The 287,779-nt window shown below is 36.7% G+C and overlaps 22 protein-coding genes, 3 long non-coding RNA genes and 1 other non-coding gene across 42 annotated transcripts; 14 read left to right on the top strand and 12 right to left on the bottom strand.

Annotated features, from left to right (window-relative positions):
- The first annotated feature begins 1,430 nt into the window (after positions 1-1,430).
- Positions 1,431-5,809, top strand: LOC147762031 (uncharacterized). 2 transcript variants are annotated; one of them, XR_015333788.1, is made up of 3 exons: positions 2,887-3,075; positions 3,435-3,568; positions 5,392-5,809. It is a non-coding gene; the product is annotated as an uncharacterized LOC147762031 (long non-coding RNA). The 2 variants fall into 2 exon arrangements; XR_015333787.1 differs by lacking the exon at positions 5,392-5,809 and having other exon boundaries at positions 1,431-3,075; positions 3,435-3,694.
- Positions 5,810-8,888: 3,079 nt separating this feature from the next.
- On the bottom strand, positions 8,889-11,422 carry LOC147762030 (uncharacterized). Its single transcript, XR_015333786.1, has 2 exons — positions 10,211-11,422; positions 8,889-9,792 (listed from the first exon to the last, which is right to left on the bottom strand). It is a non-coding gene; the product is annotated as an uncharacterized LOC147762030 (long non-coding RNA).
- Positions 11,423-15,432: 4,010 nt separating this feature from the next.
- Positions 15,433-22,498, bottom strand: LOC106181747 (nuclear receptor coactivator 5-like). Of its 3 annotated transcripts, none has more exons than XM_087010564.1 (10): positions 22,347-22,498; positions 21,724-21,910; positions 21,189-21,296; positions 20,850-20,898; positions 20,302-20,406; positions 19,891-20,010; positions 19,446-19,577; positions 18,839-19,038; positions 17,012-17,266; positions 15,433-16,603 (listed from the first exon to the last, which is right to left on the bottom strand). In XM_087010564.1, exons 2-10 carry the CDS (start codon positions 21,896-21,898, stop codon positions 16,002-16,004), a joined length of 1,746 nt encoding a protein of 581 aa, XP_086866690.1. In that variant the 5' UTR covers positions 21,899-21,910; positions 22,347-22,498; the 3' UTR covers positions 15,433-16,001. The 3 variants fall into 3 exon arrangements, with proteins under 3 accessions (XP_086866690.1, XP_086866691.1, XP_086866688.1); XM_087010565.1 differs by having other exon boundaries at positions 21,724-21,913; positions 22,347-22,482; XM_087010562.1 differs by lacking the exon at positions 22,347-22,498 and having other exon boundaries at positions 17,024-17,266.
- Positions 22,499-22,554: 56 nt separating this feature from the next.
- LOC106181745 (serine hydrolase-like protein) lies at positions 22,555-34,077 on the top strand. 2 transcript variants are annotated; one of them, XM_087010567.1, is made up of 12 exons: positions 22,555-22,745; positions 25,832-25,979; positions 26,415-26,528; positions 26,890-26,951; positions 27,662-27,736; positions 28,034-28,137; positions 28,260-28,336; positions 28,587-28,627; positions 28,843-28,919; positions 29,243-29,318; positions 29,521-29,663; positions 33,163-34,077. In XM_087010567.1, exons 1-11 carry the CDS (start codon positions 22,659-22,661, stop codon positions 29,644-29,646), a joined length of 987 nt encoding a protein of 328 aa, XP_086866693.1. In that variant the 5' UTR covers positions 22,555-22,658; the 3' UTR covers positions 29,647-29,663; positions 33,163-34,077. The 2 variants fall into 2 exon arrangements, with proteins under 2 accessions (XP_086866693.1, XP_086866692.1); XM_087010566.1 differs by lacking the exon at positions 29,521-29,663.
- Positions 34,078-34,552: 475 nt separating this feature from the next.
- Positions 34,553-37,929, bottom strand: LOC106181713 (uncharacterized). Its single transcript, XM_087010583.1, has 5 exons — positions 37,901-37,929; positions 37,422-37,503; positions 36,870-37,031; positions 35,918-36,008; positions 34,553-35,204 (listed from the first exon to the last, which is right to left on the bottom strand). The coding sequence occupies exons 1-5, from the start codon at positions 37,927-37,929 to the stop codon at positions 35,140-35,142; spliced, it is 429 nt and encodes a 142-aa protein (XP_086866709.1). The 3' UTR covers positions 34,553-35,139.
- LOC106179944 (aromatic-L-amino-acid decarboxylase) lies at positions 37,930-39,135 on the bottom strand. The gene is made up of 3 exons (XM_087012110.1): positions 38,885-39,135; positions 38,366-38,479; positions 37,930-38,097 (listed from the first exon to the last, which is right to left on the bottom strand). Exons 1-3 carry the CDS (start codon positions 39,083-39,085, stop codon positions 37,978-37,980), a joined length of 435 nt encoding a protein of 144 aa, XP_086868236.1. The 5' UTR covers positions 39,086-39,135; the 3' UTR covers positions 37,930-37,977.
- Positions 39,136-39,723: 588 nt separating this feature from the next.
- On the bottom strand, positions 39,724-48,655 carry LOC147762029 (uncharacterized). 5 transcript variants are annotated; one of them, XR_015334093.1, is made up of 8 exons: positions 46,065-48,655; positions 45,334-45,903; positions 44,860-45,085; positions 43,656-44,780; positions 42,755-42,935; positions 42,434-42,542; positions 42,034-42,118; positions 39,724-41,556 (listed from the first exon to the last, which is right to left on the bottom strand). It is a non-coding gene; the product is annotated as an uncharacterized LOC147762029 (long non-coding RNA). The 5 variants fall into 5 exon arrangements; XR_015334094.1 differs by having other exon boundaries at positions 43,656-44,728; XR_015334092.1 differs by having other exon boundaries at positions 43,656-45,085.
- Positions 48,656-50,572: 1,917 nt separating this feature from the next.
- On the bottom strand, positions 50,573-62,126 carry LOC106181757 (nuclear pore complex protein Nup93). Its single transcript, XM_087011874.1, has 23 exons — positions 61,957-62,126; positions 61,352-61,547; positions 60,831-61,011; positions 60,354-60,482; positions 59,840-59,914; positions 59,485-59,577; positions 59,026-59,165; positions 58,505-58,637; positions 57,879-57,976; positions 57,588-57,647; positions 57,292-57,369; positions 56,765-56,958; positions 56,276-56,467; positions 55,698-55,824; positions 55,379-55,451; positions 54,965-55,009; positions 54,654-54,770; positions 54,200-54,318; positions 53,681-53,798; positions 53,057-53,140; positions 52,668-52,738; positions 52,414-52,480; positions 50,573-52,063 (listed from the first exon to the last, which is right to left on the bottom strand). The coding sequence occupies exons 2-23, from the start codon at positions 61,528-61,530 to the stop codon at positions 51,944-51,946; spliced, it is 2,493 nt and encodes an 830-aa protein (XP_086868000.1). The 5' UTR covers positions 61,531-61,547; positions 61,957-62,126; the 3' UTR covers positions 50,573-51,943.
- LOC106157930 (T-cell activation inhibitor, mitochondrial) lies at positions 62,093-68,903 on the top strand. The gene is made up of 9 exons (XM_013533731.2): positions 62,093-62,262; positions 62,985-63,144; positions 63,614-63,746; positions 63,980-64,232; positions 64,575-64,795; positions 65,024-65,115; positions 66,064-66,317; positions 67,058-67,189; positions 67,829-68,903. Exons 1-9 carry the CDS (start codon positions 62,189-62,191, stop codon positions 68,070-68,072), a joined length of 1,563 nt encoding a protein of 520 aa, XP_013389185.2. The 5' UTR covers positions 62,093-62,188; the 3' UTR covers positions 68,073-68,903.
- Positions 68,904-69,239: 336 nt separating this feature from the next.
- On the bottom strand, positions 69,240-91,966 carry LOC106157931 (partitioning defective 6 homolog beta). Its single transcript, XM_013533732.3, has 3 exons — positions 91,773-91,966; positions 83,812-84,037; positions 69,240-73,237 (listed from the first exon to the last, which is right to left on the bottom strand). The coding sequence occupies exons 1-3, from the start codon at positions 91,833-91,835 to the stop codon at positions 72,546-72,548; spliced, it is 981 nt and encodes a 326-aa protein (XP_013389186.1). The 5' UTR covers positions 91,836-91,966; the 3' UTR covers positions 69,240-72,545.
- A 1,450-nt stretch (positions 91,967-93,416) lies between these two features.
- On the top strand, positions 93,417-96,367 carry LOC106181742 (uncharacterized). The gene is made up of 5 exons (XM_087010582.1): positions 93,417-93,422; positions 94,364-94,470; positions 95,428-95,515; positions 96,006-96,094; positions 96,310-96,367. The coding sequence occupies exons 1-5, from the start codon at positions 93,417-93,419 to the stop codon at positions 96,365-96,367; spliced, it is 348 nt and encodes a 115-aa protein (XP_086866708.1).
- Positions 93,655-93,846, top strand: LOC112041341 (U2 spliceosomal RNA). The gene has a single exon (XR_002886206.2). It is a non-coding gene; the product is annotated as a U2 spliceosomal RNA (small nuclear RNA).
- A 610-nt stretch (positions 96,368-96,977) lies between the features above and the next one.
- On the top strand, positions 96,978-102,907 carry LOC106157929 (uncharacterized). 2 transcript variants are annotated; one of them, XM_087011869.1, is made up of 6 exons: positions 96,978-97,298; positions 97,482-98,399; positions 98,803-99,248; positions 99,564-99,810; positions 100,257-101,866; positions 102,254-102,907. In XM_087011869.1, the coding sequence occupies exons 1-6, from the start codon at positions 97,079-97,081 to the stop codon at positions 102,347-102,349; spliced, it is 3,537 nt and encodes a 1,178-aa protein (XP_086867995.1). In that variant the 5' UTR covers positions 96,978-97,078; the 3' UTR covers positions 102,350-102,907. The 2 variants fall into 2 exon arrangements, with proteins under 2 accessions (XP_086867995.1, XP_086867996.1); XM_087011870.1 differs by having other exon boundaries at positions 102,249-102,907.
- A 1,115-nt stretch (positions 102,908-104,022) lies between these two features.
- On the bottom strand, positions 104,023-130,408 carry LOC106180417 (TBC1 domain family member 31). Of its 3 annotated transcripts, XM_087011872.1 has the most exons (25): positions 130,299-130,408; positions 129,878-129,991; positions 129,384-129,539; positions 129,084-129,199; positions 128,246-128,424; positions 127,258-127,406; positions 126,730-126,889; positions 126,219-126,395; positions 125,859-125,882; positions 125,081-125,269; positions 124,554-124,633; positions 124,035-124,181; positions 123,602-123,735; positions 123,104-123,237; positions 122,344-122,523; positions 121,876-122,055; positions 121,148-121,353; positions 120,514-120,649; positions 120,051-120,143; positions 119,663-119,803; positions 106,617-106,733; positions 106,203-106,280; positions 105,526-105,679; positions 104,994-105,086; positions 104,023-104,553 (listed from the first exon to the last, which is right to left on the bottom strand). In XM_087011872.1, the coding sequence occupies exons 2-25, from the start codon at positions 129,958-129,960 to the stop codon at positions 104,426-104,428; spliced, it is 3,234 nt and encodes a 1,077-aa protein (XP_086867998.1). In that variant the 5' UTR covers positions 129,961-129,991; positions 130,299-130,408; the 3' UTR covers positions 104,023-104,425. The 3 variants fall into 3 exon arrangements, with proteins under 3 accessions (XP_086867998.1, XP_086867997.1, XP_086867999.1); XM_087011871.1 differs by lacking the exon at positions 125,859-125,882 and having other exon boundaries at positions 104,025-104,553; positions 126,195-126,395; XM_087011873.1 differs by lacking the exons at positions 104,023-104,553; positions 104,994-105,086; positions 105,526-105,679; positions 125,859-125,882 and adding an exon at positions 105,689-105,730 and having other exon boundaries at positions 126,195-126,395.
- Positions 107,633-114,363, top strand: LOC106180418 (tripartite motif-containing protein 2). Its single transcript, XM_013564399.2, has 3 exons — positions 107,633-109,276; positions 110,022-110,209; positions 111,416-114,363. The coding sequence occupies exons 2-3, from the start codon at positions 110,026-110,028 to the stop codon at positions 113,263-113,265; spliced, it is 2,034 nt and encodes a 677-aa protein (XP_013419853.2). The 5' UTR covers positions 107,633-109,276; positions 110,022-110,025; the 3' UTR covers positions 113,266-114,363.
- Positions 130,409-130,562: 154 nt separating the features above from the next.
- On the top strand, positions 130,563-134,173 carry LOC106180419 (derlin-1). The gene is made up of 8 exons (XM_013564400.3): positions 130,563-130,884; positions 131,119-131,230; positions 131,466-131,530; positions 131,763-131,789; positions 132,002-132,097; positions 132,343-132,395; positions 132,845-132,955; positions 133,207-134,173. Exons 1-8 carry the CDS (start codon positions 130,726-130,728, stop codon positions 133,337-133,339), a joined length of 756 nt encoding a protein of 251 aa, XP_013419854.1. The 5' UTR covers positions 130,563-130,725; the 3' UTR covers positions 133,340-134,173.
- Positions 134,174-137,410: 3,237 nt separating this feature from the next.
- On the top strand, positions 137,411-146,892 carry LOC147762028 (uncharacterized). The gene is made up of 11 exons (XM_087011822.1): positions 137,411-139,797; positions 139,952-140,003; positions 140,084-140,135; positions 140,215-140,266; positions 140,345-140,658; positions 140,868-141,582; positions 141,685-142,111; positions 142,190-143,235; positions 144,087-144,201; positions 144,517-144,601; positions 145,063-146,892. Exons 7-8 carry the CDS (start codon positions 142,070-142,072, stop codon positions 142,646-142,648), a joined length of 501 nt encoding a protein of 166 aa, XP_086867948.1. The 5' UTR covers positions 137,411-139,797; positions 139,952-140,003; positions 140,084-140,135; positions 140,215-140,266; positions 140,345-140,658; positions 140,868-141,582; positions 141,685-142,069; the 3' UTR covers positions 142,649-143,235; positions 144,087-144,201; positions 144,517-144,601; positions 145,063-146,892.
- A 4,060-nt stretch (positions 146,893-150,952) lies between these two features.
- Positions 150,953-157,205, bottom strand: LOC106180415 (NADH dehydrogenase [ubiquinone] flavoprotein 2, mitochondrial). The gene is made up of 9 exons (XM_013564396.3): positions 157,068-157,205; positions 156,796-156,855; positions 156,576-156,638; positions 156,269-156,356; positions 155,886-155,985; positions 155,109-155,212; positions 152,153-152,262; positions 151,740-151,816; positions 150,953-151,479 (listed from the first exon to the last, which is right to left on the bottom strand). The coding sequence occupies exons 1-9, from the start codon at positions 157,104-157,106 to the stop codon at positions 151,377-151,379; spliced, it is 744 nt and encodes a 247-aa protein (XP_013419850.1). The 5' UTR covers positions 157,107-157,205; the 3' UTR covers positions 150,953-151,376.
- A 108-nt stretch (positions 157,206-157,313) lies between these two features.
- LOC106181726 (uncharacterized) lies at positions 157,314-165,692 on the top strand. Of its 2 annotated transcripts, XM_087011547.1 has the most exons (12): positions 157,314-157,491; positions 157,851-158,085; positions 158,410-158,534; positions 159,330-159,495; positions 159,966-160,064; positions 160,940-161,298; positions 161,510-161,603; positions 161,851-162,157; positions 162,444-162,575; positions 162,774-162,909; positions 163,548-163,581; positions 164,317-165,692. In XM_087011547.1, the coding sequence occupies exons 2-11, from the start codon at positions 157,890-157,892 to the stop codon at positions 163,575-163,577; spliced, it is 1,644 nt and encodes a 547-aa protein (XP_086867673.1). In that variant the 5' UTR covers positions 157,314-157,491; positions 157,851-157,889; the 3' UTR covers positions 163,578-163,581; positions 164,317-165,692. The 2 variants fall into 2 exon arrangements, with proteins under 2 accessions (XP_086867673.1, XP_086867672.1); XM_087011546.1 differs by lacking the exon at positions 163,548-163,581.
- A 586-nt stretch (positions 165,693-166,278) lies between these two features.
- Positions 166,279-178,833, top strand: LOC106172077 (ankyrin and armadillo repeat-containing protein). Of its 3 annotated transcripts, none has more exons than XM_087011433.1 (8): positions 166,279-166,367; positions 168,863-169,109; positions 169,577-170,945; positions 173,107-173,351; positions 173,592-173,748; positions 175,534-175,681; positions 176,018-176,137; positions 176,571-178,833. In XM_087011433.1, the coding sequence occupies exons 2-8, from the start codon at positions 168,903-168,905 to the stop codon at positions 176,830-176,832; spliced, it is 2,508 nt and encodes an 835-aa protein (XP_086867559.1). In that variant the 5' UTR covers positions 166,279-166,367; positions 168,863-168,902; the 3' UTR covers positions 176,833-178,833. The 3 variants fall into 3 exon arrangements, with proteins under 3 accessions (XP_086867559.1, XP_086867560.1, XP_086867558.1); XM_087011434.1 differs by lacking the exon at positions 166,279-166,367 and adding an exon at positions 166,405-166,577; XM_087011432.1 differs by lacking the exon at positions 166,279-166,367 and adding an exon at positions 166,759-166,800.
- Positions 178,824-182,781, bottom strand: LOC106180412 (uncharacterized). The gene is made up of 4 exons (XM_087011435.1): positions 182,279-182,781; positions 181,585-181,683; positions 180,502-180,689; positions 178,824-179,819 (listed from the first exon to the last, which is right to left on the bottom strand). The coding sequence occupies exons 1-4, from the start codon at positions 182,631-182,633 to the stop codon at positions 179,574-179,576; spliced, it is 888 nt and encodes a 295-aa protein (XP_086867561.1). The 5' UTR covers positions 182,634-182,781; the 3' UTR covers positions 178,824-179,573.
- A 2,472-nt stretch (positions 182,782-185,253) lies between these two features.
- LOC106181729 (uncharacterized) lies at positions 185,254-197,566 on the top strand. 2 transcript variants are annotated; one of them, XM_087012303.1, is made up of 5 exons: positions 185,254-185,949; positions 191,006-191,225; positions 194,231-194,502; positions 195,994-196,355; positions 196,642-197,566. In XM_087012303.1, exons 1-4 carry the CDS (start codon positions 185,887-185,889, stop codon positions 196,333-196,335), a joined length of 897 nt encoding a protein of 298 aa, XP_086868429.1. In that variant the 5' UTR covers positions 185,254-185,886; the 3' UTR covers positions 196,336-196,355; positions 196,642-197,566. The 2 variants fall into 2 exon arrangements, with proteins under 2 accessions (XP_086868429.1, XP_086868430.1); XM_087012304.1 differs by having other exon boundaries at positions 185,257-185,949; positions 190,887-191,225; positions 196,642-197,564.
- A 9,109-nt stretch (positions 197,567-206,675) lies between these two features.
- Positions 206,676-211,075, top strand: LOC147762027 (uncharacterized). The gene is made up of 4 exons (XM_087011679.1): positions 206,676-207,212; positions 208,768-209,039; positions 209,574-209,938; positions 210,208-211,075. The coding sequence occupies exons 1-3, from the start codon at positions 207,026-207,028 to the stop codon at positions 209,916-209,918; spliced, it is 804 nt and encodes a 267-aa protein (XP_086867805.1). The 5' UTR covers positions 206,676-207,025; the 3' UTR covers positions 209,919-209,938; positions 210,208-211,075.
- An 18,621-nt stretch (positions 211,076-229,696) lies between these two features.
- LOC147762026 (uncharacterized) lies at positions 229,697-236,904 on the top strand. The gene is made up of 4 exons (XM_087011999.1): positions 229,697-229,905; positions 231,840-232,111; positions 235,469-235,830; positions 236,101-236,904. Exons 1-3 carry the CDS (start codon positions 229,725-229,727, stop codon positions 235,808-235,810), a joined length of 795 nt encoding a protein of 264 aa, XP_086868125.1. The 5' UTR covers positions 229,697-229,724; the 3' UTR covers positions 235,811-235,830; positions 236,101-236,904.
- A 3,827-nt stretch (positions 236,905-240,731) lies between these two features.
- On the bottom strand, positions 240,732-285,454 carry LOC106181710 (uncharacterized). Of its 2 annotated transcripts, XM_087012277.1 has the most exons (5): positions 285,053-285,454; positions 281,309-281,528; positions 276,330-276,595; positions 274,052-274,407; positions 272,651-273,636 (listed from the first exon to the last, which is right to left on the bottom strand). In XM_087012277.1, exons 2-4 carry the CDS (start codon positions 281,487-281,489, stop codon positions 274,081-274,083), a joined length of 774 nt encoding a protein of 257 aa, XP_086868403.1. In that variant the 5' UTR covers positions 281,490-281,528; positions 285,053-285,454; the 3' UTR covers positions 272,651-273,636; positions 274,052-274,080. The 2 variants fall into 2 exon arrangements, with proteins under 2 accessions (XP_086868402.1, XP_086868403.1); XM_087012276.1 differs by lacking the exons at positions 272,651-273,636; positions 274,052-274,407; positions 276,330-276,595; positions 281,309-281,528 and adding exons at positions 240,732-241,089; positions 241,993-242,264; positions 243,862-244,085 and having other exon boundaries at positions 285,053-285,427.
- LOC106181727 (uncharacterized) lies at positions 253,493-264,398 on the bottom strand. The gene is made up of 4 exons (XM_013566191.3): positions 264,140-264,398; positions 256,567-256,838; positions 254,755-255,119; positions 253,493-254,312 (listed from the first exon to the last, which is right to left on the bottom strand). Exons 1-4 carry the CDS (start codon positions 264,324-264,326, stop codon positions 254,306-254,308), a joined length of 831 nt encoding a protein of 276 aa, XP_013421645.2. The 5' UTR covers positions 264,327-264,398; the 3' UTR covers positions 253,493-254,305.
- Positions 285,455-287,779: the final 2,325 nt, after the last annotated feature.

Below are 287,779 nucleotides of genomic sequence, written 5' to 3'. Positions count from 1 at the left end.
TGGAGAGAATGTGCATGGCTGTTACGCGTACGTACGATCACATGCAGAGAGAGAGAGAGAGAGAGAGAGAGAGAGAGAGAGAGAGAGAATGTGACAGAGTGTACATGTATGTTTATCAGGAATTAGGGAGATAACGACCGCGCGTGAAGCAGAAAATGGCGTTTTTGAGTTATTAAAACTTTAAGGCTTCGGACAGTGTATGCGGCTTACGATGAAAAAGGCCATTGCACTTTCGTTTGATCTCACTATGGAAATATGGTACTTCCATGGTCTCACTCTTCCGTTTACGTCAAGTTTGCGTCTGTTGGATGAAATCTGCGTAACATATCATAAAAGAAAGAAATGAAGATATTATTTTTTCTAAATGTCAAGAAGATACTGAACTGCTTTTCAATTGGTCTTTCTCTTTAGTGAGGTCTATATCCCTCAACAAGGCTATCGATTTCTTACATTGGGGATATCAGTAGACCAGTTTAACAGTAAAGATAATCGCGTATAATTCCGCAAAATCTCAATATTCTCTAAGTACATGTGTGTGCGTTTACGTTTCTAATATCCGTGAACCTCATATGAAAAACATTATATCGTGCTTAACTTTTCATTTGTTATATATAAGCAACATAAAGGCAAATGGAAATTTTGGAATTCTACCAAAAGGCACATCTCATTAAAAAGGTTTTGCGATTATCGGGGATTTTCACGTGGCAAATGCCCCGCGCTGACGTCATAACGGCGTCAATCTTTACTTCAATTCTAATAACAAACTGTTTACAAGGTTGTCAAGTATATCTGATGACCATTTGACACGTGGTATACAATACTTATGACTTAGTAATAGTGGGTTTTAATGGATAGAACAACTCGTTCACTATCACTAATGTTCTCACAACTGATTTCTATTGTCTATTGCCCCGTTTTAGATGAATCAAAAAAACATTATGGTGCCTCATCCTAGTAGACAGCTTTGTTTAATAAAAAAAAACTTAATCGCTAGAATGCAAAAAGGATTCTCTCCGACACGAAATACTGCATTTCGAGATTTCGATTACTCTTTTGATAAATTTCTCTCAAAGAACAATGCCAACTCCGCCATATTAACTTTTTCAAAAACATTGATGAATTTATCCCTTCTCATTTTAAAGGTAATTTTTGAAATTAATTTTTTTCTTTTCCTTGTTAATAACTTTTGTGTGTGATCACGGAATTAAGTTGTTTCTTGATTAACTCAGTGAATGCATATCAATCCGATTTTACCTAATTTTAAAACTTGAAAATCGTCCCGTGTATTTTACCAGTACATTAGGCAAACATTACATCAATAGTTTTATTTTTCTTATTTTTTATTTTTCGTTTTTGGATAATATCTTTTTCAGTTAATTGAAAATGCATATATCACCAAGATTTGAAACAAGATTTGAAACAATATCACATCCTAAACCAACCATGTACGTGGAAGTGGGGACTCAAGAAGACGTCAAAAAATCAGAAAGTCTGGCATCAAATATCCTTTGAAATAAAAACTTTTGTCGCTCTTATAAATATACTTTTCAAAGCCAATTCTCCAACCGAAGCTTTTTCCAGATCATGACACTACATCGTCATATACCAGTGGGCGTTTCACAAGAACTCTGGAATAAGCGCGACGCACACGGTGGATTACGACCTCAGCCAACGAACTCCCAAGGCCGGCAGCTGTGCTTTTTTCATCAGTGCACGACCTTCAGAAGCTTGAAACAAAGTCCTATCTCGATATGTTTCTTAAGTAGACCTCGGGTGAATAAAACCAATCGTCCAAGAGCAGACACACCAGCACAAACCCCACGGAAAGGATAGCTCAGGATAGCTGTAGACCAAAGTGTGCGCCGGCCTTGAAAAAGTATTGAGGAACCCAGAAACAAGCTCGCAATTGCCATTTGCTTCATCAAAGAGCAGCCAATATCCTTGAGTGAACTATCGCTGCGGATTCCCCGTAGAGAACTGATTTGCCTTACTTGTGCTACATGTTCCGCCGTGGCTTTATTAAAGTAAATCATTATTTCCAGCGTCGCCCCAGCAAAGATCAAAGGATAAGTCATTTGTTAATAAAGTACGATAAAAACGAAATTTGTCGCGACAATTTGCAATGACCTTTATCTTGACTGGGCTACGATTTGAACGGCCTACGCCTGAAACAATAGATCTAGAATGCTCTACCTTTATGCTTCCAGTCTTCCGTCCAAGGTTTCATTAAAAAAATATACGTGGGATTTTGTGCTAATATTCTAGGTGCCATAAGCAATTCATTAATTGTCAAGAATCATTTTTCTGTTGAAAATCAATTTATGATTACCAGGCGTTTATACACTTTACGCCACCCATGCTTCAGGCAAGCCAGCGATGACTTCCATACTTTGGGATTTCACTTCGCGTTAAAATGCCATTTCCATGCGGCTATTGTAATTTCAGAGCCAAAACGTATTTCAAAAACGATTTTGGCAACCAGAATCTGACAGTTAAAATATTCATTCTGTAAAATTTGATTATGGAAAATTACCTATGGATGTTACATACAAGACAATTCAATTAACCATCTGTGTTTCAAGACGTAGAAACAAAGAAAGAATTCATTAACCATAAGGTTTCGCTGTACCGTGAGATTGAATGAAACCTTGTCTTTTCTATCACAATTCCTCCTCAGTTTGTTCATTCGACCTATGAAAGTTGATTTACATGCCCTGTCGCGCAATAACAAGTATGTTGACTTTGTTTTTATTTTTTTATTATTTTTGGTGTGTGTGTGTGTGTGTGTGTGTGTGTGTGTGTGACATTATGATTTTATCAACCCCTAATCCTCTTTTCCAAATGGAAACTTATTGTGCCTTCTCATAACCAGACGATAATTCGAACCGAAGCGTCCACACGGAAAGTAGGTGACCTCTACATCATTATGTAAATCAGGTGAGCGTTTTCGTGAGAGGTGCTCAGATAGGACCAAGGTCAGTAGAAGATAGAGAGGAAGGATGTCCCATAAGCCATATTACTGCTACTGTCACATGTAGGCCGAAAAGATGGCACTGAAACCGGCAGAAGTATCTCGTAAGTTCCGTACAGATGATAGAAAATGTATTGTAGCATTTCTTAGTTTTGCATTGACGACATTTTCCCTAAATAGTGCACTCTAGGCATAATGACCATGGAGACATCTAACTGACGTGAAGGATACTTTCTCTTAGTTTTCCCTCAGTGCCTTTTGGGCACCCTTTTGTTTCTGATAACCCTCAGCTTTCCATGAGGGTTAAATATAAATATGTAATTTGTATAATTTTAAAGCTTAATTGCAATTCGTTAATCATAACGCAAAGGATACTGAGACGCATTGCTGTAATGAACATGTATTGCTTTATCGGATCTTTAGACATCGTTTCATGGATGTGAATTTATTCCTTTAATTCCAGTGACTCTAAGTACCCTTTACGAAGATACCAGAAGCGTCCTACTCAGAGACACGTTTCGTGTTCGACACATACAGCCCCACACCCATGCTAAGATTGCTTACTATGCCGACGTTAATTTGCAGGGATGACATTTAGTGCGGAATGTTGTTTGCCTTTGCTTGTAACATTCTGCACCAAAACGTAAATCAAATTAAAAGTCGAATGAAATGAGCTTTTTATTTGTGAAACATCTTATAGAAATTAAATTCATACTAGGCGTCCGCCCTGCATGATGCTGGTTCGCTTCTTTTGGCAATTGTATGTTACTATGTCGTTGTACAGTGCTCTATCTGATAATGGTGTAATGAGGGTAATTTATGTGTGCTTTTTGTGTCGGGGTAGATACCCGTCCTGTTATGAGGAGATGTAAATCTAAAAAAACACTGAAAATAAAACGTATAACGCCTTAAAAATCCCAACTTCATGTAACGGCAAAATGTGCCCACGTTGCTGCAGAATTGTCCACATGTACTACGGTATATAAGGATCTTTTAACAATTATAAATATGGCACTGTGGCTGGGAATTAACTTCCCTCTGGTTCTCGGTGTTTTCAGTACTGGGCGGGGATCAAATGTCTGTTTTTGAGACAAAGTTAAACCATGGGGCGGGGTAAAGATTGCCATCCGAAATAAAAATAAATTTAATATTGCACTAGTAGAATGGAGATCTTTCCTGCGTATATGATAAGAAAACTGTTCCTATAGTTTTCTATAAAGAATTCCAAGGATTGGGATCATTTATACGCCGTTTAGAACCTGAGTTACAAAACAAGTGTAGAAAAACAAAAACGGCAAATGGACTTCATTTAGATATTGTTTGTCCATTAAAATGTTTCTGTAGGACTGCACAATTTTCGGGAGGTAATGAGTATTCTGAAAGGATTCATTGGAATTTTAGATCGTCAACTTTTGTCAATTTTTCTCAAAAAATAGTGCACACTTAATAATTCCTAAATAAAATGTATAGATTTTTTTAATTAGATTATAAGATTTATTATTTTATCTGTTATACTTAAGTCCATTCTAACAGTTTGGTCAGTTATTTTTATAATTTTACGGAACTATCATCTGAAAATGCTATTTCAAAGGATTTTGTGTAAATGGCAAAATCAATATTCTACCGTAGTGTATGTAAACCTTAATACTAAAATGTGCAGAGGAGCGTTTTTATTAAAGTTGTTCTGTATTCCCTTTAAATTTTAATTATTTCGGGAGCAAGGGGAAATTTAGAAAGACAGGCTTGGTTAGACATCAGTCCTGCATGCCCATGTTGTGTTACTTGTGCTTGGTGTCATCAATGAATACCGAGAACCAGAGTTAATTTAAAGTGAATGTGAAGTCACTTCAAGTACACTGATTTTTGCGAAACCCTTTCCGTTTTGTTCGTATTTTACTCTGAATTTGGATAATCTTGTAAACCGTCCATGTCTTTATGTCGCTCCCAATTTGCTTTTCAAATGTAAATTTTCATCCACAGTTACGCCATCCATGATCTCTATTTTAGAATTTGGTGAAAAAAAAACATCGATTGGGAAAACAACCAGGTAACTTACAAACATGAAGAAATTTTGGCAGATTATTTACATTTTTAAAATTGTTACAAGCTCAGAATTTGGACGGAAATGCTTTTGAAATTTGGTGGAATTCGATGAAGACAAGGCACTAATGCCAACTTTGACAAAAAGCTGCCCGGTCCAATTTGTTACAAAATCCATTTTGTCTATTATCAGTTCTTGCCAGTCTTTCAGTTTTACGATACTTTTTTTCATAAATCAAAGGATTCGGACTTTTAGAAACAATGTTCAAAGTGCATAAAATCTGCGACTTGTTTTATTACATATATATACCGTCTTTTTTGTTTGCTAAATTTTAATTTGTAATAACTTAGAGCCCAAAATGTTTTCGTTATTTTTGCAGAAGGTAAGGCGCTTGGAAGCGCCAGGAATCGAACTAGAGTCCTGCTGCCTCCGAGCCGAGCGTGCTTTCCACTCCCCTAAGTATTCCCAACCAACCACTCCTGGTAGACTTTCTTCTTATAGTAACTAGAGGGAATTTTTAAGAGCCCTTCCGGAAAAATATTTAATATGTTCCAAGTACTTGAATCGAACACCCACCCCATCCTTCGAGTTCCGCCAAGCCGATTTGCATATAAATGTAAATTTTATTTGGAGCAAAATAAACTGATGTATTCTCATGTTTTCAAACATCCACTTGTTAAACATTTTTTTAAATATATTAATAGCAAGTTTTGAATATTCAGAAATGTAAAACAAAAATAATGATATCTGCATTAAAACTTGCTTAAGTTTGATATGATAAATAAACTATCTAATGAGCTACTTGGCTAATATTTGATCTTGTTATAATATTAAACAAGTTAATTCAGATAAAAATGACAATCAGAATTTTTTAATTTCATTTTTGACAAATAATAAAGGCAGGTACATATGATGGTTTTTTGATGTAAGCATTAACACATCAATTCAAACAAAGAGGATAAAGTGTCAGGAAGTCATAAAACACAGGCTACTGTTACCAGGTGGGAGCTGAATAAATATATAAAAAAATAAGTAAAATTCCATGAAATAAACTTGGTTATCTTTTACAGGGGCGACCCAGAGATATTTTCTGACAGTCTTCCAAATTGTCTTTGTTGATCCATCCTCCATTTTTGACCGTCTTCCGACAAAATAATCAGACACCCATCAATGCAAACTTGAAAAATTCTGACTGTCTTCCAGAAGACCCAGAAGACGGCCTCAATCCCCTTCCAATGACGAGGTTGGAGCTGGGATCTGACATCCAGTCATGGCACATCTCTCTGATGAAGTATTCCTGGTGAACAGCTGTCTCAATACATGACTGTCCACACTGAGGATGCCTTCCCGCCCTTGATTACTCTCTGAAATGAAAAATAAATTAATATTTCATTAAAGTGCTATAAAATTTGTCCAGACAATAAGTTAAATAAAATCTAATGTTCATGGAATCAGCAAGTTCAACTGGTAAGCCATCGTGAATTCCAATCAAACAATATGCCATACATACGCAAATTTATGAACAAAGACACACATGTACTCTGGGCATCATCACGACACGTTCAAAAACAATTTTTGAGAAGGAATGAATTATGTCTTTACTCAAAAGTTACTAGCAAAAAGCCATCTAAAGAAAAAGAAAAAGAATAAACCTAAATAAATTGACATAATTGCCAAAGTGAGTAGATATAAGGCAATATCAATCCTGTATATGGTATTTTTAAATTCACCCTTTCACTTTATCCAGAAAACCATGGAATCTACCTCTATATAGCCCTGTACTGTTGATGCCAAACAGCCTCCAATATTAAACACTTCACCCAAGACACTAACCTTGAATCAAATTTACCAAAAATTGATTGCCCAGCAAGGACACAAAAGTTATTTCTTTCGTAATCAATATACGGTCATGGCTCAATCATTTCAACTGGGAAAACTGATCAATTTTTCATATACATTATTATGGAATTACAATTACAATTTTCTGTATCATTTTGGTGTTTTTACTGTATAGAGTAGAACTATAAGGTAGTCTGCCTTTCAGTTTTCTTGCTAACACTCAACAGGAGTGTTCTAATTTAAAGAATCTGTTACTTTAAAAAATACAGTATCTGCAAAATTCACAATTTTTCCAGCTGAAATGACAGAATCATAACCGTAATTACCAGAACATTTCCCTCGGAAGTCTGAGAGCAATGAGCTTAGACCAAACTGCAATAAAAGACGGATCAATGCAGGAGAAACCCAATGACCCCCCCCCCCCCCCCCCCACACACACACACACACACACACACACACTTCCACCAGTCTAAACTGGAGACCAGAATAATGACATTATTGGTCTGAATAATGACTTTTCTCTCAACATCCCAGATCACTCCTCTACCACTTAACACTGTATAACCCAGGGACACCTTGACACTCCAACTACGGAAATTACACTAGAACTACTGCCTAGAACACAGCTTGTAAAGTGAAGTGGAGGAAATTACAATAATATAATTTCTACAATTTGACAGCCCTTTCATTTATCATGGATTAGGATCATTATGGCAGGTTCAGTGGAGAGAGCGGTGTAAGTGGATCTCGATAGGTTAGAGCAATCGACTGCCAATCCACTCGCATTGAAAGCTTTCAGAACAGCCGACTTACAGATATAAGGATCAAATATGGCTGACCCACTTAAATGCTTGTGGTGTAATTCCCGCGGGGAATCTATTAAGAGCTTGTCCACGAGAGAACCAGCCCAGGGTGGCAAGGTGGGGGTCAGCGGATTTCAACCAAATTTGTTGTATGGAGGCATATTAGGAAGTTATTCATGAGTTAGGAAGGAATCCCAAAAATATCTTTCTTCAGAGAATTACAGACTATTATAAGTCATGGCTTATGTGGCCTCTTTGAGACTCCATTTTTACCTTGGAAAAATAATGATAAATTTTGTGTAAATTAAACAGAAATGGAGAAAACTAAAAAACATTATACCTTACAAACATTGAAAACAATCATTTGGCTTGCCACAGATATATGTAGAATTCAGATAAGACCCTGCTTGGGCGAGCCACACCCATTTATAACACCCCTCCCCCCAAAGTCCAATTTTGACACTACCATCTTTAATTGCATATATCTCCATCTTCACAGGGTTTACAGCTATAAAACTGCATGAATATTTTAGGCAGATATGGATCACTCCAAATCAAGTTTCAAAAGTTACTGCTGTATTAAAACAGGTACTGAAAAATACCCCCAAAGTTGGCCATTTTTAAGGCAAAAAATCGTGGTGGATTCATTCAAGTCTATGTAGACAATGGGTTTGATTAATTTATTAAAACATTTTGCTCTACAATGTTGTTACTAAATTAATAGGGCTGGTGAGCATGGAAAGTGGATGTGTACTAATGAATATCAGGTCAGTGGGTCATAGGTCAAGGTCACTGGGCTTCATTTTTGTAAATTGTCATATATAGACTTTTTCATTTGTATGGACAAAAAGTTTTAACGAGGAAATAATTCCTTAAAAGAGGAAATAAATCTTAGATTCTATTACTTTGGATAAGCACTTGCAATTAACTTGAGAGTTTACATGATAATATATATATATATAAAAAATATATATATATATATATATATATATATATATATATATATATATATATATATATATATATATCATCAATTTGGTGAATACAAATTAAAATCTTAGTTTAGTAAAGATTTCTTTTTGGTGCAATATTTATCATTTAGAGATCAGGATATGCCAAATAGTATTTATGAGATCAAAGCCAGAACAAATCTTTTTTTAATTTTTAAAAGTTTTTTTTTAATCATCCACACCACTTTTTGGTGACTATTTATGAGCAAACAGTAACTAAAAAATATTCAAATTAGTTTATTTTTGTCTCAGATGAATAATTACAAATAATAAAAAAATCACAAAATTATAATACAGCAATACATGCAAAGCAGTGCAACATTAGTTGTGATCATTACAACCTATATCATAATGTAGCAAAACAAGATAATTTTCTATTCAAAAAGCAAAACTAACACAACTGCAAAATATATCCTGGTGTTATGAAACATCTTAACAGTTTTATATCAAACATTACAGCTCATAACATCAAAGTTTATAATACATTCAAAAATAACTGCCGATTTTTTCTTCCTGAATAGTCTGTAACCCTCCTTACTGACATTTCATTCTCATCTTCATGTTCACAAATGCTAGGTTCTGCTGGCCTGTTTCTTGTGCCCTTCTAAACTCCTTCAGTAAAAACTCCTTTACTTTATTTGAATATAGTTTCAAAGGTTTATATGACTTTAAAGCTCATCCATTGTGTAACTCAGTGAGATATTCAAGAGGGTGGAGTTCTCTCGGTATAGTCCCAGTTGGCACATTTGCCTCAGATAAACCCAAATTAACTTTAACATCAGTATCACTCATATTAAAACTGCTCAAGGAAGAGAGACACCTTTTCTCATGTTGTGGGAATCAAGAAAGCCAAATTGTTGTAACTGGACACTCCAGTCCACGCAGGTTTGGAAGATGTCTGTCTAGCTGGATGTAGAAAATGGCAGCAAAAGAGCACCCCTCCACTCTATCTGCAGAAACTAAGGCCTCATGGATCTCCTCAGCATTTGTTATATTGTAGCTTTCATTTACATACATGCCTTTCTACAACATCCGTCATTTCCACACTAGTTTCAGTTTCTGCAAGGCTTTGGACTCTTTTGCTGACCATAAGATCACTGTGTGTCAAATAACACCTCTCAAATGTGCCTGAAATATAAATATAGCTTACTATAGACACATGAAAACACTTATCTCAAAGTTAATTGATACGTTGATGAAAAATAAATTATTATCCAATGTGTCAATGTTTTATAAGACATGGTTTCGAAAATAAATTATGATGAGACTAGCAATTTTGCCAAGGCCAGCCCTAGCTTCAATCTAATTCCATTTGTTACCCTTAAATTTATTTTACCCAAATACCCTTAAACCAACCTAAATACCTACACAAATATAGCTTAAAAGATTAGGCTGAAATTTCATTATTTGAAAGGGGCAGTTTTCTTTTAAAAAAGAAAAAAATGGACCGTTTACCATTAAAAAATTGCACCTAGATCATTTTTTCTGAGTGACCTTTTTTCTGGCTTTTAGCCTGTATAAAAATACAAACAAACCCGTTTCTTACCTGAACCAAGTGGCACCAGTATATTCAAATGGCTTTTTGTCTACACTGACATCTGCAAGTTAATCCCATGACATATTTCGTTATAGGCTCGTTTTTCCCTGTGTGGATGGTTTCCAGCACAAACCAAGCCCATATCCCTATGCTGGTCACATGGTGTAACCCATTCATTCTCCCAAAGTTACTTGAAAATGTCCAATTGCGGTCATCGGAGACAAAAGAGTCCACACCTGACAAGAATCAGTTTGCTTTCGTAACTCACGCTGTTTTGCTTCACGTAAACGCGACAAAGATGACTCTTAATATCTCTGTTGCAGTTTTTCAATACACTACATGTTTTTTCACATCTGTAGACAGAGTATAAACCACATGATATACGACTTCGGTGAGGACGATTTGCTAAGAAACAGCAGGGGTAATGGAAACAGTCTGCGCTTTCCGCCATGTTGGATAATCACGCTGTGTTGTTCTGTCGTTAGTACATTAGTTTCACATGATTTTAAAATGTGTTAGATGCTTGTTTTAACCAGAAAAAAAATTAGAATAGGTAAAATGAAGATATAAAGCTCAACTAACAGTGTTTTAAACCATTTGTTGACTTGAAAGAGATAGCTGAGGTTGAGTGCACCGATAAATGTGTCCAGATAAATTTACGAAAAATGAAGAAATTAGGTCATGTTCTATCTCTTACAACGGACAAGTTGTAGAACAGCAGTAAGTTTTGATTTCATGTATAAATAGATTAATGAGTTATCTGTTAGTCCTGAACACGCTTTACCCCAAAGACCTGTGAAGATGAAGATATTGTCAAAAATAGAAGGGGGGTGTTCAAAGCATGTGGTTCTTAGCCCTGAGAAAAACGTTTAGTTTGTTACCATGGAAACAAAGAGGGTGAAAAAAGTGTATATCATTTTAATCCCCTATCTTTAGGTTATAACATATCACCAAACTAAATCATTAAGTGACACCTGTATAAACTGTAAGGCCAATCAATATAACCCTGTTTTTCAGATGAATTTTTGGTTGATTAACCCCCCAAATTGTGACTGCCCATATCTCTGTAGGTAGGGATTTTTTTCAGGAAATATTGCAGCCTCAGATATTGTTCATATAAAAGTTCAAACACACCAAATATGGTGTAAATCCGTTCACCCCCGCCTTGCCGCATTTTCTACATTTGGTCTGGTTTTCTCGTGGACACACACTTAAGTGTCTAATTAAGGTAGTTTTTTAGTGGGTCGCCATATTTGATCCCTGGATCTGTTAGTGCACTGTTCTGAATGCACTAATTGCAATTTCTTTCATAAGTGAGAAACATTATATATCTTTGAAAATAAACATAAAGAGACCAGGGATGTCACTGCCATTTAGTGGGAAAAGTTGAAAAATATGTCCCTGGGTCCCGCTGGCAGCCTAGGGCAGTGATATTTTTGACTCTCCAAAAGTTGCAAATACACCAATAGTAGGAAAAATCTCATCCCTGGGACTGCATTTGTCTCACCTCATAAATATTGTCCTCAAAATCTTAGTTCACACTTCAAGAACTTCTTCCTTCCATGACATCCTATACTGGAGGTCCTGTAACCTATCAATAAGTCGATTAAATATTTAAAACATGAAAAAAAAAAAGGGGGGGGGAGAATATTATAGTAATTAAAACATTGCCACTCCTATGAAAAGCTCTTTGATGTAAACATGCTTGCGCATTGTACAGTAAAAAAAATCTTCAGGCAAATTATATCATACAGCAACTAATTTCTTTAATTTATTACCCTTAACAATTCATGTATTAACTGTAAATCTCAAGTCAGCTTTGCATATTATGAGGCAATAAATCAGAACATTTATCAATCACCTGTTCAGCACATCTCCATCTTTTAATAACCAGACTGGAATCTCATTTCTTTTTCTTATTCAAGACATCTCAGTTTCAGACAACGTTGACTTAGCTGTTCAGTTCCATACTAGGTAAAAAAGAAATAATTAAAAAAAATTATAAGCATTATTTGTGGCAAAATGCACATATTTTTGCTGAAATAAAGCAATCAAATGATCTTAAATCAAGAACTTTTTGATTTGTAAACTGCTACTGCTATCTACTGTATTTCAGTAAAATTTTATTAAAAAAGTAAATGCATTAAATATAATTTAACTTTACAAAGTATGTATTTACTTCAAATTCATCAAGTTTTCAAAAAGTAATTACATCAAGTATCCCTGGTCTTTGTATGATTTTTTTACTTCAAAAGGCTGTACAGAAAAGCTTTATCTACATCACTCAATCCTGACCTTTCATTTTTAAAATGCATATTCAGTCAATCTTTTTTTGTTATAAAATATATTTCATAAGCGACATTAATCAATGAATTTTTCTTTGGTTTAGATATCACGGTAATTTAAACAATTTCCCGAAATTTCAACGCCATTTTAAGTACCAATCTTAAATATTTAAAGTTTTTTTTTTCCAACCCATTTCATATTAACGTAATGCACATAGAGAATTCATGATAAAAGTTTCAGTTCGCTGACTCGGTTCAGGCAGGAAACTGTTTTATATCAGCAAGAGTTAATCAAATCACTCAAATAAAAATGAACTCATACGCGACTTACGTTTTACAAACACCTTAAAAATATTGAAAAATAAAATTTAAACAAACAAACAAAAAAATATATATTTAGCCTGCCATCATTTAAATGACACCTTTTATTGTTCACGTAAAGCTGCGATATTATTTTCCGAGACTGTCACCTACCCTTCAAGAGACGGATAACTGCGGCACCTTCCAACGCCTTCCTCCTAACACAGTGAATCATATTACTCAGCAAATGTTAATAATATGAACAAAAAAGAAAGGAATTACGAAGAGGTATTTGGAAAATCACATGTTGAGAGTTTCAGAAAGTAAACGCGTGGGGTTAGTAGCTTATATTTTAAGTTTAATAGAAATAAAAGTGCTTGTCTAAACAGTGGTTAAAATAACATCGTCAACACAATCATGGTATTATAAAATTTGTGGTTTAAAAAATATTATATAACACAGAATCATGGTATTATAAAAACTGCGATTCAAATAACATTATCCAATGCAAAAACATGGTATTATAAAAACAGCGATTTTAATAACATTATATAACGAAAAAACTTTTTTTTAAAACTGCGATTCAAATAACATTTTCCAATGCAGAAACGTGGTATTATAAAAACTGCGATTCAAATAACATTATTCGATGCAGAAACATAGCAGTTTAAATAACATTTTATAATGCAGATTTCCAGTGAAAACACGACTAGACATTCATCATATCACTTTAGTGACTGCATATTACGACGGATTTCCATGGATTGGAATTGGCGGATTTACATCAATATCTAATCAGCCTACAACTAACTGAGCAAATTATCATGTTAATCTTCCCAAATGGAGAAATGGTAGATGAGCAAGTCGAAGATGTAAAAATACATTAAAGAAAGCATCCATTTGGCTAATAAAATTTTGATATTTAACCAAGTACTTTTGGTTCTTTAAGGTAAGAAGTTTTTAGAATGTGGTTATTACATTTGACAGTTTCTAATTTTTAAATTAGTAGTGCTCCGTTCTATATTAGTTCACTATCTTTTTAAATTAAAGAATACTTTCGTCATACTTGTGCTCAGTCATTGAAAGGAATTGTATTTCTTTAATATATGTATTTAAAAAAATTATTTAATATTAGCCAATTCAATTATGCAAAAAAAAAAAAAAAATGATAAAAAAAATGGTCATCTTTTATGGAAAAATTATTTGCTTGTCAAGAGAGCCTGTTTCTCACTGTCTTAGCAGTGTTCAACTTGGTAAACATCATTACCATTTTACTCGATGAAAATCACTTCATTCAGAGTTCATTTCTTCTGAGATTAAATCCATCATCCCTGCCTGGTTATGAGCTGTTAAGTGACAACGTAACATGCGACCACATTGAGTAAATGTGTTAATGTCATAAATGTGTTATTTTTATAGACAGAATTGTCTGTGTATCCATGAGATAAAAAGAATGATTTGCAGGGCATGCCTTGCAAAATTTATTAAAAGAGTTCAACCATCTGGCACTGTGGTGATCTTTGGGTGCTGTGGCATCACATGTAATACACCGCAAGATGTGTTTTGGTTTAATCTTCTCAATTTCACGATCATTTAAATAAAACCCTTAAGGAAATAGAAATGCGTAATCATCATTCATGTACCGATGCATTTACATCAAGTTAATCAACTTTGAGACTACAGGAATAATACATTTGCATAGTGCAATCTACTTCTTAATCGGATAATCTCGAAAATAAAACGACCGCATAAACACAGCTTAATGATTTCACCACACGAGAGTTCAGTGCTTTCACATATTTGATAATCGGCTACCAATGAACACAAATGTTCATTTTTCATTATGCATAAAAAGATGCACCATGCTTTAGAATACTAGGGAATAGCATGGGTGCACCTGCAAATGCAGAGTTTTCTTGGATAACGCGGACAGCAAAAATAAGATTTATCCACATGAATAGAATAGGTCACATTTAACGGATGAAATAATTTAACAGATTGGTCACTGGACGTTTGTTGGCAATTCTTCAAAGGCAAAAATCACAAAATATGCACCACGTGCAAAAAAAATTAACTGAAACCATGTTTCACTGAAAATGGTGAGCATTATGTTGATTCACAACACAGTCGCTCACCCTTCAACTCGCGTTTAACCTTAAAGTGCCCTGAGTGCGCAAGCAAAACTCATTTTAGACCAACAAAATTCTTACTACGAAGAAGAATTAATATTATGTTGCAAAATCATGGTATGAAGATCCACTCCATTCAGATATCAGGTAGGAGACCACCATTTAGTGAAAAAGTGAAAAATATGGTGTGGGGTCCAAATTTAACCCTATGCTCCCCATCTGAAATAAAAACTCAGCATTGATCTCAAAAATGGCATTTTTTGGCTCTCAAAAAGTCAGGAATCTGCCAACAGTCGGAAAAATCTCACTCCTGAGATGATGAGAAAGGTTTTCTGTGAAATACTCTCCGGCTCAATGTTGCGTGAATGTTTTGAAATTCTTGTGACGAATTTTTTTTTTTAAGAATTTAGTTATATTCTTATTCTTCTTATATTAGAGTTTATGATAATCTTCAAGCACAATTTATTCTCAAATGAACAGACACAGAATTGCATTTTTTATAACACTGAGCATTAAATTCATATTTCATTTTTTATTACAGTAAAACATACATTCTACAATGAAGGAGTTTATAAAAACATCTCGAAAGACACCTAAGTAACACATTTAAAATGTAACATGATTGTAATAACAAAATGGGATTTCTAGAACCTATTCTGCTAAACAATGCAAATTTAAGTAAACATTTCACAGGGATAACATCAACGTTATCAAGACTGATCCCCCGCACAGTGTCAACAATCATCCATGTCAACTATCATCATTTAAAAAGTTCTTTAAAATACAAAACAACATAGTGATAACATGTCTGACCTCGCATGGTTCTTTACAGGGCAGTCTCTTACTAGTATGTACAATACTTTCTCGGCAGTGAGAATTTATACACAGCTTTATTGCCTCGGCATTATTGTTGTTCCTGCACTACGCTAAACATACTTATCTACAGTTCTTTCTATGAAAATATGAATCTGCCCAAGAAACCATGACACATCTTGCTTTGTTAAGGTTTTAATACAGTCCCAAATATCAAACATATTCCATTAGTTTGCAGATTGTACAAGGGATACAGCAGATTGGTTGTGTCAATCACATGAGGGGGCGGGGTCGACCTCCCTGACCTCCCATCCCCATTCGCTGTTGCTGCTGCATCTGAGCAGCAGGGCGGTCTCCTAGCAACCCAGCTGGTCCGCCTCCTCCGCCGCCATATCCCTGCTGTCCCTGTGCGCCATAACCTTGCTGAGCCTGTGCGCCGTATCCTTGCTGTGCAGCACCATACCCAGAGGCACCGCCATACCCCTGCTGCTGACCTCCGTAACCCCCCATGGCCCTCGCCTGACCTCCACCGCCATACCCGGCCTGCGACATGGTACTCTGCCCGCTGGTGCTGCCCCCTGTTGAGATGGAGGTGATATTCTTCAGTAGGTTGGGTCCACTCTGGATCAGACTGTCCAGGGCCTTCTGGATACTGGGGTTGTCAAGGTTCAGTCCCACGCCTCCAGCCTGAGCCGACTGCTGCTGCGGGACCTGCGGCTCCTGGGCAGCCATCCCGACCCCCTGGGATGACGGGACGCCGCTGTTGGGGTTCAGAATGCTGAGGATCTTGGCCTGGAGCTGAGCCTGTTGTTGGAGCAGAGATTTCTCATCGCGCAGTGCTCCTGTCTCTCCTGCTCCCCCTCCCGCACTTACACCTAAACACAAATATAATAAGTCATGTTTTTTTTTTTTTCTTTGAAAATTTATACTTATTGTGTGGATAAAGCAAATAATACATACACTGAATAAGAATTATAAAACAAAAACAATTGGTTTTAATGAGGGCAGAAGATAATCCTCTTTTTATCTTGCTAAAGAACATTAATGTATCCATGGCACAAATTAAATTTTAAATTTTCTGTAAAGGTTTTAACTGGTGATCTTTTAGTTGTGTATATGTTAACAAGCTCAGAACTTAAGACATGTATTTGTCAGATTTGATTTGTAAACAATCCCCAATGTTTCGGCATGTATGGGTCATAATAACAACCGATTTCATTTAAAAATCCAATATCAATAAGTATGTATATATATTTTAATATATATATGTATAAATATATTACCATTGCTCGCACCTCGTTTAGGCAGCATTTGGTCGCGCCTCTCCTTCACATATTTCAGGACCTTCTCCAATTCTTCCAGTGTTAACTGGCGGCCATCTGCCATGAGATTAAGCAGATAGGCAATACTTGGGTCTGGGGGTGTAAAATCCACCTTGGGGGGAGGCACTGGTGCCTTGGCCCGCAATTCTTTCAGATACTGCTCGTAGTTGCGCGCGACAAGACTCATGGCGTCATCAAGCGGCATATTTCTGTGCTCTGTAATTTTTTTTTGTTTGAAAAAGAAAAAGCAGAAACAAACTGTTGATGATGATTACGATTATGCGAGGAAAAAGGCCGCACGGCACAGAAAGAGAAGAAGTGCAACTGTTTAAGCTAAAAACCTGAAATAACAAAAAATATGGTAATGGTCATCATGACATACATGTTTAACTTATTCAGACGTTTATTTATTATCAATAATAACAAATCAATAACGGAACTTTTCAATAAAACATTTCATATTAAACGAATACCACAAATCAGCAAAGATAAGCATCGCGTGGCCAGATAATTAATGTTTCGTTTCCTCAAACTTTTCGTCCACCGTCTTCCATGCACAAAAAGTGTGATGTTTCCTGTAACTTTTAGTATCAAACATTGATAAAAACATCAAAAACGACCCTTGTCAATTCGGATCATAGTTTACATCAGATTTATTTCACACGTCACTTGCATCAACATTCTTGACATCAGTTTCCACAGGTCACGCGAACAATTCATCTGAACAACACCGCACTTCATTTATGATCAATTTATTTTTTGATTTTTTAATTGTAAATTTTAAAATGTAGAATGTCTGTTACAGGGATAACCATTTTATTACCGCTGCGACACAATTAAAACAATGTGAACATATTCTGGTTCTACTGCTCTTGTATCACTTTACGTAAAGCACCCGTCTTGTTTATTTATTCATTCATTCAAATATGAAGATCAATACATCCTCGCGGGTGTTTGTGAGCTTCCCACGATCACTGGTAAAAAAAGTCCACGATAGAATGTCTCAATTTTAAAAGTTAATATTTAGACTAATTTTAATTCACAGCCCTATTTCGACATTATATTAAAATATGAAAACTCTGTCTTTCAATGCCTGATGATGATGTTCATAACACGGTTGCGCTTTGACGACAGACATTTCTTTTTAATGACATCAGAACAATGCTCTTAAAAAATGCACGGTCAGTGTTTTGGTTTTTATATCCAAGCGGGTATTTAGGATTAATTCATTCTGCGCTATCATGTGGATTGTCTTTGTGTGAAAATTGTCGCGTTTTCCAAAAGAAAAAGTGTGTGGGTTGCACGTTTATATCAGAAAATTCGGTTTTATACTTGAATGTGGACCAATGTAAGAATGTTGATGAGTTCGCAAAATACGGCAAAATAACTGATACGGTTAGTTTTGAAGAAACACAAACACGTCTTTCGATTAAAACAAGCGGTTTAGGTTAAATATCTGCAGTCAATCGATGCACTGTAACATTTGAGCATAACTAGGTACCTGTTAATTTTAAAAGTATTAATTTCACAAGGTCAAATATTTTCATAACTGTAGCAAAATTGTAAAAATACTGCTCAAAAACATCGATCGGCACGAAAATCCTCTTATTTTCAAACAAACTGTGATTTTTTCAGGGAATGCACGCTTTGTTCTGCATTCCAATTCACAGTCACGAAAAAATCCATACTTTTCTCCTCTCTTTGAAATCCCCTGCTCGCGATCACAGAAAAACAAATTTCCCTGAAAAACTAAGACATTTCTCTCCAGTACCAAAACTCCTCTCCTACCTTGGGGAGTACCGTGCAGGATGTTCAGTGTCAGAGACCGATGGACTTCATTCTGACTGTTAATGATGATGGCGTACAGGATGCCCCTGCGCACCAAATCATCGATCATGATCTGAGGAGTGGTGCCTTCTGGGATCTCGCGCATGTCTGTCAGCACGCTGAACGTCTTCAAGCGGCGGGTTATCATATCTCCGTAAGCTCTGAAACCAGAAAAACTGAGGTCTGTGAATGCGTGTTATGGAAAGTGTCAACTAAAAACTTGTCTTGTGCCAGTTGTGGTGCATTTAAATCCATTATTACATTAAATAAACAAGATGGGTCAGGACTCAAACCATGTGTATTGCCATTGCCTATGATGGTGGTATTATAATGAGGAAAATACTGTGCAAACTTTGAAATGATACAAATTTCTTTTCCATAATAAGAATCTTGAAATATGATTACCTGTGCAGTATGCAAGATGAATATATAAAGTCTCAGGTATCTAACAAACATGCTGTTAAAGAAAAAAAAATCTTACACAAAATACAGTAGTTTTCTAAATAAGTATTCCAACGCCTTCCAAAAAAGAGATAATCACAAATATCATACAATCTAAATACTATACCTCTGTTGTGGAGATTTCATGAGAATACAACAGTCAAATGGGGGTCTCTCAGCCTCAGGTGCCCCCACTGGGGGAGGGGGGTAATAAGGGTCTCGGTAGGGGTCCCGCCCATCATCAAAGGGGGGTGGTCGCCTGGAAACAAGGAAAATATATCTTATGATGATACACACTCCCATAGACACACATCCACAAGGAGCTTGTGCACAAATACATCACACTGGAAGTGCACAGTAAGAATATTTATGTCTATTGAAGGAAAGATTAACCCAATTGAAGTTTACATCATTACTTTATTTCAAATGAAATAAGTTAACATATTTATAGACACTCAGTGTAGTACAGGTTATTTTCCTGGTATTCCCACTGATAAAACACAACAAATAGAGCCAAGTGACTAAAGTTTTAGTTATAACACACAGAAATTATCTATGTTATAACATCATACCTGTATGGGTCATCTCTGGCATATCTGTCCAGGTAGGGGTCATCCAGGGGAGGGGGGCGTCTGGGCGGAGGGCCGTAAGGGTCATCTAGGTAGGGGTCGCGAGCATAGGGATCATCTCGTCTGGAGAAAAACTTCAATATATGTACATAATGATATCCTTACCAAAGTTATGCACATACTTTATACAAGATTAAAACCATAATTACCAAGACAGAGACAAAAAAAATCATTAGTCTTTTTGCAATAGTTACAACTATCTTTTTGTGTTAAAAATTACATTCCTTCTGATTTGGCAAAGTTACATTTTTCTTTTTTTTTTTTTTGCTAACTGACAAAAACTGGTATGATGTAAGAATGAATAAGGCATCTGGGATAATAATGACAATAATAAAACTAATCCCTAGGCCTGACCTGTATGGGTCTCTTAGTGGGTCCCTGAGACGGTCTTCATAGGGGTCTCTCAGGGGTGACCTGTCTCTGGGAGCCAACCCTCTTCCTGCTGAAATGTCTCTTTCCCTGCAAAACAGTTACAGTACTTGTTAAAAATCTCAAATACCATAATTCCAGGAATATTTATACCACAAGTGGAAAATATTGTCCTGGGAAAGATCTTACTTTAAGAAATATTGATTTCTGCATCAGGAATGAAAAACAAAAATAATAAATAAAATGAAAAATACTAAAATCTCCATGTCATTTTTGTAAAATAGGTGCTTTATGTATACTTATTTCAATTTTCTGAAACCTTCATTAGCTAATAGCAATAAGAACGGGATTCTTCCATTATTATTGCTCTGAGAAGAAAAACTTCTCACAAATCAGTGGAAGTTGTCAAACTGGGGTAAAGGTCAACCTGGGAGCAAGGTTGCACTTATGTCAAGGTCAAACTTGGGTCAAGGGCTTTGTATATATCCCAGGGGTGAGTGCTGTGGTCAGACTGTGGTCAAGTTTGTCCTTACCTCCGTGGTCCACCCCTCTGACTTCTGCCTTCTGAGGCAATCTTCACATCTGAGGAATGGAAAATAATTAGAGGGTTATATATTATATAACAATGATAATTACACTATATAAACTATTTTAAAAAAACACCAGTGAGAGTCGAAGGACAAAAGGAAGAGTCTACAACATACCATTTTGGAAATGAATTACACCATTTACACTACATGTGGATTCAACCTCATCTGGACTTTTGAGGAGAAACTGCTCCTCTCTCTCAGCAGGATACAACTGTTTTGTTAAAGAGCTTCAGGTGGGTTGCCTTAATTTATTCATGGTATTGTTGTGTGCAGTACATTTACCTATTCTAAATCCTTTGTACAGACCCCCATTTTCTAGTCTAACAGCTTCCCTGGCTTCTTCCTCTTTGCCATACTGAACAAAACCATAACCCTTGTGTAAAGATGTGCCTAGAATGATAGAATAATAAATATATAACACAGAACAGCTTTATTAGCTGGGCCAATCACTTTCGATTTCAATGACATTTCTGAGACACTGGCTTATAGCAGGTTTCGGAACTTAGCTACTTTTTCTTGCCATTAACTAAGATCCCATCTCGTGCAAAAATCACTCCCGTCAAACAGAGCATACAGATTGTAACCAGCCTCAGTTGTGAATAAGTGTATAATATATATTTAAGAAAATAATCACCAATGCATCATGAATATTTTTCTTCTTAAAAACCCAGTATAACTATCTGTAAGATATGCAAAAAAACAAAAAAAACAAAAAAAAAAGATCAGCTAAAACAGTAATACTTAAGAGACACCTTTGAAGAAACATTACAATAAAAATAAATTATTACACAAAATATCAGTATTTATACAAACTCACCCAATACTTTTCCATATTTTTTAAACATGGTTTCCAGTTCCCCCTCTGTCATTTTATCTGTGGGCAAGTTCCCTATAAAAACCCGACTGTACAGAAGTTTTGGGTCATCAGAATTTGTGATTGTCCTCTCATCTCTCACAGGTGGTCCACGGGCACGCTCTCTCTCTCTACTCATTGTGTGTCGGTGCTGCTAAAACAAAATATAATGAATGAATGATTACAGGAACTCATTTCCACCTAGTTAAGCCGTTTAGACTGCATTTTGAAACCACATATAGAGGACACTATAGTTTGCTTATAGCCTGTTGACTCTTTTAAAGCAGCAGTACTTAGAGACAAAACACTCGCAGCCACCCTCCCACATGTCGAGATTACCCTGTGCGACGTTAATAGTTTGAGATTTTGATTCAGAAAAGTCGACGAAATCTGACTGTCTTCCATCGTCATGTCATGATATTCAAGCTACCTCACCCGGAGGCCGGTGCTACAAGAACTCCACTCATCGCATTGATCTGCGTTCCATTCATTTTTTAATTTAATGTCACTATCCTTTTTAACTTTTCTGTGGTATTTTATTTCATATAGACAGTTTTAAATCTCGCAATAAGTGCCTTTTATTTTACCTCTTTTCCCTTTTATCTTCAAGCGTGGGTCATTTTAAGTTCTCGCCACTTCTCGTGTGAATACAAGACAAGCCATTTGATAATATTTCAATTATCTGAAAAAATGATGACATTTAGGTTTGCAGCTGTTATTGCTTTTGAGGTAGATTTGTTGTACATCTTATATAAATTTTGTATTCTTATGCAGTGTTATTACAATAAAACATAGCTTATCTTGGTACCAGAGCCGAGTTCAAAGTTCACATATTCACGTTGGTTTCAGTAATAAAAGTACAAGTGCACTCAAGTCGCCTACAGTAGAGTTTGTCGCGGATGTCTCGACTCCTGCGGTCAATATACAGGTACAACTTCAGACACACTATGGCTACAAGTTCCACGAGTGGTGCTAGAAAACTACAGGTAAAAATTTGAAGGCTTTAATGATTAATCTTTTAAATTATATGCAAATGTAAACATTTCCAAACGCCAGTCATTTGCCGATTTAATTTTCAGTCTGATATATTTCTTGCGTTTCAGTCATCCCCTTCATGTTAACTGAAAAGTGAAATCAAGAAGATACTTAGTGTCCACGTGATATGGTTTTATGGGTCTCATCGTTTGTCAGTGTGCCATCCATTTTAAATTAAGATCTGGAAATTTATTTACTCAGTATTCATGTTTGGGGGTGGGGGTGCGGGGGTACATGTAGGGTTGATATGGGTTAATTTTATCAGGTACATAGTTCTTGTCAGGGACCATCATCCCTGATGTGGCTACTGGTATATGATGACAGTGGCTGGTGTTGGGTGGTATATGATGACAGTGGCTGGTGTTGGGTGGTATATGATGACAGTGGCTGGTGTTGGGTGGTATATGATGACAGTGGCTGGTGTTGGGTGGTATATGATGACAGTCGCTGGTGTTTGGTGGTATGTGATGACAGTGGCTGGTGTTTGGTGGTATATGATGACAGTGGCTGGTGTTTGGAAACTCAGTCTGAGGGTCTGGCGACTACCCGGGGTACTAGAAGTACCTCTGTTAAGGTGACTGATAGTAAAAGGACCAAAGTCATAGAAACAAAGCCCTGGGCTTATAAGTTTTTATAAAAAATTAAAACAAACTTCCCAAAAGGACAATTAAAGACGGGGATTAAGTACAGTGTCCAACGGATGACGCTCTGGCGCCAATTTGAGGGGAAAAATGCCGTTTTCGGTATTGGGATTTTCTCTATAACCAAGACAGCTATTCAAGTGATTCAAAAGGCCTCATAAAGCTGGGTGAAAGCACTACAGCGCGGTACCAGGGAATTGTCTTAAACTATTTACTTTTGATTTGATCATCTTTTACGTTAAATCAGCCCATATTTCAATGGGTTATTCACTTCAAAAGGCGATAACTTTCAAACAAATAATTTCCTCTTAAACCCCTGATATCATGCTGTAGTCCACATTCCTAACAACAATAGGTGCAACTTTTGTAACGATCGGTTGCTCAGATAGTGAGATATACTTGGCAGCGATTCACTTATCTCGTCAATATAGAAAGCTGTTAAAACAGCCAAAAACGTTCACAGGTTGGTTAACAGGGCTTATTAGTCAAATGCTTAGCTGGCAAATTTACCTGTTATCGGTTATACGATCAGATGGAACCATTGTTTATTGTCATCTAAAAATATTTTGTTTGGGTGCTTTGAAGGGGCAGAAAATTGTGCTTTTGTTACATTTTCCGACCACTCGTTAGGCATGTAAGCGTGCCGCCATTTTGATTGACAGCTCTGGAGAGGGGCCCTAGCCTAGTGATGCCCCGTAGGGTGTCAAGGATATGTAGAAGGAAGCGCTAACAAAGGCGATTACGTTTAACCGCAATTAAGAGGTGTGAAGTTACATTTGAACGTTTCAATGGCTCTTTCTCGGCAATCGAGTAATTTTACCTGAGAGATTCCTTCTTTGTTATCGGCAAAGTGATCACATAAAACTGTGTCGAGAGCAAGTGTCCGTCACTTGTGTTAATACGAGTTTTTTGACGGGTAACGCTGCAGGATTATTTTGCACGATGTTGCAGTGATTACTTCATAGTGGTATTTCTCAAAATGCCAGCTAAGATAAAGGGGAGACGCTCAGCTGCACAAGAATCAGCGATAAAAGTGGCTGAGAGAAGGCTTTTGAATAAATATTTTATTTTTACACACATGACACTTAGACCCTATTTGCTTTTTACCTGCTAGTCTTGACTATTCTCGGGGTCTTTTTGTGATTTTCATTTTTGGATACATTTTGAACTCTTTCTTCCCGCTTGATCAGTGATTTTGAAATTGTTTTTCTCCAAACATCGCAAAATGCAAAGCCGCTAACATGCGTTTTTATTTTTATTGTTTTAATCATGCTGTCAACCCTTGCTTGGATTTCTCTCGTTTGTCCATTCACATCACAATTTTTCGCGTGTTTCTCAAGCTCCATGATATCATATCTTGGAGAATAAAATTTTATTTTGGCAACATTAGATTTACCTTTTGCAAACGGCGACCAACAATCATTTTCGGTTTCGTAACGTGTCGCAGATACGCTCGCCGATATATATTGCAAAAATTAGCTAGGCTAAAAGTATCCTTTTTAGCGTTTTTTTTTTTATTTATCGATTTTTCTTTCATTTGTCAATTAATTTAGACGATTCGATTAACTCTTTTGTCCATTTATTAGGTATTCAGAAATCAGTCATCCGTATGAACAAATAGGACCGGTTTTCCCCAGCCGCCATGCATAGGCCCTACTCTCTTTCAAAATTTTCTTTCTTTCCTCAGGAAATGGACTTTTAACACGAACTTTTCTCTTCCCCATAGTGTACTAGCTAGACTTCTTCGCTGCTAAGCTGATGTGAGACTTATGACCTATTACGGCACACGCAATCAGCTTATAACTCATTAGATGTGCTCCGACCCCCTCATGGCAACGGCCCTTAGTAACAGAGGCGTGGCTTAGTTGTCAGCCTGACTGGGGCGCGTGCCGGTTGAAAAACTCATCAAAAGACACATTTTGCAATGCAAATTCATAAAAATTATTACATCCAACGTTAGATACTTTTTTGATTAATATAAACACACAAAAAACTCAAAAACATGAATTTAAGCGTATTTAACCCTATCACCGGCCTTAAATCATATAAGTTCTAAGGTTATCAGGATGCGATGGGTCAAAATCTAGGACAGGACTTAACTGTATAAATCAATAGGAGATTGATTAACGGGGGGAGGGGTAGTCGTTGTCCATAGTTTTCATAGTATTACTAGTGATCACTTTATCATTCATAACATTTTTTATGTTACTTCCTGTTTGTTTTGATAAGTCATTAATAAGTGACATCTGTGGTTTTTCGGGTCTTCTGTCCTGAATAATTAGGGTTGGACCTTTACCCAAGCATGGCTCTGCAGACACTGTAATTTAAATATTTAAACTTGCCATGATGCTAACTGATGCTGATAACCAGTGTCAAGTTTTTCACTTTATTTTCAGCTGACAGATGAGGTTAGGTTTCCAGTCCCCTGGGGTCATATAGCAGCCAAGGTTTGGGGTCACCCCGGGGGGCGGCCTGTTTTGGGACTTCACGGCTGGCAGGACAATGCCAACTCATTTGATGCCTTAGCTCCCTTACTTCCAACAGGTTTGATACTTGTACTGTATATATAATAACTGTGGGGTGTGTTGAGGGGGGGGGGAGGATTAAGGGGGGGGGCAAGATAATACTAACTCATTTGATGCCTTAGCCCCCCCCCTTACTGCCACCAGCAGGTGTGTTAGACCCCATTCCCATAGGTCGATCTAAATCTTAATCTCTGGATCCATCTAAATCTCTGGGAATGCACCCTTATATGTTCTGTAAAATATTAACTGAGGGGGGTGGGGGCTGGAGTAGATACAGCAGCTATACTTTTGGCACATCTGATACCTTGCCAGTAGCCCTCTTATCTCTAGCTAGTTTGTTATATGCTGTAAAATTAAAATGAGAGGTTGATTGCTAAAACTTCTCTTAGCTTCACCATTTTCTGGTTGACATTTTCTTATGTCTTTTGCTCATAACTTTATTTTTCTCTTACAGACTTTTACTTTATAGTCCTGGACTTCCCAGGTCATGGCCGTTCCTCTCACAGACCTCCTGGTCTCCCGAACCAGTTTGTGGAGTATCTCTTTGATATCAAGAGAGTCGTTGATGGTAAGGTTATAAATACAGCTCTTTGGGATTCAGATCAAGAGTTTTCCCAGCTAACCATCCAGCCATCATTTAGGCGGCGCCAGCATTACCATCACATATTTTCAAAGATAGTTTGACGGCTTATGGATTTTTTGGAATTATGACGGCCTCAGGCAAACACGGACTCCCTGAAATTTTTGAGGAAATTACAGGTGGTAATTTTGGACCACCTGTAACCCCAATCCTGGGAAAAGCCCTGATTCAGGTTATATGTATTCAAAAGGCAAATAAAGAAAAATGAAATACTGAAAGGTAAACATTTATGTTAAACTGCTATATTTTGAAATGCAATCCAGTTTGTTTTCATATTTCTCCTACACAGTGCTGAAGTGGAAGAGGTTCTCCATAATAGGCCACAGTATGGGAGGAGGGATAGGAGTAATAGTGAGTAGGATTGAACTGCCATAAGACTGAAAGTGTCGTTGTGTTAGGTTTGACAGTCATTGTGTTTGGTGTGACACTTGTTGTATTAGTGTCAATGTGTTAGGTGTGACAGTGTTATTGTGTTAGGTGTGACAGAGCATAGTGTTAAATGTGTTAGGTGTGGTCATGTCAACGTGCATATGTGGCAGTATCACTGTGTTATTGGCAGTCATTGTGTTAGCTGTGACAGTGTTATTGTGTTAGGTGTGACAGTGTTATTGTGTTAGGTGTGACAGTGCTATTGTGTTAGGTGTGACAGAGCATAGTGTTAAATGTGTTAGGTGTGACAGTGTTATTGTGTTAGGTGTGACAGCATAGTGTTAGGTGTGGTCATGTCAATGTGCAAGATGTGGCAGTATCATTGTGTTATTGGCATTCATTGTGTTAGGTGTGACAGTTTTGAAAATATGTCAAATATGTCAGTTATACGGTAATTTAAATGTGACAGTTCATGCCATTAGTTATGTGTTCATTATAGAAGGTATTGGCTAATAAAAGCCAGATTCAATTTTTGTGTGTGTATGTGTGTGTCTGAGAGAGAGAGAGAGAGAGAAGGGGACAGAAACACTGTATAGAGGGTGGAGGTAGAGAGACAGAGAGAGAGAGAGAGAAACAGAACAGAGAGAGAGGAGGAGGAAGATTATGAAGTTGAAATATTTCTTCTGCTCCAGTTTGCAGGTCTGTTCCCAGAGCTTGTGGAGAGGGTCGTGTCTCTGGATTTGATGGCACCTGTGTCAAGAGATCCTGTGAGTAGATAGCAGTTTTAGTGCACTCCATTAGAAGAGTGAAATAAGATAAAATTTTCCCCAAAACCAATGATTGTGTCAATTATTTTTATTGAATTTTCGGAAGGTGTGGTTATAGAATTTTTCACACGAAAAACCTATTTCTCGTGAAATAAAATTATATGCAATTTTGCTTTCCTTCAAAATCATACACATTGTCTCTATTATTACTTTTGGCACTCTGTGACACTACTATCATTTCCATACCTCCAGTAGAATTCTAGGCCTTTCTCTGTTTTATATGACCTTCACCTTCAGGAAATGGCACCGTCACTGTTGAGGACGTCTATAGAGCAGACACTGGGTATTGAAACTGTAAATAAAGAAGAGAAGACATACACTCCTGAGGCAGCTTTGAAAAGGTGTGTATCTTGTCTTGTCATTTATCCCCTTGATTAATTTCTTTTCTTGAGTGTTTAAGTGACATTTTATTTATTAGCAGATTATGTTATCATTATTATTATTATTATTATTATTATTGTAGACTTCTTGATGCTAATGCCTCTCTGACAGAAGAAGCTGGGAAAATACTTCTAGAGAGAGGAACTAAAGTTTTGGAAGGTACATTATACCCCATATATAATAAGTTAATCCAAACAATATTACTTTACACCTCAATCTGCAGTAATGTATAGACATGATACATGCATGTTGACCTGCAACATTTGCATATATATTCTGATTTTACATCAAGTAGTCTATATTTTTCATGTATCCATAACTTTTTAAAATATGGTTAAATGTCAGTGTCAAGTATTTCATCTATTTGCTCATGAAAGGTGAATTTATAGTTGTATTTATTTAATTTTAGATGGAAGAGTAATGTTTACAAGAGATCATAAAGTAAAAACTGTGAGTATGGTGTAACTGACTATACAAGATTTTATTTTGTAAACACAGTAACACATCTTGTTTCCTATTCTGTTCAATTTTCTGCACAATATGTGTCATGTGATATATTGTTATAAACTGCAAAAAATAAAAGGTTTTCATAAGTTAGTGCAGATAATTTTAACACAAATTATATGTGAGGATTATAACTCTGATATTTTGTAATCTATTTTCAGAGGACGCCATTATCATTTTCCAACGATCATCTCTTAGCGTTCATCAAACAAATGAAGTGTGAATATCTTGCCTTGAGGTATGTGATGTTAGTTTAATGTAACCACCCTGAAATTCAGAGATAAGTTCAGGAAGAAGCAGGTGTTACTAGATGTCGTCCTCAATTTTGAAGAGGCTCTTTCTTTCAGGGTGTGATTTACATTCAAGTATAGGAAGCAGAATTTTCTTCTAAAGTTTTGTGCATGTCTGAACATTTTTCATGGTTATACTTTGTGGATTTGTTAAAAAGATTTTCTTTGTTATAAATTTTTATGTAATCCTCTTTTGGAAACTCATTACTCTTGTACTGAAATATGTTGTCTCTTAAAAAGTCTGTAAGTTTGTAACATTTTTTTGCCCCAGGTTTCTTCATAGTCCTGACTTTGAAAAGGCACGAAGGCAACAATTTTCTGAAGCATTCAGCCAGAGTTGTTCCAAGGTAAGTGAAGATCACTTCAGGTTGACCTTTCTGGCATCTTCTGTTCTCTGTGTGAGCACTTTACCATGAACTTTTGATTTTTGCACTTTCAGCATTTAAATATTATAAGTAATGTAAAAGAAAGAAAAAAAACAACTTCTGTGTATTTACGTAAGTCTGTATGAAGTGATGTTCTTTACAGTGAGTCTCCCTCTCATTTTAGTTTGAATATGTCGAGTTGCCAGGAAATCACTACGCTCATCTTGTATCAGCAGAAGTTGTGGCGCCATCTATATGCCAGTTTTTCTCAGAATATCTGTCGTCTGCTGAGAATCGTTTTGCCTGTTAGGGAACTGTCCTTTAAAGGTGACTGATTAATAAATTTCTCATTTATAATGTGATATTAGAGATATCCTGTTCCTTGAAGAAAGAAAATTTTGATTGGTTTTGGGTCAAAGTTTCATTTTGTTTCATTTTTGAAATACATGGTAACAAATTTCTTATAATCAAATTTATCAGTTATTGTCAGTCACATTTGAAAGACAGAGTGTGGCAGGAGTGCATGTCCTAGTAACGCAAGTCCGCCCGGACAATAAGTCCTGGGAATGCAAGTCCTAGGGCATGCATTGCTAGGAATGGAAGTTTTAGGACATACATTACTAGGATTCAATGTCCGTAGGACAAAGGCTACCAAGTAATGCAAGTCCTACGTGTAGTAATGCACGTCCTAATGGGACTTGCGTTCCTAACATTTTAGTAACACGCCCTATATGGTTTACACCGAGAAATAACATGAATAAATAGATATAGAAATACACTAGTTTTAAAGATATAATAAACCGTTTCTTTATTTCATTAATATGACATTTTATTTTAATATTTTACGATGTTTTCATTTTCCGATAGGCAGGTTTATATGCATAATAAAAAACAAAACAAAACCAAAAAAATAAACATGGCTTCCATATTTTTGTTCAATTGTATATCATGTACATGTTTTACTCAACGTAAATCTTTAAGTTGAACGCGTTCACGCATCCTTTGAGTGTAGTGCCTTCCTCAGTGCATACAATGTAAGCCCCTGTTTTATCTGATATTTTTTTTACTATATAAGGCCCCAGCCATGGCATTTCATCTTTCCCTCCTTTTCGGTCTTGTCGTCTTAGATTTCTCTTCAGGGCTTTGGTGCCTCCAGGTATTTCCTAAGAATATAATAATAAACTTTTTTATTTAAAGTGGAAATTAAACTCTGAGTAAATTAATCGCAATGAATATTGTGTTTAATTCTTACATGGTTTGAAAACAAATTATTAACTACAGTGAGAGGCGGTAATAAATCTATATTTACATGCTATTTAATGATTTTATTGGGGCTGTACCTTTTGTGTTTTACGACGCGCATCATAATTTTTCTTTTGTCTGTCCTGTGCTTTTTTCCCAACAGACGATCTCATTCTTGTAACTCTTATTCGTCCTCATATTCTTCCTCAGTTGGCTCAACGTGTTGTTGATCATCTTGTCTGTTGATATCAGAGGGAAGATTAGGCTCTCTGTAAGCCAAACAATAAGTAATGAGAACAAAATATCACCAAAACATTCATGATAACATTATAAAATTAGAACACAATTATGAACATACAGGACATGAGAGCAACGTATCATGTTTAGGAACCCAGTGATGACTTAAATTGTGCCGTTATGGTAGTTAATCATAAAGATTCTTTTCATTTGCTGAAGAATTTTTAGTCTTTTTACCTTCTCAGTTCATCAAATGAATGATATATCGCCATTTAAGACCTACACTTTATCTATATTATAAGATAATGTAACGGTGTTGCATTAGCTGAAATTTAAAAAAAAAATCGATCTCATTGGAGTTAAGAAAATTAAGATAGTATTTGAAAAACACGATTTACCCATAGAATGCTGATATATATTTGGGATTTTGACTCCGTCGTTAAGAGTCTTGTTTAAGTGCATGGTATCTTACCTTCCAAACATCAGATCGAAGGGCGAGTATCCAGTGGTGTGGTGTTTCGCAGTGTTATAACCAAATGTAACTTGATGTAACTGCTGGTCCCAATCATTTCTTCCTGTCACTTTCATCAGCATGGACTCCAGCTCCTTTATTTCTTCCTGGTTTGTTATAACTTTTCTCCATGATGTTTCAGTTATCATTGAAGAGGTGCCTTCACCCCCTGATTCATCATTGGTTTCAACATTTTGTTTGGGTTTTTTCTGCACTTTATAGAAAAGTTCTCCTCTCTTGAGCTGAAAAAAATTAATTCATAAGTAAAGATTACAGATTTCCGCATACCAAGCATTGAAAAGAGCAATAAACATTTTGCTAAAGCAAATAATATGCGTACTGAAAGCATATATCCTCTAATTATATTTGCTAGAACATGCTTCCTAATGTCTGTAGGCCGCCGATGTGCATTAGAAGTGACAATGGTTGGACATGCTGTACTGGTAATAGAAGTCCACGGACATGCTGTCCTGGTAGTAAAAGTCCGTGGGCATGCTGTCCTGGTAATAAAAGTATCTTTGAGGTATACAAATTAATACTTATAAAGCTTTAAGGTTAATATGAATTTTAAGAAAATGATTTACCTTGTAGTTGTCTTTACTGGCTCTTCTAATTACCCTTTTTTCTTTGAATGAAGCTTCTGGAGGATATTTATTTTCCCTGAGATATGTCAAAATTGTTTGAATATCTGGTTTTTTGCGTCTCTTCGCAGCTACTTCCATGGTTACAATGGGTGGGACTGTGAAATGCCACGTCTCTTTATATACCCTCCAAAAGACGCGTGTGACCAAACTGACTTGTCAGGAAACTGATTTGAAAAAAATAAATAAATAAATGACCTTGACCTTAACACAAGGTAAATAAAGCAAAAAATAAAATAAAATAAAATAAATAAAAAAATATTTTAACAAAGTTCTAGGCCTAAATATCAGACGAGAGGGTGGGGGGAGGGGTGTCATATGGTCATCAGTAGGATTCGAACCCTTTGGATGTGGTAGTTGCCTCCATATTGATTACGTTTCGGCCTTGCATGCTGACCTCTACACTGACGAGCTGAAGTTGCAAACCATCCAAGTTTTGTTTTATATATGGTTCACCAGAATAATTTCCATTTACATTTTTTATTGTATCATTTAATTGTATTACAGCATAAGGATAGGACTTTCAAATGGCCAGACTTGCATTACTGTCATAGGAATAAAAGTCTGCCAGTAATACAAGTCTTACCTACAATAATAATAATAATTATTATAATCTTTATTTGAAAATCGCAACCCGAAGGTTGAAGTTATACAATTATGTAATTTATTTATTTAAATGAAATGAATATTCAAGTCAAGGAAGCCTGGTCATTTTTGCACTGTTGCACTTTGCAGACGGTTTCACCTCCCTGGGGAGGATACTCGCCTGCCATATTAGGCGCTCAGAGCTAATATATCATTTCTACACTGCCTGACCAGGCCCCTGCTTCAACCCCTTAGTGCTGAGTGCCAAGCGGGGAGACAGCAGGTACTGTTTATAAAGGACTGGTATGTCCCCGGCCTGGTTTTGAACCCACGTCCACCCACTCCGGAGGCGTACACTCTAACCACAAGGCCATCCGGTTGGTCAATAAATAGGAGCCAGGAACCGAAGTCCCAGTAGGACTATGTCCTATGGACAATCATTACCAGGAATCTGGAGGACTTGGATTACTGTCACAAGGGGCCCTGTATTCAAATAAAGTGATTTCTATTGTTTATCATGAGAGTGCGTTTTTGTTTCAGTTTTAGGTTTTGGCTAGTAATTAGAGAATATTTTTTGTCATATTTTTCCACATATGCATTTCTCTTTCAGTTCCAGTATTTGGAGTTGCCAGGAGAACACCACCTCCACTTGACGTCTGCTCAGGATGTGGCGCCACCTATATGTCAGTTCTTCAACAGTCCTCTATCATCTGCTGCTCCACACATCAGTTCAAAACTCTAGTCGCGTATTACAAATTGGAATCTTGTGCGTGTATGGGTTACTTCAGAGGTTCAAGAAGACAAATTTTAATGAAACAGAATAAATTTAAAATATCTCTGACTCATAAGCATTCAAAGTAAATCAGAATTCCATTTTGATAAATCAAGAAGTCTATGCCTTCTGATCCTCTGACATTTCGCCATCAGTATTTTTAAACTTGAAGAGGTTATAACCCCAAGGCTGGTCCTTTGTACAATAAGATAATGGCACTTGAACAGGGGCGGATCCGGAGTTATTTTCTGACAGTCTTCCAAATTATCTTTGTTGATTCATCCTCCATTTTTGACCGTCTTCCGACAGAAAAAAATTAGATACCTGTCAATGTAAAATTAAAAATCTGACCGTCTTCTGGAAGACCCAGAAGACGCCCTAATTCCGCCCCTGCTTGTACACTTACACACAATTTGGTGTGTCCATCTCATTGCTTAAAGACCCTGGATATACAAAAGCTTTTGTATGTGTATACATAGGACAACTTGTGTACTGAAATATGCTAGGGTGATACTTGGCTTTCTGTTAAATAAGGACATCTTTACTGAACTGTGATCACGTATTTTGTCTCTACTTAATACTATTTCTTTATCATGATGATGCTGTACATATTTTTAAGGTGCTCGTCTTACATTATCATCATTTACGAATGTCATTTTTAATGAACGTCATTTAGTCAGAAAATTCTTTTACTTGAATTTTTTTGTTTTAAATTTAATCACATTACAATGAAAATATAGAATATTTATCTCACATTTTGTTATCATTGGTTTATACTTGACCCTCTTTCTCCCCAACATGGTCACATACGGTAAACATTCACAAATTTCAAACACCTGACTTTTTCTAAAATCTTATTTCTCCTAGATGTATCATTTTTAGTTACAATATATCATTTCTGAGGTATCATTATAGTTACAATTTATTCCTTTGACAGAACTCAAATTACTGTAAAAGTTTCAGTTTTTATTGCTACAGCCAGTGACAGTTATAAAATACTGCCCAGCCCGGGAGCCACCGGCTAATACTGTACATACTTGGGCGATGAACTCCGATCCTTTTAATATATATACAGTGTATATGCCACTCCAAAAGTACTAAAACAATTTTATACTGGGTCTGACATGAATATTTCCAGCTCTACTCTTTTCCATTTTTTACATGGATGAGATACATAAGCAATCCCAAGAGCGATTTGATGGCGATTCTGACTCTTTTAAAAGAGATATGATAAATAATGCTCTTTAATCCAGAAAAGAAATACATATAAATACATTAGCGGTGTGTTATAACTCTTAAGGAGTGTATTTCACATAGTTTTAGTGAACTAATACCATTACAGAAACCAATAACTGATGCTCTGATCAGTTTGATCATGCAAAGAACTTGAACTAGCAGAACTTGAGATATAAAGCTGATGAACAGGGAGATTAACATTTTCTTATGCAAGTTATTTGAATGTTCCGCCTTTTTATACATTTATTAGAAACGGGAAAGAATGTCACAATTCTGGATCTTTGTGTTAAACAAACCATGTACACTATTTGAGCTTATCAGACAAAGCCAGTCTTACTGTGTTTCCACATCACTCTCTTCTTGTGTTGCTTTTGCCTTGCATCTTAACATATATTATTGAGGCAGTGACAGATCATAAGTAATCCTAAATCACTATTCAACTGTGTCAAATCTTCCACATATCTCAAAGCTACACCAAATCCCAAACTTTTTTGACAACTCCCACATTATGCTGTTTCAATCTCATATATAAAGTCACTGCAGCATTTACTGGAGGTTAAAAGTACATTCCAAGTATGTTTAAAAGTTGATAGTTTCCCACAGTAAGCTGCTAGGTTGGCCTCTCGTAGTGCTTCCGCAACCGTCTGAAAAGTCAATTGTGTTAGTTTTAATATGTCTGCATGTTAAAGTTCCTTACGATAGAAAACTCATCACTCCACATTAAAATAAATTTTAAAAATACAAAACTGATTTCGCAATATTGTAAACTTGTAATACTTGAAATCTTTCCTAGTTGCTTGTAATGAAAAGAGACAAATTAACGCAAATGGTAGAAAAAAACATTTTCCTTTTCAACTTTGAATAATCGTTCAAATGTTGGTCCGAATTTATTTGTACATAATTAAAGAAACATGAAAACACCCAATTTTTCAGATCACTGGAAAAATGATTTTATTATCAGTATGTCTCTGCCCTTTCCATTACTGTTGATTTTTGCGGTTGTGCTTTAAGCTAAGAATGAAAAGGTCTTGCAGTAAATGCTTGATGTCGTACACAAGTGGTGTTATAAATGGCAGTTGACTCTGAATGTGGACAAAACTCAGATGGTTCGTTCCAGGACACTTTGTCTGCCTAGGACTGATAATGTATTTGCATGTGGAAACTTTCAAGTAAACATTTTATTTACTTCTACCTTTTCCAATACTGTTTATTTGATAGGCTAAAAAATCAAGAAGTGTAGTACTTCTAGCTAAACAGACAGGCCAAAAGTGTGTGGAATTTGGTCAGAGGGATCTACAGATGCATGGTGATAATAATTTCCAGGTTCGAAGGTGCATGAAACAAAGCTGTTACTTACAGGGTGAGCGTGACAGACCCTGGCGAACATCTTCACAAGATGCTCCATACTCCATAGCTAACACTGCTTCATTGATTAATTCACCAGCAACCTGAAACAATTTGCTACTACATGTACTAAGTCACAATAATACTCTATTAAAAACTAACTACAAAAGGTTACTTTTACTTTGATAGTGTAAGTGCATCTAAATTTTCAAAGATATATAAGAATTGATCATAATAACAGAAAATCAAATCTTGTAAGTAGGAGGCAGATTTAAATGGTCTTTTTTATGTTTTTCTGTGTTTCCAATGCTGTTATAAAGTTTCTTTTTCAATTTTTAGTTATTCTGATACTGACCAATAAAAATATTAAAATTAAATCTGATTTTTACCAATTCAACATAGGTTATATAAAAGAAATTAGTCATCATATTTGTTTGACAATAAATAAATAAGTAGTTAAGAGGGTTATCTAACAAATAAGTATATCAGTATTACCACAAACAACTAAAGCCCAGATTACATTTGCCATACAATGTCTGTTCAGTGCTAGCGTACTGCCAGTAAATCCCTTTTTATGTGGTGTCTATGCAGAGGCATATGCAGGCCTACCCAACTACCAGACTCAGCACCTAAGGATCCTGAATTAGCAGGTATATCGGACCACCCTACCCATTTTCAAGGTGTGTGTCAGATTGCATTTCGGAGTATCATACCCCAAACCAAATTTGTAGCATGACTGCGGGACAAACTTAAACTGTACTCTTACTTTAGAGTACTCTATTTTATTGTCTCTATGGGGATATATGGGGACTTTACGATATTCGGTTTGAATGTTTTAACCACTTTTGATAGGGCTTTTTTGCATTGTATTAGATTAATGTGGCAGTCTAAGGTTCATCTAGGTGGCTTTCAAATTTATGCACCCGGTTTTAAAATCATATAGTGATTTTAGGACAATCGTTTACTATCCAATCAAGGTGACAGCTGACCATGCCAGGGCTCATCCTGTCGGTGTTATGGCTGATACTCCGAAATGCGATCTGGAGTGAGCCATGTGGTACAGGTGGGATGCAGCCCACATTTAGACAAGTCCCTCCAAGAGTTGGGTCTTTCTCAACACAGGTGGTCTGAAAGAAAAATGGGGAATGTTTTGTTTTATACTATGTTTAAAGCCTTAAAAAGAGAGAAGCTTATATGCAAGCTTATGTGCTTATATGAAATATATTTTGAAAAATATATATCTGGACTTAAATGTCTGTCAACAGAAAAGGATGCTGAGCTATGACTATGAAGGTGAAGTGCTCTGTTCACAAAGTATTTCCACATGGCAAAGTCAGATTGTCTTTTAAATGTTTGCTTTTCTAGACTTAGCAATGAAATAATTCTGATGTGTTACTGTATACTGTTACTGTGAATGGCACATCTGGACATCTACTATTGAGCCTAGTCTATGATAACAAAAGTTACACAAGCAAACTCTCAATACAGAAAAAAACAGGCCATGCACTGTATTTTACCTTCAGGCCCAAATGAGCTGCCTTGATAGCAGCTACATCTAGCCTCCTGGTCCAGAACCAATCACGACCAGATCTTGTGCTTCTAGAACAGTACATAATAATAATTCAAAATATTTACATAGAGATTTGTAGTTTAAAATAAATGCTTTTATTTGTGATGTATGCTATTAGTGTTTAGTATCACAAATGTCTTAGTAACATAATGTGCCAAAAGCTCTTCAATATTTTGATTGATTTAGCCACCAATGCCTTATAATCTTCTAGTGCAAAACAAAAAACCATGATCAACAAATGATTGGCAGATTTTACTGGTATTGGATGTAAGTACACCAATCAAAAAATTGTTGTATCCTTAAATTTTCTTTTATGAACAAGATCAATATAATATATATTGATATCATCACCCCACCTCCCACACACATACCCACACAACAACTACATCAAACTAAAAAAAAAATGAATAAATAACGTTACATTACAATATAATGGAATCTTTACAAACCTCCATTGGAGTAGTGTCTACTCTGGATTACATATGAAGTACATGACCAGGACTTCACAGTCTTGGTCGCCTAAAATAACAACAAACGAATAGAAACTGCTCTGGCAAATCCAGCATCTTCCCCAACCAGTCCATCATAATCATCTCCAGCTCCGTGCATGCCGGATTGGCTGCCTGGGAAAAGAAAAGAAGCCCGCGTTTTCCTGTAATTGATAAGAAAATAACAAAAAGGTCTTTGCTTCACCCTGAGTTTCAGAGGGTTGGAAACTCGCCTCATTGTGCATGCTTTCAGCATGCATGGAAGAGTCTCATTTCTAATGGTATCGAACAATAAATAAAATACAAGTCAGTTTCCAGCCCCCCTCCCCCCCCCCCCCCACCCACACCCCCACTTTTGTGAAATCTTGTGTCCTCCGGTGTACAGTAGAAAAACTCAGCTTACCCAGGTAAATCCAAGACCACCCATAGCATCGGAGAGAATGTCGGCACAGATGGCAGCGTAGGACCTGGCTGAAGGGAAATAGCCATGGAACTGCGAGTGATTCCAGTGCGCTGTCTTGAGTATTGTTTGATAAAGATTATAGACACAAAATATATAAACCGTGCCAAAAAATATAATATAGAGATTATTAACCATTAACTTCTTAGCAGAAATGTTACAAACAATATTCTATTTTATATACAACACTTTTTGTATGACTATGAATTTGAATTAGATTTAAGTGATTATCCTGCCTTTTTCTCAAGGGAGGAAACCGACTAAAACGAAAGAATTCAGATTCAATTAAAAAACAATCCTCTTTAAACTGCAACCCTTGTACGCTAAACTAATGCTCATCTCTTAAAGACAGTAAAGCCAATATACTAAAAATCAACTGTATATTTTGCCATGAGTATTTTATATTTAGCCGCGTGGCGCATGCGCAAACGATAATTTACCTGTGTGCCTATAAGCACTTACCCCAGGCATAATTACCCGCTCTATGTCACCAATAACGTCCTCCCATGACTCAGCAGTTTCTGGGGCAGTTTCCGGAAGGAGCTGGCGCATATAACCGGGCTGTACTGCAGGATATACTGGACGATTCTGCACGTTCTCTAAATAATCAGCCACCATGTCTTCTATTTCTTTCCCACGAACACGGAACTCTGCAGCATCCATTTGGCTGTCAATTGTCTATGATAAAATAACAAAGAATAGCTTGCGTTTTGGTAACTATATCAGCAACAACTAAACTTTTTCAACTCTGTTTAGAAGGAAAGATCATGAAAGATGGAACATTGCGACATATGCGTTTTTCAGTCCAGGATACAACTACAAGGGTTTAAGAAAGAGGAGATAAAATATGAAGCAAGAGTAGTTAATTTTGGTAACAGGTACGGCTTACGCGAGTAAAGGAGAACTTTGAGAAACATATTTTTCAATTTTTACCCCAAAATCGCAATCATGTGTGTTTATGTTTTCCTTTTACTACTCCAAAACCCTGCCAGCAATTTTTCTAAAAAAATTAGTTCATACTGCATTGTTGATAAAGCAAAATACTGCCTTTGTTTCAAGAAAATCTGTATTGAGGGGCTAATAACTCCATAACAAAAAATATTTAGACCAAAATGACGTAACGGAACTTAATTCTAGGTGCTCTATTCCAACTCATGAGTCTTGGTATTGTGAGTTATTCCCAAATTGAAACGTTGCGCAACACCGCAAAATTGTTTCTAAAACCAAAAATTTATTTATTTACTTAACATCGTCTGGTTTTATGGAAGAAATCGGCATCAAAGTAATTACAAAAGAGTAAATCAAGTTTAGAATATAATTTTTATTCAACTATCAAGTTCAATGATGAACAGTTACATCCAATTCCAATAGGATTTGCAAGTAATCATTAATGAATTACTATACGTAAACGCAATGGATTAAAAAACGGTAGTTTTACTGAAAGTTTACATTTTCCATTCCCGTCTTTATCATCTCACAACGAAACGCAAATAGCCCATCAATGTACAAGATAAACAAATTTACCAAAGTAATTCATACAGAAAGAGGCACTAAAGCCAAATTTTGATGGTCAGAGGTTGGTACCAGATCCTCTCGGGCCGTGGGGAAAAACCCGTCTAAACCCTTCTTGGGGAATGCCGGGAAAGTGCCCATGCCCGGATAACAGTTTTTACAGCGCCTTACAAGCTCATGAATATCGTCCCGTTTTAGACAGCACGGCACGACTGAATTAACTTTCGTGACTACAAACTATTCTCTATATATACTATACAAGATAAATATATTTACCAAAGTAATTCATACAGAAAGATGCACTGAAGCCAACCCGAAACATTTACTAGAGACTTAACACGAAACTAGTTTAAACTTTATCCAGGGGGGCAAAGCCATAAATAAAGTCGCTCAGTCCTGAAATTTCTAACGATAACATAAACAGACAATAAACAGATTCAAGTAATATAACTATAACTCGGGTATCTCAATGATTTAAACTAAACTAAGACATAACTCTGGATAAAATACCTAAAACTATAAAATTTCTAAATTTTCATTTTGCCCTGAAATCCCCACTACCTATATGATACAAGCTGAGAATAAAGCAAGCTTGCTTCGAATTATTTCGCATCTCACATCACTGTTTGACCGTCCATCTAAGTTTCAATTTGAATTTGGTTGATCCGGAGAAAAGGTGCATATATGATGAAGTGGATTTATTTGTCAAGTATAACACTTGAGAAAATCTGAATGTTAGTAATGTGATCTCTATCTTGAGAGATGATGGCATCTCTCAAGTAGAGCAGACTGTGCAAAAAAAATGAAATATTTTCACATGTAAAATATTTCATTGCAGATTTTGCACAGGCTATCAATGTAAAATCTCTTCATGTAAAAGCGTTTACATGAAGTCATATTTTACAAAGATGTGAGGGTTTATTAGTAAGGTTAGTGTGCAGGTTAAGACCTTCTCAAATGCCTTACTGACAAACAACTCCACATCATCAAAAGCACAAATTTCAGAAAAGACTACTGCACTAAGATTGAAACAAAACACAGACGACGTCGACCATAAGTGGTGGAAATGCGAATGTTTTTGTGAGCAAAAAACTATCTGCATTTAGAATGTATACAGCAACTGGATATGCAATTAAAATCATTAACATGATTATTATTATATCTGAAGAGGTAGACTTAACACATTTTTATACATAACCAAGCCTTATCCTATTCAATTGGAATGCATGGAATTTAGAATGATCATTCAGACCTTCAGCCATTGTAATAAAACATCACTTACACAAGTGAAAAACAAAACTTAGTACAATTACACTCGACAAAAGTTAGTGACCCATGAAACCCAAATATTTTTATAATCCAAAAGCCTTGAGTCCATTATTAGATTGCATTCCTATTATACTCAGCATATTGCTCTCCATTTCCATTGCACATTCTCTATATTTGTTAGCAGAACAAGTTGTATCCTTCAAAACCAAGACTGCTAGGACGTCCAATCATCAATGAAAAGTGGTTACAGGGCTCCTTGCTAGCGCTGTGAAGTGTTTCACATCTTGGATATTTGGTCTATGGTTGAAGATGTTTGTCTTCGGGCATCATTTCTGGAAATCTCTTTTCGTAGCCTACAAATGAATGTAATGTGTTGAATGTAATTTTTTAAAAAGTAATGATTTATTTCACCTTGAAATGTTACATGTTAAAATTGTTGGCTGTCCATGCTACTTTTCTGCCTTTTCTTAAGGAAAGAAAATAGTAATATATGATTGAATTATTTAATAACTAATTTAGACACTTGGCTATCAGTACATACAAGTTAAGGGATGCTATGTTTAGGAATGTGATGTTCGTTTTTGCCAAATCTCTATATACAGACACTGCTCTAAGATTATTCTTCGAGTTAAGAAGGATACATATTTAATCGTAGGCTTTAATAAGAAACAATTCACGTAACGGACCACGAAAAAACATCGATTGGGAGAGTGCCAAGATTCTATCAAAAGAAAGTGACTGGAGAACAAGAGGTATAAAGGAAGACGTACAGACCGGGGAAACGCCTAACGATCTGCACAATATAAAAAGAAATGAATATTGATACTCACTTGTACTACAACCTCAGCACTGGGGTGCAATTGGTATTCTGGACCAGCAACAACGCCCCTGCGGCAAGCCAAGACTGATAAAGATCTGAAATAAAAGTAGGCCGATGGCATATCAAAATAGTTTGTATGAGTGATAAGATTTTTCCAAATTTGCGACAAATTAAAAGAGCTTTTGACCTCTAAATATTGTGCACTATGAATTTCTTAGAGTTAATTGTAAATACAGAACAAGCAACAATTAGTGAGTAGACGACAGTTTCCAAACAATTTCTTTAATTTAAATCAATTTCATCACTTTTCACAAAATTCTCATTTAGTTAATATACATAGATAAAACATTCGTAATATTCAAATAGTTAATCTAGTTCATTGTTTACCCTTATCCTGTCCAATAACTTACCTTGAAGGCTGTAACTCTTGAAATACCATATGATTCAGCTTGGTCCATTTTAACCTTCTTAAAATGGACCGTCATCAGGGCAGGAGCTCGCAAATGCTATCTGCCTCAACTACAAAATAAAAATGAATAAGGTATAAGTTCCCTCTTTACTTTTCTCACCCCCACCCATATCACCCAATCCCAGGAATGTGGTCAAAGTTAAGATACATTGACTTGTGAATATAAGCTGTTAAATTAATGTGGCCAAGGGCTTTATTTTTCCAAGGTATCAAAAAACCACTTGTGTTTTTTGTTTTCCCAAGAAAAATGAGTTACATGTACCTTTTAAGGCTTTCCAGTGAAACACCACATGTTTCTGATGTTCTCCCATACAGCCACCTTATAAACAGACCATGGCAGGACTGAATCATGGACCAAGGACTGATAGAAATAAACAAATGTGCCGCTCTTCTTGCACTTCTTTTGAAAACTGGGAACTATCAGGAGTTGCAATCACTGAGTTCTGTAAACAGAAACGAAAATGGAATAAGTTTTCAAAATTAAAAGCAGTCTGCGTCCAGCAAAATTGTTTAAACCAGTACATTTCTAGAATGTGTCAATTTAGTAACGTGGTTGATAGATTTTTCTACAAGTTTTCAAAAGAGCTTTAGGTTTGATTTAATTTATTTAATTAACTGTTAAATCACAATTTTAAATGACAAGGTCTTGTTAATACAAATATTAATGCAATACAGTCCATTCCTATTCAAATTTGTATTTGGACCAGTAAATCCAGATTCAGACTTCTAGATTTAAAGGGATAATAACTCTTCGTATGATATCTTTATTTCACAATAAAAGCATTGTGAACAGCTCATAGAAATATAATATATTGTTTTACCACAAAAACAGCAATTATAGCTATTATTCTGATATCTAAGCTTGTCTTTAGTTCACGTGACTTCCATTGATGACTGTACTCTGTTATAATCTCTTAAGATATTTTAACAAAAAAACAAACTTTAAAAAAACGGACTAACTTTGAATGAAAAATGGATTCATTCACCCTTGGTAAGTATGGGAACATTGTTGTTTACTCCAGGAAAATTCATTTTTTGGTCAAAACTAAGAGTTAGGAAAGTAAGGCGGTCCAAACAGCCAGTAAGGTGAAAAGTTTATGGCACGGACTACAACTAAAAGTAAATCATTTTAGTATATTGCTCTCCCCAATAACACGGGTTACCTTTTAGGATTTTCCATCTCATTGAAACACCACATGACAGGACTCGCTGGACGTTTCCCCATTGCAGTCACCTCGTAGACGGACCATGGCAGGACTCGCTGGACGATTCCCCATTGCAGTCACCTCGTAGACGGACAATGGCAGGACTCGCTGGACGCTTCCCAATTGCAGTCACCTCGTAGACGGACAATGGTAGGACTCGCTGGACGCTTCCCCATTGCAGTCACCTCGTAGACGGACCATGGCAGGACTCGCTGGACGATTCCCCATTGCAGTCGCCTCGTAGACGGACAATGGCAGGACTCGCTGGACGATTCCCCATTGCAGTCACCTCGTAGACGGACCATGGCAGGACTCGCTGGACGATTCCCAATTGCAGTCACCTCGTAGACGGACCATGGCAGGACTCGCTGGACGATTCCCCATTGCAGTCACCTCGTAGACGGACAATGGCAGGACTCGCTGGACGATTCCCCATTGCAGTCACCTCGTAGACGGACCATGGCAGGACTCGCTGGACGATTCCCCATTGCAGTCACCTCGTAGACGGACAATGGCAGGACTCGCTGGACGATTCCCCATTGCAGTCACCTCGTAGACGGACAATGGCAGGACTCGCTGGACGATTCCCCATTGCAGTCACCTCGTAGACGGACCATGGCAGGACTCGCTGGACGATTCCCCATTGCAGTCACCTCGTACACGGACCATGGCAGGACTCGCTGAACGCTTCCCCTGTGCAGCCACCTCGTAGACAGACCATGGCAGGACTCGCTGGACGCTTCCCCCGTGCAGCCACCTCGTAGACAGACCATGGCAGAACTCGCTGGACGCTTCCCCAGTGCAGCCACTTCGCAGACAGACTATGGCAGGACTCGCTGGACGCTTCCCCAGTGCAGCCACTTCGCAGACAGACCATGGCAGGACTCGCTGGCACCAAGGATTGGTCGTAGTAGCTGAAGTATAGATGTGGGCCCTCTTCTTGCAGTTGTGTTCTGTAAACAGAAATAAAAACGAGATTAGATTTCTTTCATTTCTTAAACTCCACTTCCAAAAAGAAAAAGATAACATACCTTAAGGAGTGAAGTCGAAGTCCGAACGGTGCCGCTCATCATCTTCTATGTCCTGTAAACAGAAATAAAAAACGAGATTAGATTTCTTTCATTTCTTAAACTCCACTTCCAAAAAGAAAAAGATTCCATACCTTATTAAGGAGTGCAGTCGCAGTCCCACAGGTGGCGCTCATCTTCTATTTCCTGTAAATTGCAGTCACCTCGTAGACGGTCCATGGCAGGACTCGCTGGACGCTTCCCCAGTGCAGCCACCTCGTAGACGGACCATGGCAGGACTCGCTGGACGCTTCCCCAGTGCAGCCACCTTGCAGACAGACCATGGCAGGACTCGCTGGCACCAATGAATGGTCGAAGTAGCTGAAGTGTAGATGTTGGCCCTCTTCTTGCAGTTGTGTTGTGTAAACAGAAATAAAAACGAGATTAGATTTCTTTCATTATTTAAACTCCACTTCCAAAAAGAAAAAAGATTACATACCTTAATGAGTGTAGTCGAAGTCCAACCGGTGGCGCTCATCATCTTCTATGTCCTGTGAAGAGAAATAAAATCGAGATTAGATTTCTTTTGTTTCTTAAACTCCACTACCAAAAAGAAAAAGATTACATACCTTAAGGAGTGCAGTCGAAGTCCCACCGGTGGCGCTCATCATCTTCTATGTTCTGTAAACAGAAATAAAAACGAGATTAGATTTCTTTCATTTCTTAAACTTTACTTTAAAAAAGAAAAAGATTACTTACCTTAAGGAGTGCAGTCGAAGTCCAACCGGTGGCGCTCATCTTCTATGTCCTGTAAACAGAAATAAAAACGAGATTAGATTTCTTTTATTTCCTAAAATCCACTTCCAAAAAGAAAAAGATTACTTACCTTAAGGAGTGCAGTCGAAGTCCCACCGGTGGCGCTCATCATCTTCTATGTCCTGTAAAGAGAAATAAAAACGAGATTAGATTTCTCTCATTACTTAAACTCCACTACCAAAAAGAAAAAGATTACATACCTTAAGGAGTGCAGTCGAAGTCCCACCGGTGGCGCTCATCATCTTCTATGTTCTGTAAACAGAAATAAAAACGAGATTAGATTTCTTTCATTTCTTAAACTCCACTTCCAAAAAGAAAAAAGATTACATACCTTAAGGAGTGTAGTCGAAGTCCCACAGGTGGCGCTCATCGTCTTCTATGCTCTGTAAACATAAAAAAATAGGTTTTTTTTTTTTTTTTCATTTCTCAAACTCAAAAAAGATTATATACCTTCAAGAATCGCCATAATCGAGTTCTGTTTACAGAACGAAAAATGGATTAATGTCTTTTCCTACTAATGTCAGTACTCTGCAGTCAGGCTTACCTTTAAGGGGTTTCCATCTCATTGAAGCACCATATGGCAGCCACCTCGTAGACAGACCATGTCAGTGCTCGCTGGACGCTGCCCCCTGCCCCGCTGCCTTGGAACTCTGTGAACAGAGAGAAAAAAAAGTTAATGAGTTTTCTAACCTTATCTAGCAGTTTGCAGTCTGCTTCCTGGACCTGTAATAAAAAAGAAACCTGGAAAGCATGCAATAATGCAATGACACTACGACTAGCCCACGACAGCAAAAAGGTGCAGTATCCTGCGAAGATCCCTGAGCGACGATTCCTCGTGGGGAGAAGCGAAGGTTGTAGCTGGCCAGCTTAGAGAAACGCCGAATCCACCGTCTAGACGTCTGCGTGTGCGAATATGGCGAAGAGCGATGCGTTGACGTAGGATGAGCAAAGATTCGGAGAAATGCGAGTCGACTCACGTGTCCTTTGTGCTTGATACAGGACGCAGCACACGACGTCCTTCCTGTTGCTCTAGATCTGTCCGCAGTTGAGTGAATGCACTTTCAAAATTCCGCGCTTTTATACCTTTAGTCACGTGGTGGCGTTCCTGTTGTCACCACTAGTCAACTTGTTCATAGGGGATGGCCTTTGGTAGTGATACGCCAATTTGATTATAATATCTTAAAGACATATAAATTTTATTTTCTATTTTCTATTTTGATTTTCTTGTTTATCATTTCATTTTATGGTAAGAGTATTGAGTACTAAGCAGTGACCTCGAAATGTAACAGACACAGTAGATGACAATTTCTGAGCAACATATCCTCTCCCCAAAATTATGATAGGCACGATGTCGGTTATACTGGAAGCTGTGAACTTCTCGCAGGCCACTATATTGTGCGCGTGTATTCGAGCACTGATCCAAAATGTGGATGACGTAATAGGGCGTAGAATGACTGCATTTTCGAGGCACCCTGAGGGAGTATGGTTGTTCTGATTGTAGCGAATTATAGTGAGTCATTTGAAAGTATGCTGGACTGGACATGTACATCCACCTCAGTTCTCTGAAACACATTTTGTAATCAAGAAATGAAATGAAAATAATTTATGATTTTACGAATAGAAAGAATAGCAGCAGTGGGTCATATGAAAAATCTTGATTAACTTATACAAGGCAGAAGAAACGAATGATTTTATTTTTGTATATAAAACATCTATTGATTTAGGCAATAATTAAGAACGGGTGCCTTCCTTTTTGGCTTCATGTGACCAGTACTCTTATGGCACTGGCTTGAGTAGAGAAAAACAGAAAAAGATAATAAATAACTTATAAGAATAATAAAATAAAAAATTTAAAAAATGAAATTTTTCTCATTTGTACGTAAACTTTACTTTATCCATTTTAAACCATAGCTGGATTTTACACTTTTTAATATGCGTTTTAACATTGTTATAAGTGTCAGTGCTCACTGGCATCCTTTCTCATCTCTCTGGAGAGCATACAACCAAAGTTGCCGAAAACTAGGGTTAACATGCTTATAGGTCAACTGCTCATTATCAGTGTTTCATGGCCGGGCACACAACAGTTCCATTTGTGTGTTTTCTCAGTGAGGTGGTCTCTGACTCGACTCTACCTAAAAATCAAACTCGGGACTTGTCTCTCCTGCCCCGAGAACACACACTGATTCTCTATGTGTAGGTCCATTTAAGAATTTAAAACAAGAGAAAGAATTGTTTATCCAAGTGGAATTTACTTAAATCAGTCTAGCCACTTAAATCGCTGCCAAAAATAATTACTAGATTTATCTGTTCTGACATAAAAAAACATAAAATTTAAACCATCGTTATTGTAGTTCGCAGCTCCATCGTACATTATCCAATCGATCTAGGTTATTTCTACTAAAGCACAAAATCAGGAAGTGAGTATGATGTCTAACGTCTCAGAAAATGTCTGTGTTTTTGTTCATTTTAAATGGCGCAATAAATAGATTGCGGCTACGTCCGCAGTGTCACCTGACTTTTAAAAATTGGAAAAAAATCGTGACGTCTTTAGCCACAGGCCATAATATTTAGTTGTTTGATGTTTTTGTAATATTTTAGCCATATACATCTTCAATTACATCCATGATAAGCTAGACGATAAGCAGGACACACTCAATTGCTTTAGACGAAACACGGCAAAACTGCGTTCTCATAGAAAGTAATTTGTAAAACCTTAGTTACCAGGCATTTAAAAAATATACTTGAGGTTAAGAACAATATGTGTCAGTAAAATATATGTGCATCTCGTAATACCCCTAACGCGAGGTTTTAATTTTCGTTAGTATTGATAACGTGCGATTGTTATTTTTAAAACCTCTTTCCCTGAATACAAAAACTCCATACTAGCAAGGCATGAATCGTAAGATGTTTTCACTATTACACAAAAGCTTGGTTTATCACTTTCTGACACAATAGGTTTTAAAAAAGGAATTTCGCACCCCCCCCCCCCCCCCCTCCTTCACGCTACTCGACGCTCCCGGTATAAGCACGTTTCACAATAAAACGTCACTGCCAATGTTTAGGTAGTTCTGCACCCACAATTTACTCACGTGCCTTACACCATTCCCTAAAATCCTTCCCCGATTTTGATTTTAGATAGTTATTCAGAAACAGACAAAACTAAGCTTAAGTATTATGTTACAAAAGTCAGCCTATCCTATATGCCTTGATACAAAATCTTTGAAACCGAACAACATGACCGTAGTCAAGTGTCATATGGCTTACATTACAGTTTTGTGATGTTACTTGATGACTTTCTAAAATTGATATATTAAATTATTTTTATATATTATGTCCACGCATTAAAATGTTTATTATTATTATTATTATTATTATTATTATTATTATTATTATTTTATTTTTTTTTTTTTGGGGGGGGGGGGGGTTTAAAAAAAAAACAACACCCCTCTACAAAATCCAGGATCCGCCCCTGCTTGGCTTAACCCATCTAGTAGTACATGTATGACGGTTATTTTGGAGAATATTAGATTTTGCCGCGTTTTCAAAACTTGATGTGGCGGCTTTACCCAATTTGGCGGGAGAAGCAGGCATAGAGACAGGTAAGATGAACAGACGTTTATACGCTGATATGTTGATAATTTTACTAATGCACTTGACAGAACGATAAAGTATATTCTCAAGCTATATTTTTTATAACAAAGTAGTGTTCAAGTATCGGTTTCACTGAATCTTTTATCAAGTTACTGTCGTGTTCTAAAATGGCGGCACACAAAACCGAAATGTAAACACGTTCTTTTAAATTGTGCCAAATGCAGATGAAGGTGATTTTTTTGGTCTGTTCAGTTTTTTTTATAGTGTGACATTTGTTTTTGAATATGTTAAAATTTCAGGAAGGAACCTAACCTGTAACTTATCGATTTTCTACATGTACGACAGGCAGTATATTTTGCTTATTCCAATATAAGGTATCGGTATTATACACAGCTGAAGAGATAAATATATACTGCCAAATATATATGCTTGTAAATTATCGAATGAAACTATTTTCACACTTGTAACTTTTATAGTAGTGAAAGATACAAAATTGAAAACCAATCACAAGCATCTTTTCAAATATATGATTAACAAATTTTAACTTTTCACATTTTTACTCTTTTGTCAGGAGACAAATGTTTGAAATCAATATGAGTGAAAAATTTTTTCTCAAAAATAAGTTTTATATCTTACATTACATATTACAACCTTCATTGGTTGAACATTTTCAATAGATAAACACTTTGCATAATACAATGCCAGTATTACATTGTAAGTGTGTTTTCAAATTGCACATTTGTGTTATAAGGAAGTTTATTTTTGTTAAAAATCTCCCCTGCACAAACCTGCAAAAACATGGGTTATAAGTTTGTAAAGGAAAATTGTTTCATGAAAAAAGAACATTATATTTGTAAAATTCTTTTGTTTTAATTTATAAATATTGTGTATTTTATGAAACAAAATGTACCAGTACAATAATTAGTGTATGGTAGTTGTGAACACTCTAGTTTGTAGACTTGTATGTGTTTCCTAAACTCTTCAGGGCTTCATCTAAATGGGATCTTAATTGATTTAAAGAAACGCATGTTTGCCACAGTTCAGCTTCTGATGATGAGCCTTATTTTTATCTATACTGATACACTTTAAGAGTAAAAAGTGTTATTTTAGATAATTCAATTGTTACCAGCTTCCCTAATAAATTACCAAGATTGTGATTTATTATTTATATTGATTTTAGTGTGTATTGTTGTATTGTTTGTTTGATTGTGTGTGTGTGTAAAAAATATATGCAGTTACAAAAGTTTTCCTGTTAATTACTTTTTAAACCTTTTTAATATTTAATCTAATATTTTTCTAGGCTTGAAGAACATGAATGGGACCAGGGTAAATTCTTTTTCCAATTCCTTGGCCTGCTGTTTTTATGACAGAATCTATTATTTCCAAATACTGTGTGGCAGTGAGCACCATCACAACCTCTAACATTCTTTTAAGGACTGAAAAATATTTTGTGCTGTGCTAGCTGTTGCTTATAATAATATTTATTGATCATCAGTATTACTACATTTGTCATATATTTTACCAGTATATTTGAACCATGCACCATAGGTAACGTATGCGAAGTTTAGCTTTTGCATACATGACCTGCATTGTAGACAGAAACTTCTGCTTATAAAAATTAATTCAAAGCATGGATTGGTACAGGACTAACTGGGCATCAGTGAAAACAACTGCTGACCCAAGGTAAATTTATAAAATAATGTTATTATTAATATTGGTCTTGTTTTAAAAAGGAGTGGTGTGTTCATTGGTTAACTGTATGTACTGATTAAGTAGTGTAAAATAATCGCCATATTGATGTGTTGCTAAAATAAAAAATAAATTTTTTGCCACAAATATACAATGTATATGTGTATTACATGTATGAAAATAAAATAAAGAAAATTGAATTAATGTTTCTTTTGTTTTTTCGTTTTTTTTTTCATAAAAAAAGGACTCTTATCGGTTGGACTTGTATAATAAATAAATGCTTATTTACAAAGAAAAATATGAAATGTTTAGTTTCCTCCATTCTTCCTGTGCAAGCTTCATTTCACTATATAGACAATGAGCGGTGGAAAAACCAAAACGAGGTCAGAATACCAACAGAATGTACTGAGTCAAAACGAGGCTGGTATACGGTTGTTGCAAGGAACATTTTTTGCATACACGGGTGTGAATCGATTTGTGCCATTCCTGGATGAAGGTAAAGTTCCTTACATGCTTACATTTACAGAAAGCTGAATAAATTTGCCACAACTTACTGGTAACTTAAAATTAGAACCTGTTCTCTAAGAATGCAAGCATTTGAGTCAAAGTTGAACTTCCGCTGTAGCTTTAGTAAAATATTTGGTTTCAAACTTGCTTTTCTACACAAAACAGGGTTTAAATCAACTCGAGGAGCATTTGACATGATTTGCAATTTACTTTTTAAAATGACAGTATACATAACAAAACTTTTATACCCTTAATACACCATATAAATCTCAAAAAATTTCACCCAATTCAAATTCTTCAACTTCCGGTTTGGTTAAAAGCCACCTAGCGGCAGACCGGTGGCTCCCAGGCTGGTCGTGTTACATTGTCAATCTGCCAAGCTATCTCTTTTGTGAGGCAATACCTGTTACTTTTACTTAGCAGAAGTATGCCTCCAAGTCTTTGTTCTGCAATTTTTACAGATAAGCACAGCACAACTCCCCTGAACATGGAGATGTAAAATTGGAAAAAAAAAAAAAAAAAAAAAAAAAAACTATGATCCTTTGAAATGGAACTAACTGTTGCAGATTTAGTTCAGTTCAGAAAATTGTAAAATTGAAAAATCCTTTGAAATGGAAGTGAGTGTCTGTCACATGTTCAGTTCATGAGTACTTCCATCTGGACCAGCCTGGCGTTGGTATCTCCAGGCATTCTGTACGGCAACATCCCAGCAAATGTGATCAAAGCCTTCGCCTGGCTGCGCAGATAACTGGTGAACTGAAATAAGTAAATACATAAATAATAACAAAGACAATACTGACATTTTGAATGTGAAAGTGGTTCGCTGGAATGACATTCTGTGAAAACAAAGAAACAGTCTGTTTTTACTGGCTACCACCATGTGTATGCAAAAAGGAATATCGTGAATAAAAAAATTATGTAATAATAAGATCAGTTTTTAAACAGAACTCTTCAGGTATAACTTTAGATGATTGCTGCCTGCTAATTGCTGATCATGATGACTGAACAACCCGAGAAACTACTTATGATAATTAACTTGCTAATTAAAGCCACTATAAATGCAGCCTAATGCATCAACTTCTGCAAGAGAAGACAGACACTCTTACCGATTCTTTTCCACCATCATCTGTAGTTCCTGGTCTTCCCACCAGAGGACTCTGTCTACCTGCACTTCTGAAAACAGAAAGGTGAAGTTGTAAGATGGTAAGATCAAGTCCCTTGATGAAAAGCAATCTCATCAAAGTTAGTGCCGTATGAAAAGGGTATTACGGGTAGTATATGTGCACTGTACAGGCATCGCATTTCAAATGTAATCTAGGCTAAAGTTGTACTGCAATAAAGACAATACTGATTCACTTACTTGGCATTTTTATATTGGGTATATAGAATGTTCATGGTCGCAAGCAATATATCTGGTAAGCTTCGCCGAATCTAAAAAAATAAAAAATAATCATAATTATAAGACATAAATACACAAAATAAATGCAATAATAAAAACCCTATAAAAGCTTCACCAAACCAGATAAAAATAGTCACATGTACGTGTGCTTTTGGAGTGATGGATTTATACAATTTCAAACAAACAAATTTAAAGATTTAAGAGATCTTTACTGCCCTTAGGTAAATTCCATAATGACATTAAAATTAACCAAACTTTTTCACAATTAGTGGTAATTAATTAGTCACATTGTAAAGCAAAGGGCACTTCAAACATAAAACAAAAGATTCAATCTTCAAAGAAAACTTTACCTCATCTGCGTAGTGTCTGAAGCCAGATACTTTCTGCTCCACAGTATCCAGAGACAGTGGGATCAGCTTCAAGTGCCGAATTATCTGTAATACATGGACAATATAAGCTTTTATCTTATAATGTAGAATATTTAAGGGCAAACTTACAGATGAGGGGAGCAATAAATTCCATGTTAGCTCTCTCTCTAGATTTGTTATGGAGTTTTTTCCCTTTGTTTGTCTTCTAACATAATACAGAAGAGACAACTAAAGGTGCCAGGGTTTCAAGAGTAAAATTCATGGAACTCTGGGACAGGAACACTGTGAACATTGTGGAAGGAGGCACAGCATGCAGCATTAAGACATCTTTTACATGTAACACCTTTAACTAGGCTCAGTCTATGATGGGTTTGACTTAATTTTAAAATTTTTTAACAGATATTAACAAATATAACCCAACTGAACCACAAGTCCACAACAAGAATATACAAATACAGCAAAATTAGATAAACAAGAATAAGCATAATCATACTACCACTTTGGGATTGAAATATTTTAGTGCATACATTGAAGTGTAGGAACAAATATTTGGGGAGAGAGAGAGAGAGAGAGAGAGATTTATGTCTTAACCCATCTCTATCTTACATCCAGTGCCTGGTCCAGACTGCCACTATGGTAGAGATCAAAGAAAGCCAACAGATCCAGCAGGAGGTAGAATGTCCCAGTGGTGGCCCTGCTACCTTCATGGCCCTGGCTTTTATATCTGAAATTATATCAATTAATTTATCTGCCTTTCCATCACATTACAACTTGTATCTTATCTCATATCTTAGCAGTAAACAAACACATATACGTACCAAAATTTTAGATTTAAAGAGATAAGATACATTTTATAAGGTGAAAATAAAACTGTAAAGGGAGTTTGGAAAATATTTTTGTTTTTCACTACAAATGTACGACAAGTATATGATTGTGTTAGCTGTGACATTGTGTCATTGTGTTAGATGTGTCAATTGTGATACATGTGCCATATTGTGCTAGATGTGCCAATTGTGGTAGGAGTGACATATTGTGCTAGATGTGACATACTGTGTTGGATGTGACATATTGTGCTAGATGTGCCAATTGTGTTAGATGTGACATATTGTGCTAGATGTGACCAACCTCTCAGCAATGGACAGAGCCATCTGTTTCAGCCTATCTTTACTGGAGTGAGGACTTGGAGGCTGTGAGAGCACCTGGGTGAGAAGCTTGTTCATCAACTCTAGAACTTTCTCTGGATTCTGTAAATAAACAAATATTTCCAAATGTGCACAGCGTTAATAAATCAATTAAGAAAGCAGTTTAAAAGATAAAAAATAAAGTAATAAAAGCATGGAATATAAGCAGACATGACTGGTTGTGAGAAAAAAAAAGTAGGAAGAAATGGTTTGCTGGTAACTGGGGAAAAAAACAAAGTAAGAATAATAATCAAATTTAAATTTTGTAAAAAAAAAAAAAAAAAAAAAAAAGAACATGTCTACAGAATGTACAAGATATGAAATCAGAAGACATTATAAAATTAACATTATTCAATGTGTCAGAAATGTACATTCTCACGACATAAACAACATCTTACTTTTGCTAAGTCATACAGTTTCACGGCATCTTCAAACAGTCCCTTAGTCTCGGAGTCTTCTGCAACTTTGGCAATGATCTTGTGAGTATCACTGTGAAATTTATCAATGGCTCCAGGCTGAAATAAATGTTTTTAAAAAGTGTACTTGTTTTCTATTTCATTTCAACATCATGTTAGAAGAAAAAGAAACATGCTAAGCTATCATATAATCCCATTTAATGTATGAACAAATGTAATGTGTTTTTCTTATTGACATAAAAAATACATTAATAGAAGAGCAATGTCACAATTTACGTCATTCACAATCTCACCTTTCTTGTTCCATCTCTTTCCAATCTACCTAGCAAAGTCTCAAACTGAAAAAAATAAATAAATAAAGTAATAAAATGCTTGTATGCTGAGACTGTCTTTATTTTTAGTTATTTTAAATCAGCAAATTATTTGCACCTAAAGCAGAACATTAGAATCTTACTAAATGAAGCAAAAGGCCTCTGGCTGCAGAAACTTAGAAATGTGATCATTACCAGTGTATGATAAGTACAAGTAATTCAGCAAGAGAAAAAGCATGCCAACACAGCCTCAACTACTTGTAGTTATCTGCCCTAAAATTACAACCTAATTCAATTCCATGTACACACAAATACAGCCTATCACAATACTATGTCCTAGGAGAGTAAAAAGAATATTAGGTGTATTTTTTTAGTGTAATAAAACAAAATGGCTACCTCTCTCGTCTCCAGTACAAGCTCACTGATACATGACATGAACAGGTTGTCTCCCTGTGGAGAACGCAAGTTTCTGAAAGAAAAAAATGATCATTGAAAATTATCCAAACACAAAGGTTCTGATATACTTGGGCTTTCATATGCCACTAATGAACAGTTTTTGACTCCAAAAAGTAAATATAATCCTTTCAATAAAAAAATTATAATAAATTTGCTGCCCATGAATCACCTTATTAACTGTTGTTTTTTTGTTAGTTTTTTTTTACATTTTAGCCTAAAATCAGGATCTGTTCCCTCAAAATAAACTAAAAAAGTTTACCTGAGGAAGTAGAAATACTGCAGGGCCTCCCTGGGGTCTGTTCCCTCAAACTTTCTTGTATACATCATCACTAGGCGGGCAAAGTTCAGCCTCTTCATTGGACTGGGGTCTCCAGTTTCTTTGGACACTAGGATAGAAGTGGGAGTTGTTAGCATTTCTTCAGTTAAAAAAATATTTTGAAGTTATTTCAGAAAAAATAATTTGTATCATATTGTTTTATCTTCTTACGATATTCCAACTGGCCATTAAACAAAGAAATAGCTACGGAGCCCTACGTTCTCTTTGTCAAATATAACTTAATTGGTCGACATTTCTAACAGTTTACGAAGAGAAAAAAATAAGAGAAGTTATTCTTTTGTACAGGTAAATGTCCCTTCCAAACTTAACCAGCCAGCATTCCGGTACTAAAAAAAAATTAAAAATTTTTTTTTTTTAAATAATAATAAATAGAATAAAAATTTAAACAAAATAATACTAATAATAAATAAATTAAATAAAAAAACAGAAATAAACTAGTTGTTCTGTGAAAAAACTCCCTGTAGACTTCACAGAAAAGAAAACAGCCAATCAGCACTCACACAGCTGTGACTGTATACTCTGGGACAGCGCTAACATGTTCATCTCGTACAACACCAACGCCACGTGGACTGCGTGACATCGTAATCTCTCGATTCTGGACAAGAATTCGATGGCTGCTTCAAATTGTGCAGTGAGGAGGAGCACCTCGAAGTACAAGAACGGCTGCTGATAGGCGCTGAAGTGACTCTCACCTGTATGGAGGGAGAAAAAGAAAATTCCCAAATTGTCCTTCCTGTAGCACATTTATTTCAGACCCGAATAGAGTTGTAATTCATTTGTAATTTTTGTGAAGAATTTTCCATTTGTTCCATTATCATTTAAGGAATATAAGATGAAATGGTTTGAAATATTTGTTATATTTTCTGCCAATATATTGCTCAACAAAATAAATGACAGAGTAAGGCTTGATATAAAGTACCTGATGTAATGTTTGTTTCATGTACATAATCAAAACAAAACAAAAACAAAATTCCAATTCTCTATCATACCATACTCCTCAGATAAGGTGGTTTGAAACTGAGGGAGGGTGAGTGTATCTTGTGTACTTCCCCCCTCCTCAGATTCTGCATCATCCCCAAATCGGATCTGACTCAGTTTAATCCACAAGTAATCTTCTGTTTTCTCTGCCACCTCGGAGTGAACATCAGAGAAGTCGCAGCATCCAATGATACAAAATACAGCCCTGGAAATAGATGGAGGATGACTACAACATTTATAAGGACGGGGGGGGGGATATTGTAAGGACAATGTTATGCAGACAAGATTTGGGTTGTAAGGAAAAAAAAAACAAGGAATGGCTCCGTGTCCGAATTTTTGAGGGTCCTGGAGTCATTTAAGTCAGAAACTACTAATATGTAAGTCAGAAAACTACTAAAGAAAAAAAATTTATGTTGAATTCAAATTAAAAGCAGTTATGCCTGATCATGTCTAACACCACATGTCAAACCAACTATCAGAATGCATAAACTACCAGCCACAAGCATTAGATGTTATCAGAATTCTCGACCATACTTACCTTTTATAAGGGTCAGTACTTGTCCGCACTGAGCGTCTGTACTGGAGACGTAACTTTGTTTCACTGTTAGGACTTAACCTTAAGTATTGGATAAATAAGATGAATGTAAATAAGTTTCAACATAAAATCAGATCATCTTCTACCAATCATCAACAAATTTTAAAATTATCATATATCTTAGATGTAATTTGTATATTGGCAGCTTCGTATTGCTGAGTACAATGAAAGTACAGTGAAATTTATTTTAAATTTATCTCATTTTTTTCAAGTAAAAAGTGGATCTTGGATAAACAAACCTTCTATCTTCATTTTTCATATATTCTTGGAGAAACACAATAAATTCTCCTATATTTTGTCTGAAAAAGACCCCAAAAAAGCAAACATTTCAGCATCAGCTTGTTTAATTTGCATGAAATTCAGGTATCATGATTAACAATCAAACAAGCCATTTGTTTAACTGATAAGAAATAAAATACAATCAAAAAAGAAAATGATTTAAAAGTCAGTTACTGTTCTAAATACTGGTAGACTAACAAACAAAGTGAAGGCCAACAAAGGTCAACACTTAGCAAAGAAGGTCAACTCACTGAGCCTGTTGTGCCACATGGAGAGCTGCATTGAGGTCACCACAGCGAATACAGTAATACATCATAGCCCACACTGGGTGTCCATCTACTATACCATCCTGGAATTATAACACACAATATAATAATTACAACACAATATAACAATTGTAACAAACAATATAACACACAATATAACAATTATACCACCCAATATAACAATTATAACACACAATATAACAATTATCAGTAATGTCACCACAGCAGAAATAGTAACACACACAATACGGATACTGACAATATAATAAAACACAGAATATGACAATTAGCAAATGAAACACTACACCCATCTTAAAATAATAAGGGCACCATCTAGGACTGAAGATGCAAAATGTAACAAATGACAAATGCATCAAATCTTCAATTTTGGGGTCATTTTAAACTAGAGCTATAAGTAAGAAATGTCTATTTTGGGGTCATTTTAAACTTATACAAAAAGAAAAAGAAGTCATTTCTATGTCTATACAAAACACTGCTTTAGAAGAAGAAGGCCATTTTAGCTTCTGTGTAACAAAAACATCAAAACAGCTGCAAAAAGGGTGACTCGCTAAACAATCCACAGTTTCACCCAGCAAAACATCAAAGCATACCTCTAGTCCTGGAGTGGAGTGTGGCAGACGGACGTTAAGAAAACTCCTGACCAGGTGGTAAGTCCCTGGCACTCCTCCTAGCTGGGCCTGCTGCAGGTTCCCATACACAGTGGCTGTGATGTACTTGTGGTAGCTGGAAGATGGAGGAACAGTGAGAGGAGGGAGACACGGAGGGAATCAGATTTGTGGGTTGCATGTGGTATGTAACAATAACAGATATTCATACACATATATTTTAAACACCTTTTTCACTCTAAAAAAAGTTTTAAGGTGCATAAGTTAATTAATTCTCTGCAAATTGAGTACCTGGTATATATGATAATAATATAATCTTTCATTCACTCATTTCAACTCTATATCTCAAAGTCTTTCAGTCATGCATTTCCTTTTTGCAGCACTGTAAACAGAAAAAATGTTACTTTTAATACTGTTTAAATTGGTCTGGTGGCATGATTAAGATATAAAACGGTCTTTAGTTAACACCAGTCTGACTGGACTTAATAAGGAGGGTCACACCATACCTTTGTTCCAGGTATTTCTTGGCTTGGTTAACAAATGCCGTCTGCATCCTCTGGGTGCTGCGGGACGAGATAATGCTACTACTGGTTGCCATGGGAACATCAGTCATCAATTTCACCATCCTCCAGATTTCTGATATATTCTAGATTCAAAGAGTTACAGACATTTCACAGCTGAAAACATCATGTTCTACCTATGACTAATGAATGAATGCTCTCAGACAAAAAAATTCTTTTGTTCCTAAAATCAAATTGAAACTGCAGACATTGTTTTCCAAATAACAAAAAGATATCTTCAAACAGTAGGATGAATAATCTTAACTTTCAAAAAAATAGAACAATTGCTACATTCTGAAAGACATCAATAGTTAAAAAAGAGGACTTCCACTCGAAAACATCATAAACACTGACATGCTATAATATTACAATTCAAGTAAGTTACTAAAAGCTAAAGCTACTCACATCGTCATCTAGTTTGTTTCCCACCTCAGCAAACATGTCCACCAGGCTGGGTCTGATGCCTCCCTGAACTATCTGCTCATTGTACTGGTAGACCTGCAAGGAAATTGTATTATTTTGATTGAAAATAAATAAATAAATAAATAAATAAATAAATAAATAAATAAATAAATAAATAAATAAATACAGTAAGTAAGTAAGAAAGAAAGAAAGACAGAAAAAAGAAAGAAATCTCATATTTTTAAAGTTTAGGCTATATTACCAAAATCTACCACATTCATCTTATTTTATGACTGATAATTATCAAAGACAACAACTATTATATTTTGTATAATATGTAAAAAAATGAGCATCTTACTTGTCTGGCATATGCCATCTCCACATTATCCATGGCACTTCTTCCCTGCATGTTGATACTGTCACCAAGTATAGACTACAATAAAACATATAACATATACCTTAACATACTGTATAGCTATATTATCCATAATAACTAAGACATGGCAACAATTATATTTTCAAAATAAAATGCTAACCATATTCATTATGATCAATCAAACAAGTACAAGTTTAGTGCATGGATTTTCATTAATCAATGTCAAAATTGCAATTTCTGTTAGAACAAATGTTAAGTTAATATCAGGAATCTTAGGATGTTTGAAGATTATGTACATGTATATCTTAAAACTGAATGGATAGGTAAGCGGTATAGCAGTTTGTGATTTGCCTCAAGGAGCTTGTGACCACTATTTTTACAGTTGCACCATGAAATCTCAGTTTGAGTCTGTAATTCAGTGATTGCGTTCATAAACCTGGACCTCAAGATCATGAATGACTACTTTGTTTATAATCCCTGATAGACTACCTCCTACCTCCTGTTCCTGTGGAAAGTCTAGGGTATCGTGTCCTGTTCCTATCAGAGCATTGAGGATTTTCTGTTTCTCTCTCTCCCACTCATTAACAAGACTATCCCAGTGTCTCTTCTCTGCTTCCTCTAATGTCTGCAGGATAAAAGACAATAGTTAATATTATATGTGGAGTAAATTCATGTGGTGTCTGTTTACATTTATTATAGAGGAAGGTGAAACAAAACCAAGCTATGCCAACGTCTCCTCTCTGCCACCTTCAATGTCTGCATGATAAAAAGTCAATAAACCCCTCTTACATGGCAAGCTAGTATCATATGTGGAGTAGTTAATAAATGATTTCTTCATGGTATGATGAGCCCAACATTTAGCCAAACAAAAATTCTTACATTCTTTTTTTAAAATATAGTCGTGCTATAAGAAAACCTGGATTTTGCTGAGGTGAATGCTTTTAGAACCCAAACTAGTCAGATGTCAACTTACATTTTTTCTGGTCTGTTCTATGACTGTTAACAGGGCATTTTCGCGTTCATTCCTCAGAAAACCATGGATGTCAGTGTCTCGGACTGGTTCTAGAGGCTCAAAAGTCCTTGCCGCACTTAAACCTTCCAGTTTCTGTGAAATTCTTGGAATGTCAAAACCTTTTGATCCCAGTAATATTGATCTGAAAGACAAGAAGTTGGTTCTTTACAACATACAGATATCATAGCAAATATGACAGCTACTGAAATCCATTGCTACTGTACTGGTATCTTACATAACTGAGGGCTCCTTGAAAACATGTTTATTTACATTAGTTCAAGATGATGCTGAGCCTGGAAATCTCGGCTTTGAAAAAAAATGAGAAATGAGGGAAATGAAAAAAATGATGGAAGAATAAGCACAGGTAATTGGTAAAAAGCATTTATCAAAAAATTACATTTGTTATCAGAAAAAAATATCAAAAATTATTAAACATCAGAGGCCCAGTGATATTCTGTGTGTTAGGTTAGAAAGTATCCTACGCCTTGACATCTGAGGCATCCTGGCTGGTCTGAGCCGTCCTGGTCAGCAAGCGATGACCAGCATCCATTATCTGACGGATACTTCTCTCCACTTTGGGCAGCTCTGCCCCACAATCCATCTCCGCCGTCAGCTGCTCCGCCTGCTGCAGCAAGTCGCCAAATCCTGCACTCCCGTCCATGGTGATGGCGACTGAAACTGAATAAGTTAGCAAATCATTATTTTCATGATTTTCACTGTTAGAAAACAAATTACAACAAATAACGTTTCTCATTCACTGTCACAGTATAATTTCAATCTCAACACAAATACATGTACGACCCAAAGTCATTATTTGCAGGATTCGAAAAGGAATTCAAACCTAATAGCATGATATAATTTTTTAGGGAAAGGCTTCAATAAAATTAAAGAGAAAAGTACTCAGGTAATAATATGAAAAGTAATCAAAAAGTAATTTTAAATTAAATCTGATAGTGCTGCAGTACAGGCACAACAATATTAACAACATTACACTGAAATCGAGAAGCACACAACTCATTTTTGAATTACAAAATAAACATATTTTTCCCATATTAAGTAAGTATCAACATACAAGTATCTGATTTACCTTAAGAATATGTTAAATGTTATTTACAACATATAATTTAGGTTTTGGTTTCTCAGTGATGAAAAAAGCGCCAAACCGGAAGCATGTTTTCGGCTAAGAACTGCGCCTGCTCAGAAATTCTCGATGAAAAGGAGAACCGAAAAGTGTGTTGTGTTTAAACGCGAGAGAGAAGACAGCGTTTCTCTGCTGCTAAAAACGAGATGTAAGCGTCTCTTTCCTGTCCTATGTAGCTATGTTGATGGTGCTCCGCCATGCCACTTGGTCAAGAATCGGTCTTGTCAAGAGAGGAGCAGATGCTTTCTGCAGGTAATCAGAAAAACCATCCAAACTTCAACCAAAAACATCGATCGGAAGACTTGTCTTGGCTGGGAATTTACCCAGACCCCTCACGTGCCTATTTTACTATTTTTAGATATAACGATAATTAGTATTCCTATAACTCTTTCTGCTTCTTCAGTTTCATTCAATGGCGTTAATTTCAATAATTTCAATTGCACCTTTTAAAATCAATTTTTTAATGAACACTTAGAGTAAACATAAAAGTTGATGAACGTATGTGCAAGTTATATATTACATAATTACAGCCCCTCCCCCCCCCAGAAAAAAAGAAAGAAAAAAAAGAACGTTCTAAAGAAAGGTTGAAGTCTCATATGTGTATGTATACTTCTGCTTACTGTTCAGAAATGCAAACAAATAAATAAAATTAAATAAAAAAGAAATTATTTCAATAATATGGGAAACCGAAGATTCATTTGAGGTTCAAAACATAAACTTGAGAGATTGATGTATTAAAAGGTATAGTTTTCATTCCAGCATCTCGCTGTTTGTGAACATATATTAGTTGATTATAACAATTCAAAGATTCTCATGCTGTTCACTTGCTTTTAAACATCCCATTATTCTAGATGCATTTATATCATTTGAGAATGTTTTGAAATAAAACATTTGCTTCTTTTCATTCATGTTATGTCATCTATTTGGCATGGCACATGATAACATTCAGATGGTGCTTGTTTCTTTCATGTTAGGAGCTCTCCGACCCCATCATTTGGAGTTAATATTTCTGTTGCTGCAGGAATCAGATGTGGTCATCGCAGTTTCTTGACAGCTGGTGAAGCAGCTATAGCACTGAGGCCATTTTATTTTGTGGTGCACCCGGACCTGTTTGGGCAACATCCCAGAGAAAGGGTGAGAACTTGAGTTAAAGTGAACAAGCTCAGTTATGATCTGGTTTGTGTGTGAGAAAAGGAAGAGTTGTTTATCTGAATGTTTCTGTATAATTATACCAAAATAATTCTTCTTAAACGAAAAAATTTTTTTCATATGAGTATATTTTGTTTGGTTTAGGGTAATATTATTTATATTTAGAGCTTATTTCTAAGTTTGAAGTTATTGGCCCCATTCAGAATAGGGGACTAACTAGCCCAAGGGTCAAATATGGCTGACTCACTACAAAGCTTGCCGTCTAATCTGGACAGTAATAGACACTGAATACATATCCTGTGGGGAAGTATTCAAGTGGGTCGGCCATATTTGACCCTCGGACTAGCTAGTCCTCTATTCTGAATGGGGGTCTTGAAAAATGCCCTTATTGTTGTAACTACTGTTTTCCAGTAAAATGACAAATTTTAATTTTCTTACCCACTGTTTTCTCCAGGCAGTCAATGAAGAGTCTCTGAAGCAGCTCAGGGAATTGTTGGACAACATTCAGATTGGACAGACGTTCCAGCCTAGGAGAATAACTTTCTATGTCAGAGAAGGGAAGAAAGGAAGCAATTCTGCCAATGCAGGTGCTGTTGTTTTTTCTTGTAAAAAATTTTTTTTAATTCAGTTATTTTTTGAAAGTGTTTTAAATTGTTTTATCCTTTTAACAAATTTAAATTTAAACTGGTTTGAATAATATTATTTAACAAACTTAATATTCATGTAGGGATTGCCATATTTGGTCAGCAGATCAGTAGATATGAGGATCATCTGCAGTGAATGCATTCTATTTGTTGATTATTTGTCATTTGTCTCTCAGGTTTCAGGATGGTGACCACGCCATTACTGAGCAATGATATGTATAAGACAGTGGAGAGCGTACTGCAGACATGTCAGCTGCCATTGGACTTTTTACACCAGATCAAGGACAGAAGGTCAAAGGTCAGACAAGACAAGCCAACCCAGAGTCAGTACACAGCCAGAGATTACAGCAATGAGTTCTTACGGATGTATGGGCCAGATAACCCCAACAGTGCGTACTTCAGAAAAATGAAGATGAACCTTTCTCTCAGGTGTGCCATGGGTGGATATCAATAAAAGCAAATTTCAAAAATGAAAAAAAAAAAAAAGAAAATCCTAGAAATATATTTAAAGAATCATGATTATAAGGTAATGTACATGAAAAAAAAAGTTTTAATTTTTGAAATTTGACATGCAAGTCTATAGCAGGGGTTACAGCTCCATTTTTGTTCTGATCTTTCAAAGATTTTTGAAAGTTTTTAAAGTTGTCAGACCAGTCACAATTTAAAAAAAGTTTCAGCCCACACTTTAGTGGCAAATACACAATATACACAATGTTTGTGTGGACTTTGATATATATAGTTAACATTTCTATTTTTGATTTCCCTGTGTAGAAGTTGGCTAAGGGCCAATGTATTAAAAGCACAGAGCAACCAGCAGTTACATGATGCAATGAAGAAGTATAACGCAGAGATATGTGCTGCCCTCTGTGAAGAGTTTGGATTGGCTGATGTCCAGTGGAATTGTATTTGGAGCGATCGTTATCTGAAGGGTTGCATCGTCAGCTTTAGAAGAATGTGTGAAAGAAATGTTCATATTCGTAATAATTTAAAAGGTATATATTTTTACCATGACAGCAGTTATATTTTGTTTATATTATTTTCGTTTTTAGTAGTAATACTTTGCAGTATATAAACATTTCATGAATATAGAACAGTGACATTCCAATTGCATCTCTCTCTCTCTCTCTCTCTCTCTCTCTCTCTCTCTCTCTCTCTCACACACACACACACACACACACACACACAGATCAATTAATACCAGTTATTTCCTACTCCTCCAGGTCATGTGCTGGTGTTTGCGGAGGCCACAGGGATGTGCGTGGAAGGTCATGTGATCCTAGACGCCAGAGACGTCCCCAATGATTGGATACACGTAGGTTGACCTCAAGTTCACATTGGGTGTCATAAGTCAATTTTTATGTTGGAGTAGATAAAGTACTGGGTAGTATAGTTCAGGAAGAATGTGGCTTCAAGAAGATAATATCGAACATTGATAGGTGGTGAGGAGAGATATTGATACATGTGTTTATGTGATCATGGTTGAAAAGTTCCTGTCATTAATGTTATTGAACTTCCTCAGTTTTATTTCTTGAGATGTTCAGAGAAGATATTGAAGATCTTAAGTTATTGTTGAAAAGATTTTGACATGGTAGTGGCAAATACTTTCACGATGTGTTGGTTAATCCATGGGTTATGTAGTTAATGTGGGTGTTAGTGCTAAAAGATCTGGTGGTAGTGGTAGTCCATTTATAAGGCTGCATACAGTAGGGGTCATTTAAAAGTTATAATAATGGAATGCTCCTGTAGAATTCTGTATCCCAGCATATTTGTTGGAGTGGACTACAAATAATAAAGGGAGAAAAGAAAAAAGGATCTAATTTATAGTGTATTAATGTGTTGTGATAATATATCAGAGCTGTTAGAGAGATTTATTATTTATAACATGAAGATAATTTTCAATTTTGGTATCCGTTTTTGAAATCCTGTTCAGTGAATGTGAAAGAAAAGATTTGGTAAAAAGCACTTGTTTATTACTTGTTTATTAATTAATTAATTTATTTATTAATTTTGTTCTAAGACCCCATTTCCAGAGATTAGATCGATCTACTTTAGATCGACCTAACTCCCTGGGGGTTCACGCTAAATAGCTGTCAGCCAAGCGGACACGAAAGTTAATTACCCCCTTACAGCTTGTAGTAGGCGGGACGGACATTTAAGCCGGATTATCTGACAGTTATCTAGTGAGACTCCCCGCGGGGATAGATCGATCTAAAAGCTCTGGGAATACAGCCTAAGATTGATCTCCATTTCTACTTTTTAGCTTCTCTCCTCGCTCAACGAGTACAAAGAAGGATTTGAAAAAAATGTCCGGATAGCAGAAGAGAAGCTGAGCAAGCTGTTACATGGACTGAGAGTTCTACCTCGTCATAAAGGTGCTGCACGTATAGTATTAGTCCACGAATATTACAATAGGGTCATGATGTTGGAGGAGATGCTGAGACAGTATAAAACAGAGATCGGAGTCAAGGAACTTCTTCCTGAAGAAATGACTGATTTAGATATGGTGCTTGAAGGGTAAGGTTAAAACTGAGAATTCAAAAATAAAAGGTTTTACGCATTTGATGATGAGGACAGTTTAACTTAAAGGGATAATAACTCTTCGTTTCGGCCAAAAAATGAATTTTCCTGGAGTAAACAACAATTTTCGTATACTTACCAATGGTTAATGAATCCATTTTTACATTCAAAGTTAGTCCCTGGTTTTTTTCTAAAAAGTTTGGTTTTTTGTTAAAATCTCTTAAGAGATTTTAACAGACTATGGCCATCAATGGAGGTCACGTGGTCTAAAGACAAGCTCAGATATCAGAATAATAGCTATAACTGCCGTTTTTGTGGTAAAACAGAATATATTATATTTCTATGAGTTATTCACAATGTTTTTATTGTGAAATATAGATCTCATACGAAGAGTTATTATCCCTTTAAAGGACTTTTATTATAATGTATCATTATTATATAATATAATATATGTCATTTGAATATAAATTATGTTTGAGGAAACTACTTTATTAATGACACAAAAGATTCTTCATTTATCTGAACTGTTTTTATGTTTGACACCTGCAGAAATGTACCAAAGTAGTTTCCTGTAGTATTTACAGATTATCAGCTTTTCTCTCCTCTCAATCTGTTAAATGACAGTGTTTCAGATAGTATTAAATACATTTAATTGATAGGTTGTCTCAGACATTCTATTATTATTAATATATACAGGCTCACCTGACCAATCATGCATTCTATATTTGTATCTCCAGGTTGTCAGGCTCTCTGTCCGTGTCCACTACGGGGTCATTCGTGGTGCCAATGGGGGTCAGTCCGGAACGTCTGCTGACCTTCTTGAAAGACAAGACTGGAGTAGCCAGACAGACCAAGGCAACTCACCAGAGGTAGTCAGTGATGGCAAAGAGTTTTTGATGAATGTGAAGCTGCATTCACGACCTGCAAACTAACTAGTCCGTGGATCAAAAATGGCGCACACTTGAAAGCAAGCCATATATCCCCTAACAATAACATAATTGATTCCCTGCCCCTCCAGCACACCGTCCCAGCAGGGGAAGAGCAATTAATTCTGGTACATGCTTCCAAGTGGGTTGCGCCATATTTGATCCATGGACTAGTTACTCCAGTGATCAACTGGTTTATTGCTCCCTCAGTGGGTGAAATGTCCTATTTGCAGGTTGGCTATCTGTATATGGGAATGGATAACATAGTTTAGATGGCTTACTTATTGCTCATTCTTTTTAGAGCAGAAAATCAATTTAATGTGACTTTTAAAGACCCATTTTGGTCTTTGTAGTCTTCTTCAGAAGTGAATTGCTGCATAAAAGGGAATTTTTTGGTATACATGAATAAGGTACAGTGATGCCTATGATCACACATGTATAGGCAGCCATTTTCTTATTTCTTTTATAAACAGGATGTTAATTCATTAATTATCATGACATAATTCATGATTTTATTCTTTGTGATGCTGATTCTACTCTTTTGTGTAACTTTATTGCTAATTTTAATATATTTCTTGACAGGCTCAGGGAAAAGGAAGAATCTTTAATCGCGGAGTGTCAGAGAGAATTTCAGTTGGCCAGTTTAGTGAAGGACATCAGTGTGTCTTCTGAGCAGATGGTGGTGTGTTGTGAAGCCTTGTTACGAGAGCCGAGGGAAATTAACCGACCGTTGCCTGGTGGTCACATACAGGTGTCGCAGTATTACGACGTGAACTATGAAGGAGAGCTATGTATTCCTTGGAACTGGGCTACCCTTGGCAAATGATGGACTTTTTGGGACTTACATGCTATTGTTGATTATTATGTTATTACCAAATATTCAAAAATTGTTTTAGAGATATCAGTTGCAGGATTTTGACGCCTTAAGTGGTTGTGGGATTTTTTCATCACGCAGGGTTCTGAATTAGAAAATATTAATACCATATAAAGTAGGTTAAATTTATAGTCCACTTCATTTTCTTTGGCAACCAAAAATATAAAAAGTGATATTCAGTTCTTGCAAATTGATAATTATTTTGCTGGTCGTGTGCTTTTGAACAATTTGACAGGTTATCAATTAAAGAATATTGACATGGGTAAAGTCGTACAAACTGAAAATCAAAGCTTGCAATTTCTCAGTGCTTTTAGACCATAGGAAACAAAAAGAAGAAAATGAAAACTAAAAATTCTGAAATCAGGCACAATCCTGAAACCTTTTCATCCATGTATGGAAGACCATGACAATCCCTTTTACTTCTGCAATTTTGAACCAAAGTTGGTTGCAAAATGGCAAACTTTTTTTTTACTGAGCTCGAGTAAATACCCGTTTGTGGCCCATGTCATTTTATTACAGATGTCGGTATGCAGTTGATGTTATGATGACATATGCCCCATCTGACTGTTTTTATTATGCAATTCTTCTAAATAGAAATAAGATGTGTCCATTGGTATTATAATATGTGTGATGTACCAGTTACTTAGTTTAACTAGAGCCATGGGGTTCTAGGAGTGTCCGGCCAGTTGTTAAAATGCCTGTTAGCATGTGCATAAAGATTTTATGATGAAATTGCTCACTTTTAAGACTTTTTTTTTTGAAAAATAAAGTGATTTACTTGAATGTGCTGTTTTGTTTTAGTCACAACAAGGATGCACATTGCCAGTTAAAAGATTTGCTGATTTTTTCCACCACAACCGGCGCTCACCATGGTCAATTGACTTTGTAACTGTTAGAAATTATTAATAATTTGGTCAATTTTAAGGATTGTATTTCTTTTGATAAAGTGCTTCTTGACAAAGCACGCATGTTTCATTGGCCCTCAACAAGACATGATTTTGGTGGTTTCACAATTGGAGATCTGGGGGTATATCCAATAATTTTTTAAAAATTTTACTGCTCAAACATGGCCACAACTTCCAACATCTAAGAGAAATAACCAAAATTCCAACACTAATATGGTTGTTAAGATTTCACGGGCACTTTATTGTCCATTAAATGCCACAGATGTTACAGAATTGTGATGGCCTGCTCCTGTACGTGAATATCACATACAAAATTTAATGAATGACTTCTTACCACATTACACCAATCACCAACTGGTAGACTGGCATTTCTATGTATTTATCCATAAAAATTCTTTTCACATATTTTTTCTTTTGCTGATCAGACAAGTACAAAATGAGGCCCATCTTGCTTAGTGTCACCATCTATAGTCCGTTTCATTATCAATCAAGATTGACAAGTCTGTGCAATGATTGGTTTAACTATGTAAGCCGTTTAGAAAAAGATGTATCTACACTTGAAAATTTACAATATATACAATAACAACTGGTTTCAGTGAATGTTTCTTAGGCAAAAACTAGTAGTATTTTTCTACTATCATAAGCCAAATCCGGCATTCAAGTAATATGAATTCTTTATGAATACATAATAAAAATTATATGATATAGACTGTGCATGCAATGAAGTACTTCTGGGGAAAAAAAGTACGATAAGAACCATTTTGGAAGTCCAGGGAATGATGGTGAAGAAGGAAGAGATGTAAAATTAGCCAAGTTGTGAAATAAAATATAGACTCCCATTCTCCTATGCACATAAAAAGTACAATTCTCAGCAAAAACTGAGGTCAAAGTTTAATTTCCTTGACAAATCTATTATCCTTCAATTTCAGAGAAAAAAATTCATAGTGAACCAATAAACATACTTGACTAAATACTATGAGCAGGAATTGGGGTTCATACATCTCTGTCAAGTGTAATTATAATTAGTAGTAATGACAAATGAATTACATACAATTTTTTTCTGAATATTTCTCTATTGCAAGATTTGTAAGCTCAGTTATTCTTTACACAAAAAGCTCCTGGCATGAAGACTTCTAATTCTGTTTATTCCCTCATTGTCTTATCCAGGTTAAACATTTGTGAAATCATGATTAGTTTTGTAAGTGTACTATCTGGGGTCTAGATCTAGGTGATACAACCTTGAGCTATCAAGCCAGCAGTTTCAGATATAACAACCATATTGCATTTGTGAAATGAGAATCTTACTAACTGCATTCAGAACAGTGGACTAACTAGTCCAAGAGTCAAATATGGCCAACCAACTTGAATAATTCCCTATGCGGAATCTATTCACTGTCTATAAGCAGATAAGATGGCAAGCTTTTTGGTGGGTCGCCATATTTGACCCTCAGATCAATTAGTCCAACGTTCTGAATGCGTCCTAAGAACATAAATATATTGCTTAATGCATTAATCTTACCAAACAAACATTATGCACACTACAGTGTTTTACATGAATCAATGGGTAGTAATGTGCTTCTCTGGGCCCACTGGTTTTTTCACAGTGAAAATAGACGTCCACACAATTCCCAGCTTTAACAGTTAATCAATTACTTCATAATCTGAACCATATGTTCCCATATTCTTGTAACTGTTGAAATATATACTTCATATATAAAATTTCAAATGATATGTAAATTTAAATCACTTGTTTTTATATGTATAATTATGATAAACAGTAAATATTTTCTGGAAAATTATAATTATATTGTTCAGAAAGTTACCTTGAGAAATGAAATCAACATAGACACAACCTGACCAAGGTGAAAAAATTGTTTTTAACCATAAATATTTCTCTATCTAAATAGTTAACCTAGACATGAAATGAATGGTACCAATCTCAGACAAGATCTTTAAACACACAAGATGATTAACAGAACAAATGTAAGAACGATAAAAGTAAATGAAAATATTGATAAAAATGCTGTATTCTACTTTGAGTTGTGGTTTTCCATTTTTTCTGTCAGCATACCATATATATAATACAATGTACATATCTTTATGTATACATAACTCTATCAATAGTGTCAACAAAATATTCCATTTCAATTGTGGTCTTGGCCAAAATTTAATTGGTAAAGTCATTTAAACAGTGAATGTATAGAAACAATCTGTATTTTTGATCTTAGAAAGAATTTACTAAAGTTTATCCAAAGTGGGAGTTTCTCTTGGCTTCAATACTTGTTATCTGAAATAAAATCTGTTTTGAAACAATTTGAATATTTTTGCTACCATTTAATCTCGGACAAAGTCCCATTTAATCGTTGCTGTTCATTTTTTCATGGAAGATCAGATTTTTTTCAGCAGTTTGTCACATTCACTCCCACTGTGAAGTCTTGTATTCTCAAACCAGTCACTTATCAATACACAAGTACTGAACTGGTTCTTGCAAGTGACCAAATACCTTGTACCTATATAAAAAATTTGGGGTCTTTGCAATGAAAAATTGAAGAAATGAAATAACCTTCTTTTCACTTCTTCAGTCTAAAATTTTGATAAAATTTCATATTTGCAGGATAAGCCTTGTTTACATTTTATACACTTTAAGGATCTTCCAAATATTATGCATACAAGTTAGAGCAGAAGTTCAATTCAACGGGAGTTTCTTGTTCTACACCTACTTCTCTAAATGCTTTCCACATCCTAAATCTTTCAAAATAACGTGAATCCATCTAATTGCTAACCTGCTTTCCTACAATGTAACCTTGACCAATTGTGAATCTTACATGTAAAGATATAAATATATCTACCTCAAACATGGCTCTTCCTATCTTTTTAAATCTTTTTTTCAACCTTATGTCATTGTAACCTTAAATTACATACTACTCTACTTGTCAAATATACACATCAGTCTTCAGTACAAAAACCCTTTCATTAGTCAACAGTGAATATTTTTCTTTTTGCTGTGACTTGAAGCACTGAAGTTGTTTTGGTAATTTCTAAGCACAAACTGTAATTTTTTTTAGCTGCAAATGCACACTTTTTCAGTGTGACCAAATACGTTCTCTTAGCATGCACTGAAAGGCATTAAGAACTTCACAAGATACAATCCAAGTCCTTAGTCAAATATCTTTGCATTTATCTTCAATATTTCACATTTTCACTGTTTTTCTTCTAAGCAAATTCTGCCTCTACTTCTCTGGCTTTTTCTTCATATTTATACGATTTCCATATACTTCTAACTTGGGGAATACTTCAGCTGCTGATGAAGTTCTCTCCTGGCTAGAGTGACTTGCAAAGCATGGGCTACAGCGTCATTATCTTTAAAATTGTCTATATCTTCATTTTTATAAAAATATATTGGTCAATCATCTTTACACGTGTTCTTTTCCCCATATCTGAATATCTGACATACCATGAAAGGGGTCAACAACTGTTTCAGAAAGTAAATATGTGTGACTCAACAAAACAGTGGTGGGCACTATAATGTCACCACTGCACTGTCCTGGTCTTTTTCACTTGTTGTTGGGCTCGTATCATTTATCAGTTGCGTATGGTCCTTCACATCATCATCTTCCTCCTCAACAATACGAATTTCATCACTTTCCTGAGAAGCCACGGAAACGGTGGACCCCATAGACATCTGAGAGGCGTGCGACATTTGCGAATCGCGTCCAACACCTCCTCGTTTCGGTACAGGATTGTTCCTCTGATTGACAGGTTTGACAGTGATGATGAGGTTGGAGCTATTAGCCACCATCATATCAGTCACTTGGTCCAACGTTTTGCCCCCAACCTCAATACCGTTTACCTCCAGAACCTCGTCGTTCACAGCTAACAACCCCGTGCTCTCGGCCAGACCACCTGGCACCAACCGAGAAATAAAAATTCCTGGTACCTTTTCCAGTCCATGAGGGGTCACCCGTACACTGGTGCCATCCCGAATGTAAAAACCTAGAGGCTTGTCTGAACCGTTTTTGCATAGTTTCACTCGTCTGTGAGTCTCAGGTACAATGTCTACGTCAATAATGGCCGACACCCTTCGGAAATCCTCTGGCAAGCTAATAGCGATGTGAGGCCTTGGCTTGACTTCTTCTTTGATAAGCTTACTGATGATTGGATTGCGACGCTTCCCAAACGTTCCATAGCCATTGAATTCCGCCCAGCTTTCTCCTGAAATATTGAATTAACAATATATAATGCCATCATGGTTTTAAAAAGTTAAATTTCTTCACACAGAAATTTAACAAAACAATATTCATTTACAAGTTCTCTTTATCAACTAAAGAATAGACCAAGAACTATATAACATAAAAATGTTACAACTCATGTGAGAAGACAATAAAAAATATATTTCTGATGTTACAGAATTACTTCTTACTCAATTTTGCTTAATTCAATAATTAATATAGTACTCAAATTTATTTTTACATTCACAGAATCAGAATCCAATGGGAAACCCAAGTCATCAGATTCCATTGTAACCTAAGCAGTTCACAATACACATACCATTCCTCTTAGAGCGCATTCTCAACGAATTAAGCCAGGCTTTACAAAGCTGGTGACCTAAAAATGGCGGACGTACATGAAAGAAAAACCGCCTAATCTTTTAATAGTCTCTCCGCCTCCCCACACGTCGTCCCTGCGGGGTACAGTAATTAAATCTCGGCTCCGTTCGCCATGCGGAAGCTACCTGAGAAATATTAAGTGCGCATGCTCATCAGTTAAACTCGTGGTGAAGAAAGCATGGCGGCTGAAGGCGATCGAAGGAAAAAAGCTCTTCTGTTCTATTATGTTTGAAAACAGAGACGAAAAAGGAATAATTTGGCCCGTAGAGCAGCAATGAATCGACTATCTACGGAGATAATATCACCAGAGATATTCACGGAAAATATTAATGTTCGGAGCCGAGATTTAATTACTGTACCCCGCAGGGACGACGTGTGGGGAGGCGTGTGAGAGGCGGAGAGACTATTAAAAGATTAGGCGGTTTTTCTTTCATGTACGTCCGCCATTTTTAGGTCACCGGCTTTGTAAAGCCTGGCTTAATTCGTTGAGAATGCGCTCTTACTCCAGTTTAATAGCAAACTGTTTACCTAACTAAGCACCCAGAAGAGAATATTTAGACAAATGTGCAGCTTTCTCCCTTACAACCTAAATCACAAACCCACAATTTAACAACTCTATAAACCATTAATATCTAGGCTTACAAAGATAACATTTTATCCTATTTATAGATTTATAATGCCATCTAAACAGAAAAGTTCAGGGAAAGGCAATGTATATAACAGTTAGGCAGAATCTGATTAAGAGTTCATGCCTAACTGTTAGATGCTATTTGACATGGTGGCACAGCAGGAAGGCTCTCCTAGGGTCAAAGATGTGAAATGGATAACATAATTTTGGTGACATATCTCTGCAGAAAAAAGGGAAATATTGTGTCTCAGGAGGAGTTTGTTAAGATAATGTCTGTGCTTTATTTGTACTCTACTGTCCTGAAAATTGAGGGGTGAAACCAATGTTAGTGAGAACTGTCACGAATCTGAGTCCAAAATTACTCAAACTTGAGGTGTAATGAAGAAAAACAAATGTATTTAGAAAACAAACAAATCAATAAATAAAAATAAATGAAATAAATAATTCAATATTGGTTGAAATTTGTCCTTTCTCTTTGAAAGCCCAATATTCCTACAGAAACATTCTATAAAGACTGTCTGGAAAGTACCAAAGGCAATGAGCTGGTCTTTTTAACACTGCTTACTAAAAAGAAGATCAAATGGAGAAAATGGCCTTTCTTTCTCCTCTGTAGTTAGGTACACAAGGTGGCAGAGGCCATGACATTCCTTCCTAGATGCTGCTGCATACATAATGGAGACATAATCAGTAGATGAGATATGAATAATGAACATAAATGTCACCCTGCCTAGACTAGTCACTCTGTGTCGCTCCTTTAGAGGGGAATATTGTCCCTCCTTGTGTAATGTATTTAGTACTTCTTTTGAGTATTGAGCTCATTTTTAGCAGAATTCATGCAACACTGATAAATCAAATTTGCACATAGCAATATTTGGTTCATGATAAAGAGTCAATTTCAAAGTTCTTTAAAGCGATTCAAATTCTAAGTACATTTTTGTTTCTAAATGTGATAAAACTTGACAGAAATGAAATATTGGTTGGTGCTTGAAATATGTTGTTGGTATTTGAAATATGTTCATGAGTTATAACCATGTAGAGATGCCCCCTGATTACACTCACCGAGGGAGAATATTTGTGCACATATTATATAAAATTACGACACTGAGTCAACTGGTACATGACGGGACAATAACCCAAATAATTCTCTCACAAGAACAGCATTAAGAATGAACTAAATACAGGACAGAGAGAGAGAGAGTGAGAGAGAGAGAGATTGAAAGGGGGGAGGGGGAGAGAGGGGGAAAGAGGGAGATAACAAATCACATCCTGACCTAGACAAGCAGTACAAGCCTGTTTTCGTAAGTAGACACAACATTGTCCTAATCACATGATATTGTTTTCTATTAGTCTTTGTGGAAAGACAATTGTTATCATATTTTTTTTCCTTGTTTTTCACAGTCAATAATCACTTCCATTTCATCTGAACTTTAATACACACTAACTGCCCTCTACCAAATTACTGGTGGCCAAAAGGGTACAAGCCTCCAGCTGACGACAAGAGTTACAACACACACAACGTCCATAGATCTGTCGACTTTCAAAGTGCACACTAAGAACAGAGTAGCATTTTTGCCAGCAGGAAGAAGGCGACATGCCAACTGGGCTAAAAAAAGAAGAAAAAAATGGCAATGGGAAGTGCAACTACCAGGCACCATTATTTTGTCATCATTAATTTTCCTGTAGCAATTTCTTTTGTTCTGATAAAACATTTGGCCAATATGCATATTTTCTGTGTACAAAAATGCTTTGAAATTTTTTTAAGAATTTGAATTTCTTACAGGTCTTATGTAATATCTTCAGGGCATTCTAAAGATGAGAAATGTTGAATGTATTACCTCTTGCAACAATCTTTCTTACAAGGAACATTCTGTTATTAGTACAGTTTGTGATTTTGTTGTTACCAACATCTCTTCCTACTCTTTTCAGAAAAAAAGGGACCATTTCATCTGTTTCTAGAAAATTGTATTGTGTGTGTAAATATGATTTTTGTAAATAGAAGATATCACACAGAATATTATGATTTTATTTTAACAAAATATATCAGTTCATCTGTTCTGAGAGAGCATCAGGTTTACACAAGGGATACACATCCGTCTAAGGTGAACCACCAAAATGAAGAAGAGACCACCAAGAAGATAGTTTCCTTCCTGTAATCCTTCAACCCCAACCCAAGCTGACTGGAAAAGTTGGTAATGTCTGATAGGACCAGACAGCTAGACTGATAATGATCTCCCACAGGTCTGGAGAAATGGAGAGCCAACAGCAAGTGCACTAAAACTTTGTGAAGGGTTATTCTGTACTCAGATCTAATATATACCGTTTATTAGATATTCGTTCTGTATGAGACTCTACCTGGTTTGAGGGAAAGCTTTTTTAAAGAGAAAACATACATTACCTGGTTCATTCTTTCAACAGTTTGGGGTGTGTATTTTGCAAATGAGAGAATAATTTACACAATGCAAATTGAAACAGGAAAACCCTACATATTTCATAAATAAAATGTTGATCTATTGCCCATGAAAAGAACAATTAATAACTTGGCATGCTGACGAAAATGCTCTGTGATCTCCCAACACTGACAGTATAGGAACAGCTCAAATGATACCAATAACAACTGAACATGAACCGTCTCTCCTCTATAGCTCTCAAAGTAAAAGGTTTTCCATTAAGTCCAATTAAAACAACACCCAGCTGATAACATGCAGGCTTTCCTGTCCAGTCTGACCCTATAGTCCATGTAACACCCTCTCAGGCCAGCTGAGCTGCTAAAACACTGGATTTTAATATCAAGATACTGGAAGAAACAGGACTGCTTTACACTGCATTGTTAACCTACAAATTAACCAATACACGGGGTCGAAAATGCTAGATTTTTTTCCTCTCATTATCTGGTAGTGCATGAAATAACTGCAGAAATGAGTTTCATCTTTGAAGACTGAGATGATAGTACGTGTTCTCATGTCAAACAAGGAAAAGGTTGAAAATTTTACAATTAATCATAAGTGGAGTAGATTCTTATTTTGTATATATTCTAAACACCCTGTCCTGCTCTCATAAACACTATATATCTGCTACCATATTCTTTCTGTCAACACAGGCAAACACACCATTTTATCCAATTATGAACAATGGACCCAAGGACCAACAAAATACTTCAGCTCTCAACAACTTTCCCAGCACATGTGTGTCATGCCAGGGCACTTTGTGGCTAAGGTGGAACTTGGGTGACCAGGGAAACAAACTTTTATATAAATATTCTGGGCAGCAGGAGGGCACCTTGTTTATCAAAAGACAAAAAGAATTTTGAAAAAAAAAGTCTTAATTCCACGTTGGTGACTTTCATGAACACACTGCCAAAAAGTACTAGAATGTAGTAAACTTTTACTGCAAAATATATATAATACTAGTAACATCATTTATTGACAGAAATTGGAAGAGGTTGCTTTAAACTTTCATCTTGAAAAAAAAGTTCAGAGAAAAGTTTTCTAGTCGAATGCTTTCTGTAGAGGAGTGGGTTGAGGGAAGGTCAGACATCCAGAACCAAAATTAATGACTGAAATATGTCTAAAATGTGAGCTACGTGATAATTTGTCATTTAACTAACTAATGGTAGCCATGGCAACAGCTACCGCCTCCTGTCAATTAAAATGTGTAACAAGCGTAAAATTTCCCCACACAATGGAGGCAATAAGGCCAGAACTGCTGTGACTCAGGTTTAACTAGATATAATTAGCTGAAATCTTTTCTCAAATTCCTTGTTTTCCATTCAATGCAAATGTCTCCTTCCAGTGCGAGACAAACTATAATTAGCCTGCATTTCAGCCTTCCCAACAGCAAGGAATTTACTGGGGAAGGTTTGTTGTAGTAGTGCTTGTCACCAGTTTCGTAATTTCTGTTTTTGTGGTTTTAATCTCCCCCTGACAAAGTTTGAGTAACTGTAGCCTATAATATAATATAAATGATGAGTAAAATACAAATTTTATTTCTTCACTTCCACCTTCTGACTACCTGTAGCTATTACCATAAATGAATCATCAGGTCTGAGTAAAGACCCCCCCCCCCCCCCCCCCCACACACACACACACACACACACACACACTATTCCTCCATCTTTATTTCAAAGTTAGAAATAATCTGGTCTCCCTTACAAAACCAACACCCAAAGTTTTCTCTTTCTGGTAAGAAGTCACCAGTTCAACGTCCTTAGGCTATCTGTGTGTAATTGCATTTCTGCAGCAAGCTGAGAAGATCGCATACCACTGGTAGTCTACTGCTTGTGTAGACAACATACACTACTTGGCTTGTAATAAATCTAACTTATCTCTTTATTTTCATAATCATGTAATATTTCCATGCAACACATTACTCTACAGCACAAGTGGAACTCGCTGTGATAATGTCAGACACGAAACAATAACTCATATTTGTTATCATGGGATGTTTTTTTTTTCTTTTTTCTTACGCTGCATATTGTTCCTATTTTACATAAAAGGTACCTGGTCTTTTTCTGTATCATATCTTTTATCTTGTCAAAAAAAAAAAAAAAAAAAAAAAAAAATCTGACATGAAAGGGGAGTACTAGTAAAATTTTAATGAAGAGATCTATTTAGCAGGTACAATATGTCAAAGAAAATGACATTAGAGATTAGGTTTTTGTAGATCAGGAGCAACTATTACTGTGATACATTAGATACAAAACCAGCCACTCTGCAGTTAGACACCTGATCCTAAACGTGTTGAACTAACTCCTCCAAACAGTTCAATACCTGTCTAAATTGGTGTAGAAAACCCAACTTCATGAGCTGATGAAGGTGTAACCCTAAAGGGTGAGGGGCTCCTTGCTATCATAGAGACGAAATGATTTAAGTAAAACAGAGGTGAACTGAGCATTAATGAAGTGGAAATTCTTACCACTCCAATCCCGTGATTTAACCCCAGTACTATGGTCCAAGGCAAACACACCAGGACATTGGATAAACACAGACAGAAGAGCCTGTGGAGAGGTCTACATAACGCTGAATATATACCCTGTACCAACCACAGACCATATTCACTCAGTCTTTAACATTGGTGCCACAGCCATAATCTATCTAGCTAAGTAGTGCATGTTTGACATGCAGTATTGCAATCAAGTTGACCATCTTTTCTATAGATGCAGTGTACTTAATTAAGTTCTGAGAAAAGGTACAATCAGCACTACATTGTGATAATGGAATAATTTTTACATAGATTTATCAATGACAAAAGGAGTGGAAGTGATACCTACTACAAGCCCGGAGCTAGAAATTTCAAAGGAGGGGGTGGGGGGGGGGTCTTCTCAAAATTGGACCTACTACCATAAAACCTTCGTGTATCAGCCCCATGTATCTGCATCAAATTTTAACTTTTCCCAGGCAAAGAACACTTCATTTGACCCCCCCCTCCAACATCCCCACCTGGGAGAGGGGGAGCGGGGAGGGGGGGGCTGTACCAGAACCACAAAAGTCCCTGTGACAGTTGTCATCACAGTTGACAGGTATCAGAAGCATTCTTACATCTGTTGTTTACCACCAGGTGGAGCACCTAACCCTTGTCAACAACTGGCATCGAATTTTTTGTTACATCTGTTGCCAATTTTATTTAGTTCTTTTAACAATTGGAAAAAGACAAATTTTGTGGCTTCAATGCATTTCTGGAAAATATAATTTTAATGTTCTTTTCCTCTTCTGAGGAGGTTCACTGAGAAACTTTAAAGGGTTTGCTTCATGCCGTCAGAATGGCCTGAACGGAACATATTCTTCAGAAAACATGCCCAACTAACGATATCTTTATCCAAATACACAAATTAAAAGCTCATTTTGTAAATTTTTGGCTTTAAAAAACGTCCTATTTGCTCGGCCTGGGAGTTAATGAGCTACGTGGTCACGTGGTCTAATGACGACAATCGAGCCACTGGAGAACAGAGTGTGCTTAGCTGTCAAACTGAGCTGCATTGTCTACCTGTAAGATGACTTCTCTGGCTTCTGATAAAAGTTCATACTCATTCAAATCTCTTACCGGAGGGGTCTAAATCCTCGTGAAGCTGTGTAAAACCATTTCCCGTCTAGTCATTTCTTTAACAAGCATTTCATAATGGTTATCCCAAGTTGTATAAAACACTGCATTTGAATGAGTTAAGGGAAATGTTGATTATTGCATATGAGGTCCATGTTATTTGTGAAATTCAATTTATTTTATTAAACCGCTGACACTCCGTCTTGCATACTTTTATTAAACTGAGGTAAACAATGCCCGTTACCTTTACAAGTCCTATCTTAATCATCCATCTACCTGGAACTTCCTTTACCTCTTAATTAGAGGGTTAAATGGCATTCAATTTGTCTTGCTTGTATCGAACGCACTCTCTATCTAAGCTTTACTCCAGTTATCTCAGGTAAAAATCTACCTGTGCGTTAGTTACAAAGCGCAGCTCCCGTAGACCTGGGGGTACTAGATAAAATCTGAACACCAGGTTTATCGAGGAGCTGGAGAAAGAAAGGAAGAATTTTTCCTGCACAACTTCATAGGAATGTTAACACGGACTTGATCCAGCTTAGACCTCCAAACTAACAGGGTGACATGGGCAATTTTCACAAACAAATCATAAAACTATATTTCAGTTAACCGCCTTTAAAATAAATATACCGTTCTGGGTAAATTAAAATAGTTATTAAATCGCAAGAATATTTTTGACTTAAATAATGATTTTATTATTAATGGAAATTAAGCTACTATATGAGGTACATTTGCTGTGATTACGCTGTCCTTCATGTTTTGCGTAAGTCTACTTTTTGCTGTATGTGCTTGTAATCTTTTTAAATATGTGCGTACAATTTTTGCAGGTCTGGTTACCCCCCTGTTATGTGATGAGAGTATTAATTTGGCAATTAGTTCCTTAGCTTATTTGAATAGAATTGCAGTGTAAAATTTTCAACAAGATGTTGGCGAAATAGCCCATTACTCTTTGTAGGTATTTCCCCCGTCAAAGTTTGTCTAAAATTATCTTTCAATCTTTACTCTTTCAAAGACAGTATAAAGTTACCTGACATATTTTCGTGTAAACTTAATGACAAGCCAAGTGTCTCCAGTTCATTCCGTACTCAATTTTACCCAAGCAAATTTTTTTCTTGAGTAGATCTTTATAGCACGTTGTTATAAGCTTACAAATTTGCAAAAAAAAAATTGCGTATTGACGCAGAATTTGCGTTTCAAGTTATAAAATAATCAATCTTTTAAATTCTTTAATATTTCAGATGAAATAATCTTCAGAAACAAATCCTCAAAGCATAAACGAATTAGGATAACGAACCATTTTATTATAGCAGTTCCCATTTTTTCTTTAATATGTTTTTCCTCAACACGTTTTCTTCCACGGAAGCTTCAAGATACCCTGAGAGCAATTTCTTTTATTAATGTTCGCGACCGTGTTTGAACTTAATTGTTTAAGTATTGATATTTAACGTCATTTACAAATACCAATAAAATAACCCCATGAAATAAATGAGATATATTGAAAAATATGAAAGCCCACCAAGACGAGTTTCATACCTGTTATTACCTGGCTTGGGAATTGCAGCGGTGCATAATTAACAGGTTTGTTGTAAACGAGCTTTTGGTCAACTACAATGCATTTAAAATGCATCAGCAATCAGTAAGTTTGCCAACTGTTGACAGTTAATCTGAAAGACTACCAGCTCTTGATATGATCTAAACCACCTGAGGTGACCATGATCTAGAGCATCGCAACTATTGTCACCGAAGTTAGTAAGTAAGTCATGGAAGACCGTCACAGACAAAGAAAGATTGTCAACGAGAGCTGAAATTTTGGTGAATCCCACGGCAACACACCGAGGCATAACGAAAATTCCTCAACTCCGTTCAACACAACTTTCCTTAACTTCTCCGTCTGTATGCACCTGCAGCTCAGTTGAGTCTCATAGACCTTTATCGTGATTGTCGTCACAGTACCACGTGACCCAGATCTGTTGCTTCATTTTTGCATATTGAGGTGAGGTTTACTAAAACGCTTTTTTTCTACTAATAAATTGTTTTTATAATTTTTAAATGGCGGGGATCGATTAAAACATACCTCTAGTGTATAGATTGAGTGCTGTATCTTCAAAATTCGAGAAATGGATTTTTACATGAACATTGTCCTTTAACATCATGAGAACCCTCCCTTAATTCTTGGCATGTTTAACACTTCATAACCTTTCAAAAAGACTCCTATACTATATAATTTAGCCTAAGCTCAGGCTTGATATAATCATCTCTCACAGCTGAGCTCTTCACAACACAGGTCATCCCAGCCTGTCACTCCGTACCATGTCATTACATATCAAAGGGAGGGTTTCAATTTTGCCGACTTATCTTCTGAGGTAGCCATTGTCCCCCCATGAGCTGGGAGATGAATACCAGTATTCAGGTTGTGGGGTTCTTATCACACCTTTTCATCTCCCTTTGCAGAAAGAAGAGAGAGAAAGACATACATTATTGCCTCACTGGGTCTTTATAGCTCTCTTCAGTCAATTTTGAAGTTAGACTGGGTCAAAACTATAATGGACCAACAAATCATTCAGACAACCAAGCATATTACTTAGTACTGAATTTCCAAGGGGCATTTCAATTTTTTGCGTGTTTTAAGAGCAAAAAATTAAAAGAAACCCCACTGTACTCCATCTAGACCTTGAAGTAATGATAATCTGGTCATGAGCGACAGTCAAGGACCTTTTAACTTCAAAACTGCTTTTTGAAAGATACTAGTAAGTTTCCTTGTAGATCTGTTGATTGTTGAGTTGACATCGCTGACCTATCCAGTGTCCCACTTGATCAACCAACCATCACCTGCATCTGGTACCAGTGCTTGATGCTCACAGATACCAGCCTACTGCTAGTAAGGGTATAAGGCCCCATACAGAACAGTGGATCAACTAGTCCACGGCTCAAATATAGCAACACACTAAAAAGCTAATAGACACTGAATAGATTCCCTGCGTGGATTACATAACAAGCATTCAAGTAGGTCGGCCATATTTGATCCACATATTATATAGTCTGAATGCGACCCAAGTAGGCAAGGGTTTTCCTTCCGAGTCATCCAGTCATCATTTGGACTCCTCAAAAGACGGCCTTTACTTCCAAATATGTTGTAACGACTGACAAAATTTTTGGGTTGTTTGGTTGGGTTTGCTCGAGTTGGACTCCCTGTAAATCGATGACCAAATTACAGATTCATATTTTGGATTCCTGTACCCTAAATCCTGGAAAAACCCCTGCAGGTAGGCCTAGGCCAATGCTTAAAGAAGAGGTAGTACTAGTAGTTGGTGAGAGGGTCTGTCAATTTTACACTAACCAGAGCAGAAATGCACTCGCACTGGCTAATCATTTACCTGTGATAAATAAAGTGAAGAGTTATACACAACTGACATGCATTAATATCATTAATGCCCCACCCAAAGAACAATACTAGTAATACAATCATCCTTAAAAGGATCCAGAACATTTGTGGTTTCCTGGGATTCTAGGCAACTTACCTTTTTTCTGAATGTGGAGTTTTAAAATAGGTTTAGCTGTGGACACTGCTTTTACAAAATTTTCATCATTATTTATTGGTAAAAGTTCCTGGTCTTTTGGGTCTGTGTAGCAGACGAGAAATGGAATGTCTTGTAGGAAATGGAGCTCCCCGAGCAGCTTCTGGAACGCCTCAAATTGTGTGGAAGACTCTCGGTTTATGGAAAATCTCCTGAACTCTGCTTCGAACTGGAAAGATGAAAATAAGCATATTTAGACAAACATAATTTATTTGATCACAATTGCATAAAGGAAAGACAAACGGGTTCTCTCTTTTCGATAAGTTGCTGAAATGGATGAGCAGAATTGCCATTCACATTATCAAATGCCATTTTTCCTTTTACAACCATAAAACCATGTAAATTTCACTCCGTTTCATGTCTAGATATTATTCTTGAGCAAATCACATTTTCTAACATCAAAAGACTCACTATGTCACCTGGAAAAAAGTCACAAATGACCAAAATTTTATATATTATATCAAAGAAAGAAAGCACAGTCTTTTCAGTCTGCAGTCATCAGCAATAATTGAATTACTTGTTCTACTAGTACTTGGGCTTCGTTCACATGAAAAACCTATTTTTTAAAAATCTATTTTCTATTCGCCGTATCTTGTGATCACGGTCTGTGCCCTGAATACCCCGCGGTGTAATTACTGGCAGTGCGAGCCAGTTACTTCCAAAGCTGTAATTAATTCTCGCTCGGAGTGATCACAAGATACCGCGAATAGAAAATAGATTTTTCATGTGAACGGAGTCTTGCTCTCTCTCTCCCAGCCGATGTTAATCAAATTTTCCTGGGTCTAGGGATATCACAGCATATTACCACAAATCAGTGATATTGATGAAGTGTAAAATACTTCATTACATGCAACTAATTGAAAATGGAAATCATTACACACGTGACCACAAAGTCATATGGGACACAACACTACTAATTTATCTGACTGGTTTCTAGTATTTTGTGTTATGGAGGAGAGAGGTTATGATATCAACATCTTAAATGCCAACATGCACAGTATCTTTATCACATTCAATAATCAATTTTAGAATCAGTTTTAAACTGTAGTCCAAATTCATCCATACTGCAGCCAATATATGTTATCACTGGCACCAACATTAACTGATTTCTACTGATGGGATTTTTTTATGGAAGGGGGGGGGGGGAGGGAGGGGTAATGAGATAATAATGAACCAGGAAACTGGCTACACAAGTGTCCTTGAAGTCACATTATCAACATATCATGCTAGTGTCTACTTCCTGTCAGTGTGCATCCATCAGATATATCTGATAATCTCATCATAGTCTTAGGATGATCCTCAGATTATAGGATAATCATAGTGATAAGATGCTGAAGGACTCATTTCTAATAAAACTATTGTTCAATACACAGAAAGAATACAGAGAAGCTGGTGATTGGAAACAAGAAATAGTGCGTTAATCTGCTCATCTGATTACATTCAGCAAGAGTCCCCTGGGAGTTGGACTGACCTACATAATACGATAGTTTCATTGGGAATAAGCTCTCCAGGACTGACAGTCAGTATCATATATATACAAAGCTGTATCAATACTAATCATACATTTGTGTGTGTACACCCGGGGCTGCATGAGTGCTTGAGCAAATGTTTGCGTCTCTGCACGAATCTCTGTCTCCTTGCACGCATGTGTGTGCATGCATGCGTGAGGATACCGGCTTTCACGTGTGTGTGTGTGTGTGTGTGTGTGTGTGTGTGTGTGTGTGTAAGAGACAGAGAGAGAACTGAGTCATAACAACAAATTTTATCTCAATTGGTTTTACCACATTTATAAAATATATTCATACCTGTTCATATAGATAATACATACTGTATATTATATCAACTACATGACTAACAATGCTCAATAAACTTGTGTGTAAATCTACAAGGCATAACAGCCCTATGAGAACCATGTCTGTTATGTTCCTAAGTGAGCAATGTAAATAACAGCTCCGTAGGAATGTAGGTATACCAGGGCGTTGGTGCTCATTCCTCGTATTCTCTACATAGCAGGCAAGCTGACACTGGATATAAGCTAAATACATTGGTATCTAGCCAGGTCTCTGCTACACTTAAAAGAGATTGGCACAGTAGACATTTTTTTTTTTTACAAAAGCAAATATCTTTCATGTACTGTGTCTTTTTTCTTCCATACTATTTTGCATAATGAAATGGGGGAGGACTTTTTAAGTGCTATTAATAATATGATATAGAAGGCTGACCATTTGATCTCCTCTGGAAACTGGCCTTGCATGTCCAAAAGGGGCCATCTCAGACCTCCCAAAATCACATCCTCAGCAGAACAATCAAGGCCTTATGCTATGTCACCCTGATATGAGGCAAATTTCCACTGAATATATTCCAACTCTTGTCTGTGACCCAGATGATTAAGTTAAATTAACCACAGGTGATAAGTACACCAGGTCAGGCCGATTTGTAAATGCGACTTCAAACCCCACCAGTTACATCATCAGCGTAGTAGTAATATCTCTGTATTGTGTCATATAGAGAATTGCCTTCCACTGCACAGTGTAGAGAGAAGTATGGTGTCATCTCCTCATTCATCATTGTCATATCTACAGGTGAACTCTGCATTCCACAGGTGAGAGAAGCCATCTTCCACATCATACCTCCTCACGCCACCATTGGAGACCATTCCCAGAGACGATTGTACCAACTATGGAGTTGGGATTGAACTAACTGGAGGAGATTCTCGCTTAATTGCAATTAACCTGGGCTAGATGTCTGTCACACCTCTAAGGCTGATAGGGGGTAATAAACTATCGTTTAGCAGCTTTACAGTAGGCGTCCCAGACGTCTAAGCGGCTTGGGCTGAAAGCAATGTAGCGAGGGACCCCATGGAAATGGATCAATCCTGTTAGATCAATCTAGGGATGGGAACCCAGTCTTATTAATTTTAGAGACTACTTTGGCTAATAAATAAAAATGTAACTAGCTACAAAAGTGTGATTCCTTCCAGATACAAATCTGACTGCTTCAAACCAGTTTTGACTCTATAAAACTCTACAAGGACAAGAGTACTAGTGCACAGTTGAATGACAGTAAATGAGATGAATTCACATTTATTCTTCCTCTAACACACAGTCCTTGGGTAACGTTCAGGCCAATTTTAACAGACAACGTTTCAATTTTAACAACGAATGATAGATACTTTAATTCAACCCCCCACCCCCTAAAACCTCCTACTAGTATGTAATTCTTTTAGCTTCACTCAGAAATTATGACGGATAATACTACTGTTAGGACGGATTGCAATCAAGTACTTACACCAAGAAGTTAAAACACAAGTTCCATTTCTGTTGAAACTGTCCTGAACGCAGCCTTCCTCAGTGACAAAGGGCTCGGGATATCACCCGATTTCTTAACCACAAAAATGTCATTAAACCTCTTAGCATTAGAAACATAAGTTGGGGGATAACGTTACAGAATAAATGTACACTATGCAGTTTCTTTATTGTACTAGAACACATGAACTGACAGAGAGGTGAGGCACTTGTGTATCATGAAGCTCCTTTTCTGTCACACTTTAATATCTTTTCTCTTTAAACAACACTTGGACACCATTTCCACAGATTTTAGATCGATCTATCCCTTTTGGGGGTCTCACTTGATTACTGTCAGCTAAGCCGGCTTAAGCGGCTGTCCCGCCTACTGAAAGCTGTAAAGGGGTAATTAACTATGGTGCGCGCTCGGCTTACTGCAATTTAGCGTGAACCCCCAGGGAGTTAGGTCGATCTAAATCTTTATCTCTGGATCGATCTAAATATCTGGGAATACACCCTTGGTATTTTCAATCCTAAACACATTCTGATATAAAATGCTCTTCAATAAAGACATAACTCTTAAGCCTAACCTTCCCAACTTTCAATTCCAATGCATACTTTCCTAAAAGATTTGCTTTTATAGATTTATCTATCTGTGAACTTATTTTCAGCAAATTAGAAGATAACGGAATCTGAGATTTTTAAGCAGATAAACAGATTTTTTTGGCCAAATCCAACAGTCCATCCTTCTTTGCTTTGATCATCCACTGATTAATAAATCAGTTTCCTGCATTATCACATTAAAACAAGCTCTATTGATTAGATTAACACCCCCTCTTAAAGCAGGATTAACACCAGTTGAAAACCCCAAATCCTTCAGACAAGATACCTCATTTTATCAATCAAGAAAATCTACCACTTGAATTTATGGCTCAACCTCTTGGCTCTTTGTAAAATGGAAAACATTGCTTCTAATTCATATAAATCCAAGACAGTTCACCCCCTGCACTAGTCCTTCTGTCAGAGAAATATTTTAATTCACAAATGCATAAAGACAGATGAATAGAATGATAAGAATGTACATAATGTTCCACTATGTGTTTTTCCCATGTTGGAATGTCTGCTGACCAGTGATTATACCTTGGAGTATGCATACATATCTGATACATGTGCAGGGATATATTTCTTTAACCAGCATGGTCAATTGGGAAACCTGTGGTACTTTGTGGGATTTAGAAACATTTTACATTATATTCAGGGAGAAAACTCTATAAATACTACTTTTTGTTCATATTTCCAACTTCAACAAAAAAATTAATGATATAAAATATTCTTTTATATACACTAAGGCTATGTTTTAGCTAAGCTGTCCAAATATATTGTTGTACATATTTCTCCAAATGTCAATAATAGTTTCATGGACTTATATTTGGGGGGGGGGGGGGGGGAGGGGGGGGGGGTATTTCAAGCAAGTGAAGAACAATTTATCTGATTATTAATACATTTCTCTCAATTTGAAATAAAATATTGTGTTAGCCAAAATTCTTTATTTTCCTATATTTCCCCTTAAAGCTTATGAATCCTTGTCTGAGAATCTGCTTCTACCTCTTAACAACGTTCATTCTACATACTATCAAAGTCACTTGAGAAGCTCCCTTTTTATGTGGTAACTATGTTGGTCACTGGAAGATGGACATTTCTAAGCGAGCAACCAATGCTTGAGTATTCACACACAAAAACCATGATAAAAAGAAAAACAATTTTCCCATAATGAGCTACAAGGGCTGGTTTATCAATAAATCACAGTTAAACCAAGTGTACATGACAGCTACATGCTATCCTAGTAGACAGCAGATATAACCCATGGAGATGGATTTGCCGCGGTAGTCATCAAAATAACACCTCAGAAAGGTTAAAAAGCTTTTTGTCTTGTAAATATGCCTTGGGCTGTGTGAACCTTTGTTTGGTTCTTTAGTGCATCATAAAAAAAAAAAAAAAAAAAAAAAAAAAAAAAAAAAAAAAACTTTATTAAAACAAAACAAGCATTAGTGGAATTTCTCATTAACAGTAATTTGAACAATATTACAAGACTACAGAATTTTTTGACATTGAGACTCCTATACAACACAGCTGAGGCTATTATACAGCCATTAACATCTAATTTAAAAAAAAAAGGCCAAACGATACAGAATCTGTGTAATTTGTCAATCACCTGTGGTACTAATGCACCAAAATGCTAATGCCACTAATGAACTTAATGACAAAATAATCACTTACTCTTCTTATCAATAGATCTCTATCTTATCAGTTAAAATGATCCAATACGACAATTTCACTTAGTGTGAGGATGGTAAATTTGCCACTTCCTTTTTTTATCAGCTAGTTATTTAGAAAACCATTAATAAAAGTGATATTTATTAGGATTTATGCCTTTAGAATATTTAACTGACAGTTACTTTTAGATACAGGACTCATTATTGCTAATTATCTCAAAATTCTGTCATTAAAAACAAGCACAATTTATCAATGTTTACTTATTAAGCCTCCACAGCTGTTGGGTTCAGATGCAGCAATGAAACTGTCTAGGATACTCAAATTATGTCTCCTGATAATTTAAGGTGCGTTCCCAGCCATGCTGAGTCTCCCTATCTCACTTTGACCAAAAGCAACAGCCCTTCCCCTTATAACTCCTTATAACTATCTCATTATACTTAGCTTGTCTCAGCCTCTCTGTTACTCCACCCTCCAGCTCTGTTATATATCGAGCAGTCCTGCTCCATTTTACTGAATTAATCATGATGAGATGGACATATGGGACGGGCTGCACCAAGATCTAGGCAGACCCAACTTAACCAGAAACACGACTTTATTTCCAAACTGGAAGGCCATTTGTGTCATTACATTCTCCACAAGGAAAACCTGTTAGCTACAGATGCAATACTGCTCTTGGTAGAAGAGAGAGGTTTTTATTTTGTCTTAAACTGCCTGAAAACAAAATCTCTGATTCCCATAGTGGCTCATCATGAAGGTCATGCATGGTCTTTGGGAAATGAGATATCTTTAGATATTGTGTGTATTTACTACAACTGTCCACTGGCTGTAACTATAACAAGATGTAGAAACTATTTAGAGAAAACCCACACAGTTTTCTGCCAGATCGCCATCTGCACTCTATCCAGATGTACATGTATGTTTTTACCTCCAGTTGCTCTCCACATGGTTCAAAGCTCACACACACATGAGGGCAACACAGAAGCCAACCTGTTATAACACTACCCCACACCCTGAGAATCTGGTGGTGAAAACAGTCCAGAGAACCTGACTGGTAACACAGAAGTCAACCTGTTATAACACTACCCCACACCCTGAAAATCTGGTGGTGAAAACAGTCCAGAGAACCTGACTGGTAACACAGAAGCCAACCTTTTATAACACTACCCCACACCCTGAGAATCTGGTGTTGAAAACGGACAGGGGCACCTTACTCGTAACAACCAGATGAGTGCAGCATTGATACATCATCCCTGTTTTTATTTTATTTTATTTTTCTTTTTATTTTATTATTATTATTATTTTTTTACTGTTGTTGCACCATTGTTCCATACGATAATCAAATACTAGTAACCAAATATTTGGCTAATTAAAAAAAAAATTGCAAGAGCAAACCCACTGAGTTAAAAGCAAAGTGTTAACTTGATTACAAATGGAAAGAAATTTTGTTCAAGACAATGCAGAACTAGAACAAAAAATGCCAGTACATTACAACTATCAATAAGAATGGAGTGTAATCATGAAATACTCAAGGCTACCTATCGATCCTAACTTATCACGAGAAACACTGCAATTCAATGATAAATTAGGTTATCTCCCACCTGACAGAAATTATTAAACTGGTCTCTTCACTTGTTTTCAATGATTCAGCCTGGTATGTTCTGGCCATATTACACCACACTAAGGTGTCCACATATCTGGTATTACCGTACACCAACAACCACAGGAAAAATTGATGTGGTTGCTTCCACGCACCTGCCCAGACTTCATAGATTTTCCATTTACCGCATGACTGATTAGCACCCACTTGGGATTCTAATTAATTTGCTATCAACTCAAACTCAGCGTGGGTGTAAAAAGAAACAAGTAGCTGTCTGTTAGTTTAGAGGTGATTTACTTTGTAAACTTGTGGTTCTCTCTGTGAGTGTAATTTACAGACTGTTAGATATGCACTTGGCTTAAATAGGAATATATTTCTGATCTGTGAATAATATCGACTGTATAATATAAAGTTATGACCAGGTCTTTGTAGCAACTACTGCCTGTCACCCCACGGTGACTGATTTTTGCCTTTTGGTCCTCTTGTTCGGTGACACTTGTCCAAAACAACAGTTTTCTAATAGCTTACTCATCAAACGGTGCCATAATTGAGTAGTTTCTTATGTTAAACTAGACCTTGAAAGACTAAATACTGGGAAGTTTTCATAAAAACGCCTTCCTGGAGACGGCCAAATTCACAGATGGTACCCGTGGTCCGAAACGCAGAGCACGAGCGGCATGTTGAGAACTGGGTCACATAACTCGACACAGATACCAATTGTAGATTTCAAATCGAACCACTTCGCTTACCTTGCTTTTCACTTCTATAATATTAGGATCCACGTGATTAAATGCCTTTGCGTTCTTCGACATGATTGTTGCTTCAGCCTTATGTAAAGGCTTAATTAATTCCTAACACATGAATTCTTCTCCCTCAAGTTCCGAGGGTGCCTCTCCCTAGAACAAGTGCACAACCGACGATGACATCAATCAACTAGCCTCGCTTTCGATAACAATAATTAAGTGAGTCACAACTTAGATTCCTGTAGATTTAATAGATTTACTCAGCATCGGAAAGGTGTGGGGAATTTATTAACATTACTCAATCACAGAAAAATCCTCCGTGTGCAATAAATGAGAGGAGAAGAACTTCACAAATTGGTGTTTACAATGTGTCCGCATGTATCGGTGACGTCATCAATAATGGGAACTTGTTGACTGTCGAGCGGTCGATTTGATCTCTGAGATCATTGAAGGCGCTGAAATAGATGTAAATAATGTATTCCTACTGACATTGTTTTAAAGACATTAACTTAAATCCTCATGGAGTATGAAAAATGGGAGAAGATCATGATACATGCTGTTACTGACCAAACGTGAGGTCTGAATCGGTGAAGGAAATGTCCTCGGTGTGTTTGCCAGGTGCAACGACCTGATCGAGTAGCATTTGCACATGATATTCAATGTTTGGAGTAGACTGATTTGGACAGAATTAGATGCCGTGGGATAACTGACACCTTTGATTGTCAATGCAAATTACTCAGCAGTCAGAGATAACGTGAACTTTGACTGTTTCACACTTTGGAATACTAAGACTTGCTGTAAAATGTGGCATAATAGTAGATTACAGAAACCATGGATTTTACCAGGAATACTTGATTATGATGTGTCGTCTGCTGTATCTAACAAAGAACCACGTTTTCTACAAATTGTGAAGGTACATACATAGTATTTGTACCACATAGTACCCTCTACACTCATGCCCTCGCTATATTATCCCCTAGCTGTAGTCATGATCAAGTGTTTCCATTGTTCTGTTACATTGATGGAGAAAACCTCTTCTATTAGTATATGTGTTTCTTTCAATTATTACATGAACTATCATTTGTTTAATTGAAATATATTCCCAAACAAATAGACTATACATATTGATTGACTTATATATATAAAATAGTAACTTCCCAGTATTGTTATGTATATCATACATATATATTTGAGGGAAATTAGTATATATGTGAGTCCTTTGAATTTTATCATTCAATTCAAAATCAGATTTGTCAGTATTTTTTTGTTTTTAAATAAACCCCTTCTTGGATTTAAGCCAGGCGATGGTAGCTTATTGTTTAGGTGTGATATCTACATAGCCATGATAGTTGCACACTATCAATACTGGTATGTTTACTAGCAATTTGAGGTGATAGACTGAAACACATCTAGCATTTGACATGATAAGACTGTGGTGGTGTTACTTTATGCATGGAATAAGGTATAAATATGATTATTTCCAATGCAAATAACAACAGCATTCATGAAGCACATAAAACACCTGACATTTTGCCTAACTCTTAGAGAAGTCACATGCTCAAACATTGCACATGGATTAGGAATTATACCTGGCCTCTGATTGGCTAATTTGTTAAGACGTGAATTGATGCGTATGTTCCATATAAGGATATGCTTGTTAGTATGAAAAAATATGGCTATTTTGACCGTTTTAAGTTTTGACAGATTGATCACAATTAATTTTAGATTACAAATTTTTTTCATGTTTTAATATTCAAGTAATCAGTTGAGATATTTACTGCTAGGTTGAATTAATAAGCTATAGTATAATTGAAATGCCCCATGTATTGCTACCACTCTAAAAGCCGTCTAAGAGTCAGATATTAGACTGTGGATAACAATGGTCTATATCGCTTCTCGGCCTTTTGGCTAAGATCAAAGTGTAGTATCTGTTCTTATCAGCTTAATATCTGATACGTCTCCTACAGGGGACTTCGATATTAAACTGATTTTTGGAACTGGGCGGGGCGTCAGGAGCTTGCTCCACCCCTGCCACGGGTTGGCCTGGTATTGCAGTACCTCCAGGATCGGCCCACTCCCCTCGGGGAGTAAAAGTGAAATGAAAGTAGTCTTCCCTCTCTTTTCCCTTCTCTCTCTCTCTTCCCCCCTCTCATTATCTCTTCACATTCCTGCTATAGAAGTTATCTCTCATACTTGATGGGTTTAACTTCTTAAGTTGTAACAGCCCGCATATTCATACATGATAAGTTACTTTATTAAACTACCTATAAATAATTGGTGTTTACTGCTAGGTAGCATTTTCTGGGGGAGTGCTGGCATTTTTTCCTCTTAGGTAAATCAATACTTTTCATCACCTTTTTCCAGATGGTTTGAGTCAAATTAACCATTTTTGTTTAGCCAACTCAAGTCAATTTTAGTATTTGGCTAAATTGGCGAGTGATAGCTCTACCCCAGATTTTTCATTTCAATATTTTTGCTAGAAAGACAGATTGGTTATTTTATGTTTGGATTAAGTAGCTTGCAACTGCTTTATCTGGGTCAGGAGTGCTGTATTTTAGGCCAAATATTAAAATGAATTTATTTTTGTATAATTTTAGAAAGAAGAGGGACCATGTCCAGACGGTAGCATTGTTGTGTTGGTCACAGATGGAAAGTGGGACATCAAGGCAGTCTTAACACAGGAAGCTCTGAAGGAGTTCCAAGAGTAGGGGGCCTTTATAGGGCTCACTCTCAATCAGTCTATGTGGATTGATCCAACTCCATGAGGACACTCAATGTATATAATCAGATTATCAGATTAACACCCCTCCTCTTGTTTCCAACGTTCTTGTATAATCACTTGCTTTTTTGTGTTCTGCTCAACGCCAGGAAGAGGGATGTTAATCTCTTAAACTGATTGTATTCAGCGAGAGTCCTGCAATGTTGGATCATGGACCGACAGTTTTAATGAGAAAGAGCCTATAGTTGTTGGACTACCATCATTAGAATTTTTTTCACATAAAAAATTAATTGTATTATTTTCATCTCTCTATGGGTGTATTCCCAGAGATTTAGATCGATCCAGAGATTAAGATTTAGATCGACCTAACTCCCTGGGGGTTCACACTAAATTGCAGTCAGCCGAGCGCGCACCATAGTTAATTACCCCCTTTCAGCTTTCAGTAGGCGGGACAGACGCTTAAGCCGGCTAAGCTGACAGTAATCTAGTGAGACTCCCCACAGGGATAGATCGATCTAAAATCTATGGAAATGGGGTCTATGTTTTGGTTCGAAAGACATAAGGACTCACGAACTCACCTTATTTTGAATATATGGAAAGAAAATGGTAAATGTTTGTGCAACAAAAATTTAATTTGGGGAAAAAAATTGTCAGAGTGAGGAAGGATGCTGTATGATACAAAGAGAAAACTTATAGAGAATTACATGGACTTATTTGAATAAATTTAGTTCGTGTCTTGTTTTTAGCTTTATTTGTACAGAATCACTGTCACAAAAAAGGCAGCCAACTCATTAAGCACAAACTTTGATTAATATAAATAAATGAAAAAATAAATAGATAAATAATGAGGTAGATGAGTATATTTAAAGAAAAGGTTAACAAAATGACGAGGAAATGATTTCATTGTGATAATGGATAATATTCCTGTTATTCTTGTTACAGGGAAGAAAGATATTCTGAAGAATATTTTCATTGTTCCAAGATAATAGCAAGGAAGTATCACTTCAGTGTGGTTTACTCTGACATTAAGGTAATATGCAAGGGTCATCTTTCACTTATTAAAAACTTATTTTTAGTAAACTTTCATGTATTATGAAGGGTTGATGCAGCTGTCTTTGGCACAGAATTACAACTGATCATTTGATGGTACAATTTCTGTTATTTTCCACTAAGCCTCGGTGTTAACTTTTACTGTTCACTTGAAACCACATCGGATCCAAGGGTGTCTTAGGGTATATTTGTCAGGTTTTTGGTTGTTTTAATGAAATTTTTCAGTTTATACACCCAACCAAAAAGTTTGGAAACATAAAATTGTTTTTCAGTAATTGAAACCTGTGAAATGAAATGGGATACATAAAATAGTAACAAATGTTTGGTGCCTTATCCATCAATATTGGGTTACTAGTAAATGTTTAACTTAGATCATAAGGTTATTTTATAATTATTAAAATAGTGTTTACCAACTTTTGTGTAACACTGTGTATATGTGTAAGTATTTAGATTTTTCCTTTGAATTCCAGGAAAATTCAGAGTTTTTCCTGGTAGTGACAGAGCTTAAATTTTGGACCTGTCTGCCTGGACATTTCCGTAAAAATCCTGGAATATTGTGGTGAGCCTTTGTTCGATGTTATCATATTTTCAATTGTCTGTCAACTTTTGTATCAGTGGTTTGTTTGTGTCACAGCTATCTATGTAGATATACCTGGGTAGCATGCCAGAAATCGAAGAGAGGAAGAAGAAAGAACGTAAAATAAATAATGCTATGTTTTTAATAATTAGATAATTTGATTTTTAGAAATGATGTTTGTATGGGTTTCTTTTCAGTAATACTCATCCAGAGGTCAGACAAAAATTGGAAGAAGGTTGGATGCAGTGGAAGTAAGTGGTTTATTGAGTGATATTGAGTGGTTATGTGCACATGTATTGAAACTAGCAAAATATTACATTTACATCAAATGATTAATATTTACTTACCTGAAGTAATTGAATAAAGATTTTTGGCAAATTTATTGGTTTAGCCCCTTTTGATATGTCTAAATCTGATAGGTCTGTGGATGAAAGGAAACATGCCCAGATAAAGTTTTTATGGAGTGTGTAGAAGTTTTTATGGGGTGTACAATGCAGGGACTCATTCTGCACCCCCCCCATCCCCCACCCCCACCCCCACCCTCACCCACCCAAAATGAAATTATCTTCGACACTGTTGCAAATTTTCTTCTCGTAAACTTTGTTATCACTTAATAGGTACTATCTCTTTTCCTCTTCTTTCTTTCTGTACTTAACTTGTGCTCCTGATATATATGAAGTTTTACATTTACTCTGTTGTATATATGTATATACCTATCCATTTGTTTTATTTATTTACTTATTTAATTTAATTTTGTGGAGAGCATATAATGCTTCCAGCGCCTTGCCTCCACTTCATTCTTTTGAATAAACGTTGTTTAAAAAAAAAACCCACCCCCACCCACAGGTCACTTCTAAGTCTCTATGGGTCACTATTAAAATACGTCTCCACTGACTTTTTAGGGCAAACAGATCAGAAAAAACTCGACAGTGTTGGAACGAGGAAAATGCAGCACTGTCTGAGCTCATGGGACAGTTTACACAGCCAGGTTCACAGAGACTGCTAACACAATGTGGGTTTTCACAACTTACACAATGTGGATGGTCACAACTAACACAATCTTGGACAATGCCGTCACAACTAACACAATGTAGAGAAGCAAAGCAGTCCAACCTGTCCAGAGATGCACCTATTCCACATATTGAAGAACCAGAGTCTGATGCTACCATTACTGATCCTAAAAATGGTAAACATATTCTCATATTATGGGATGTGATGTGTGCAAAGGATTACCTTTGATCCACACACCCAGTTATACCTCATGTCTGCTGGGTGATGAAGATTTAATTTATAACATGTTAAGTCTTTTGCTATACAGTAAATTGAGAATAGCATTTTTGTTTTCTTTTTCATATCCTTCTCCATCAAGGCCAGGGCAGAAAGCCAGACGACCATATACACCACACAGTGACTTCTGGGCACCTTGGAGTGACCCTTGACCCTAGCATGACATTGGGAGCTGGAGATGGACATCTGAGTCAAGAGCTTCCTGTACAACTGACCAGTGACTTCAACATCCACTATTATCTAGCCACTGAGCCAGTTTTCCAGCACCTTGACACAGTGAAGAAAAATTTATCATCAAACCTAATGGCTGTCCCACTAGACTCTGAGATTAACCTACTAGGTTCTGAAGAGGTAGCAAATATTCCACTGGACATTGTGGATGCCCCAGTAAATACAGGGGATGTCCCACAAGACGCAGGCATTGTGGAATTTGGTTCAGATTATGTTCCAATGATTCAAAAAGAAAGTCGATTACAATCCAAGTTTGTGACCTCTGACCTTGGAGTGACCCTTGACCCTGGAGTGACCTCCGGAGCTGGAGATGGTCATCATAGTCAAGAACTTCCTGTACAACTGACCAGTGACTTCAACATCCACTATTTCCTGGCTGCAGAGCCAGTTTTCCAAAACCTTGAAACAGTGGACAAAAATTTATCATCAAACCTAGTGACTGTCCCACAGGACTCTGAGATTGGACTCCTGCTAGGTTCTGAACATGTCCCAGATATCCCATTAGACTTTGGGGATGTCCCAGTAAATACAGGGGATGTCCCACAAGGCTCAAGCAATGTGCAATCTGGTTCAGACAAAGTTGACATGGTTCAAGAAGAAAGTCGATTACAATCGGAGAATGTCCTGCCTCTGAACCCTGCTGAGCATGAAACATCTTCACTTGTGGCTGTGTCAACTCCAGATCTTCCTATACAACTGAACAGTGTATTCAGCATGGAAGAGTTTATCATCAGTGAGGCAGGACAGGCATGTCTAGACAGGTTGAAAGGTGAGTGTGCAACACATGGGACAGGTTCTGAATTGTATATATATTCTGAATTATTTTAGTTCAGTGCAACATTTCCTAGTGATAAAGTAATATTTTTTTATGATACAGATATGTTTCATTGTCAGTGTAACCAGTAATGAGATTTTTCTGACTATCTGCCTAGTTTTGACTTTTTGGAAGCCAAGAACGTCAAATTTGTGATGAATGCGCAGGGCCCCCATGCCATATTTTCAGATTTCTTCAATAAATTGCAGTGTCATCTCCCTCCAACATTTTCAGTCAGCACACTGAATATCGTATAAAGTATTACTTTGTGACAAAAGAGCGTGTACTACCAATGACACCAATATTAGTGTCAGCTGCTTAACTTGATTGTTGAACATGTTTATCTTCTCATTTCCAGAATGGCAGCCTGGTTTTCATCTTCGTACATCTCCTTCTCACCACACTACGCCTGCTAGCTCCCCACTGAGAGGTGTCCAGAGTGTGGAGATAGAGGGCGCTGTGAGTGAACCACCTGATGTGACAGAGGACAGAGAAAGACCTGAGGTGCAGTCTGATCAGGGTGGTGCTCAGGATGTGGGCGATGGGGTTTGCAGGAAGAGAAAAGCAGGTTGTCAAGATGAGAGTCCTGATGAAGATGATACTGGAGGGAACAGGTTGAAGAAAAAGGGAAGAATGACCTCTGGGATTGAATTAGAAGAAAAGTTGTCAACAGATGGTGCTGGTGTTGCCATTGTGTCCAATCAGCATGAAGCTCTTAAGAAAAAATGTTTAGATGATGGTGAAAGAGAAATGCATATTATTCAGACATCTCACGTAGCAGACAGACAAGAACAATCACCAGAAGTAAGCATGTTTTATGGAATATGGCATTGACATGTCATGCTGTTTATAGTAATAAAATATTTCTTTATCTATGCCTGAAAAAAGGGGAAAAAACCCTAGACTGTTTTTCTTGTTTCAAACTATGAATTCTAAACTATGAATTTTTTTATCGCAAACTATAAACTATGTTAGGGAAATCCGTTATAAAGAAATCCACATGGTATAACTTCTCATTCTTTTATCTAAGCCATCTAAACCTTAGTTAAGTATAATGAACATTGGCATTGATTTAAATGAATTCTGTTCATTTCTCATTATCTTTACACTATGATACAGGCTATGCTGGGTGCTGATGTGGGAGAATACATGGACAAAGTGGTCTTTTCTTTTGAGGGACATCCTTCACAAGACCCAAGTCCTCAAGATATAGGTCAAGGTCAGGGTGAGATAGGTCAAGGTGAAGCAGGTCAAGGTCAGGGTGAAGAAGGTCAAGGTCAAGAGATGAGGGATCAGGTTATGAATGAGAAGGAACTTCATGATGAGACTGTAGTTTATCAGTCAACACTGTTATATGGAGACACAGGTATCTCTGGGGTTTATTGAGACATTCCAAACTGTGGACCAGTATTTAGTCTCTATTATAATTTTTTGTTATTTTGATATGAGTGAAGACAAAATTTAGATTAAGGGTTCAAAGATGGTAGACTTATCAGTGCAGCACTGAAAAAATGCACAATTTTTAACTCAAACATTTTTTCTGGTTGTTTTCTTTTTAATACGTCCAAAAATTGTTTGTTGCATAACAGTACCAAATCACCATTTTTCACGTCACATTTGTCTTGTATTCTAAGACCATAGTTTCAGTGCAGATGGCTCAGTTTATGTTATTTAGGGTGAACTCTGCTGTCATTTTTCTGTAAAATGTACAATTTCTGATAATGCGACTTATATTTCTAAGGCAATTATGAGCTCAACAGAATATTGTGAGTCAAGTAATTTCTTCACAAATTGTATTCACCTTAATTTTAGACGAAACAAGACCACGTTTTCTGCCATCCCCTTTGAGAGTCTCAGACGATGAAGAAGCCAAGAGATTGAACGACATGCTACATTCTGCCGAATACAGCGGAGAACGTCTGTTTTCATCTGATGATAGCGAGGCAGAGGCTCAGTCGCACTCACATGATGAAAATTCCCAGCACCTGGTTGGACAGAAATACATTGTTATTTCTAGTGGATCAGAAGAGGAAAACCATGGCAGTCCTTTGTTGAGAAATGATCCTGAGGAAAGAGATGAGGAGGAAAAAAGATTAGAAAAATTAAGAACCCCCAGAACATTGCCTGTTGGACCACATGTTGAAACTTCAGGTGTTTTGGTTGTTGAGGGTAACATCAGTAATAGAGCTGAGGCATTAATGGCTCAATGCCATACAGAGACATCCCAGGTTCCAGTAAAACCGTCTCAGACTGAGAGCCAATCCCAGACTAAATCCAGCCGTGACCCATCCCAAGTCTATCCCAGTGCCATCCCAACACAGACTGAGGCACAAGGTGCCCCCTCTCAGAGACAAAAGAAAGGTGTGGCTGGCATGTTAAAGTATCGAGACCCTAGTGCACTGTACAATACCAAAACAAAACATGAAAATAAAGGTAAAAAGAAGGGGAGAAAGCTGTTTACTATGGACCCAGGACCTCTTATGGGAGATGATGATAAACATGTAGAAATGTCTTCCAGTAAAGAAATTCAAGCTGGCACAATTGGTAAAAGCTTGTTGGGAAGGGCACAGTTGTTGAGTCAGAATAATCAGCCAACAGGTAACAGGGATGTATCAGAAAATGCACCTGCCTCAAGTGGCAGAGGCAGACATGGTAGTGGAGAGCCATTTGTGAACAGTACAGGCAATTCCAGTTGTGCAATTCTGGGTCAGACATCCTGTAATGGAGTTTCTGTTTTGGAAGGCAAAGAAAACAACAGTGAATATATTATTGATGACACCAACAATTCTGTTGTTTTTGTTGAAGATGCACACACTACCAGATCCCAAACACTGAAAAGTACAGGCATTTCCAGTTGCACTGATGTGGATAGTGTACATAGTAATAGTATGAACAGAGTCGTGGATAGCACTGTTTCTGATACACAGTTTGACGATTTCAATACAAACTTTGTGAGGAGACACTTGAGCTGTAAAGCCAGCACCCCAGTAAAATCTCTGCCAGACCAACAACAGCAAGATGATGTTGTGCACACTTCTGAACATAGTGAAGATAATGATATCATACTCATTGGGGAATATAGTCCAGAGTTTGTTGGAGCTTTGCAAAAGGAATACCATCATTTGCCCAAAAGTACTTTCGACAGTGTGCAATTAAATGAGCTGAAATCAAAGTCTGACTCAGAGCAAGATCCACTGGTGCAAAGTACAAGTGATACGAATGACAATGTCACCTCTGCAGTTGTAACAGTTGGAGAATATATCAAAAGAAAGAGAGATGAGCTGCATAGTAAACAAAGATCGGAGCAGCAAAAGATGGACAGCATGCAGGAAGGAGATGAGAGCTCTCTGGAATTTGGACAAAGACTAGTGTCGTCTGCTGAAATGACAGAAACCAGGTCAAATGAAAGTCAGACACAGAAGGTATGGGCTAGTTTGAAATAACTAATTTTTTAAAGCTGAAAATCAAGTCTGTTTTATTCTTAGTCAACTTCCAGGGCTTTTAAAAATTCTGTTAATTTTACTGAGGTAATTATATCGAGTTCTGAGATAAAAAATTTCAGCGTAAGCCACTTTTTATCCTTTGGATATTTTTATATTTACAAACACTGTTTAGCCTTGTAAAATAAAGGTTAAAAATAAAGTTAGAAATTTGATAGAAAACTAAAATTTTCTAAGACTCCAACTGCTGTTCCAGTGACTTAGATAAAGAATAATTTTATCTTGATAAGTTCATATTTAACACATTGTAGTGGCTGTTTTAATATTAGATTTCATCATGTTTTTATTTCACTTTTATGGCAAGGTCAGTCAGCACTCCAAGACAAGCTACTGAATCTGAAGTTTTCAGACAATACCATGACCTTCATTAGGAAAGTATTCCTCAGGAAAAGGCCATCGAGCTAAACATATCAGCCAATTACTCGTGGAGGAATAACCAACTTGTTGATGCCCAGATATGTTTTTTTTTTTTAGAGGTTGTTGAAGGATATATTATCTTCATGTTCTCATTCTAGTTTCCAAACACTGGTTCTTCTGAGTTAACGGTCTTCACACAACAGACATTAAAATAGGTGCATGGTTCAGTGTACATTAAACACACCCTGATATTGAGTCAATGTCTTGAGTTTTGACATCTTATATAGTTACTTTGTATGCTGTTTATTTTAATGCAGATTCCTTAAGGACAAGCTGTTCATAACCTGTTGTAGATCTAGAATACTGTTGTTGTTATTGTTGAAAGTTCCATATGATGAAAAGTTGCTATAGCAAGTGCCATAATGTGTTGTTCTAGTTTTCTCTATTGGCACTTTGTTCAAGTTTTGTGTTTGTCATAGATAGTTATCTAGATGTTATCTATTATTATTTACAAGATTTTACACACTGAAATAAATGAGGACTATTTGGACATTTTTTTGCGCTCACCTTTTTACTGGCATAAAAATGTTTAAAGTTTACTGTAATCATATAAAAATTAACAATGTTTTTTTATCAAAAAAAATATTTATTTAGCAACTGTTACAGTATGATGAGATCTTACACAAAATGCCGTTTATAATACTTGGATTATTTTTTGCAAAAAATATCAATCTGTCAAAGAGATATGCTTGCACATGTACTCAGTTTAGTTGGTGACATGAAAACTTGTTTGAAGTAAATGCATTGTATTTCAAAGTCCTCAAAATGAGGAAAAAGCATATGTAGTTTGTTGTATTGAGTGTGTCTTATTTTTTGCAAAAATACTGTTGTAACACAGTTACACTTTTAAAAAGCAACTGAAAAAGAGACGCAATAAAGTTCAACTAAAGAGAGAGGCAGTCTAGGATTAGCTGGTTGGAGCTAGTGGTGTAAAAACTCCAAAATTTTATGTTTAAAAAATACTGGACAAAACTACATTTGAGTATGTAATTTTAAAGCAAAAGTGAGTTCATAAGTATAATTATACATCTGTCACTTAATTGCAATTAACTTAAGTAGCTTAGATGTCTGTCACACTGAAGCTGATAGGGGGTAATTATCGTTTAGCAGCATAAACAGGGGTAATCCTAGAGAGGGGTGAGAAACGTCCATTGTTCTCGTCAGTGAGGCTAACCAAATTCAGGGTATGTACGCACAGACAGAAAACCATGTATTCTGGGAACGTTACTAATGAAGCCACTGGTAGTATTAGTAGATATCAGTCTGTAGTCTTGAACAAGCACCGCGTTGACGAGTGAACAGTTGTCAAAAACAAAAGACCCAGGTGTGGTAGATCGACTACTGTTCATGCGTGCTAATTGCTCTTCAAGATCACAAACCTGTATCCGGTACTGACGGTTAGGCTCGTCATAATCATATAAGTAGCGCGTTTCCACCCCCTGGCTTAAACAGGCGTGCCAGCCATCTAAGTGCAAGCTGAAAGCAATATAGCGAGAAACCAATTGGAGATGGAACAATCCTGTTAGATTGATCTTGGGATGGGAACACAGTCTAAGCCTTCACTCCGAATATACACACAGAGAATCGCAATCAAACTTATGAAAGTCTTGTGTAATTTTACAATTTCTTAAAAAATTTAATGTGATTGATGCAGTATATCTACATAAAAATATATATATCTTGCTTCCAAGTTCAAGTTGTGATCAGATATACCAGAAGAAGAGAAAAATGTCTGTGACAGTCCCGACATGTGGTTGAAAGTTTTTGTGACCCCTCACTTTTTCTGCCATCAAGTTTTATCTCTTTCCGACATAAATTGTGTTCCTCTGCGAAAAAAATGTGCCAACTGCTTCACTAGTGTATAAATCTAGTTTTTTTTCTTTTTCTCCAAGACAAGTTGATACCCTTTACCGAACCAAAGAAAGCATTTTTTGACAACATATCCCCTTTCTGCTGCCAGCGTCACTGCCCTATTTTGTGTGGACCACATTCCATAAGCAGTGCAACTTAATTTCTGCAGTCTATTTTTTCATATTCCTTATCATTCCCTTCCAAGCTTTTGAATCAAAACTCTGCAGGCGGTTTCTTAGTCCTGCTATCCGAAGCCAGTTTTTCTCTCAACCTCCTCACTTCCTGCATAAGCATGGCCTCTCCTTCATCTAAACTTGTGCGGCCTGTTCTGTCAAATGACACTGGAAAATAAGGAAATCACATGTAAGGAAAAGTAATAATTTCAAGCAATGGAAATTAAGTCTGTACAGCAATATTATTGACACAATCAAAATCTGTGTCTACAAGATCCACTCTCACCTTAATTGTTTGTATGTATAAAAATATTTCTCCTATTTTTGTGCTTCTGAACTTCAAGCTGCACAAATGTACACACATTTTTTTAACCCCCAAAGCTAACAAGATCTTCAGTATGATGATTTTTTCAGAAAATGAATTCAAATAAATTTGAAGTAAATATTTATTTATTTCCGTTAAAATTATAGATCTAATAGTATCAGTAATGCATATACAGATGAGGCTGGTAAGTTTGTTTGGGGATACAAGTCCTACTAGAACATTATTTCTTCAGGGCTACACTCTTTCTTTCAGACAAGACTGATCTCTGTTATCTGTTACTTACATGTAGTGGTACCATCAGTTCCTGTGGAAACCTCATTCAGACAAGACTGGTCTCTGTTATCTGTCGCTCTCTGCCTAAGGTCTCGGAGACGCTCTGAAGTGATAAAGAGGTTTAACTTCAACACCAATACATGACAAATTAGAAGGATACTATATTTCTTTCACCCAAAAGATAGCAATGTAGTAATTTACAATATTCTGTGTTTTCAATCTCACTATATGTCAAATATTATGTTAACTGATCGATACTATGAAAAGGACATTAAAACTTGATAAAACAGAATTATTCTATATACAGCATCAGTCAAGCACATGAAAAACTTCTTTCTTAGTAGATTCAACTTATATACAAATCCTCTCCCATACCAAAAGGCTGATCCATCAAAAAGTAATAAAAAAAACGAGAAATAACCAAAGCCTAATACAAAAACCCTTTCCCCTACCAAAGGACTGGTCCAGCATTTTGAAAAAATAATAAAAAGATGAGAAATAACCAAAGCGTTTTAGACTGATATACAAATCTTATCCCATACCAAAGGACTGGTCCAGCGTGTTCCCCAGCTGTTCCAAGTGGTCCTCAGCCAGACCAGATTCCTCCCTGAGGAGACGTGTCCTCCTCTCTGCCGCTACATCTGCCTGGCGCCTCTGGGCCTGGAGCTCCTCCAGGGTCTCTATGGCCTCTTCTTCCTAGTTAGAGCATATATAAGTTTATCAATATATATCTGTGGCCTCTTCTTCCTAGTTAGAGCATATATAAGTTTATCAATATATATCTATGGCTTCTACTTCCTGGTAATGTAAGCAAATGATAAAATTTAGAATCAGGATTTTTATAAACTGTTGGAGGCTTAAGTTCTTTTATAGTGTGCATATTCCAAAGTTTTAATGACCTAATAGCATTTTCCCCTATAAACAAAGTCTGATATTTCAAATCTGAGATCTTGCAAAAGAAAAAAAAAATGAGTGGGTGGAGCTTTAAAAAGAAAAGAACAAATACAATAACAAGTGACTGGTGTGCATTTATTGGAATGACGGAAGATGTGCCACGTGACTTCTCCAGAACCAGTTATGCCTCCTGTAAGTACAGAGCACAGGAAAAACCAAGTACAGTTCACTACAGAAAAGTACATGTCACTAATCGAGCATTTCTGTCAATATAAGGGTGGATTAAACAGTACAAAATGGCCCTGGCTCACAAACTCATACAAACCCTTCTAGTTTTCAGTTCATTCATCAGTTTGTGGACTTCTTTCTCCAGGTCACGGTTTTCATTTTGTAGTTTTGCCAGCTAGTGAGAAAATAATAATAATTGTATTTTGAACAAACACGATTTAAGTGATATGTTTGAAACTTGTGAGTAATGATCTAATTATCTACATATTCTTCAGATTTCTGGTTTTATTCTCTAACTCCTTTATTCATGTCTTATCTTATGCAAGAAAATCAGATTATCCACTCTCACACACATAATGAAAGAGAGGGTGGGGGAGAAAGAGAATGCACACACATGCTCTACTACCTGTACATTCTGCATCTCCCTGTCCAGGTTATCCACATACCTCCCTCTCTCTCTCTCTCACACACACACACACACACACGTGTATGCACACACATGCTCTACTACCTGCACATTCTGCATCTCCCTGTCCAGGTTATCCAGTTCCTGTCTGTATTCCATCTGTTTTCTTGTCTCAGCATCTGTAGTCACATGCTCGGCATGGGCCAGATTCTGCTGCAGCCTCTACAGAGAGACAAAATAATATTATATATATCATGAATATATAAGGCATTATGATACCAAATGTCTTGCATGCTACATCACATCTAAAGCATTTGCCTCATGCCCCTGATCTTTTACCCAGACCAAGTGATATATAATTAGTACACAGGCACTGTCAGTATTTAAATTTAACAGGGCACATCCAGCAGTAACATCCTCAGAGGATATGTAGTGTGCTATGCACAAGTTATGATACTGAAATTAATATTTATCATTTATTTTGAAGTAAATGATTTCTACAAATTACCTAGGCTTGCTGTCAATTAAGAGACAAAAAAGAGAGAGAATTATGTGAGCTGGATTCCAGAAAAAGTCAAATGTTTAGCAAAATTCCTCAACATCCACCCCTGAAATTTGCTGTGCATGAAATTTAAGAACAATATATCCATCCTTTAAAAAGACAGAAATTTGACGATTTGATAAACAGACGTATGTACACAAAAATCACAAAAAAAATAATAATATATAGAACTTCCCTGGTATCATAACCTAGACCCATCCATCTCAAACGACACATCAGTACTGTGGAGAATTTTTAACAGCAATAAAGTTGATCAATTACAAAGTTAACATAGTGACAAAAAAGTATTGATCTTTACATTGGATGTAATGTCAACAGAAGACAATAAAGACCTTGGTCGTGTTTTCAATACACTGCTCACTGTGTGCACACACACACATACGCAAGCAAACACACCCACAAACACGCAAGCATGCACATACGCAGGCACACACAGACACATAATTCATATTCGTAATCCATAATATAGATTTTCTGTCTATTACATATATATGATATTTGGTGTATCAGTAAACAAAATATATAAAATATCTGCATTTAATATGGCAAAATAGATGCCAATTAGCACAAACATTACAAGTATCTTTTTACTACAGATAACAGCTTTTATTGTTTTGAATAATATTTCTTCTTATATTACACCTATAAATGGAAACACCTGGTTTATAACAAGTCAAGATGCTGATAGGAATATTCTGTTCACTGACAAGTCGAAGTGCATTTTATAATAGAGGCTGTTAAAGTGCTTTATAGCAGAAATATTTTCAAAAATGTAGAGAAAGGTTATATACTCTTTTTCTTGTTATTATTATCATTAATTTTATGTTTCCAAAAAAGATGAAAATCAATCCTCTTCTCCTGAGTTTCTTGATATTAAAAATAGCATTTGAAACCCAGGAACTTTCTACACTCCCACAAATAAAAAGGAAATCCACCAAATGTTATTACTGGAGAAATACAAGGAAGTCTTGTATACACTTCCACAGGATGTAAAACATTACATTTGTTCCCAGAAATCGTACAGTGTATTATACAATAGGCCTGCAAACCTAAGTTACTAAATAAACAATTTGAAAGTGCTCTAGCCTGCACAATTTTCACTTTTCCTACCAATGAATAAAAGTTAGATAACCTATTTTGTTTTCATAACATCCAAGGTAAAAGAATTCACCAGGTGTCTTAATACCCATAAACAAGTGCTCTTCAATACTAAGTCCCATATCTTAACATTTCATCCCAGTGCAAATGAGGAGTAATTGTGTACAATATTGATCCGCCATAAAAGGCCACAATTATTAATTCATTCATTGGTTGCAGCCAGGAGTTTATGAAATACATCCTCCTAACATGAACAATAACTGGTTTAACAATAGAAACAATGATAATAATTGATTGATAGCTGTCTAGATACAACAAGTACAAATATTGGCTTTATGTACAGCAAAAGGGCCTCCAAACATGAATGTGTCCGATTGCCATTTCAGTCAATTGTTCATCCATGCATTTCTGTATTTGTCTACAATAAGTGGTTAGATATGCCAGGGCCCTGGCCACTGAACATGTATATCACAATACCCACATTCAGTTACAGTCATATACAGAGGCGGATCCACAGATATTTTCTGACAGTCTTCCAAATTATCTTTTTTGATCCATCCTTTATTTTTGACCGTCTTCCAACAGAAAAAAATTAGATACCCGTCAATGTAAACTTGAATATCTGACTGTCTTCCAGAAGGCCCGGCAGACGGCCTAATTCCACCCCTGATATACCAATCAATCCTTGGCCACTGAACATGTATACCACAATACACCACATTCAGTATCAGTCATTTACCAATCAATCAGCTTTCCATTATACTGCCAACTGGGCCCCTTGTGTCACCAAGCGAGCCCTGAAAGCAGATCTCTAAGGTACCTTCGCATCACCCTATTTACACCATTCCTGCCTTAACGAACATGTGCGTTGAACGTGACAGGTGCAGGTAACAAGCCTAACAAGATCTGAGGATGACAAGATGAAAATTCCGTGTTCAGATGTCCTGTGACAAATGCCACCTTGTCTGAAGAAACCAAAAATGTGACATGTTTCTAAGGAAAGAGTGACAGGAATTAGAGCTCAATCTAGAATCAAAACAAGTGTCATGGCAGGACGAGACTGAGAAAGGACTTAACAACAACTTGTGCAGTGCTCATAGACAAGGTATCTAACAATAAATAATTATGACAGGTTTAACATTCATAAATTGACTAGTTCAGAGACAAATGACTCCCTGATATATTTGTTGCCAATCATGCAGACATTTCCTTCTCAAGGTTTCAAAAGCAGAAAAGTGTCATTGTATTCCTTGTGTTCTAGTACCATGGACATGGAGACCCAGCTCTTATATCTATACTGACAGTCAATGAAAACACAGCAAAAAACTTTCTTGAACTTTTTTACCGAGAATCGATTCCAACCATATAAATAAGTAAAAAATTTAATCTTTTCTGACCTTTATTTCACCTTGTGTGTCTGAATAATGGGTCATATTTCACACGTAAACTGTTATTTCTTAATGTGCCAAAGGAACTAAAAATATAATTTGATAAATAAATGATGCGTTTTCATTGCCTGTCAGTATATTATATATATTTCTCCCACAAACATGACTCATGTAATTGTTCCCTATATTTCAGTACCTTGGACATAGAAAGAAACCAGCTCCTGTATTTATTATATATATTTCTCCCACAAACACGGCTAATGTAGTTGTCCTATGTCTTTCAGTACCATGGACGCAGAGAACCAGCTCCTGTATATCTATTATATAATATTTCTCCCACAAATATGGCTAATGCAGTTGTCCTATGTCTTTCAGTACCATGGACGTAGAGAACCAGCTCCTGTATTTATTATATATATTTCCCCATAAACACACCTAATATAGTTGTTCCATATATTCCAGTACCATGGACGTGGAGAACCAGCTCCTAAGCTGTCAGGTGTGTTTTGAGCAGTATGACCACGAGGAACACCAGCCCAAACTCCTGCCCTGCCACCACACCTTCTGTATGAAGTGTATTGATGGACTGAAGACTTCCAAAGGGAAGGCTAAGTGCCCAACATGTCGACAAGAGGTCGGCTTGCCTCCAGGTAAATAAATAGGGTGTCTACTCCTCTGTGGCTGGGTTTGTGTAAAGTCCAATCTGGGGTAGTGTTACTTTTTTTTTTTTACTTAAGCCCCCTTTACACTGGACGGCGTCCTTTCTGCGTCCAGCAGTACGGCCCCATTTGAGAGTTAAAAAATTATAATGCTTTACGTGCCGACAACTGGCCGATCATTGAGCATTCATTCTGATACAAAATTAATGCTCGTGCCTCCTTATTAAGACCACAGCGATGCCAAATTTCATGGTCGCAGAAAGGACGCCGTCCAGTGTAAAGGAGGCATTAGCTACCAATCACTACTCTTCTATCAAGTTTTTTCTCCAAATGATTAAATTTTGACTAAAACAAGTCAAATCAACCCTCTTTTGTTAAGCCAATTTAAGTTAATGTTAACATTTGGCTAAATTGGCAAGTGTTAGAGCTACTCCAGCCAATGATGTATTTACTTTTTACATGCAGGTGTTTGTTTGGACAGAATAAAGTCCCTCAAATCAGGAAATCCCCATGACTGTCACACCTGTGTAATTAACACTATATTTATAACTGGTGTCCTATGTGTTTCTTCTAAAACTTAAATCCCACTTAATTACAAAAATAAAATGTGCTTTAAAAATCCATATAGCTTCCACAAAATAATAATCAAATAATGGGATAATCAAAGAACAAAAGACAAAAATAATAATAATAATTGCAATACATATGTAAACAAAAATTCCTTCTATTTGACATAGGATGTATTCTAAATACTTTTATTATCCAAGTCTCATATCTCCCTCCAGAGATCCCCAGGACCAATTAACAAACTTTAAAGTGTTGCAAGTGAGCTTGCAGGTTTGTTTCCATATCAATCACAGTCTGACTGCTTTTACCAATTACTTAAGACTGGCTATCAATCAACATTGATTAGCTATCCTTATATCACAAGGTGGAACACATGTATCAAAGTAATTTTCTAAATAATGAAAATGAGATGGCATCATATGTAAGTTTCCAGTGAATTATCAACTTCTGAAATAGCTATGTAGTCGGCTGGACCTCTCTCCTACTTACAGTGCACAATGGGAATCAAAGCAGGAAAAACGGACTAGTCTACTTGCTCAATTTCCTTGTCACTGAAGAATTATTGTGTTCTGTGATCAAGTTGAGATGGACCATTGATATATAGTAATTCATCACATTTATTACACACAGGTGGAGCCACCCATCTCCAGACTAACTTCTATATCATGGAAATGGAGGAACTACTGATGGGAATGACCAAACGACAAAAAGATCAAGATGGCTGCCAAACCCATGCCAACCAACCGCTGTCCTTCTTCTGCTCCAAGTGCGAGACTGCCATCTGTCGAGACTGCACCATTCTCAGTCATCGTGAGAGTGAGGGTCACGTTATCACTGAGGTGGCAGTGATGAAGGGGAACTTCACTAAAAAACTACAGGAAAGGTTAACTAAATTACGCCAACTCATGCAGTCAGAAGAAGACATCCTGTCAGCATTACAAGTGCAGCTCAGCTCCCTCAACGGCCTGCAGAAGATGACAGAGGCCGACATCGACACCTCCCTGGACAAGTGCTGCCTAGCTATTGAAGAACGCCGGCAAAAGATGAAGGAAAATTTGAGAACCCAACACGGCCATATTGCAGCAAAGCTCAAGGACATGATCATCGAGACAGAGATGCACTACAATCAGCTTACCTCCACTTCAGAGCAAATCAGCCATACTATCAAGAAAGGCAAGCTTCAAGACCTGATTGACACCGCCAAGCAGGAAGATGCAAACAACATAGAGGGTGAAGACGCCACTAACTGCAGCTCCAAGGAAGTCACTATAGAATACCCACAATTCTCTGTTAAGGATTTCGATGCCTTGCAGGAGATTCGAGGTGGGCTGAACCGAATGGGAAGTCTCCGCAACTCAAAATGGATGCCTGCTAAGGTGGACATGGAGCCAGAAAGTGCCACGGCTAGCTTGGAATCCTGTGTCAAGGTCGCGATAGCCAATTACGAAGACAAGCCTCTCTCGTGCCTTAAAGTGGCACTGGACATCCTGGACCCATTTGGAGACAAGGTATGTGGTGTCAGCACAGAGGAAAGGGGGAATGGCAATTACAGCTTTACCTTCAGGCCACAGATCTCTGGCCCTCACAAATGTCGCCTGGTTTTCCATGACCAAACCTTAAAAGAGGTCCCCATCCTGGTCCAGAGCAATAATCCTGTAATGAAGTTCGGCGAGGAGGGAGATGGTCCAGGTCAGTTATTCCGTCCTCGTCATGTCCATGCTGTGGGTGAGAACTACTTTGTCCTGGATCTCAACAAAGTGCAGATATTTGACAAAGACGGGAAGTACGTCCGCCATTTTCACCTCGCTGCCATGGAGGAGAAAAAAGAAGGTCAGCTGACAGGGAGCAGTGACGTGTGTGTCAATGCCGCAAAAGAAGAAATCATCTGCCCTGAGGCCTACATCCAGTCCTCTCAGCTGTACGCTGATCGTATCTTAATTTTTGATTTCGACGGCCGCCTCAAGCAGGTCATGCCTATATGCAATGGTGAGAAGAGCGGAGGGGTTTGTGTTGGTACCAACAGTCATGGCGACATCATCGTCTCAGACTACTGCCACGAGAAGCTCCTGATCTTCAACAAGAAAGGTGACATCACCTCTACGTTCCGCGGCATCAAGCGGCCTGGAACCATTGCCATTGGCCAAGACGACGATATCATGGTGTGCGACCAGGAGAGGAATTGCGTCTTGGTTCTCAACCGCCACGCTTCCTTTAAGCATCAGATAGGGTTCGAGGGAAAGGGCAAAGGTCAGTTCAAGAGTCCATCTGGGGTATGCACTGACCGACATGGGAACATCATTGTTGGAGACGGCCGTAACAACAGACTGCAAGTTTTTAAGTATGACGGCACGTTTGTGTCTTGCATTGAGAGCACTGGCGACAAGCTGCATCAGCCACTGGGGATATCTACAACTGATGATGGACATGTTCTTGTGGCAGACAAACTTAACCATTGCATTAAAAAATACAAGTACATGTAATGAAGCTTGTTTATCCAGTGTCACAATGCCAGAAAACATTACTGAAACCAAAGTGATATAATTTTTGATGGCTATCAGAAATGTTTTATATTGGAACAAAAACAAGTGATTTTGTACAAAAAAATTTGGATTGAATAATATTTTTCAATCTGGGTGTACTATGTGGATCTACCAAAACTCAATTTGGCCAAATAGTAGCACTTTCCAGAGTTTTCCAAAGCTCAACATGGTATTTTTTTAAAGGCAGTAAAACACAAAAAGGTAAAGGAAATATTGAACAATGAAACTGTAAAAAGATGGTATGGAAACTCTGAACTATTACAAGGTCAATTTTTGTGTGGTATCGCTTATTGGTGCTATGTATTTGCATTCTGTCAAAACTATTTTTCTATCAGAGATAATCAGAATTTATAGACTTTGTATCAGCTACCTTCTCTGTACTAACTACTATTTGACAATCCTGTACATTTGTTAATTTGTAATAAGGAGAGAACACACCTTTTATATTACGTTTCAGATCTCATCAGGCAAGAAGAAAACAAATGAATCATTTTTAGACATTCAGAAATTTTGATAGACCTGAATACAAAGTTTTGAAAGAAAAGCCATATTACTTCAGCATCCTTATAATATAAAATTACCAAGATTTTTTTTAAATAGTGTGATAGAATTTACAAAATAACCTGACAATAATAGGGGCCTCTGGTCTTTCTATTTACAGAAAATGTATAAAACTTTGTGTGTATATATATTTGCTTATTGCTCAAATTTCAACCTGCTGTTCTTTATTCTTTCAAAATTCATCATATGTAGTCATCCAAATACAAGCTTTATAATTTTAAAAATCTGACTTTTTTATTATAAAGATAAATATGGGAAGTCTTTTTTCAATTAGATTTTATATTAGCTGATTCTTTAATACATCTATTTAATTATTCAATTTCATTTTTTCACTAGAGAGAATAGATCCAATGGTTCTTTTTTCCTTTCTACTTTTTCTTTGAGTAATATCCCACTCATGCAACTGTACAAATTTTGTAGTTAGAGTATATATGGCTATGAATATATTTGTGGAAATAAAAAAGGAATGTGAACCTACTATTTTGGTTAAAATCAACATGACCAAATATGCACACACTAAGTCAACTACAAGAACTAAGGAAGCACTGTGTACTTTACTATAAATACTTGTTTTATTTCCTGCTTCTGTTCACCAAAATAAAGTGCACCAAAAAAAAAAAAAAAAAAAAAAAAAATCAATCGGATAAAATGGCAGTGCTTTCAAGAAGATGAAAGATTTCTTTACAAATTTCCATAAACAGTTTGTGTTTTTTCTCACATTTCTATTGAATTAACATGAAGTAGACCATAGTATGAATCAATATGGGCTCTGTTACACCACAAAATAAAAAAGTGTATTCTGTTTCTTATGGTTTGCTTCTTTAAAGAAAATCAATTCAAAACCCACAAAATATAACGACACACGCTAAAGTAAGATTGAAAAAAAAGGCTTAAAGACCTGATCAATCAGAAATGCTAAGTTGCCTTTTTCTACCCAAATGATTTTTCGATGAAAAAAAACAAGCCTTTTATATTTGCTACTATAATTACACTGCCCCAGCAGTCAGCTGTCTACTTCACCACATTATCAAGCAAACACACAAAACCCAGGAGAAATATGGACAATAAAATAAACCTTTACATCAAAGGCACAAGCTATTGACTTCATTGGTTAATTATTGAAGGCAAATCTATTGTTATTTTTACCCAATAGTATTTATTATGCATGGTATCTAGGGGTGGATAAGGGGGTCTGGGTACACGGATCCATAAACTACCTGTCCCAATAAGTGCTGTAATGTCCCTATAATTTTGAAGAAAAATTATTATATACTGCCCAGCTTCACAGTTTGGCCATAAGAGTTGGAAAAATTATGGGAAACTCTGAAAACCCATTTCAGTTCAAGTAAGGTAGATTTTTGTGCTAAACTAAAACTCAAGAATCTTGAAATAATACAAAATATTTGGAATTGGTGAAGAGTGTGAAACTTGTGAGCAATTACCGTAGATCAACTAGTTTACTTTTCTGAACTTTGGAAGAAACATGGGATTAATAACGGAATATAAACTACTTCATTTGAAAATATTGTCCTCAGAACTGAAGAGTTCACAGTTCTGAAATGAGGTCAGGTGTGCTATGTTGTTAACTACTCCAGATTTACACCAGAAAACAAAGAGGAATCAAATAAAACCAATATTTTTTGTAAAAACTAGCAACCCTGGATGTTCCTTGTGAAAAGTTTTATGGGAGCTTAAAGAACAACAATCAGATAATTAGTTTGGAAAATACTCATAAATTAACTTACAGTTATCATGATCTCTGGCGCACAAACCAATACTTACTTATCAGATTTACTGTTGATTCCCGAGATTACAACATTGTCACTAGCGACTGCTCTGTCATCACATAATGTTGACTTTATAAAAAGACTTGCTGCCTTCATATATCATGCAGAGAAATTAAGAGATGTTCTTTTAGATAAGTAATTAGTGTCATTTATGATATATATCCCTGTGTAGTCAGCTCAGTATTATAAATAGAACTCAATTTATGTACTCTTGGCCTGCAGGCCTGAAATACAGTGAAATAAACAGATTACTGTTGATTTACTATTGATTTACTAACTGATCTAGTCTGATGCCTAAGAATAATTATCTATTTTTTTAGCATGACTAACATAGTATTACATAACTGTTTAGGCACTAAATCATTATGAAAATCTAATAAGCCATTTCATGAATTTCTATCAAATGATACAATTTTATTCAGTTTCAAAGGTCTTAAAAATGAAAAGGCCTCGGTTGCTAAGAATGCATGTCAACATTATTGTCAGATTAAAACAAGGCAGCAAAGCTGTCAAATGTACAGACAAAAAGCAAGAAATAACAAAACAGGCTACTGTCAATTCTGATGCAAAAGTACATTATGCTTAACTGCAAATTCAACATCAAATTTTAATTATGCTCAACAGGTAATACCAATGTAAGTGAAATGTGTAACAAGCGTAAGGCTTCAGGCCCATGGGAGTTTAAGTTCACACTTTGAAAATGCCAGAATGAGAAAAATGAAAATTTCACATAAAACTGCGTAAATTCAATAATAAATGATAACCCATTTGAGCTGGCTTCCTTATTTGAACTGCATGCCAATCCTACAAATCATACTTGTAAGTTGAAAATAATAAGTAACACAGTTTTCTTTTCATAATGTTTGTAGTAGCAGTGCAAAAAGATTTTTGTCAATTTTGATGTAACATTACATAATAAATTACAGAATAATTATCACCAATTTTTGATTATTGACTATAAATAGCATGGACATGTAGAAAATTTGATTACCATTTGGCTTCATGTCCATGGGAGCAGCACCCAAAATTGTGTTTTCTTCTATTTTAATGCAATATTACATAATGCTTAACAGCATAATGACCATCAGTTTTTAATAATAAAAGATCCGAATCATGGATTTTCAGAAATGTGACTAGCATGGGTCTTCAAGCCGGTGGAGATTCTTAAGTCACACCTTGAAAATGCCAATATGTGAAAAATTAAATTTTCACAAAAAACTGATTAACTGCCAAAAAAATTTACCAAATAGACTGCATTGCCCACTGAAGCTTTATTTAAGTCCCATGTTTCTTCCTGTAAGTTTGAGAACAGTAAGTGACATGGTTTTCCTTAAATGGTCATCATGGGAGCAGTGTCCAAAATAGGGGTGTCTTCAAATTTTGATGCAATATTACATAATGTTTAACAGGATAATTACCATCAATTTTTAATAATAAAATATTAGTATCATGGATATTCAGAAAATGTTCCTAGCAAAGGTCTTCAGGTCCAAGGAACTTCAAAGTCACACCTTGAAAATGCTAAAATGTAGACAAGACAGCACTGTCCTGAAATGTTTTTTTTTTTTCCATTTTTAACAATTTTTTAACATATAACAAAATTAACAATTTACTGCCATTTATATATGATCAACTAAGAAAATTGATGAGATGGGAAAAATATCAATAGAACAGTGTTTAATGTCCAATTTCCTCCATTCTGAGTTTCTGAACATAGTGAATGAATGAATCTGACAAACTGCAATGATATGAGTTTATTTCCATTTTTGAAACTCTATTATACAATACATGATAACAAGTTTACCATCATTTTTACATAATCAACTAACAATGTTGTAAAGATGCAGGAAATGTCAAACAAACACTTTTACTAATCTTATTAGTTAAATAATGAGACTGTTAACATGCCTAAGAATTGAATCTGAGGAAATGTGAAAAAACAGCATAACTTATAAAATAATGGCCCGATTATGCTGATTTTCGAACTTGACCTGCGTTTTAGTAAGATTGATAACTCCTGTGAGTTTCATGACAACAGGCCTATCGGTTTTCCTTGAAATGTGTTAACAGTGTTGCATATATGCTAAAAAGTGAAAAAACAGGATAAATTCTACAATAATGGCCCGATCATGCTGATTTTCGAACTTGACCTGCATTTTATGAATATTAGTCAGCTCTGTAAATATAAAGCCAAAAAGTAAAACTGTCTTCCACTTATGGTGTTAACGCTGAAAGTGCACGGCGACGGCGACGGCGACATGATCGGCGACGGCGACGACAGACGCAGGTGATGGCAATATGTACAGACACATCTGTGTCTGTACATAAAAAGGTTGAAATACTCGCTGTAAATGCAATATGATTCTAAATCAGTAACTGCTAATATTTGGCGTAAAAACAAATTTCCTGTATTCTTTGCTTTTCTCCTACACATCTGTTGTTTCAAAGTATTGACATGTATCTGTATTTACTTTACACACACTGTTAACATGCACTTAACAGATTTGAACAAAAACTTATTGTATTTCTTAAGACAATGTCCCATTAATTTTGTAATGTTTGAAATAAATGGTAACAAATTTCTAAAGAAAATAAATGGTAATAAATTTCTTAATAAAACTGAGATGGTTTCTCAACAGATTTTTAATTTTTGTGAGTGAACAAGAATAATGAAATGAGTAAGATAGCAATCAAATAACAGCAACCTTGCAAAAGTTGGGAACAGTTAGTTTTTTTTTTTTTTTTTTTTTTTTTTTTTTTTTTTTTTTTTTTTTTTTTTTGCAAAAAGTAACTACACATGTAAATACTTAACAAATGTGTACCTTCACATCAAGTCCATCAATATCCAGAAACAACTATTTTAGTTCTGCTCATTGTTCTATAAAAGCTTTTAGAGAGCATGTTTTCCTATTTTAGATGGCATTGATTTTATCCCCCCAAAACACAAACCTACGTGTCCTAGAGCATTTCAGTTTGTTGTTTCAAGATTGATTTTCTGCTTTACATTTATACATCCATAGTATCAGATCCTGATCTCTCCCCCTCTCTTTTTTTTATTGACTCTCTGTTCAGACATCAAAATCCTAGCACAGTTAACTCGTTTTTGAATAATAACCAAATCATACAGTCCTACAGTCTTCAATATATTTGCCTTTTTATTGTCTGTACATATAATATATAAGGAGGAGAAGCAGTAACAGTGACTTCCATCCGACGCCAGAATGCCGAGCTGTTGGAACCGTACAAGAGGGGCCAGCTCTAAAACCTTGAAAACTGCCAGCGCATTGGCTGGTGGTACTAACTAGTTTTATCCCCCAAAACTGATCCTCTATAACACATACTCTTCAATCAGCCTGTCCTGATGAATGCAAACGGTCGATGAACTATGAAAACAAAACCAGCTACCTGCTTGGCTATCACAGATGTGATATTTAATGTCACATGTATATACTGGCACTATGGGAAACGTGAAACAATGATGCAGTCTGTACCAATGCTTTTCAACTTACAGGCCACCAGAGTCCAATTTCTGCCAGCATTGGCAGTGGGGCAAGTGGTTAACATCACAGGCTGTTGATGATACATTGGAAATAGCATGACACAGTGTGAGACAGAGTGACAGAGTGAGATGTGACTACATATTGCACTAGTTGAGACTGAGATGACACTGCTGAGCACAATGCTGCAGAAAACTTGAAAAAACAGTTGCCACCCTGAGCATTCATGTCACTGTTACAGTAATCAACATCAATGACCAAAATCAATCACAGGGACACATAGTGGTTGTACAACTGGTTCTAAATTCTTTAATTACAACATTTTCATAATGTTCTAGTTACTCAATAAAAGTCAATGTGATAAGTGTAATATTTCAACCTGTAGCACATTTACATACTGCTACAAAAGATAGAAATGACCAGGACAAACCCTTTAAACATCTACATACATGACACTGCTGCTGACATCTATTTATCTGTACGAAAACTTACCCTCCTTATTTCCTGCTCCCTCTCTCGCTCTGCCAGGTTAACACGGTGCTGCCCCCTATCTTCAATTTCCTGGCGTTTCCTAAAGGCGTCGTACTCAGAACGTAGTTTCTGGGTGGTCTCTGCATGCTCTCTGTATAATTCCTGTACGGGTGAAAACAATAATATATGAAATTGCTGCATACTTATCTGTGAACACATAATCCTATGGGCAAATAACTGGCTTAGTAAAGACTAGCATCTCAGACAACAGAGAACTTCAATTTTAACTGCATGCTCATTTCAGTATCATAACAAATTACATGTGACAACTTATCATTAGCATTTCTTTTTATCAAACCGTTTTCTGTTCCCATGTTTTTGTATGTGTTCAACAATGCCACAGTTGTACCTGTTCAAACATTTTCTTCTGTAGCTGTAACTCCAGATTTTTTATCTCTGCTTCCTGCACTGCATGCTGAGTTTCCATCTCCCTCATAGCAGCCTAGGGTAAGGACATATATAGAGGAGATGTGAGGGACCAGTCAATACAATGTGGACTTGTATGGATATAATTATTATTAGAAATTATGGATTTACTTATTTACTAAAATATTCACTTGTGTACAAAGGTCAAAGAACTGAATGGAAAATCCTTTTAAAATATGATGATGTTACATTTTAAAGATATTTACTTCACTTCATTTCTTCCTCTTTCTTTACTTCATTAACTTTACTTCCATCTTTATGTATCTTATCATACAATATCTTTCACTTACTTTTGGTCAAAGGAAAAAAGGAAACATCTCCATACTTTGACTAAAACGGAATACATCAGACTACTTCAGTTTGCCAAACCACAATTTTTCTGATACCTTTCTCTGTATTTCATCATCCAGTCTCTTGATTTCTGATGTCCTCTGTTTCTGCTGATAATTCATGTATTTTCTTCTTGTGGCATCAAGCAGCTTCATTTCCTTCATCTTTACTTCACGATTCATGGCCTGAAGCCTTCAAATAAATTATAAAACTTTTCTTAAAGCACTATGCCTTTCATAATTATGTTTGCTGTTTTTTTTTTTAAGTTCTACTAATTCTTAAGTTACCGTTAAAACATATCTCTCAATGTAAGAAAAAGCTTTTTACTATAACGTGAAGTCTAATTTAACTTTTCTATGTCAGCAAACTTCCACAGAAATATAAAATCTAAAAAATAGCTCCTTCTTCAAACTTATACATCATGGAAAAATTTACCCCTCTTCCCCATCCCAAAGTATTATAGCAAGTAGGAATTCTCATTTACTTGGTTATGGTGATTAGACCTACATATTTACCTTACTTAATTTGTAAGGTAAGGTCAGATAAAAATTTATACATCTGTTAGGTACCCTAATTATGAGAAAATCAAAATTTTACCACCTATATTTTCTACCTAATGACCCTAAGATTAAGCTGATCTTGTTTACAGTGAGACACCATTCATTTGTCTGTCCTAATAATAATTCTTACCTTGACCTCTGTTCATAAAGCTTCTCCTCCTCCTCTGAGATCATCTTCCTCCTCTTCTCCTCCGCCTCCAGAAGCAGCTCCTGCTGTCTGTACCATGCAGCCTCCTCCTGCTGACGACGCTCAGTCTCTTTCTGGAGCTCAAGAGACACCTGCCGCTGTCGCAGGTACTCCAGTTCTTCCTCACGAATTCTTTCTCTTTCTTGAACCTAGATTGAATTTAACTCTTATTCATAAGATCACGATTTTAAACATTTATCTAAAACCAAAGTTTAAAATATCAATTAAAGCTGCACTTTATCCTCAGGTAATTTTTAGCTAATCATTTATCTTTTCTGAATAGATTGGGATTCAAAATAAAATTAAGCTTAAAATTAAACAAACAACATCTATTGTGGGTAAAATATAGGAACTCCATCAAAGAAACCTATCAGAGTGAATTTTTTACATAGTGCGAGGCACCCTTAGAAATAAAACTGAGGATAGAGAGTAGTTTGTTGTAAAAAGAATAGTTAAAATAAGCACACTCTGGATAAATTCATGAATGCACTGCAAACTTTGCAGTCATGTTCACACCGACAATCTAAAAGTAAGCAGCTGTCACATTATAATGTGAGACGTGAGAGACCCATCTCCCCCTGACTTACTCAATATGATACATCTTTGCAGAACCAATCACAACACCTGGCACAAACGTACAGAACCAATCACATCACTTGACACAAATGTACCTGATAGTCCACAATAAACTTGGGATATTTATTGAACACTGGGTACTGTCCCCTGGTCAGTGGCTGGAACGTGTCCAGCATCCTCTCAGGGTGGACGTCAGGTGGGGTGGTCTCCTGAATCCTATACGCTTCTTTAATCACGTCCCCTATGTCCACGGCATTACGGTGGTGGAAGAAGTACTGAGGAGGGGGGGAAAGGTGGTTTGTTAACATTATTTTGTTTATCAAAAAAAAAATTACAGAGTGTATAGAAATATTGAGATATTAAGAGTGAAAAGGATGACACTTATCAATCATTGGTCAACTGCACCATAAAAAGGTTGGTGTAGTAATACTTTGAATTTTAAGTTCTTATATCTGACTATTACTCTTATTAACTACAATTAATGCGACAATTATTCAAAACATTAAATTCAGTGACTAAAATTTATTTATTTTACCATACACATACACTGTCACACAAAATACCTTAAAATCATCAAACTCTATACACTGTAACAAAGGTCCTCTGCATGCCGTGCAGTATGCCACCACGCACATGAGGAGAAATGCGGGGTGGTTACTGAGCACGTTGTCGAACAGTCGTAACCACTCGTCCTTGGTAAGTACTTCAGAGAAAAGCGTCTCCAGCACGGGCCACGCATAGATCTGACAAAATAATGGGACTGATTGATAATACCAATTACAATTCAGATAATTAAGACACATAATCTCTTTTCAAATTGAAGATAAAGCTGACTACATAAAGACTTGATCTCCTTTAAAACTGTCTAGATAGAAAAATAGATATTAAACTTACTTTGAAAGTAAACAGAAGCACAAGAAATAAAGAAAGAATTTTTCATTTTCACGATAACAGCAAGATAAACAGTCAAAATTGAATTGAAGAGAAAAATGTTTACTTCAATGCAAAAACTAAACTTGTTTCAATTAAGACTCACATGAATATAGATCAATTAAGGTTTTATTAGGTGTCAGGGCAACCCCGCCAAATGACTCATCTCTTTTAGAGCTTGATCTCAGTAGCAATGAATTCAATCTGATTAAGAGATTAACATGCCTCCTCCTGGCGTTAAGAAGAATACAGAAAAGCCGGTAGTTGTACAAGTAAAATGGAAACAAGTGGAGGCATGTTAATCTTTACACCTGATTGAATTCAGCAAAGGTATCCACAGAGTTGGATCAGTCTTCGTAAAACGATAGTTTCTTTGGGAATGAGCTCACTGACCTGTGAGGTGACGCCGTACTTGACAAAATGCTGGAGTAGCTCCTTGTCATGAAAGGCGAGGACATTCTCCACCATCCCCAGAACATTGATAGGAGGGTTGGGGAAGAACTCAAACCAGTGCTGACACCAGTTTACTGAAATAGACCAGTGATGCTTTTGTTTTCTGATTTATGTAACAAAACTTGGATAACAAGAGTCAAGTCTCCAGTTTCTACCAGCTGCTTATCAAACTGCCACTGCTACTAAATTAAGTCACAGGAAAAAAGTTGGTATCTAATATCATCCATCTTTTCATCCCGACTTCTTCCTGGTTAATACATTTCTAAGATCCGATTTTAAACAAAACCAAAACAAAATGAGACATTAAAAGACTACAATACAATAAAATGTCTATACCTTTTATGCTTAATTCATTTCTCTTATCAACTTATAACTTAACACCAACAACTTTTGACATTAAGACTGTAATGAGAGAGCACAGTATGTATAATGCCTTACCTAGGACAGTTGCTATGATCTCAAACAGCACCAGCTGGTTATTCTGGAACAGCTTCACAAAGGGGAAGGTCAGGAGAGGCAGGTAGTCCATCTCACCAAAGATGGCCGACCAGTGAGAGAGCGCCGACAGGGTTCTGAAAGTGTGTCAGAAACATGAGGTAATGCACCTGTAGAATTCCAATTAATAGATACTGTGCTTTTTAAATGTTCATTTCAAATATCATGTACAGAAAGAAATACTGATTATTTTGCAATTCTTTAACACAACACATACAAAATTGAAGATGACTTAGAAGATAAAAATGACCATTATTAACTGTTTCCAATACAATATCTTTCATTATGAAAGTATTTAATTTTTAGTTTCATAATTGTTTACATGAAAACAATGCAAAAATATACGGTCCAAACCAAAATGTTTGTAAAATCTGACCTCTGCAGCACTCTCAACAGTTTTCTGCTCTTAATAGGAAACTTCTCATGTATGTTTTCATACGCTGGGTGCGTGCCCTTGTCTACTAGGGAGGCATACGCCGCGTGGTTCTCTGGTAGCCGCAAGATGGAACGCCAGATAAACATCCTGGACATAAAATAATGTATGTATTTAGCTTATAATTCTTTTTACATAAACCAAAAGTACCTTAACTATTCTTTTGAAACTCATTTTTTTCTGTTTAAAATTTAAAGAACTGTCTATCTCACAAAAAAAAAACTGAGAATTCTAAACATATCAAATGCAGGAATGAACACATAAGATTATTAACACATAAACAGGTGACACTTGGGGCAGCTTTAATAGTCCAGAAAATTTTCAAAACCAAGCCCCACATTTTTATTTCATAATAATTTCAATATTACACATCAAATTCTATGTCCACATGGCCATATATTGTTACCTATATTTAGCTGGATACTCTCCATAGCCCCTCAATATAGCCATCAGTTTACTTACCTATATTTAGCTGGATACTCTCCATAGCCCCTCAATATAGCCATCAGTTTATCCATGTTCAGGCCCTCAGGTAGTCCAACCTGTTACGATATCAAATTGAGAAAATACACCCATTTACATGTAACAACAATTAGTGGACGTATAAGAGCTCGGATTTCCAGAGTAACATAGTGATCGCAGAGGCATAATACTACATGAATACAAGGTAAATGTTTGGGCTGGGATAAAAAAAAATAGAAAATGTTTACAAATTAAAATGAAAAAAGTCCCATTCTTACACTGCATTTCACATTTATGAATAAGTAATACAAATTCCAATTAGGTTTCACATTTTATTCTGCATGCAGAAAAAGGAGAAGCAAATTTTCCAAAGGTAAAGGAATTCTCATCCACATCTTAACCCCAAGGTTAAAACTCAAGCACACAAAGACTGCCACACAACACCCCACCCTACCCTACCCTACCCTACCCCAGCCATCCCACCTCACCTCACCTCACCTCACCTCACCTCACCCCACCCTACCTACCTGTTCATGACTAGTTTTCTTTGGTTTCACATCCACAGCCGACACCTCACTGCCCTGAGCCAAACGTGCTTTACGTTTTAACCTGGAAGCTCGTTTCCCCTGGGTAACGTCTGCCTGCGACGATGACGTGACGTCTCCAGTCTCCTGCTTCCTCTGAGATGATACCACTGACACCAACGGGGGAGGAGGCTGGAAATAAGTCAATTAACAGTGTTACAAAAATAATCTCACACATCAAGACTATTCAGCACTGTCCTGTCTTTGTTTTTTCACAAGATACTTTCTTGTATGTGTTGCAGCTGTATCAAAGTCAGTTATAAACTCATTCCAAAAATTATTTGGATTTACCATTGAGTGAAAAAATGAAACATTCAGCAGGATATTTGGAAAGTCTTGTGGATGAACATAGTGTCAACGTATACAGATAAACAAGGACGTCTTTAGATAAAAAGCATCCTTAAACTTCATAAGACAAAGAGCATCCATATCACAGGGGCTGATCCAGATATATTTTCTGACAGTCTTCCAAATTATCTTGTTGATCCATCCTCAATTTCTGACTGTCTTCCAACAGAGAAAATTAGATACCCGACGGTATAACCTTGAAAAACTGACAGTCTTCCAGAAGACCCAGAAGACGTCTCAATCCTCCCCTGTATCACTTGCCTTATTTAACTCTGCAGTCAGTGCCTGTACACTGTATATATTATCATATCACTTACCTTATTTAACTCTGCAGTCAGTGCCTGTACACTGTATATATTATCATATCACTTGCCTTATTTAACTCTGCAGTCAGAGCCTGTACACTGTATATATTATCATATCACTTGCCTTATTTAACTCTGCAGTCAGAGCCTGTACACTGTATATATTATCATATCACTTGCCTTATTTAACTCTGCAGTCAGTGCCTGTACACTGTATATATTATCATATCACTTGCCTTATTTAACTCTGCAGTCAGTGCCTGTACACTGTATATATTATCATATCACTTGCCTTATTTAACTCTGCAGTCAGTGCCTGTACACTGTATATATTATCATATCACTTGCCTTATTTAACTCTGCAGTCAGTGCCTGTACACTGTATATATTATCATATCACTTGCCTTATTTAACTCTGCAGTCAGTGCCTGTACACTGTATATATTAAGATTCCCGTCCTCCATCACTCCCACCACGTGGTGCCCAGTAGGAGACATAGCCATGGTGTTGATTCTGTCCCCTACACTGCCCAGGTCAAACAGCAGTTTACACGTGTGGATGTGGATAAACCTCATAATGCCGTCTTGACTGAGGACACCCAGGACCTAGGGGAGAGGAGAGAGAAAAAATTAATGTGGGGTAGGGAGAAAATGATGCATTTCAAAATAATTGTTTCAGAATAAATGTGAAAATAATGAAAATGGTCCTATATTTGAATTGTAAGAATGATAAATTTAAAATGGTTTCATATTTGAATTGTGAATATGATAAATTGTATTACTTTTGAATTGCCTGAATAATTTAAATGGTTTCATTCTGAAATTAGAAAAATTTTGGAAAAACACCATATAATAATTCTCCGAGCAAAATTGAGTGCAATTCTTTCAAACTTCTTCATAGCTCTTTCATAGTAAATAATATAAAATAAACCAAGCATACCTGACTGGAACCAGCATCAAACTTATCAGGCAAGAACTCCATCTCCTTCACTGAGGTGACCTTGGCTGGAAGCTGTATTATCCTCAGTAGACGCCTGGTGTCCAGTGTCCACACATGGAGAAACCTGGACTTTCCTCCCGCCACCAGCAGTCTGCCATCCCTGGAGGATGAGGAGACTATTTATATACAACTCTGTGGTTTACTGTGTAATAAAGACACCCCCCCCCCCCCATAACCCCCAGTAGTCTGCCGTTCCTGGGAGATTAGTAAGGCAATTTATACATAACAAATGTGTGGTTTACTATGTAACAAAGGCTTTCCCCTGAGAGCCATCTAGTCATGATTTGGATAGCCAATGGCCTCAAAAAATGGCCTGTATTTTCAAAGACAGTTGGATGGTTTAAGGAGCGAACCTAGGAGTACTTAAGTGACTTTCTTATGCCACTAAGAATTTAAAAGCAAATATTGAAAAAATAAAACATTGCCAAAAGGAAAGTGTTTTATTTATGAATAACTGCTGGTACTTACTTAGTGGCAGCAAAGGCCTTATAGTGTGGTGTATTCCCAGGGGGAATAGGCAACTGGTACTTGCAGTTCAGGGTGTCGGCCTCCCAGGCAAAGATGGAGTCATCCTTGAAGCATGTCATGATGGTGTTACTCAGTGGAAGGAAAAACACCTGCAAACAAATATAAGAATTAAATAAAGGGGAAAATTTCTCAAAGAAATACTGCATGCATATCTTCCAGTCTTTGATAACAAAATAACATAAGTTTTGACACTGATTTCTGTATCAATTGACCTAACTCTCTCTATTACCAATCATTTGTGGGCATAGTGTCTTGTAATAAATATGGATAACCATGCTGGCAAAGCCAAGAAGTAGGTAATCTATATGTTATCATATCTCCACTATTTCATCATAGACCCCATTCCCATAGACATTTAGATTGATCTATCTGCCTGGGGAGTCTCACTAGATTGGTGTCAGCATAACCAGCTTTAATGTCTGTACCGCCTACTAAAAGCTGTTAGGGGATAATTAACTGTTGTGCGCTCGGCTGACTGCAATTTAGCGGGAACCCCCAGGGAGTTAGGTCGTTCCAGATGGATCAGTCTAAATCTCTGGGAATGCAGTCATAGAGAAGAGAGATGTCGTGTTCAATGCCATGGTTATAATTAACAACTAGTATCTGAGCAATAATGTTCATTAGCTTGGTAGTTGGATCATAAATGAAAATTATCAAACACAAGCCGAAAATCTTTCATATCATTAGCTTATGACCAACCTGGACATAGGCCTTCATCAGACTGATGTGAGTAGATGTTGTTTCTCACTGGCTGCTAGGTGGTATAGCGGCCAGGACCCTCTTATAAATGTCACAACTTCAGCCAGCACCAGACACCCATGAATAGAGATGGGGTTGGGGGAGGGGGGGGGGGCGATCTATCTGACAAGATAGTGTGTGATAATTTTCATTTATGAACTAGTATCTGTTTGATCACGACAACACACACCTTAACAATCCCAACATTCTCCTTGATGTTCAACTTCCTCTTCCTCTGGAAAGTGTCCAGATCCCAGAGCTGCGCGGTGTCGTTGGAGGAAGTCAGCGCGTAGCGTCCAGAGGCGTGGATAGATATAGTGTGTATGGGAGACTCATGACCCTTCATCCAGGCTACAAGCTCTTTGGTATCTGATTACAACAAAGGAGAACAATATCATAGTCAGCAACATTTGCCACTGGTAGCAGCCAAATAAATCTGGTGTGTAGTAGGAGACTCATGCAGGGAACAAGCTCTTTGCTATCTGATTACAACAAGAGGGAAGAAAATGTATAAATTTGCAACAATTGCCAATGGTCTACACTTACTGACCAGTAAATAGAGCATCAGAGTCACAAACTGTGAAAAAGACACAATGTCATGTTTTCTGAAGCACTAAAATAAACCTGAACAGATTTGTGAAAAATTTGGTGCTTGTTTTAAAGCATTTTCCATTAGTTTTAAGATTTTATCCTGGGACTGGTAAACTTTGATTCACACCAGTAGTTTTCTGAGGCCCACCAATCACGGTGAAGACAGATCTTAAACAACTTTAGGCACAGTTTATCAATAGGTAATGTTAATATATGTGACAGTGACACAACATAATGATATATCATTTTAATACCACAAGAAAAACATTTTCATTAAAAAAATAAAATTTTCACACTAAGCATTAACCCTGCCATACAGTGAATAAACTTCAATCAATAGAAACTTAAGACTTTGAGTGTATTTTCACAGGTAACAATTATCAAACTGTCCAAATAAGATTAATTTGTTGCTAAGAATGTAAAGAAAATGCTTATACCTATATCATAACACTTCAGGGAATAGTCGGACATCCCCACTAGGAACTCTGTTCTTCTTTTTAAGGTGAAAGCCAACGAGGAACATGGAGTCCCTGTACGCTGGACCAGAGAATACCTGGAGGAGTAACATATTTTTATTTTAATACTCTGAAAACATTCTACTACTAACTGTTACAATATAAAATAATCTTACACTGATACCAGGTTTTGATTGCTTTTAGGATCATCGTAATTTTTAAATATTAAAATTTTAAGTCTTAAAAGCACTGGGGAAAGTTACAGGGACTTGCCTAACATACCTGTTTCTGCTGAGATCAAAGACAAACATGTTTCCCTGGTAATCTCCTGCCACGAAGCGATCTCCTGTTGTGTCAAAGGCCACGTGTAGGAAGCGTATGTTCCTGGACTGAAGAGCTAGCGGACTGGACACGCTGTGAGTGATGTGTACCATGACACTGGTGGAGAAACAGGAAAGAGAGAGGGGAAATAAGTTTTTGAAGCTTCTGATCCTTGAAAATTTATATCAAACACAATGGCATATCGTAGCCCCAAACCCTGCCCATACAAATCATATATATTGTATTTTTCTAGGTCTTCAGAAAAAGGCATATTATAACAGAATTCAGCATTTTGAACCAACTTTTTTCATGCATAATGTTATCTTTCAAGTTTATATAAATCTTATGATTTATTCATTCATTTATTTAGATACATATATTAGGATCCAAAGTAAGACATTTTTTTTAAATTTATCCATGTATCTAATTACTGATCTATGTATCTTTCCTCTCACCCATCATCAGTGGAAGGAACAGGCTTTCTCTGCCATATCTTCCCGGACTCTTTCCTACACAGGTCCAATGTTTGCAGAGCCATGTTGAGGACCAAGAACCACCTGATTCACATGCTGAAAAAGGAAGTTTTCACAAGCAGTTGATCTATAAATTCTGGTGTTGGTGGGTAGGTTATTTTACTGTTGCCCTGTACGCAAATAATGCATGTTCACGCACAGAGAGAGAGAGAGAGAGAGAGAGAGAGAGAGAGAGAGAGAGAGAGAGAGAGAGAGAGAGAGAGAGAGAGATTAAATAATAAATAAAACAAATATACAATGTTTATTGAAATGCTTTTTATCACTTAAGTCTGATTAGTCCACGTTAACTAGTTCAATAGCATTACAACGTCAGGAACAGGTCCTCAAGAAAACTACTTCTCACCTAAGTTTCTGAACCGACTTGTTTACAAATATTCCAAAATGGCGCTTTCCAGGGAAACCCGAAAAGCTAAACTCCCAACCGGAAAGGTTTTCTGCAACACAACAACAATCATAATCATTAATACAAGTATGATTTTAAGTAGCAGCAGTATAGTAACTGATTAGTTTTTCAATTTTTAAAATACAACTTCATAATGATTTTTGGTTATCAATTCATTCAACAAATGATTGTTTAATCCTTGTTTTATGAAAATCTAATATCTAGGTCGTATGAAAAAGAGGCTTCAGACACGTCAGGCTAATCGAAAGTCATCATTCAGTGTTACATCGTTTATTTTGCGAATTCATCAGACAAGGTAGCGGTATTATATCAGCAAAATAAGTGCAAGAAGTAGCGGAGACATTGGTGAACTGAACAGCCAGAAATAATGGCGTCAAATGACTTGGGAGACTGGTATAGGGGTATCCCCCAAATGACTCGGTACTGGTTTACTGGCTCAGTTGTTCTTCCTTTGCTGGGAAGATTCGGTGTTTTCTCTCCTATGACGATGATCTTGGATTACTATGCCGTATTTCATCATTTTCACGTAAGTAGCAATTCCAAATACCTGTTTTCCATCGTTTATATAATTTCCAGGTAAAGTATTCCATTCAGTTTCAAAGCAATTGTTTATTATTTGTCATTATTTATTATTTGTTACTTGACTTTGCTAAATTACTGCTTTTTTTAAAGCCCAGTTACAAATGGTCAGAATGATACTGTAATATATGCATGATGTTTTTTCCCCTTATTATATCATATTTTCAATAATATATTTCAGATTTGGAGGCCAGTGACGGCACTGTTTTACTTCCCTCTCTCACCTGCCACAGGATTCCAATATCTCATTCTACTCTACTTCTTATATTCCTATTCCACAAGACTTGAAACAGGTGATAAGTTTGTGTACGTTTATGAGTGTGTGTGTAAAAGTAGACATTTGATGCATTGCAACTATCAGAGTTGTGAGAAAATCATAAAAGTCGGTCACAAACTTTTAAAAATAAGCTAATAAAAAATTCTTGAAGATTTGCAATATACAATCATTTGCTTGTTAAGAAATGTCTTAAAATGTGATAAATGCCTTGTTTATGACTGAATTCACCAGTGATTTGTTGATCTTTACAGGTTTATTTGATGGAAAACCTGCAGATTATTTATTCCTGTTAGTTTTCAACTGGCTGTGCTTGGTGGTATCCTTTGAGTAAACTAGACTATTGTTTTGACCTTTACCCCCCCCCTCCCCCCCCCTCCCCCCCCCCTCCCCCCCCCCCTCCACACACACACACACACACACACACGAAACTGTGAATATTGACATTTGTTCACTGTCAGCACTCTATGATTTTTCATACTATACCATTCAATTTTAAATTATTTGATTTAGAATCTTAATGTTTTACATTCCTTGACTTTGCTCTACAGCTGATTGGTTTCATTATTGGATTACCAGTAAGTATTTATTTATTTATTTATTTATTTATTTATTTATTTATTTATTTATTACAGTAATACTAATGTATGGTAGAAGTTTTTTCAAAACTGTTCATTTTAAAAAGCCAGTCGTTCATTTCAGTAAAGAATTACTATCAAAATGTCAAATAAATACCAAAAAATACTCAATTCTTTCTTGTTTTAAATCATTTTGAAAAAATATTTTTCAGTTACTAATGGACCCCATGGTGATGAGTGTGCTCTACATCTGGTGTCAACTGAATAGAGATCAGATCGTCTCCTTCTGGTTTGGGACACAATTCAAGGTATGACGGGTGCTTTTTTCTAGCTCTTTCATGTCTTGTCGTCCGGCCATATGAGGTAAAAATATTACTCTTATTTTATGTTAATAAGCCGAGTCCCTTTTGAAAAAAAAATGGCAACAAATGAACAGTAGCCAATTAGAAAGGAAATATTTCTATATAAAACACCACTGGTTTTATAGTAGACATACAAATTTTGTTTTACTTTTATCTAAATAAAGTAAATTGATATGTATTTTTCATTTTAGGCTATGTACTTGCCATGGGTGCTACTAGCATTTAACATGATAATTCGTGGCGGGTAAGTGGCACTGAGTGATCTGAAGATGTGTTATTTCTCTACTTGCTGGTGACCATTCTGGGTGGATCCAGAGATATTTTTTTGACAGTCTTTCAAGTTATCTTTGTTGATCCATTCTCCATTTTTGACCATCATCCAACAGACAAAGTTAGATCGCTATCAATATAAACTTGAAACATCCGACCGTCTTCCAGGAGACCCAGAAGACAGCCTCAATCCCCCTACTATTGTTCAAATCAAAAGACATTTATTTCCTTAACACTTATAAAATCAACTGCAATGATAAATGCAGTGAAAATCTTTTTCTCTGCATTGACTGACTCTCCAAATGTTTTGATATTTACAAGTTTAATTGGAAAAAAAGCTTAGATTTTATAACCATCCAGTTTCAATGTTTTTATTGTCGAGTTTGATATTTTTGAGTTCATAACTTAGTTTTCTCTTTCCAGAGGTGTTCAGGACATCATAGGCATCATAGTGGGCCACCTGTACTTCTTCCTGATGTTCAAATATCCACAAGACTTTGGTGGCAGAAGATTTTTAAGCACACCAGAAATATTGTAAGTGTTACACATGAAAGCATTTGCCGTACTGTAAGCCCAGTTCAATATTAATGTACAAATCCACCATCCATGTCTTACAGTCATCGCTTATTATAACTTCTTATTTGTTTATTTTTTTATTTATATATTTATTTATTTATTTTTGTAGAAGCATGCATCATCATACAGATACATTTTTGTGTACTGTCTTAAGCATTCCTTCTTAAAACCCTTTATAAATCTTCATTAAGTCTATGTTTGTTTTTCAGCTATAAATGGTTTCCTAACCGCAGAGGGGGTGTGGCAGGATTTGGAATGGCCCCAGAAAGTCGGCGGAGAGATGATGGCGGAGCAGGAGGGGGTCGCCCCTGGGGGAGAGGTCAGCAATTAGGGGGAAACTGAGGCCAGACGTGAAATATACACCTTTCTTTTTGATATATTGAAGAGACAGACTGAAAAATTATCTCCTTTCTATTGTGAAGTGAAGTTTGCTGACAAAAAACAAAGAACAAAGATTAGAATATAAGGAACTGGCAACAGCATCAACAGAAACATTAAATCTCAAACATAAAGGATGTCAGGAAGCAGATTTCTTTCCTAACATTTTGTTTCAATATCTTTCCAAAAGGCAGCAGAACTGTGCATTTGTGCTGCATATGATATTTTACCCATAATGGATAATAATTTGCTGCAATTACTGCAGCTGCTGTCATTATTATTGGATGACCACAACCTGCTTGGATAAATATCTGAACATAAATCAAAATCACCATTTCATTGTGTGATAAAATAGAAGATGTGGTAACATCAGCAGGAAAAAAAACCTGCTTTCATTACTACCATGCCTAACCCCAAGAACGAAGTACAGTATCACATAAAATAAAGTAAAATTTCAGTAACATTTTTTAATAATGAAGTATTGAAAAGACTGCAAGTAAATTTTAAGATATACAAGTGAGCAGTTGACCACCGACACAAATTATATATATATATATGCACTGAAGTGTTTTGTGTCAGTGCTAGACTTCCTTAGGGAAATAATTTAATTTCCTTAAGTTTTGTGGAGTATGATTTGCCACACATTGCTAACGCTGAATGATAAATTTTGTGTGGCATTGGCGTTATTGTGGTATTGTCAAAACTTTGTCTTTGCATCCCATTTTATAAAATGTTGCAACAGATATAGATGTCATTGATCGAATTTTTTAAAACTCAATTAAATTAGTCTAATTCAAATTCTGCCCTGCATATTTTTTGTTGATTTATGAAGCACTGACAGGCCTAAGCGCAATTACAGTGTTCTGAAAGTTTTCTAGTTATTTTCATCTGCATGTTGGAAACCTAAAACACTGGATAAAGATGACAAAACTACGTCCATTTTGCATGTACAGACACAGATGTGTCTGTACATATAGCCGTCACCTGCGCCTGTCATCACTGTCGCCGTCGCTGTGCACTCGGCGATAACACGATAAGTGGAATATTTTACCGTTTTATGACACAGATGGGTTTGTCAAGGTTCTAGGAGACAAGGAGACAGATAGGTTATTGGGATGTCATATAATTGCTTCTGTAAGTAGATTGCTGATGTTTTTAAGCCAAGATTACATTTGCCACTTGCACTGTATAATCATATGCAAGGTTTTTGTGATAGAATCCAAATTTTTTTTGCTTGACAAAATTGTAGTGGCTATCGGGGCTGTGGATCTGTAAGAGTTGCACAGCCACCATATGCCTCTGCACAGACACCACATGAAAAGGGATTTACTGGCAGTACGCTAGCACTGAACAGACATTGTATGGCAAATGTAATCTGGGCTTTAGTTGTTTGTGGTAATACTGATATACTTATTTGTTAGATAAACCTCTTAACTACTTATTTATTTATTTATTTATTTATTGTCAAACAAATCTGATAAGTAATTTCTTTTATATAACCTATGTTGAATTGGTAAAAATCAGATCGAATTTTGATGTTTGTTGGTCAGCATCAGAACGTCTAAAAATTGAAAAAGAAACTTATAACAACATTGTAAACATAGGAAATCCATTTAATTTAAAAGACCATTAAAATCTGCCTCCTACTTATAAGATTTGATTTTCTGTATGATCAATTCTTATATATCTTTGAAAATTTAGATGCACTTACACTATCAAAGTAAAAGTAACCTTTTGTAGTAAGTTTTTAATAGACTGTCATTGGGACTTAATAGAAGCAAATTATTTCAGGTTGCTGGTGAATTAATCAATGAAGCAGTGTTAGCTATGGAGTATGGAGCGTCTTGTGAAGATGTTACTAGGGTCTGTCACACTCACCCTGTAAGTAACAGCTTTGTTTCGTGCATCTTGGAACCTGGAAATTATTATCAGCATGCATCTGGCAATCGCTCTGATCAAATACCACACACTTTAGGTCTGTGTGTTAAGCTTGAAGTACTACACCTCTTTAGCCTATCAAATCAACAGTAGGGGAAAAGGCAGAATCAAAATTCAACATATCTTGTTTTAGTCTCAACCATACAAAGGGAAATACAAAAGTAAAAGCAATAGGTGTACTTGAAGACTACCACATGTTAATACACGATCAGTCCTAGGTAGACAAGGTGTCCTGAAATGAACCATCTGAGTTTTGTCCTTATTTAGAGTCAACTGCCATTTATAACACCACTTGTGTACGACATCAAGCATTTACTGCAAGACCTTTTCATTCTTAGCTTAAAGCACAACTGCAAAAATCAACAGTAATGGAAAGGGCTGAGACATACTTATAATAAAATCATTTTTCCAGTGATCTGAAAAATTGGGTGTTTTCATGTTTCTTTAATTATGTACAAATAAATTCAGACAAACATTGGAATAACCATTCAAAGCTGAAGTTTTTGTACTATACAATTATATTATTAATATGTATTTTTCATTACAAGTAACAAGATAAGATTTCAAGTAGTACAAGTTTGCAATATTGCATCAGTAGTTTAATGCCTTAAATTTATTTCTATATGAAGTGATGTGGTGTCAATCTAATGGAACCTTGATATGCAGACAATTTAAAACCATTATAATTAATTTTTCAGACGGTTGCTGAAGCATTACGAGAGGCCAACCTAGCAGCTTACTGTGGGAAACCTATCAACTTTTAAACATACTTGGAATGTACTTTTAACCTCCAGTGAATGCTGCAGTGACTTTATATAAGAGATTGAAACAGCATAATGTGGGAGTTGTCAAAAAAAGTTTGGGATTCGGTGTAGCTTTGAGATGTGTGGAAGATTTGACACAGTTGAATAGTGATGTGGGATTACTTATAATCTGTCACTGCCTCAATAATATATGTTAAGATGCAAGGCAAAAGCAACACAAGAAGAGAGTACTGTGGAAACACATTAAGACTGGCTTTGTCTGATAAGCTCAAATAGTGTACATGTTTAACACAAAGATCCAGAATTGTGACATTCTTTCCCGTTTCTAATAAATGTTTAAAAAGGTGGAACATTCAAATAACTTGCATAAGAAAATGTTAATCTCCCTGTTCATCAGCTTTATATCTCAAGTTCTGCTAGTTCAAGTTCTTTGCATGATCAAACTGATCAGAGCGTCAGTTATTGGTTTCTGTAATGGTATTAGTTCACTAAAAGAATGTGAAATACACTCCTTAAGAGTTATAACACACTGCTAATGTATTTATATGTATTTCTTTTCTGGATTAAAGAGCTTTATTTATCATATCTCTTGTAAAAGAGTCAGAATCGCCATCAAATCGCTATTGGGATTGCTTATGTATCTCATCCATGTAAAAAATGGAAAAGAGCAGAGCTGGAAATATTCATGTGAGACCAAGTATAAAATTGTTTTAGTACTTTTGGAGTGGCATATATATATATATATATATATATATATATATATATATATATATATATATATATATATATTAAAAGGGTCGGAGTTCATCGCCCAAGTATGTACTACTAGATGGGTTAAGCCAAGCAGGGGCGGATCCTGGATTTTGTAGAGGGGTGTTGGTTTTTTTTTTAACCTCCCCCCCCCCCCCCAAAAAAAAATAATAATAATAATAATAAACATTTTAATGCGTGGACATAATATTTAAAGATAATTTAATATATCAATTTTAGAAAGTCATCAAGTAACATCACAAAACTGTAATGTAAGCCACATGACACTTGACTACGGTCATGTTGTTCGGTTTCAAAGATTTTGTATCAAGGCATAGGATAGGCTGACTTTTGTAACATAATACTTAAGCGTAGTTTTGTCTGTTTCTGAATAACTATCTAAAATCAAAATCGGGGAAGGATTTTAGGGAATGGTGTAAGGCACGTGAGTAAATTGTGGGTGCAGAACTACCTAAACATTGGCAGTGACGTTTTATTGTGAAACGTGCTTATACCGGGAGCGTCGAGTAGCGTGAAGGAGGGGGGGGGGGGGGGGGGGGGGGGTTTGCGAAATTCCTTTTTTAAAACCTATTGTGTCAGAAAGTGATAAACCAAGCTTTTGTGTAATAGTGAAAACATCTTACGATTCATGCCTTGCTAGTATGGAGTTTTTGTATTCAGGGAAAGAGGTTTTAAAAATAACAGCCCTTTAGGGAATATTCGCACGTTATTAATACTAACAAAAATTAAAACCTCCCGTAAGGGGTATTACGAGATGCACATATATTTTACTGACACATATTGTTCTTAACCTCAAGTATATTTTTTAAAATGCCTGGTAACTAAGGTTTTACAAATTACTTTCTATGAGAACGCAGTTTTGCCGTGTTTCGTCTAAAGCAATTGAGTGTGTCCTGCTTATCGATTAGCTTATCATGAATGTAATTGAAGATGTATATGGCTAAAATATTACAAAAACATCAAACAACTGGCTAAAGACGTCACGAATTTTTTTCAATTTTTAGAAGTCAGGTGACACTGTGGACGTAGCCGCAATCTATTTATTGCGCCATTTAAAATGAAGATAAACACAGACATTTTCTGAGACGTTAGACATCATACTCACTTCCTGATTTTGTGCTTTAGTAGAAATAACCTTGATCGATTGGATAATGTAAGATGGAGCTGCGAACTACAATAACGATGGTTTAAATTTTATGTTTTTTTATGTCAGAACAGATAAATCTAGTAATTATTTTTTGGCAGCGATTTAAGTAAATTCCACTTGGATAAACAATTCTTTCTCCCGTTTTAAATTCTTAAATGGACCTACACATTGAGAATCAGCGAGTGTTCTCGTGGAAGGCGAGACAAGTCCCGAGTTCGATTCTTATGTAGAGTCGAGTCAGAGACCACCTCACTGAGAAAACACACAAATTGAACTGTTGTATGCCCGGCCATGAAACACTGATAATGAGCAGTTGACCTATAAGCATGTTAACCCTAGTTTTCGGCAACTTTGGTTGTATGCTCTCCAGAGCGATGAGAAAGGATGCCAGTGAGCACTGAGACTAATAACATGTTAAAACGCATTTCTAGTGTAAAATCCAGCTATGGTTAAAAATAGATAAAGTAAAGTTTACGTACAAACGAGAAAAATTTCATTTTTTAAATTTTTATCTTATTATTCTTATTTATTATCTTTTTCTGTTTTTCTCTACTCAAGCCAGTGCCATAAGAGTACTGGTCACCTGAAGCCAAAAAGGAAGGCACCCGTTCTTAATTATTGCCTAAATCAATAGATGTTTTATATACAAAAATAAAATCATTCGTTTCTTCTGCCTTGTATAAGCTAATCAAGATTTTTCATATGACCCACTGCTGCTATTCTTTCTATTCGTAAAATCATAATAAATTATTTTCATTTCATTTCTTGATTACAAAATGTGTTTCAGAGAACTGAGGTGGATGTACATGTCCAGTCCAGCGTACTTTCAAATGACTCACTACAATTCGCTACAATCAGAACAACCATACTCCCTCAGGATGCCTCGAAAATGCAGTAATTCTACGCCCTATTACGTCATCCACATTTTGGATCAGTGCTCGAATACACGCGCACAATATAGTGGCCTGCTATGCGGGAAGTTCACAGCTTCCAGTATAACCGACATCGTGTCTTTCTTAATTTTGGGGAGAGGATATGTTGCTCAGAATTGTCATCTACTGTGTCTGTTACATTTCGAGGTCACTGCTTAGTACTCAATACTCTTACCATAAAATGAAATGATAAACAAAAAAATCTAAATAGAAAATAAAATTTATATGTCTTTAAGATAGTATAATCAAATTGGCGTATCGCTATCAAAGGCTATCCCCTATGAACAAGTTGACTAGTGGTAACAAACAGGAACGCCACCACGTGACTAAAGGTATAAAAGCGCGGAATTTTGAAAGTGCGTTCACTCAACTGCGGACAGATCTACAGCAACAGGAAGGACGTCGTGTGCTGCGTCCTGAATCAAGCACAAAGGACACGTGAGTCGACTCGCATTTCTCCGAATCTTTCCTCATCCTACGTCAACGCATCGCTCTTCGCCATATTGCACACGCAGACGTCTAAACGGTGGATTCGGCGTTTCTCTAAGCTGGCCAGCTACAACCTTCGCTTCTCCCCACGAGGAATCGTCGCTCAGGGATCTTCGCAGGATACTTCACCTTTTTGCTGTCGTGGGCTAGTCGTAGTGTCATTGCATTATTGCATGCTTTCCAGGTTTCTTTTTTATTACAGGTCCAGGAAGCAGACTGCAAACTGCTAGATAAGGTTAGAAAACTCATTAACTTTTTTTTCTTTCTGTTCACAGACTTCCAAGGCAGCGGGGCAGGGGGCAGCGTCCAGCGAGCACTGACATGGTCTGTCTACGAGGTGGCTGCCATAAGGTGCTTCAATGAGATGGAAACCCCTTAAAGGTAAGCCTAACTGCAGAGTACTGACATTAGTAGGAAAAGACATTAGTCCGTTTTTCGTTCTGTAAACAGAACTCGATTATGGCGATTCTTGAAGGTATATAATCTTTTTTGAGTTTGAGAAATGTAAAAAAATCTATTTTCTTTATATTTACAGAGCATAGAAGACGATGAGCGCCACCTGTGGGACTTCGACTACACTCCTTAAGGTATGTAATCTTTTTTTTTTTTTGGATGTGGAGTTTAAGAAATGAAAGAAATCTAATCTCGTTTTTATTACTGCTTACAGGACATAGAAGATGATGAGCGCCACCGGAGGGACTTCGACTACACTCCTTAAGGTATGTAATCTTTTTTCTTTTTGGAAGTGGAGGTAAAGAAATGAAAGAAATCTAATCTCGTTTTTATTTTTCTTTACAGGACATAGAAGATGATGAGCGGCACCTGTGGGACTTCGACTACACTCCATAAGGTATGTAATCTTTTTCTTTTTGGAAGTGGAGTTTAAGAAATGAAAGAAATCTAATTTCGTTTTTATTACTGCTTACAGGACATAGAAGATGATGAGCGCCACCTGTGGGACTTCGACTGCACTCCTTAAGGTATGTAATCTTTTTCTTTTTGGAAGTGGAGTTAAAGAAATGAAAGAAATCTAATCTCGTTTTTTATTTCTGCTTACAGGACATAGAAGATGATGAGCGCCAGCTGTGGGACTTCGACTGCACTCCTTAAGGTATGTAATCTTTTTCTTTTTGGAAGTGGAGTTAAAGAAATGAAAGAAATCTAATCTCGTTTTTTATTTCTGTTAACAGGACATAGAAGATGATGAGCGCCACCTGTGGGACTTCGACTGCACTCCTTAAGGTATGTGATCTTTTTCTTTTTGGAAGTGGAGTTAAAGAAATGAAAGAAATCTAATCTCGTTTTTTATTTCTGTTAACAGGACATAGAAGATGATGAGCGCCACCGGTGGGACTTCGACTTCACTCCTTAAGGTATGTAATCTTTTTCTTTTTGGAAGTGGAGTTTAAGAAATGGAAGAAATCTAATCTCCTTTTTATTTCTGTTTACAGAACACAACTGCAAGAAGAGGGCCCACATCTACACTTCAGCTACTACGACCAATCCTTGGTGCCAGCGAGTCCTGCCATGGTCTGTCTGCGAGGTGGCTGCACTAGGGAGCGTCCAGCGAGTCCTGCCATGGTCTATCTGCGAGGTGGCTGCACGGGGGAAGCTTCCAGCGAGTCCTGCCATGGTCCATCTACGAGGTGGCTTCACGGGGGAAGCGTCCAGCGAGTTCTGCCATGGTCCGTCTACGAGGTGGCTGCAATACGTCCAGCGAGTCCTGCCATGGTCTGTCTACGAGGTGACTGCGATGGGAAATCGTCCAGCGAGTCCTGCCATGGACTGTCTACGAGGTGACTGCAATTAACAGGAAATAGAAGATGAGCGCCACCTGTGGGACTTCGACTGCACTCCTTAATAAGGTATGTAATCTTTTTCTTTTTGGAAGTAGAGTTTAAGAATTGAAAGAAATCTAATCTCGTTTTTTATTTCTGTTAACAGGACATAGAAGATGATGAGCGCCACCGGTGGGACTTCGACTTCACTCCTTAAGGTATGTTCTCTTTTTCTTTTTGGAAGTGGAGTTTAAGAAATGAAAGAAATCTAATCTCGTTTTTATTTCTGTTTACAGAACACAACTGCAAGAAGAGGGCCCACATCTACACTTCAGCTACTACGACCAATCCTTGGTGCCAGCGAGTCCTGCCATGGTCTGTCTGCGAGGTGGCTGCACGGGGGAGCGTCCAGCGAGTCCTGCCATGGTCTGTCTGCGAGGTGGCTGCACGGGGGAGCGTCCAGCGAGTCCTGCCATGGTCTGTCTGCGAGGTGGCTGCACTGGGGAAGCGTCCAGCGAGTCGTGCCATGGTCTGTCTATAAGGTGGCTGCACAGGGGAAGCGTCCAGCGAGTCCTGCCATGGTCCATCTACGAGGTGGCTGCACTGGGGAAGCGTCCAGCGAGTCCTGCCATGGTCCATCTACGAGGTGGCTGCACTGGGGAAGCGTCCAGCGAGTCCTGCCATGGTCCGTCTACGAGGTGGCTGCACTGGGGAAGCGTCCAGCGAGTCCTGCCATGGTCCGTCTACGAGGTGGCTGCAATACGTCCAGCGAGTCCTGCCATGGTCTGTCTACGAGGTGACTGCGATGGGGAATCGTCCAGCGAGTCCTGCCATGGACTGTCTACGAGGTGACTGCAATTAACAGGAAATAGAAGATGAGCGCCACCTGTGGGACTTCGACTGCACTCCTTAATAAGGTATGGAATCTTTTTCTTTTTGGAAGTGGAGTTTAAGAAATGAAAGAAATCTAATCTCGTTTTTATTTCTGTTTACAGAACACAACTGCAAGAAGAGGGCCCACATCTATACTTAGCTACTACGACCAATCCTTGGTGCCAGCGAGTCCTGCCATGGTCTGTCTACGAGGTGGCTGCGCGGGGGAAGCGTCCAGCGAGTCCTGCCATGGTCTGTCTACGAGGTGGCTGCACGGGGGAAGCGTCCAGCGAGTCCTGCCATGGTCTGTCTACGAGGTGGCTGCACGGGGGAAGCGTCCAGCGAGTCCTGCCATGGTCTGTCTACGAGGTGGCTGCACGGGGGAAGCGTCCAGCGAGTCCTGCCATGGTCTGTCTACAAGGTGGCTGCACGGGGGAAGCGTCCAGCGAGTCCTGCCATGGTCTGTCTTCGAGGTGGCTGCACGGGAGAAACGTCCAGCGAGTCCTGCCATGGTCCGTCTACGAGGTGACTGCAATGGGGAATCGTCCAGCGAGTCCTGCCATGGTCCGTCTACGAGGTGACTGCAATGGGGAATCGTCCAGCGAGTCCTGCCATTGTCCGTCTACGAGGTGACTGCAATGGGGAATCGTCCAGCGAGTCCTGCCATTGTCCGTCTACGAGGTGGCTGCAATGGGGAATCGTCCAGCGAGCCCTGCCATGGTCCGTCTACGAGGTGACTGCAATGGGGAATCGTCCAGCGAGTCCTGCCATTGTCCGTCTACGAGGTGACTGCAATGGGGAATCGTCCAGCGAGTCCTGCCATTGTCCGTCTACGAGGTGACTGCAATGGGGAATCGTCCAGCGAGTCCTGCCATTGTCCGTCTACGAGGTGGCTGCAATGGGGAATCGTCCAGCGAGCCCTGCCATGGTCCGTCTACGAGGTGACTGCAATGGGGAATCGTCCAGCGAGCCCTGCCATGGTCCGTCTACGAGGTGACTGCAATGGGGAATCGTCCAGCGAGTCCTGCCATGGTCCGTCTACGAGGTGACTGCAATGGGGAATTGTCCAGCGAGTCCTGCCATGGTTTGTCTACGAGGTTGCTGCAATGGGGAAACGTCCAGCGAGTCCTGTCATATGGTGTTTCAATGAGATGGAAAATCCTGAAAGGTAACCCGTGTTATTGGGGAGAGCAATATACTAAAATGATTTACTTTTAGTTGTAGTCCGTGCCATAAACTTTTCACCTTACTGGCTGTTTGGACCGCCTTACTTTCCTAACTCTTTGTTTTGACCAAAAAATGATTTTTCCTGGAGTAAACAACTATGTTCCCATACTTACCAAGGGTTAATGAATCCATTTTTCATTCAAAGTTAGTCCGTTTTTTTAAAGTTTGTTTTTTTGTTAAAATCTCTTAAGAGATTATAACAGAGTACAGTCATCAATGGAAGTCACGTGATCTAAAGACAAGCTTAGATATCAGAATAATAGCTATAATTGCTGTTTTTGTGGTAAAACAATATATTATATTTCTATGAGCTGTTCACAATGCTTTTATTGTGAAAAAAAGATATCATACGAAGAGTTATTATCCCTTTAAATCTAGAAGTCTGAATCTGGATTTACTGGTCCAAATACAAATTTGAATAGGAATGGACTGTATTGCATTAATATTTGTATTAACAAGACCTTGTCATTTAAAATTGTGATTTAACAGTTAATTAAATAAATTAAATCAAACCTGAAGCTCTTTTGAAAACTTGTAGAAAAATCTATCAACCACGTTACTAAATTGACACATTCTAGAAATGTACTGGTTTAAACAATTTTGCTGGGCGCAGACACTTAAGTGGTTTTTTGATACCTTGGAAAAATAAAGCCCTTGGCCACATTAATTTAACAGCTTATATTCACAAGGCAATGTATCTTAACTTTGACCACATTCCTGGGATTGGGTGATACGGGTGGGGGTGAGAAAAGTAAAGAGGGAACTTATACCTTATTCATTTTTATTTTGTAGTTAAGGCAGATACATGTAGCATTTGCGAGTTCCTGCCCTGATGACGGTCCATTTTAAGAAGGTTAAAATGGACCAAACTGTATCATATGGTATTTCAAGATTTACAGCCTTCAAGGTAAGTTATTGGACAGAATAAGGGTAAACAATGAACTAAATTAACTACTTGAATATTACAAATGTTTTATCTATGTATATTAACTAAATGGGCATTTTGTGAAAAGTGATGAAATTGATTTAAATTAAAGAAATTGTTTGGAAACTGTCGTCTACTCACTAATTGTTGCTTGTTCTCTATTTACAATTAACTCTAAGAAATTCATAGTGCACAATATTTAGAGGTCAAAAGCTCTTTTAATTTGTCGCAAATTTGGAAATGCCTTATCACTCATACAATCTATTTTGACATGCCATCGGCCTACTTTTATTTCAGATCTTTATCAGTCTTGGCTTGCCGCAGGGGCGTTGTTACTGGTCCAGAATACCAATTGCACCCCAGTGATATGGTTGTAGTACAAGTGAGTATCAATATTAATTTCTTTTTATATTGTGCGGATCGTTAGGCGTTTACCCGGTCTGTATGCCTTCCTTTATACCTCTTGTTCTCCAGTCACTTTCTTTTGGTAGAATCTTGGCACTCTCCCAATCGATGTTTTTTCGTGGTCCGTTACGTGAATTGTTTCTTAATTAAGCCTACGATTAAAAATGTATCCTTCTTAACTCGAAGAATAATCTTAGAGCAGTGTCTGTATATAGAGATTTGGCAAAAGCGAACATCACATTCCTAAACATAGCATCCCTTAACTTGTATGTACTGATAGCCAAGTGTCTAAATTAGTTACTAAATAATTCAATCATATATTTCCTTAAGAAAAGGCAGAAAAGTAGAATGGACAACCAACAATTTTAACATGTAACATTTCAAGGCGAAATAAATCATTACTTTTTAAGAAATTGAACACATTACATTCATTTGTAGGCTACGAAAAGAGATTTCCAGAAATGATGCCCGAAGACAAACATCTTCAACCATAGACCAAATATCCAAGATGTGAAACACTTCACAGCGATAGCAAGGAGCCCTGTAACCACTTTTCATTGATGATTGGACGTCCTAGCAGTCTTGGTTTTGAAGGATACAACTTGTTCTGCTAACAAATATAGAGAATGTGCAATGGAAATGGAGAGCAATATGCTGAGTATAATAGGAATGCAATCTAATAATGGACTCAAGGCTTTTGGATTATAAAAATATTTGGGTTTCAAGGGTCACAAACTTTTGTCGAGTGTAATTGTACAAAGTTTTGTTTTTCACTTGTGTAAGTGACGTTTTATTACAATGGCTGAAGGTCTGAATGATCATTCTTAATTCCATGCATTCCAATTGAATAGGATGAGGCTTGGTTATGTATAAAATGTGTTAAGTCTACCTCTTCAGATATAATAATAATAATAATCATGTTAATGATTTTAATTGAATATCCAGTTGCTGTTTACATTCTAAGTGCAGAAAGATTTTTGCTCACAAAAACATTCGCATTTCCACCACTTATGGTCGTCTGTGTTTTGTTTCAATCTTAGTGCAGTAGTCTTTTCTGAAATTTGTGCTTTTGATGATGCGGAGTTGTCAGTAAGGCATTTGAGAAGGTCTTAACCTGCACACTAACCTTGCTAATAAACCCTCACATCTTTGATAAATCTGACTTCATGTAAACGCTTTTACATGAAGAGATTTTACATTGATAGCCTGTGCAAAATCTGCAATGAAATATTTTACATGTGAAAATATTTCATTATTTTTTGCACAGTCTGCTCTACTTGAGAGATGCCATCATCTCTCAAGATAGAGATCACATTACTAACATTCAGATTTTCTCAAGTGTTATACTTGACAAATAAATCCACTTCATCATATATGAACCTTTTCTCCGGATCAACCAAATTCAAATTGAAACTTACATGGACGGTCAAACAGTGATGTGAGATGCGAAATAATTCGAAGCAAGCTTGCTTTATTCTCAGCTTGTATCATATAGGTAGTGGCGATTTCAGGGCAAAATGAAAATTTAGAAATTTTATAGTTTTAGGTATTTTATCCAGAGTTATGTCTTAGTTTAGTTTAAATCATTGAGATACCCGAGTTATAGTTATATTACTTGAATCTGTTTATTGTCTGTTTATGTTATCGTTAGAAATTTCAGGACTGAGCGACTTTATTTATGGCTTTGCCCCCCTGGATAAAGTTTAAACTAGTTTCGTGTTAAGTCTCTAGTAAATGTCTCGGGTTGGCTTCAGGGCAACTTTCTGTATGAAATATTTAGGTAAATATGTTTATCTTGTATAGTTTATATAGAGAATAGTTTGTAGTCACGAAAGTTAATTCAGTCGTGCCATGCTGTCTAAAACGGGACGATATTCTTGAGCTTGTAAGGCGCTGTAAAAACTGTTATCCGGGCGTGGGCACTTTCTCGGCATTCCCCAAGAAGGGTTTAGACGGGTTTTTCCCCCACGGGCTGAGAGCATCTGGTACCAAACTCTGACCATCAAAATTTGGCTTCAGTGCCTCTTTCTGTATGAATTACTTTGGTAAATTTGTTTATCTTGTACATTGATGGGCTATTTGCGTTTCGTTGTGAGATGATAAAGACGGGAATGGAAAGTATAAACTTTCAGTAAAACTACCGTTTTTTAATTCATTGCATTTACATATAGTAATTCATTAATGATAACTTGCAAATCCTATTGGAATTGAATGTAACTGTTCATCATTGAACTTGATTGTTGAATAAAAATTATATTCTAAACTTGATTTACTCTTTTGTAATTACTTTCATGCCGATTTCTTCCATAAAACCAGACGATGTTAAGTAAATAAATACATTTTTGTTGCGCAACGTTTCAATTTGGGAATAACTCAATACCACAATACCAAGACTTTCATGAGTTGGAATAGAGCACCTAGAATTAACAGTTCCGTGCCGTCATTTTGGTCTAAATATTTTTTGGTATGGAGTTACTCACAGGAGTAGTCAAACTAACTAAAACGCAGGTTGAGTTCGAAAATCAGCATAATCGGGCCTTTATTTTAGAAGTTATGCTGTTTTTTCATATTTCCTCAGATTCAATTCTTAGGCATGTTAATAGTCTTATTATTTAACTAATAAGATACATAAAAGTGTTTGTTTGATATTCCCTGCTTCTTTACAACATTGTTAATTGACTATGTAAATACGATGATAAACTTGTTATCGTGTATTGTGTAATAAAGTGTCAAAAATGGAAATAAACTCATATCATTGCAGTTTGTCAGATTCAATTATCCACTATGTTCAGAATCTCAGAATGGAGGAAGTTGGACATTTAACACTGTTCTTTTGATATTTCCCCATCTCATCAATTTTCTTAGTTGGTCATATAAAAATGGCAACAAACTGTTTACTTTGTTTTATGTTAAAAATGGAAATAAACCCATTTCAGAACAGTGCTGTCTTGTTTACATTTTGGCATTTTTAAGATGTGACTTTGAAGTTCCATGAGCCTGCAGACCTTTGCTAGTCACATTTTCTGAATATCCATGATACTAATATTTTATGATTAAAAATTGATGGTCATTATGCTGTTAAACATTATGTAATATTGCATCAAAATTTGAAGAAACCCCTATTTTGGGCACTGCTCCCATGATGACCATTTAAGAAAAACCATGTCACTTACTGTTTTCAAACTTACAGGAAAGAAACATAGGGCTAAAATACAGCTTCAGTAGGCAATGCAGCCTGTTTGGTAATTTTTTTCTGGCAGTTAAGCAGTTTTTTTTTTGTGAAAATTTAATTTGTCACTTATTGGAATTTTCAAGGCGTGACTTTCAAGTTCCATGATCCTGAAGACCTTTGCTTGTCACGTTTTCTGAATGTCCATGTTACTAATATTCTATTATTAAAAATTGATGGTCATTATGCTGTTAAGCATTATGTATATGTATTTTGCGGGAATTCACGAGAACAGTTCTGGAGAGTTTGCGGCAAATTTGCAAAAATGATTTTTATGTACAGACACAGATGTGTCTGTACATATTGCCATCACCTGCGTCTGTCGTCGCCGTCGCCGATGCCGATGCCGTCGCCGTGCACTTTTCTTGTAAACACGATAAGTGGAGGGCAGTTTTACTTTTTGTCTTAATATTTACAGAGCTGATGAATATTCATAAAACGCAGGTCAAGTTCGAAAATCAGCATGATCGGGCCATTATTGTAGAAGTTATGCTGTTTTTTCACTTTTCAGCATATATGCAACCCTGTAAACACATTTTAAGGAAAACCATTAGACCTTTTGTCATGAAACTCACAGAAGTAATCAATCTTATTAAAACGCAGGTCAAGTTCGAAAATTGGCAAGATCGGGCCACTATTTTAGTAGTTATGCTTTTTTTCATTTTTCAGCATATATGCAACATTGTAAACACAATATAAGAAAAACAGATAGGCCAATTGTCATTAAACTCACAGGAGTGGTCATTCCTGCTAAAATGCAGGTTGAGTTAAAAAATCAGCATAATTGGACCATTAAAGAAATGCCATTTTTTCACATTTCCTCAGATTTAATTCTTAGGCATGTTAACAGTTTCATTATTTAAAGGGGTAATAACTCTTCGTATGAGATCTATATTTCACAATAAAAACCTTGTGAATAACTCATAGAAATAGAATATATTCTGTTTTACCACCAAAACATCAGTTATAGCTATTATTCTTATATCTGAGCTTGTCTTTAGACCACGTGACCTCCATTGATGGCTATACTCTGTTAAAATCTCTTAAGAGATTTTAACAAAAAACCAAACTTTTTAGAAAAAAACCAGGGACCAACTTTGAATGCAAAAATGGATTCATTAACCATTGGAAAGTATGGGAAAATTGTTGTTTACTCCAGGAAAATTCATTTTTTGGCCGAAACGAAGAGTTATTATTGCTTTAATTAATAAGATACGTAAAAGTGTTTGTTTGGCATTTCCTGCATCTTTACAACATTATTAGTTGATTATGTAAAAATGATGGTAAACTTGTTATCGTGTATTGTGTAATAAACTTTCAAAAATGGAAATAAACTCATATCATTGCCGTTTGTCAGATTCAATCATTAAAATTTAATGTTGAATTTGCAGTTTAACATAATGTACTTTTGCATCAGAATTGACAGTAGCCTATTTTGTGCATAGTTATTTCCTGTTTTTTGTCTGTACATTTGACAGCTTTGCTGCCTTGTTTAAGAGTTTGCAGAGCATTCGCAAGAATAGTTCTTGAAGGTTTGCAGCAAATTTGCAAGAATTTCTAGTGAATATGCAGAAAATTCGCAAGAACAGTTCTGGAGAGTTTGCAGCAAATTAGCAAGAACAGTTCTGGAGAGTTTGCAGCAAATTCGTATGAATGGTTCTTGAGAGTTTGCAGCAAATTTGCAAGAAACCTGTGACAGATCCCCTTTTGTCATGCTGATTAAGTTTGTGGGGAGTTTACAGCAAATTTGCAAGAGACTTAATTTGCTTGGTAAATTTCCTCTTGCAAATTTGCTGCAAACTTGCAGCAACTGTTTGCAAGAAGCCCTTAATTTTGCTAAGGGTTGTTGCATCAAAAAAGCAGAAAATACAATTTTTGGTGCTGCTGCCATGATGACCATTATGGGAAAACCGTGTTATGACTGTCAAACCTTTAAAAAAGAAACACGGGACTAAAATGCAGAATGAGTTGGAAAAGCAGCCTAATTGGCTTCTTTTTCTGGAAGTTATACATTTGAGTGAAATTTTCATTATCTTTTTGGCATATTCATTGTGGGACTCGGAGCTCCCATGGACATGAAGCCGAATGGTAATCAAATTTTCTACATGTCCATGCTATTTATTGTCAATAATCAAAAATTAGTGATAATTATTCTGTAATTTATTATGTAATGTTACATCAAAATTGACAACAATATTATTGCATTGCTACTGCAAACATTATGAAAAGAAAACTGTGTTAATTATTATTATTTTTATCTGACAAGTATGATTTTTTGGATTGGCATGCAGTTCAAATAAGAAAGCCAGGTCAATTGGATTATCATTTTTTATTGAATTTATGCAATTTTAAGTGAAATTTTAATTTTTCTCATTCTGGCACTTTTTAAGTATAAACTTGAACTCTGATGGGCCTGAAGCCTTATGCTTTTACTTTCTTCGTTGTTACCTGTTGTGCATAATTAAAATTGAACTTACAGAATTGGGCCAAAGAGGACAATGATTAGTTTTTAGTGGTGGTCTGGCTCAATAATCATTCAATAATCAATAATAATCAAGAATTGCTGCCTTGGCAGAGGTCTGCACTCTTGGTGGTTTTCTAGTTTTGTTATGTTTTCCTTTACAATTTTTTCTCAAACACTTGCATTTGTGACTTTTAACTCTCATCTGCTCAAGGCTCTGCACATTTTCTGTATTTCCACATAAGCAATTGTATTGTTTATTTATGTCTTTAAGTATTATAAAATATTATTTTATGCACTGTCATCATTTTTCAAATATTGAGACTTTCATCAGGTGACTTTGGTCTCTCATGGTCCTGAAACTGTAATCTTATTGAAGGGGTGGATTGAGACCATCTTCTGGGTCTTCTGGAAGACAGGTTATTAAGTTTATATTGACTGGTATCTATTTTTTTCTGTTGGAAGACCATCAAAATGGAGGATGGATCAACATTGATACTTTGGAATACTGTCAGAAAATATCTCAGGGTCCGCTCCTGTTATTGACCATGTTACCTGTTGTGCATGATTAAAATTCAGTGTTGACTGACAGTGCTATTATAAGCATTATTTATTATTGCATCAAAATTGACAAAATGACCTTTTTTTGCACCTTTATTTTCTGTTTTTTGTCTGTACATTTGACTTGTTCTGAAAATGGTGTATTCTTTGTGTTCAGATGCCGTGCATTTCTTCGTTTTGCTAATGGTAGCACTCTAAGCACAGCATTCCACCACCCCCACCTTACAAAATTATTGTATCCTGAAACAGAAATGAAGCAAAACTTGTCACTGCATTCAGTTATCCCGTGTTGTAACAAAAAAGTTTAATTTAAGTTATTGCCTTGGTGCCAACACAACTGTAAAACTCTTCAGATGAGGACTGTCCATTCTTGCAGCTCAGCTTTACAAACTTATCGCAACGTAACTTGTGGCAAGCATAGTTTGTGTATAGACCAGCACCTAAGACAACACGTAAAGTAGGTCCATATTGTAAATATCGTCACTTAAATTGAAAACCTCGTTAAAGATCACTTCGGACCCCAAACCCTGGGCCTGTTGGCGTGCCTTTTAATGACGTTAGACCTCCTTTTGGTTCACAAGCAAATCTGTGGTTCTGTCCACTCCTGAAATATTGAAAACAATTCACTATGATCAAAATTCCGAGAGTTTTTTTTTAAATATAATTATTTAAATATCACCTATAAAGAGTGGGGATTCTGTCATAGAAGCAATTTTTGATTTTATACCTCAAACCCAGTGCCGAATATGTCAATTATCTTTTAGTCTGGACCCATTGCCAAAAATGTAAAAAAAAATTTAAATGACTGAATTATTTGGTTAAATCTTAAAATGTAGTATTGATGTTTACAATTGATATACTTGCCTTGGGCCTGCTTTAGGTTTTTTCCCTGCTATTAAATCATCTAAAATACTATTCATATCATCAACAGTAAGGTCCTCCTAAAAATAAGATACATATTTAAGCATATATGTCATCATTCCAGAAAGGTTCATGAATAACACTAAGGAAATGGCATACTTTAGTCTTCTTCAATGTTAAACACACTGATGAATCGGTAATTATTCACATGCTTTTTATTCCTTATATTTTATGTATTATCCTCTCCTCCCTTCAGATTTATCAGAATTACAAACAAAATTCCTTCTAAGATGAGATATCATTGCTGTCCAAAACTCTCTGTCTTCTTTCCGATATTGAAAATAAGGATGAAAAATAATTTACTAAATCTATAAAACAAATGAGTAATTATCATACTTATCACTACAGTAACTTACATAATAGTCATCATTGATTTGAACCATAGGAGCATTAACACAGGCACCTAAACACTCCACTTCTGCTAGTGTGAACATATTGTCCTTTGTGGTCTCACCAACTTCTATACCTAAAACACAACACAGAATATTAATATATCACTTAACAAGACTTCTCGAGTCTAATTCAAAACTAATAATAAAAAACGCACTTCTGATTAAATCAGGATTATCATTTCATTCATAATCATGATTCATTTATCTTATTAAACATTCCCTTCAGAGCTTTCATATGTGTTCAAGTAGTTTTGGGCAAAATGTTTTAAATGAAAGTGACCCCATCTTTTACCTAGTTTAGTCTTAATAGCCTCTAATATGACATCACTTCCTACTCCACCCAACATACAGGGATATTGTCTTACCTAGTTTAGTCTTAATAGCCTCTAATATGACATCACTTCCTACTCCACCCAACATACAGGGATATTGTCTTACCTAGTTTAGTCTTAATAGCCTCTAATATGACATCACTTCCTACTCCACCCAACATACAGGGATATTGTCTTACCTAGTTTAGTCTTAATAGCCTCTAATATGACATCACTTCCTACTCCACCCAACATACAGGGATATTGTCTTACCTAGTTTAGTCTTAATAGCCTCTAATATGACATCACTTCCTACTCCACCCAACATACAGGGATATTGTCTTACCTAGTTTAGTCTTAATAGCCTCTAATATGACATCACTTCCTACTCCACCCAACATACAGGGATATTGTCTTACCTAGTTTAGTCTTAATAGCCTCTAATATGACATCACTTCCTACTCCACCCATCATACAGGGATATTGTCTTACCTAGTTTAGTCTTAATAGCCTCTAATATGACATCACTTCTTACTCCACCCAACATACAGGGATATTGTCTTACCTAGTTTAGTCTTAATAGCCTCTAATATGACATCACTTCCTACTCCACCCAACATACAGGGATATTGTCTTACCTAGTTTAGTCTTAATAGCCTCTAATATGACATCACTTCCTACTCCACCCAACATACAGGGATATTGTCTTACCTAGTTTAGTCTTAATAGCCTCTAATATGACATCACTTCCTACTCCACCCAACATACAGGGATATTCTCTTACCTAGTTTAGTCTTAATAGCCTCTAATATGACATCACTTCCTACTCCACCCAACATACAGGGATATTGTCTTACCTAGTTTAGTCTTAATAGCCTCTAATATGACATCACTTCCTACTCCACCCAACATACAGGGATAGTGCCTTACCTAGTTTAGTCTTAATAGCCTCTAATATGACATCACTTCCTACTCCACCCAACATACAGGGATATTGTCTTACCTAGTTTAGTCTTAATAGCCTCTAATATGACATCACTTCCTACTCCACCCAACATACAGGGATATTGTCTTACCTAGTTTAGTCTTAATAGCCTCTAATATGACATCACTTCCTACTCCACCCAACATACAGGGATATTGTCTTACCTAGTTTAGTCTTAATAGCCTCTAATATGACATCACTTCCTACTCCACCCAACATACAGGGATATTGTCTTACCTAGTTTAGTCTTAATAGCCTCTAATATGACATCACTTCCTACTCCACCCAACATACAGGGATATTGTCTTACCTAGTTTAGTCTTAATAGCCTCTAATATGACATCACTTCCTACTCCACCCAACATACAGGGATATTGTCTTACCTAGTTTAGTCTTAATAGCCTCTAATATGACATCACTTCCTACTCCACCCAACATACAGGGATATTGTCTTACCTAGTTTAGTCTTAATAGCCTCTAATATGACATCACTTCCTACTCCACCCAACATACAGGGATATTGTCTTACCTAGTTTAGTCTTAATAGCCTCTAATATGACATCACTTCCTACTCCACCCAACATACAGGGATATTGTCTTACCTAGTTTAGTCTTAATAGCCTCTAATATGACATCACTTCCTACTCCACCCAACATACAGGGATATTCTCTTACCTAGTTTAGTCTTAATAGCCTCTAATATGACATCACTTCCTACTCCACCCAACATACAGGGATATTGTCTTACCTAGTTTAGTCTTAATAGCCTCTAATATGACATCACTTCCTACTCCACCCAACATACAGGGATATTGTCTTACCTAGTTTAGTCTTAATAGCCTCTAATATGACATCACTTCCTACTCCACCCAACATACAGGGATATTGTCTTACCTAGTTTAGTCTTAATAGCCTCTAATATGACATCACTTCCTACTCCACCCAACATACAGGGATATTGTCTTACCTAGTTTAGTCTTAATAGCCTCTAATATGACATCACTTCCTACTCCACCCAACATACAGGGATATTGTCTTACCTAGTTTAGTCTTAATAGCCTCTAATATGACATCACTTCCTACTCCACCCAACATACAGGGATATTGTCTTACCTAGTTTAGTCTTAATAGCCTCTAATATGACATCACTTCCTACTCCACCCAACATACAGGGATATTGTCTTACCTAGTTTAGTCTTAATAGCCTCTAATATGACATCACTTCCTACTCCACCCAACATACAGGGATATTGTCTTACCTAGTTTAGTCTTAATAGCCTCTAATATGACATCACTTCCTACTCCACCCAACATACAGGGATATTGTCTTACCTAGTTTAGTCTTAATAGCCTCTAATATGACATCACTTCCTACTCCACCCAACATACAGGGATATTGTCTTACCTAGTTTAGTCTTAATAGCCTCTAATATGACATCACTTCCTACTCCACCCAACATACAGGGATATTGTCTTACCTAGTTTAGTCTTAATAGCCTCTAATATGACATCACTTCCTACTCCACCCAACATACAGGGATATTGTCTTACCTAGTTTAGTCTTAATAGCCTCTAATATGACATCACTTCCTACTCCACCCAACATACAGGGATATTGTCTTACCTAGTTTAGTCTTAATAGCCTCTAATATGACATCACTTCCTACTCCACCCAACATACAGGGAGTTGTGGTACAGATCTGAATAAAATGCTTTCCTACAGGTTCCCTGAAATATAAAACACAATTTTTAAGTCATTACACTTGCTTGGTAATAAAATACAACCTTTAATTTGAAAGAAGTATCACAAAATAGCATTGAATTTCATCATATAATTTTGTTTTTAAAATTCTGTGTATGAAAAGTGAAACGCACGGTTTGGAATTTTATCATGAAATCAAGGTAACTAAATCAAACTTGTTCAAATAATAAGCAGACATTTAAAGTTACATCTTTGTCTCATGGAGTCTAAGTACTAAAATCCTGAGAACATTTTCAGACAAATCTCTTCAGTCTGCGCAATCAATTTCTGTCTTTGCTAAACTTTAGGATACTGTTACAGGCCTGCAATTTCAAAAGAGGGGGTTCTTTTCTGAACCAAGCTAAAATTTTGCCCAGAAGGGGACTTTTCCAAGCAAAATACGGGTATTACGTCAAACTCCAACCCAACTGGCTACAGGCTTGTGTTACATTTGTTAACTCAGGAAGATCTAGAGAACATGCTGCAATGTAAGGCCCCATTCAGCATAGGGGACTAAATATGGCCGACCCAACTGGATACTTCCCCACAATATATCTATTCAGTGTCTGTTAGCAGATTAGACAGCAAGCTTTGTAGTATGTCGCCAAATTTGACCCTCAGCCTAGTTAGTCCCCTATTCTGTATGGAGTGTAGCAGTACCTGTTGAACATAGTGTAAAAGGTGGCTACTTCATAAACCCTCATCCTGGGCATGCTTAACATGTCTGCCACATAGTGCATCACTGAGATTGGACACCAGCCTGGAAGATAGAACATTTTACATTAATGAAATGAACTTAAAAATGAACTTACATTAAAATATATATATTCAAAATATGACATGTCATACCTGTTTCCCTTGAAACATACAAAAACCAAAAATTTAAGACCTCTCTCACCCTGCACTTGTAATTTTGAGTAGAAATACTTACAAGTATGTGCATGCTTAAAGGAGTGCTAAAAAGGCTCAAAGATATAATGCAGCATCTATACAGGAAACAAGACAATCTCATGCCCCCGCCCCTCCCCAAAGTATCTACATACCATGCTGCCTCTGGGCCAGATCTAACAGTGGGATGCAGGCAGCTGCTTGGTGTCCTTCTGGGAAGTCTTTGATAATACTCTGGGCTATCTACAAAATATTCATTTGAGGTTATTATCAATTAACATTTCTTTCACATTCTTTTGAGATGCACATCTTAACATGCATTATGTATATTACAAAAGAATACTAGTACAATATTTCTGTAGGGCAATCATCAATATTAGTTGTACTGTAGAAGAAGATCAAAGTTACAATAGGAGCTTCAGTTTTTCCCCATCAAGGTATAGAGTGAGAGTTACCAACTACCTTCATATTCTCTGGGGTGAACTCAAATGGAACATCTGGGTTGTTTTCTGGGGTATCTCGATGCTACGAAAAAAATTTGCAAAAGAATCTAATTCACGGCACAAATCTTCAAATCCAAAAAGTCATTTTACTCACAACTATCCAACATCAGACATATTTCCTATGACTATAAGTTATTATGCAAATATACACGAGATAAAAATAAGAGAATTCTACTTACCACAAAAAGTTTGTCACTAAGCACTGGTGCAGTTTTGTGAATGGATCTCACCTGGCGCACCTGAAGTTTAACAAACAAATACTTATCAGAATTTCATTTTTTTAACATTTCAAAGTTATATGTGGGCAGTTCTCTACTGGTAGGACTGGCAGAACTTCATCCGTGCTGAAGTGGATAGTCGTCAGCTACACACCGCGGTAAACATCCTCTTAAGCACGACAATACATAAAGCAATGCAAGGATAAATTTTCTGGGAGAATAAAAATACTCACCACCGCAGAAGACAAAGATCGCACAGCAGATGCTAACATTGTCGGGTATTTGTTGTTAAACTTACAAAACGTCTACCTTTACATAACATCCGGGCACTAGAAGCGTCGGCTTTCAGATAGTACCGCAGTTACTAACATTTTTGTGAAATTATTATGTGAAATATTAAATCTGGTTATGTTCAAAACACTTAGAATTATATTCATTTATTATTCCGTAATTTGGGTATGATTTTACAGCAGCCTTTGTAAAATTATTTAGATTAGTTGCTACGGTGAGAATATGTAAACAACATGGCGGCTTAGAAGCAGGTGCTTGAAAAACACAAGAAACTTTTCACATATTTTGGACTAAAATACCCAAAATGTAAAAAATGACAATGATGCCACACAAAGAATCAAACAAGATCATTGTGGTTTACTACTGGTAAGCTTCTCAGTTTTTGGCATTTTGATAACACTTAATAATGCTGGTTCATTGATTTGACCTTCTCAACTGCGGTAACTTGTTACTGAACACGTACACTGTATTTACATTCTGTCATTGACATTGATGGCTTCATAACTCCTCTGCATATGTCATTAAAGAGTGGGTTGTCAGTCTTTTCTATAAGATGCATTTATTATTCTGCCTGTAGGCATAACTTATCACAGCAATTTATGTACTGTAGGAGATTTTTGACAGAAACACCTTGTTAGAACGTAAGGTCCAACACCAAATTAATTTTAGTTTATTGTTTTTTCCAGTTTTATAATCATACAGTATTAAGATGACTTTCATTTTAGAAACAAAACAACAAGACTGCACCAAAAGAAGACAACAATATGGCAAATAAGAATAAAAAAGTGAACTTTTTCGCCAAACATTCAAACTTTAACCTGAATGTGAGGCTTGAAACTGGAGAAGTGTTTCCTCTGAAGAACATCACACCAGACATGAAGATCAGTGAACTGAAGAGTTATATTGAGTTTGCTGCAGGAATTCCATATCACATGCAAAGGCTGAATTATCTGGATGAAGGTAAAGTCCCTGTGCTGTTTTTTTTTTTTTTTTTTTTTGTTTTTGTTTTTGTTTTTGTTTTTCTGTGTCCCATGTCCCCCCTCCCATCCCTAGAAAAAAATGGATGGAGGATTTATAAATTTTCTACTGTGTTATTTTAAAATTTTCACAATTTAATAATAACTCAAATTTTAAGTCATTTTTGTACAATTTTACTGTTTTCTTGTATCTTCATTAAAAGCCAAGCTTTTACATATAGGTATGCATGCCTGTGCTCATATTGTTTAGGGAAACATAAAAATGTAGAATTCATCTGTTGTGACAAAGTCTTGTATGACATTGTAGGTGACCTGCAAGATGATACAGATATCAGATATAATGACATAGTTCCTGGGGGTACGCTGGCTCTCAAAGTGTGGCACATGTGGAAAAACTTGGTGGAGGCAGCAGCTTCTAATGATGTTGAAGCCGTGAGTATTTTGTGAAATATATTTTTTGTTTGTTTGTTTTCATTAAATTTTTTATTGCAGGTTTTGATAATGTGAAATGCTAGTAATAGTTTACCACAACATATTATCAATATTTGAGTTAAAATACATCGGACCGACCTGATGTTAACTTAACGCAATATTAGCCGCCGATCGATTACGATCGCAGTTCAATTCGTCTTAAGTTCGAGGTCTGTATATATGCAAGTAAACGTGTGAGAGAACGAACTCAAGTCCCGTGTAAAGTTTCTAACTATTAATAAATATTTAATTCTGATGTATAACAAGTATTACAATCGCCATGTCTCATTGAAGTCTAACATCAGTTCTCTCGAATAACGTTTCCCACCTGGCTTATATGCAGGTATACAAGTAACATGGTTAACTCAAATTACCGGTCACTCCTCGACCGTCTGAATAAAACTTAATTAAATTAGAGGTCACTTGGCCACCTCCACGCCCTTCTAGGCAGTGACTGATCAAACTGGCTTCGATTAAACAATGACAATAAACTTCATGAACAAGATTCTGCCTACACTCTTACGGAAGTTCTAAAACTACATTAAGACATTTAGGGGTCCCTGACAACCTGTGAAAACCAGAGAAATCTCATTGCTCCATAGATATTTCAATCTCTTGTTTAATTAAAATTGTTCTGGTTGTCAGCCTTATGAACAAATGGATTAGCACTATACCAGTGAATAATTGTATTGTATTGTATTGTATTGTATTGTATTGTATTGTATTGTATTGTATTGTATTATGTTTCCTATGTAGGTGATGAAGATGGGAGTGAGTAACAAAACAGACTTTAAGACCCCCAACTCAGAATACATGGGCAGTAAAAACAAGGCGGTGTGGATTGCAGAGAGAGCATTTGTTGCCCTCTACATTGCCTCACACAGAGGTCACTTGAAGATGGTTCAGAAACTCATTCAGGCAGGTAAAGAAAGGCTACCCTTGTTACAACTAAAGCTGCTTTTGCACCTAATCCAATAATTTGAAACTATGAGAGAAAGTTGAAAATTTGATCATGTCTAGATCATTTGTAGGACCTGTGGTATTCCTCAGTTTATCTACTGACCATATCACACAGAGGCTTGATGCAAAGTACCAGTTATTGCATTTACTCCTAGAGTTAGGAGCAGTCTGAAGGAGTTAAGATAAAACTAAGCTGGGCTCAGATTAATCTGCATAAAGTACATTGTATCTTACATATTTCACTGGCATGCAAACTGTTTTAATTTAATGCTAATTAAGAAACTCTGTGAATTAATTGGTCTAAATGACTTTAAAGGAATTTTATTGTGATCGCAAGACATTTGTATTGCTTGATGTTTGGGTTATTTTATGACATTTAAAGCTCTTCATTCTGATGAAATGTTGCTGTAGCTTGTATTATTTGTATTTTAGGTGCCAATGTCAATGCTCAAACTCCAAAAGGCCGATCAGCATTACATGTGGCAGCAGCTCAAGGACATGGGAAAATTGTTGATTTGTTGCTAGAAAAAGGTAATATTAAAATGAATGTTGTGAGTCAGTTTTGAAAAAGGTTACAAAATAGTGAAAAAACATTTGATACATGATTTTGTAAGCTTTGGACCACATTAAACTGAAGTTAAACAGGTCCATACCTGGCAATTTCAAAGGGAGGAGGGGTCTTTTTTTCTGAAAAAGTGGACCTTTTATCATGAAACTTACCTGTATCTAGATCAATTTTTACCCAGAGCAGACCTTTTCAAGGCAAGGTTCCATCATACCCCCTGAACCCCCCTATATAGGCTATGGGCCTGTCAGTTAATTCTTACCCCTCAAACACTGAGTGATTATATATAAAAAAAGGGACAGAGTGTATCAGGTAGAAGTATATGTACCAGTATATGCTACTACAAAGAATTAAAATATTGGATACATTACGTTCATTAATGTCAATTAAAATAAACTGTATATTACTGAAATTTAAATATATATTACAAGAAATTAACCATGCTTCTACTTGGCGTAAGATATTATGACTATACACATTAAGTTTTTCATATACAAAACAAAATGTCAGAAAGACGCACTGTTGCTCACAAAACTTCAATTTTATTTAGAAAATATATACAAAATCTATAAGCAAAAATACATTGTATCTCAAGACGTAGATAAATTCAATGTTATATGGCAGAAATGGATAGGTATATATGGATTTGTGTAGTTGCATGTATACAAGTTATTGACTAATTTTTTTATACGTTAAATCCTTGTGGACTTTGGTATTGTAATGAATATTGTGTGCTTGTAAAATTTATGTACTTGCTTTTTTTCTATTGCAATAAAAAAAAAAGAATTAAAATAAATCTATAATTTACTACATTTCTCTCATCTCTTTCTCATCTTTAAAGGTTCTAATATCAATGCAGCAGATCAGTTTGGTGATTCTGCCCTACAGATAGCCACCAAGTTTGGACACAAAGGATGTGAGCGCCACCTATTTTTGTTCCGCTGGCAGGAACGCGCAAAAAAGACAAAACCCAGCTTCCAGGACATTCCTTTAATGGCCCATCAGTTCTTCGATTCCAAGTTTCCAGTCTGGTTGCATGGCAACCATGGGCAGGTTTATTTTCAAAAAATACTTCCTCCAGGGGAATTTGAAGGAACAGCTTTTCATGCTCCTCGAAATAAAGAGCGCCCGAGCTCAGCCCCAAAAGAAAGAGAAAAAGGATCCAGGGAGTCAAATAAATCAAAAGAAGAAGACATACAGGTATGTATAAAATTCAGCCAAATATGGTTGATAGTAATTGAAAAATATTTATTAGTAATTTGCTCACAATGTGAGTATCTTTATATTTGAACCTTTTCTTTTATTTATTCTTATGAACAACATAATGAGAGTAATTACCATTTTATTCTCAAGAATTAATGAACACTTCTTTCATTATGTTCGCCATAACACATATTTCCTGGTCTTCCAGGTTGATCTTGGAACAGAGACATTGAAAAATGTGATGGAGATAGAGGCAGAGGCCAACAGGCACAAAGATTACCTCAAATCACTGGCTAATAAGAGTAAGATCACCAGCTCACCGGGGCTGATACAGTGCACATGTAATTTAAAAAGTCAAATGGCATAAGGGGAAGTGGGAGGATTCGTCTTCTTCTTATTTTTTATTTTATTTTATTTTATTGACACACATATTATGTTAGGCCCATAATTTAAATAATCCACCAATGCCTGTATATCATCAGTCAAATATTTTATCATAAATTCTCAGATGTGTCAGCTATATTCAAACACCATGTACCTAACTTTCAGAGGTAAAGATAGGAGGCCGAGGCTCTCCCAAGATGCCGGCCATTGAAGAGCGCAGCATGTCAGGTAGCGCAGCAACTTCCAGAAATCCAAAATCTGCCAAATCTGGTGCAAGTGACAGAGAGCACACAGAATTGTATGGGAGCCCCGTGGATGAGAAAGGGAATCCCCGCCCCTCTAGAGGCAGTGGGACCGGCACAAGGAGTTCCCATGGGAGCCCTTCTAAATCTGTGAGTGGGGTGCCCAAGACTCCGATGAGTGGCAAGTCCAGTGGAAGGTCTAGGAGTTATGGGTTTAGCAAAGGCTCAGAGTGAGTGAAATTCTGTAGTCATATCAGACCTACTGTACATATAATTATTTATTATTTATCCAGTTCTGTAAAATTACAGTACAACACAAGCACTTCAGCAGCGTGCAATTTTACAATAGTGCAAAAATCACTAATTATGTGGAAAATAAATTAACTTTAACATGACAGATTTATATGAAAAGCATTTATACTGGTAAATAAAAGCTTAATGTATTCGAAATACTTTTATATCATGTTCAACATTAAAAGATATTAATTTGATTACTATGTTTTTTTTTTCTTGTAGCATTGATGACAAATCCAAAGCTAGTCCAAAGACTTTTGATGATTGGTTAAAAGTGAAGAAAGATCAAGAGGCAAGACAAATAGAAGATCAAAAGTTATTAGAGGAAGAAAAACGGAAAGAAAAGGAATTGGAGTAAGTGGTATAAAATTCCACCAAACTGATTTCTCTTGATCTGATGCAAGCAAGAGCAGGTTCAGTCATAATGTTTCATATTTCATATACAAATCTTTATTTTATTTATTCCTGCCATCAAAAGAACCTTTGTACATTACGTGTCGTGATATTTTCCATCTTTGCTGATCATGAGTCATCTTTTCATTTTATTCACAGAGCGAGGGAAAAGCTTCTACGGGAAGCATCATATGACCAGTGGCTGCAGGAGAAAGAGAAATATGTCAAAAAAGAAGCTGTGAAGAAGAGACATAACCCAGACAGGTTACAGGAGAAAGAGAAACAAGTGGCTGAGGTAAGAATTATTTTGTCACCCTTGTCAACATGGAGTTTGCTTTTGGCTAACTAAATAAAATGTCAAATTCATTTTTTTTTTTTTTTTTTGCTTCAAGATATGGCTACAGAATTTGTCAATGTTTGCATAAAATTAACTTAAATTCTGTAAGCTAGCTGATATATACATGTACTTTACTTGTGTCTAAAATCTGTTCGATTCCTACTTAATACATTAATTAAATCCTAAAATTCTATCTGGACAATTCTTACTGTAGAAAAATTTTCAAGAAGTTGTCAGTCATATATGTGAATATCTTGTGAAATATCCATCTGTGGCCCCAGTAGAGAGTAGGGGAAACCCCACCCAATCTTGTCGCTCATGACAGATATCATTGATATTGTCAGGGGCAGATCCGGATATATTTTTTTCTGACAGTCTTCCAAATTATTTTTGTCTGTCCATCTTCCAAAAGAAAAAATCAGTTGCCCTTCAATGTAACTTGAAAATTCTGACCATCTTTTGGAAAACCCAGAAGACAGCCTATGTCTGCCCCTGATTGTTGATTTTTATGTACATGTATAACATATTGACTCTGACCTGTGAGCTTTTGTATTAACAACATGCTTACGTATACTAACATGCCTCAATTTTTACAGTTTGTGTATTTTGTTGATGAGTGGGAGTAAGCAGGTAAACAGCATGGCCATAAAATATGAATGTTTTTCTGCCAGTTGGGGTTCATTCATGATATTCCTTAGCACGCACATCCTTTAGTTCAATGCATGTGCAAATGCACTTCTATTTTTTGTGTAAGGTGGCTTTTAAAAAGTTTTTTTCTGTTTACTTACTGATTAGTTTGGTTCAGGTTACAAGTTAATTTTCTTCTTTTTTTTTTTTTTTTTTTTCTCAGTAAGGAAAACAACAAGAATCTTGAAATGATATACATGTACACTGTATTATTTGATATAATTGATTCCTAAACTTTCTGATTGGGTCATAAAATAATGTGGGGTGTGACTCTAATGCATGTTCTGTTTAGAGATGCTTCTTTTGAATTTTGCACTCTTTTCATCTTAAACCATTTTATTACAGTCTGTTTTTACTTAAGTTATGTATATAAACTTATGTTTTTTACTAATGTCAAGCAAATGAGAAAGTCTCTTCACTTTTACGCATAATTTTCATAAGTGAACCAGTGACTATTTTTTATAACCTTCAAATAACTATAAAACATCTAAAAAGTATATTAACTTTTTAACAAGTAAATGAATTCACTCTAAAGAAACTCTGCCATTCTAACAACTATGGGTATAAATGCCAGAAGTATGCCTTGTTTGGCCAATAACCAAATACTGTATGCTTTCATAGTGATCCACTAAGTCTGTTAACCAAAGTTACTAATCATTGATTTTTTTCCCAATTTAGATCAAAGAGAAATACAAGCCCAAGGAGCGCCAGAGAACCCCATATGATGAATGGCTCATGAAGAAAGAAATGGAGTTACTAGAGAAGATTAAGATGGGACAACCAGTGATATCATGACAGGACAATTAAAAATAGATGGAGTTACTGGAGAAGATTAAGATGGGACAACCAGTAATATCATGACAGGACAATAGATATGAAGAGAAAAAAATTCCAGTTGGAAATCTTCCCACTTCCTGCCATATGAATCATTATAATGCATCACGACAAAATTCTTGATCTTGAGATTAAATTGCAGAAAGTATAATTCAGCCCTCCCTCCTAACCAACCAATCAAACACTCCCTTCTAACCAACCAATCAAACATGGTATTACAGTGGAGCAGTTCACAAAAAGATGAAATAGAATTTGTGTAGAACCTGGCTTCTGCAACCCCCGATACCCTCCCTTATACAGTTATACCATTTTTTTTTTGTGATTTACTGTTTTGCTAGCTGAAGAAATCTTATAAATTTTTGTCATATGTTTCTATGGAGGGATCAGTTGATTAAAAAATCTAGACTATAAGTCAGAAAAATAATAAACAGATTTATTGTGTGGTACATTGCATCGTGATGAAATCAAATGTATTTGTTAGAATGATTATTTCTGATGAAAGCCAGCACATGGATTATTGCAATTTGGGGAGCTTTTCCTCACATGTCATTGTTGCATAGTAAGTTTAACTTTAATTTATTCAGATAAAGATGCAGTTTAAGGTTGTGGAAAGTGATTTAGATGTCACATCTGTGGTATCTTTTAAAGCTTTCTTTTGTGTCTTAAGTGAAAGCAAAAAAAAAAAAAAAAAAAAAAAACTTCAATGGTGCCTTCTTGTATTAAGACAAATGATGAAATCTGTATTATTTTAGTCCAGATTTGGAATACTAAATAAAGTGGTGATAAATTATTTAAGTTTTTGAATCAGAAAGTGGAAAATTTCAAGGTGATAGAATTATAAAACCAATCATGGTAAATTAATGTGATACATATTTTTCAGATTAAAACTGAAAATCAATCATGAATTTAATTTTATTTCAATCAGCATCAGTTGATTTTAGTGAAAGTGGTTGTGAAATGAAGAATTATGTTGTTAAAAAAAACTTGAATTTCTGTAACTTTTTCTCAGAGTATATGTATTCTGTTTTAGCAAACACTTGTTAGTGAAATCACCTGTGATGTTTTATCATTAGTTTATCATCAAAATGGAAATGATTATAATATGTTAAATTCTTCAAGTATATGTTTTAAATGGCTTTTTTTACATTAGTATATTGCTGGAGCAATAAAATGTGTTTATTTTAATATAAAATAAAATTTAATATAAAACAATTATATAACAGTAAATGATACTTTGTTTTTTATACCTCTCCTCCTCTCACTTCTCTATATCTGTCTCTCTCTCTCATGCATAAAATTTAATTTTTTAAAATTTAATTTTAATTTATTATTTTTAAGTTCTTTTGATTGATTACATAGCTGTGTATTCCCATTATCCCTGCTCACTAAAAACAGCCTTTCATTTTCCTATAATCATTAGGACAAAATTGTAGAATTAGCCTCAGAATTCAAATTTTGACTTCCTTAATTGTCTATTTCAACATTTTAATGCTACACTGTATCTACTGTACAGTATGCATGTACTTAATATCATAAAAGTGATTTTAATCAAAAGTCTGTATTGGATTTACCTGCCAAAATGAATTTTCCTTGTGGGGGGAAAAAAGCAATTGAGTTGTTGTCAACCCCTTCCTTGCACGTGGATTCAATTATTCATTTCATTTCTAATTTAATGATTTAATATTGTAAATGATATGTATGCCTTGTCATATGATTTACAGTAGATTCTTTTGTTTTCCGCGAGACGGCAGCACCGTCTACCCAACTATTGATTACATAGCGACCAATCAGATCGCGAGAAACGCGCGACTGCGGAAACAATGAGCAGGTTGTTGCCAAGTCAAGCGGGTTTGTAGAAGAACATTAATATCCGGAACTTGTCAAAGGCTCGAAAGGTGAGTAAATAGTATAATTGCCCCGAAACTTAGCAAAGGAAATACACAAAGTATCCATTTTAGAAGGCAACAACACTGACGCCATTGGGGACAAATACAAAAACGATGTTTCTTACTTTGTTTCCCTGAAGGCTGTTTGCATGTTGGAGCTGTGATCAAGTTTTGATTGAAGAGTCCTAAATAAAAAAACGGGGGCCAGAATTTCGTCCCGTAAGTAGGCCTTGGTACAGGGTACTTTAAGCTGTACGTTTACAAACAGGGATAACTACTGTTTAAAGAATGAAGTCCTTGAGTCGATAAGGGGTACATAAAGTGGCGACTACATCTCCAGAGAAGACACTGAAGTGAAGAGTTCTTGACGATATTATGGCTTTATGGTCTTGAGTCGAGTGTCTTTATGGTAGCTTGGGCTGCGATATAACATGGCAATACCGTAAGATGGCTTGAAATCATTAAAGGTTTCACTGTTATTCTTATGATGTCATTATTTAAGAGGTGCAAAGGGGAAGCCCCCCAATTAATTCACCGTTACCTGGTATTTGAGCTCGAGATATTATATAATAATATTATATTTTTATTGAATTTTACTTGGTGAAGAGTTCTAATGCAGTTTGCCATTGATGGAAGTGTGATATCTGATCACTATTTATTATAAAATTTAGGTTTTTAACACCGTGTTCTTCATGATAACATACTGTACCAGCTAAGGGCCAAAAAACATAATTTGTTGATGGATAGTAAAAAAAGAATGAGAGGAATGAAAATAATTTTAGCTTTGTGCTTACCAAATATATGGTCACACAAATATCCAGTCCCTCACTGTATAAATTATCATAAAATTATACATTCTAAATTCCAATGATGCGTTTTTGAACCTTACATAATTAATTTGGTATCCCTTTTGAAAATAATTTTGAATGAAATGCCATTTCATTTGGCAATTGTCAGTAGAATATCCATCTAATATGTACTCAGTAATTGTTTTGGCAACTTTGATGAGACACCATCAAAAAACCTATTTTAAAGGGTAGTTTTCTATTTGCAAATCTGTGCTCAATACATGTATTTAATATAGACTGTAATAGTAGACACCAAATATTTCCAGACTATTTACATTGTCAATGTCTCAAAGTTGATGAGTCCAATTTAGTAAATTACTGAATTAGAAAAGTTCCTAAGAACACATGCATATGTAACAAATAAGCTCCTGTTTTAATGTCTTAGCCAGCAGAGTAAATGTAGCTCTTCCCAAAGTGGAGTACGAAGCTCCAACTGCTTTTAATACAACTACATAAATAGGTGTAAAATGATATATCACAAATTATTATATTATATTATATTATATTATATTATATTATATTATATTATATTATATTATATTATATTATATTATTTCATTCTATTTTTTTTTCCTTTTCCTTTTTTTATTTTTACATATTTTTACTTTTTTTTAGTCTAGCGATGTAATCTAAGCCCCACAAGTCAGGGTTTAAGTCAGTGTCCAAGTGGACTGATCTTGGTGTACTATATATTGCTGTGTACTACCTCCACGTGTTTATGTGTACTGGCTGTCAGGGCACAGATATAAATAACAGTCACACAGTTATTGCAGCCTTTTAACAAATACAAGCTGTAATTTATTAGGGGTTTGGATTAGTTTTGCATCCCCTGAATTCCTCCCTGGGTATAATGTTGCCTTTTATTGCAACTTGAAATATTTGTGTTTTTCTCTGGTAGTTAAACAGAAAATGGCTGACTGTCGTGGTAAAGGGTTTAAAGTTTTGTAAGTCATTCATCTCAAATGCTACATATCTTGGTATTATTGCTAAAATATCTTAATTTGAATCTGAATTTTGTTTTATATTGAGGCAGGCAGTAGAATGTCTAAAAACTCTTTGTTAAGAATATCTAGTAGAGGGTTTAAAGTTTTGTAAGTCTTTCACCTCAGTGCTGCATATCTTAGTATCTTAATATCTTAAGTGAATTTAGTTTTTATTGAAGCGGGCATGTTTAAAAATCTTTGTTGACAATATCTAGTGTACATGTATATGGTCTTGTTATCCTGTGTTGTTGTTAATGTTTTTGAGGATGTTTTGAGAAAACATGCCAACACATTATACGAGATTAGCTGTTATTGGTAGTCAGGTGCTATGGTTTATGCATTTATCATGTCAAGTATTGAGTACTTTTTGAAAACAAATATATTTTTAATTACAAAGGATATTGGATAGAATATTGTTGAGCACGCAGCCTTAATCCATACAGTGTATGCTCTTTTAATTTCGAATGGTTTTGACGTCTAAACAACAACTCTCAGTTTTTGTTCCATTTCTTTATATTGTCTTCCATTGATGGACTCTCAGCAGTCTTTACTAGTTATTTAGATCTTAATTTTGATAAACAATTACTAAAATATATTTTGTTTCAGGAAAACAGTGTATTTTTTTAATATTAAGTATTTCATGACCTGATTTTTTCATTTTCTTTCAATCCAGAGCCCAGCAAACAGTTGCTGCGACCCGTCTAGCAGCAACTATGAATGAGAAAGACGAGAACGGATGGTACCACATCCATCATGCCGCCTTCCGAGGGTTCATAAAATCCATCGAGAGGTTCGTCAATGCCAATAAGGACCAGTTGGAGTTGGAGACAGAAGATGAGTATCGCTCTACGCCTCTATTACTGGCAGTGACCAATGGAAACAAGGAGACGGTTGAGTGTCTTATCTCCCTTGGTGCCAAGGTAGGATTTTCAGGAAAGCAGTGTGACCAGGTTTTGTGGAAGATAAGCAAAATTAAATATAAGTAATCTTTATGTTGAGAATATAATTCATTTTTACTTGTTCTAGTAATGGCATTTATAAAAGCTATATGTAGGTCCTAAAAATAAACAAATGAATAATTTATTACAGTGATGACTCAAGTAACAACACATGGCTTACTTATTTCTATTTTATTTTTGTTAAAAATTTTTGTTAGTATTGTTATTTTATTTGGGGGGGGGGGGTTACAAAGATTTCTCATTATAGTACTTATAAAAACATACACTTTCTAACATGAAAATCACCTTTTTTAAAATGTTGGAATCATCTTTTTCATGTTTGACACAATAACTTTGTCAAAGAAAAATTTATGTAAAAAAAAATAAATTTGATGAAAAATTACCCTTAATAGATATATTGTACATTGTTCATTTTACTGTTTCATCAGGTGAATGCCATCAACAACCAGAATCATGGTGTTGTGGAGCTGTCAGCAAACAAGCATTTTATTGAGATTCTAGATTTCTTTCTGGAAAAGAACTTTGAGGATCTTCCAGTTTGGAAACGTTTACTGAACTACCTATCTTCGGAAGTTGAAGATGAGGCTGAGTCGGCGGGGAAATGTCTACGTACTCTTACTCAGGGGAGTTCCGAGGGAATGCACCCCAACTGGAAGGCGGTGGTCGATAACGGTGGCGTTCCAATCATTGTGAAGGTCATAAAAAGTCAGATTGGCGACAGAGCTAAGACAGAAGCATTACACTGTCTGATAAACCTCATCCCTGAGGATGTTGTAAAGGAACAGGTGGCGTCCTCTGGTGGCATCCCAGCACTGGTTAGACTTTTGAAATCGTCCAATAATTTCATAGTACAGTTGGCGGCTACGGTCCTCAAAGAGGTTTCCCGGATCACGGAGCTGGCAGACCAAGCTGCTCAAGCAGGAGCCATTCCCAACTTGGTCAAGGTCATTCAAACTGTCCGAGACCCTGAGGTTCTTGTGGAGTGTGTGTATTGCTTGGGATTTATCGCTGAGGCGGGAGAGGCCCACCAAGGAACCATAGGAAACACGTCAGGGTGTGTCCAAGCCCTGGTGGGACACTTAGAAGAGGCGCAAAACCAGGATCTACTCATGGCTTTGACTATCAGCATCAGTAAGATTGCTTGTAACAATAAAAACAACCAGAACGCCATTGTGGAGGAGGGCGGTGCCGCGCACATCATCACGCTCACTGGTCTCAAAAACAGAGACCTGCAGCTGTCGGCTGTTGATGCCATAAGGTATTTAGCCGAGAATAACAGCTCGACTCAGAAGACTATCAAAGAGGAGGGCGCCTTGATTCCTCTGAATAACTTGCTCAAGAAAAGCCGAGCCGAGCGTGTTCAGGAGAAAACGGCGGCTGCCCTGTGGGCGGAGGCTGGAGACTATATTGAAGAGCAACGCTCCATGGCTAGTATTATTGGCGTACAGACACTAATCGAGTTCTTGAGCACGGGGTCAGAGAAGCTGCATCTTATTGGCTCAGAGGCGTTAGGGGTCTTATCTCGTGGGGCGTTAAATAAACAGACAGAAATTGGCAATGCCAATGGCATTCATTCACTTGTGAGACTTCTCCGCTCAGATAAAGAGCATATAGTCCTGAGTGCTATAAGGACTCTACGGTATCTCTGTGTTGGTGTTGGCTACGTTCCACATTTGCCAAATCAGAATTCACTCAGTCAGGCGCGGGGAATTAAGTTTCTCGTAGCTTTGATGGTTCATCCAGAGAATGAACTGATAAAAGTTGAAGCTGCTCAAACATTGGGTTGTGTATGTCTGGGTAAGTATGATCTGCAAAGTACAGTAATTACCCGATCTCTTCAATGGACAAAAATGATCAAACTTTGAGACACATAATTTTGTAATTTCAAAAATAATAGTTCTGTAATTAATACATTTGTGGTGCTTTTACTGCAAAGAATTGAATAATATAGTGGCCTGCTTTGTAATTTTGTTGCTACCACTCAGTATGAATGTTCATATTTTAAGAAATTATGACTTAAAAATACAGTACAGTAGCTGTAAATTCTACCCCCATTGAAAAGATTGAGTAATTACCATAAGTTAGAGGCAAACTTTATTTATTTGTGAAATGCTTTATTTTAATTTTGTTTGAATTTAATGCATGCAGTGTAATCATTATACATTGAGAATTTTGTTAGGTTGTAGTAATGGCTGCACAGTATCAAAATACTGTGACAAAACATATATTGTTCAAAGGGGAATTGAGGATAAACAAAAAAGTGTCTAGAAATTATTGACAGCTGTTACCTGTATAGGTACTGTATGTAAGCTGGGGTAGCGCTAGCAATTTTTTTCACTTAGCCAAATCACCACATTTTTGTCAGTTTATTATCAAAATGATTATAATTTGGCTAAAACATGTCAAATCAAGTCCTTTTTCTTTAGCCAATTTAAGTCAGTTTTAGCATTTGGCTAAATTGGCAAGTGTTAGCGCTACTCCAGGTAAGGATATGTTCACAGTAAAACTAGCTCGAACTAACTCCACAGGGACTTTGGCTGAATGTGATTAAAGATGACCGCTTCTTGCTTCTTGCAATACTGATAAGCTGGTATTATATAAGTATGTTGGAAACAAGTGGAGGTGTGTTAACCTATTAATTGCATTTAGCGAGAGTACTTGTGGAATTGTTTTGAACTATCTTGTATGATAATCCATTGTGAACACACCCTAAGATGGCAAGAAAGGCTTGTGGCATAAATTGATTAACATTCACCGTATATAGCATTCCATATGTAAAATGAGAGACATTCAGATGTTCATTCCCACAGACGTTTTTGGAGTCTAAAGATTTTCAAACAAAAGCCATTGTCCAGACAGCTAGCCTGCCATTCAACAGAGGTGGAGAAATTGTTATAGTAAGGCAATTCCTTGGTGGGGCATTTCTTTATTTTGAAAAGACCCTTTCTTTTTCATAAATTACAAAAAAAAAAAAAAAAAAAAAACTCAACCCAACCTTAGGTACATATTATGTCTGCCATGTTTAAAGGGTCTAAAGCAGACCTAAACTATCCTGCATTCTAGTACAGTACCAGTAGTCAAAACACCACAGCTTGCTTAAAGAAAGCTCTTTTCATTTTGTTCTTGAAAGGTCATTGTTCAGTAAAGTTTGGAGAAACATGCCACCAATGTATACAGTCCTAGTTTGTATACAGTGAATTCTACAAGCTGCATTATGTATGAGAAGGGCAGGAGTTAATGTTGTTGTTGGACTTGAGAGCAGATTGTTATAACTCCCATTTGCTTTTGCATTTTTATTTGTTCCCTATCGATTCCCTAGTCCCTAATTATTCTGAAAGGGATAACAACTGTTCATTTTGGTAAAAAAATGGATTTTTTTTGTGGGATAAATGACAATTTTCCCATACTTACCAGTGGTTAATGAATCCATTCAGACAATCAAAATCAGCCCCTGTTTTTTTTTTTTTTTTTAATAAAAGGTTGGTAATCTCTGAAGATATTTTCATGGAGGTATAGCAATGTATTAAGGCCCTTGTGGTTTGATGGAAAGCAGAGTCCAGAATAATTGCTATAACCACTGTTTTGGTGTTTTGTATGGCACTTAAGGTTCATGGATCAGAGGGAATTTTACCTCCATTGCTACAAAATGTTTCCGTCATTGCTAGGATACTGTAGGGGAAAACTATCCCTGCCTTCTTATAACATAAAGGGGAAAACTGTTCATGCTTTCTTTTTATTCACAAGCAATTGCTTGTAAAAACACATCCCCCTTCACCAAGAGAACTCAGTCAAATTCTTATTACTTTGTTAGAGTAATATATGCTCCTTGGAAAATAAGAAGTACGTGTGCTGTTATTTAAAAAAACTGACAAGTGAAAGCAAGAAACTATACCAGTATAACATTGAACTATTTGGAATTTATTATTCATTTCTCATATGATAGCATTGTATTCTTCAGGTAATGAAGAAGTCATGAAGGAAATCCAGTCAAATGTGGAATTTAGCTACGTTCGTATTCTACGCATGATGTATTCCCAAGATCCTCTGGTGCGGCTCCTGGCAGGAGCTGCGTTGGCGGCGTTTGCATTCAACAGTGTGACTCAGCAGCGGGAAATAGCTGAACAAGGTGGCGTGAGGTTTAATTGCTTCGAGCCCTTCCTGGTCTCTGTGGATGAGTTTTTCCGCTGTAATGCTGCATTTCAGGTAGGAATTCAGGGGAGTGTTTTTTTAAATTGATAAAAAAGTCCTTTAAAATTTTGTCTGAAGTCATCTAGATGTATAGTGCTTTAGCCAAGTTCTTGTTGAAGAAAAAATAGTCACTAAATTGGATAAAAATTAGCAAGAATCAGTCAAAAGTACCTTTCCCCATTATGAATTGTTTGGTGCAAGATTTTTACATACAAGCTAAGCCATGTATAACACATTTAAAAAATATTTCTCCAGGTGGTTGTGCTCTCTAGAATCATCCCAGATGAGGAGCAAGCCGTGTCGTCTGCCAAAGGCATCAAACTTCTGGTGGATCTCATACAGGAGTCTCAGAGTGAGACCATACAGAGTTTGGCTGCAGATTGTCTGGCTAGGCTGGCACACACTAGAGCAGGTAAGGAGAAACCCTATAGTTCTTCTATAGTCCTACCTTCTTCTTCCCACCTAATTACAAGCCAGGGCAGAGGGACCTTGGCTGATAGTGAAGATATCTTGACATGCTTTTCACTATGATCCCCGTACCTTCTTCAACACGTGTGAATATGTAAACACACACACACGCATGCATACAAGTACACACAGCCATACATGCAGATGTGCACACATATTAATACACATGCATGTGCACATATACCCAGTGCATGCACATAAACACATTCACACACACACATATATACATACACATGCACACACACACACACACACACACACGTCGTGAAGCAAATGCTGGTAGATGCACAGTTGATGCTGAACTCTGTGATATTGATGTTTTGTAATTGTGATTTATATTTATTTCCTTGCCATTGTACTGCTTTTTCATGACCATTATTTTGTTATTGTGTTGTTACTGTTTTATTTTTACTGCTTTGTGTTAACATTACTAGTATTCTTACTTTGTGATTGTAAAATCACTGTATTGTATTATTTCTTTATTGATTTATTGATTTTGTTTTGTAATAGTATTATCAGCTATTGTCTCAATCCATGCTGTAGATTTACTGTATTGTTATTGTTATTGTAGGTGTTCCTGCAGCTATTGCCTCAATCCATGCTGCTGATTTACTGTATTGTTATTGTTATTGTAGGTGTTCCTGCAGCTATTGTCTCAATCCATGCTGTAGATTTACTGTATTGTTATTGTTATTGTAGGTGTTCCTGCAGCTATTGTCTCAATCCATGCTGTAGATTTACTGTATTGTTATTGTTATTGTAGGTGTTCCTTCAGCTATTGCCTCAATCCATGCTGTAGATTTACTGTATTGTTATTGTTATTGTAGATGTTCCTGCAGCTATTGTCTCATTCCATGCTATAGATTTACTGTATTGTTATTGTTATTGTAGGTGTTCCTGCAGCTATTGTCTCAATCCATGCTGTAGATTTACTGCATTGTTATTATTATTGTAGGTGTTCCTGCAGCTATCGTCTCAATCCATGCTGTAGATTTACTGTATTGTTATTGTTATTGTTATTGTAGGTGTTCCTGCAGCTATTGTCTCAATCCATGCTGTAGATTTACTGTATTGTTATTGTTATTGTAGGTGTTCCTGCAGCTATTGTCTCAATCCATGCTGTAGATTAACTGTATTGTTATTGTTATTGTAGGTGTTCCTGCAGCTATTGTCTCAGTCCATGATGTAGATTTACTGTATTGTTATTGTTATTATAGGTGTTCCTGCAGCTATTGTCTCACTCCATGCTGTAGATTTACTGTATTGTTATTGTTATTGTAGGTGTTCCTGCAGCTGTTGTCTCAATCCATGCTGTAGATTTACTGTATTGTTATTGTTATTGTAGGTGTTCCTGCAGCTGTTGTCTCAATCCATGCTGTAGATTTACTGTATTGTTATTGTTATTGCAGGTGTTCCTGCAGCTGTTGGCTCAATCCATGCTGTAGATTTACTGTATTGAAATTGTTATTGCAGGTGTTCCTGCAGCTATTGTCACAATCCATGCTGTAGATTTACTGTATTGTTATTGTTATTGCAGGTGTTCCTGCAGCTGTTGGCTCAATCCATGCTGTAGATTTACTGTATTGTTATTGTTATTGCAGGTGTTCCTGCAGCTATTGTCTCAATCCATGCTGTAGATTTACTGTATTGTTATTGTTATTGCAGGTGTTCCTGCAGCTATTGTCTCAATCCATGCTGTAGATTTACTGTATTGTTATTGTTATTGCAGGTGTTCCTGCAGCTATTGTCTCAATCCATGCTGTAGATTTACTATGTAACCTGATGTTGGTGGACGCAGAGTTGGTCCAGGGGTGTGCCGCTGTCGCTCTGGGGTACCTGTCTCATAACCATGATGCTGAACGACAGTTACTGAACAGGTAAACACAACTGGTCATCAATTGCACTAACAAATCATTCAAATTTAAAGATACTGGAATCTTTTGTTATGGTCATGAAAATAAACACAATATACATCTGTTGTAGTCAATTGATGTATCAAGTACTCTCAGTGCTTAAAACTGAAAAAATGTAGGACAATTAAAATTATTAATTTACAGTTTTGAAAAGCCTTAAACTTATATATAACTTATATATAATATTGTTTATGCTGGGAAAATTCCCACACTTTATTAACCGAGGATTTTGTTAATTTTGTGTTGAGTTTCACAAGGTTCTTTGTGTCAAAGCTTGTGTGTTTCTTCTATTTGTCCCAGGTGTCGTAAAGACCCTTACTTGATGAAAGCCCTGAAGTATTACTGCAGCAAAGCCAGGTTGTCACCCTCATTCATAGAGGGCTGGCACCACTACAAGACTGTAGGACTGCCACCTATTGAGTAAGTGCTCTTGAATACCTATACTGCCATCTATTGAGTAAATGCTCTAAAATACCTCTACTGCCACCTATTGAGTAAGTGCTCTTAAATACCTATACTGCCACCTTTGTGTTCTTAAATACATGCTCCAATACTGTCTCCTATTGAGTAAGATCACATGGTACCCACTTGCAGATGTAAAGAGATTACAAATAATTTTTTCCATTTATACCTCCATTAAAAACCACCACAATTTAGAATGATGTGGTTTTTTCTCCACAGTTTAACAATTTAAGCAAACTAAAAACCAGATACCCCTTTATCTCAAAGCTTGGTGTGAATTAAAACAAAATAAAAGAATGTACAAGTGGGAGAATATATTTAACCATATAAAGCTGCAGCTTTGGTATATTTTGCATCATTTATTTTTATTTTTTATCTTCCACTTTCACAGAGAGGGCCGCCCCAGCCTGGTTTCCACACGGAATCTCTACGTCCCCGAGAAGGCCTCAGGACGCCCCATGACCATGCTGAGTGGGGAGGGCGGGTCCAGCTCCAACCCCCACAGCTCCCCTTCTCACTTCCTCAGTCAGCAAGAAGACAGTCGGACTAACCTAACAGGGAGATCGTCACGGGCGTCTAGGGCCAGCCACGCGGTCTCATTCCGTAACCATTCCGGACACAGGTCACAAATGAGCAATGCAGCAGAGGCGTGATGAGGTATGAGTAGCGAAACCAGTTCACCTGTGACCTACACTAGGAAGGTGGCTCATCTCTGTAACCTTAAACATTTTTTGAGGTTTTGGATTTGGAAAATATCAAACTTGTTATAGCAGTTTGCCTCCATTCTAAACACACACTTAGTTTCTTCACAGACCTCAGGAGGCTTGTAACACATTTTACAGTGTATTATATTCAGATATTGCAGGAAATACATGTACATGTAGGCCTGACCTCATGAAAAACACAATTTTCAGAAAAAAATGACTGTCTCCTTGGTTGTACTTAAATATCAAATACACATTGCATTAGTATTGTTTTAAACATGGTCAGAAAATATGCTCTGTTCTTACTTAAGATCCATCGCCCGGTGTGATTTTTAGGATGCCATAGTAGCAGACAGAAATATGGCAGCTGTAAAATTTTCTGGGAAAGATTCACTCCTGTTGTCAGATGGTTTTTATTTTTACAGCTTATCCATTCTATTATTTTAAACATGACATGCTTTGTCTATAAAACTGACAGAGGTTATTTCTGCCTTTGAGATTCGAGTTTGCATGTGGACACTTTCTTAGGTAATATTGTGATCTGCTGTAGTTCAAGTTGGAACATGTTATCAGTAGAATAGAGCACTTTTATTGGTAGTTTTTCAAGGTTTACTGACACATAGACAATCTGATATTTTAGTATGCACTCCTCTGTTCATGACTATTTGGTCTATCATTTATTCAGATCATGTAAGAAATAAATGTAAAATTGAAAAATTAAAAAATAAAATCTTGAAAATGTTAATAATCTTGGTTGAGTTCATATGTTAAAACAATGGACATGTGATATATTTATTTATTCATAATGCCAAAAACAACTTACATTATATGTGATATAATACAAAAGCATTAATGTTTTGATTACACTCTGTTAATGCCACATCTTCTCACAATTCTAAGAGATGTATTAATTACTGTATGTGGAAGCAGGCATCAGATATATTTGTCATATTATTGATATATTGTATCATTTTATGATGTTTAGTATCATTGTCATAATGTCCTATGTATAGTATCATGGTCATATTTGATATATTGTATCATTTTATGACATATAGTATCATGCTCATATTTGATACACTGTATAATATTGTCATTTTTATTGTTTTTATGTGATTTCATATGTGTGACTTTTTTTTTATGCACAAACCTTTATGCCAAAAAGTTTTGTAAAATTGCAGTTTAGCTCAATTATTTATTTTAGAGGAATCACCTTAAAATAACTTTTCAACCGCAGTGTTAACATTGCTGTATTTATATTTTTATATTAATATAATAATTTCAATGCTGTGCGTAGAAGGTTTGGTAAAAAAAAGTGCAAATCCACAATTATCTCATTTTAGCTTGATGCTGCAGCATACGGATTTATCCAAAATATGACAACTAGACAGGGATTTTAGGTTACCAAATATTTTTACCATAGTAAGAGTTCCTTAAGAGTTAATATTTATTAATGCCAATTTTAATACAAATATCACCAGTAAGTTACAATAAAGGACACTTTTTAAAGGTTGTGTATATATGTACTTTCAGGTATTTACATGTACTTACCCGTATATAGAAGTTTTTGCTTTTCATATTGATGTAAATCTATTTGTAGATCATCCATTTTATATATGATGTTTTATCAGGTGTTTCTTGTTATTTTGTACTCTGTTTTATCAGTTTGTAAAAAGAACCAGTGTTTACTATATGTATATACTGGTATATATGCACTTTATATTATTGTTCATACACTGTAAGTCTGATGTGAATGTATTACAAATAGAAATATGTTTACGTATTTGTAAAAGGAGTATGGTTATTCTTCGGTCTTTTCGATGAAAAAATAATTGTCTTAATGGAGGTAATAGTTTGATCTGCATTTTCAGTAAAGCAGCAAGTGTAAGTGTAACATAACACTATTATTGGTTTTGACTTGAATATAATAAAGCATATAATTTCATCAAATTTTGTTAAATGTCTGTAGCCATGTTTTAAGTAAATTCTTTCATACGTGTATATCTTTAAAACACTTAATGCTCAATTGCCAGCACCACTGACCCGCTTATTATCTCTGAATTGATGCACTTCAAATTTGTGATCAGTATTAATTCTTTAAAAATCCCTCCACATTTATATACCTTGAATATTGATTCTACCAGTCCTGTCACCACATTTAACTAAATTAAATTAGTTGTTTAAAACCATACCTCCAAATTACTATTAGGTACTATTAGTGTGTTCCTGTGAGAGCATTCACAACAGAGTTGATCCGTGGACTAACTAGTCCACATATCAAATATGGCACCCACTTGTCAATGGATTCCCACCTCCCACGCACAGCGGGGGTATGGCAGTTAAATCTCGGTACACTTTCAAGTGGGTGGCGCCATATTTAGTCCGCAGATCAAGTTGTTCTGATTGTGCCCTATGTCACAGCATTAATTACTGTCTAACCGCGAACATCCCAATTTTACAATGGTGCAGCAGTCATGAATTCCATCAAAATCGAAGCTATTTTAATAGCTATTTCAGCTATACGCGTCCTTATCAAAACAAGCACGTGTACATGCGTTCTTATTTCAGAGCTGTACTGTCTAACCGCGCAAACTCCCAATGCATTTGACAATGATGCAGCAGTCGTGAATACCATCAAAATTGTAGCTATTAATTGGCACTTGTCGTCACATCAGTGACGTGTCCTCGAATCAACATTTGCTCTTGGAATGGAGTGTCTGTTTCCGCCCAACAGCGTCCGAGTGTCCCTCTGGCCCAATAGCCGTATACCCACCGTCCACCTTGACGTCTGTCCCCGTGATAAACCCTGCGTCCCTGCTGCAGAGAAAGGCGACGACGGACGCTACCTCGGCGCTCTCTCCACACCGAGTTAACATAGGCGACTTTCCCCAGATGGACTGGGCAAGTTCTTTATCGTGGTCGACAATTTTTGCGACCTGAAATGACATATTGGCACAGTATGAAAAATAGTGAAAATCAATGACCACGATTCCAACATTTCATTTTACAAATTTTTATTTTTATATTCAGTTTTAATTGAAATTTGGTAAAATGTGCCCTTGACGACTAACTCTGAGAAAAAGGTCAGGCCCACCGTTGGCACGCACTTGAGCGTCGTAGTGATTAGACCGTGTTAAGAACTGTCAATAATTTCAATCTAAATAAAAAATCATAACCTTAAAACGAATACATATAACTACAGCAATTTAAGTTAGTTAGAGCAAACTTGAAGGCCTTTGCCTTATATGGTTCCGTATGCTCTTGCCTCGACCACCTTAATTAATTTTTTTTTTGATAAAATTACGCAGCTTATAAGCCATCCAGCTTTATGAAATTGTGTAAAACTGAGGTTTTGACATGGTCATCTACTGTCTTCATTTAAAGATCAATGGAAAACTTATACCGAATAATGATGTATGCACATTAAACAGTGCTTATCACGAATCCTTTCAGATAAACAACAGGTAAAAAACTCCTTACAAAATATTTTTCATACCAATTATCTTTTCAGTATCACAATCATTGTCCGTTAGACTAGCAGAGACAAAACAATTACGCTTTTCTTTCCAATTTCTTTTCATCAGTGAATGGTCTGATATAACACTCGCCAACACTCACCAATGAGGTCCAAATCGTTCCTGGTGACACAGAGACAACTCGTATACCATCCCTGGCCAGACTGAGGGCCATAGATTTGGACATCTCCACCACTGCCGCCTTAGAGGACTGGTAAACCCAGTTGTTAGGTTGGGTCACGAACGCGCTGCCACTTGCTATGTTGACGACGCACCTGTCACCGGCAGGCGCTGAAATTCGATAAGCATCCTTAGCAAAACTAAAAGTTTGCTGCGACGAGTTTGTGGGAATTTGCATGAAAAAAATTGATTGCTGCTAATTTGAAGCATATTACTGCAAATTTGCAAGAAGAAGTAGCTGTTTGCATCAACATTGGAGGAAATATGCAGCGAATTTGCAGCAGACCAGATATATTGCTAAGGGCAGAAATAAGTGTATATCATGTCATTTAAAATCATTTCTATAACGTGATGAGACTGAAACTGCTCACATTGTATTGATTTTTATCCAGAAAGGTCGAAGGAAAAGTATAATGACAGGCTATATCACCAAAAGCTAGAAATTAGATATTATGAAGACATCTGCATAATACTTGTCTTACTCGAAAAGATCAGTTTTCGTGTCAAAGACTTTATTTAAAAAAACAAGAGAGATGGTGAATTATGATGATGATGGTTCTTTAAACTGATCTTTATCCATCTAAATTTAAGGGAGACAAAGGGTAATGGCGACGATTCTTTTAAGCTAAATTCTATCCCTCTTCCTGCGGTGGGTGTGGTATCATTTGAAGCAATGATGAACAAGGATGCCATTTTCTTAAACCCCCTTTACACCGGACGGCGTCCTTTCTCCATCCTTTGAGCGACCATGAAACTGGCATCGCTGTTGTCGTAGAAAGGAGGCACAAGCATCGCTTTGGTTGGAGAATGAATGCTCAATGATTGGTCAGCTGTCGGCACACATTGTATTATTTTATACTTTCAAAAGGGGCCGTGCTACGGGACGCAGAAATGACGCCGTCCAGTGTAACGGGGGCTTTATCGAACTTGCCACAGGACTTATTTAGTATCAATAGCTGAAACGGAGACTTGTAAATTGTTGCTTAAGTTGGGGGACAGTACGTACCTTTCTTCATGTGAGGATGACAAGCCTGTACCATGTTAGCATACCCCTCCACGTTAACTGCTAGTACCCTTTCCCAGTCGTCCTTCGTGGCTTCTAGACCTGCCCCAATTATATATTTATTCATCAACAGTTCATATATGACAGTCTGATGAAGGCCTAGTGCCTGCATTCACAACAGCTGTCTAACAAATCCGCGGATCAAGCATGGTCGACCAAATTGAATGCTTAGCACGCAATCCCCTCAGGGAATCTACTCAGTGTCTATATTAGGGGATTATGCGGCACGCTTTTAAGTGGGTCGCCATATTTGATCCGCTGATCTGCTATTCCACTGTTGTGAGTGTGGCCAAAGTTCAGATATTATATATTTTATATATTTTGTGTTAAATATGTATCATTTATGAACATTTCATATTGTTTATGCATGTCATTTGTATTATATGTCATCCAGCACTGTGACTGTACAGGCGATTCTATTCTGTAATATTTTGGAATCGTTAGTATATCTGTGATATGACTTAGGTAAGCACGTCTGCATGGCGTCTGTTCGCTCCTCTTTCAGTAATATAATAAAATGAAATGTTTTTCCTTGAGTCAAAATTGAAAAAAATAAAACAGAATAAATGGTCTGAAGAATCCGTCGATGAGATGCAGGATCTAAATGGTGTTGATTTAAAAGCGGCAGATGACTAACCTTTGTAAATAAAACAGGCGGCACAGTTTACAAGGTAGTTAATGCTACCGCCATGCTGTTGCGCTATGGCATTAAGGGTCGCAAAACACAGCTTTCTATCAGTCACGTCAACGTTAAAACACGTCACGTCGTGTCCCTCGCTCTGTGCCTCTGCCTCGTACTCGCGACCTCTGTCTTTGTTGATGTCCAAGAATGCAACCGAGGCTCCGTCGTTGGCAAATCGCCTGACGCACTCCCTCCCAATACCAGACGCTCCGCCAGTCACCACTGCCACGTGTCCCTTAAATCTACCCTTGGTTATGTTTTCGTTAAGGTTCGGTTGAGGAAAATCCATTTTAACAACAGTCAGGTGCATTCACACGCTGGCTGAAACCTCCAGGCTAAAAGAAACACGTGTCAGCAGTCATTTCATAGCTGTGTTACGGTTCAATGGCGTGTTTCTGGCTTGATTACACGAGTATAGATACGCCACAGGAGTGTCATATATGACTTGTAGAAAAACTTTGTAAGATATCACCGAACAGGTGCATGCATGTATCATACAGGGTTACGTAACTAGGTCATTACATAAGATAAAGACGTAAATGTTGACATATGTGAGGGGAGCGCACCCTGAGCTTCAGAGATAACCTGACACTAACCTCTTCACTATAGCCTATCTTCATCGTGTCAAGTTACACGATGAAGATAGGCTATTGTGAAGAGGTTAGCGTCAAGTTATCTCTGAAGCTCAGGGTGGGGGAGCGATAATGAATATATGAATATATGTTTTAATGACTGCTGCGAGGCAAAAAAACTCATGGTCAATGAAAATAAATTATGTGTGAAGAAAAAATCTGTGATGGACGCCCCAGTCTGGTATAATGAATCGTTAAGAAAAGATAGAAGGGCCATTTATCATAATCATCGGGTTAAATAAGGGAACTTCAAAAGACACACAACTATTAGACTTCAACTATTAACTTTTTTTCACCCAACTAGACTACGATATTCAGACAAACTTTCTAGAGTATCAAGAAATGGTTAACGTTGTCAAGCTATGTATGAATCTGCATGGTACTGTATAAACGAATTTAAAGCATCGGTCCAAAAATTACCAAAATATTTAGGCCTAAGTATTTCTATATTAAAGTGAAAAAGGCTGTCAGGATTTTAATAAATTACTTATCAAAAACACGAAAATATGTCAGGTAACTTTAAACTGTCTTTGAAAGAGTAAAGATTGAAAGATAATTTTAGACAAACTTTGACGGGGGAAATACCTACAAATAGTAATGGGCTATTTCGCCAACATCTTGTTGAAAATTTTACACTGCAATTCTATTTAAATAAGCTAAAGAACTAATTGCCAAATTTATACTCTCATCACATAACAGGGGGGTAACCAGACCTGCAAAAATTGTACGCACATATTTTAAAAAATTACAAGCACATACAGCAAAATGTAGACTTACGCAAAACATGAAGGACAGCGTAATCACAGCAAATGTACATTCCCTCATATAGTAGCTTAATTTCCACTAACAATAAAATCATCATTTAAGTCAAAAATATTCTCGCGATTTAATAACTATTCTAACTTACCCAGAACGGTATATTTATTTTAAAGGCGGTTAACTGAAATATAGTTTTATGATTTGTTTGTGAACATTGCCCATGTCACCCTGTTAATTTGGAGGTCTAAGCTGGATCAAGTCCGTGTTAAAATTCCTATGAAGTTGTGCAGGAAAAATTCTTCCTTTCTTTAAAGCCAAAAATTTACAAAATGAGCTTTTAATTTGTGTATTTGGATAAAGATATCGTTAGTTGGGCATGTTTTCTGAAGAATATGTTCCGTTCAGGCCATTCTGACGGCAAGACGCAAATCCTTTAAGGTATCCCTCATGAAGCACATAATACAATGTTCCTCATCGAAACAGAGTAAACTGAAAGTCAACACCACGTTTGTGCCCCTGTTTCATCAACGGTTTTCTTCATCTTATTTCACGCAGTGTCTGCCATTTGTACTGTGAATACATGGACCCCTGTAAATGTTGGTGCCAAAACTCAACAGGCAAACACTTCTTTAACCATTTGGTGGATAATGTAATGTTAGTTCATTAATTTTTTCTTAAACTAAGTGTCTTTGTGTGTGTGTGTGTGTGTGTGTGTGTGTGTGTGTGTGATTGTTGTTCCTTACCAGTATAATTCACGGGGGTGTGGAAGGGAAACAAGGGGGAGCTGCAGTGTCTGAGAGCACCCCTACTTCCAATGCCACGTGGCACAGAGAATGAGAAGTGGGTTGTATATAATACAGTCAATGGGCAGATGGTGGCAGTGTTTGTGAGGCTGTAATCGGGTCATTCTGCTCTGTAAATCTGACATCATTCTTCCTGGTGACAGTATGCTGGCAGAGGAGACTGCAATACTGCCATCTATCGTCATTCTATATGTACTAGTAAGGAGTTTAAATGATGAATTCATGCACAAGAATGGAGGGGGGGGGGGGCAGAGAGAGTCGGCAGTGACTGAAAGCACCCCTACTTCCAGTGCTACGTGACACAAAGAATGAGGAGTGGGTTGTAATGGTGAATTAATACAGTCAATGGGTATTGACCAATTGCATAAACCTCATCATCTAAGCATGTTTTTTTTCTAACTCCCGATGACGACAAAAACACAGGAACCATATCTTGCACAATGACATTTTGAATTGATACCCTAATTCCTTAAACCAAATGGCAGATTCAGGAATTATCCGTTGCTGAGACTGAATACTTGTTTAATTGATGAATCCTTTTAAGAAAATATTTTGATTTATTGCATCTCCAAAATTGTCTGAACGTCAAGTGGAACATTTGAATAATTTACCACGAGAAGACAGTCAATTGCTGACAAACTGTCACCTGCTTCACAGATATTATACAGCATACAACATAAAAGCAGCGCTTTACAATATAACACCAGCATATAGCTGCAGATACATTACTCACTGACCACAAATAGGTTAACCCAGTAACAGGTTGCTCATATGGCTTAATACGACTCTGATCTGTTCCATTTCATCTATTCTGCATCTACAACGAAGGATTCTTTGCGGTAACGGAGGAAATATTTATCAAGTGAAATGTGCTAAATGACCACGAGGGAAGCATTAGGCAGAGCAAGTTTGCGTGATCTGCACACACGATTTGTTCTTCTGTATAATGATAGACAAATACTGTGATAAAGTGCTGAAAACGAAGAAACTTTTGTGAGAACCAAGTGGGGGAGAAACAGATGTAGACAGACTAAGCTGAAACAACTATTTTGACCTCATTTTAACATTATTTTTTTAATTTTGATGCCCAATCTTAGATGATAGAAATGTCAGACTGAGCTTAGAAAGATCCAACATCTAAAGTTATGACTGTCGAAGATAATACTGATGCTAATAGACATTGTGGAACTAACATAAGTTGCTGACAAATGTCCTGACCATTTAATAAGTTACAGGAATAATGACGTCCATATGTACCTATCATTCATAGTGATTCAGGTAAAACAAGTTATGACAATTTGTGTTTGATAAATATGTACTGACTCATCGATGAGACCGAGGATTACTGATGACAATGTGCTGTGGATAGATGAAGATGCTGGTGTCGATCAGGAGACTGAAATGTAGATTGAGAATAAAACGCTCACTGGAGGTAAGACTAAGGGAAGATGGTTGAAAACAAGATTGAATATAATTTAAATTTTAAAACTAGAACCATTGATGCCAACGCGATACACCCATGGGAAGCACAATAGATAGATACATAGATAGGGAGATAGGTATATTAATAGATATTGGTTGGTTGGTTGGTTAGTTAAAATAAAGGGAAATAAGAGGTCAGTATGATTGTGGTGAAACATAAATAAAAAATAGATATAGTTTAAAAAACTACATAAATATGAAAATAGGCAACATTGTAAAATACCACTTCAGTTACCTAGGAATGATATATTTTGTCTATGAACCAGTCGGTAATGATCGTAAATATTCAGTTTCTCTGAATTCAGAATCTGTGGCCTGTGTACCCAAGGGGATAATTGAAGATGAATACCATTTTATACTCAATTGCCCAATGTACAAAACAGACCGAGATACCATTTTATATGACCATAGCCGTCACCGGCGTCTGTCGTCGCCGTGCACGTTCACCGATAACACGATAAGTGGTAAACCGTTTCACCTTCTGGCTTGAAACTTACAGAACCTTACTGGAAATTCATTAAACGCAGGTCAAATTCGAAAGTCAGCATGATTGGGCCATTTTTTCAAAAGTCATGCTGTTTTTCCGCCTTTTTTCAGCATATATGCACCACTGATAACACATTTCAACGAAGCCCGTTAGGCCTATTGTCTTGAAACCTACAGGAGTGATCAATCTTAATTATATACAGATCAAGTTCGAAAATAAGCTTGCACGGTTAAGTTATGCCTTTTTTGTATATAAGTGGTTTTTTCCTCACATTGAATTATTAGGCATGTTAACAGTCTTATAATTGAAGTAATTAGATACGTGTTCTTTTGACATTTTCTGCATCTTTACAATATTGTTAGTTGATTATATAAAAATGATAGAACATCTGTAATCGTGTATTGTGTAATAAAGTGTCAAAAATGTAAATAAACCCATATCATTGTGGTTTGTCAATCTTTTACTATGTGCAGAATCTCAGAATGGAGCAAATTGGACATTTAAAATTGTTCTATTGAAATTTTCCTATGTCAAACATTTTCTCAGTTGATCATAAAAGAAACAGTAAATTGATGATTTTGTTTTACACTGATGCTCATAAGTTAAGCAACACCCCGATTTTTTCAAAAATTTTCTTCTATCATGATTATAATTTCATTTGTTGATGGGGTTATGCATATTTCTTTCATATTTTATAAATAACTTATTCAAGTTGAATATTTCTGTTAAATATATACACAACATAGCTTATTGTAATAATCAAAATAACTTTATTAACCAAACGGTACTAAAATATGCCAAACCATGTGTCAAAAAAGTATGCTCACACAACAAAAAGTACGTGCTGATTAAAACAGCTTATTATGAAAAAATAAAGTTCGATCATCTAAGAATTAGTTTTAATAAAAGAAGACTGTAGATAATAGATGATTAATCGTCTATTATGCAATAAATATCGGGTGTGCCTTCCCTGGTTTTGAACAACAGCTTCACATTGTCTCCTGCAACTTGCCATCAAATTCTGCCAATCTTGCTTTGAGAGCCGTTCCATTCTTCATTTACTGCCTGCTGGACCTCTCTAATGTTTCTAACTGGAGGTTGTCTCTCGTTTACTGCCCTGTCAATCATATCCTAAGCATGTTCTATTACATTGAGAATTGTTATGCAGGCCAATCCAAATGTGGGATACCGCGCTGTTGCAGCGCGTCTTGCACGGACCATGCTTTCTGGATGGGCGCATTGTCCTGCTCCAAAATGATTTTTCTTTCTGTATTTGCTTGAATGTGTGATTGTATGCACCCCAATGGTATTTCGTCTCTGTATTGTTGACCAGGGCACCTCCCTTGAATGACGCACGGTGGCAATTTTTCATTGTTTGGCTGATATGAACTGGTCCTGGTGGCATAATCGAACCAGATATCTCTTGCGTCGGTTAATATTATTCTACCAGAAAGAGGCTTGTCCAATACATGATGAGTTTGGCGCCATTTTGCTACCAGCTTGGACACTTGACTTGGTGCTACTTTTTTGTTGCCTTGCAATCTGTCTCTTTGGCACCCCAGCACGATGGCTTCCCATTATTTGCCATCTGATTACCTCGTTGAGTCCTCTTTTAACCATTGGTTGGTCCAAAATAACAAATTGTGCCCATGAAACTAGCCAAACTGGAAGTTCCTCATGGCATGACCAAACTGTGTTTTTCGCAAGTGGGACCCCCATTGCATATTCTATCGTGTCCAACAGTAAATAGTACTCTAATGTCGAGGTCCAGTAAGACAAAGTAAAAACAAGAGAAATGTCTAGCTATTGTATAAATTTTGCCTCAATAAAATTTTTGGTTGCTGAGAAATTCGAGAAATAAGAAAGTGTTGCTTAACTTATGAGCATCAGTGTATGTGAAAATTGTGTTGAAAATGGAAATTAACTCATTTCAGTACAGTTATCTTTTTTTTTACATATTGGCATTTTCAAGGTGTGACTCTGAACTTCAATGGGCTTGAAAACATTTGCAAGTCACATTCTCTGAATTTCCAACTGTAAAAGAGTTGGAAAAGCAGTCTAATTGGTTTTTTTTTTGTTGTACATTTTTGTGAAATTTTTATCTTTCATATACTGGCATTTTCAGTGTGGGACTTCAGTGGTAACCTAATTGTCTAAATGTCCATGTTATTAACAGTAGATAATATAATGTTGCTTTTAAATCACTTGAATGATGTCAGAAACGTGATTTAAATGAAGATAAAACGTTGATTTTCCATGAATACAGCGTTCCATTTGACACGTAAGATACATTTAATCTTGAATTTGATAGAAAGTAGGAAAAGTGATTTAATATTTATGAAGGATTTATGTTCAAGGTTTGCGGCAAAGAAATGCTTTCAGCTGGCTCAAACTCTTCATCAAATATGCGACGTCTTTGCTTTTTCCACCATATATTACTTGAGCTCCTAGACACTAATTAAAATCTTCAGACGAAACGGAATACACTGATAAAAAGAGAAATGACAACATATGGCAGTTGAAAACAGATTTTGGTACCCATGAATCATAACGGAGTGACTGGGGATGGGGAAAGCTACTTACGCCAGTGTAACGCGCGTCTTTGTATAGCTAAGACAACACCGTGAAACAGTTTGAATCACCTGTAAAAGAATTGCATGCCCCACAAAGGACACTCGTGTCAGTCTTTCGTGTCAGTCTCACAGCAACGGTCGCTGGTGCGTCTGACATCATCTGGCTGCTGCCAGGGCTCCCAGTCCTCAACTGAGATAGGTTTTGGGATATAGGTCTTGTCTGATATCTGGCCTCTTCTGGAAACTCTACTTTGATCACTTAAACGAAATTTGACCTCAAGAAAGAAAGTCACGCGGTTTCAGTTCATTACAGAAACAGACAGCGATGTTTTGCTGTTTACATGTCTGGTATTCTAACTTCTCTTTTAATCCTTTTTAACTATGACATTTTATAAGATTTATATCGTAAAGAGGAAGACGGGTTATCATATAACTGTAACACTCGATCTGAACCTCTGAATGATAAGATGACATGCACACATAGTGTGGAATAAACCTGAAAGTAATAAGATGGAAAAAATAAGTCTTACGTAATCTAACCACGCAAAAATTTCTGCTTAAGACAGCTGAAACCCACATTAATTAAGCTAGAATGTCTTCAAAAATACTAAATATTTCAGACATTAAGGTTCCTTGTGGTTTAATTAAGAAAGGCTTCTAGGTTTTAGTGGATGAATCAAAGATTTTCTTAAGTCTCCTTGGAGGGGGGGGGGGTAGCAACGTGTCATCATTACTCAGGGTTTGCTGATAACGTTATGAGAGTGGACGGAGACAAAATATGAACACTGTATTGTCCTCCCTTTTTGTCTGATGCCTGCTAAGACATTCAGTTTGTAGATTATAACTCATTGTACCCCCATAAGTAAATAAGGTATTGTAAATGCATATCGAAGGAGAAAAACGCTTTGAAAACTAAATGGCCAGTTAATGGAATCTTATATATCAAATACCCCTGGATGTTTAGACGAATTTGCAGTAATCGTTGTCGGACATTCTACCAGAAGTGGCCTGGAAATTTAGTGATTTTTGGGGAGGTTTGTTTTGTATTATTTTGATTTACGCAAGACATAAACAACCTTTTCTCACTTTCAATACCAAGACGTTAAATTATTTCGCTAATTAAAATGTTGGATAATTACTGGATTATAGTTTTACATACATACAAACACACCACCGCCCCCGGCCCCCATCACCACATGAATTTTATTTTGTTAGTAAATTTTTCATTTGACAGACTAATTCGTCCCAGAAATCCACATCTTTTAATTACCTGTGACTCAATTAACGAGAAGGGTGTCGCGGTGGTCTTCAACAAAAATATTCAACAATACACTCATAAAATTGTGAGCCATTAAAACTGGTTGATTGGGAAAGAAAAGACGCGGGGATGGGCTAGCTCAGAGAAATCACGTTATCATAAATTGGGGTAGACTGGCAAATTCGAACACCTCTATAACATATAAGTATTTCGCACAGATCTTTCTATTTTGCTCTAAATTGGCGTCACAGTGTACATCATTGCTCAAATGATCGAAGGTTTCTATAACGTCTAGGGTAGTTTTGTAGTGGATGACCAAGTCACGACTTAAAATGTATTAATATGAAACATATGATCTTGATTACTTAACAGTCTTCGCAAAAGATCTCGCATGCAGCGAAATGACAAAGACCACCAAAGCACGCTTTGAAATTAACAGTAAAAATTGAGTAAGAGAGATATTAAATGGAGCTTAAGGTTCTTCTCTCTCTCTCTTATTTGTTTCTTTATTCTTTATTTTTATTTGTAAAATCCACAACTCCTCTGCATCAACCCACGCAACTTGATAGAACGCGCATGCGCACTCTCAGTTTGCTAACGTGGAAAATTGCTGCGTGCCCACCTTTGAAAATTGTATAAATAGGAAGAACGGAGGAAAGAGCGTCGCAGTTTCCCCTTCTCCTTCTAGTCTGCTACACATTGGACAAGAAAGGAGACTCTCTTGAAGATGACAGGACAAAGAAGCGTAGCCGTGCTTCTGATCATCGCTTTGACAACAGTGACACCCGTTACTGGCGCGGGTCCCATCCCCTTTACTCCGCAGGAAGAGGCTCAAAGAGACGATGCTACGGCTGAGATGGATAACCTTCCAGCCGAGGATCAGGAGACACTGCCCACCGGTCCAATACGTAAGTTACATTTTTTACTAAGATTGCAAACGTGACCGAATATGAAAACGAAGATTTATGGTTAATGACTTTAACCTAGGTGTCGGCAAGAATGTTAATCAGCTTTTATCACGTTTGTTTATCTATCTGCTTTTACCAATGCTTTAGAAAACAACAATCAAATATCCATTGTCAGAGACCCCACATTGAGTCTTTATGACATCACTTAGCAACCAAAATAAACAAACACCCTGAAGATGCGATGAAACCGGTCGGGGTAAAATAACTACAGTTTTTTATTTCTTTTTGCAACATATATATATATATATATATATATATATATATATATATATATATATATACTCGTACAGGAAAAACACTTTTACTTTCAAAAAATATATATACTTGAAATTTAATATGGAATATTTTTTCCAAATAATTTTTCATCAAATTTTGCTGACCGTTAAATAAAAATTAGGAATTAAAATAGTGTTAAGATGATTTTTTTATCATCTCTTTGATGTCATTGTGACTTAAGTTTCTTAATTGAAAAAAATAGTAAACAAAAATACATTGTCTATTCTAAGTCATACGACAACCATTAAAAGCGATATTTTAAATCTCCTGTTAGGCCTTTCTTCATCTGGCTGCTACCAGAGCTCTCAAGCGGCAAGGCATTCCTTGGGATAAGTTTTTAGAGTTTAGTCTAAAATAAAATTCCAGGCAACGGACAAAACTTGTCCAGTTTGGTTCAGTTTTGTTGTAAGACATGTAGGCCGTTGATTCAGCGAGTAATGACCTACTCACATGTAAATATGACGATTTTGATGACCAAGGTAGCTGCTCATTCCCTTGGTTCTGTAAGTTATCTGCTGTTAAAACTGCTCTATGTGAACCGGCAATCTTATCGTGCAACCTTAAATTGTTCCTAAGGTGCCCCCTGTCAAATGATAGTCAAGTGCTTCCCAGATAATTTTTTCATTTGATCTGGTACAGGTTCATCGCTGACTACCATTGGTGTTTTGGCGCCATTGTGGTGTCCACTCAAAATGCTGAAGCTGTCAATGACCCTAGTCACTTTAGACGCGACACACGCTTCGTCGTAGGCTTCTTCAGGATGTCTGTAAACTCTGTTTTGAATAGTTGAGCGGTACAGGTGGAATCTGACCTCAATAAAGAAATCCACGCGGTTTCAGTGTTCTCCCCAGAAACGGTCATGGTCCCCAATTCATTAGGGAAACAGAGGACTTTGTTTTGCTGTTTACAGTGGCTATCTCAGAGGTCTTCTGGTATTCCAACCTGGTAAAACCAGTTTGGGGTCGCTAAGGGCCATAAAAACGCGTTTTGGTGACAATATGCCCCTCATCCTTACCAGACTGGGTGGTTTTTGCTCAGTTACAGCAGAGTATTCGGAAGGACAGTGAGTCCTTCACCCTGGTGGTAAGATTTCGATACTTTGGGTGTGGCATCTGTGTAGGTACATCAGTCTGGGCATAACTCTATAAAACTGTGCGGACCGCTCCGCGTGACACGATAATCTGTCTGGCAATGTCTGTCTTCTTCGCGCCATTCTGGCACACGGATGGACAACTTGGGAAAATACTTCTTCACTCATTTACCCACTGCAAAACCAACCGCTTGCATGCAAAATTTCAAATTCTTCTATGCAGTAGTTGCCGACATATGGACACTTTTTTGACAGAACCATGCTTCCCCACAGCCAAGCTTTGACCTACCCAAAGGAGCACTACAAAATTTATTCACTTAATATTACACAATGCAGCAGTGCAACAGACACGGTTGCCAGTTAATTGGTAGGGACACACCTGATTACACACTTCTCTATTTAGATAGCTTATCTGAGATCTGGGTTTTTAGGGGAAAAATGCATTTTTACCTTGACATATCTTTGACACTGAAATGCAGCATATTTAATGTGAATTCAGTATATATAATGACATATTAGGTAAACATTTTTATTCTCGAAAGTGTGTTTTACGTAAAATTTGTAAATCTGTATTTCTTGTAACGAAACAAATCCGACATGTTGCGGGCAAATTTTATTTTAAATGATTTAAACTCCATTACGTTAAACTCCATTTCTCGAGGTCCAGGACTCAATCCGTAACCTAGAGATGTGGTTGAATCCGTTACCACCCTATAAATAGTATGAAAACAGTTTATACGTAGAAAAAAGCGTTTTAGAAAACCTCATCTCAATATGCAACAATGAAGCAACAAATCTTGGTCACGTGGACCTGTGACGACATACAAACCAAGGGTTTTCGACAGTCAGCTGAGCTACATTCTGAATGCAGTGAAGTAAGAGAAGGTTATGTTGAACAGAGTTGGGCAATTTTCGTTATGCCTCAGTATGTTGCCGTGGGATGCACAATAAAAGGATCTGGCCAGGGGCGGATCCAGAGCTATTTACTGACAGTCTTCCAAATTATCTTTGTTAATTCATCCTCTAATTTTGATCGTCTTCCAGCAGAAAAGAATTAGATACCTGTCAATGTAAACATGAAAATCTAACTGTCTTCCGGAAGACCCAGAAGACGGCCTAAATCCGCCCCTGCTGGCGATCTTCTTACTTTGTCTGTGACGGTCTTCCATGACTTTCTGACTAACTTTGGTGACAAGAGATGTGATGCCGCCACAAGTGGTAGAGATCGTATCAAAAGTCTTCCAAATTAAGTATCATCAGTAGCCAAGTTTACTAATTGCTGATGCAATTTAAATACCTGGTAGTTGACCAACAGCTCCTTAACAAAGAAACCCGAAAGACTCAAAGATAATATACTTCAGGAAATCTGGATTGCGTTAGCTGTCTTAAATACCATTTGTCCCATAGCTTTTCAATACAGAAGTTTTTACTTTCCAAATTCCTCTTTTGATGTACTGTCTTGCGTATCGTTCACTTTTAAGGATACCCTTTAATGCTGACGGTGAAGCTATTATGGAGGCACTGGAACGTATCCAAATTAGTGTTCCTTTATCTTTCAAGTTGCCCCTGTCCATTTCAGCGCCAATCCCCCCTTGTGAATGCCATGCGCATGGTGATGTCCGCTATGTAACGTGTGATGGGAGAGTCTTCAAATATAACACCCCGACCAACGTTTACGGTATCATGGCAAAGTCTATAATAACCTGGTTTTGGTATGTAATAACAAGACAAGAATTCTTTGATGACACCCTGAAGACTCGTCTGTCAGCAGTGAAATTCAAGATCTTTTCTTACTTCGTGATCGTTGACTACAAAAAGACTTCGAATCCAGATGGACTGTACAGAATAACGGTACGTTTTCTCTTCCTCTTCTCTCTTCCTCCTCTGCCCTCTCTCTCTCTCTCTCTCTCAGGACACTTTATATACTACTTCCAAAGTTAAGAACATCACTTGTATCCCGTGAGCAATTCAGCTACAAAAAAATTGTACTCGATGTATATATGGTTGCCATATATATCGGGTAATAGAAACTGATAACGATAACAAGTGTATACTTATTATAACCTCCTACAGAGGAGGAGTTAGTTTTTTTTACCGTTATTGAATGTGTTTATTGTTTGATACTCCAGATTTCTATTCCGAAGTATGTTGGTCATCCTGCTTGTTTGTTTACATGTATGTATGTTTGTTTGTATGTTTGTTCGCACTGTAAAGACCGTAATTTTCATCATATCATTTCCATTTTTCCCTGAAAAGTTATCGGGACAAGTATGTGACCGAACTTTTAAAGGTCACTCGGTGCATTTTCCGGAAGGAAATGGCCATTATTGCCTACACCAAATACTTTTTCTTATTCTAGAATCGTGAAAGCTATAGACATCTCTTTGTTGCGTTTAGTAGAGCATATCAAGCGCAACACTGGAAGTGGTGTCCGTTTTTTTTTTATTTGACTTATGGTTACGAAATTGCGGTACCTCATAACAATGCTCAATGGTGCTAATTTTCCGACCCTTATATCTCCAAAACGTCAAAAAAATGTTATCGTACCGTGTTGTTGTAAAACCGCCTTTTTTTCTCTCTCTGAGCCCACATCTTCACTCCCATTCACCTCCAGCTAAAAATGATCACTCAGCTTCACGTCTTCCACCACTTGACGTCACATGACGTTACAGTTCCGGCACAATCCTGTCTCCTCCGGTTTCCTTTATTCGTATTCCCGTAACTCTCCTGCCACGTATTCGCCAGGAAACGCATGTATATATAAGTTTCGACTCCCGGAATGATAACAAAATTTCCCTTTTTTATTTATTATGAGCGCAAGATCTAAACAGCTTAATGCTCTTTTTTATTGTTTGTTTGACTTACATACATAACGCAAAAAGTAATAAACAAATTTTGATGAAATTTTCAGGATAGGTCACAAATAGCACAAGAGAATAATTCTAATTAAAACAGATCTAGGTGGTCCGTTTATGAATTAAAATTAATGATAATTAATTGATAAAATTTGCAGAATAGGTATCAAATGGGCCCAGGAAAAATGATCAGAATTTGATGATAGGATCCATTGATCAGTTCATCATTTAAAATTAAATTTTCAGGATAGGTACGAAATTGGCCAATTTCATGAAATTTTCAGGAGAAATCAGACATGAACGAAGACAGACATGTTTAAATGTGGTGATGATCCGTTAATTTCAATTAATTAAAACTAATAATTCAGTTATAACTTTATTGTTTGTTTTGGCAGAAATTGCGCTATCTGAGTCATTTCTAGTTATAAATTTTATGTTTATTTTTACGGAAGATAACACTATCGGGATTTTATTATTATTATTGCAGGTCGGAAATGATTATGTAGTTGGTCCGATAGCGGTCCTTTATGAAAGTCTTGGTCCTGATAGTGTGGTACCTGGTGTAAAGTACGTAGGGAGCGGTTTTAACATCTCAATAATTGAGAAAGATGGCGATTGGTACATTCAGGTTCGTTGCATACTCCTGCCACGCGTCCTGTTCGACATTTATATACTTGTGGCCCGACACTGTCTCCAGATTCACATTCCTCCGATCTGGCAATCCAGGATAGCAGGGATATGTGGAGATTGGGACAGAGATCCAGCGAACGATGTAGTGATTCTTGACAGGTGGCCACAGGTGACCGCTCCGTTTAGGAGATTCCCCTAATAGCACACGACACCGATGACGTAAGTAGATTGTATTTTATCTGGAATATCTATAAGTTATACCCACAAGATCGCTGAAGTTACTCTCTCTCTCTCTCTTTCTCTCTCTCTCACCCACAAAAACACACACACGTGGCATACCCCGGAAAAAGTTTTTTTTTCCTAAAAAACTTATTTCACACCCGACTAATCAGATTTAAAACCATTAATTTTGTAACCTGATTTTTCAGCCTTTTGTTCTCCCTTACATAAATAATGACAGACACCGGTAAATATATAATCTTTGTCTCATCTCTCTTTAAACCAGATATTACTCGACGATCCATGGCGTGATGACCAAAGAACCAATCAACCAACCAACTCTGTACAAACTGTGTCTTCTTTCTCCAGTCAGTGATGTTTATGTGGAACACGGGAAGCGCTGGACGCCATTTCATGTTTCGCAGCCGTTGACTTGGACATAGGGTTACTTACGGACCATGTCACTTAGACTTTTAAACCCTATTCCGATGGAATCTTTATAACTATTGACTAACAGTATTGAGACAAACTGATTTTTGACTCGCACACTTATCGTTCTTTGCCGAACGTCTATTGGAGAGTCGAAAATTCACAAAAAGGAACGAAATCATGGACAATGAAACTGACATTTGTAGGGGTGCACGCGACTCTTTCGGTTCTACGATAACTATTCTATTATTTGTTTGTTTGTTTTTCATTTTGACATTGATCGAGGTATTTTATGCCTTGAAGTGCAAATTATTGCATGTGGGTTTTTGTAAAGAAGGTTCAGTTAATCATTTGGCTGTAACAGGTGTATGACATTATTTCGAGGATGTAAACAAATTTGGAGAAATCTCCGAACACAAGACTGATCATGACAGAGAAAAACGAATTTGGCACTTAAAACATATTTAATGTGTCGCAAAAAAGTACTTCTAGTACTTTTCATAATTTTCACAAGTTTTGTTCAATGGCGTTCACCTGGTGGACACGTGATTTAAATTGAGTAAGATGTAGTGACAATAGCTTCAAAATGTATTTGTCGTTTTAATTTGTGATTTATATTCTTCTTCAAGTCGCTTCGCAGTGCTTGTGGCTTCAAAATTGTTATTAAATGATGTCAGTGATATCAAATATCTGTAGTTTGTTTTAATTAAGTTAAAGGGGAGGACGCATGAGGAATTCCTTTGAATTTTTTTGTAATTGGTCTTAAGTTTTTATATAAAAAACATCTTCGTTCAAAGTTTGATCGAGTACAAAATAGGTCCTTCCGGTACAACGTCAGAACTGGTTCCATGGACGATTCATTTCTTTTCTTTTATTGTTTTTTTTTGGTAAGAGAGGGCTAGGGTACAACTTTATGTCGGATCTTAGGGGAGGGAAGGGGAGTCATCAGTATGAAAAATTACAAACAGACAACGGCGATATTGCTATACTAATTTGACAGAAAAATGCTTCTTTTTGTCGTTAGGTTCCCTTTTCAAAAGGCAAGAAAAGATAGCTCAGAAGCTGAGGGAAGGGCACGTGCCCATTGCCCCTTCCTGACGATGTAAAAACTTATTGATAAATTCTGCGGTACGCAGCCAGTTGAGGGCTAATACCAAAATTAAATGAAAAAATGTTCAATTGCAACAAGTAAAACTTTAAGCCTCATTTTAAGGCATACCTTTGATGAAATCACCATAAAGAAGAAGATTTCAGTAAAACAAATAAAATAAACCAAATTCACCCTCCCATTTTCTACTAAGGTGCATGTGTATGTGGTCAAGTGAGTTCATGGTTCACTAGAGAGAATGGCGTTTTATGAATAATAGTAATCAACCATGATTTTATATTCTTATCAATTTGGTAAAACAGTTAAAACTGCTGTCGTTGCCAATGGTGCCTGGGAGACATCAGTTTTGAAAAAAAAAATAAGTGTGTTTGTGGGGGGAGGTTCTCAAAATTAAAATGAATGCCTGTTGGCTGCTAACACTCCACTCCCCATCTTCTTTATATATTAACCAGACTTGGCTTTCAGTACCATATGTGTCACTGAAAAGTAGGGGTGCTACATGTATCCGTCACCGCCCACCCCTCGTTTCCCGTCCGCACCCCCGTTCTTCTGCATGAATTATACTGGCATTGAAGAACAATGAAACACACGCACATATATAATTTTATTCAAAATTATATAAATATTCACTTAACTCTCATTGAGAATTAATTGAAACCGGAAATTATGTTAAACAAGCGGCGGAGGTCATTGCGTTAGATGAGAAGTAAAAAACACAATAACAATAAACTGCGATAACCCTTGATAAAATACCAGCATACACTTACAGCAACAATTAAAATCTAAATTTCGTGAAAATAAATCAACGATTATTTTGCACTTGTGCTGTTTGCTGGCGGCGACTGCTTTTGGTGGCTGTATGATTTGTACGGGAGGATTCTCTGTGCCACGTGGCATTGAGAGAGGGGTGCTATCAGTCACTGCCGCCTCTCTCTGCTCCCCCCCCCCCCCCATTATTGTGCATGAATTATACTGGCACAGAAGATCAATGTCACACACACACACACACACACACACACACACAGATTATTTAAGATCAGTTTATTTAAGATCAAATACATAAAAAACTCTCACTGATAAATAATTGAAACCGTTGTGTTTGTGGCACAAATTGTGGTATACGTGCGGTGACGGTCATTGCGTTAGATGAAACGAAGAAAACACAATCTGCATCTGCGATAACACTTGATACAATAGCAGCACACACTACAATCAAAGCCTGAATCTCATGCAAAATTGATCAACGATTAGTTTGCAGTTGTGTTACATGCTGGCATCGACTTGACAGGTGGATTCTCTAAAATATTTCCCCACTCTGCCGTCCCACTGCTGCTTCTTCCCACATGGATCCACAAGAGAATAAAACATAGGTGTCAACATTTTTACCCTCTGGATAATTTCGTTCATTTTATGATTTTATGTATTTCAGTTCTGAGAGCAGACTAATATTTCGTGCATTCAGAATTGTCAAACAAATCAATCCATCTAATATGTCATATTTAAATAATAATAATTGATTCTACAGTTAACCCCAACAGTGATTATTGTCCGTATTCTTAAGGACCATTCCCACAACCGGCTTAAATATCTTTCACGCCTAGTAAAGCTGTTAGGGGTAATTCTCTTTACCCTCTAGCTGATCCGATAGGCGTGACAGACATTTAAGCTGGTTAAGTTGATATCATTTTAGTGAGACTCCCCAGGGAGTTAGACCGATCCAGATGGATCGATCTAGGCATGGGAACCCATTCTTATGGAATTCAGTAAATGATTCAATTACATGGTATTACAATAACCCTCATAAAGACCACTACTTTTTAACACAACTAAAAAATTGTCTTCTGTGGCATAAGTAGTCTGTAACCTTCTGTCTTCTATTGAAATAAATAAATAAATAAATGAATAAATAAATAAATAAACAAATAAAAAATAACATGAAAAAGTAAAATGAACCTATCGACATAATTAACTGGACAATTATTTTAATCGAAATCCAATATTTTGTTTAAATAAAAATTATGTAAATCACATAGATCCAGTATTCAATAATTTTAATTAGTTATAGTTATATAAATCAAATTGCACTTTGCCTTCCCCATTTTCAGTACTCATTCTTATTGAGTTAATTAAACTTGTTGCCTTTGGTTACGTATACCTTTTGTTAGTCCAAGTTCTCATTTGTTGTTGTCCGTGTTACTTTTGTCATTGTAATAATAATAATAATAATAATAATAATAATAATAATAATAATAATTATAATAATAATAATAATAATAATAATATCTATTTATAGTCTGAAATCAATTAAAATGTTCAATAGACTTTACATTGGTAAAATGAACAGAATAAAGTCAATAAACAAATACAGCATTGATGTGCTTTAATTTATAAATCAACCCGTCTCAGGCGAAACTAGTGATTTCATTCCACATACAATAAGTAACATGGTTAGTGGTACACAAAATACAAACTAGCGGTGAAGATATCAATATTTAATACCATTTATTCACATTTATTACATGACCCCCCCCCCAAAAAAAAAAAAAAAATCAGACTTTTCATTCTGGTTTTCTTAGAGTCAAAGTTTATCTGTTAAATTAATTATATTCTTGGTTCTGCAGTTGTACCATAAATTTGTACTGTAATTAGTAACATTACTTAGAGGAAATGCTTAAAATACCATGTCTGAAGAGAAGAAATCTTTGACATTAAAAGTTGCGACAATCTCTGTCAGATAGTGGCAGTGTCTATGAGGCTGTAATCGGGACAATATGCTAACAGAGGACACTACAACACTGCCATCTATCGTAATTCTATATGCAGTAGTAAGGAGTTAAAATGGTGGATTTTTTTGGTGAAGTTATCCCACGTTCAGTAAGTGAATGTATTTACGCGTTACACCATGCTATTCAGGGAAACAAGGCAAGCATTCATACTGTATTATTTGTTTGAGTAATTATACGGTTATGGCAGAGTTTATGACATTCTTATGCATTATGGTGTAATAATGGCTGCAAACCCAATTTCTGTAAAAATTAGGTTTACTGGTGAATCTTTTTAAGAAAATACTTTGATATATTACATTTCTCAAAATTATCTGAACATCCAGTGAATCATACGAAGAATTTACCACTAGAAGACAGTCAATTTCTGACAAACTGATGCCTGCTTCACTGATGTTATATCATACAATATAAAAGCAGTATATTACACCAGCACGTAGCTGCTGATGAATTTTCTCACTAGCCACAATTAGGTTAACCCAGTAACAGATTGCTCTTATGGCGTAATATGACTCTGATCTGTTCCATTTCATCTACATTTGTATTCTGTATCTACAACGAAGATTTCTTTGAGATAGGAGGGAAAATATTCATGAAAAGAATGTGCTAAATAACCAGGAGGGAAGCAGAGCCATTTTGACGTGACCTGCATACACGTATAGTAGATGTTTTCTTCTGTATGATAAAAGACAGTTACTGTGATTAATGAAGTGATGACAATGAAGAAGCTCATGTGAAAACCAAGTGGGAGAAAACAGATGTGGAAAGACTAAACAGAAACAAGTTATTTTGGTCTTATTTTATCTTTGTTTTTCTTTTTTTGAGATATTGATAACCGATGTTAGATGATAGAAATGTCAGGTTGAATCCTGTAAGATAAAACGTCTAAAGATATAACAGCTCTGAATTGGTGTTTGCTAGGGGTGGGTGGTGGGGATGGGGGTGGGTGGGGGGTGGGGGGTGAAGGGTAACAGGAATAGGTCCATTTTTCTCTAATGTCATACATGCGACGATGGAAATGACATTAAATCTGCTAAATTGTTCAGTTTAATAGTTTATGTAAAAGAGTGAGAGGTACTCAATTTATGTTACTCAATTTATGTTACTTGATGTTTTTAAGTAATATTTGATACTAACCCAATCTATTCACCTTGTACTATGGCCCTATTTGTGGACCTTTGAAGTAATTTTACTAAATACATTGTCCAAAACCCATGCAATCTACTCAGCTTCCTGAATTATTTGGAGCTGTTACATTTTAGTTATTCAGCATTTCCGGAAAAATGTAAAATGAAGTTGTGTCAATAAAAATAGCGACTTACTTATCCCTAAAAATCAGAAAAGTATACTGCATTCGCACGTGAAAAAAATTCTGATGAATCTACGAGGTGAACAAAACCACAGCTTTCAAACCACTCATCAGCTTCACAAGTGACATCCAAATACAAGAGCTGTTTTTCCAGTACAGGTAAATTTCTCCCTCATCAGATAGGTTAATACGGTAACAGATAACTTAAATGGCTTGATAAGAAACATGGCACGAACCGTCTGCACTTTAATACTGTACCTTACAACAGATTGCCATTTAATATAATACATTAAAAATATTTAACTTTTTAAAACTATTGAAATAAATTACCACGAGGGAGGGGTAAGGTATACCGAGTTTGATGTATTCTGTATGCATGTAAATAGGTTCTTATTTTATGATGAATGGACAACGTTTTTAGTTTAAATGTACTTGAAAATATAAACTATAATGAAAGATAGGACTAAGGTTTGTGCAAATCAAGAGGTGAAGACAGATGTGGAAAGACTGACTGAGAAAGTTTAATGCTTATTTTGAAATGCTAGGTATAAAATATATTTCTGGAGGATATTTAGGCCCGTCAAATTCTAAAATATCATATTGCTTTTAAATCGCTTGAATGATTTCAGAAACGTGATTTAAATTTTGATTTTCCACAAATGTAGCGTTCCATTTGACACGTAAGATACATTTAAACTCGAATTTAATAGAAGGTAGAAACATTGATTTAATTATTTCGCCATTGAGGGTTTTATGGTGAACGTTTACCACAAAAGAAGCTTTCTGGCTCAATCTCTTCATTAAATATGCGACGTCTTTGCTATTTCCATCATATTTTACCCAACCTCTAAAACACTAATTAAAATCTTCAGATGAAACGGAATACACTGTCAAAAAAGAAATGGCAACATATTGTATTTGCAAACAGATTTTGCTACTCATGAATCATCACGGGCTGACTGGGGAGGGGGAAAACTACGTACGCCAGGGAAAATAAGACATTCGCCACGCACCTCTTCAATAGCTGAAACAGCATTATGAAACAGCTTACAAGTATGTGTGTATTGTAAAGAGGCTTCAGTATCAGTCTTGACTGGCCCGCTTCCCAACGACTTTGAATTGGTGTTTGCTAGGGGTGGGGGATGAAGGGAATCTGGAATGAAAGTCCATTTTTCTCTAATATCCTACATTTGATGATGAAAATGACATTTAATCTGCTAAATTTTAAATTCAGTATATGGATAAGAGTGAGAGGTAGCTTCTACATGTAGAAGAGTGACGCATTTTACAGGTATGTTACTCGAGTATTTTAAGTAATATTTGATACTAAACCAATCTATTCAGCTTGTATTAACGTTTATTAGAAGGAAAAGAGGCCACTGACATCAAAATATAAGACATGTATATTCACTGGCCGAGGAGATAAAAAGAACATTATGAAAATATGAGAAACGATAAGTATTTCTAGAGTATCTATGGACTTGTCATATTTTAAAATATTATATAGCTCTTAAAACACTATAATGATAACGGTGACAATATAAAATGGATATTAAATGCTTACTTTGAAATGCTAAGTATACATGTAAAGAACTCTAGAGTTTATTTAGGCCCGTCACTTCTAAAATATCATATTGCTTTTCAATCAATTGTATGATTTCAGAAACGTGATTAAATTTTGATTTTCCACAAATGCAGAGTTTCATTTGACACGTAAGATACATTTAATCTCGAATTTGATAGAACGTAAGAAAGTTGATTTAATTATTTCGCCATTGAGGGTTTTATGGTGAACGTTTACCACAAAAGAAGCTTTCTGGCTCAATCTCTTCATTAAATATGCGACGTCTTTGCTATTTCCATCATATTTTACCCAACCTCTAAAACACTAATTAAAATCTTCAGATGAAACGGAATACACTGTCAAAAAAGAAATGGCAACATATGGTATTTGCAAACAGATTTTGCTACTCATGAATCATCACGGGCTGACTGGGGAGGGGGAAAACTACGTACGCCAGGGAAAATAAGACATTCGCCACGCACCTCTTCAATAGCTGAAACAGCATTATGAAACAGCTTACAAGTATGTGTGTATTGTAAAGAGGCTTCAGTATCAGTCTTGACTGGCCCGCTTCCCAACGACTTTGAATTGGTGTTTGCTAGGGGTGGGGGATGAAGGAAATCTGGAATGAAAGTCCATTTTTCTCTAATATCCTACATTTGATGATGAAAATGACATTTAATCTGCTAAATTTTAAATTCAGTATATGGATAAGAGTGAGAGGTAGCTTCTACATGTAGAAGAGTGACGCATTTTACAAGTATGTTACTCGAGTATTTTAAGTAATATTTGATACTAAACCAATCTATTCAGCTTGTATTAACGTTTATTAGAAGGAAAAGAGGCCACTGACATCAAAATATAAGACATGTATATTCACTGGCCGAGGAGATAAAAAGAACATTATGAAAATATGAGAAACGATAAGTATTTCTAGAGTATCTATGGACTTGTCATATTTTAAAATATTATATAGCTCTTAAAACACTATAATGATAACGGTGACAATATAAAATGGATATTAAATGCTTACTTTGAAATGCTAAGTATACATGTAAAAAACTCTAGAGTTTATTTAGGCCCGTCACTTCTAAAATATCATATTGCTTTTCAATCAATTGTATGATTTCAGAAACGTGATTAAATTTTGATTTTCCACAAATGCAGAGTTTCATTTGACACGTAAGATACATTTAATCTCGAATTTGATAGAACGTAAGAAAGTTGATTTAATTATTTCGCCATTGAGGGTTTTATGGTCAACGTTTACCACAGAAGAAGCTTTCTGGCTCAATCTCTTCATTAAATATGCGACGTCTTTGCTATTTCTATCATATTGTACCTTACCTCTTAAACACTAATTAAAATCTTCACATGAAACCGAATACACTGTCAAAAAAGAAATGGCAACATATGGCAGTTGAAAACAGATTTTGCTACTCATGAATCATAACGGACTGAGGGATGGGAAAAGTTACGTACGCCAGGGCAAATAAGAAACTTGCAACCCACCGATTTCAATAGCTCAAACAACACTATGAAACAGCTTACAAGTATGTATGTATCGTAAAAAAACTTCAGTATCAGGTTAGAAGTGAGAGAAGACTAGCCCGATCCCCATATCCCCATTTTTAACAATGTTTATTCGAAAGAAATAGAGGCAAAGCGCTAAAAGCATTAGATGCTCTCCATGTAAAACAAAATTAAATAAGTAAAAAATAAAACAAATATGTACGTATATGCAACAGAAAAAAAAAAATATATATATAATAACTTAAATGCCAATTTTCCATAAATAGTATTTCATTTGATTCCTAGCATACTTGAAATCTCGAATTTGATAGAATGTTGGCAAAGACATTTAATCATTTTAGCCTTTAATGTGTAATGTTCAACGTTTGCGACAAAGAGATGCTGTCAGCTAGCTTAAACACTTCATTAAATATGCGACGTCTTTCCCATTGCCATCATATTTTACCTCAGCTCCTAAACACAAGTTAAAATCTTAGATAATACACAATGCAATGACAAAAACAGAAATGGCAACATAAAGCCTTTGAAAGTAAATTTTTGCCTGTCGTGAATCATAATGGAGTGACTGAGAGATAGACAAATCACAAACCCGCAACGCACTTCTTTTAATAGCTCAGACAACACCATGAAATGGCTTAAAGAAATATAGGATTGGTCAGAAATCGCAAAAAAAAAAAAAAAATGGCATGATTAAGAATACAGTAGGAGTTGCATATAACTGCAACTCTTACTGAACCTCTGAATGATAAGATGACACGTGTGCACAGTGTGGAATATACCTGAACGTTATAAGATGGAAAAATTTGTCCTACGAAACCTAACCACCCAAAAAATTCTGCTTAAGACGGCTGACACCCGCATTAATTAAGCTAGAATATCTTCAAAAATACTTAATATTTCATACATTAGGTAAAATCACCGATTTAGATTCTATTTCAGGGTTTCTTGTGGCTTAACTAAGAAAGGCTTTTCGGTTTAGTTGATGGATCGAAGATTTTCTGAAGTCTCCTTGGGGGGGGGGGGGGGGGTGGAGGCGGGGGCAGCAACAAGACATCAATACTCAAGGATTGTTGATGTTCATAGTTGATGTGAGTGGACGGGGACAAAATATGAGCACTTTTTATGGTATGATTATTTTTGTCCGATGTCTTCGGTAACATTTAGTTTGTACTCGTAATATTGTGAGGCATTGCATGAAACTGGTCGATTGAGAAAGAAAAGACGCGGGGATGGGCTACCTCAAAGATATTACGTTATCATAAATTGGGGTTGACTGGCAAATTCAAACACCGTTATAACATATAGCAGCTTCGCCCAGACCTTAATATTTTAAGTTTCTTTAATGTCTAGGATAATTTTGTAGTACATTGTAGATGAGCAATTTATGACTTAAATGTATTAATATGAAACATTTGAGCTAGATTCATTCCTGTAGCTAGCAATTTCAAAAGGGTAGTATCTTTTTCTGAAAAGTAGAACTATTAACATAAACCTAAATTAACATTTTACTCAGAGGGGCCCAAAACGGGCGGTCCTTTCGAACCCCCCCCCCCCAAGCTACGAGCCTAAGATCACTTAACAGTCGTCGCAGAAGACATAAAAAAGATCAGCCTAACATATTTTGAATTTTACAGTAAATATTGAGTGAGAAATGGACCTTGAAATTCTTCTCTCTCTCTTCTTTCTTTCCCTCTCTCTCTGTTTTTCTCTTTCTTACTTGTTTCTTTTATCTTTATTTTCATTTGTAAAACCCACAACTCCTCTGCATCAACCTTCGCACATAGATAGAACGCGCATGCGTACTCTCAGTTTGTCAACGTGGAGCGTGGCGCTGCGTGCCCACCTTTAAAAAGTTGTTTAAATAAGAAGAACAGAGGAATGTGTTTCGCAGTTGCCGTTTCTCCTTCTGCTACACATTAGCCAAGAAAGGAGACTCTCTTGAAGATGACAGGACAAAGAGGCGTGGCCGTGCTTCTGATCATCGCTTTGACAACGGTGACATCCGTTAGTGGCGCGGGTCCCATCCCTCTTACTCCGTTGGAAGAGGCTCAAAGAGACAATGCTACGCAAGACATGCTTAACCTTCCAGCCGCTGATCAGATGGCAGCTGGACTTCCCCATGGTCCAATACGTAAGTTTTTCAATTTTCCTTAAGATTGCAAACTTGACCGAATGTGAAAACGAAGATTTGTCGTTGATAACTTTAATAACCTAGTTGTTGGCAAGAATGTCTTTCTGCTGCAACTTTTTTAAAATAACTTTTTTAAAACTAGTTTGGTCATCTAACGCTACTGTACTACAGATATATGTTATGAAGTATTAGGTTAAGATTTTAAGTTCTCAAAAGTGTGTTACCAGTACATATAATTTGTAAATCTATTTTTCTTGTAACGAAATAAATCCAACATGTTGCCGCCAAATTATGTTTAAAGAAAGAAAGTTAGAGTCAAAGAAAAACTACTTCAGGAAATCAGAACTGTGTAAAACAAAATGTTCTTTGTGTAGAAGCATGACCAATGTCTTCTGTTTGCTCTGTTACTTAAGTTAATAATATTTCATGTTATATTAGACAAATATTACACAAATTAAGGCTCTATTCCCATAGGTTTTAGATCGATCTATCCCCACGGGGAGTCTCACTAGATTACTTTCAGATAATCCGACTTAAATGTCCGTCCCGCCTACTACAAGCTGTAAGGGGATAATTAACTTTCGTGTCCGTCCGGCTGACAGCTATTTAGCGTGAACCCCCAGGGAGTTAGGTCGATCTAAAGTAGGTCGATCTAATCTATGGAAATGGGGTGCAATAAGAATTAATGGAAGAAAACGGGAGACAATTATATACTCCGAAACATGAGGCATTGCACACATTCAATGTTGCACATAGATTTTAGGTAAATTTTATTCTATACTGACATGTCCATGTTAATCCGATTTATGAAACCGTACATAAAGGGATACTATTGAATGAGACCTTCAGAATACAAATCGACAGAATTGTCGTCTTCAAACAATGATAAAGAAACTAAAAATCTAGGTAGAGTGCGGATTCTAACACTTTTTCGAAAGGAAGAGTTAGCGAAAGGGGCCAGCAGAGGGCTAGGTGGTATGATAAATAAGATGCAGAGTTTGAAAGATATTGGATTTAATACTTTTGAACAACTGTTAAAATCATGTATCATCCCTATCAATAACTACTGTGCCATTGTGTGGGGGGTTTAGGTCACTGACAACTATGTTAAGAATATACAATTACGAGCTATTAAGTATTATATGGGAGTAACCAGATTTACACCAATATTAGCACTTTAAGGGGACGTCGGTTGGATGCCGCTAGTTTACACTCAATGGGTGATCATAATCAGCCACTGGAATATATTAATAGCCATGGATAACAATAGACTTACCAAGAGGCTGTTTGAGTGCTAAGAGCTGAAACACGGGAAAATTTCCCGTGTCGTTATGTTTTGACACCACTTTTTATACCATCGGTCACAAAGCTTTTCAACAAAGAAGTTTTTCTTCTTTTCAGACTCCTCTTTTGATATATTGTTTCTTGAGTATTGGTTGCATTCACCTTTAATAACATAGATCATTTAATGCTGACGCTGGACCTTTTATGGAGGTGTTGGAATGTATCCAAATTAGTGTTCCTCTATCATTCAAGTTGCCCCTGACCATTTCAGTGCCAATCCCGGCTTGTGAATGCCATGCGCATGGTGATGTCCGCTACGTTACCTGTGATGGGAAAGTCTTCAGATTTAACACCAGACCCTGGGATGTAGGGATAATGGCAAAGTCTAACCCTAGCTGGTTTTGGTACATAGTAACGGGACAAGAGTTCTTTAATGACGGTCCGAAGACTCGTCTGTCATCAGTGAAATTCAAGATCTTTGATCACTACGTGAAAATTGTGTACAAAACGAATCCAGATCCACCTGGACTGTACAGAATAACGGTAAGTTTTCTCCTCCTATTCTCTCTCTATCCTCTGCTTTCTCTCTCTCTCTCTCTCTCTCAGGCCACTTAGTAATAATTTGCCTGCATCCTGTGAACAAATTAGCTACATAAAATTTTGGACATGTACTCAATACAAATATACTGTACTCTACTGCACTGTGTCATTATTATTATTACCCGGACAACGGAGGAGGTAGTATTTGTTACCAGTAGTGGGTTTGTTTGATGCTTGTTACTTCGAAATCTTCGACCCAGCTATATGTCTCGGAAGAGGCTGCGCTCTCTCACTCCTTTACCTCTGACGAGATTATGTTTTTGTTACCATTGTTACTTCGGAATGCCCCTGAAAGGGATCTCGAAGTATGTTGATCAATTTTCATGTTTTTGTGTGTGTGTTTGTTTGCAAGTATTGTATGACTGTGTGTACTTTCTTGTTCTGAATAATTTTGTGAATCACTGGTAAATGGACGTGACCACGTGCTTATTATTATTATAATAAGATAACACTATCGAAATTTTTATCTCATTGCAGGTAGCAAATGAATTTGCACCTGTTCCGCCGCTGTGGGTTGGTGCTGTAAACCTTGGTCCTGCTGGGGCGCCTGGTTTTTTGTTCGCGGGGGGCGGTTTTCGAATCGAGGTCATTCTGGTAGCTGGCGATTTGTACATTGAGGTTAGTTGCACGCATCTGCCAGCCGTCCTGTTCGACATTAGGATACGTGTGGCCCGACATTGTCTCCAGATTCACATTCCTCCGATCTGGGACATTTGGATGGAAGGGATATGCGGAGATTGGGACGAAGATCCAGATAACGACTTTACGAATCTTGTCGCCTGGCCACAGGTGACACCTGCAAAGTTTAGGGGATTCCCTTAACAGCACACGGCGCCGGTGACGTAAGTACATTGTATTTTATCTGGAACGTGTGTAAATAAAACAAACGCGTCGTAGAATGCTAAAGTTACTCGCTCTCTTTCACATTCCCCAGAATACATTTTCTTAAAAACTTATTTTCCCCCCAACTTATCAGATTTAAAAACATTAATTTTGTATCCTGATTTTTTCACAATTTTGTTCTCCCTTACATAAATAATTTGTTTCTACCGAAATGATAACAGACACCGGCATATATATATAATCTTTGTCTCATTTCTCTTTAAACCAGGATATTACTCGACGATCCATGGCGTGATGATCAAAGAACCAATCAACCAACCAACGCTGTACAAACTGTATCTTCTTTCTCCATTGGAACACGGAAAGCGCTGGACGCCATTTCATGTTTCACAGCCGTTTACTTGGACAAAGGGTTACTACGGACCATGTCACTTAGACTTTTAAATCCCTATTTCTATGGAATATTTCTATCTGTTGACTAAACAGAATTGAGAAAAGCTAATATTTGACTCGCACACTTATTTTTCGTGAACGTCTATTGGAGAGTCGAAAATTAACAAAAGAAACGGAATCATGGACAATGAAACTGACATTTGTGGGGGTGCACGCGACTCTTTCGGTTCTACGATAACTTTTCTATTTTTTGTTTGTTATTAATTTTGACATTGATCGAGGTATTTTATGCCTTGAAGTGCTAATTATTGCATGTGGGTTTTTGTAAAGAGGTTGAATTAATCATTTTGCCGTAACAGGTGTATGACATTATTTCGAGGATGTAAACAAATTTGGAGAAATCTCCGAACACAAGACTAATCATGACAGAGAAAAAGACATTTGGCGCTTAAAACATATGCCATGTGTCGCAAAAGAAAATAATTTTCACAAGCTTTGATAGATGGCGTTCATCTGGTGAAGTACAGTGGACACGTGATTTAAATTGGGTACGATATAGTGACAATAGTTTCAGGTGTTTTTAATGTTTTAATTTTAGATTTATATTTATCTTTAATTCGTTTCGCCGTGCTTGTAGCTTTAAAACCGTTATTAAATGGTATCATTGATATCAAATAACTGTAGTTTGTTTTAATAATGTTAAATGGGAAATATAAAGAATTCCGTTGATATTTTCTTATAATTAGTCTAAAGTTTTAATATAAAACCACCTTAGTTACAATAAATAAATAAATACATAAATAAATAAATAAATAAATAAATAAAAACACAAAGCATCGAATATAAAATAGGTCCTTTCGAGACAATGTCATCACTGGTTCTCTGGTCGATTCAGTTTTTTTTTGTAATTGAGGGCTAGGATGTAACATCGTACCGGCTCTTATGGGAGAGGAGGGGGTTACAAGTATGAAAAATTACAAACAGACGACGGCAATATTGCTATACTAATTTGACGGACAAAATGCATCTTTTTGTCGTTAATTTCCCTTTTAAAAGAGGAAGAAGAGATATCTCAGAAGCTGAGGGCAGGGCACGTGCCCACTGCCCCTTCCTGACGATGTTTTTACAACTTATAAATAGATTACACGGTATGCACCCAGTTGAAGGCTAATGGCAAAATCAACTGAAAACATTTTCAAGTGCAAAAAGTTAAACTTTAAAGCATTCTTAAGGCATACCTTTGATCCAATCGCCGCATAGAAGAAAAATTCGGGGGAAAAAAAAGAAAGAAAAAAAAAAAAAAACTAAAAATAATAAACCAAATACACACCTCTTCCATTTTAACTAAGGTTGATCATTGTTTCCAAGCAACTGAGATTTGAAAAACTACTACCAGTGGCGAATTTAGAGGTTGTTGGGTGGGGGTGGGGGTCAGGGAGGTCCTGAAAAATATATCACATCAATATTTCCCTATTGAAATTAGCATTTTGAATAGTTGAATCATAGTTCTATACCGAACCAAAGGGCACCGTTTGTCCTCCGAAAACCCAAAAAACTTTCGGGGCCCTTGAGCAGGCTACAGTGCTGCCGGAATATAGCCTTACCAAAAAGCCGCAGGTACTTCCTGCCCTGTGTCGCAGGGTCGGACAATATAGCCTGCACGGTCATTGCAGGGTACGAGAATCGGCAGGTAATCATCATAGGACACCCAAATTTGATATCCAACGAACTCACACTTCTCCTTCTAAGTGACCCCATGCCAGTTTTCTTTATCGTTAATGCAAAGAGATTGCTACGAACAAAAAATAACGGGTTAATTTGTATCAGCTGCAACGGAAGACTAGAATAAAAGCAGATCAAATAAGAAAATAAAACGCTGAAGAACAAAACCAGTCATAATTTAAAACTTTTTGATAGGACCCAGTAATCACTGATATTATTGAGTGGGTCTTAGGCTAAACCTTGCCATCCACTGCCTCTTGAACCTGAGAAAAATATCACAGAGCACATTCAGAACCGGTTGATCTGCGGACTAACAGATCCACCGACCAAATATGGCCGACCCACATTAAGCAGATCTGACTAATCAGCTGATGGTCTCCCCCCCCCCCGCCTCAACAAGGGCCGTCACTGCAGGGTTCTTGCAATTAAACCCTGGAGCCGTGATTTAATCTGTTAAATGGTGCTCACTGAGAATTGATTGAGACAGTTGTGTTTGCAGAACTTTGGAATATAATTTGCCATACGCGCGGCGGCGATTAATGCGTTAGGTGAGACGTAGAAAACACAATCTGGATCTGCGCAGCATACACTTGATACAGTCAGAGCATACACTTACAGCAACAATCAAAATATAAATCTCCCGTAAAATAAATCAACGATTATTTTGCAGTCGTGCTGCCTGCTGGTTAGCTGTATGATTTGCACGGGTGGATTCTCTAAAATCTTTTCCCAGTTTGCCGTCCCACTGCTGCTACTTCAACCCCGAATATATAGCAAGTGGCAACATTTTAACCCCTGGACCCTCCCACTGTGCCGCCCCTTTCCCCCTGGCATCCCAGTGAATATACCAAAAGCGATATTATTTTTGCATTTTAGACCCCCCTTCCTCAAAACAGTAAAATGTAGGGGAGTAAAGGATATAAAAACCTTTCTACGTCTTGCCTGAATAGAGGCTATTCACCTGGACAGCCTTATTCCCTGACGAAGATGTCCTGCTAGACATAAACAATATTGGAGGTAAATATATCTCAATATTAGCTGCTGACTAAAGAAAAATTACATCATTCTTATAAAATAACACAGCTGATGAAATTCTCTGAATTGTTTCTACAGTTGTACCATAAAACAAGTATTGAAAATGGTAACTGGAGGGTGGGCAGAAACGTTAAATGTTATTCAGAAGAAATGCTTAAGTAGCATGTATGAGGAGGAGAAACCTTTTACATTAAAAGTTGCGACAATTTCTGCCTGTGAGGCTGTAATCGGGGCATTCTGCTCTATAAATCTGATATTCTTCCTGGTGACAGTATGCTGACAAGGACACTGTAATACTGCCATCTATCGTCATTCTACATGTGTAAGTAAGGAGTGTAAATGGTGGATTTTGATGGTGAGGTTATCCCACGTTCAGTATGTGCGTGTATTTGCGAGTTACATTGTACACCATGCAATTCAGGGAAACAAGGCAAGCATATATTACTTGTTTTAGAAATTAAACATACAGTTAAAGCACAATTTATGACATTCTTATGTATTATTGTGTAAAAGTGGCCGCAAATCTAATTTTATAAGCGTGTTAAATTATTCATTGGAAGTTGCTACATTCTGATGCTCAGCAGTTCTGTAAAAATCTAGGTTTACTGGTGAATCATTTAAAGAAAATTCTTTGATATATTACATCTCTCAAAATTATCTGAGCGCCATTTGACGAAATTACGACGAGAACAAAGTCAATTTCTGCCAAACTGATATCTGCTTCACAGATATTCATCATACAATCTAAAAGCACTGCTTTACAATATTATACCAGCACGTAGCTGAAGATACATTTCTCATTGACCGCAAATAGGTTAACCCAGTAACAGGTTGCTCATATGGCTTAATACGACTCTAATCTGTTCCATTTCATCAGCATTTGTATTCTGTATCTATAGCGAAGAGTTATTTGCTATAACAGAGGGAATATTTGCAAAAAGAAATCTGCTTAATCGCCACGAATGTAAACATGAGGGAGAGTAAGTTTGTCGTGGAGGCAGAGCAAGTTTGACGTGACCTGCATATACGTAGATTTGTTCTTCTGTATGATAAAAGACAAGTACTGTGATTAAATGATGACAATGAAGAAACTCACGTGAAAGCCAAGTTGGAAAAACAGATATAGAAAGACTGGGCAGTTACAAGTTAATTTGATTTCATTTTAACATTATGATCATTTGAGAATTTGATGACCGATCATACACCCCATTTCCATAGATTAGATCGACCTACTTTAGATCGACTAAATAGCTGTCAGCCGGGCGGACACGAAAGTTAATTACCTCCTTACAGCTTGTAGTAGGCGGGACGGACATTTAAGTCGGATTATCTGAAAGTAATCTAGTGAGACTCCCCGCGGGGATAGATCGATCTAAAACCTATGGGAATAGAGCCTTAGATGTTAGAAATGCCGGGTTGTGTCCAGTAAGCAATGCTTACCAAAGATCCAACACTTAAAGTTGTGACCTCTTAGGGTAATAATGATGTAGAAGGACTTGCGGAACTTTTAGCCTATATGATGTTGAAAAACGTACTGACCCTTAGATAGGTTACGGAAATGATGTACCTATCATTCACAGGGGCGGATTTAGGGCGTCTTCTGGGTCTTCCGGAAGACGGTCAGATTTTCAAATTTACATGGACGGGTATCTAATTTTACTCTGTCGGAAGACGGTCAGAAATGGAGGATGGATCAACAAAGATGATTTGGAAGACTGTCAGAAAATATTTCTGGATCCGCCCCTGATTCATAGGCTTTCAAGGAAAGCATGGTATATACAAGACTGACAATTAATGATGACAACGTACCATAGAAGGAAATATAATAAATGAGAATGCCGGTGCCTAACAGGAAACTGAAATGTGGACTGAAGATAAACCGCTTACAGGAGGTAAGGCAAAAAGAAAATGATTGAAAACGATCATTAATATTATTGAGAATTTTGAATTATAAATGGTGATGCGGGTGTAACAATCTGACTCTGACTCCCCCAGTCAGATTTTCAAAATGAAAATCTGACTCCCCCGTGAAAATTTGACTCCCCCTCCACAAAACTTCAAAAATCTTATTTTATTTTGAGTATATGACTGTGATCTTGTAGTATGTAAAATGGAGGATACATAGGCACTTTTTTGTAGTTTGAAGGTGAATATTTTCATGAAAAAATAAGAAAATCAAAAATGTGCACATAATGAAAATCTGACTCCCCCATGAAAATTTGACCCCCCCTCCACAAAACTTCATAAATCTTATTTTATTTTGAATATATGACTGTGATCTTGTAGTATGTAAAATGGAGGATATATTGGCACTTTTTTGTAATTTGCAGGTGAAAATTTTCATAAAAATTAAAAATGTGCACTTAACCGCCCATTGTCTCCCCTATGAAAAAGCTATCTATTTAATATTTGATGATCATTTCAACACCTTTCCTTTAAGGATACTTTATGAGAATTATAAGAATGAAAAGAATGAGTGAAAGAATAAAAAAGAAATCATGAACATCTTTATTTTTATACCCATGAGATTTGGACTCCCATGAAGAAAAGGACCTATTTTATATTCAGTCACCAATACATGTATTCTTTTCTGATATGACACAAAACAATTTTCATTTTCATATAGCTTAGTGTGCAAAGTTTTCATTATATATACAATGAAAACTTTGTGGAAAATATTGATATAATGACTGAATATAAAATAATTGTCCTTTTCTTGGGTGTAAAAATAAATATTATACTGAATTTCTCATTTTTTTTAAATTTCAAACACTTTTTGCAAAAATTTTTACCCACAAAAATTTAAATACTTCCAAATATGTTCTCCAAAAAGAAAAATAAGTGCTTTTAACTAGGGGAGTCAAAATCCTATGGGTTCAAGAATGCACATTTATTATCCATTTAAAATCACCAATCCCCATTTTTCATTCAGCTTTGGGAAAAAAATGGGAAAAACAACAGCAAATATGAAATGGGGCCTTTTCCTAATGGGAATCCATAGGAGTCCAAATCCCATGCATATGAAAATGAAGATTTTCATAATTTTTTTCATTTATTTTCACCCAGTATTTTACCATAAAACTTTTAAATATTTCCAATAATTTTTTTCATAAAGTATCCTAAAAAAAGCGGTCAGAATGATCATCAACTATCAAATAAGTAGCTTTTTCATAGGAGAGTCATTGGGTGTTAGAATATAAATCTTAAATTTTTATTTTTTAATGTGTTTTTTCACCCAATTTTTTACCATCAAACTTTCAAGTATTTCCAATATAATCTTCATAAAGTATCCTAAAGGGAAAGATGTTGAAATGGTCACCAAATGTCAAATAAATAGCTTTTTCATAGGGGAGTCCTTGTGTGGCAAAATACAAATCTTTAATTTTTTTTCATGAAAATTTTCACCTTCAAACTAATAAAAAGTGCCAATGTGTCCTCCATTATGCATACTACAAGATCATAGTCATTTACTCAAATAAAATGAGATCACAGTCATATATATATATATATATATAAGTTTTATGAAGTTTTGTGGAGGGGGAGTCAAAATTTTCATGGGGGAGTCAGATTTTCATTATGTACACATTTTTAATTTTCTTATTTTTTCATGAAAATTTTCACCTGCAAACTACAAAAAAGTGCCAATGTATTCTCTATTTTACATACTACAAGATCACAGTCATATACTCAAAATAAAATAAGATTTTGAAGTTTTGTGGAGGGGGAGTCAAATTTTCACAGGGGAACCAGATTTTCATTATGTGCACAATTCTAATTTTCTTATTTTTTCATGAAAATTTTCACCTGCAAACTACAAAAAAGTGCCTATGTATCCTCCATTATGCATACTACAAGATCATAGTCATTTACTCAAATAAAATGAGATTAATGAATGTTCTTTTGGGTGGGAGTCAAAATTTCATAGGGGGAGTCACATTTTCATTATGAAAATCTGACCGGGGAGTCACATTTAAGGGGAGTCAGATTTTCATGGTACACGGGCACGTTATGTGACATAACTGAGGGAAGTAATAGGGATAGATAAATAGATAGATAAATAGATAGATAGGTAGGTGAACCCGAAAATCGTTTTGAATTAAACTGCAAATTACGTGAATTTATTTTGTAAAAGGAATATCAAAATTGGTTCAAATTAGGGTGATTATGAAGCCTGTGAGATTGTGGTGTAGCATAATCATATAAAAATAGAAATAGTTAGAAATACAAATTAAGAAAAAGGAAAAAAGACTGCGACATCGTAAAATAATTCCACTTCAGTGACCGAGGAATGTCACATTGTTATATTTTGTCAATTAACCGGATGACAATGATGGTAAATACCCAGCTCCTCTGGCTTATAACTTAGTGTAACATACTGCTTATGATAATATTTCAATGATAAATGAAATTGGATTTATATTAATATTTATTAATAATTTGCCAGAAACGCAGCATTTCATTTGCTGTTTGGTCTTTTTTTAATCTTGAAAGTATATATCGCACATGAAACCGGTTTGATTATTTGAATTTGGGCAAAAAGAAGCTGTCTGACCTATCTACATTATAGGGATACTGAAAGGCTGGGTGCAAGCTACCACTACATTCTTAATGCTATTATTTCTATTATTTCCACTTTACTTGATATTCCACAGGGTGAAAGCTAGCCGAAGTTAAGTAATGAACACGGCAATGTACGCAATGACTAAAATGACCACGTCTGTGTAATATCTATTTTGTTATTTAGTTTAAATCTTACTGATTGTGTGTGCATTGTGATAAGGCTTCAGTATCAGACCCCTTTTGATAAGGGTAAAAAGACTGGACCGACCTCGCTCACCCTGATGTTCGCCGGGGATAGGGGCCAGGGTGAAGGGAATCAAGAATGAAAGTTAATTTTTCTCTGTTTCCTACATGCGGCGATGAAAATCACAATTAATCTGTTATATTCAACTCGCAAAAGAGTGATGGTGCGTTTTTATAGTATGAGGCAATTTATGTTACTCGATTTATATTAAGTAATATTTGATACTAACCCAATCTATTCAGATTCCATTATGGCGTAATTCATGGGCCTTAGGGTTATTAATACTACACACATTGTCCCCAAACCCAATCCACTCAGTTTGCTGAATTATTAGGAGCTGATGCATTATTCTAATCAGCATTCCCGGAAAAACACGTAAAATAAAGGTGTTAATAGAATAGTGTGACTTACATATCCCTTAATATAAGAAAAGTATACTGCATTCATAGTATAAGTGAAAAATATTTGAAGAATCTACAGGTAAAAAAAAACACAATGTTCAGTACAACTCATCACACCACAAGCAACGTTCAAATACAAGAGATTTTTCTCCAGTACAGGTAAATTTGCCCCTACACACAAATAGGATAATATATACGGTAACAGATAACTTATATGTTATTGATTAGATACATGGCACAAACCGTTGGTATTATAAGTATTGTATCCTTCAACATATTGTCATTTTATAAAATAACGATATATAATTCGTAAAACGTATCAAGCGTATCAAGCTTGATATATTATTAATGAATGTAAATTGGTTCTTATTCCATGATAAGAGGGCGACGTTGTAGTTTTAGTTGTATCCGAAAATACAGATGATATACGGCTAAGGATTGTACAAATCAAGAGGAATTAAGGCAGAAAGACTGACACAGGAAATTTACAATTTCTGGAGAATTTTTTAACTCGTCATATTTTCAAATATAATTTTGTTTGTAAATCATTTGAATGATTTTAGAAACGTAATTGTAACGAAAATTACACGTTGATTTCCAATAAATACAGCTTTCGATTTGAAAATTAGGATACATTTAATCTCGAATTTGATAGAACGTAGGAAAAGTGATTTAAGAGCTTGTCCACGAGAGAACCAGCCCAGGGTGGCAAGGTGGGGGTCAGCAGATTTCAACCAAATTTGTTGTATGGAGACATATTGGAAAGTTATTCATGATTCAGGAAGGAATCCCAAAAATATCCTTTCTTAGGAGAATTACAGCCTATTATAGGTCGTGGCTTATGTAGCCTCTTTGAGACTCCATTTTTACCTTGGAAAAATAATGATATATTTTGTGTAAATTAAACAAAAATGGAGAAAACTAAAAAATATTAGACCTTACAAACATTGAAAACAATCATTTGGCTTGCCACAGATATATGTAGAATTCAGATAAGACCCTGCTTGGGGGAGCCACACCCATTTCTAACACCCCTCCCCCCAAAGTCCAATTTTGACACTACCATCTTTAATTGCATATATCTCCATCTTCACAGGGTTTACAGCTTTAAAACTGCACGAATATTTTAGGCAGATATGGATCATTCCAAATCAAGTTTCAAAAGTTACTGCTGTATTAAAACAGGTACTGAAAAATACCCCCAAAGTTGGCCATTTTTAAGGCAAAAAATTGTGGTGAATTCATTCAGGTCTATGTAGACAATGGGTTTGATTAATTTATTATATACCAATTTGCTCTACAATGATGTTACTAAATTAATAGGGCTGGTGAGCATGGAAAGAGGATGTGTACTAATGAATATCAGGTCAGTGGGTCAAAGGTCAAGGTCACTGGGCTACATTTTTGTAAATTGCCATATATGGACTTTTTAATTTCTAAGGAGACAAAATTTAGAGGAAATAAATCTTAGATTCTATTACTTTGGATAGGCACTGGCAATTTACTTGAGAGTTTACATGATAATTTTAATATTCTTTAAAAATATCATCAATCTGGTGAATACAAATTAAAATCATAGTTTAATAACGAATTTCTTTTTGGTCCAATATTTATCATAGATTTATCATAGCAGATCAGAATATGCCATAGTATTTATGAGAGCTAAGCCAGAAGGGATCTTTTTAATTTTCAAGTTTTTTTTTCATCCACACTATTTATAAGCATACAGTAACTAAAATATTATTCAAATTAGTTTATTGTTGTCTCAGATGAATAATTACACAAAAATAGCACAATATTATGATACAGCAATACTTGCAAAGCAGTGCAACATTAGTTGTGATCATTACAATCTATATCATAATGTAGCAAAACAAGATAAGTTTCTATTCAAAAAGCAAAACTAACACAACTGCAAAATATATCCTGGTGTTATGAAACATCTTTGCAGTTTAATATCAAACATTACAGCTCATAAAATTCAAGTTTTTTATACATTCAAAAATAACTGCTGATTTGTCCTTCCTGAATTTTCTGTAACCCTCCTTACTGACATTTCATTCTCATCTTCATCCTCACAAATGCTAGGTCCTGATGGTCTGCTTCTTGTGCCTTTCTAATCTCCTTCAGTAAAAACTCCTTTACTTTATTTGAATATAGTTTCAAAGGTTTAGATGACTTTAAAGCTCAACTATTGTGTAACTCAGTGAGATATTATTTGATCAAAAGCTGTCTTTTGGCACATTTCATAACTGTGGTCTCAAAAAATAAATAAATAAATGACATGTTAATTACTCTTGATAGCAAAAGACTTCAGGGACAAGAAAAAAATTCATTGCTTGTGATCTTGCTCGGTATAGACCCAGTTGGCACAGTGGCCTCAGGAAAACCCAAATTAACTTTAACATCAGTATCACTCATATAAAAACTGTTCAAGGAAGAGAGATGCCTTTTCTCCTGTTGTAGGAATCAAGAAAGCCAAATTGTTGTAATTGGACACTCCAGTCCACGCTGGTTTGGAAGATGTCCATCTAGCTGGATGTAGAAAAATGGCAGCAAAAGAGACCCCTTCACTCCATCTGCAGAAACTAGGGCCTCATGCATCTCCTCAGCATTTGTTATATTGTGGCTTTCATTTACATACATGTCTTTCTACAACATCAGTCATTTCCACACTACATGTACAGTAGTTGGTTGGTCAGTGACATTTTCAGTTTCTGTAAGGCTTTGGACTCTTTTGCTGACCATAAGATCATTGTGTATCAAATAACACTTCTCAAATGTGCCTGAAATATAAATATAGCTTACTATAGACACATGAAAACACTTATCTCAAAGTTAATTGATACATTGATGAAACATAATTTATTATTCCATTTGTCCATGTTTTATAAGACAAGGTTTTGAATATAAATTATGATGAGCCTAGCAATTTTGCCAAGACCAGCCCTAGCGTCAATTTAATTTCAATCGTTACCCTTAAATTTATTTTACCCAAATACCCTTAAACCTACATAAATGCCCACACAAATATAGCTTAAAAGATAGAAATATCACAGGTCCTAAGGCTGCAATTTCATTACTAGTATATGAAAGAGGGCATTTTTCTTACAAAAAGGACCGTTTACCATAAAAAAACTGCACCTAGATCATTTTCCTGGGTGAACTTCTGGCTTTGGGCCTGTATTGAAATATAAACAAACACGTTGCTTACCTGAACCAAGTGGCACCAGTAATGGCTTTTTGTCTTCACTGACATCTGCAAATTAATCCCATGATATATTTCATTATAGGATCGTTTTTTCCTGTGTGGATGGTTTCCAGCACAAACCAAGCCCATGTCTCTGTGCTGGTCACATGGTGTAACCCATTCATTCTCCCAAAGATACTTGAAAATGTCCAATTTGCGGTCATCGGAGACAAAATAATCCACATCTGACAAGAATCAGTTTGCTTTCGTAACTCACGCTGTTTTGCTTCACGTAAACGCGTCAAAGATGACTGTTGATATCTCTGTTGCAATTTTTCAATACACTACATGTTTTTTCATATCTGTAGACAGAGTATAAACCACATGATATACGACTTCGTTGTGGAAGATGTGCAAAGAAACAGTCTGCGATTTCCGCCATGTTGGATAATGACGTTGTGTTGTTCTGACGCTAGTACATTAGTTTCACATGATTTTAAAATGTGTTAGATGCTTGTTTTTATAGGATTATTATTTATGTAGACTTATGTAATTTATCTTCTGTTTCAGATATAGCGATGATTGTCAAGTTGGACCAATAAACGCTTAACGACAAATAGTACAGTGTACTTATTTATGATCGCTATCCCGTACCTGACCACATGCCGGCGGTCCAGTGCCCAATAGAAGGCTGTGACTACACCACAGATGACCTTGATGCCACTATCGTAGCAGCCCTACTCACCACACACAGCTCTGTTCATACCAACGCTCACGTTACTGCAGTCAAAGTGGAGAAAGTCAAGCGGCCCACAATATCAGCTTGCGGTACCAACGAAGAGTGGTCATACTTTCAGTCCAGATGGACAGAATATGCTGATGCAACAAAGATAGCTGGCAAAGACAGGGTTATCCAATTGCTGGAATGTTGTGATGACCCCTTGCGAAAAGACCTAACTAGGACAGCAGGTGGGAGCCTTGCAAACAAATCTGTTGATGAGGTGATGGCCGCAATCAAAGCATTAGCTGTACGCACAGAGAACACAATGGTGGCTAGAGTGACACTACAGAACATGCGCCAAGACAGAGATGAACCTGTCCGCAACTATGGAGCCCGTCTAAAAGGCCAGGCAGGAGTATGCAAATTTTCTGTCTCATGCCCCAGTTGCAACACTGCTGTAAGGTACATGGAGGAGATGACCCGTGATGTTCTAACCCGTGGACTAGCAGACTCTGAGATCCAAATAGACCTTTTAGGGGATAAGAACCAGGACATGACATTGGAGGAAGTCCTCCAATTTGTGGAAGCAAAAGAAGCAGGGAAGCGCTCCGCATCACGCTTACAAGAATCCCAAGCAGCTGAGGCCATCGGTAGCACTTACCGACGCAAGAAAAAAGAGACCCCCACCCCTGCCGAAAAACCACCCCAGGACCCCTGTGGCTACTGCGGAAAAACTGGCCATGGCAAGGCTGCTCCTCTACGCATTCGTAAGAGAGATTGCCCCGCCTTTGGGCACAAATGCCAGACTTGCACACGATACCACCACCTTGAAATAGTGTGCCGTAGCAAAGACAAACCCAAGCCGAGCCAGAAGACTACTTCCTGTCATGAGGCAGATGACTGTGAAGACGCAGTCTTTGAATCGCTCTGCTCTGTCACCATCACAACACAACATACGAAAGGCAGGGCCATTGCTTTAGATCATCATATCTATGATCAATTGAATGACACGTGGGTGCGAAGAGCTTCCAAACCACAACCGTTCGTCAACCTTAGAATCACGGTCTGTGCAGATGATTACAGAGAGCTAGGCTTCAGCCTTCTATCCTCAGCCAAACCAATAGAACATCCCTCAATGGCTGACACTGGTTGTCAGAGCTGCCTTGCTGGCATTAAGGTAATCCAACGTCTAGGCCTGAATCGACAGGACCTGATCCCAGTCACTATGAAGATGCACACTGCTGTCAACAATGGCATCAGCATTCTCGGAGCAACTATACTTCGCTATGCTGGGAGGGGCCCATCTGGCAAACTGGTGGAAACAAGACAGATGACATATGTCACCGACAGCTCTGACAAGCTCTTTATCAGCAGGGAGGCATGTATTGCACTTGGCATCATACCAAAGACCTTCCCGACTGTGGGTGCATATCACATGTCGCAGTGTGCATCCGTGTTCCCTGACATTACCCTTACAGCTCGTGGCGCTGATGCCCAACACACATGCACTTGCCCCAAACGTCAACCACCTCCCCCGCCTCCAACCAAGCTGCCTTTCCCTGCGACGGAACAGAACTGTGGGCGACTGAAGGAATACCTTCTGGACTATTACAGGTCCAGTACATTTAATACATGTGATCATCAGCCATTGCCCCTTATGGACAGCCCTCCAATGAAATTGATGGTAGACCCTTCTGCGGCACCAGTAGCCTATCACACTCCAATACCAGTCCCACTTCACTGGCAGGAAGAAGTGAAAGCAGGACTTGACCAAGATGTCAGACTAGGGGTCATAGAACCAGTCCCAATTGGCGAGCCAGTCACCTGGTGCCACCGCATGGTTGTATGTGCGAAGAACAATGGCAGGCTACGCCGCACAGTTGATCTACAGGCTCTGAATGCACATGCTACACGAGAGACCCATCACACCCCTTCTCCTTTTCACCAAGCCAGGGCTGTGCCCCAAGGCAAGAAAAAGACAGTTCTGGATGCTTGGAATGGATACCACAGTGTACCCATTCGTGAGGAGGATCGCCATCTCACAACGTTTATCACACCCTGGGGTAGATACCGATACAAGGTTGCTCCCCAAGGGTACATTGCTTCAGGTGATGGGTATACCAGGAGATACGACGAAATTGTCTCGCACATCACCAACAAAACCAAATGTGTCAATGATGTCCTACTTTGGTCCAGCTCAATAGAGGGGAGTTTCTTCAAAGCCGTGGAGTGGTTAGACATCTGTGGTAGACATGGCATCACCCTGAACCCAGAGAAATTTGTTTTCACACAAGATGAGGTGGAGTTTGCAGGATTTGACATTACCCTGGACAGTGTCAAGCCCAGTTCCAAGTACCTTCAGGCCATCTTGGACTTTCCCACCCCTCGAAACATCACTGATGTGCGATCATGGTTTGGTTTGGTCAACCAGGTATCATATGCCTTCAGCATGGCAGACAAAATGCTTCCCTTTAGATGTCTTCTTCAACCTGGTACCCCCTTCAGATGGGACGAGGATCTCAACAGTCTCTTCGAAGAATCCAAGGCTGTCATCTCCAAGGAAATTGAAGAGGGGGTCCGAATATTTGACAAGTCCAGGCCCACATGCCTTGCAACTGACTGGTCCAAAAATGGAATTGGGTTCTGGCTCCTACAGAAGCATTGCTCTTGCCAGCCTATCCGACCATTCTGCTGCCCATCTGGATGGAAGATTACTCTTGTAGGCAGCCGTTTCACCCACTCTGCTGAATCGCGATATGCCCCCATCGAGGGTGAAGCCCTAGCTGTTGCTGATGCTCTGAACAAGACAAGGTACTTTGTCCTTGGATGTCATGACCTCATCATTGCAGTTGACCACAAGCCATTACTGAAGGTCTTTAGCTGCAGGTCCCTTGATGATATCAACAACCCCCGCCTAAGAAACTTGAAGGAGAAGACCCTCAGATACCGCTTCCAGATGGTACATATACGTGGGGTCAAACACCTTGCTGCAGATTGCGTATCTCGTCATCCCACAGGAGATCCAGATAAGCTCCCACTCCCTGACGACGTTGCTACTGTCAGCCAACATCACCCTCTGTCTCAAATCCGATCCCCTGCCCCCAGTCACATCCCCATGGAGGAAAACATGATCTCTGCACTTACATCCTCTCTGGCATCCACCACCTTGAAATCAGTGACCTGGGACAGAGTACGCACAGCAACCACAAGTGATGCAGATATGGCTATGCTAGTCGACTTAATAACCTCAGGTCTACCAGAGAGCCGCCAAGAGTTCCCCATCAAGCTTCGCGAGTATTATCAGTTCAAGGAGGACCTCAGCACAATCGACGGAGTTGTGTTGTATAGAGACCGTGTAGTCATCCCACCTGCATTAAGGCAAGACGTCCTCTCTACATTGCACAGTGCCCATCAGGGGATCTCCTCTATGATAACCAGAGCTGAGTCCTCAATCTTCTGGCCTGGCATAACACCGGATATAGTATCCACCAGAACAGGTTGCAACCACTGCAACCGCATGACCCCCTCCCAACCGAGTGCCCCTCCGACACCATTGATATATCCTGACTACCCATTCCAGTGCGTCTGTGCTGACTACTTCCACTACATGGGTAATAACTACCTTGTCATTGTTGATCGGTATTCCAACTGGCCGATTGTGGAGAGAGCATCCCAAGGAGCGGCTGGCCTGATAGCTTCTCTTCGACGGACCTTTGTCACCTTTGGCATTGCCGATGAGCTATCCTCAGATGGGGGACCGGAGTTCACATCAACTGCCACCAAGAAGTTTCTTTCTGATTGGGGTGTACATCATCGTATGTCATCAGTAGCCTTTCCCCATAGTAACTGCCGTGCTGAAGTTGGGGTTAAGACAGTAAAACGCCTCATCACAGACAATACCAGCCCTAATGGTGACTTGGATACGGACAGCTTTCAGCGTGCTATGCTTCAGTACAGGAACACCCCAGACAGAGACACTAAACTCTCACCAGCAATGTGCGTCTTCGGGCACCCCATCCGTGATTTCATCCCCATTCCACCGGGAAGATATAAACCACACACCACTTGGCAAGAGACCCTTAAGGCTAGGGAGGAAGCGCTCAGAAATCGCCATATGAAGATGGCAGAACGTCTTATGGAGCACACCAAGAGACTTGTACCCCTTGCAGTAGGGGATCGTGTCCGAATCCAGAACCAGACAGGCCCGCATCCCCTGAAATGGGACAAGACTGGGACCGTGGTTGAAGTACGGCAGTTTGATCAATATGTTGTGAGAGTAGATGGCTCGGGACGAGTCACATTACGGAACAGGAAATTCCTCCGGCGTTACACTCCTGTCATGCAACCCACACCAATCCAGACCATGGACCTTGATCTTCAGCTTCCGCATGCTACCCCACCACTTGCCAAACTTGCAGCTGATCAGGAGACAAGGAAGGAAATCCCTGGCTCTCCTCCAACACTCCCTGCCAAGGTTGCCACTGATCAGGAGGAACGCAAGGAAGAAATCCCTGGCCTACCTGTAACACCTAAGGCCAAGGCTACCCCACACTCTCATGACACACAAATGCAGTGTGAAACTCCTCCGTCATTGACTGCACCACCCATACCTCAACTGTTCAACACACCCTCACCCGCCACAGATACGCCATCCAAAGGGACCGTCACCCCAAAGCGCCGTCTTTTACCTTTGGGGAATGCATCTCCACCTAGGCCAGGCAGTGTTAGCACACGTGTTTGCACCACTCCACGCCCCAGGACAGTGGATAGTCAACCTGGAATGTCCCAGCCTCTTACCATGGATCAACCTAGACGCTCCACTCGTGCCACTCGACCCCCAGCTTGGCAAAAAGACTATGAACTGTCATAGACATTTGAACTCCTGTGTAGTTGCACACCAATGTTTGCTGTTCCTGTTGTCATTTGCATATTCAGTTTAGCTGTTACTTTGTAGTTTACTTGTTTTCAAACACTAGTGACCTCTCGTGGATCATTGAAACATTTCAGTCTTTCTACTGACTTTGGTTATCAGTGAACCTAAAGACTTGGGGGGAGATATAGGATTATTATTTATGTAGACTTATGTAATTTATCTTCTGTTTCAGATATAGCGATCATTGTCAAGTTGGACCAATAAACGCTTAACGACAAATAGTACAGTGTACTTATTTAGTTTTAACCAGGAAAAAAATAAAATAGGTTAAATGAAACTAAAAAGGTTAACTTACAGTGTTTTAGACCATTTGTTGACTTGAAAGAGTTAGCTGAAGTGGAGTGTACCGATACATGTCTCCGGATTTAATATGAAAAATTACGAAATTGGGTCATGTTCTATCTGTTACAACGGACAAGTTGTAGAACAGCAGTAAGTTTTGATTTCATGTATAAATTGATTAATGAATTATCTGTTAGTCCTGAACACCCTTTACCCCAAAGACCTGTGAAGATGAAGATATTGGCAAAAATAGAAGGGGGGGTGTTCAAAGCATGTGGTTCGTAGCCCTGAGAAAAACGTTTGGTTTGTAACCATGGAAACAAAGAGAGTGAAAAAGTGTATATCATTTTAATCCCCATATCTTAAGGTTATAATATATCACCAAACTAAATAATTTAGTTACACCTGTATAAACTGTAAGGCCAATCAATATAACCCTGTATTTCAGATGAATTTTTGGTTGATAAACCCCCCAAATTGTCACTGGCCATATCTCTGTAAGTAGGGATTTGTTTCAGGAAATATTGCGGCCTCAGATATTGTTCATATAAAGGTTCAAACCCACCAAATATGGTGTTAATCCGTTCACCCCCACCTTGCCGCATTTTCTACATTTGGTCTGGTTTTCTCGTGGACACACACTTAATTATTTTGACCTTGAAGGTTTCATATTCAAGGTTTGCGGCAAAGAGATGCTTTCAGCTGGCTCAAACACTTCATCAAATATGCGACGTCTTTGCTTTTTTCACCATATATTACCTGACCTAAACAGTAATTTAAATCTTAAGATGAAACTGAAAACACTGATAAAAACAGAAATGAAAACATATGGCAGTTGCAAACAATGAATCACAACGGAGTGACTGGGGATGGGGAAAGCTACGTACGCCAGGACAAATAAATTAGCAACGCGCGTCTTTGTACAAGTATGGTACTTGTTAGACTTCTAAACAAAAAGGACTAATTAAAAAAAATTAAAACACGAATATTTTGTGGATGTACCCTCTACCCTTTTAAAGGTTATTTGAATCTAATTCCATTTTAATAGTTTATCTTTATATTATATATATACATTCAAAACAATTAATACTTCTTAATCATTCTTATTTATGAAATTTGATAAAATTTATATCTCAAAGAAAAAGTTGGCTAAGCATATAACTGTAACTCTAACTGAACATATGCATGATAAGATGGCACGCGTGTACAGCGTGCAATATACCTGGACGTAAAAAGATGGAAAAATTAAGTCTTACGTAACCAAACCACACAAAATTTTCTGCTTAAGAAGGCTGAAACCCGCATTAATTAAGCTAGAATGTCTTCAAAAATACTAAATATTTCAAACATTAGGAAAAATCACTGATTAAAGTTACTTGTGGTTTAATTAAGAAAGACCGCTCGGTTTAAGGAGATAGATCGAATATTGTCTTAAGACCCCTTCGGGGGGGGGGGTGGGAGGTGGCAACGAAACGTCAATATTCAAGGATTGTTGATAACGTTATGTGAGTGGACGGGGGCAAGACATGAACACTTTTTATTGTGAAAATTTTTGTCGATGTCTGGGATGACATTCACTTTGTAGATTATAACTCCTAGTGCCTCGTAAGCAAATAAGTTATTTTAAATGCATATCGTAGGAGGAAAACGCTTCGAAAACTAAATGGCCAGTTAATGGAATCTTATATTTCAAATACCCCTGAAAGTTAAGACGAATTTTTAGTAAGCGTTGTCCGACACTCCATTAGAAGTGGCCTGGGAATTCGGTGATTTTTGGGTAGTTTTTTTTTTTACTATTTTGCTTTACGCAAGACATAACCTTTTCAAATTAAAAATAATAAAATTGTTTCGCTAATTAAAATATTGGATAATTACTGGGTTATACATGTATATACATTCCCCCCCATCCCCACATGACCAATCACGACTTAAAATGTATAATCAAATATGAAACATATGAACTATATTATGTAACATTCTTTGCAAAAGATCTCACTTGCAGCGAAATGACAAAGACCACAAAAGAGAGATATTAAATAGAGCTTAAGATTCCTCTCTCTGTCTCTTTCTCTCTCTCTGTTATTTGTTTCTTTTTTCTTAACTTTTATTTGTAAACCCCACAACTCTTCAACCTACGCACATTGTTAGAACGAGCATGCGCAATCTCAGTTTGTCAACGTGGCGAATTGCTGCATGTCCATCTTTTAAAGTTGTACAAATAAGAAGAACGGGACAAAGAGCGTCGCCGTTGCCGTTTCTCCTTCTATTCTGCTACACATTGGACAAGAAAAGAGACCCTTGAAGATGTCAGGACCAAGATATGTGGCCGTGCTTCTGATCATCGCTTTGACGACGGTGACATCCGTTACTGGCGCGGGTCCCATCCCTCTTACTCCGGAGGAAGAGGCGCAAAGAGACGATGCTACAGCTGAAATAGCTAACCTTCCAGCCGAGGATCAGGAGCCACTGCCCACCGGTCCAATACGTAAGCTACATTTTTACTACCATTGCAAACGTGACCGAATATGAAAATGAAGATTTGTGGTTGATGGCTTTTACCTAGGTGTTGGCAAGAATGTTAATCAGCTTTTATTACGTTTGTTTATCTTACACTTCTGTATTCATATATTTGGTCATGGCCCCAATTTATTAGAAAAACAGACAATTTGCTATTCACAGTGGGTTCCTCAGAGGTTTTGGTATTCCAACCTGCTGAAACCATTTTGGTGTTCGCTAAGGACCTTGAAAAACACGTTTTTGGTGGTAATTTCCCCCTCATTCTCAAAGGACTAGGTGGTTTTTTGTTTAGGTGCAGCAGGACAGTGAGTTCTGTACCCTGAGTTCTGAAGGTACATCAGTCTGGCCATAACTCTATAAACTATGCTATAAAACTATAATCTGCATGGCAATGTCTGTCTCTTTTGCACCATTCTGGCACAGATTAACAATTTTGTTAAATACTGCTTAACTTATTTTACGCACTGCAAAACCGACCGCTTACATGCAAAATTTCAAATACTTCTTTGCAGTTGTTGCCGACATGTGGGTAATTTTTTGACAGAACCATGCTTCCCCACAACCAAGCTTTGACCAGGCCAAAGGAGCACTACCCAATTTAATCACTGCATATTACACAAAGCAGCAGTGCAACAGACATGGTAGTCTGTTAATTGGTAGGGGCACACCTGACTACACACTTCTCCGTAAACTAGAGATATGTTTGAATCGATTACCACCATATAAATAGTATAGAAACAATATATAAGTAGAAAAAGCGTTTTAGAAAACTCCACCGCAATATGTAAAAATGAATCATCAGATCAGGTTCACTCACGTGGTCCTGTGACAACATACAAGCCGAGGATTTTTGACAGTCAGCTGAGCTACATACTGAATACAGGGAAGGTTAACTATGTTGAACGGAGTTGGGTAATTTTGGTTATGCCTCATTGTGTTGACATGGGATGCACTCACACACACAAAAAAAGCAGCAACGGAGCGTTGACGATTTTCTTACTTTGTCTCTGACGGTCTTCCATGACTTTTTTTACCAACTTCGGTGACACGAGATGCCGCCACGAGTAGTATAGATCGTATCAAAAGTCTTCCAAACGAACTATCAAAAGTTGACAAGCTTACTAAATGCTAATGCAATTTAAATGCCTGGCAGTTGACCAACAGCTCGTTAACTCGAAAGAAAGGCTCAGAGATAGTATACTTCAGGAAATCTGGACTGTGTTAGGTTACACATTGAAACGTTCTTTGTGTAGAAAGATGACCAATGTGGTCTGTTTATTGTATTATTTAGTGTCCGGAAACGCGCAAGATTTACAAACAGGCTCGAAATACGGATACCGTTGTATACGTTTAGGTTGGATAACGCATTACTACTACTTTACAGATACGTGGTCAAAATATTTACGTGTAAATCGCTATGAGGAAATCAAATACTGACAACAATAATCAGTTTCATTTAATGTTCAGTTGGTGCTTGCTCAAGTACGTTCTAGCGAAATGATGCGAAGAATCCCATTCTTTGATATTTAAGGAAAATCATGTCACGTACCTTTCCTACACTAAAATATTCATGGGACTTAAATAGTCCCATGGGAATTAAATAGTCTAATTGAATTATTTTTCTGTAAGTATCCATATTGAATGTTTTGCATAATTGAAATTCGGTGCTGACTTTGCTGTTAAGGATAATGTATTGTAGCATCAGAATTGACAGTTTCCTATTTTGTGCGTCACTTTTTGTGCTTTTTGTCTGTACATTTGGCAGCTTGGATGCCTTGTATACCATTGGTCACAAGCTTTTCAATACAAAAGTTTTTTCTTTTCAAATTCCTCTTTTGATGTATTGTGTCTTGCGTATCATTCACTTTTAATGGCATCATTTAATGCCACTGTCCATTTCAGCGCCAATCCCCCCTTGTGAATGCCATGCGCATGGCGATGTCCGCTATGTTACGTGTGATGGGAGAGTCTTCAGATATAACACTGCGCCCAACGTTATAGGTATCATGGCAAGGTCTATATCAACCTGGTTTTGGTATGTACTCACAAAACAAGAATTCTTTGATGGCGGTCCGAAGACTCGTCTGTCAGCAGTGAAATTCAAGATTTTTTCTTACTACGTGATCGTTGACTACAAAAAGACTTCGAATCCAGATGGACTGTACAGAATAACGGTAAGTTTTCTTTTCCTCTTCTCTCTCCCTCTGTTCTCTCTCTCTCTCGGGCCACTTACCATAGTATACTGCTTCCAATATAGGAAAGAACTCTGGCTGCGTCCAGTGAGCAACTTGTACTCGGATGTTTATAATGATAATAATTTTTTCAGCTTTAAGTGTTTCAATTTAAAATTGTTCGCTGTCTAAGGTACTTCTAACATTATTATGGTTACATTAAAATATAAATAAAAGATAAAATAATGGATAAAATATCAGTAGTATATTAGGAGGTTTTCAAGCCCCGAAAATGGCTGAATAGCATACTTTTGAATGCATTTTTTTTTGGGTGACGGAATGTGGGGCTTCTTAGTAAGCTGCTATTTTTAGCCACCGACTGGGCCTGATTTACAGCTCTTGCTATGTTTGTTGACATTATAATTTCATCTCTATTGTCGGACCGAACCCGAACTTTACGGCACAGTACACTTTTTAAATGCAATTCTTTAGTCTTAGTAAGCTGTTATTTTTTAGCCACCAAAGTAATTTTTTAGTCTTAGTAAGCTGCTATTTTTAGCCACCGACTGGGTTACAGTTCTTGCTGTGTTTAGCAAGAGCTGTGAACAGGAGCTGTTTTTAACTATTTGCTTGAATTAGATAGAAGTAGATACCCATTTAATTTTATTTTTAAAATAAAAATTATAGATCGAACTGTTTTATAGCCACGGTGTTTGACCTTAGTGCATCTGCACTAAAGCTGAGGGGTGTAAATGACCACTGGGGAGTGGAATGCGACGAACAATATGGGATGAGATAGAATAGACATGAAAAGGGTTATAGTGTATGTGTGAATGGGGGAGTGTGCGCAAGAATAACAACAACGTCTTAATAAAAGAGAACGAACAATGACCGTCCCGTAGACTTTGACAGCCGTCGTTTGTTTAAACTAAACGTGTAACCCCACGGGTCATAGCACTGGTCATTTTAGTATGTGTCTTCTCGAAACTTCTCATTGTAATTTTAAATTACCTTTGCTAGCGAATTTTAATGACGATTATTTTATTACATAAAACCTCTATTGTCGGACCCCGCATCCACCGTCTACATCAGTCAAATGTATGACAATTGACACTGAAACATCCAGAAAGTTCGTTTTGTCCTCTTGCGCATCCGTTATTATTAACCCCTTCCCCCCCCCAAAAAAAAAAATAATAAAATAAAATAAAATAAATAAATAAATAAAATAAAGATGACATCGTACTGTTTATCTACTCGTCACACAACGAGTAGATAAACAGGGGTTCGCTAACAGTCAGGTGAGACTATTGTAATTCACATAGAGAAAGGTATACAACCCAAATGCCTAGAGTATTGTGATAGCGTGTGGTTCGCAAACACTCGGTAGATTGACTTTGCCTTTTATTTAACTGAATTGCTGAGCTACTTCAGATAAACACAGTGTTTATATAAATAAGAAATGAACACATGCTACGTATAGACACTGACAACGATGATTTCGAAGTGTGTTTGTCATTCTGAAGTATGTTTGTCATTCTGTAAAGATCGCAGTTGTGATCATATCACTTCCATTTTTCCCCCTGAAGAGGCCGAACTTTTTAAATGTCAATCGGTGCATTTTCTGGGAAGAAGTGGCCATAATTGCCTACACGAAATACTTTCTTTTTTCTAGAGTCGTGAAAGCTAGGGACCTCTTTTTGTTGCGTTAATAGAGCATGTCAAGTGCAACACTGAAATTGGTGTCCGTTTTTTATTTGACTTATGGTTACGGAATTGCACTATTTCAAAAAGTACATTAGAGCAATGCTCAATGGTGTTAATTTTCTGACCCTTATATCTCCATAACTGACAGAGATACACCCACAGTTATCAATGAACTTGCAGATAGGAAGACACACATTGGCAATCTTACTGTGACCTTGAATTTCACCTTTGACTTTCTTTTTGCCACGCACTGCACTTTTCTAAGTTTTTGTATCAAATACATCTCCAAACTGGCACACATGCACCCATAGTCACTATTCAACTTGAATAGGAAATTAAGCCATACATAGCCAATATCTTTGTGGCTTTATATTTGCCATGTGACTTACTTTTCAACTGACCCCTGTATAATTTGACCGTAGGACAATTGAGATTCAAGTTCGAGTCCTACTAAAGCAGTGACTTTTTTAAAAAAATCTTTTTTTAATTATCTAATTATCAAAATCTAATTTTGTCTCTTTATCTAATATTTATTTAATAATTTATATATAATGATGATAATTTGCTGGTCATGGACAGAAACATCATGGCTTATTTTTATAAAGTATTACCATGCTGAAGAAAATAATGGCAACTACAGGTATATGTTCACCTCTCAACTGCATATTTTGGGTTTTGATTTTGATCCTTCTGATGTGAAGAGATTTCGAAGTGTGCACTCAGTTCTACTGAGTGCTCTTGTTTGCTAGTAACTTTAAAACCTACAATCACTCAGGGGAAACATATTTGGAAATCCAGCTCACGGTCAGAGGTGAACCAGTTGTGCTTTCTGCAGGACACTTTTTCTTTTACTCTGGTTCTTCATTATATCGTTCCCTTGTTTTTGCAATATGTTGATATGTATGTGGGATTAATTGATTTATGTTATATAATTTCGCAATTCTTTGCTGTGAGAGCAATATTTTTGTTTGTTTGATTCTTTGTTTCTCAGTGTACAGCATTATACAAAAATATTTTAATAAGATTTTCAGGATAGGTCTCAAATGGGCCACTGAAAAATGATCAGAATCTGGTAATATGATCCATTGATCAGTTAATCATTAGAGGGATCTATATTTCACAATAAAAAACATTGTGAATAACTCATAGAAATATAATATACTGTTTTACGACAAAAACAGCAGTTACAGCTAATATTCTGATATCTGAGCTTGTCTTCAGACCACGTGACCTCCATTGATGGCTATACTCTGTTATAATCTCTTAAGAGATTTTAACAAAAAAAAAAAAAAAAATTTTAGAAATAAAAAAAAAACGAAACTAACTTTGAAAGTAAAAATGGATTCATTAACCATTGGCAAGTATGGGAGAACTTTTGTTTACTCCAGGAAAATTCATTTTTTTTACCAAAACGAAGAGTTATTATCCCTTTAAATAATTACAATATATCAGGTGAGTTCAGAAATGGACGAAGAAAGAAATGGGTATATTTGGTGATGATCCGTTAATTAATGATTCTTTTATTAATAAATTAATTATAACTTTATTTTTTGTCTATGCAAAGGCTGCGCTATCTGAGTCATTTTCTAGTTATATATTTTATGCTTATTATTATTATGGTTAGATAACATTATCGGAATTTTATCATCATTGCAGGTCGGAAATGATTTTGTAGTTGGTCCGATAGCGGTCTTTTATGAAAGTCTTGGCAACGATACTGTGGTACCTGGTGTAAAGTTCGTGGGGAACGGTTTTAACATCTCGATAATTGAGAAAGATGGCGATTGGTACATTCAAGTTAGTTGCATATTTCTGCCACCCTCCCTGTTCGACATTTGGATACTTGTGGCCCGACATTGTCTCCAGCTTCACATTCCTCCAATCTGGCAATCCCAGGTAATAGGGATATGTGGAGATTGGGACGGAGATCCAGGGAACGATGTAGTAATTCTTGACAGCTGGCCACAGGTGACTCCTCCTTTTAGGAGATTCCCTTAACAGCACACGACAAAAATGACGTAAGTGGATTGTATTTTATTTGGAATATCTATAAGTTATACCCACAAGATTGCAGAAGTCTCTCTCTCTCTTTCTCTCTCACACACACGCACACACTGCAGAGCACATTTTTCCTAAAAACGTATTTCACACCCTACTAATCAGATTTAAAAACATTAATTTTGTATCCTGATTTTTCAGCATTTTGTTCTCCCTTACGTAAATAATTTGTTTCTACCGAAAAAATTACATACACTGGCAAATATTTGTCTCATTTCTCTTTTAACCAGAACGTTACTCGATGATCCACGGAGTGATGACAAAAGAGGGACTACCACCAACTCTGTACAAACTGTGTCTTCTTTCTCCAGTGATTGATGTTCATGTGGAACACGGGAAGCGCTGGACGCCATTCCATGTTTCACAGCCGCTGACTTTGACACAGGCTTACTACGGACCATGTCACTTCAACTTTTAAATCCCTATTCCCATGGAATCTTTCTATCTATTGACTAACAGAATTGAAAAACTTACTTATTGTTATTTGGTGAAAGTCCATTGGAGAGTCGAATATATGCAAAAGGAACGGAATCATGGACAATGAAACTGAAATTTGTGGGAGGGCACGCTACTCTTTCGATTCTACGATAACTATTCTATTTTTTGCTTGCTTGTTTGTTTCAGTTTTGACAATGGTCGAAATGCAAAATCTTGCATGTGATTTTTTGTAGTGAGTTTGAATTGAACATTTTGCCGTGAAAGGTGTATGACATTATTTCGAGGAAGTATACACATATGGAGAAATCTCCGAACATAAGAGTTTCCATGACAGAGATGAACACATTTGGCACTTAACACAGATGCAGTATGTCGCGAAAGAAAAAAAACTACCTCTAGTAATTTTAATAATTTTCACAAGTTTTGTTTGACGATGTTCACCTGGTGAAGTACAGTGGGGACGTGATTTATTTGGGTACGATGTAGTAACAATAGCTTCAGGGGGTTTTAATGGTATAATTTTTGACTTATATTTGTCTTCAATTCGTTTCTCCGTGCTTTTGGCTTTAAAATCGTTATTAAATGGTATCAATGGTATCAAATATCTGTAGTTTGTTTTAATTTTGGTCAAGGGGAAGTGTAAGGAATTCCGTTGATATTTTTTTATAATTCTTCTAAAGTTTTTTTTATAAAAAAAACCCAAAGCATCGAATATAAAATACATAGGTCCTTTCAATACAATGTCATCATGGTTTTCCGTCCGATTCGTTTTTTTTTGTAGGTGTGGGCTAGGATGCAACATTATGTCGGCTCTTAGTGGAGGAGAGGGGGGTTACATGTATGAATACAGACGACGGCAACAGTGCTATACTAATTTGACGGACAACATGCTTCTTTTTTTGTCGTTTCGCATACCCACTTCCCCTCAGGACGATGTTCTTACAATTTAATAATAAAAACTCAACGGTGCGCAGCCAGTTAAAGGCTTATGTCAAAATCAAACGAAAAAATGTTAATGTGCAAAAAGTAAACCTTTTAAGTCTCATTTTAAGACATACCTTTGATGAAATCACTATAAAGAAGAAAATTTGCGGTAAAAATAATAATAAATTAAATTCACACCTCCTTATTTTTCACAAAGATGCATGTGTATGTGGTCAAGTGAGTTCATGATTCACTGGAGAGAACGGCGTTTTACTAATTTAAGTCGCCCATGATTCCTATTCTTAACTGCTGTCGTTGCCAAGGAGCTTGGAAGAAATCATTCTAATAAAAATTAGCGCGAGTATGTGTGTAAGTGTGTGTGTGTGTGTGTGTGTGTGGGGGGGGGGGGGGATGACAGGCACAGTGCTGCCAGAGTCTAGCCTTACCAAAAGGCCGCACTAATTTCCTGCCCTGTACCGCAGTGTCTGACAATATAGCCTGAATGATAATTGCAAGGTACGAGGATCGCCAGGCAATCATAGGACACCCAAGTTTGTCAGTCCAACGAACACACACTGCTCCTTCAAAATGACCTCATGCCAGTTTTCTTAATCATTAATGTAAAGGCATTGCTATGGTCTGAGCAAACAATAACGTGTTTTTAAGCTGCAACGGAAGGCTTGATTAAAAGCAGCTGGAATAAAAAAAAAATAATAATAAAATAAACGCTAAAGAACAAAACCAGTCTTAATATTAAAACTTTCTGATCTTTTATTTAACGTCCAGTAGAATCATTATACAGAGGCGCGGCCAACACATACATAGCTAAAATGACTTATTAAAATTTTAACACATTAAGTAAATAACATTTTCTCAAAATATTTCTTATAACATGTGGTGTTTGTTCCACAGCCAGACGCACTCCCTTCAATCTCGATCACTGTTGGAATCATATACATCTGTTCCATTTTTCTGCATCACTATTTCCCATGTCTCTCAAATGCCTTCAACAAGTTGTTCGTTTATGGTGGGCGTCACGAGCGTGCAAAAAAAAAAAAAAAATAAATAAATAAAAAAAAATAATAATAATAATGAAATTGAAACTACGTATACATATGTTCAACACCCTCTACCAGAGCCACAAATTGATTTTTCACCAAATATTCCAAGATATGCGTCTAGTTAAATGATTGGTTTTTTTTCCATAGCTGCAGTGAAGATCAATTGTTGACCGCTTGGCTTTTAATAATAATAATAATAATAATAATAATAATAATAATAATAATAATAATCATTATTATTATTACCAAATTTGCAAACATTTGCATCATACTAGAATAAAACCACTAGTGAATAAGCAAGAAAAAAAAAATATTAAAAGACATGTGTGAACAAATTTAAATCAAAATGCAAGGTTAGAAAAGAAAACAAGTCTATCAATTTCGGAACTTGTACATGTATATCGCACTGCTTAAAAAGTCACACATTGATCTTTGACTTTAATTCTAGGTCTTTTGAATGCCTTCTGTTCTTTTAATCAATATTTGACATTTTTGGTTGTAAATGCAATTTATGGTCCAATTCATTATATATTCTGATAAACAATTTTTTGCATGCATTGAGCCGTCCTTTAGTCAGTAGTTCAAGTTTACTATGTTCACAAGCAGCGTCATATTCAAGTTCAGGACGCAATATCTTAAGGGCTATTTCTTGGGACTTTTCTACCAGGGCAGTCAGTTCATCTGTTAACCTAAAGTGCTATATATAGACAGGGTCAACATATTCTAAAACTGGCCTTATGACCGCCTGGTGATAATATACAAGGGCATCAGTTGTAAGGCCTGTACGCTTCATATGCTTTGTTAATCACGAACTTAGGGATGTCTGCTTTCTTACATTTAAATGAAATGGCCATTTGTTTTGTTTTTTTCCTTTTTCATCGCATATTGCTTGTCCTAGACCAGTCCCATGCTGTGTTAGTCCCTGTATTTTGCTTTCATCAAATTGTCTACTGATCTCGGAAACAATGCCATTCATATACTTATGGCAAAGAGATTCACCAGGAGGTAGGTGTAAATCGTTTATCATAAGGATAAAAAGCAACGGACCCAGCCATGATCCTTGAGGTACCGAACCATATATGCAAACTGAAAACCAAGTCTGGTTAATACAGAAGATGAGAAGTGGGTGGTTTGCAGCCAACGGGCGTTTATTTTAATTCTGAAGTACTTAATCGTGCTGACCTATCGCAAAACCTGTCATCTAAGCGTGTATTCCTTTTTAATCCCCGATGACAACTTACGTACGCGCGTTACGCCCACCAAAAAGAACAACTTGTTGAAAGCATTCAGGAGGCATCGGAAATATTGACGCAGATACACCCGGTAAATCAGAAAAGATATTTGATATCACTTATACCATTTAATAACGATTTTAAAGCTACAAGCACGGCGAAACGAATTCAAGAGAAATATAAATCAATAATTAAAACGATAAATGCATTTTGAAGGTATATTACATCGTACCCAATTAAAATCACGTTTCCACTGTACTTCAAACAAAACTTGTGAAAATCATAAGTGACACTTTCTTTTGCGACACATTGCGTTTGTTTTAAAGGCCAAATGTGTTTTTCTCTGTCAAGGTCAGTCTTGTGTTCGGAGATTTTCCAGAATTTGCTTACATCCTTGAATATGTCATATACCTGCTACGGCAAAATACTAACAAATTCAACCTCTTTACAAAAAGAGAGAATTTGCACTTCTAGGCATTAAAAACCTCGATCAATGTCAAATTAAAAAAATAGAATAGTTATCGTAGAACCGAAAGAGTAGCGTGCACCCCCACAAATTTCAGTTTCATTGTCCATGATTTCTGTTCCTTTGTGGATTTTCGACTCTCCAATGGACGTACACCAAAAAACAATAAGTGAGGAAGTCAATCAGCTTTTCTCAATTCTGTTAGTCAAAAGATAGAAATATTCCATTGGAAAAGGGTTTCAAAAGTTTGTGACATGGTCCGTAGTAACCCAAGTCGACGGCTGTGAAACATGAAATGGCGTCCAGCGCTTCCCGTGTCCCACATGAACATCAGTGACTGGAGAAAGAAGACAGTTTGTGCAGAGTTGGTTGTAGTCGCTCTTTGGTCATCACGTCATGGATTATCGAGTCGCATCCTGGTTTAAAGAGAAATGAGACAAATATTATATATTTGACGGTGTCTGTCATGGTTTCGGAAGAGGCACATTATTTATGTAAGGAAGAACAAAAGGCTGAAAAATCAGGATACAAAATTAATGTAATTAAATCTGATAAGTCGGGTGTGAAACAAAGCTATTTTTAAGAAAAACGTTTTCTGGGGGTTGCCACGTGTGTGTGTGTGTGTGTGTGTCAAAGAGAGAGAGAGAGAGAGAGAGAGAGAGAGAGAGAGAGAGAGTAACTTAAGCAATCTCGTTGGTATAATTAAAACATATTCCAGATAAAATCCACTTACATCATCGGCGTCGTGTGCTGCTAAGGGAATCCGTCATACGGCACAGGTGTTACCTGTGGCCAGGCGACAAGATCTGTAACATCGTCCCCAGGATTTCCGTTCCAATCTCCACATATCCCTTCTATGTAGGGTTGCCAGATCGGAGGAATGTAAATCTGGAGACAATGTCGGGCCACCAGTATCCAAATGTCGAACAGGGAGGGTGGCAAAAGTATGCAGCGCACCTCAATGTAGTAATCGCCATCCTTCAGAATTATGGAGATCCGAAAACCATGCCCCTCGTACAATACAATACTTGAGCTATCGGGGCCAAGACTTACGTCCATACCCCATATCGGCGGACCAGGTACAATGGCATCTCCTACCTGCAGTGATAATGTAATTCCATTAGTGTTATCTTACCATAATAGTAAGAATTTAATTTATAACTAGAAAAGGACTCAGTTAGGACAACCTCTGCCACTACCAATAACAAAGTAATAATTTATTTATTCATTAATTTTTAAATGGATCATTACCAAATCTCATTTCTTTCTTCATGCATTTCTGGTCTCTCCTAAAAAATTTTGAAATTGGACTATTTTTTGCCTATCCTGTAAATTTCAGTAAATTATTTACATTCATTCATTCACATTCATTCATGTGTTATTATTCGTGCATCATCACACAATTCTAGTTATCACTTCATTATGCCATATGTGACCTATCCTGAAAATGTCATGTCTATGCGCTTCATAGTCAAACAAACAAACAAACAAACAAACAAACAAGAGCGGTCAGTTGAACTGAGTGCAGTCTTGGGAATCCCTGCACGTTAGTGGAAAAAATTAAAAAAAAATTGCATTTCAGTGGTGTATACAGTGTGGGCACTACTTTCTTTAGGCCACTCCCACCATACGCATACATTTAAAGCATGCAGCAATGTCGTTTCTCTCCACATGTACTTATTTGTAAACAATTTCATGGTCATTATTATTCTTAAGCAATTCTAAACCAATTCAAAGAAGTAGAATAAATATAAGGTTTTGCTCTTAATAATTAAAAAAAGAAGAGGAAAAAAGACAAATTGGTTATCATTCCGTTACTGGGGATTTATGTAATAACAAGAAAAAATTGGACATCATATGTCATATGTCAACCATATAAAGACCGATTAAGGTAAAATTCTCTTCTTTTGAAAGCAGTTTACAAGGTGAGAGAGAGAGAGAGAGAGAGAGAGAGAGAGAGAAAGGCAGTGAGAGAACAGAGAAGAAGGAGAGAAAACTTACCGTTATTGTGTACAGTCCTTCTGGATCTATAGTCTTTTTGTACTCGATGATCACGTAGTGACCAAAGATCTTGAATTTCACTGCTGACAGACGAGTCTTCGGACCACCATCAAAGAATTCCTGTGACGTTACTATATACCAAAATAAGGTACGTACAGTCTTTGCCATTATACCTACAACCCAGGGCGGGGTGTTATATCTGAAGGCATTCCCATCACACGTGACATAGCGGACATCACCATGCGCATGACATTCACAACCCTTGATTGGCGCTGAAATGATCAGGGGCAACTTTAATGTAAAGAGGAACACTAATTTGGATACTTTCCAGCACCTCCATTAAAAGTCCACAGTCAGCATTAAATGATTTATATCATTAAAGGTGAATGAAACCGATACTCAAGAAACAATACATCAAAAGAAAAAAATGTTTTTATTAAAACTGAGGATATAAAAAGTGATGTAAAAACATAGCGACACGGAAAATCCCCTTAGTATTTTCGTTCACTAACAATGGTATTGAAAAAGATATTACAAAAAAGGATATCCAAAAGCTGTTATTGGCAGAACATCTGATAGCAGTCACAAGATAAAAATGGGCCAATTTAACTGCACTTAACATTCCACCCGAATGTGTTGCTTGGAATAATAAATATCTATTTATTAACATGACATGTGAAAGAGATATACTAATCACCCGGCTTTATGGGCCTACAAGTCACCGAACTTTGAGCATATATCAGAAAAAAAATAAATAAAAATAAATAAATAAATAAATTATATATATATATATATATATGATTAAGGTTGAAAGTTTTAACTAAGCAAACACAATATAGTTCACTCAACTCTTGAGCTGACTGCCTTAACTAAAGCAGCTATTTAAATAAATTGCCACGTCTTTAGGTATACTTACAATTAAAACTATTAGTATTTTATATAAATCTTCCCTGTCATCATGACTACAGTCCAAGTCTCCCAGAATCTTACATCGTATGTCCTCTTATAGGGGACATACCAACACAAAATGAAACTCATCCTCCACCATGTTCTTATCACACAATTGGCAAAGGCGGGACGAAGCCTCAGCGGCAGTATTCCGCATCTAAATTGGCACAGTACGTCTTTTAAGGTGATACCCATAGATAGCTTAACAAATCACTTACAACTGAAGGTGTTTTTCGAAAAGCACATATGTTCTTAGCGTTGTTTTTTTCAGAATATTGTTTTCCATAACACCCTGTATAATTGGATTACTTTCCCATGTACCAGCTCTAAGTACTCAAACAATCTCTTGGTAAGTCTATTGTTAGCCATGGTAATTAATCTATTCCAGTGTCTAATTATGAACAGCCATTGAGTGTAAACTAGTGGCATCCAACCGACTTCACCGTGAAGTGCTAATATTGGTGTAAATCTGTGTTCTCCAATATAGTGACCAAATCCCCCATGGGCATGATAGATGATTTGAACAGCTGTCCGAAAGTAGTAAATCCAATATCTTTCAAACTAGTAATCTTATTTGTCATACAGTACCACCTAGCCCTCTGCTGGGCCCTTTCGCTAACTTTTCCTTGTGAAAAAGTGTGAGAATCCGCAATCTACCCAGATTTCTAGTTTCTTTATCATGTTTGAAGACGACATTTCTGTCAATTTGTATACTTACGGTGTTATTCAATAGTATCTCTTCACGGTTTTCTAAAATCGGAATAACAAGTGAAATTCACCTAAAAACTCTGTGCTACATTAAAAGTTGCAGCAAAATGACTTTCTTGCCAACCCCTACATGTGTAGGTTAAAGTCATCAACGATTAATCTCCATTTTCATATTCGGCCAAGTTTGCAATTTTAGTGAAAATTGTAACTTACGTATAGGACCCGGGGGCAGTTCAGGTACCATTTGATGCTCTGGTGGAAGGTTAGCCATATCAGCCGCAGCATCGTCTCTTTGCGCCTCTTCCTCCGGAGTAAGGGGGATGGGACCCGCGCCAGTAACGGGTGTCACCGTTGTCAAAGCGATGATCAGAAGCACGGCCAGGCCTCCTTGTCCTGTCATCTTCAAGAGAATCTTTTCTTGTCCAATGTGTAGCAGACTAGAAGGAGAAATGCCAACTGCGACGCTCTTTGTCTCGTTCTTCTTATTTATACAACTTTTAAAGGTGGGCACGTAGCAATTCTCCACGTTGGCAAAGTGAGAGTGAGCATGCGCGTTCTACCAAGGTGTGTAGGTAAATGCAGGTGAGTTGTGGGTTTTACAAATAAAAATAAAGAAACTAAGAGAGAAACGAGAACTGCAAGGTCCATTTAATATCTCTCTTATTCAATTTTTAGTGAATTTCAAAGCATGCTATGGTGGTCTTTGCCATTTTGGTACAGGTGAGATCTTCGCACCCTGAGCTTCAGAGCTGACTTGACACTAACCTTTTCACTGTAGCCTATCTCCATCGTGTCAAGTAACCTCTGACCAGATTCGAGTGCCCCCGCCGCCCGCCAATCAAATTTAAAGCCCGCACTCAATGACTCATTGAACGATCTAGCCAATGAACGCGAACGAGTCAAAGCGCGCTTTGTTCAAATCCGGACCAATCAAAGATAAGGCTGAATATCAGGGACTTGCCGTAACCTGTGGGCAGCACGCAAAATACATCATCCCTCAGTAGATAATGATGCAGGGCATCATACTGCTCTGGTTTCAATTCCGATATACTCCATGCTTTCTTTGTGTACGGTTATGCACTCGGAACCACTCGGAACTACTCGGATGTCTCCGCACTCGACAATAACTATGTTGTTAGTATGGAGCTTGCGGAATCAGCCGAGGATTGCCGATTGACGATCAACCAATCAGCGTTTTCACCAAACTTTGGTGAAAAATTTTGAAACATGGATTCGATTGGCTTATATAAAATAGGTCAAACTATTTTCGTCAGAGGTTACTTGACACGATGGAGATAGGCTACAGTGAAAAGGTTAGTGTCAAGTCAGCTCTGAAGCTCAGGGTGGATCTTCGGCGATGACAGTGAAATAATATCAGGCCCGAAGCCAGGGCGGGTTTGGGGGTTCGAAAAAACGCACATTTTGCCGGGAAAAGGTCCGTTCTGCGTAAATTGTTTTCAAGGTACACGATGGTTTCAGTAAAAAAAAAACCTTCTGAAATTGCTAGCTACGGGCCTAAATCAAGTTAAAATGTGTGGAGCAGAAAAGTAAGATCTGGTCGAAAGTGATTTATGTTAGTCAAACTCATTTTATGATAAATTAATGTATTTGAGTTAGCCAATTCTCACGTCTTTTCTTTCTCAGTCAGTCAGTTTCATTGCCTCACAACATTACAAGTCTGTTGCTCAGTGAGTTATAATCTGCAAACTGAATGTCATCCCAGACATCAGACAAATATAATCATACGAGGGGACCATCAAATGTGTTCATATTTTGTCCCCGCCCACTCACATCAACAATCAACATCAACAATCCTTCATTATTGATGTCTTGTTGTTAACCCCCTCCCCCCTCAGGAGACTTTAGAACATCTTCGATCCATCCACTAAAATCGAGAAGCCTTTCTTAATTAAACCACAAAGAACCCTGAATTAGATTTTTAATCAGTGATTTTACCAAATGTTTGAAATATTTAGTATTTTTGAAGACATTCTAGCTTAATTAATGTGGGTTTCAGTCGTCTTAAGCAGAAATTTTTGTGTGGTTAGATTACGTAAGTCTTAATTTTTCAATCTTATTTCGCCCATGTATATTCCACACTGCACATGCGTGACATCTTATCATTAATATGTTCAGTTCGAGTTATAGTTATATGCTTAGACATCTTCCTTCGAAGAAATGTACATGTAACTTCTATTGTACTATAAATCATGCCTTTTTGTTGCGATTTCTGACCAATTCTATATTTGTTCAAGCTGATTCATGGTTTTGTGTTAGCTATACAAAGACGCGCGTTGCTAATTTATTTGCCCTGGCGTACGTATCTTTCCCCATCCCCCGTCACTCCGTTATGATTCATTAGTAGCAAAATCTGTGTTTTTACTGCCATATGTTGCAGTATATTCTGTGTCATCTGAAGATGTTAATTAGCGTTTAGGAGCTGAGGTAAAATATGATTGGAATAGGAAATACGTCGCATATTTAATGAAGAAATTGGATCAGAAAACTTCATTTTGTGGTAAACGTTGGCCATAAAACCCTCAACCACTAAATCATTTAATCATCTTTCTACGTTCTATCAAATTCGAGATTAAATGTATCTTACGTGTCAAATGGAACTCTGCATTTATGGAAAATCAACGTTTAATGTTCATTTTAATCACTTTTCTGAAACCACGGAAGCGTTTTTAAAAGCATTTGATATTTCTTTCCCCTTTTGATTTGTACAATCCTAAGTCCTAACTTCCATTGTCGTTTGTACATGTGTATTTTCAAATACAATTAAAATAACAACTTTGTTCATTCATCATAAAATAAGAACCTATTTACATTCATACAGAATATATCAAGCTTGGTATACCTTACCCTCCCTCGCGGTAATCTACTTCAATAGTTTAACAAAAAAGTAAATTATCTTTCATTTGTTATATTACGTAAATGACAACTGTTGTAAGGTAGAGTATCTTAAATACAAACTGCTAGTGTCATGTTTCTTATCAAGCCATATATATATATATATATATATATATATATATATATATATATATATATATATATATATATATATATATATATATATATATATATCGTATGAGGGAGAAATTTACCTGTACTGGAGAAACAGGTCTTCTAGTTGAACGTCGCTTGTAAAGCTGATATGTTGGTTTGAAAGCTGTGTTTTTTTCACCTCGTAGATTCATCAGGGTTTTTCATGTTCGAATGCAGTGTTTTTTTCTGTTTTTTAGGGATCTTCATATTACTTTTTCCTGGAAATGCTGAGTGTAACATAAACGTGCTAACTCTGTAAGCCGCCATGCTGGAACACACGTGTATTATTCAAGTCGCTTACAACATTGTAAAATAAGAGGTGGTCGCTTAAGACAAATAAAATGTTACATCTCCCTCTTTATAATCAACTAAGATTAATAAAGTAAATAAAAGCATGTAAATTAAAATAAATTCAGTTTTTGGTGTTCACAGTTCTTTGTGAGTGTTCACTTTAACTTAAAGTCTTTCAATGTTCAATGTGAGAAGAGCATTCAGAGTCTCTGAATCTTAGTCCTTTTGTAAATAATTTTTTTTTTACTATAACTTAAAGTCATTTCATGCTCCACAGAGAATGTCTTTAACAGTCCATTTAAATGAAAGAAAATTAAAGAAAAGTCTTTGGCTGAGTCTTTGCATTATAACTTAAAACTGCTTTAAAGCAAGTCCACATGAAAATCCACATGTAGTATTAAATTAATACTGAATCGTTCACAAAAAACAAGTTATAAATTTAATCTGTCTGGCGGTTTCACCACACGACCAGATCTTGTTACAATCCTTGGGGTATTAATTGCTGGTGTCACTGTTTTTGTTGGTGTTTTACACTGATCCTTGACAATATCTCGGGTTGGTGTTACTGTCTCCTCAGGTACAATATGCTGATCCTTGATAGGTGAATGTAATGGCTCATCACATGGCTCCAAGTCAACAAAAGTAGGGTTATAGTGATGTGCTTTTTCTGTTGATGATCTTAAGTGCTGACGATTACGTCTGTATACACGGTCATTTCCTTCCACTATGTATGATCTTGGATGTGTATGACGTTTAACAACAATGGCTGGTGCCCATGTTTTTGAACCTGGATGAGGCTGCATTCTCACATGTTCTCCAGGGCTGAAAGCTTTCAGTTCTTTAGCACCTTTCCTTTGATCATAATAATATTTCTGCTTTAGTTTCTCCTGGCTAAAATGACGTTTCACCTCTCGTTGGTTATATGCCTGTGGTTTTAACAGATTTCGAGCTGCAGGCAGTGTGTTTCTAGGTCTGCGTCCCATTAACAACTGCGAAGGAGACAAGTTTATGCCTTCCAAAGGTGTAGTTCTGTAGTTGAGTAGAGCAAGATACTTGTCATCACATTTTTTCCACATTTTCTTCACAATTTGAATAGCTCTCTCAGCTTCCCCATTTGAACCTGGGTACTGAGGACTGGAGGTCATATGTTCAATATCATACACTTTGCAAAATTGTTTGAATTCACATGAACTAAACTGTGGTCCATTGTCTGATCTGATTTTAAGAGGTATGCCATGACAACTAAACACATATTTCATAGCATTGATTGTAGCAGTTGTAGTTGCGGCATTCAGTTCTACAACATCAATGTACTTTGAATAGTAATCAATGAGAAGTAGGTACTTCTTTGCTCCAAAGTCAAATATGTCACAACCAACTTCAGTATAGGGTAGATCTGGAGGGACGGTCGGTTTCAACGGTTCTGCGGGTAACCTGTTTTGATACTCAGAACATTTTGTGCAGTCTCTCACCATGTTTTCAATTTCCATATTCATTCCAGGCCAAAACATGACTTCCCTTGCACGCTGTTTGCATTTCACAACTCCAAGATGTGACTCGTGTATCAAGCTAAGCATGTACTTTTGTAATGACGGTGGAATAACTATTCTGAGGCCTTTGTAGATTACACCATCAAACACAGACAATTGGTCTCTGGAGTCCCAGAAATTTCTAATTTCATAAGGTGTCTCTCTACGCGTATCTGGCCATCCTTGGACAATTGTGTTGTATAGAGGCTGTAGCTCTCTTTGCGTTCTTGTTCTAATATCAGAGTATCTCTCGGTGCTCACAGAGATCATATCAATTAAACATAAATCATCTAGTCCTGTCACGTCAAAACTGGTGTCTGGTAAGTATGCTCTCGACAATGTATCTGCTACCACCATATCTTTGCCTTTCCTGTATACAACATTGAGATTGTACCACTGTAGACGTAGCAACATCTTCTGCAATCTCATTGGAGCTGACAGTAATGGCTTCTTAAAAATGCTCTCTAATGGCTTGTGGTCTGTGTACACTGTTGTTTCCTTACCGAAGATGTAGCAGTGGAATTTTATAGCTCCATGGACAATGGCGAGCATTTCCTTCTCTATTTGAGCATAACGCATTTCAACATCAGTAAGAGAACGTGATGTGTATGCTATAGGTCGGCCATCTTGTATTAGCACTGCCCCTAGTCCACTTCTTGATGCATCACACTGAATCTCTACGGGCTTGTTCACATCATAAGCTAATACAGGCGGTGTGCTACACAAGTGTTTGAGTTCCTCAAAACTTGCTCGTTGCTCATGTTCCCACTTGAATGACACATCATTCTTCAATAATGCTCTCAGTGGGGCATCCACCTGACTCAGGTTTGGTATGAACTTGGCTAGATACTGTACAAGACCAAGTATTCTTCGTACTCCATCCTTATCTGTGGGTGGTGTCATCTCAGTTATTGCGCGCACTTTTTCTGGATCTGGGCTCAGGCCCTCTGCTGTGAGGATATGTCCCATATACTGAACTCTGGGCTGACGCACCTGACACTTGTCAAAATTGAGCTTTAGGTTGTATTCAGTAGCTCTCTGAATAACCTTCTTGAAAATCGAATCATGATGCTCACGATCTGTGCCTGCTATCAATATGTCATCCATTATAGCTGTGGCACCTTCTATGCCTTCAAGCATTTCATCCATGATTCTCTGAAAGATTTCTGGCGCCGATTTAATACCAAAGGGTAGGCGAAGCCATCTGTACCTGCCAATTGGAGTGTTGAAAGTAGTCAAAAAGGATGACTGCTCATCAAGCTGTATCTGCAAAAATCCCTGTGTGGCGTCTAACACAGAAAACACTGTGGCTTTTGGAATACTAGCTACAACTTCTTCAATAGTTTTCAGTGGATGATGCTCTCTTTTGATTGCATTGTTCAAATCACATGGGTCTATACAGATTCTCTCTTTATCATTTCTTAATGAAACAACCATTGAACTGACCCATTCAGTTGGCTCATGGACTCGGGTAATGAAGCCATCTGATTCCATTTCCTGTAATTTCTCTAGGATGCGTGGCTTCAGTGATGCTGGCTGTCGCCTGGCTGGATGTATAACTCCCTTTGCTGTTGGGTCTATCTTTATGGTATGCTTACCTGGTAGCGTACCTGTGTTCTTGGCAAGTTCAGTGAAATCATCTACACTGTTTACCTTGTTTACTCTGACTCTATGGAGGAGCCCAAGTTTCTCTGAAACTTCACCGTTAATGACATTTTCCTGGTCTATGTCTACTACTTCAAAGTCAACTGGCAACTGAGTAGTATTGTATGCCACTGAAAGCTGTGCTTTTCCGATTGGGCGGATCTTGTGATTAGAGTAGGAGCGAAGAACTTTAGTTGTTTGGTTCAAGTTCTTGTGAAGACTAAGTTTTTCATAATCAGCTTTCACTAGAATGTTACATTTTGCTCCAGTATCTATACGAAATTTAAGTGGCTTGTCTTGGACATCTAGTGTCACTATCCATTTATCTTCAGCTGCACTGACAGAGTCAACATTTTCATCATCAACTTCAGTTGTATGAATGTACAGTGGATCATTGTTGCTATCTTCACTCACTGAATCATCATAGTAAACATCATTATCACTTTCCTGTAAAGTGTGTACTGCCTTGGCTTTTCGTTTTCTGCATACTGAATACCAATGGTCTAGTCTTTTACAATATCTGCATTTGGTTCCTTTTGCCGGGCAAGTATTGTTTCTATGGGCTGTTGCAATATCTAAACCACACTGACCACATTTCTTGTTCTTTTGCTTCCAAGGTACGTGTTCCTGTCTCTTAGAGGCTTGTGAGGGATTTCTACTAGCATGGCTTTCCTTACTCTTATGTGACTTGTGATTAATGGCGGAAACTTCAACTTCTGGTCTTAGAATCTTCATTTGTTGCTGGGATGACTCATACTGTCTGCCTATTTCTAATGCTTGAGCTAGAGTAAGTCTTTCCCCTTTTTCTAACAGTTTCTCTTGAACTCGAGGATAGTACACCCCACGAATGTGGGCGTGGGTTCGAATCCCACTTCTGACACCATGTAACATAAACGTGCTAACTCTGTAAGCCGCCATGCTGGAACACACGTGTATTATTCAAGTCGCTTACAACATTGTAAAATAAGAGGTGGTCGCTTAAGACAAATAAAATGTTACACTGAGTAGCAAAAATGCATCAGCCTCGTGTCAACGTCTCCTGATCGACACCAGCATCTTCATCTATAACGTTCCTATCCACAGCACATTGTCATCAGTAATCCTCACTCTCATCGATAAGTCAATATATATTTATCCAACACAAACTGCCATATCTTGTTTTACTCGAAACCTTATACATGATAGATACATGTATATGTGGACGATATTATATCAGTAACATACAAACGGTAATTTTCAGTATATTGTTCAACATCATATGTAAGTTCCACAATGTCAGTGTTATCATCGGCTTTCATAACTTGTTGTATCTTACTGGGCTTTACCTGACATTTCTATCATCCCAGATCTGTTTAATGTTAAAATGAGGCCATATTAAGTTGTTTCTGCATAGTCGCTATAAGCCTACATCTGTTTTCTCCCACTTGGTTCTCACATGAATTTCTTCATTGTCATCACTTCATAATTACCTTTCCCCCCCATGCCCTGTCCCTCATTCCCCTCTAATGCCACTCATGTCCTCGTCACCGTCTTTTTCTTGAATATTATTATTATTATTATTATTATTATTATTATTTTTATTATTATTATTATTATTATTAAATTTCAAAGGTGAGCATATAATGCCTAGGCGAATTGCCACCTTAATTTATACTGTATCAATATTTAACCCTCTTGAGAATAAAGATGTTAAAAAAAATCACTTCATTAATCACAGTACGTGTCTTTTATCATACAGAAGAACAATTCTACGTGTATGCAGGTCACGTCAAACTCTCTGCCTCATACTACCCTCTTGGTCATTTAGCAGACTTCTCTTGAGTATTTCCTGTTTTCGCAAAGAACTCTTCGTTGTAGATACAGAATAGATGAAATGGAAAAAATCAATAGAGTGATGCATTAAGCCGTATGAGCTGTTACCGGGCTCACCTATTTGCGGTGAGTAAGAAATTGATATGTACCTTCGCACTGTTGCAATAATGTACAGCAGTGCTATTTTGTTGTACGCGTAAATTAGATTTCTGGAACTTGTGAATGTCTTCATGGAGTAAATTCTTTAAATGCTTCAATGCATTTACGGAAAATCAACTTTTAAATTATATTTCTGAAACCGTTTAAGTGATTTAAAAGTAACATGATATTTTAGAATATGATTGGCCCACAAATACTCCAGAAGTATTGATTTTTTAAACTTAGCATTTCAAAATGAGCATTTATGTTCTTTTGTCAGTCTCTCTACATATGTCTGCCCCTTCTTGACCAGGGTGAAGTAGCAGCAGTGATACGGCAAAGTGGAAAAAGATTTTAAAGAATCCACCCGTGCAAATCATACAGCCAACCAGCAGGCACCATAACTGCTAAATAATCGTTGATAAGAAAATTATAATTTAATTGTTGCTGTAAGGATGCACTGCGATTTTATCAAGGGTTAATGAATGCTCAGTTTGTATTTTCTTCGTTTCATTATACGCAATGACCGCCACCACGAGTGTAGCATATCTAACGCATTGACCGCCGCCGCGCGTATACCAGAACTCGTGCCAAGACTTCTTAAACACAACTGTTTCAATGAATTTTCAGGGAGAGTTAAGTGAATATTTATTTGGTTTTGAATAAACTGATATATGTGTGTTCATTGTTCTTCTGTACCAGTATAATTCATGCAGAAGGAGGGCAAACGAAGGGGGGGGGGGTTGACAGATAGCGGCCGTACTCCCAATGTCATGAGGTACTGAAAGCCCAGCCTGGTTTATATACGGAGGACGTGGAGTGGGTTATTTGCAGCCTACAGAAATTTATTTTAAATTGACAGTGCAGAACATTTGCAAAGCCTGTCATCTAAGCGTGTATTTCTTTTTGATTCCCGTTGACAACTTGACAACAACGCGCGTCACGCCCAGAACAAAAGAACAACATGTTAAAGGCATTCAGGAGGCATGGGAAAATATTGACGCAGATAAATTACAAAAAATACATAAAGCTCATGAAGAAGGTGATTTTAGCAGAGGGAATGAAGAAGGTGATTTTAGCGGAGGGAATGGCATGTGTTTGGCACATAAACAAGCTCCATATATTATAAGAAACGTTTTGAGACATTGCTATTTACTTAATGTCTTAACCTTTTAAATTATTTATTATTATCATTAAAAATGATGCCTGAGTGTAAAATAAATAGTCACAGAACCAGTACGAGAAAGGACTTGTTTTTACATGATGTTGTAGGGCTGTTTTGAACGAAGATGTCTTTAAAATATAAAAAGTTTAGACAAATTATAAAAATTTCAGTGGATTTTACCATTTTCCTCTTTTAACATAATTAAAACAAACTACAGTTATTTGATATCAATGATACCATTTTATAACGATTTTAAGCCACAAGCACGGCGAAACGAATTGAAGAGAAATATAAATTAAAAATTAAAACGTTAAAACACCTGAAGCTATTGTCACTATATCGTACCCAATTTAAATCACGTTTCCACTGTACTTCACCAGGTGAGCCTCATCAATCGAAACTTGTGAATATTTTTAAAGTACTAGAAGTACGTTCTTCTTTTGTGACACACTGCCTTTGTTTTAAATGCCAAATGTTTTTTCTCTGTCAATGTCAGTCTTGTGTTTGGAGATTTCTCCAAATTTGATTACATCCTCGAAATAATGTCATACACCTGTTTAATTCAACCTTTTTACAAAAAAAAAAAAAAAAAAAAAAACACATGCAAGAATTTGCATTTCAAGGCATTAAAAACCTCGATCAATGTTAAAATCAAAAACAAAAAATAGTTATCTTAGAACCGAAAGAGTAGCTTGCACCCCCACAAATTTCAGCTCCATTGTCCATGATTCCGTTCCTTTGTGAATTTTCGACTCTCAAATGGACGTTCACCAAAGAAATATAAGTGAGAAAATCAAATTATCAACTGTTCTCAATTCGGTAAGTCAAAAGATAGAAAGATTCCCTTGGAAAAGGCTTTGAGCAATTTGTGACATGGTCCGTAGTAACCTAAGTCAACGGCTGTGGAACATAAAACGGCGTCCAGCGCTTCCCGTGTTCCACATGAAAATTAGTGACTGGAGAAAGAAGACACTGTTTGTACAGAGTTGGTGGTAGTCGCTCTTTGGTCATAACGCCATGGATCGTAGAGTTATATCCTGGTTTAAAGAGAAATGAGACAAAGGTTATAGTTTTGTCGGCTTCTGTCATGATTTCGGTAGAGACAAATTATTTATGTGAGGAATAACAAAATCCTGAAAAATCAGGACACAAAATTAATGTTTTTAAATCTGATGAGTTGGGTGCGAAATACGTTTTTAGTAAAAACGTTTCCTGGGAGATGCAGCGAGAGAGAGAGAGAGAGAGAGAGAGAAAGTTACTTCAGCAATCTCGTGGATACATGTATAAGATATATATATTCAAGGTAAAATACAATCCACTAACGTCATCGGCGTCGGGTGCTGTGTGTGTGTGTGTGTGTGTGTGTGTGTGTATGTGTGTGTTTGTGTGTGAGTGTGTGATAGAGATAGAGAGATATTAACTTCAGCAATCTTGTGTGTTTTATTTACACATATTCCAGATAAAATACAATCTACTTACGGCATCGTCGTCGTTTGTTGGAAAGGGAATCCCATTACCGGCGCGGGTAAAACCTGTGGAAAGCCGGCAAGAGCGACAACATCGTTTGCTGGAAATCCATTCCAATCTCCACATATCCCTTCCATCCAGGATTGCCAGATCGGAGGGATGTGAATCTGGAGACAATGTCGTGCCACACGTATCCTAATGTCGAACAGGACGGGTGGCAGGAGCGTGCAACTAACCTCAATGTACAAATCGCCACCTACATCAATTACCGAGATATGAAAACCGCCCCCCACGAACAAAACACCAGTCTCCCCAGCAGGACCAAGGCTTACAGCATCAACAAACAGCGGCGGACCAGGTATAATATCATTTTCCACCTGCAATGATGATAAAATCCCGATAGTGTTATCTTTCCATAATAATAATGATAATAATAAGCATGAAATATATAACTAGAAAAGAACTCAGATTGCACAACCTGTTTTACAACAAATAACTTAGTATTAATTAATGGATCCAAATCTTCTCATTTCTTTCTTTATCCATTTCTGACCTCTCCTAAAAATTTATGAAATTGGTTAATTTCTTACATATCCTGTAAATTTCATGAAAATCTGTACATAGTTAGTTAATTCATTTATTATTATTCATCGAATGATCATCACAAAATTCTAATAATTTCGTCCTTGTGCCACTTGTGATCTATCCTGAACATTTCATCAAAATTTGTTTATTACTTTCTTTGGGCTTCACAGTCAAACAATCAAACAAACAAACAAACCAGATGACCCAACTCAACTGAGCGCAGACTTCGGAATCCCTTAACATCAGTAGCAAAATTCTACCAAAAATGTATGCATTTGAGATGTAAACTGGGTATACAGTTGTCACTATTGGCTTTGCCCCCTCTCCCCATACACGGACCTTTAAATCATGCAGCAATGACGTTTGTCTCCACATGTACTTATTTGAAAACAATGTTATGGCCATCATTATTCTTGATCAATTATAAATCAATTCATAGAAAAAGAATGAAGATAAGATTTTGTTCTTAATAATTAAAAAAGGAAAGGGAAAAAAGACAAATTTGTTATCATTCCGGGAGTCAAACTTTTAACATCCACTCGTCTCCTGACACATGCATGACAAGATAGTAATGGGACTTGGAATTTCGCTGCATTTTATGCAGTGTTTTCTGGTATAAGTGGGCCTTTGGATTATACGTATCATCCCCAAAATTTGTGGTCAAGTTCATTTACCAGTAATCCACAAAACAATCAGAATGATACATTTAGTACTGTGAGCAAGAAAATGCACATAGACATTCAAAACTTGAAAACCAACACACACACACACACACACACACACACATACACACACACACACACACACATGAACGCTTATCAACATACTTCGATAATCCCTTATAGGGGGCATTCCGAAGTAACAATTGTAACAAAAATATAACCTTCTCGTCAGAGGTAAAGGATGGAGAGAGCGCAGCCTCTTCCAAGACAAATAACTGAGTCGAAGATTTCGAAATAACAAACATCAAACAAACCCACTAACAGTTACAAATACCACCTCCTCCGTTGTCTGGATAATAATAAGAAGAATGCAGTGGAAACCGTCTATTATCAACCATATATATATATATATATATATATATATATATATATATATGAACACAATGTTTTGTAGCTAAATAGTTCACAGGACGCAGGCAAGTTATTACCTATTGGAAGTAGTATACTAAGTGGTCTGAGAGAGAGATAGAGAGAGAGAGGGCAGAGGATGGAGAGAGTAGAGGAAGAGAATACTTACAGTTATTGTGTACAGCCCATTTGGATCTGGAGTGTCTTTGTACTCAATGATCACGTAGTGAGAAAAAATCTGGTATTTCACCTTTGTCAGACGAGTCTTCGGACCGTCATCAAAGAATTCTTGTTCCGTTATTATATACCAAAGCCAGCCACCTATAGACTTTGCCATTATACCAACATCTCCGGGCGGAGTGTTAAATCTGAAGGCTCTCCCATCACACGTAACATAGCGGACATCACCATGTGCATGGCATTCACAAGCCGGGATTGGCGCTGAAATGAACAGTGGCAAGTTGAATGATAAAGGAACACTAATTTGGATACGTTCCAGTACCTCCATAAAATGTCCACCGTCATTATTAAATGATCTCATTGATTCGCAAGAAACAATACATCAAATGAGGAATTTGAAAAGAAGTAAACTTTTTTATTAAAAATCTTTGTAACTGATGGTATAAAAAGTGATGTAAAAACAGCGACACATATTCACGTTCACTAAAAACGGTATTAAAAAAGATATTACAAAAAAAGCTGTAATTGGCAGAAGATCTACCCGGATCCACCCTTGCTAGCATTTAACAGATTTAAGAGGATTGGAAAGAGGAATATTACACCTACCCAGTTCTTCACTTAGTTTTCCTGTTACTCAACCTTACAGAGTCACAAGATAAATCTGGGATAAATACCCAATCCGAATGTGTTGTTTGGAATAGTAATGATATTTATTTATTAACATGACATGTGATAGAGATATACAAATCACCCGGATTCGTGGGCCTACAGGTCACCGAACTTTGTACATATATTAGAAACAAAACAAAACAAAACAAAACAAAACAAAAAAGCTATGATTAAGGTTGAAGATTATAACTAAGTAAACACTATAACTTATGGTACACTCAACTCATGAGCTGAACTCAAACTGTTCTTTAAATAAATTGCCATACCTTTAGGTTAATTTATAAATAAGTCTCTTAGTGTTTTAGATAACTCTTCCCTGTCATCGTGATAACAGTCCAAGTCTCCAAGAAACTTACATCGCATGTCTTTGAATAGGGGACATACCAACACGAAATGAATCTCATCTTCAACCATGTTCCTTATCACACAATTTGAAAAGGCGGGACGAAGCTTCAGTGGCAGTTATCTGCATCTAAATTATCTGCATCAAAAAGAGTCTCACAAGCTACACCAAAGGGTTTTAAAACCAAGACCGGTCCAAATTTGAAGGCGCTGAGAATAGAAAAAGACATGAACAAAGTACAGGAGACATTACAAACAGTTGAAAATCAGTACACTCAAATTTACAAACATCAGACCTCAAGAGGCAGGAAACCAAATCTAGCAACAACGAATTAACAATTAACTTCTCAGATGTTTAAGCTGACAGTAGCAGTGGATAATCTACATAGCCAGCTGTCTTCTCTAAACAACAAGGGCATTGAAATGGGAATACAGTGTGATCCTCCAGCAGCCACAGATAATAGTACTCAATGCAAGATAAACATCACTGATGGCTCAACACAGTGTGCAAAGCCTTCCTACAGATTAGTGGCAGCCAGCACCAACACAGTTACTGTAAAAAACAATGGCTGTTAACACCCTTACCCCACCGCCTCAAACCAGCACAGGTAGTGCAAACAAAGCAATTGTGGAAACAAAGGCTACGTAACACCACACTACCACAAACAGATGTCAGGAGTAGAAACAATGAGACAAGTGACACTGCTGCAGATGAAATTAGTGAAACTGAAGGCACAGTAATCCCCACACATACAGGTGAAAATGACAGAGAGCAAACTATCATTGTGAACAACTGCAAAGAGACAAACGAAGCAATACCCCATGAGCAGAAGAATACAAATGCAATAGAGCAGATGAGGATGCTCCATCACAGAGATACCTACGACAACAGGTACGGGTACTCAAAGGCACACTAGAGTATAGGCAAAGAAACCGTGTGAACATGTGGTAATCTCAGATTCAATTGGAAAATGTCTGGTAAGCCAAAAGCTTTTCCCACGCACCCATAATAAATGCGTTGCTTTGAATGGCAAAGTATTAAAGGATGCGCAACAGTTGGTAGAAGAGAGAGACTTTGGCCGACCAATATCAATCACGTTTATCATGGGCTCCAACAACGTAAACAGCCACGAACAGCCAAAGGATATCCTGTGCCATGTGCAAGAACTTGTCCTTTCAACACGAAGGAAGTACAAGGACAGCAAGATCATAATCTCCAGTATACTCCCCAGGTGGGACAGCTGGGACCTCAACCAAAAACGGTGACAACAAACAATTCTTTTAGTAAATTCTGTGATACCCTAGAAAACGTGTGCTACATATGGAATGACAGAAAATCTGCAGAAGAAATATGTTCCATAGGGATGGAATACACCTAAACCAAAAAGGAAGTTCAGTACTGGCGTGTAATATTAAAGCTGAAACTGGGCATCCATATTACGCCAGTGCAAATACCCGAAACGATACTCAAACTGCCCAACACCTAACATGGGATCTTGGGAGGTGTCCAAACATGCGCCCTCAAGGGAGTCAAAGGATCCGCCCAAACAACGCAACCCCAGAAAACCTGCGCAGAGAATGTCGTGTACAGGATGCTCCGGCATACAGAAGCCAGGAAAAAGACATCCAAAATGAACTAAGAACTCTGTACGAGTCCCTGAACAAATTGATAAGTAAATTGGAATAGAGCAAGGGGTTTAATTATGAAAAGAGGTATTGCAACTCGAAGCAGTTTGTAAGTACAGATATTATTTACTTGGTACATTGATTACAGTTAGAAATGAACTAAAACTTTGAAGATCAAATGAAAACAAGTATTTTATCTCAAATAACATTTTAAGGATATATATTATCTGCCCTATGATTCTATAGAACTCTCCAAAGGAAGCTTACTCAGGAAAGAATTTATTATATTGTTGTCAATGAGGAAAGGAAAACCTCCTAAACCTCCTTTACAGAATAAAGAATAGTGTCAACATGTATTTATATAATCTTGGTATTCAACTAATTTATTATGCTCTTACTCAGTAGTTATTTATACATTTAAATGAAAGGCAGCTTTTTTTTTTTTTTTTTTTTTTTTTTTTTTTTTTTTTTTTTTTACATGAACACCTGGTGATTAAACGAATCTAAGTAGGAGTACACAAATAGTCAAAACAATAAATTGCTACGTATAGGTATGAGAAATGTAAGAGGACTGTCAAACAAGCTATCTGATGATAACTTTATTCAAACAATGCAAAACTTCGATATATTTGTATGCATTGAAACTTTACTACAACGAGATCAAAAGTAACCCTGCCCACAAGCACTCACAGCCACTTCTTAAGAAAGAAAAGAAAAGTGAAGGGTAGACCCTCCGGGGGAATTGTAGTATACTACAAAAAGGAACTTAACAGTGCACTGACATTGTTGAATAGTAAAATTGAGAATCTGCTGTGGTTGAAGCTATCAGGCACTGAATTTGGCCTCGAAAATGATATTTTTATCTGTGCAGTCTATTTGAAACCAAACAGTGGCAGAGCCGATGAAGCCACCCTTGACATTTTTGAAAATGAAGTAGCTTTCTATCAGCAGCAAGGTTACCTATGCCTCATGGGAGATTCAATGCCCGTGCAGGTGTCCTCCCTGATCTCATCAAAAACGATAATGATTTTGGGATAACAGTGCCTAACAGTTATGCCACAGACAGTCAGATAAGAAACAGAAGCAACCTTGATAAAGTCATCAATACACAAGGTAGAAATCTCTTAGAATTGTGTGCTAGCAGTAATCTTAGGATAGTAAATGGAAGAACAATGGGGGATTCCTTGGGATACTTCACGTTTTAACAATCAAGGGTGTAGCACGGTTGACTACGCAATTGTAAGTGACAGGATGCTCAGAAAGGTTAGTTTCTTCACAGTCCATCCCATAGATTACCTGTCAGATCACTGCTTGATAGATCTTGCAATTAATTGTGTGGGTTATCAAGAGAAAGGTAACACTAAAATAGTGAAAAACCTAAATGATAGGTATGCGTGGGACAAGGACTCCCCTGAAAAATTCCTAAGTGCCCTAGAAAGTGAAGAGAGCCTGGCGACTTTTAGTGATGTACAGCATACCAAATTCCCAGCTTTAAAAAAATGGTGTTAGTGAGTTATGCTCTGCAGTGGCATCGGTTATAGAAAATGCGGCAAATAACGCTCTTAGAAAAAAGAAGCGTATGCAAAAAAGTAGAAGAAAGAACAAAAGGATTAAACAACATCCATGGTTTGATAAAACTAGCACAGAAATCAGAAGAAATATTAAACAGCTTGGAAAACAATTACAGAAAGACCCACAAAATCAATTTATATCACAAACATATATCATATAGCAACCAAAAAGTACAAGCAATTGATAAAACAAAAGAAACAGGAATACAAAGATGCACTGTTGGAAAAAATGCTCAGTATTGAAAAGAAAAACCCAAAAGCTTTTTGGCAGACCCTGAAAAGCCTTAAAGAAACTGAAAAAAGTGGGAACTTTATAAGTGCAGAAGCCTGGTTTCAACATTTCCAACACCTCTGTGGGACACCCACACGGGTGACAATGAAATAGACAAAGAGATCGCACAGCAGGAACCTGGCACTACCTGGGGTGCAAATCCTCGATAACCTCATCACAATAAGTGAAGTGAAAAATGCAATAAAGAAACTTAAGAATGGAAAGGCACCAGGTGAAGATGTGATCTCCAATGAGATGTTGAAAGCAGGTAAAGAGTACCTAACAGGGGACATCACCAAGCTCTTCAACTTAGTTTTGGAAAGTACTGAAATTCCCGAAACATGGAACTGGGAATAATAATCCCAATATACAAGTCCGGGGAATGCAACAACCCCTCTAACTACAGAGGAATATGCATAACCAGTTGTATGGGGAAACTCTTTAATGTTATATTAGCTACAAGATTAAGCAAGCATATTGAAGCTGAAGACAAATTGAGCCAAGAACAAGCTGGCTTTCGACCGGGGTACAGAACCATTTACACATTTACCCTCTCAAGTCACTAATCAACAGAAGCATAAGCAAGAACAAAAATGTGCATGCATGTTTTATTGATTTTGAAAAGGCCTTCGACACAGTGTGGCATAAAGGACTCTTCCTCAAACTACTCAAGCTGGGCATTGGGGGGGAATTCGTACCTTGGTATTACCTTTACTGACACTGGATCAATGAAAAAAGCAATAGTAAATCTAAAATTGAAAGCAATGAAAGCAATGTTCTTATTGAAAGGTACACTTTCGTCACAAAACTTATCCTCACCTCTCCAAATTTAAAACTGTTTGACAAAGTGGTAAGGCCAAAACTCCTTTATGGCTGTGAAGTTTTGGCCTAAGAAATATTCAAAGAAAAGAAAATGACCCTAAACAAAATTAACCAAATGCCTTTTGAGCAAGCACAGGCTCGATTAATGCTATGTTAACAACTTAGGATCTTCACGGTGGAAATGTTCCAGGGGTTCAGCAAATCCATACATATTGCAATATTGAAGAAGAAATCAATGCTAAAATTGAAAAAACGTTATGGGAAGAGTTAACTGATCCACAAAGCACCAAGTTAAAAAAAACTTATAGTCTCATAAAAAAGTCCTACAAAATTGAAAAGTACCTGCTGACTAATGCCCCTCAGTCATTAAAAAGGGAAGTGGCTAAAATTAGAGTCAGTGATCATAATCTGGAAATGGAAAGAGGACGCTACACCAGACCTAAAACACCACGCGAAGAAAGATTATGTCCCCACTGTCCTGCAATCGAGGATGAAGTGCATTTCCTTCTGGAATGTAGACACCATGTAAAAGAGAGGGAGGGCATGTTAAAACTATTCCCTAAATGTGACATACATCACCTAGCAAGCAGTGACGAGAAGGTTAAAATCATATTAAGCCCAGAAAATGAGAAAGAATTGCACGCTGTTGGTAAATACATCCAGAGGGCAATTTCAAAAAGAAATGAGCATCCGCCACACTGAAGTAGCCTCTTCCTGCTATATTATATGTACCAAAAGCATGGCACATTAGATACATATAGCTATAAGCCTATAAAAGTAAAATGTGTGTTCTCCCAGTGTATTGAACTATTTACAATTGTAATAAGTACTTTTAAAACACTGTATAAGTAGTAATCCATATTGATATGTAACTATCTATTCATTTATTTATCTATTTGTAGTATAGAGGGCTAACAAATGTAACTGTCACATTTAATGCTCGAATAAATTATTATTATTATTATTATTATTATTATTATTATTATTATTATTATTAAATTGGCACAGTACTGATCTTACCCATAGACAGCCTAACATATCACTCACAACTGAAGGTTTTTTTTTTTTGAAAAGCGTATATGTTCCTAGCGTTGGCTTTTCCAGATATTGTTTTTTCCATAACACCTTGTATAATTGGATCATTTCCCCATGTGTCAGCTCTAAGTACTCAAACAATCTCTTGGCAAGTCTATTGTTATCCATGGCTATTAATTGGCTATTAATATTATTCCAGTATCTAATTATGAACATTCATTGAATGTAAACTAGTAGCATCCAACCGCCATCACCGTAAAGTGCTAATATTGGTGTAAATCTGTGTACTCCAATATAAAACCCAACGGCTCGTAATTGTATATTTTCAATATAGCCGGAGGTGACCAAAACCCCCATAGGCATGATAGGCATGATACACGATTTGAACAGCTGTTCGAAAGTAGTAAACCCAATAACTTTCAAACTAGTCATCTTATTTGTCATACAGTACCATCTAGCCCTCTGCTGGCCCCTTTCACTAACTCCTCCTTGTGAAGAAGTGTGAGAAATCGCAGTCTACCTAGATTTCTAGTTTCTTTATCATTGCTTGAAGACGACAATTCTGCAAATTTGTATACTGAAGGTGTCATCTAATAGTGCAGGTAACACTTTATGTACGGTTTTCTTAAATCGGAATAACAAGGACATGTCAATATAGAATAAAATGACCTAAAATTCACCTGTGCTACAGTACATTAATTTTGCAATGTCTCATATTTCGATGTATATTACTGTCTACCGTTTTCTTTCATTAATGTGTGAGCTGAAATTCTCAATTTATGTAATATCTGTCAAATTTTACACGAAATATTATTAAACTAAGTAATACAGCAAAAAGATAACATTGGTCATGTTTCTAAAAAAAAAAAAAAAACATTTGATGTACACAGTCATGATTTCCTGAAGAATTTTATCTTTGACTAACTTTCTTTCTTTCTTTAAATATAAATTATAGGCAACATGTTGGATATGTTTCGTTACAAAAAATACAGATTTAATAATTTAAGTAAAACACACTTTTGAGAACTTAAAATCTCAACCAAATACTTGAAAGTATAACACTTGATAATATAATCTCTGTAATACGGTAGCGTTAGTTATTCAAATTACTTGAAAGCTGCAGCAGAATAACATTCTTACCAACAACTAAATTAAGGTCATCAACGATTAATCTTCGTTTTCCTATTCGGTCACTTTTGCAATTGTAGTGAAAAAATGAAACTTACGTATTGGACCAGGGGGCAGTCCAGGTAGCATTTGATGCTCCATTGGAAGGGTAGCCATATCAGCCGCAGCAGCGTCTCTTTGCGCCTCTTCCTCCGGAGTAAGAGGGATGGGACCAGCGCCAGTAACGGATGTCACCGTCGTCAAAGCGATGATCAGAAGCACGGCCACGCCTGTTTGTCTTGTCATCTTCAAGAGAATACTCTTTTCTTGTCGAATGCGTTGCAGACTGCGAGAAGAAATGGCAACTGCGACGCTCTTTGTCCCTTTCTTCTTATTTATACAACTTTTAAAGATGGGCACGTAGCAATTCTCCACGTTGACAAACTGAGAGTGCGCATGCTCGTTCTATTAAGGTGTGTAGGTTAATGCAGATGAGTTGTGGGTTTTACAAATAAAAATAACTAAGAGAGAGAGAGAGAGAAGAATCTCAAGGTCCATTTAATATCTCTCTTATTCAGTTTTTACAGTGAATTTCAACGCATGCTATGGTGGTCTTTGTCATTTTGCTGCAGGTGAGATCTTCTACGCTGACAGTTAAATAATCTCAGGCCCGAAACCTGGGCGGGTTGGAGGTTCGAAAAAATGCCCTTTATGCCTGGATAAGGTCCGTTCTGCATAAATTGTTTTCAAGGTGCACGATGGTTCCAGTAAAAAGGACCCACCCTTTTGAAACTGCTAGCTACGGGCCTGAATCTAGTTCAAATGTTTCATTTTAAAACATTGTAGTTGTAAATTGCTTATCTACCACAAAACTATATATTCTAGACATTAAAGAAACTTCAGATCATTAGAAAAACTTTGTAAACTGTGACCCCAATGTAGAGCAGAATATTAAGATATGGGCGAAATTGCTTTATGTTATAGTGGTGCTCGAATCTGCCAGTCAGCGCCATGTTATGCTTAAGTAATGCCTTTGAGCAGACCAATTCTCCCGTCTTTTCTTTCTCAGTCAACCAGTTTTATTGCCTCACAACATTACAAGTATGTTGCTCAGTGAGTTATAATTCGCAAACTGAATGTCAACCCAGAATTCAGACAAAAATAATCATACGAGGGGACCATAAAAACCAAGGGTTTTTTTTTGTCCCCGTCCACTCACATCAACGATCAACATCAACAATCCTTCAGTATTGATGTCTTGTTGCTATCCCCCTCCCCCCCCCCCCTCAGGAGATTTCAGAAAATCTTCGATCCATCCACTAAAATCGAGAAGCCTTTCTTAATTAAACCACAAAGAACACGGAAATGCATTCTTGATCAGTGATTTTACCTAATGTTTGAAATATTTAGTATTTTTGAAGACATTCTAGCTTAATTAATGCGGGTTTCAGCCGTCTTAAGCAGAAATTTTTGTGTGGTTAGGTAAAGTAAGTCTTAATTTTTCAATCTTATTACGCCCATGTATATTCCACACTGTACATGCGCGACATCTTATCATTCATATGTTCAGTTAGAGTTATATGCTTAGACATTTTCCTATTTACGCTATAAATTTTATCACATTTCATAGATAAGAACGATTAAGAGGAAGTAATATTTTTGAATGTGTATATGAAATATAGAGATAAAGTATTAAAATGGAATTAGATTTAAGTAACCTTTGAAATAAATATTTAAAAAATAGTAAGAATAAAAGATATTGTTCTTCAGTCTTTTGAAAGTTGAAGGTTCATGAATAGGCACAGTTCACTGGTACGTGTGTGGGCAGTAAAAAGTTTTTCTAAGTCGTTTGGTCCTTTTTGGGAAACAACTGTAATGTTACTAAGAGAAGAGAAGTTTATTTATCTAATGCAGTGGCAGATTTAGAGCGGGTCAAGGGGGGTCCTGACCCCCTTTGATTTCTAAAGAAAAAAAAAAAAAAAAAAAAAAAAAAAAAAAAAAAAAAAAAAAAACAAAAAAACAATGATCCTCTCTTAAAATCATAATGACATGACTGGGTGAATCTTAGTTCTAAACCGTACCAAATTGCACCATTGCACCATTTGTATCCTCAGGCTGAGTTTCTGCAACTTCATAATTTCATAATAAATGAACCATATCAAACACTAGCCCAAAAACTTTTAAGATAAAAGTCCAACCTGGATCCCCCTAGCGGTCAGTGAGAAACATCTTCTCACATCTGTCTGATGAGGGCCTACGTCCATGTTGGTCGTAAGCCAACGGTATGAAAGTTTTTCGGCTTCAAGATTTTTTTAATTTCTATTTTATTCTTAATCGGGCCTTTTTGTTTAGAATTCTGACCAATTCCATGCTTGTTTAAGCTGTTTCACGGTTTTGTGCTAGCTATACAAAGACGCGCGTTGCTAGTTTATTTGTCTCGTACAGGTGTACCATGAAAATCTGACTCAAATGACTAAAATGTGACTCCCAGTCAGATTTTCATTATGAAAATGTGACTCCCCCCCCCTAAAATAAAACATTCATTAATATCATTTTATTTGAGTAAATGACTTTGATCTTATAGTATGCATAATGGAGGATACATTGAACTTTTTTGTAGTTTGCAGGTGAAAATTTTCATGAAAAAAAAGAAAAGGTTATTAAAAATGTGCACATAATGAAAATCTGGTTTCCCCGTGAAAAATTGACTCCCCCTCCACAAAACTTCATAAATCTTATTTTATTTTGAGTATATGACTGTGATCTTGTAGTATGTAAAATGGAGGATACATTGGCACTTGATGACCATTTCAACATCTTTCCCTTAAGGATACTTTATGAAGATCATATTGGAAGTACATGAAAGTTTGATGGTAAAAAATTGGGTGAGTAAAAAAACACATTAAAAATAAAAATTAAAAATATATATTCTAACACCCAATGACTCCCCTATGAAAAAGCTATTTATTTGATATTTCATGATCATTCTGACAGCTTTTCTTTGAGGATACTTTATGAAGAATTTATTGAAAGTACTTGAAAGTGTGATGGTTAAAAAACTGAGTGAAAAAAAAAATAATAATAAAAAAAAAAAAAAAAAAAAAAAACACATGAAAATAAGAAAAAATTAAGGATTTGTATTCTAACACCCAATGACTCCCCTAAGAAAAAGCTATTTATTTGATATTTGATCATTCTGACAGCTTTTCTTTTAGGATACTTTATGAAAAAAATTATTGGAAATATTTAAAAGTTTTATTGAAAAATACTGGGTGAAAATAAATGAAAAAAATTATGAAAATCTTCATTTTCATATGCATGGGATTTGGACTCCTATAGGTTCCAATTAGGAAAAGGCCCCATTTTATATTTGCTGTTGTTTTTCCCATTTTTTCCCAAAGCTGAATGAAAAATAGGGATTGATGATTTTAAATGGATAATAAATTTGCATTCTTGTACCCGTTGGATTTTGACTCATCTAGTTAAAAGCACTTATTTCATATTTAGCACACATTTAAATGTTTTTACTTTTTAGTTTTCTTTATGGAGAACATATTTGGAAGTATTAAAATTTTTGTGGGTAAAAAGTTTTGCAAAAAGTGTTCGAAATTTAAAAATAGTGAGAAATTCAGTATAATATTTATTTTTACACCCATGAAAAGGACAGTTATTTTATATTCAGTCATTATATCACTATTTTCCACAAAGTTTTCATTGTATATAAATAATGATAACTTTGTACACTAAGCTATATGAAAATGAAAATTGTTATGTGTCATATCAGAATATATTTTTCATAAAGTATCCTAAAAGGAAAGGTGTTGAAATGATGATCAAATATTAGATAGATAGCTTTTTCATTGGGGAGTCATTGGGTGATAAAATGCACATTTTTAATTTTCTTATTTTTCATGTTTTTTTTTTTTTTTTTTTTTTTTTTTTTTTTTTTTTTTTTTTTTTTTTTGCTTTTCCACCCAATATTTTACCATCTTCATGTAGTAAAAGTTTAGGATGGTGTTGAAATGATTATCAAATATGAAATAGATAGCTTTTTCATAGGGGAGGCAATGGGCGGTTAAGTGCACATTATTAATTTTCATGAAAATTTTCACCTGCAAACTACAAAAAATGTGCTGATATGTCCTCCATTTTACATACTACAAGATCACAGTCATATACTCAAAATAAAATAAGATTTATGAAGTTTTGTGGAGGGGGAGTCAAATTTTCATGGGGGAGTCAGATTTTCATTATGTGCACATTTTTAATTTTCTTATTTTTTCATGAAAAACTTCACCTGCAAACTACAAAAAAGTGCCAATGTATCCTCCATTTTATATACTACAAGATCACAGTCATATACTCAAATTAAAATAAGATTTATGAAGTTTTGTGGAGGGGGAGTCAAATTTTCATGGGGGGGGAGTCAGATTTTCATGGTACACCTGTAATCCCCATCCTTCGGTCACTCCATAATGATTCACGGGTAGCAAAATCTACTTTCAATGACCAAATGTTTCCTTTTCTTTTTTTAGTGTATTCCGCTTCATCTGAAGATTTTAATTAGTGTTTAGGAGCTGAGGTAAAATATGATGGTAATAGCAAAGACGTCGCATATTTATTGAAGTGAGCCAGTAAAACCCCATTTGTGGTAAACGTTGAACATAAAACCCTCAAAGGCTAAATCATTAAATCAATTTTACTGTGTTCTATCAAATTAGAGATTAAATGTATCTTAAGTGTCAAAGGGAACTCTGCATTTGTGGAAAATCAACTTTTAAATCTTTAAAACTTTTAAGTGATTTAAAAGTAAAATGATATTTTAGTATACGATGGGACCATAAATACACCAGAAATATTGATTTTTTATACTTAGCATTTCAAAATGAGCATTAAGGTTCCTTTGTCAGTCTTTCTCTGTTTGTCTTCCTCTTCTTGATTTGCACAATCCAAATACAATTGATCAAATACAATTAAAATTACAACGTTGCCCTATTATTATAAAATAAGATCCAATTTACATGTATACAGAATACATCAAAATTGTTAGGCCCTACCCCTCCTTCGTAGTCATGTAACAAAAAATAAATATTCTTAAATTATTGTATTGAATGACAATCTGTTGTAAGTTACAGTATTTTAAATACAGAATATTAGTACCATGTATCTAATCAAGCCATATAAGTTATGTGTTACCGCGTTAACCTATTTGTGGTTAGGGAGAAATTTACCTGTACTGGAGAGACAGCTCTTGTATTTGAACGTTAACGTTGCTCGTGAGTTGGGATGAAAACTGTGGTTTTGTCCACTTCGTAGATTCTCCAAATAGACTGCACGTGTGAATGCAGTATTATTTTCCTGATTTGGGGGGATAAGTTAATCGCACTATTATATTGACACACCTTCTTTTTACGATATTCCGGGAAGGGGTAAGTATCAAATATTACTTAAAATACATCAAGTAACAATAATTGTGTCACATTTTAGAAGATACCTCTCACTCTTTTGCATATACTGAATGTAACAATTTAGCAGATTTTAGGTCATTTTCGTCATCTCATGTAGGACATTAGAGAAAAATAGACTTTCATTCCTGATACCCTTTACCCCCTACCCCTGGCAAACACTAGTTCAGAGCTGGTGAGGGTCGGGCCAGTCTTTTCTCACTTATAGACTGATACTGAAGCATTTTTAAGACACACACATACATGTAATCAGAAAGATTTAAACTTAATTAGAATATAAAAATTACACAGATGTGTTTTTTTTCAATCAATGCTACGAAGGCATACCTGAACGTGTTCATTTCTTAACTTCGGCTAGCTTTCACCCTGCGGAATATTTACAAAAGTGAAAATAATAGGAGAAAATCAACATAGTGCAATTACGACCACTTGGTTGTGGATAGTAGTAGGAGTAGTAGCAGTAGCAGCAGCAGCTTACACCCATTCTATTAGTCTCCACGTTATGCATCAATACATATTTTCATAGAGCATGTGTTGCTATCGCTGGTTTCAGCAATGTATTCTCTTTCATCTGAAGATTGTTGATATGAGGAGAGGTACAATATGATGAAAAAAGCAATGACCTCGCATATCTATAATGATGTGGATGGGTGGGACAGCTTCTATTTGTCCATAATCTTTGAACATAAATATATCAGTGTATAAATAATTAAACCGGCGTCATGTACGCTATCTAATTTCAAGATTAAATTATCTGTTAACATCGGTATTATCTTGGACAGTCATAACTTTAGATGTTGGATCTCTCTAGGCTCAGTCTGACATTTCTATCATCTAAGATTGGTTATCAAAATTTAAAAAAAATGTTAAAATGAGGCCAAATGAACGTGTTTCTGCTTAGTCTTTCTACATCGGTTTTCACCAACTTGGTTTTCACATTTTTCTTCATCGCCATCACTTAATGACAGTACTTGGCTTTTATCATACAGAACCACAAATCTACGTCTTTTCAGGTCACGACATATTTACTCTGCCTCGTGCTTACCCTCGTGGCCATTGAGCAGATTCCTTTTGGTGAATATTTCCTCTCTAATTGCAAATAACTCCCCGTTATATTGTAGGTACAGAATACAAATACAGGTGAAATAGAACAGATCAGAGTCGTATTATGCCATATGAGCAACCCGTTACTGGGTTAACCTATTTGCGGTCAATGAGAAATGTATCTTCAGCTACGTGCTGGTGTAATATTGTAAAGCGCTGCCTTTATATTGTATCATGTATAATATCTGTGAAGCAGGTGACAGTTTGTCAAATATTGACTGTCTTCTCGTGGTAAATTCCTTAAACGTTTCACCTGACGTTCAGATGAGAAGTGCAACATATCAAACTATTTTCTTAAATGGATTCGCCAGTACAACAATATTTTTACAGAACTGCTGAGCATCAGACTGTAGCAACTTTCCATAAATAATTCAGCAAGCTGACACAATTGGATTTGCGGCCAATATTACACCATAATACATAAGGATGTAATAAATTGTGCTTTAACTGTATGTATATTTTCTAAAACAAGTAATATATGCTTGCCTTGTTTCTCTGAGTTGCATGGTGTAATGCACAAATACATGCACATACTGAACATGGAATAACCTCACCACGAAAATCCACCATTTAAACTCCTTACTAGTGCATCATATACATGTAGGGTAACGATAGATGACAGTGTTGCAGTGTCCTCTGTCAGCATACTGTCTCCAGGAAGAATGATGTTTGTCTGATGATTTATAAGTATGCAGGCAAAATGGAGATTAACATAAATATATTTTATCTTATTTAACTTAATTAAAGTTATTTACTCGTGTGTCTGTTTATCAAAAAATTGTTTTAGTTAGCTATATTTGTGGTTCTACATTTGAAAAAATTTGTTTACTATGTCATTAGATTGACTTTTCAGTTTGAGTGATATTTATCCATATATTCTTACAGAAGACAGGGTTTTTTTTATGGACAATTTGTTTTAGTAAATATATTTTTGTGGTTTCATGTTATCTAACGTGTTTCAGTGAGGGTACTTTAATTAAATACAGACTCTATAATAATAATAATAATAATAATAATAATAATAATAATAATAATAATAATTATTATTATTATTATTATTATTCTTATTATTATTATATGTTTAAGGGAATGCATAGATTATGTGTCTGTATTCAGATTTCAATACCTCAAATGAGCGAAATAGTAGTAGTAGTAGTAGTAGTAGTAGCTTATACCCAAATTCTTATGTATCCAGACATATTTTCAGAGAGCATGTTGCTATCTTTGGTTTCTGCAGTGTATTCCCTTTCATCTAAACCAAAAGTAGTCTCTGATTTATTTTCACGACATTTAGATTTTGATTGTTGCTGCAAGTGTGCACTGCAATTTTACCAAGGGTTATTCCATGCTCAGATTGTATTTTCTTCGTCTCATTTAACGCACTGACCGCCACAACGGGTGTAGCATATCTAACGCATTGACCGCCGCCGCGCGTATACCACAATTCGTGCCAAGACTTCTGAAACACAACTGTTTCAATGAAATTTCAGGGAGAATTAAGTAAAATTTTATTTGGTTTTAAATTATATTATAATTCTATATATGTGTTCATTGTTCTTCTGTGCTAGTGTAATTCATGCAGAGAACTAGGATGCGGAGAGGAAACGAGGGGGGGGGGGCGTTGACAGATAGTGGCCCTACTCCCAATGCTATGTGGTACTGAAAGCCCAGCCTTGTTTATATACATAGGGCGGGGAGTGGGTTGTTTGCAGCCAACAGACATTTATATTAATTGGACAGTGCAGAACAATTGCAAAACCTGTCATCTAAGCGTGTATTTCTTTTTAATTCCCGTTGACAACTTACGTACGCGCGTCACGCCCACAACAAAAGAACAACTTGTTAAAGGCATTCAGGAGGCATGGGAAAATATTGACGCAGATGAATTACAAAAGATACGTAAAGCACATGAAGAAGGTGATTTTAGCAGAGGGAAGTGTGTCTGGCTATTAAACAAGCACCACATATTATAAAAAACATTTTGAGGCATTGTTATTTAGTTAATGTATTAACCTTTTAAAATTATTTATTATTATCATTGAAAATGATTCAACTAAGTGTTAAATAAATAGTCACAGAACCAGTGCGACATTGCATCGAAAGGACTTGTTTTTTACATGATGTATCGGGACTGTTTTGAACGAAGATGTCTTTATAATATAAAAAGTTTAGACTAATTATAAAAAATTCAATGGATTAACTATTTTCTCTTTTAACATAATTAAAATAAACTACAGATATTTGATATCATTGACACCATTTTATAACGATTTTAAGCCACAAGCACGGCGAAACGAATTGAAGAGAAATATAAATTAAAAATTGAAACGTTAAAACATTTTGAAGCTATTGTCACTACATCGTACCCAATTTAAATTACGTTTCCACTGTACTTCACCAGGTGAGCCTCATCAATCAAAACTTGTAAAAATTATTAAAGTACTAGAAGTACGTTTTTCTTTTGTGACACACTGCCTTTGTTTTAAATGCCAAATGTGTTTTTCTCAGTCGATGTCAGTCTTGTGTTTGGAGATTTCTCCAAATTTGATTACATCCTCGAAATAATGTCATACACCTGTTTAATTCAACCTTTTTACAAAAACACATGCAAGAATTTGCATTTCAAGGGATTAAAAACCTCGATCAATGTTAAAACTAAAAACAAAAAACAAAAAATAGTCATCTTAGAACCGAAAGAGTAGCTTGCACCCCCCACAAATTCAGTTCCATTGTCCATGATTCCGTTCCTTTGTGGATTTTCGACTCTCCAATGGACGTTCACCAAAGAAATATAAGTGAGGAAGTCAAATAATCAGCTTTCATCAATTCTGTAAGTCAAAAGTTAGAAAGATTCCCTTGAAAAGGGTTTGAAAAGTTTGTGACATGGTCCGTAGTAACCCAAGTCAACGGTTGTGGAACATAAAACGGCGTCCAGCGCTTCCCGTGTTCCACATGAACATCAATGACTGGAGAAAGAAGACACTGTTTGTACAGAGTTGGTGGTAGTCGCTCTTTGGTCATCACGCCATGGATCGAAAAGTAACAACCTGGTTTAAAGATAAATGAGACAAAGATTATAGCTTTGTCGGCTTCTGTCATGATTTCGGTAGAGACAAATTATTTATGTAAGGGATAACAAATGGCTGCAAAATCAGGATACAAAATTAGTGCTTTTAAATCTAATGAGTTGGGTGCGAAATAAGTTTTTAGTAAAAACGTTTCCTGGGAGATGCAGCGAGAGAGAGAGAGAGAGAGAGAGAGATACTTCAGCTATCTCGTGGATACATGTATAAGTTATACATATTTCAGATGAAATACAATCCAGTAACAATCCAGTAACGTCATCGGCGTCGGGTGCTGTGTGTATGTTTGTGTGCGTGCGATAGAGATAGAGAGATATTAACTTCAGCAATCTTGTGTGTTTTATTTACACATATTCCACATAAAATACAGTCTACTTACGTCATCGGTGTCGTTTGCTGTTGTTTTTTTTACGGTGTCACCTGTGGAAAGCCTACAAGAGCGACGATATCGTTCTGTGGAAATCCGTTCCAATCTCCGCATATCCCTTCCATGAAACCAGACCAGATCGGAGGAATGTGAATCTGGAGACAATGTCGAGCCACAAGAATCCTAATGTCGAACAGGACAGGTGGTAGGAGCGTGCAACTAACCTCAATGTACAAATCGCCAGCTTTCAGAATTAACGAGATTTGAAAACCGAACCCTGCGAACAAAACACCAGGCAGATCCCCACCAGGACCAAGTCTTACATCACCAACCCACAGCGGCGGAACGGGTGCAAGTGCAGCTGCTACCTGCAATGAGATGATATCCCGATATTGTTATCTTACCATAATATAAGCATTAAATATCTAACTAAAAAAAAAAAAAAAAAAAAAAACTCAGATAGCACAACCTGTGCCAGGACAAAATATAAAGTTATAATAAATTAATTAATTAATTAATTAATGGATCATCACCAAATTTTCTCATTTCCATTTTTGACCTCTCCTAAAGTTTTTTATGAAATTACCTATCCTGTAAATTTCATTAAAATATGTACATAATGTTTAATCCGTTAGTTATTATTTTATAATGGATCATCACATATATTGTGTTTGATAATTTTCATTTACGATCCTACTACGAAGTTTTTGAACTTTTATTGCCCACTGATGAACAAACTTCGAGAACCCTCATAGGGGGCATTCCGAAGTAACAATGGTAACAAAAACATAACCTTGTCGGAGGTAAAGGATTGAGAGAGAGCAGCCTCTTCTGAGACAAATAACTAATCCGAAGATTTCGAAGTAACAAACATCAAACAAAGGATGAGTGCGAATAACATGGTAAAAGTGCCCACTTTTGTACATGAAAAATAAAATGTGAATGAATGGAAAAAAATGATGCCAAATTAAAGTAGGAGTCTTACACTTTTATGATCCACTTAATTTTTTTTATTAAATTTGAAATATAAAAAATTAATGTCAAAATGACCTTGTCAAATATTCATGAAAATGTGTGTGTGTGTGTTTTTTTTTTTTTGGGGGGGGGGGGGTCTGAATTGCAATGCTACATACATGTATCTTTAGTTAGAAGGGTGACAACTGTGAAATTTTGTAATTGGGTACAGAAGGTGCCCATGTAAAAAAGTAAGGCAATATGTGGCCAATCATTGTTTGTGATCAATATTCCGATTGCTTTATTTATACATGTAGTGCTAACTGAAAGAAGAATCTTACAGTGACTTGAGGATAAAAGACGTTCATTTTTTGTATGAGCCCCTGCCTCAGACAAGCTAATTATTCACGGTTGAAAAGACATGAATATAAGGTGGCCAACATTAACAGCAAATTTTCCTCAATAAATAGACAACACTTTGAGAGCATTACGGGAAGTTTAAATGCATAGTCCAAGAGTTAGGGCATCAACTAGACCATGGGGGTCAACATCCTGAGTTCACAGACACTAATGGCCACCATTAGTTTCGCACAGACCAATACACTGGCACAGTGGTACATGGGCTTTATTAAGTTGTCAATAGATATTGGATATTATCCCATTCCTCTTAGAGTGCTTCCGGTAGTTGGTAAACATTCTCTGGAATTGGAACATGATGGTGAGAACGCTGATCCAGAACATCCCACAGGTGTTGGATGGGCAACATATGGGGTGTGGTAACACATGGTCGGCTGGCATGTGGACAGTTCCTAGTGCTACCAGTGTCTCTGAAGTGTGTTTTCAGAGGACTGACAGTGGAATGATGCACATTCAGGCATGCTGGAACTTCTGTTACCAACAAGCCAGCATTGAGCAAGCCAACGGCATGCTCCCTCATGATTTCAGACATCTGTGGCATGTTGACAAGTGACAGAAATGCACATTTTGGTGTGCCCTTTTATTGCCTAGACGGTAGAGAGTGTTTGTGTATTGGTCATACAGATTGACCTCCACTCCGTCATATTCCATTAGTTTTATGGTTGTAAAAACTGAACCTCACGGGGAGCGGCCAAGTGAAACCAGATCACTATACTTTTAGTATCGTGCGTTTATATTTTTGTTCAGTGTACATTGAGTGCATGTTCAAAATTTTATGTAGCTAAATTGCTCACTGGATGCAGGCAAAGTTCTTACCTATTGGAAGTAGTATAATTAGTGGCCTGAGAGAGAGAGAGAGAGAGAGAGAGAGAGAGAGCGTAAGCAGAGGATAGAGAGAGAATAGGAGAAGAAAACTTACCGTTATTGTGTACAGTCCACCTGGAACGACTGTGTACTCAATGTTCACGTAGTGACCGAACATCTTGAATTTCACTGATGCCAGACGAGTCTTCGGACCGCCATCAAAAAATTCTTGTTTCGTTATAATATACCAAAGCCAGCCACCTATAGGTTTTGCCATGATACCTTTAACGGTGGGCGGGGTATCAAATCTGAAGGCTCTCCCATCACACGTAACATAGCGGACATCACCATGCGCATGGCATTCACAAGCCGGGATTGGCGCTGAAATGGTCAGGGGCAACTTGGATAAAACAGGAACACTAATATGGATACATTCCAGTACCTCCATAAAATTATTCACCGTCAGCATTTAATGATCTATATCATTAAAGGTGAATGCAACTGATACTAAAAAACAATACATCAAAAGAGAAATGTGAAAAAAGAAAAACCTTTTATTAAAACTGATGGTTTAAAAATGATGTAAAAACATAGCGATAAGGAAAATGTCCTGAGTATTCACGGTCACTAACGGTTTTGAAAAAAGATATTACGAGAAAAGGATATCCAAAAGCTGTAATTGGCAGATCTGCTCGGATCCACCCTTGCTAGCGTTTAACAGATTTAAGATGATTGAAAAGAGAAATATTACACCTGCCCAGTTGTTCGCTTAGTTTTCGTGTCACTCAGCCTTACTAAGCCACAAGATAAATCTGCTATAAATACGCAACCCGAATGTGTTACTTGATATAGTAATTGAATTTACGTGACATGTGATATAGATATACAAATCACCCGGCCTTAGGGCCCAACAAGTCACCGAACTTTGTACATATGTTAAGAACAGAACAAAACAAACCAAAAGCTCTGATTAAGATTGAAAGTTATAACTAAGCAAACACTATAAATTATGGTACACTCATGAGCTGACTGCCTTAAACTAAAACTGTTCTTTAAATAAATCGCCATGTCTTTAGGTTTATCTGCAAATAACTCTTCCATGTCATCATGATTACATTGCAAGTCTCCCAGAAACTCACGTCTTATGTCCTCGTATAGTGGACATACCAACACAAAATGAACCCCATCTTCAACCATGTGCTTATCACACAATTTAAAAAGGCGGGGCGAAGCTTCAGCGGCAGCACTCTGTATCTTAATTGGCATAGTACTGATGTTAATGTCTTACCCATAGACATGTCACTCACAACTGAAGGTGCCTTTCGAAAAGCATATATGTTCTTAGCGTTGGCTTTTTCAGCATATTGTTTTTTCCATAGCACTGTATAATTGGATCATTTCCCAGCTCTAACACCCCATTTCCATAGATTTTTAGATCGATCTATCCCTGCGGGGAGTCTCACTAGATTACTGTCAGCTTGTCCGGCTTAAGCGTCTTTCCCGCCTACTAAAAGCTGTAAGGGGGTAATTAACTATGGTGCCCGCTCGGCTGACTGCAATTTAGCGTGAACCCCCAGGGAGTTAGGTCGATCTAAAACTTAATTTTTAGATCTATCTTAATCTCTGGGAAAGAACCCTAAGTTTATGTAATCAAACAGTCTCTTGGCAGCCCTATTGTTATCCGTGGTTATTAATCTATTCCAGTGTCTAATTATGAACAGCCATTGAGTGTAAACTAGTGGCATCCAACCGACCTCCCCTTAAGGTGCTAATATTGGTGTAAATCTGTGTACTCCCATATAATACCCAATAGGTCGTGATTGTATTTTATCTATAGCTGGGAATGACTTACACCCCCATACAGTGACACAGTACCAGTAGTTAGTGATATGCCTGATAACATCTGTTCAAAAGTACTAAATACAATACCTTTTAAACTATGTATCCTGTTTATCATACCACTTAGCCCTCTGCTGGCCCATTTTCGCTAACTCCTCATTATTATAGAAAACGCACTGTACCTATATTTTCAAGTGCAGATAACTATCTAAATCGGAATATCAAGGACGTGTCAATATGGAATAAAATTCTCCTAAAATCTCTGCAACATTAACTGTGCAATGTCTCATACTGTATTTCGGAGTATATCAGTGTCTCCCGTTTTTGCTCACTAATGAGTGAGCTGAAAAACTTAATTTATGTAATATCTGTCTAATTTTACAAAAATATTATTAACCTAAGTAATACAGAAAACAGAATATATTGGTTATGTTTCTACACAAAAACACCTTTTGATGTACACAGTTCTGATTTCCTGAAGAATTTTTCTTTTTTTTTTGACTAACTTTCTTAATATATTTCTTTCTTTATATATTAATTATCGGCAACATGTTTGATATGTTTCGTAACGACAAATACAGTGAGCAAAAAGGTTCATTAGCTTGGTTGTTGGATAAATATGAAAATTCTCAGACACAAGCCTAAAATTTTCCGTACCGTTAGCTTACGGCCAACCTGGTCGAAGGCCTTCATCAGACTGACGTGAGTAGTTGTTCACACTCACTGACCGCTAGATGGTATAGCGGCCAGGACCCTCTTATAAATGTCAGGTAGATCAACCCCCCCGTCCCTATTCATGGGTGGCTGGTGTCGGCTGATGTGGATAGCCTCTCGTATTTTCCGCGGGATGTCGGATGATTCAGATTCAAGAATCTTAGTTGAATTCCAATCTATACTGTGGCCGGTGTCTATTACATGTTCAGAAATGGCAGAGCTGGTATTGCCTACAGTCACTGATTTCCTGTGTTCACTCACCCTGATCTTCAACTGTCTACCTGTCTCACCAATGTAAAAGGAATTACAGTCATGGCAATTGATCCTGTATATTGTCCCACAACGGTGATCTTGGGGGGTTTTGTCCTTTGGTGCCACTAGGTGTTGTTTCAATGTGCACTGAGGTCTAAAAGCTGTGTTGACACTGTGCTTCTTGTAGATCCTGCACACTTTCTCTGAAATTCCTTTACAATAAGGGAGGATCACTAGCTGTTTTTTTCCGACTGTATCTGTTGGCTCACAGTTAGTTAATGCTGTCTTATCCTGGCGAAGTTTGGTCTTTAGAGCCCAAGGTGGGTAACCACACATCAAGAGAGCCTCATCTAGTGTCTTGTTCTCCAAGGTCTTGTCTTCCTCATTAGTCACGATCGTGTTGCACCTGTGTTTTAAAGTTCTTACTACCCCCAGTTTCTGATGTAATGGGTGGTGCGACTGGAAGTTTAGGTATTGGTTGGTATGAGTGGCCTTCCTGTAGACTTTCAGACTCAGGTGGCCGTCGTTTTCACGTGTGATCAATGAATCCAGGAAAGCAATAGAATTGTTATCCTCTAGCTCTCTAGTGAACTTGATGTTACGGTCTTGGCTGTTGATAAAATCGGTGATAGCAGTTATGTGGTCTCTGTGGCAGATGGTGAACGTGTCGTCTACATATCTCAACCAAAGACGTGGAGGATTGGGCATGGATCCCAGTGCGGCTTCCTCAAAGTTCTCCATATACAGATTAGCCACGATCGGACTGATTGGACTGCCCATGGCTGCTCCATGTTTCTGTTTATGGAATTCACCCTTATAGATAAAATATGTGGTGTTCAATACAATGTCTAATAGCTCTGTGATGTCCTCTACTGATAGATTAGTACGTCCATTGAGGGTGGGATCTAGCGTAAGTCTGGAACTAATCACTTTAAGAGCATCATCCACCGGTACACTAGTAAAAAGTGCACTCACATCATATGAAACTAGTGCTTCATGTGGTCCCAGAATGATATCCTTCACTTTATCAACAAAGTCCTTCGAGTTCAATACATGATGGCATGATTTACCTACTAGTGGGTTTAAGATTTTGGCTAGGAACTTTGCTGTCTGGTAGGTGATAGATCCAATACTTGACACTATAGGCCTTAAGGGTGTACCCTCTTTATGAATCTTAGGAAGACCGTACAGCTTAGGTGGTGTTTCCGCAGTAGGGTATAGTTGAGCATATTGAGACCTAGATAGCTTCCCTTCTTTCTGTAGCCGTAGTAAACACTTAGTTAACTTACGTTTATAAGCTGCAGTTGGATCACGCTTTAGTTTCTCATAGGTGTTGTCATCATTCAGCAATTGTTGTATCTTGTGTTCATAGTCTGTCCTATTTAGAACCACTGTTGCTCGTCCTTTATCAGCGGCCAAGATCATAATGGACTTGTCCTTCTTTAGGTCTAGAAGTGCTCTCCGTTCTTCTCTGCTGATGTTATCTGTCGGGGGTTTTGATGACTTGATCGCCCCTACGATCTCCGCACGCATATCTGCTGCCTCGGTGTTGTCAAGATTTCTACATGCTAGCTCCGTCTGCACGATGATGTCTTCTACGGGGAGAATCTTCGGAGCTACGGCAAAATTTAACCCTTTGGCTAAGAGACGTGTCTCAGTGTCAGTTAACATGCGGTCCGATCGGTTGATTACCCATTTCTTGAGTTGGGAACCACTTAAATCCACCGACGTAGTCCTGTTCTTCACTGTCATGTTTGAAAACTTTTTAAGATGGCGGTCTTTGGTAAGCGCATGCGCAGCCTCGTATTTCCGTTTACAGAAGTCCTCTACTGATGAGTACTGATCAGCTGTCAACAGTTCTCTAAAATGTTCCGTATGTTTCTCTATCTCTGTCCTTAGAGTCGTGATTTTGTCATTACAAATACGGATTCTTTCCCTCAGTAGGTCCTTCTGTGCTTTCTTCAAGATTTTGATCGCATTCTGTCTTTTCAGCGAACTTTTTAGTTTCAAACTGGGTGGAGTGATCCCTTCGTCTCGACAGCGTAGCGAAAAACATAGATGGACAAATACAGATTTACAAATTTGACGTTAAACACACTTTTGAGAACTTAAAATCTTAACCTAATACTTCATAACGTAAATCTGTAGTACTGTAGCGTTATATGACCGAACTAGTTAAACGCTGCAGCAGAAGGACATTTTTGCCAACACCTGGGTTAAAGTCATGAACGATTAATTTTCGTTTTTTATATTCGGTCACGTTTGCAATTTCAGTGAAAAATAACTTACGTATTGGACCGGGAGGCAGTGCCACCTGATCCTCGGCTGGAAGGTTAGCCATCGCAGCCGCAGCAGCGTCTCTTTGCGCCTCTTCGTCCGCAGTAAGGGGGATGGGACCCGCGCCAGTAACGGATGTCACCGTTGTCAAAGCGATGATCAGAAGCACGGCCATGCCTCCTTGTCCTGTCATCTTCAAGATAATGTCTTTTCTTGTCAAATGTGTAGCAGACTAGAATGAAAAATGGCAACTGCGGCGCTCTTTGTCTCGTTCTTCTCATTTATACAACTTTTAAAGGTGGGCACGTAGTATATTTTCCACGTTGGCAAAGTGAGATTGCGCATGCGCGTTCTACCAAGGTGTGTAGGTTAATGCAGATGAGTTGTGGGTTTACTAATAAAAATAAAGAAACTAAGATAGAGAGAAGAACTGCAATGTCCATTTAATATCTCTCTTATTCAAATTTTACAGTGAATTTCAAATCATGCTATGGTGGTCTTTGCCATTTCGCTGCAGCCGAGATCTTCTGCGATGACTAATAAATTATCTCAGTCCCGTAGCCTGGGCGGGTTCTGAGGAACGAAAAAAAAATCGCCCTTTTTGCCGAGAAAACGTTCCCCTGGGTACAATTTATTCTAGGATCATGAAGGTTTCATGGTAAACGGTCTTTTTTTTTTCAGAAAAAAAGAGCCCACCCTTTTGAAATTACTAGCTAAGGGCCTAAATCTAGTTAAAATATTTCATTCTAATACATTTTAAGTCGTTTTAACGACTTCAAATATATTATAATTTATTAATTCAAAATTGCTCAGCTACTACAAAACTGTCCTAGACATTAAAAAAACTTTCAATCATTAGAGCAACGATATATACTGTGACGCCAATGTAGAGCAGAATGGTAAGATCTGGGCGAAATTGCTATATGGTGTAGAGGTATTCAAATCTGCCAGTCAATCCCATGTTATGCCAAAGTAATGTCTTTGAACTAGCCCAACCTCAACCCCTTTTCTTTCTCAATCAACCGGTTTCATTGCCTCATAACATTACAAGGCTGTTGCTCAATTAATGAGTAATGACCTACAAACTAAATATCGTCCCAGACATAAGACAATATATTCATACAAGGGGACCATAAAAACTGTTTATTTTTTGTGCCAGTCCATTCACATCAACAATCAACATCAACAATCCTCAATCCTTGAGTTTTGGTGTCTCGCCAACACCCCCTCCCCCCCTCCAAGGAAAATTAAGAAAATCTTCAAACCATCCAGTAAAACCGAGAAGCCTTTCTTAATAAAACCACAAAGAACCCTAAAATAGATTCTTAATCACTGATTTTACCTAATATTTGAAATATTTAGTATTTTTGAAGACATTCTCGCTTAATTAATGCGGGTTCCAGCCGTCTTAAGCAGAATTTTTTTGTGGTATAGAATGAAATTCATTCCTTTTTATAAAACTTAATTTTTTCACCTTATTACGTCCATGTGTATTCCACGCTATACACACTTGATATGATACCATTAATATGTTCAGACAGATTTATATGCTCAGCCATATTTCTTTTACGGTATAACTTTGATCACATAGATAAGAATGATTAAGAGTTAGTGATATTTTTGAATGTATATATGAAATATAGAGATAAAGTATTAAAAATGGAATTAGATTCAAGTAACTTTTAAAATAAATATTGAAATAATATTAAGAATAAAATATACTGCCAGTCAATGAACGCGCGTCATTTATTTATCAAATAATACTTTTAATTCCTTTGACATATTAAGAAAATATCAGTTTTCGTGTGAAACATGTGAAATATGAAATAGTTGTCATCCGACTCTCTTATGACCAAACAAATGCATTTGTACTCGTTTATATGGTTGGAATCGATTCTCGGTAAAAAAAGTACACCAAAGTTTTCCGATGCGTTTTCATTGACTGTCAGTATATATTGCTTGTCATCCTTTTCAAAGTTAAAGGTTCATGAATTGCCAGAGTTCACAGGTACGTGTTTAGGCAGTATGGTAAAAAGTATTTCGAAATCTTTTGGTCCGTTTTTGTAATGTAAATTACAAAATAAGCCAAGAGAAATGCTCATTTATCCAATGAATATGTAAAATATACAATATCGGGTATTTATTGCTCTGTAAAGTCGCTGTGGTATTAAGGAACTGCAAAATAATACTTCATACTAATGCCTTAAATTGAGACACGTATAATTTTAGAAATCCTCACGGACCACGAATAAGGAGTACGTGCCTGTCGTTCTTGTTTCTACAGGTAACACTAACATTTTCTTCTGGTACCTGAATAGGTGGGGGGAGGGTATGTACTGTTAATCATGACATTTTATTGCGATTTCTGACCACCTCTATATTTGTTGAAGCTGTTTCGTGGTGTTGTCTGAGTTATTGAAAGAAGTGCGTTGCGGGTTTGTGATTTGTCCATCTCTCAGTCACTCCATTTTGATTCTCGATAGGCAAACCTTTACTTTCAAAGGCCATATGTTGCCATTTCTGCTTTTTTAGTATATTCTGTTTTATATGAAGATTTTAATTAGTGTTTGGGAGCTGAGGTAAAATGTGATGGCAATAAGAAAGACGTCGCATATTTAATGAAGTGTTTGAGCCAACTGAATGCTTCTCTTTGCCACAAACGTTGAACATAAAACCTTCAAGGCACACATCATTAAATGACTTTCACTACGTGCTATCAAAATTTGAGATTCCGTGTATCTTACGTGTCAAAAGAAACGGTCTATTAATTTAAAATCGACATTCAATTTTCATTTAATACTGTAACTGGTATCATTATGCAATATTGGTCAAAGGGGTTGTCCCACCCCTAATTCCACGTAGTTTTATTCCATTTATTCAAATTTATAACATTTACCCCCTCTAAATCCAATGTCTCACTGTGATTTCCACAGAGGATAAGAAATGGCATAAGTATCATTCCCCATCCCCAGTCACTGCGTTATGATTGATTAGTAGCAAAATCTGTTTTTTTACTGCCATATGTTGCCATTTGTGTATTCTGTTTTATCTGAAGATTTTAGAAAGTGTTTTGGAGCTGAGGTAAAATATGACGAAAAAAGCAAATACGTCGCATATTTAAAGAAGAAACTGAGCCTGAAAGCTTCCTTTTGTGGTAAACGTTCACCATAAAACCCTCAATATCTAAATAATTAAATCACTTTTCTACGTTCTATCAAATTCAAGATTAAATGTATCTTACATGTCATAGGGAACTCTGCATATGTGGGAAATCAACGTTTAAATCACGTTTCTGAAACCTTTCAAGTGATTTAAAAGCAATATGATATTTTAGAATGTGACGGGCCTATAAATTCCCCAGAAATATTTCTTTATACTTAGCATTTCAAAATAAGCATTTAATTTCCCCAGTCAGTCTTTCTTCATCTGTTTTTCCCCCTCTTGATTTGCACAATCTTAAGTCCTAACTTCCAGTGTCGTTTGTATTTTCAAATACAATTTAAATAACAACATTGTCCATTTACCATAAAATAAGAACCCATTTACATACACAGAGGCTGTATCAAACATGGTATACCTTACCCACTCATGGTCATTTATTTCAATAGATTAACAAAATAAATATCTTTAATTTATTATATTAAACGACAATCTGTTGTAAGGTACAATATTTTAAATACAAGCTGTTAATGCCATGGTCAAGACATATGAGTTATCTGATACTGTGTTAATTTATCTTATGAGGGCGAAATTTACCTGTACTGGAGAAACAGCTCTTGTATTTGGACGTCGCTTGTAAAGCTGATGAGTTGACCTGAAAATTGATTTTTCACCGCGCAGATTTAATGGTCAGCACATTGTTCAACATCATATTTTAGTTCCACCATGTCCCGTTACATCAGTATTATCTTCGACCGTCATAATTTTAGATCTTGGATCTTTCTAGGCTTTTTCTTGGGCTCAACCTGACAATTGTATCATATAAGATCTACCACAGTATTTGTCTTCAACTTATAGAAGAAGAAATCTACGTGTATGCAGGTGACGTCAAACTTGCTCTGCCTCATACTACCCTCGTGGTGATTTAGCAGATTTCATTTCATAGATATTTCCCCTGTTATGACAAAAACTATCTTCGCTGTAGATACAGAATGGATGAAATGGAGCAGATCAGTGTAGCCATGTGAGCACCTGTTACTGGGTTAACCTATTTGTGGTCAGTGAGAATATTCATCAGCAGCTATGTGCTGGTGTTATATGCTGCTCTTATATTGTATGCTGTATAATATCTGTAAAGCAGGTATCAGTTTGTGAGGAATGGACTCTATTCCGCGTAAATTCTTCAAATCTTTCACTTGATGCTCAGATGATTTTGAGAGATGTAATAAATCAATTTTTTCTTAAAATGATTGCCGATAAGACTAGATTTTTTACAGAAATGCTGATCATCAGAATGTAGCAACTTTCCATTAATAATTTAGCGAGCTGAAATATGGGTTTGCGGCCACTATTACACCATGATACATAAGAATATCATAAATTACGCCATTACTGTATAATTTCTCAAACAAATAAAACATGCTTGTCTCGTTTCTTTGAATTGCATGGTGTTACGCGCAAATACACGCATATACTGAAAGTGGGATAATCTCACCATGAAAATCTACCATTAAAACTCCTTACTAGTACATTTAGAATGCACAATATATGGCAGTATTGCAGTCTCCTCTGTCAGCATACTGTCACCTAGTAGAATGATGTCAGGTTTACAGAGCAGAATGACCAGATTACAGCCTCACAAACACTGCCACTCTCTGCCCATTGACTGTGTTAATTCACTACTACTACCCACTGTTCATTTTCTGTGTCACGTGACATTGGAGGTAGGGGTGCTTTTAGTCACTGCCGACTCCTTCTGTCACTCTTTTACATATTGAATGTAACAGATTTAATGTCATTTTCGTCATTGTATGTAGAACATTAGAGTAAAATAGACTTTCATTTCTGATACCCTCACCCCTACCCCTTAAGAACACTATCCAGATTAAGTAGGAGTCGTGCCAGTCTTTTTACCCATCGGAATGGGGCGTTTTCACGATGCACGCATAACCAGTGGGGATAAAACTAAATGAGACTGAAAATGACTCAACCGTCGCCTGCATTCAGTGCGTTACTGTCTTATTTAAAAATATTCAGTATATGATTATGTTAATGACTAAGAGAGATTCTAATTTGATTATTGTCCCCAAATGCCTTAATAATAAAACCCGGCTTCTTATGATCAATCTAACTTCAAGAATTAAAAACATTTATTCTTAGTCATGTCTTTTTATTTTGATTTATGTCAAATTCTATATTTTTTCAAGCTGTTTCATGGTGTTGCCTGAGCTTTTGAAAGAATTACATTGCGAGTTAATCATTTGTCAATCCCTCAGTCACTCCGTTATAATATACGACTGAAAAAAATTATTTTCAACTGCCATATGTTGTCGTTTCTTTTTTGTTGGTGTATTCTGTTTCATCTGAAGATTTTAATTAGTGTTTGGGAGCTAAGGTAAAAAATGATGGCAATAGCAAAGACGTCGCATATTAAATGAAGTAGTAGAGCCAGAAAAAAAAAAACATTTGTGGTAAACGTTGAAGATAAAACTTAAAGGTTAAAAAATTCAATCAATTCAATTAAATGTATCTTACGTGTCAAACTGTATGCTATATTTATGGAAAATCACCATTTGTTTTTCATTAAAATCACATCCCTGAAACCATTTAAAAGCAATATGATATTTTGGAATTTGACTTGCCTATAAATATCGTAAGTTCTAACATTAAAATAATTTGTATTTTCCGCCGTTTTAGCCTGTTCGCGGTTAGGTTAAATAATTCAATCAATTTACTGCGTTCTACAAAAGTCGACTAAATATATCTTCCGTGTCAAATGGAGCCCTGCACTAATGGAAATTCAACGTTTAAATCACATTTCTGAAACCATTTAAGTGATTTAAAAGGAATATAATATTTTAGAGTATGACAGGCCGTCAAATATTCTAAAAAAATTGTTTGTTTGTCTGTCTGTTTGTCATCAACATAACTCAAAAAGTTATTTACCGATATTGAGGAAATTTTCAGGAACTGTCAGAAGTGTGTCATGTAAGAGATAATTGGTGGTGATCGTGATCAATAATCAATGATAATCAAAAACTGCTGCCTTGGCGGAATTCTGCACTCTCGGGGTGCTTTTCTAGTTTAAATTAGCATTTCAAAATGCATTTCTACATCTATCTTTCCCTTCTTGGTTTGCACAATCCTATGTTCTTACTTCCATTAACGTTTGCATTTTCAAATACAATTGAAGTTACAACGTTGCCCCTAGAGGGGCAGTCTCCATTGCAGCACATGTTGCTACTTATAGTAGGTGATTTTAAGCAAGAACTTATTCTCCAACTTTCAACATAAATCTTTAGTTTTAAAATAATAATCTTATTG

Source organism: Lingula anatina, chromosome 4, assembly GCF_051362555.1.
Source record: "Lingula anatina isolate TDL-2025a chromosome 4, LinAna3.0, whole genome shotgun sequence".
Lineage (NCBI taxonomy): Eukaryota > Metazoa > Brachiopoda > Lingulata > Lingulida > Lingulidae > Lingula > Lingula anatina.
Note: the sequence above shows the minus strand (reverse complement) of the source record. Positions and strands in the feature narration are given on the sequence as shown.

Coding starts and splice junctions, on each gene's coding strand:
- LOC106181757 (XM_087011874.1), bottom strand. CDS start 61,530: ATGGACGGGAGTGCAGGATTTGGCGACTTGCTGCAGCAGGCGGAGCAG. Junction 59,578..59,839: donor AGATGGCATATGCCAGACAA/GTAAGATGCTCA, acceptor ATTTCCTTGCAG/GTCTACCAGTACAATGAGCA. Junction 53,799..54,199: donor GCTCTGTCCATTGCTGAGAG/GTTGGTCACATC, acceptor ATATAATTTCAG/ATATAAAAGCCAGGGCCATG.
- LOC106181747 (XM_087010564.1), bottom strand. CDS start 21,898: ATGAGTAGAGAGAGAGAGCGTGCCCGTGGACCACCTGTGAGAGATGAG. Junction 20,407..20,849: donor CAGAGGGGTGGACCACGGAG/GTAAGGACAAAC, acceptor ACTGTTTTGCAG/GGAAAGAGACATTTCAGCAG. Junction 17,267..18,838: donor CCTGCACGGTACTCCCCAAG/GTAGGAGAGGAG, acceptor AAAAAATTACAG/AGCACAGAAATATGCCGCTT.
- LOC106181742 (XM_087010582.1), top strand. Junction 94,471..95,427: donor GCTCTGAAGGAGTTCCAAGA/GTAGGGGGCCTT, acceptor TTCTTGTTACAG/GGAAGAAAGATATTCTGAAG. Junction 96,095..96,309: donor AAAAATCCTGGAATATTGTG/GTGAGCCTTTGT, acceptor GTTTCTTTTCAG/TAATACTCATCCAGAGGTCA.
- LOC106180412 (XM_087011435.1), bottom strand. CDS start 182,633: ATGCACCTGACTGTTGTTAAAATGGATTTTCCTCAACCGAACCTTAAC. Junction 181,684..182,278: donor CGCCTGTTTTATTTACAAAG/GTTAGTCATCTG, acceptor TAATTGGGGCAG/GTCTAGAAGCCACGAAGGAC. Junction 180,690..181,584: donor TCATCCTCACATGAAGAAAG/GTACGTACTGTC, acceptor ATCGAATTTCAG/CGCCTGCCGGTGACAGGTGC.
- LOC106180417 (XM_087011872.1), bottom strand. CDS start 129,960: ATGGCTCTGCAAACATTGGACCTGTGTAGGAAAGAGTCCGGGAAGATA. Junction 126,396..126,729: donor TTGATGCTGGTTCCAGTCAG/GTATGCTTGGTT, acceptor CCTCTCCCCTAG/GTCCTGGGTGTCCTCAGTCA. Junction 119,804..120,050: donor AGAAGAAAATGTTTGAACAG/GTACAACTGTGG, acceptor TCACCCGTACAG/GAATTATACAGAGAGCATGC.
- LOC106181727 (XM_013566191.3), bottom strand. CDS start 264,326: ATGACAAGACAAACAGGCGTGGCCGTGCTTCTGATCATCGCTTTGACG. Junction 256,839..264,139: donor ACTGCCCCCTGGTCCAATAC/GTAAGTTTCATT, acceptor TGTTCATTTCAG/CGCCAATCCCGGCTTGTGAA. Junction 255,120..256,566: donor ATGGGCTGTACACAATAACT/GTAAGTATTCTC, acceptor TCATCATTGCAG/GTGGAAAATGATATTATACC.
- LOC106157930 (XM_013533731.2), top strand. CDS start 62,189: ATGTTGATGGTGCTCCGCCATGCCACTTGGTCAAGAATCGGTCTTGTC. Junction 62,263..62,984: donor GGAGCAGATGCTTTCTGCAG/GTAATCAGAAAA, acceptor CTTTCATGTTAG/GAGCTCTCCGACCCCATCAT. Junction 66,318..67,057: donor TTAGATATGGTGCTTGAAGG/GTAAGGTTAAAA, acceptor TTGTATCTCCAG/GTTGTCAGGCTCTCTGTCCG.
- LOC106157931 (XM_013533732.3), bottom strand. CDS start 91,835: ATGTCGAAGAACGCAAAGGCATTTAATCACGTGGATCCTAATATTATA. Junction 84,038..91,772: donor TTATAGAAGTGAAAAGCAAG/GTAAGCGAAGTG, acceptor TCATCTTTCCAG/TTCGAAGCAGAGTTCAGGAG. Junction 73,238..83,811: donor ACTCCACATTCAGAAAAAAG/GTAAGTTGCCTA, acceptor TCAATATTTCAG/GAGAAAGCTGGGCGGAATTC.
- LOC106172077 (XM_087011432.1), top strand. Junction 170,946..173,106: donor ATTGGGTTGTGTATGTCTGG/GTAAGTATGATC, acceptor TGTATTCTTCAG/GTAATGAAGAAGTCATGAAG. Junction 175,682..176,017: donor GAACGACAGTTACTGAACAG/GTAAACACAACT, acceptor TATTTGTCCCAG/GTGTCGTAAAGACCCTTACT.
- LOC106181713 (XM_087010583.1), bottom strand. CDS start 37,929: ATGGAGGTTTGTAAAGATTCCATTATATT. Junction 37,504..37,900: donor TGTAAAGATTCCATTATATT/GTAATGTAACGT, acceptor GTACTGTTCTAG/AAGCACAAGATCTGGTCGTG. Junction 36,009..36,869: donor GCTGTCACCTTGATTGGATA/GTAAACGATTGT, acceptor AAATTGTTTCAG/GTTGCTGGTGAATTAATCAA.
- LOC106179944 (XM_087012110.1), bottom strand. CDS start 39,085: ATGGATGCTGCAGAGTTCCGTGTTCGTGGGAAAGAAATAGAAGACATG. Junction 38,480..38,884: donor AGCGGGTAATTATGCCTGGG/GTAAGTGCTTAT, acceptor ACAATACTCAAG/ACAGCGCACTGGAATCACTC. Junction 38,098..38,365: donor GTGGTCTTGGATTTACCTGG/GTAAGCTGAGTT, acceptor TTCTTTTCCCAG/GCAGCCAATCCGGCATGCAC.
- LOC147762026 (XM_087011999.1), top strand. CDS start 229,725: ATGTCAGGACCAAGATATGTGGCCGTGCTTCTGATCATCGCTTTGACG. Junction 229,906..231,839: donor ACTGCCCACCGGTCCAATAC/GTAAGCTACATT, acceptor TGTCCATTTCAG/CGCCAATCCCCCCTTGTGAA. Junction 232,112..235,468: donor ATGGACTGTACAGAATAACG/GTAAGTTTTCTT, acceptor TCATCATTGCAG/GTCGGAAATGATTTTGTAGT.
- LOC106181745 (XM_087010566.1), top strand. CDS start 22,659: ATGTCTCGACTCCTGCGGTCAATATACAGGTACAACTTCAGACACACT. Junction 27,737..28,033: donor CACCTGTGTCAAGAGATCCT/GTGAGTAGATAG, acceptor CTTCACCTTCAG/GAAATGGCACCGTCACTGTT. Junction 28,628..28,842: donor GAGATCATAAAGTAAAAACT/GTGAGTATGGTG, acceptor ATCTATTTTCAG/AGGACGCCATTATCATTTTC.
- LOC147762027 (XM_087011679.1), top strand. CDS start 207,026: ATGACAGGACAAAGAGGCGTGGCCGTGCTTCTGATCATCGCTTTGACA. Junction 207,213..208,767: donor ACTTCCCCATGGTCCAATAC/GTAAGTTTTTCA, acceptor TGACCATTTCAG/TGCCAATCCCGGCTTGTGAA. Junction 209,040..209,573: donor CTGGACTGTACAGAATAACG/GTAAGTTTTCTC, acceptor ATCTCATTGCAG/GTAGCAAATGAATTTGCACC.
- LOC106157929 (XM_087011869.1), top strand. CDS start 97,079: ATGGGACAGTTTACACAGCCAGGTTCACAGAGACTGCTAACACAATGT. Junction 98,400..98,802: donor ATGTCTAGACAGGTTGAAAG/GTGAGTGTGCAA, acceptor TCTCATTTCCAG/AATGGCAGCCTGGTTTTCAT. Junction 99,811..100,256: donor ACTGTTATATGGAGACACAG/GTATCTCTGGGG, acceptor CCTTAATTTTAG/ACGAAACAAGACCACGTTTT.
- LOC106180418 (XM_013564399.2), top strand. CDS start 110,026: ATGGACGTGGAGAACCAGCTCCTAAGCTGTCAGGTGTGTTTTGAGCAG. Junction 110,210..111,415: donor AGAGGTCGGCTTGCCTCCAG/GTAAATAAATAG, acceptor TATTACACACAG/GTGGAGCCACCCATCTCCAG.
- LOC106180419 (XM_013564400.3), top strand. CDS start 130,726: ATGGCGTCAAATGACTTGGGAGACTGGTATAGGGGTATCCCCCAAATG. Junction 130,885..131,118: donor CCGTATTTCATCATTTTCAC/GTAAGTAGCAAT, acceptor AATATATTTCAG/ATTTGGAGGCCAGTGACGGC. Junction 132,396..132,844: donor AACATGATAATTCGTGGCGG/GTAAGTGGCACT, acceptor TTCTCTTTCCAG/AGGTGTTCAGGACATCATAG.
- LOC147762028 (XM_087011822.1), top strand. CDS start 142,070: ATGAGCGCCACCTGTGGGACTTCGACTGCACTCCTTAATAAG. Junction 142,112..142,189: donor CGACTGCACTCCTTAATAAG/GTATGGAATCTT, acceptor TTCTGTTTACAG/AACACAACTGCAAGAAGAGG.
- LOC106181729 (XM_087012303.1), top strand. CDS start 185,887: ATGAAGATGCTGGTGTCGATCAGGAGACTGAAATGTAGATTGAGAATA. Junction 185,950..191,005: donor GAATAAAACGCTCACTGGAG/GTAAGACTAAGG, acceptor TTCTCCTTCTAG/TCTGCTACACATTGGACAAG. Junction 191,226..194,230: donor ACTGCCCACCGGTCCAATAC/GTAAGTTACATT, acceptor TGTCCATTTCAG/CGCCAATCCCCCCTTGTGAA.
- LOC106180415 (XM_013564396.3), bottom strand. CDS start 157,106: ATGTTAGCATCTGCTGTGCGATCTTTGTCTTCTGCGGTG. Junction 151,817..152,152: donor AAATCAATGATGACTATTAT/GTAAGTTACTGT, acceptor TCTTATTTTTAG/GAGGACCTTACTGTTGATGA. Junction 151,480..151,739: donor AAACCTAAAGCAGGCCCAAG/GCAAGTATATCA, acceptor TCAATATTTCAG/GAGTGGACAGAACCACAGAT.
- LOC106181726 (XM_087011546.1), top strand. CDS start 157,890: ATGGCAAATAAGAATAAAAAAGTGAACTTTTTCGCCAAACATTCAAAC. Junction 158,535..159,329: donor CTTCTAATGATGTTGAAGCC/GTGAGTATTTTG, acceptor TTTCCTATGTAG/GTGATGAAGATGGGAGTGAG. Junction 162,158..162,443: donor GGGTTTAGCAAAGGCTCAGA/GTGAGTGAAATT, acceptor TTTTTCTTGTAG/CATTGATGACAAATCCAAAG.
- LOC106181710 (XM_087012276.1), bottom strand. CDS start 244,048: ATGACAGGACAAGGAGGCCTGGCCGTGCTTCTGATCATCGCTTTGACA. Junction 242,265..243,861: donor ACTGCCCCCGGGTCCTATAC/GTAAGTTACAAT, acceptor TGATCATTTCAG/CGCCAATCAAGGGTTGTGAA. Junction 241,090..241,992: donor AAGGACTGTACACAATAACG/GTAAGTTTTCTC, acceptor TTATCACTGCAG/GTAGGAGATGCCATTGTACC.